Source organism: Pelobates fuscus, chromosome 12 (assembly GCF_036172605.1).
Source record: "Pelobates fuscus isolate aPelFus1 chromosome 12, aPelFus1.pri, whole genome shotgun sequence".
Lineage (NCBI taxonomy): Eukaryota > Metazoa > Chordata > Amphibia > Anura > Pelobatidae > Pelobates > Pelobates fuscus.
In genome coordinates, this window is record NC_086328.1 from 89,356,173 (window position 1) to 89,644,530 (window position 288,358).

The 288,358-nt window shown below is 42.6% G+C and overlaps 2 protein-coding genes and 1 long non-coding RNA gene across 6 annotated transcripts; 1 reads left to right on the forward strand and 2 right to left on the reverse strand.

Moving 5' to 3' along the window:
• Positions 1-60,201: 60,201 nt before the first annotated feature.
• On the reverse strand, positions 60,202-184,237 carry CHRM1 (cholinergic receptor muscarinic 1). 4 transcript variants are annotated; one of them, XM_063438500.1, is made up of 3 exons: positions 184,110-184,237; positions 76,375-78,007; positions 60,202-60,758 (listed from the first exon to the last, which is right to left on the reverse strand). In XM_063438500.1, the coding sequence occupies exon 2, from the start codon at positions 77,928-77,930 to the stop codon at positions 76,377-76,379; it is 1,554 nt and encodes a 517-aa protein (XP_063294570.1). In that variant the 5' UTR covers positions 77,931-78,007; positions 184,110-184,237; the 3' UTR covers positions 60,202-60,758; positions 76,375-76,376. The 4 variants fall into 4 exon arrangements, with proteins under 4 accessions (XP_063294570.1, XP_063294573.1, XP_063294572.1 ...); XM_063438503.1 differs by lacking the exon at positions 184,110-184,237 and adding an exon at positions 176,300-176,344; XM_063438502.1 differs by lacking the exon at positions 184,110-184,237 and adding an exon at positions 78,505-78,545.
• Positions 92,072-95,521, forward strand: LOC134579248 (uncharacterized). Its single transcript, XR_010086177.1, has 2 exons — positions 92,072-92,159; positions 95,285-95,521. It is a non-coding gene; the product is annotated as an uncharacterized LOC134579248 (long non-coding RNA).
• Positions 184,238-240,685: 56,448 nt separating the features above from the next.
• LOC134578407 (solute carrier family 22 member 6-B-like) lies at positions 240,686-257,320 on the reverse strand. The gene is made up of 10 exons (XM_063437407.1): positions 256,817-257,320; positions 256,029-256,132; positions 252,029-252,183; positions 251,347-251,515; positions 250,757-250,880; positions 250,040-250,158; positions 249,690-249,904; positions 249,221-249,329; positions 248,117-248,317; positions 240,686-241,767 (listed from the first exon to the last, which is right to left on the reverse strand). Exons 1-10 carry the CDS (start codon positions 257,183-257,185, stop codon positions 241,680-241,682), a joined length of 1,653 nt encoding a protein of 550 aa, XP_063293477.1. The 5' UTR covers positions 257,186-257,320; the 3' UTR covers positions 240,686-241,679.
• Positions 257,321-288,358: the final 31,038 nt, after the last annotated feature.

Consider the following 288,358-nt stretch of genomic DNA (forward strand, 5'->3'; position numbering starts at 1 on the left):
GCAAAAAAAACATGGGTGGTAATAGTGGTAGAAACAAACACCCAGTGGTAACACAAGGGATGCTGTGGGGATCCCAAATGAGGACCAAGGACCTGTTGGCCGACAAAGGTTGGCCCCAGGGGTAGAGACCAAAGAAAGTAAATATAATGAAACCATATGGGGTAAGAAAAATAGAGACGTAAAATTGTAATACAGAAAAAACATATAGAAAAACATACAGAAAAAACATATAGAAAAACATATAGATATACAGAAAAAAAACTATGACAAGACCTGTATAGAAACATAGAATGTGACGGCAGATAAGAACCATTCGGCCCATCTAGTCTGCCCATTTTTTAAAAAATACTTTCATTAGTCCCTGGCCTTATCCTATAGTTAGGATAGCCTTATGCCTATCCCACGCATGCTTGAACTCCTTTACTGTGTTAACCTCTACCACTTCAGCTGGAAGGCTATTCCATGCATTCACTACCCTCTCAGTAAAGTAATACTTCCTGATATTATTTTTAAACCTTTGCCCCTCTAATTTAAGACTGTCCTCTTGTTGTGGTAGTTTTTCTTCTTTTAAATATAGTCTCCTCCTTTACTGTGTTGATTCCCTTTATGTATTTAAATGTTTCTATCATATCCCCCCGTCTCGTCTCGTCTTTCCTCCAAGCTATACATGTTAAGATCCTTTATCCTTTCCTGGTAAGTTTTATCCTGCAATCCATGAACCAGTTTAGTAGTCCTTCTCTGAACTCTCTCTAAAGTATCAATATCCTTCTGAAGATACGGTCTCCAGTACTGCGCACAATACTCCAAGTGAGGTCTCACCAGTATTCTGTACAATGGCACGAGCACTTCCCTCTTTCTACTGCTAATACCGCTCCCTATAGCATTTCCTGCTGCTCTATTACATTGTCTGCCTACTTTAAGTCATCTTCTGTATAATCAGAATTGACTCATCTGGGAGGCAAGCAACAAAGAAAGAGGAGTTGGGAGGAGTCTTACAGCCACATATCCCTGACTAGATATGTTCTGATTGGTTGTTTTTTTGTTCAAACTGTTAACTATTTATTTGCTGCTTGGATGATACATTAAAGGAAGTAAAGCAAATATGAAGCCTCCTGTCTTGCCATAAAATTCTCAGTAATACACCTATATTGTGTGAAATAAAGCATGTACCATAATTCAATGTAACATATCCACCATACAAACAAATTAACAATTAATATGTAGAGCTAATTGTGAACACATATTTACATACCTGCAGGACTCTTGATCCAGCTGTTGGTACACTGAGAGCAATCCACATCTAATAAGGGCATACTTTGCAAATGAAATCAATTTTCCAATGTACCAAGCATATATACACAATGTGAGCTTATTAAGCATACTTCTAAACATGTTACATTTCTCATACCAGTGCCATTAATAAGGAACCACGCTGTGTATTAAGTCATCCCTCGGTTATAAACTCACCTAAAGCTGCTTTTTAATGCATTTACTCCACATTTGAAAGTTGCCTCCAGTAATTGGCTGTTGATATTATTCTCACGCAGAACAAGGCAAGCTGATGTTAAGAAATGCAGTATCATTAGCTGGAGAGGTATTTGTTGGCTACTCCTGTTTATAAACATCTTTTCTTTTTTAGTGAATTAACTCAAGTGCTCTAATGTTCCAGTTTTGGATACAGAAAGCAAATATTGTTAATTGTTGTGAAGACTCTATACTGCTCAAAGGAAGAGTCTCAGATTTTATAAAGTTTACTCTGCTGCATCGTTGAGTTAAACAGTACAAGTTATGGAATCTTGGGGTTAAATTGGACCAAAGTGAGTTTCTTACGAAAAGATCTTTTGAGTATTGACAGAATTCTTGAAATTATTTACTCCATTGATGACAAAAAGGTAACCCATCTGAAGTAGAACTACAAGTCGGATGATGCTGTGCCAGTTTGGTAGCCATCACAGGCAGTTGTATGCAGACAAACAAAATCGATACGTTTGAGGATGGACTCCAAAATGTTTGTACAATTATCTGCCCTCTAGGGATTAAACTTAAATTTTTGGGGAGAGAAGAAAACAGCTCTCTAGACACCTTACACACTATGACCTCTTGGCAAATCCAGTAAATTAATGCCTAGCAGTTTCAAAAGACATTGGAGTAATTGTGGTTCCAGCCAATAGTAATGGAAGTGCAGTTAAGCTGAAAAGGCACCCCCAGCTCAGGAAGTTCAACTCAGCATATCTAGAGCACCAGATTAATTCAGGGCACTGCTTGTTTAAATGATTACTCTTCATACTCTACTGTGATTAAATCAGGCAGCAGATCAAGTCAGACATGCTCATTCCTCACCCAATATGAGTAGGAAAACTAAAACCAGAATAGACATTTGAGAGAGGACACAAGGGACATCAAAAAGTTTCTACTACCTTAACAATCCATAGGAAAGCGTTGACGGCTTGAGACATCTGGTCTGATAGCCAACTGAAGAATGCGTCTGTCTGACGGTTCAGTCTGGACGCAAACCGGTCCAACATGATGGGCCCGCGACGCAGATGCAGATGGTGGAAGACACTCGGGTCTAGGTGCCAATTGCTGGCGTCCCTCCAGTGATGGAAAAACCAGTCCGCCACGATGTTGTCCGACCCAGGTAGATATTCCGCTCGAAGAGAGAGATTCCTCCCTAGACAGAACTGGTAGAGTTAATTTGTAAGGTCCGATAGGAGCTTTGAATGGGAGCCTCCAAGACGACTGGCATAACGGACAGCGGAAACATTGTCCATTCTGAGAATCAAAGAGCAGTCGTAAGCGTCCTTGGCAAAATCGCGAATCGCAAAGGTGCCTGCCATCATCTCTAGGCAATTGATGTGCATTGAGCATTCTGACTCGGTCCAGAGACCCCCTGTAGAAAAGCCGGGGCAGGTGGCACCCCAACCTAGGAGGCTGGCATCGGACTCGAGGACAAAATCGGGTTGGCACCCGAATATAGCTTTCCCATTCCAGGCTTCCATGTTTTGAAGCCACCAATCTAACTCTAGATGGACCTTGTCTGTAAGGAAAACCGGTTGGTCGTAAGACTGGGATCTGCAAGGATACCTCGTCTTGAGGCATTGCATTGCCATGTTATGTAAGGGGCCGGGGAAAATAGCCTGTATGTTTCACATACAGAGAAACATTCATACAAACATACACATACATACAAACAAACATAGACATATACAAAATATTTTAGTTACCCTCCTGTTTCCTACCTTTTAGATGCAGGAGGGTGACTTCCCTGGGGTCCAGTGGTGGAGAGAGAAAAAAAAGTCATATCAAACTTATATACTTCATCTGTTTTAAATTATCTTGTTCACCACTAAATGGCCCAAATACAGTTTTATCCTATCTCTTTCTCTCATAAATCTATTTATACCCATTATATGTATATGAATACTTTTATTTTACTCTTTATTAGTGCCGTGTGGTACCTCATGTATATACACTGCGTGCAGAATTATTAGGCAAATGAGTATTTTGACCACATCATCCTCTTTATGCATGTTGTCTTACTCCAAGCTGTATAGGCTCGAAAGCCTACTACCAATTAAGCATATTAGGTGATGTGCATCTCTGTAATGAGAAGGGGTGTGGTCTAATGACATCAACACCCTATATCAGGTGTGCATAATTATTAGGCAACCTCCTTTCCTTTGGCAAAATGGGTCAAAAGAAGGACTTGACAGGCTCAGAAAAGTTAAAAATAGTGAGATATCTTGCAGAGGGATGCAGCACTCTTAAAATTGCAAAGCTTCTGAAGCGTGATCATCGAACAGTCAAGCGTTTCATTCAAAATAGTCAACAGGGTCGCAAGAAGCGTGTGGAGAAACCAAGGCGCAAAATAACTGCCCATGAACTGAGAAAAGTCAAGCGTGCAGCTGCCAAGATGCCACTTGCCACCAGTTTGGCCATATTTCAGAGCTGCAACATCACTGGAGTGCCCGAAAGCACAAGGTGTGCAATACTCAGAGACATGGCCAAGGTAAGAAAGGCTGAAAGACGACCACCACTGAACAAGACACACAAGCTGAAACGTCAAGACTGGGCCAAGAAATATCTCAAGACTGATTTTTCTAAGGTTTTATGGACTGATGAAATGAGAGTGAGTCTTTATGGGCCAGATGGATGGATTGGTAAAGGGCAGAGAGCTCCAGTCCGACTCAGACGCCAGCAAGGTGGAGGTGGAGTACTGGTTTGGGCTGGTATCATCAAAGATGAGCTTGTGGGGCCTTTTCGGGTTGAGGATGGAGTCAAGCTCAACTCCCAGTTTCTGGAAGACACCTTCTTCAAGCAGTGGTACAGGAAGAAGTCTGCATCCTTCAAGAAAAACATGATTTTCATGCAGGACAATGCTCCATCACATGCGTCCAAGTACTCCACAGCGTGGCTGGCAAGAAAGGGTATAAAAGAAGTAAATCTAATGACATGGCCTCCTTGTTCACCTGATCTGAACCCCATTGAGAACCTGTGGTCCATCATCAAATGTGAGATTTACAAGGAGGGAAAACAGTACACCTCTCTGAACAGTGTCTGGGAGGCTGTGGTTGCTGCTGCACGCAATGTTGATGGTGAATAGATCAAAACACTGACAGAATCCATGGATGGCAGGCTTTTGAGTGTCCTTGCAAAGAAAGGTGGCTATATTGGTCACTGATTTGTTTTTGTTATGTTTTTGAATGTCAGAAATGTATATTTGTGAATGTTGAGATGTTATATTGGTTTCACTGGTAAAAATAAATAATTGAAATGGGTATATATTTGTTTTTTGTTAAGTTGCCTAATAATTATGCACAGTAATAGCCACCTGCACACACAGATATCCCCCTAAAATAGCTATAACTAAAAACAAACTAAAAACTACTTCCAAAAATATTCAGCTTTGATATTAATGAGTTTTTTGGGTTCATTGAGAACATGGTTGTTGTTCAATAATAAAATTAATCCTCAAAAATACAACTTGCCTAATAATTCTGCACTCCCTGTAGAAGATAATTCCTAAAATTAAATAATATTATAAATAAAATAGTAATGCAGTTTTAAATATGTGTATTACTTATATTCCTGTTCTCAACTCGCCATCTGTGATGTGAGAATATTAGTAGAAATATCTATACTCCTTATCATTTCCAATTTACATAAAAACTCATCCATTTCTATCTACGATTTATATTTACCCTTGTGTATGTGTAAATATTTATGCATTCAACCATGTTAGTACTTTATACTACCTTTTTAAGTATACAATTATCCAGAAGGCGAGAACAAAAAATGAAGAAAAAAAAAAAAGAAAATGTAAAAAAAATTTGTTCCGACCTTCTCCCCTATTTGTCCTTCCTTGGTTACTCATCCAAATCTTTATTATTTTAAAAATGTTTACGTCCTATCAGACTTACCGTATATACTTGAGTATAAGCTGAGTTTTTCGGCACATTTTTTGTGCTGAAAAAGCCCCACTTGGCTTATACTCGAGTCAGTGTCTGTGTTATGGCAACTTACATTGCCATAATACAGACCAGGACCGCCGGGCTCATTACAAGCCCGGCGGTCCTGTTGGGGGCCGGAGCAAGCTATTACTTACCTCTACAGCAGCTCCGCTCACCTCCGTTCAGCTCCCCTGTTCAGCTCACAGTGTAAGTCTCGCGAGACCCGTGGCCGTGCTCCGCGAGATTTACACTGTGAGCTGAAATGGGGAGCTGAACGGAGGTGACCGGAGCTGCTGTAAAGGTAAGTAACAGCTTGCTGCTGGCCCCCCCCCTGCACAGCCCATGCCACTGGAACACCAGGGAATAATATAGCCCGCCTCCCTGGCCAGGTAACAAGCAGGGAGGGGGAACAAAAAAATAAAAATTAAATAATTAAAATAATAAAAATATTATTACATTACAATAATAAAACTGCCATAGCCCCCCTCCCTGGCCAGGTAACAAGCAGGGAGGGGGGACAAAAAAAATGAAATATTAAAATAATAATATAAAAATAATAAAAATATTACAATAAAATAAAAAAGTATTAAAATAATAATAATAAAATACAAAAATATGAATGATAAAAATGCCCTCCCCCCACCCAGTTTACACACACTACATCATATAAACACACACTGCATTCTATACACACACTCTGCATTATATACAAACACACACTCTGCATTATATACACACACTGTATTCATACAAACACATACTCTGCATTATACACACACACACTGCATACACACAAACACATTCTGCATTAATTATATACACACACTACACACAAACACACACTCTGCATTCATTATATACACACCCTCAGGGCCGGCGCGTCCATAAGGCCTTAGGGCGCACCGGCTCTGGGGGCGCCAGATTTCGGTGACCGGCAGGAGGGAAGCGCTCCCTCCTGCCAGGTCACCTTCTGGACCCCCGGCGGGCGGCAGCGTTCTAATGAGAGGCGGCGAGAGAGCTCTAACCTGTCTGCTCTGCTCCCTCGCGGGCCGTGTGCTGATGCTGCGGGAGCCGGAATATGACGTCATAATCCGTCTCCCGGCATCAGCAGACAGCCCGCGAGGGAGCAGAGCAGACAGGTTAGAGCTCCCTCGCCGCCTATCATTAGAACGCTGCCGCCCGCCGCACTGAAGCCCCACTGGACCCCAGGGACACATCCACACCAGCTCTCCAGGTAGGGAGGCTGGGTGGATATTATTATTAATTTGTGTGTGTCTGAAAGTGTATGTGTGAGTATGTGTGTGTGTCTGTGAGTGTGTGTGTCTGAAAGTGTATGTGTGAGTGTGTGTGTCTGTGAGTGTGTGTGTGTGTCTGAATGTGTATGTGTGTGTGTGTGACTGTGAGTGTGTGTGTCTGTGAGTGTGTGTGTCTGAAAGTGTATGTGTGAGTGTGTGTTTGTCTGAGTGTGTGTGTATGTGTGTCTGTGTATGTGTGTCTGTGTATGTGTGTCTGTGTATGTGTGTCTGTGAGTGTGTGTCTAAAAGTGTATGTGTTTGTCTGTGAGTGTGTCTGTGAGTGTGTGAGTATGTGTCTGTCAGTGTGTGTGTGTGTATGTGTTTGTCAGTGTGTGTGTGTGTGTTTGTCTTTGTGTGTGTATGTGTTTGTCTGTGAGTGTGTGTCTGTATGTGTTTGTCTGTGAGTGTGTGTGTCTGTGTATGTGTGAGTGTGTGTATGTGTCTGTGTGTGTGTTTGTCTGTGTGTGTGTTTGTCTGTGTGTGTGTTTGTCTGTGTGTGTGTTTGTCTGTGAGTGTGTGTCTGTGTATGTGTTTGTCTGTGAGTGTGTCTGTGAGTGTGTGAGTATGTGTCTGTCAGTGTGTGTGTGTATGTGTTTGTCAGTGTGTGTGTGTGTTTGTCTTTGTGTGTGTATGTGTTTGTCTGTGAGTGTGTGTCTGTATGTGTTTGTCTGTGAGTGTGTGTGTCTGTGTATGTGTGAGTGTGTGTATGTGTCTGTGTGTTTGTCTGTGTGTGTGTTTGTCTGTGTGTGTGTTTGTCTGTGTGTGTGTTTGTCTGTGTGTGTGTTTGTCTGTGTGTGTGTTTGTCTGTGAGTGTGTGTCTGTGTATGTGTTTGTCTGTGAGTGTTTCTGTGTGTGTGTGTCTGTGTATGTGTTTGTCTGTATGTGTGTGTATGTGTGAGTGTGTATGTGTCTGTGTGAGTGTCTGTGAATGATTGTATGAATGTGTGTGTCTGTCAGTGTATGAGTGTGTGTTTGTGAGTGTCTGTCAAATCAGTGAGAGTATGTTTGTGATTGAGTGTGTGTCTGTCAATGAATGAGTGTGTGTCAGATCAGTGAGTCTGTGTCTGTCAGTGACGTCTGTGTGCTTGTTATTGAGTGTGTGTGGCTGTTAGTGTGTATACACCACTGAGTGTAGCGTGGCGGAGCGGAGCGCAGTACAGGAGCTTCTGTTTCCTGTACCCGGCCAGACTGAGAGAGCACTTCCTGTCAGTCCAGCCAGGTACAGAAAACTGAAGCTCCTGTAGAGGGTCTGCTCCGCAACGCTACAAGACAGGTAGGAGGCACACCAGGAAGGGGACAGGGAAAAGAGGGGGGGAGGAGAGGAACACTAAGGGACGGGGAAGAGGGAGGGGCTGGTTAGGAGGCACATAGGTGAAGATGTTAATTTTAGAGGGGGGGGCGGAAAAATTCATCTTCGCCTATGTACCCAAAAATCCTTGCACCGGCCCTGCACACCCTACACAAACACACACACACACACACACACACACACACTTCATTCATTATATACACACACTGTAAATAAATATTCAATTAATGTAATTTTATTGGGATCTAATTTTATTTAGAAATTTACCAGTAGCTGCTGCATTTCCCACCCTAGGCCTATACTCATGTTTTTTGTGGTAAAATTAGGTGCCTCGGCTTATATTCGGGTCGACTTATACTCGAGTATATACGGTATATACTTTATCTGTTTTAAATTATCTCATTCACCACTAAATGTCCCAAAAACTATTTTATTCTATCTCTTTCTCTCTTAAATCTATTTATACCCATTATGTATATGTATATTTATTTCAATTTCATCTTTATTAGTTCATGTGATACCTAATTTATATAGAAGATTATTCATGCAATAAAATAATAGTATAAAAAAAAATAGTAGTGCATCTTCAAATGTGTGTATTATTTGTGTTCATGTTCTCAGCTTGCCGTCTGTGATTTGAGATTATTAATAAAACAACTCTATCAATTATAATTTCCAATTTACAAAAAATCTCATTTATTTCCATCTTCAGTTTATAATCACCCTTGTGTATGTGTAAATATTTTTACTTTCAACCAAATTGGTACCTTATACTCCCTTTTTAAGTATACAATTACCCAAAAGGCGAGATCAATAAAAAGAGAAAAGGAAAAAGAAGTAAAAAAAATTAATGCTCTATATGTGTGCTTAGCTGACTATTAAAATATTATCCCCTTCTTTTCTACGCGATATTCCTCCCTTTCTCTCCTCCGACACCCGGTATTAACGGCTCTTTTCTTTAAAAATTCACGACAGCATGCCTCAGGTTGGTCTTTATCCATTTTTTTAGCCGCATCAGTGTCCCTGATATGTGTGTTTGTAGCGGTACTTACCCTCTCCAGGGGCCGGCCGGGGTCCTCCCTTCTCGCCGCGCGCGGTCCTGCTCCTGCACGAGCCGCGCGCGGCTCAGCCAACGATGGGATCAGTCAGGCGGGCAGTGACCGCGAGAAGCGGTCACATGTCCCGCCCGACACTAAGAGCGCGCCGCGCGTCTCGGGCGCGCTCTTAAAGGGACAGTGGGAGACTAAATTAGAATCAGTCTCCCATTGGCCCCTGTCAGGCCACATTCCCCATACACTCACGTTTTGGGGGCGTGGATACGACAGGGGCCAATCAAAGTGAACCTTTAGGGTATTTATACTCACCTGTTTCCCTTGCTCTTTGCCCTATCGTGGTTTCTGTCCAGTTCCCTTTAGTGCTTGTATCGTTCAGTTGGTTTTTTGGTGCTTGACCTTGGCTTTGTTCCTGACTCCGCTCTCTCCTTATCCTTGCTTGCTTATCCGCTGTTTTGTCCTCTGTGTACCAGTCCTCGGCTTGTTCTACGTTACGCTGTCTCTCAGTTCCCTTGACCTCGGCTTGTTCTGACTCTGTCTTTCTCTCGTCCTAGTCCGGCCATTCTAAGGTCCGGTAAGACGAACACTGTTTCTTGTCTCTTGACTGTGAACTATTCCTGCGTGTTGGGGTATATTACCGTGACATTACGATAGGGCCATGGACCCCGCAGGTTTAGGTCAACAGATGGCCACTCATGAGGCTAGATTCGCAGAACAGGATCACCGTATGGATCAAATGGCTCAAGCCATCCAGACACTGTTATCCAGATCTGTTCCGGTACCTGTACCTACGCCTCCTGTAAACCCTATACCGGACACAGCTAATATGTCTAATGCTTCTGCACATCTAACCCCGCCACCTAGGTATGGAGGGGACGCTAAGACATGTAGGGGATTCCTTAATCAAGTGGAATTCCACTTCGAAATGTACCCACGTTCATTTCCCACTGACAGATCTAAGGTGGGTTTTCTTATGCACCAGCTTACGGATAAGGCACTAGAATGGGCAAATCCTATCTGGGAGGCTAATGGGCCTATGGTACACGACTTCAATAGCTTCCTCACAGCGTTCCGTAGAACATTTGACACGACTAAAAGGTCAAAAAATGCCGCCAGGGCATTAATGAGAATAAAGCAAGGATCTAAATCTGTAGCCGATTATGCTATTCAGTTCCGGACCCTTGCCTCACAGGTAGATTGGACTAATAATGGCCTTACTACTGCCTTTATGGAAGGTCTGTCTGATACTATCTTAGATGAGGTAGCAGCTAAGGACCTCCCTGTACCCCTGGAGGACCTGATTGACTATCTTATCGATATAGATAACAGGATCCGTGACAGGTTATATACCAGGTCCAGAAATAGACATTTTGTTCCCTTTAACTCCCCTAGAGCTGAGACTCCCGAGGGATCTAAAGGTTCTGAGGAGGAACCTATGCAGTTAGGGGTTGCTAAACTTACCGACGCTGAAAAGCTTTATAGGAGAAAGGAGGGACTTTGTCTTTATTGTGGTAGGAGGGATTTATAAGAAGATCCTCTTCCCCGGCAGGGGCTGGGTTCTTCTTTGTGTCTAAGAAAGATGGCGAATTAAGGCCTTGTATTGACTATAGGGGCCTTAATAAAATCACCGTCAAAAATGCGTACCCCATACCTTGGATCACAAAAACCTCTCATACCTTAGTGAAGCAAAAAGATTGTCTTCTAGGCAGGCCAGGTGGTCTCTCTTTTTGTCTCGTTTTAATTACATAATCACTTACAGACCGGGTGATCGTAATACTAAAGCTGACGCTCTGTCCAGACAATTCGAAACTACTGACAAACTCGAGGTCGATGTTACCCCTGTCATTCCGCCTGACAGAATAATAGCGACTACTGTTCTTTCTATTTCGTCTTCTCTCTTACAAACTATTCAGGCTAAACAAAACTTGGCCCCTGAGGAGAGGCCTGCTGATAAGCTATTCGTTGATATACCAGAGAGACGAGACATCTTGTCATTATATCATGACACTAGAACTGCTGGACACCCTGGTATTTCTAAGACAGTCTCAGCAGTTTCTAGATATTTCTGGTGGGCGTCCTTGTGCAAGGACGTCACCGATTACGTTAATGCCTGTAGCACTTGTGCCAGTATGAAGTCCTCCCACAGAGTTCCTTGTGGGTTGTTGCATCCGTTGCCCATACCCGAGAGGCCATGGTCCAATATATCCATGGATTTTATTGTTGAATTACCTCCCTCTAATGGTAAAACTGTCATCCTGATGATTGTGGATCGTTTTTCTAAGATGGCTCATTTTGTGTCTCTTCTTAAATTGCCATCATCCAAGGAACTTGCCTCTATCTTTGCCGGGGAGGTGTTTCGGTTGCATGGCATTCCCACTTCGATCGTGTCCGATAGGGGTAGCCAGTTTATTTCCAGATTCTGGAGAGCGTTTTGTGCAGAGATGGGTATCTCCCTCTCGTTTTCTTCAGCCTACCACCCCCAGTCTAATGGAGCTGCTGAATGTGCCAACCAATCTCTGGAGCAGTATCTTCGCTGTTTCGTGTCCCACCATCAGAACAATTGGGCTGACCTGCTTCCTTGGGCTGAGTTTGCTCGTAATAATGCTGCTCATGAATCCTCCGGTAACAGCCCTTTTTACGTTGTTTATGGCCGGCATCCCGTGGTTCTTCCAGCTGCATTCTCCTTACAGGGCATGCCAGCTCTGGACGAACATTTGGCTAGTCTACGTAATACTTGGGAGCAGGTTCAGTGTTCTTTGGTGGCCTCAGCTGCTCGCCAGAAGGTTCACGCTGACAAGCATCGCAGGGCGGCTCCATCCTATGCTGTGGGAGACCGGGTTTGGCTCTCTACTCGCAATATTCGTCTTCGTGTGCCTTCTATGAAGTTGGTCCCTCGTTTTATTGGTCCTTTTCGTATCTTGCATGTGGTTAATCCTGTCTCGTATGCATTGGATCTTCCAAAAAATTTACGCATTCCTAACGTCTTTCATACCTCCTTGTTAAAACCCCTCCTGTGCAACCGTTTTACTCGGCATGTCCCCCCTCCTCCTCCGGTTTCGGTGGAGGGCCATGAGGAGTTTGAAGTGGCGGCTGTAATTGACTCTCGCTTGCTTCGGGGTCGCCTCCAATATCTGGTACATTGGAAGGGCTATGGGCCTGAGGAACGCAGTTGGATTTCCGCTGACGCTGTTCACGCTCCTCGCCTTGTGCGTTCTTTCCACGCTCGTTTTCCTGCCAGGCCTGCTCCTCCCCGCCCGGTGGGCGTGTCTTCAGGGGGGGGTACTGTAGCGGTACTTACCCTCTCCAGGGGCCGGCCGGGGTCCTCCCTTCTCGCCGCGCGCGGTCCTGCTCCTGCACGAGCCGCGCGCGGCTCAGCCAACGATGGGATCAGTCAGGCGGGCAGTGACCGCGAGAAGCGGTCACATGTCCCGCCCGACACTAAGAGCGCGCCGCGCGTCTCGGGCGCGCTCTTAAAGGGACAGTGGGAGACTAAATTAGAATCAGTCTCCCATTGGCCCCTGTCAGGCCACATTCCCCATACACTCACGTTTTGGGGGCGTGGATACGACAGGGGCCAATCAAAGTGAACCTTTAGGGTATTTATACTCACCTGTTTCCCTTGCTCTTTGCCCTATCGTGGTTTCTGTCCAGTTCCCTTTAGTGCTTGTATCGTTCAGTTGGTTTTTTGGTGCTTGACCTTGGCTTTGTTCCTGACTCCGCTCTCTCCTTATCCTTGCTTGCTTATCCGCTGTTTTGTCCTCTGTGTACCAGTCCTCGGCTTGTTCTACGTTACGCTGTCTCTCAGTTCCCTTGACCTCGGCTTGTTCTGACTCTGTCTTTCTCTCGTCCTAGTCCGGCCATTCTAAGGTCCGGTAAGACGAACACTGTTTCTTGTCTCTTGACTGTGAACTATTCCTGCGTGTTGGGGTATATTACCGTGACAGTGTTGTCTTCTAGATTGATGCAAATCTTCACGGGGAAATCCCAGTTACACTTTATGTTTTTACTTCTTAGAAGGTCGGTAAGGAATTTGAATGATTTTCTTTTGAATCTTGTTTCCATAGATAAGTCCTGGAAGAAAGTTAAGTCGTTATATTTACTATCTGCTATATTCAGAGATTTTGTATCCGATAATATCTTCTGCCTTATTTTGAAAGATGAAATGCGGATAATAACATCTCTTGCTTGTGCTTTTAGGATATTTTGGGGTTTATATACCCTATGTGCCCTTTTGATGATATTTGAATTTTGAGTTTCCTGGGGTACTATTATTGCTATGAGATCCATCAGATAGGTTTCCAACTGTCTCGAATGTCTTCCGGTATCCCTCTTATTCGTAAGTTCTTCTTGCGTGATCCTCAGCGTCAATAACTTTGATTTCCAGTGCGGCCAGGTCATTTTTTTTTTTTTTAAATCTGTTCGTTGGATTCTTTTAGATCCTGTGATATTGTAAATATGTTTGTTTCATTGTTTTGAACTTTTTCTCCCAGACTTAAAAGTTCTTCTTTAAATAAACTGAATCGTTCACTTAGGTCTTCTTTAATTTGCTTGTGTTGGTTTTCTAACCCTTGATGAAAATCTCTGCTGTCCAGCATGTTATTTAATGTTGATTTTGTTGGTAGTTCCAATAAATATAAGCTTAATTTTGTCTTAATAAAATAAAATGCTTTTATTCACATCAATTTGCATGCATGTTACAGTATAGTCTGGGTTACATTAGTATTGCAGTATTACAATGCAAGAAGGTTAATTGTGGTTGCCGTGACGTGGTTGCAGAGCTTAAAAAAAAAAAAAAGCATTCATAAAAGTAAAATCATCAATTTGAATACAGTTGCAGTTAGGAATGTAAACATATAGTCCGAGCTGATACTCATACATGAATAATAATAATAGTAGTAGACATTGTGGTGTCATTACAGAGTAATTAAAGGAGGATGGAAAAAATGATCAGAAACATGTTTTACATTTTATAAACAGGTTTGTATAGTAATCCTTCTGAGCATGTTTGTTGATACATGGTGTATGGGTGTTCCCCTATTGTTTTGTATAGTGCATTGGTTGCTCGTTGGCAGCTATACTGTAATGGGGGATAGTAGGGATCAAGAAGTAATATAGTAAAAGTCACCAAGTACAAATTACACATTAATGGAGGAGGCAATCCTGGGCTTTATGGTGGTGTGTAGAGTAGTCCCTCTACCTCTGTTGGCGTTGGCTGGGGGGTCTGATGTCGGAGGGTTAAGTGTTCGATGAGTGTAGATTATTTCTGGCAAGATTGGAGGGAGGGGGAGAGGGTAAGATGGGTAATAGAGGTGAGGAGAGATGAGTTGGTGGTAGGGAAAGGGGGAAAAAAAGAAATAAGAGAGAGAGAGAGAGAGAAAAGGGGAGGGGACAAGGAGTGGGTCGGTTGGTGAATGTTGTCCCCTCTGCCCCGCCGCCACCACCAGCACTCCGTGTAGCTCACCCAGTGAAGGGGGGACCCCTTCCCATTCCGGTTTTGGATGACCATATAGAGTCTGAGGTGTATTTATCTGGTTGACAGCCAGCGGATCCAATGGAACCAGATCTTTTGGTACCTTTGGCTTCTGCCATCTGCTATCATGATAAGTTCTTCTATGTTCCTTATGTCCTCCACTCGATTAATCCATTCGTCAGTGCAGGGGGCTGTGGTCTATTTCCAGTACGTCGGGATAAGGCTACGTGCCGCTTTGATCAGATACGGAGTAATGGTCTTCTTATACGTAGCCAACGGAAGGGGTGTCAGATGGAGCAGGTAGTTTTCTGGGAGAGCTCGACCAAATTGTCCGTGAGTGTGGACACTACCCGGTGTTTGTCCTTCCAGAAGGGCTGGATCCGGGGGCAGGTCCACTAGATGTGGAACAAGGTACCAGGTTGGTGCTACATCTCCAGCACTCCGGTGCACACAAGTTGTGCATGGATACAAGTTTCTCAGGTGTTTTATACCAGTGGGATATCATTTTGTAACCGGACTCTTGGTACCTTGTACTAATGGAGGCTTTGTGCTTCAGCGTGAACGTATTGATCCATTGTTCTTGGGTCAATGGGTGACCGAGGTGCCTCTCCCAGAGTCTGAAAAAATAGTTTGTTATCTCCCAGTGGTGTGTTCAATGGGCTATATAGCGGTGGGGGTGCAGTTTGGGTGCATATTACCTCAAATGTGGTTAGTGGTCTCGTCTCCAAGAGTAGGTTTGGTATTTGTTTGAGCAGGCATTCTAGCTGGTGGTATCTGATGTTTGTCATCAAGTCTGGAGGTTCAGGTTTAGGCAGTTCTGATATTGGGATGATGGTACCATTTTCTATCACATGCTGGAGTCTGCAAGGGCATGGCAGTCCAAGGCAGGCCCTGACTCGGTTGGAGTTGAAGATGCGTAACGATGGGTTGCCTGTGATGGGGTACAGGGGGGAGACATATGGTGACAGGTCCGGTCGGGCTGTGTCCTCTTCCAGACATTTAGAGTGGTAGCTATTGTGGAGGGCCCCTCTCCTGTCCACTCTCCGTTTGCGGGGGTTGCCAAGGAACTGTGTGTAGCGGCAGCGCCGAAAAGCTGGCCTCTATGCCGATCCAAAGTTTGTCCTTTGGTGCTAGGCACCATTTGGTTACGTGCTGTAGATGGATAGCTGTCAGGGTACCTGTGGTCTCTACCTCCGAAAGAGGTAGAGACTTAGCTGTTCCTCCATCCAGACGGCCTGATGGCTCCCTTCCCCACGGTCTATCCGGTCATGCAAGGCCGGCCGCGAGGGAGTGACTGCCTTTTACAGCATCTAGGCAGGAAGTTGTCATCAGGACACTCCTCCGGAACGACCTGTCACTCAATTGCTGCAGGACCAATCAGGACGCCTTGGAGGCGTGGTTACTGCTCTGAACAGGGTATTTAACAGAGCTTCTTTCATTAGCTCATTTCCCTGTCGTGGTTCTAGCTTGTTCTAGTCACTCAGTGCTTGTGTATTCTATTATCCCTTTTGGTTTTGACCCGGCTTGTTTACCTTACTCTGCTTATCTCTGTTACCCTTGATTCGGCTTGTCTCTCGCTTACCTGTCTTCTGTTACCCTCGACCTCGGCTTGTCTTTGACCATTCTATACTGTACTACTTACGTTAGTCCGGCCATTCTAAGGTCCGGTATACGTATCTGGCTACTGTTTGTACTCTGCGTGTTGGATCCCTGTCCCGATCCTGACATTACGACAGGGCCAATGGATCCTGCAAGTACAAACAGTCAGCTGGCTTCTCCTGATCCTAGGTTTGAAGCCATGGATCACAGAATGGATCAGATGGCGCTTGCGCTACAGGCTCTATTATCTCGTGCCAATAACCCACCAGAGGAGATACGTAATACCCCTGTTTCTCCTGTCGGTTCAGGTCTAGAGGTAGCCACAGTGGGTGCTTCTTCTCGCATTACCCCCCCAGTACGCTATGGTGGGTCTCCTGAGAAATGTCGTGGTTTCTTAAACCAGATTAGTATCCACTTTGAATTGCAACCTCGCTCTTATCCTACAGATAGGGCAAAGGTAGGCTTTAATATCACCCTACTTATTGAGAAAGCTCTGAGATGGGCCAACCCATTATGGGAGAACGATAACCCATTAGTTTATAACTATAACGCCTTTGTAGCTGCTTTTAGAAGAACATTTGACCCTCCAGGTAGAAAGGTTAATGCAGCCAGATTACTGTTGCGTCTGAGACAGGAGAACCAAACACTGGTGGATTATGCACTAGAGTTCAGGTCTCTGGCGTTAGAGGTCAAGTGGAATGAGCAGGCGTATATGGATGTATTTTTGAATGGCTTATCTGAAGTAATCCTTGATGAGGTTGCTACCAGAGAACTCCCTGAGAATTTAGAGGATTTAATTTCGTTCATCTCTCGTATAGATGAGCGTTTAAGAGAGAGACAGAACACTCGAGAGAGGAACCGGAGACCTTCTTTTAGGTTAGCTCCCGCTTTTCCAAGTCCTGACTCCACGGTATCTTTGCTTCCTGAACCTATGCAGATAGGGTATACCCGCCTCTCTGAGGAGGAAAAACAGTACAGGAGAAGAGAGGGTTTGTGTATGTATTGTGGAGGTAAGGGTCATTTACTCTCGAACTGTTCTAACCGCCCGGGAAACGCTCGCACCTAAGTCTCTCTAGAGGACAGGCCTTGGGTGTTTCTATTTTGTCCTCTACTCCTAATTATAAAGATCACAGGCTTCTGCTACCAGTTTCCTTAACTTGCGGGGGGGAAGTAGTAAGGGCTATGGCTTTGATAGATTCTGGTGCTGCTGAGAATTTTATCGACCAAGCCTTTGCTAGTAAAAACAATTTCCCATCCCAGCTAAGGGAGACACCCTTGGCCGTTGAGGCCATAGATGGTAGACCACTACTAGACCCTGTTATCTTTCGTGAGACCATACCCATTGAGTTAAATGTTTGTATCCTACACGTGGAGAATTTATCTCTTCTGCTCATTTCGTCTCCTTCCGTTCCCATAGTTCTGGGGTACCCATGGTTGAAAGAACATAACCCTATTATCGATTGGGAATTAGGGGAGATACTCTCGTGGGGCCAGGGCTGCCTGGATCGGTGTTTGTGCAAGGTTTCTCCATTAGCTAATATTAACATACAGGAGAACCCTACTCAGGCCACAGAAAGACAAATACCAGACCTTTACCTAGACTTAAGGGCAGTGTTTGACAAGAAGAATGCCTATTCTTTGCCGCCACACAGGTCATTTGACTGTAAAATTAAGCTTCTACCCGGGACTATGCCTCCGAGGGGCCATGTATATCCTTTGTCTGTTCAGGAAAACTTGGTTCTAGAGGAGTATATTCAGGAGAATTTAGAAAAGGGATTCATCAGGAGGTCTTCTTCTCCGGCCGGGGCGGGGTTCTTTTTCATTAAGAAGAAGGATGGTACGCTAAGACCGTGTATCGATTACCGAGGCTTGAATAAAATAACTGTCAGAAATGCCTATCCTATCCCACTGATTACCGAGTTATTTGATCGTCTTAAGGGCTCCAAAATCTTCACCAAGTTAGATCTCAGAGGGGCTTACAATTTGGTGAGAATCCAGCAAGGTCACGAGTGGATGACGGCATTCAATACCCGGTATGGCCATTACGAATACACTGTTATGCCATTTGGACTATGCAATGCTCCTGCAGTATTTCAAGAGTTGATTAATGAGGTACTTAGGGAGTTTCAGCATGATTGTGTTATTGTTTACCTGGACGACATACTAATACACTCTAAGGAGATTGAGACTTACCATAGACAGGTCAGAAAGGTGTTACACAAACTTCTGCAACATGGTCTATACTGCAAATTGGAGAAGTGCAGTTTTGATCAGTCTCAGGTAGACTTTCTTGGGTACGTGATTTCTGGGGAAGGTTTTAAAATGGATCCTGGTAAACTCCAATCTATTTTAGACTGGCCTTTGCCCAAAGGACTCAAGGCTATCCAAAGGTTTATTGGTTTTTCCAACTACTATAGGCGCTTCATTAAGGGTTACTCCTCTATCATTGCGCCTATTACCAATATGACCAAACAAGGGGCTGATACTAAGTTCTGGTCTGAGGAAGCTCTTGTTGCTTTTAAGACTCTCAAGGAACTTTTTGCCTCAGCTCCCATTCTAGTTCATCCTGATACGACTCTGCCTTTCTTGCTCGAGGTCGATGCTTCTGAGACAGGAGTTGGGGCTGTTCTGTCTCAAAGGTTAGGGGTGGATAAACCGTTACACCCTTGTGGTTTCTTCTCTAAAAAAATTTCTGGGCCTGAGAGCAGATATGACATCGGGGAGAGGGAACTGTTAGCGGTCATTAAGGCTTTAAAGGAGTGGAGACATTTACTGGAAGGGACACTACACCCTGTTACTATTCTAACGGATCATAAGAACTTGTCTTATATTGGGGAGGCTAAGCGCTTGTCCGCCAGGCAGGCTCGCTGGGCTTTGTTCCTCACTCACTTTAATTATGTTCTTACGTATAGACCTGGTTCTAAGAACTCTAAAGCCGATGCTTTGTCTCGTCAATATGAACCATCCACTATAACTGAACCACTTCTGTCCTCCATAGTTCCTAAGGGGAATATCATCGCGAACACGAATCTCAGGATTCACTCTCCATTGCTTTCTGAGATCATGAAGTTTCAGCATTTGGCACCCAAACAGACTCCTGGGGATCGACACTTCGTTCCTGCCGCTCTCCAACTGGAGGTGCTACGCTGTCTCCATAACAGCAAGGTGGCTGGGCATCCTGGCATCCGCAAGACTTATGCGCTGGTCTCTAAAGATTTTTGGTGGCCTGACTTACGCAAGGATATTAAAGAATTCATCGGGGCATGTGAAGTTTGTACCAAGACCAAGCTACCCCATTCGCTTCCCTTCGGATTTCTGCACCCTTTAGAGGTTCCTGAAAAGCCTTGGTCCTGCCTGGCAATGGACTTCATTGTTGATTTGCCTATTTCTAAAAAGCAGACTGTCATCCTCACTGTGGTAGACAGATTTACTAAAATGGCTCACTTCATTCCCTTACCTAAACTCCCATCTTCGCCCGAATTAGCGGAGATATTCGCCAGGGAGATTTTCCGTTTGCATGGGATACCTTCCCAAATTGTCTCTGACAGAGGCTCCCAATTTGTTTCCCGTTTTTGGAGATCATTCTGCTCCCAACTAGGCATCAAATTGAATTTCTCCTCTGCCTATCATCCTCAGTCCAATGGAGCTGCTGAACGCACTAACCAAAAAGTTGAACAATATTTACGTTGTTTCGTTTCAGAACACCAGGACGATTGGGTCGGTTTGATTCCTTGGGCGGAGTTTGCACATAACAATCTAATTTGTGATTCTACGCATTCTAGCCCTTTTTTCTTGAATTATGGCTTTCATCCTTCCTTCGGAGTCTTCTTCTCAAGGGATACCGTCGCTGGATGTTCATGTTGCCAATTTAAGAAAGTTGTGGGATCAAACTCGACAAATCCTTCTGCACAATTCTACGCTGGTTAAAAGACACGCTGACAAACGTAGAAGGGCAGCACCGGTGTTTGTTCCAGGCGATAGAGTATGGTTAAGTACTAGAAACATTCGGTTAAAAGTGCCGTCTATGAAGTTTGCTCCTCGATATATTGGACCTTACAGGGTACTGTCTCAAATTAACCCAGTTGCGTATCGTTTAGCGTTGCCTAATGCCTTACGCATTCCTAATTCATTTCATGTTTCCTTGCTAAAACCATTAATATGTAACAGGTTCTCCTCCACGATCGCCCCTCCCCGCTCAGTTCAGGTGGAGGGTCAGGAGGAGTATGAGGTCAATTCCATCGTTGATTCTCGAATCTCCCGGGGGAGACTGCAATATCTGGTCGATTGGAAGGGTTATGGTCCTGAGGAGAGAAGTTGGGTACCTCAGGAGGAGGTGCATGCTCCCCGTCTCCGCAGGGCGTTTCACTCTAGATTCCCTTCTCGCCCTGGTGTATTCCGCCCGGTGGGCGTATCTGAGAGGGGGGGTACTGTCAGGGTACCTGTGGTCTCTACCTCCGAAAGAGGTAGAGACTTAGCTGTTCCTCCATCCAGACGGCCTGATGGCTCCCTTCCCCACGGTCTATCCGGTCATGCAAGGCCGGCCGCGAGGGAGTGACTGCCTTTTACAGCATCTAGGCAGGAAGTTGTCATCAGGACACACCTCCGGAACGACCTGTCACTCAATTGCTGCAGGACCAATCAGGACGCCTTGGAGGCGTGGTTACTGCTCTGAACAGGGTATTTAACAGAGCTTCTTTCATTAGCTCATTGCCCTGTCGTGGTTCTAGCTTGTTCTAGTCACTCAGTGCTTGTGTATTCTATTATCCCTTTTGGTTTTGACCCGGCTTGTTTACCTTACTCTGCTTATCTCTGTTACCCTTGATTCGGCTTGTCTCTCGCTTACCTGTCTTCTGTTACCCTCGACCTCGGCTTGTCTTTGACCATTCTATACTGTACTACTTACGTTAGTCCGGCCATTCTAAGGTCCGGTATACGTATCTGGCTACTGTTTGTACTCTGCGTGTTGGATCCCTGTCCCGATCCTGACAATAGCTTGGTGGTGTTTCACCAGGTCATGAAGCCCCAGGCCACCTTGTGTTTTGGGTTTTATTAGAATGTCGTATTTTATCCTGGCTGACCAGTTCCTCCAGACGTATTTCGTGAAAGCCCTGTGTATCTGAGTGAAAAAGGTCTGGGGGACGAAGACCAGGAGCGCCTGTAGTAAATAGAGAAAGCGCGGAAGTACATTCATTTTAAGGACATTCACTCTGCCGAGCCAGGTGATGTGCGACACTGACCACTCCTCCAGCTTCTTACGTACACATTTTAGAAGGGGAGGAAAGTTGTGTCTGAATGTATGAGAAACTTCTGCAGTGATCTAGACGCCTAGGTACTTGATCGTTTCTTTACAGCATTGGAACGGGAATTGCGTCTTCAGAGATGTGATCAAGGTGCGGTACATCCAAGGTGCAATATTTAAGATTTTGTATAATTGATTCACAAGTTCAAAAGAGAACTATAAGTTTCGAATTTCTGCATAATGGCCGAGAGTGAAGATTGTGGGTTCTGAATTGTGAGTAGTAAGTCATCAGCGTAGGCAGAGATCTTGCTTTCTCCCCACTTGCCGCCTATTCCGATGATGTCTGGCCATTCCCGCACTGCCTTTTGAAAGGGTTCCAGGCTTAACATGAACAGCATGGGCTAAAGAGGGCATCCCTGTCTGGTGCCATTTCGTATTGAGAACAGGCGTGACAGTGTGCTGTTTACATAGACCTGTGCCGACGGATTTTTTGTACATGTCGTTGCCATGCTGCAGAATACATTTGAGGCCAATCAGATGCTTCCCATAAAAATACACCTGTACTTCTCATCATTGAACAGACCATTAATTCTAACTTTGTTTTCAAAAATGCATTCCGACACTTGCAATGTTGCCTGAAGAAGTCATTCGTGTACCGCTATACAGCCCTTTGGTGAACAAACCTTTAAAAGTTTTGGTTTCTCTTGAAATCCACACTTGTATTGTATACCCTGACATGCAGAGTATTAACCCACCAGAGACAGAGACATAGACAACAAGAACGTATTAGCAGTCCTTAGTGTGGTCAGGCTTAACGTGTTTCATTGTTGTAGAAATTATACAGGATGTTCGTCATCAATCATCCAACTCATAATCTGAATCCTATAAAATAATGTGGGCATGGAGCATTTAGCGTCAATATTACGCAACAAGAATGCACAGCATCAGAAAAGGCGCAAGAATGACGCATGCTATTTGAGGTTGGGCAGCCACACACATAGCTAACCTTACATTTATAAAAAAAAGTCTGCAAGGACAGGCAATTGTGGTGTTTAGAATGTTCCTTTAACATTCCAAAAGTCATTTTGTCAGTACCTTCTAGCCAAATGATAAAAAAAAAAAACTAATTAACAGTAACAGTATTATTAACACAGCATTACATTTTATAGTTCATTTTTTCCCTAACTTGTCTCAGAACATAACAGTTCATGTTACACTTGTGGTTCTGAATTAAATTTTGGAAGTGCTCTGATGATTATCAGATGCTTCAGTAGAGTAATGGGTCTTCAGCATCTTTTTAAATATTTCCACTGTAGGAGCTTTTTGGGATGTGTGGGAGGAGGGGCTCTGCAGAATCAGAGCAGGATGGCTAAAAGCTTGAGCACCTAACGTTATTAAGTGGACTCTTGATACACTTAGTTGTAGCTAGTGTGTTGATTGAAAGGATAGAGCGGGAGCATACGGAAGCAAGAGCTCCTTTAGACAGCTGTTATACTGGTTCTGTAACGCTTTCTAAATCAGCAAGCCAATTTTGTATTGTATTTATCATTTTACAGGAAAACAGTAGAGAAGATAAGAATGTTTCATTAGTAACCCGACTACAACATTTTCCATTCTTGATGATAGTGTTATAAATGTTCCAGAGGTTCTACATATTATTCATTGTGTTGTAGAAGCTTGTATTAATGTTCCAAGATCAATTCCTCCAATTACATAAAAATGTAATTATCTTAATAATCCCAACTTTTATTGAAGTTTGGGACAGATTTCCCATTAGGCAGAGCAGGTATCTGCCTACACAGCAGCTACACTGGGAGCCACACGCTGAGTGGGCCCATGCAGTTATTGCCTCCCGATGGCAATGTGGCTTTAGGGGCCAGTCGTGCACTGCGACGCCTTAACAGCATGACTGAGCTCTTTTAATAATGTAAAAGCAGGCTGGAAGCAAGTGAAAGCTGGCCACTTCCTCCCAGATAACACTGAGCCACACGGGAATGAAAAAGGAGAGGAGGAGGTGTGGACTAAGAGAGCCAATATGTTTTCATTGTGTGTGTCTTAGTATTTGTGTTTGTATGCAGGACAGTGTTTGTATCTGTATGAGTGTCATTGTGTGTATCTGTATGTCTGTATCTGGATGTGCCAGTGTGTGTACTTGCGTGTTTATGTATCTGCGTGTGTGCACCTGTCTGTCTGTGTATCTACATGTCTGTACCAGTGTATCTGTATTTGTGTCAGTGCGTGTATCTTTGTATCTGTATGTGTGTATGTGTGTGTGTCTGTATCTGCATGTTTATCTGTGTGGTTGTGTGTCTGTATATGCATGTGTTTCTGTGTGTGTGTTTGTATGTGTAGCAGTGTGTGTGCGGCTTTGAATATGTATATGTACATACATCTCCGCTTTCCAACGCCAACACTACACACAAATACACCCCTTTATTCAAACGACAATACTACATACAGACACACTTTTACATTAAAAAAAACACTACACAAAAGTAAATTACTGCTTTCAAATGGCAACAATAAATAAAAACACACAACACTACACAAAAATATACCCTAAATTCACACACATACTCCATACAAAAACAAGCTTGCAATCAACCACACAAACACCTCTCAGTGCCCTATATAACAACACAGGACAGGCAAATGGTAGATCCCCAGCTGGCAAAGCATTGTTTAAGTTGTACATCAGATTGCCATCTTTGTGATAGTTCTGCCACTGTGCTTACAGTTACCTGTCCTGTAGGAGATGCCTGTTTCCAGCACTTATAATGTGCCTTTTTGGAACTTTAAGTGCCCTGGTGATGAGAGATAAGACCAAGGTGCCCTGGTCACAGCCCCCAGTAGTTCAATCAGCCTCTTAAAATCCACTCTTCCTCTAAACCCAATAAACCTAACCCTCTGTAACCAAATAATACATATAACCCAACTAACACTAAACACAATCATTCTAAACACCCCTTATACCATAACCCCTCCAAAGTTAATGCCCTCTGAACATTAAATACCTTATGTTAGCTAACTCCGCCATTAATTTTAACTCCGCCCTTTACCCTAACCACTTCTAACATTATGTTTACACCTGCATGTATTTACACAGCTGCATACACTCACTATACCTAAAGATTTAAACACAATACATTGCAAGTAACAATATACACCTACACACATATATACATATACAGTCATCAAGTATGAATATGTGTTTTTAGACATTTTAATGCCTGCCATACCTAGTTAATCAATTCATTAAACTCACTTTATTAACTGGGGTTTTTTTCTGGGTTTTTTTTAGGGGGTGGGAAACAGGTGGGCGCTGTAGACTTCTGTCCCTACATGCTCCTGACGTGTAATTCCAGCCCTAATTGAAGTGTGTACGGTCTGGGCAGGAGAAAAATGGCACATCTTAGAAAATGCACTTGGTTTCACTTTATTCTAAGGGCATTAGAATGTAATTTTTAACTTGTATAAAACTATAGCTAAAGCCAAATATTTTCTTATAAATGTATGGGTTGTGTCTGCGAAATTGTATTGAGAATGCACTTCACAAGACAAAATATAACGTATTTTATAATGCCTCAGTATAAAAAGTATTGCAGACTGCAAACAAGTTTGCATGCAGTTTAATGCATTACGTACAATTATAGGTGACCATTTTACCCTTCTGAACAGAGACAGTTAGAAAAGATAGAGCCCATAGCATTTATGTTATTGGAGTTCTGCCGTTTACATGTTCTCTACAGAAATGCCATTCTTTATATAACATATGCATAAATATTCTTCATTATACACACAGGGCATACTCTTAGAATGCTTTGCATGTTCTCTTTTACCAGAATGCCCACAAATCTATTGGTCTCACTGTCTATGTACATTGCCAATACAGACTTTAAAATGTTGTGAGCCAAGATAATATATATAGTATTTATGCTGCTCATGAAGACAGTGCTGATAAAAAAGTGTGATTCGAAAAAGCATGTGCTGTAGTTCTGTGGATTTTTGTCACATTGTGGCACAAACTGCTATTGTATTATTGTGTCCTTTACACAACTACTTGCATTATTAATATTTTAAAGGACCACTATAGGCACCCAGACCACTTCAGCTTAATGAAGTGGTCTGGGTGCCAGGTCCAGCTAGGGTTAACCCATTTTATTTATAAACATAGCTGTTTCAGAGAAACTGCTGTGTTTATAAATGCTTTAATCCAGCCCTCAAATCCTCTAGTGGCTGTCTCACTGACAGCCGCTAGAGGCGCTTGCGTGATTCTCACTGTGAAAATCACAGTGAGAGCACGCAAGCGTCCATAGGAAAGCATTGATAATGCTTTCCTATGAGACCGGCTGAATGCGCGCACAGCCAGCCGCATGGGAGGAGAGGAGGAGGATCGGAGGAGGAGAGCTCCCCGCCCGGCGCTGGAGAAAGGTAAGTTTTAACCCCTTTCCTCTCCCCAGAGCCCGGCGGGAGGGGGTCCCTGAGGGTTGGGGCACCCTCAGGGCACTATAGTGCCAGGAAAACGAGTATGTTTTCCTGGCACTATAGTGGTCCTTTAATGTTTTACTTCTACTCAATATGACAAATCTGAAAAAAAAAAGTATTATTTTTTTTTATGATCCACACTCTTTCAGCGGCAATATTTCAATAGCGATACCTATCGGCCCTGTATTGCAGGAGACCAGGCTTATCATTACACATCTTGTCATCAGTGACTGGGGGGAAAGGGGAGGGGGCAGAGGTGTATCTGGCTCAACAAATTAACTTCCTGATGTAAACTGAAAAATATACCCTGGATTAACTGGATTAATAATATAGACAATTCCTAAATATTAAAGGTTTGTAGGCTGCTCAAGAATTACGTACGTTGTTGTAGGCCATTTGGAGCAGTGGTTCCAAAACACAACAGCAGTTCATGATTTAGGCATTTCTCAATTCTGTTCCAGTGGAGATCCTAGCAAAACCTGAACCAGTGCGGTGCCATGAGGGCTGTGTGAGAAACCAGCGCTCTACGGGCTATCTAAGAGACCCTGCTTTCTCCTGGTGCTCTTCCTACCTCTCCCAGCACTCTTTCAGTGTTTATTTCTCTAACTCTGCCTTTTCCTTGCAATCCCTCTTTGTTGGTGTTCCCCAAGGTTCTGTCCTTGGTCCCCTATTGTTCTTGATCTATACTGCATCCCTTGTTAAACTCATCAGCTCCTTTTGCTTCCTATATAATTTCTATGTTAATAATAAGCAAATCTATCTTTCCTCTACCGTTCTCTCGCCGTTCCTCTTGACTTGTGTCTCTGACTCTCTCTCTGATATTTCTAACTGGATGGTTTCTCATTTCCTTAAACTTAATTTGTCCAAAACAGAACTTCTTGACTTTTCTCACTCAAGTGTTGTTACTCCCGTGTCTCCATCCCTCCAGTGTCAACGTCATTACCATCATCTCTACCTCGCAGACTCAGTGCTTGGGTGTTCTTTTTGACTCCAACCTCTCCTTCACACCTCAAGTCCAGTCGATTGCCAACTCCTGCCGCTTCGATCTCAAAAACATAAAGAGCACTCGCCCCTATTTATCGCAGGGCACGGCTAAGGTGCTTGCATGCAGCTATCCTATCTAGAATTGACTAATACAATCTACTCCTTACGTGTTCCCAACTTGCCCTGTTACAGTCTATAATGAATGCAGTGGTGAAGCTCATCTTCCTGTTCATTAGCTTTACATAAAATATAGAGCTCAATTTAAAATTATAGTACTTGGTTAAAAATATTGACAAAATGCTGCTCCTACCTACATATCTTCCCTAATACACAAGTATATCCCGTCTAGGCCCCTTAACTCTCTGAAGACTTGTGTCTATCCTCTGTTTGTACTCCTACCTCACCTTCAAGACGGCTGTACCGTTCCTGTGGAACTCCCTTCCATTCTCCGTTAGACTCTTACCCAGTCTCCACTCCTTCAAAAAAATCATTGAAAACTCACTTCTTCATATCATATCAATTAAACCATTAATAGCTTTTCCTCCTTGCAATCAATTAAAATTAAACAAACCAGAATGTCCGTTAAACTGTTAACAGCTTTCCCTCCCCGCACCTGGCTTTCTGTCCTGCAACTGTGTCCTTTACAAATAAAAAAAAAAAAGCCCTTATTGAAAACTATTCTAGCAACCTACTTTTCTACCCTACCCTTATGTCTTGTCTCACTTTACCCCACTCCTTCTACTATACAAGTTCATTGAACAGGGCCCTATAACCCCCCCCCGTGATCCTGTGCGTCCATCTCGTCCGGTTACAAATCCCTGTCTGCTAGTCCACACATCGTACAGCGCTGCGGAATTTGTTGGCTCCTCATAAATATTAATAATAATAATCAAGCTATGTAGGGCAACATTCTACAGGAATTCCATGAAACGCGTCGATGTAAAACATCTCTTAGCATAGAAGTAAAGCACAAAGCTCATAGACGTTATCCTAAATAAGGACAGGAGGTAAAATTATACTGTCTACTAATGCCTAGAATAAGAGCATGAAATCCATAGCATATCCCTGTCATAAACTGGCCTCATCCATCCTACTCTAAAAAATATTTAATCTACTGCTGTCTGTTTCATTTCAGCCACAGTTTGTTTAAGCTCCTGTTTAAAGTCTGCTTGTAATATAGTTACAGTGTTTCACTTTTATTAACTGTGCTGTATGAGCCTGCGGCTGCAAACGGCCGCCTCATTCCTGCATTATCCCTAGTATGTTCTACGTCTGATAGGTCTGCTGTATTCATAGCGTTCCCGGTTTATTGTGCACGAGACAGGGCAATTACTGTGCTTTTATGGCTAAATTATGTCATCCCTACTACTTTTTAAACCACAATGTGCAGCAAAAAAAAAATCCTTGTCTATTTCAAGTTTACTAATTTGACATTTTTGGCGAGGCGATTTATTCTTTCACATAGTTATATGAACAAAGATGAGACAAATGTAAAGCTGTGATAGGCTGGGTTTTTATTGTGATAGGTAAAACAAAAAGCTTCAACATTTTTTTTTTTAAATCTTAAATATTTACAGAAATACTCCATGCCCCATAACCACTACAGTGTGCTGTAGTGGTTATGGTACCAAGAGTGCCCAATGCCCAACCCTGAAAAACGTATATGAGTATATAAAACTTAGCATTTATTGTGTAAATTAAAATATATGTATGGAATGCCTAAACCATAGTAAAAGCTTTCTAAGCAGCCCAATAAACATTAAGGATCACTACAGGGTCAGGAGCACAAACATGTATTCCTGACCCTAAAATGTTAAAACCACCATCTAGCCCCCTGGGCCCCTCATGCCTTCATAAATATAGCAAAATCTTACTGTAGAGTAAAAAATAGGGCGCAAGAGAATACTGAGAACGGGCAGCAGCTGAAATAGCCTGCCCTTCGGTGGGTCCCCGCTCAGATCTTAAGCTGGTTTTAGCTCATCTTGTGCTATTACAGAGAGAACATCACTGAAACATATCAGACTGTGGCAAAAGATGAGCTAAAACCAGCTTAAGATCTGAGCGGGGACCCACCGAACGGCAGGCTATTTCAGCTGCTACCTGTTCTCAGTATTCTCTTGCGCCCCGTTTTTTGCTCTCCATAAGTTTAAAGGGTAATCCAGACGTGGACCCCTTGCTCACAGTGCCTAGAGAGATATCAGCTATGCCTCACTGATGATGCCTAACAAGGCTGAAATGGTTGTCTGGGGTTGCTGTGTCTCTTGTGCAGAGGGAACTTGCTGGCATTTCTTATCTGGACTGCCCGTATTGGTGGTACCAGTCTGATATGTTTCAGAGATGTTCTCTCTGTAATGGCACAACATGAGCTAAAGCCAGCTTGAGATCTGAGCAGGGACCCAGGCAGGCTATTTCAGCTGCTGCACGTTCTCAGTATTCTCTTGCACCCCGTTTTTTTGCTCTCCAAAATCTTACTGTATTCAAGCCTGAAACTGTAACTCTGCATGCGCTTTGCCTCAGAAAAACAAGCAGTCTGCTGACATCATCAGAAGTGGTAGTCTGATCCAATCACAATGCTTCCCCTTTGTATTGGCTGAGACTGACAAAGAGGCAGATCAGGGGAAGAGCCAGCATGATTCAAACACAGCCCTGGCCAATCAGCATCTCCTCATAGAGATGAATTGAATCAATGAATCTCTATGAGGAATGTTCAGTGTCTGCATGCAGAGGGAGGAGACACTGAATGTTTGAATGCATTTTAGGCAGCCATGACCCAGGAAGGATCTCTAACAGCCATCTGAGGAGTGGCCAGTGAAGTTATCACTAGGCTGTAATGTAAACACTGCTTTTTCTCTGAAAAGACAGTGTTTTCAGCAAAAAGCCTGAAGGTAATGATTCTATTCACCAGAACAAATTCAATATGCTGTAGTTGTTCTGGTGACTATAGTGTCCCTTTAAAATAATATAGTTATGCTCTAAGACATTTAGTAGTGATATATCTAAAGTAACTGTATTGCATAGATCAATCTATGGGTCTATTAATGCATTTGAGATTATAATATAACCCAAGGAGAAAAGTGATCGTAAATAAACAGGTAATGGCCACCCACAGTCTATCCTCTTCTGGAGGTGTGTTAAGGCAGAGATTACACACTTCCTTGTAGTCATACACATTCATAATGTCATTTGGAGCTCCGATAGGCTAAAAGCAGTCAGCTTACGCTTTCAGCCAAACACAGCTGCCCATTGCTGCTTAGGCTAAAACTTCCTTATTCTCCAAAGCAGCACAGTGGGTATAGGCTGCTGGGGATGGTAGTTTAGCACTGAATGAAATGAGGGGACTCTAGACACTAGAACCAGTTTAATGAGATAAGAGCAGATACAGCGCCTACAGTGTCCCTTTAAAGAAAGCAAATACTAAATAAAAATCTAAGTTTACAAAGCGATCTATGTATCCGTGATCATATCTCAATTCGAGCCGTGCTTTGTGTGACGGACCACCTGGTACCCCGACCGGGTACCTCAGTCAGTCGCTGCTTCCTAGTACTTGCGGGCACCATAAGCACTGCACTGGAACACCATAACCCCCATAAATGCGACAAACCGCCGCAGCTTGGTTGGGATCTCGCTGTCCTCCACCCACCTCGGACCCAAGACCAGGATCCAGCTTCCAGTGGGTAGACCTCTCCTAGTCCAGAGAGCGAAGCAGGCTGCTTGTGAGGAACTGACTCTGCTGGGTTTCGAACAGTGGCGTACACACAACCCATGGGGCCCCGGTGCGAAAACTGATCCGTGCCCCCCCCCCCCCCCCGCGCGCTTACTCTGCGCAAACTGGCGGTGGGCACCTGGTCAGAGGGGTCACAGGGCTGCAACCCCTGCGACCTCGGTATGTACGTCAGTGCATGCAGATAGACATACACTTAAAGGACCACTACGGACACCCAGATCACATCAGCTCAATGAAGTGGTCTGGGTGCCAGGTCCCTCTAGTTTTAACCCTGCAGCTGAAAACATAGCAGTTTCAGAAAAACTGCTATGTTTCACTGAGGGTTAATCCAGCCTCTAGTGGCTGTCTCATTGACAGCCGCTAGAGGAGCTTCTATGATTCTCACTGAGTGGCGGAGAGATCCCCAGCGCCAAGGGTGTTCGGCGCTGGAGAAAGGTAAGTGCTTAAGACATACTCTCATGAACAGACGCATACACACTAGCTAACAGACACACACACTCAGTGACAGACATACACACTCACTTACAAAACACACAGTAACACACTCACTGACACACACACACACTCTAACACTAACAGAGACACACTCATTAAAACTAACAGACACACACACACTAAAACTAACAGACACACACACTCTAACACACACACACACACACACACACACTCACACAGACTTTTTTTTTTTTACATGTAATCCCCCCAGCCTCCCTACCTAGAAGTGCTGAGGGGATTCCCTGGGTACCAGTGGTGGTGGTGGTGGTGGTGCTGGGCGGGTTATCTGGCTGGCGGGCACGCAAGGGAGCACTTTCCCCTGAGTGCTCCCTCTTCAGCTCCCTCGCACGCCGCGTACTGATACCGGAGCCAGCCACAGTGGGTACATACCGGGTCGCAGGGCGGCCGGGCCCCCTGGTGGGCCAGGCCCGGTCGCAGCCACGACCCCTGCGACCCTGGTATGTACGCCACTGGTTTCGAACCCTGGTTTACATGCTGCTAAACCTCTTCCTTACCAGTACACCAGCCTGCCTTTTAGCAAATGTACCTGAGATCTGGTAACCTTGACTCTACAAGCATTGGTATCAGTGACAAGTCTCTTCAGCTGTGTCTGGTCATGTGTCTGGTTCTTGGCCTATAAAAGCCACTTCCTGTCTCTGTACCTTTGCCAGATTATTGTGGTTCATGTACTCTCTAATCAAGCTTGTTCCTGTTTCTCCTACCTGTTGCTGAATTTGGACCGTTTTGACTTTGCTGCTTCTCCTTCCCACTGACCTCGGCTTGCCTCACGACGATTATCATCTCTCTGTTCCAGTCTACCATCTCTGCTTAAGACCAGACGGCCAGTCAAGGCTCAGGGGCTCAACCACCTGGGTAACGAGTGGCTACCTCTGGCAGAAAACATTGCTGATCTGGCTACTGGACTCCAAAACTTTCTAACATCAATATCATTACACTGCTCTTTTAAGAGCAAGTGTTGTGATCCAAGGGAGTATAGTGATTATAGCAATCCCCAGAGTGTGAATATACCGTATATACTCGTGTATAAGTCGATCTCGTGTATAAGTCGAGTGCAGTTTTGTGACCAACAATTGTGAAATATGCTATGACTCGTGGATAAGTCTAGGGTAAAACTTGGGGCTATGAAATTCTGTGATTTTTTTATAATTTTGTCAGATTTTACCTAGGTAAGATCCTGGAACAATCAAACATGTCAGCTAAAAACTGGATTAAAAAAAAAATCCCAAGCATCCTTTACCCATTTTGTTATCAAATCAATGTCTGGTTTCATCAAGTTTCCTCCTTTCGTTCAACTTTGCTTGACCAGAACACATCCATTGTTGCCACATATTGCGCAATCGGTCCTTGAAAGGCTTATACGCGCACGGAACATATCCCACACCAATAACAACGGACATTTTCTTAGCGCTGCCCCTGGTCGGCTGCTTCTCCTTCCCACTGACCTCAGCTTGCCTCACAACGATTATCATCTCTCTGTTCCAGTCTACCATCTCTGCTTAAGACCAGACGGCCACTCAAGGCTCAGGGGCTCAACCACCTGGGTAACGAGTGGCTACCTCTGGCAGAAAACATTGATGATCTGGCTACTGGACTCCAAAACTTTCTAACATCAATATCATTACAGAATAATCTGGCCCATTCATGGAGACCGTCGGATCAGATTCTGCATTGGCCCAGCAGGTTGCTTTTAATGCCAGAACTATGCAGACCCAGGCACAGACCATTCAAGTGCTGCAAGATCAGGTAGCTGAACTGCAAAATGAAGTTCGATCAATGCATAGTGAGCTTACCAGCTACAGGGCACATGATGTTGCGGCTGCTGCTGCTACTACTGTTACACCTGCACAAGATGCCCGCTTGCCTCTACCAGAAAAATTTGGAGGAGACCGCAAAAAATGTAGGGGTTTCCTAAATCAATGCCGTTTGTATTACATGATGTTACCTAACCGTTTTCCATCTGAAAGAGAGAAGGTGGGATTTATTTTCTCCCTATTCAAAGATGAAGCACTGGCTTAGGGCTCCCCTTTTCTGGAACAGGACAGTCCAGTCTTGGGAAATTTAAAAGACTTTCTTGACGCCATGTGCCTAGTTTTTGATGACCCCAATCGCTGTGCTACAGCAGAAGCCACTCTCCTTCATTTACATCAAGGGAGGCGCTCTGTGGCTGAATATGCTGCTGAATTCAGACAGTGGGTTGCTGATACTACTTGGAACCAATCAGCCCAGAGGTTCCACTTCAGAAGGGGTCTCTCAGAAGCTATAAAAGATGAGCTAGCTCGTGTTGATCTTCCTGTTGAGTTTGATGCATTTGTGCGGTTGGCTATCCGTATTGATCGGAGACTTTCAGAAAGAAGATTGGAAAGACAGGGCTCTTTTAAACCAAGTGCTACTCCTACTTTCTATTCAAGAATTTCTACTCCGACCCCACAAACACCTACAGACTCTGAACCTGAGGCTATGCAGGTAGATCTAATAAGAGGGTCATTATCCAATGAAGAAAAACAGTGGCGACGCACTCACAATTTATGCCTGTATTGTGTTAGTGCAGGGCATCAATTGCCCTAGCAAGTCTAAAAGAACAATAGCTATGACTGCTGAGGGTGCACAGATTAAACACCAATCCCAGATTTCAGACCAACTGGATTCTGTCACACAACCCTTGTTTTCTCTGGCTCAGGGTGAAGAGGGTATGATGACTCAACATCCTCATTTGGTGGTGCCTATCACTTTGCAATATGGTGATAATAAAATTTCAACTACAGCTATGATAGATTCTGGAGCAGGCGGAAACTTTATGGATATTAAATTTGCAGCAGGAAATAAAATTCAGTCTCTCCCTAAATCTTCACCTGTGTTAATGGAAACAGTAGACGGTTCTCCACTTACGTCAGGCCCGGTTACACATGAGACTGTGCCCTTAAAATTGATTCTGGAAGTGAATCACCATGAGTCTATATCTTTCCACCTAATTTCCTCAACACAGTTTCCAGTGATTTGGGGTATACCCTGGCTTGCTCTGCATAACCCACAGATTGATTGGAAGACTAGAACTTTGTCCTTTCCTTCAGAACACTGCTTAATGAATTGTCAACCCTCTAAGGCAACACCTGTGTCCACAACAATTAATGAAATGGTTGCTACAAACTTAACTAAGCTTCCTCTACAATATCGGGATTTTGCAGATGTCTGTGATGAGAAGAATGCTGATCAGCTTCCACCTCACAGGCCTTATGATTGCCCCACAGAGCTGCTACCTGGAGCTGCTATCCCATTTGGCCGTATATACTCCCTTTCTGAGCCTGAATTGAAAGCACTTCGTGAATACATACAAGAAAATCTTGCCAAAGGCTTTATTCGACCATCTACTTCTCCAGCAGGAGCTCCTATATTCTTTGTAGAAAAGAAAGATGGCAGTCTACGGCCATGTGTCGATTACAGGGACATTTATACAATTGCATGATTTTGCTATTACATGACGAAAAGTCATGATTTTATTAAAGACACGGAGGCGAGTATTGCATATCCCTTTCTTTACTGTTGACAAATAGCAGCAAAGGAAACAAACAGAATGAAAAAAGAATGAACATGTGATAACATAGGCCCCTCCCCCTCAGGTCCCAGTATAACAGGCAGCACTTCCCTTCCATTTCCCTCTTTCTGCAGATGCGACCAAAGAACAATGTCCATAACTAGAGTAATGCGAGAATAAAGTCCCAAGGTAATAACAGAAAAAACCGAGGAGGAAGAACATCACAAACTGGGAAGTGTGGCCGTAGAATCCATAGGACCGATGGAGGACAGCGGGAGGAGACCAATAAACTGGACCCTTGCTAGACGTCTTGCCAGATTAAGCTGTGGAGATATAAAGGACAGGAGCCAACAGGTTAAAGTCGATACTTGTAACTAGTTACAAGGTTACACCAGTGAGAACAAAGACCCTTGTATATACAATCCCACAAAACAATCAATGTTAACATATCCAGTAATATTGAAAACAACAAGTATAAGGACGGCCCCACTTACCGTCCCAAACTATAACATGTGGTGTATCGTGGTATGAGTAATTTGGGTGGGGAGATATATACTTACCAGCGTGAGAGTAACAAAAAAGGGTGGGGCAATACTCGCCTCCGTGTCTTTAATAAAATCATGACTTTTCGTCATGTAATAGCAAAATCATGCAATTTTATAACAAGACACGGAGGCTCATATTGCAAGTTTAAAGCTGATCCATTATTACAGCGAACGTGTGTGGGGCCGGCCGAAAGTAGAATTCGCGGAAGGTAGATTCCCTAGACCAATCAGCTGTTCTCATAATGTCTTCCAGGCGGGCGCCCGCAGACATCATAGAAGAGGCCGAAGCCCCTCGTACTGAGTGGGCGCCGAACACTGTAGTGTCAATGCCCGCTTGGGCCAGCAGCCATTTCACCCAGCGTGATAAGGTAGTGCTGGAAACTGGGTGAAAAGGGGGGCGGAAAGATAAGAACAACTGACGGGAGGCAGTAGATCGGTGTGGTTCGGTGCGAGATTCGTATTCACGAAGGCAGGTCACTGGGCATAGCGAAGGAGAGGCAGGGAAACTAGGGTAGGATACCGCCTTGATGGAAGTCTTAGTGCGTCTGCTGATGTTAAAAGTTACCCCGTCCGGGGTGTATGACTTGGCATCGACGTCCAGTGCACTGACATCCGAGACTCTCTTGCATGAGATGAGACAGAGCAGGCACACCAATTTGGCCGACAGCTGTTTGAGGGAGAGTCCTGCGTTAGCGGGCCAGGATGAGAGGAAAGCCAATACAACTGAAACATCCCAGGTCGTGGAGTAGCGGGGCCTGGGTGGCCTTGAAAATCTAGAGCCCTTGACGAGTCGGCACACTAGAGGGTGTTGTCCCGCGGGGCGGCCCTCGAAGCCTTGGTGAATCGCCGAGATAGCGGAACGGTAAAGGTTAATGGTCCTGTAAGCCTTACCGGCTTCGAAGAGAGACGTCAGGAACTGCAGGATCGTTGTTACAGGGGCCGAAACGGGATCCTCGTTCCGAGCCATGCACCAGCTAGCCCAAGCTCGCCAAGCTGACCCATATGCCCGTCTAGTGCCGGGAGCCCACGCTGCAGCCAATAAGAGTCTAGTTGCGTCCGAAACTCCTTGGATTTCCCAGGGTCCCCGGAGATTCGCCACGCCAGAAGTGGGAGAGAGCCCTCCAGCCGGAGGGGGTGATAGCGACCCGTCGGGTCTTGTAGCAGGTCGTGGCGACCCGGCAGGAGTCGAGGATAGTCCAACGTCATCTCGAGCATTTGGGGAAACCAAGACTGCGTCTCCCAGAATGGGGTGACCATGACTAGCTCCGCCCGGTGTTTGCGGGTCTGCAGGAGTGAGCGAGGGATCATGGAAAATGGGGGAAAGGCATAGAGGAGGCCTTCCTTCCACTCTTGTAGGAAGGCATCCACTGCCTCCGCCATTGGGTCCGGCCTCCAGCTGAAGAAGCGTGGGAGTTGGGAATTGAGCCGGGAGGCGAAAAGGTCTATGGTAAATGGTCCCCAGAGAGATGATATGTTGGAGAACACCTTCCTGGCTAATCTCCAGTCGCTGGTGTCTGAAAGATAACGTGAACCCCAGTCCGCTTGGACGTTGTGCAGACCAGGTAAGTATTCTGCGTAGACCATCAGGTTCCGTTCCAGGCAGAATTCCCAAAAATCTTTTGCCAACCTGGCCAGGACCGCCGACTGTGTACCACCCAGGTGGTTGACATATCTCACCGCCGAAACATTGTCCATGCGGAGCCGAATACATGATAGGGCACGGTCCTTGGCGAAGCTGCGGATGGCGAAGGAGCCTGCCAGAAGCTCCAGGGCATTGATATGTAGTCGGGCTTCGGACTCCGACCACCGGCCCCCAGTTGAGATGCCCTCGCAGTGGGCTCCCCAACCGTGTAGACTCGCATCCGAGTCGATCGTGAATTCCGGCGTTAAGCCGAAGATGGCTTTGCCATTCCACGCAGACAGGTTGAGAATCCACCATCGCAACTCGTCTTTCGTCTCGTTGTCCAGAGAGACTAGGTCTGCGTAGGATGCCCCGGCTCTTAGGTGAGCGATCTTTAGGCGCTGTAGCGCTCGGTAGTGGAGTGGGCCTGGGAACACGGCCTGGATTGAAGAGGCCAGTAGGCCTATGAGGCGTGCCAATTGGCGTAAGGTGAGCTGGGGTCGGATAAGGGCCCTGCGCAATTCTTTGCGGATGGATCGAATCTTGGATATCGGGAGACTCAGCGTCGCTGCCCCCGAATCCACTTGGAAACCTAGAAATTCCAAGCGGGTGGCGGGGGTCAGGCATGACTTCTCCCAGTTGATTATGAAACCTAAGCGTGACAGGAGGTTTATGGCTAGTCGTAGATGTGAGAGGAGGGTGGAGCGCTCCTGAGCCATGAGCAGAATATCGTCTAGGTAGACGATTAGCCGAACTCCTCGACTGCGTAGCCAGGCCATAACGGGCCGTAGAAGTTTCGTGAAACACCACGGGGCTGAGGATAGGCCAAAGGGCAGACAGGTGAATCGCCATGTTTCGTGTCGCCAGTAAAAGCGTAGGAGGTCCCGAGAGGCCTCTGCTATTGGCACTGTCAGGTACGCGTCTTTTAGGTCTAGTTTCGCTAGCCAGTCTCCGTGGAGGAGGAGATCCCTTAGCAGGTGAATACCCTCCATTTTGAAATGGCGGTACCTGACTACGGCATTGAGGGGGCGCAAATTTATGACTGGCCTCAATTGGCCGCCTTTCTTTTCCACTAGGAAGATATTGCTTATTACGCCCGCAGGGCTGGGGGGTGCTAGTTCGATAGCCCCTTTGAACTGGAGGGATGAAAGTTCTTCGTCGATCCGACCGCGATCCTGGATGGAAAAGCGGATCGGTCGAGGAGGGGGAATGTGTGTAGGGTGGCAGGTGAGTTCTAAATGGAAGCCCTGAATAGTGGCCAGTACCCAGGGATCTGAAGTGATTTGTGACCAGGCTGGGAAAAAATGTTGGAGTCTGCCCCCTATGTAACCCGGAGAAGAAATGTGTGGTAGAAGGCAACTCACCGTATGGTCGTCTGGAGTTTGGGTTACTCCGAAGGCCTCTGGATCGCCATTGACGTCCACGGGATGGAAAAAACATGGGGCGGGAGGTCTCCTGGTATTGGTGATATTGTTGAAAGGAGCCTCTTCCCGTGCCACGGGATTGGGGATAGTTGCGGCCGGACAGACGGCTCCTGATTCTGCCGGCCCTGGTAGAGACCCGCCCCTGGAATACTCGCCTCATGGAGGCCTGGGCCTTGTCTAGAGCCGTGAATGCCCCCACAAAACGCCCTAAGTCTTTGATGAAGGAGTCTCCGAAGAGGAGTCCTTGGGCGTCTTTGCCCGCCTCCGTAAGGGCGAGGTTGGCTAGTTTTGGTTCAATTTTGAACAATATGGCTTTACGCCTTTCAATAGATAGGGAGGTATTTACGCTCCCAGCAATACAAATTGCTCTCTGGACCCAACCTCTAAGGTCTTCAGGGTCGACCATGCGGTTCTCCGCTCTGGCGTCTTCCGCCAAGTCAAATAATTTGGCCAAAGGCCCGAATATGTCCAGGTGCTTGTCCTGGCAGGACTTCAAAGCGGACTCTAGTCCTTTACGGGGATTCCAGCCCAGTTTAGTGAGGAACCTTGGGCACCAGAGGCCTAGGACACTCCGCCCTCAATTTGTTGCGGGCCGCCTTGCTTAAGGGTTTTCTGACCCAATTTTCCAGGTAAGTGGCAACGTGGTCGGCCGGGAGCCACTCCGCCGACCTCGGATGATGAAGGTCATCCGGGTCGAAGAGTGGGACCCCCGAAGGATCCACGAGGGATGGCCCCGCAGCCGCGGGGTTCCTAGTCCCTGTCTCGCCTCCGGGCATCTCTGCCTGAGCAGAGGAAAGGAGGTCGAGAGCGCCATCGGCGGAATCCGCATCAGAGTCGGTATCTGACTCGTTCATAGCCTCCTCATTTGACCCGATTTCTGAGTCGGTGTCGCTCTCAATCTGTGCTCTAGCACATTTCCAAAGCCGCGCCCGTTCTGCCTGGCGCGGAAAGGCTCTTTTGCGTGGATGGGACACGCTTTCTGGGGCGACCGAAGGTACGCCAGTCATGGTGTTTCTGGAGGCAGAGGAGTGTTTAGACTTACGGGCAGCCTTTTTTAAGTCCCCTTTAGATACCTCTCCCTGGGGTGTCAAGGTGCCCGAGAGTTGCTCGTCTGAAGGACGGGGCAAGAGGGCTTGTGAAATGGTGTGGGAGAGGGTGGAGGACATAGACCCCATTGCAGCCATAATGGCGTCTGTCACTGAGCGCTGTAGCGCTAGAAACTGTGGTCCACCGGGTTGGGTAGTCCCATCCGCCATAGAAGGCGAAATATCTGAGGTGACAGGGGCCTCAGTTCTGATTACTGGGGAATCCGACTCCCCAGAGTGAGCGGACCCAGTAGATAGTCTGGGTTTAGGCATGATAAAGGACGTATGGGTTAGTCACCCAAACAAACTAAGCAAAGGAAAAAACGCTCTCACCAGGGCCCAGACCAGCGACACACTAAGAGGTAGGGACAGAATGACAGAAAATGGCCGCCAGGAATCTCGCGGGATTCGCGGCACCCGCAAGCTACGCGGAGGAATTATGAAACAAGAAGAAGTGCGCAGAGAGGCGCTCGAGCAGAATAAACAGACAAGATTACATAAGCAGGGGAGGTCTGGGCCCTGAGGCTAGTGTATAACGACACAATTACTAACCTTAGAGATAAAAGACTAAATAAATACAAATTAAATAAAAATCAATTAAATTATCAATGAACAGTATATAAGAGAAAATATGGCATGTACTTATCTTTGTGTCAGAGCAGCAAAGAAAGAGGGAAATGGAAGGGAAGTGCTGCCTGTTATACTGGGACCTGAGGGGGAGGGGCCTATGTTATCACATGTTCATTCTTTTTTCATTCTGTTTGTTTCCTTTGCTGCTATTTGTCAACAGTAAAGAAAGGGATATGCAATATGAGCCTCCGTGTCTTGTTATAAAATCACTGTTAAAAAACGCTATTCCTTGCCTCTCATTCCTGATCTTCTGGAGAGACTTCGCTCAGCTAAAATATTTACGAAGCTTGATCTACGGGGGGCATATAATCTGGTTCGCATAAGACCAAATGATGAATGGAAAACAGCTTTCAGAACCAGGTACGGACATTACGAATATCTAGTAATGCCATTTGGGCTTTGTAATGCCCCTGCAACTTTTCAGCATCTAATCAATGATGCACTACGGGATCTCCTGGATCAGTTTGTGGTGGCATATTTGGATGATATCCTGATAATTTCTGATAATCTTGAAAATCACAGAAAACAGGTCTGCATTGTTCTTGAGCGCCTTCGTAACCACCACCTATACATTAAACTGGAAAAATGTTTGAACAAGTTTGAACAAACAGAAATTCAATTCCTGGGATATGTAATAACTCCTAAAGGTTTAAGTATGGACGCAAGTAAAATTAAAGCTGTGCTGGACTGGCCCATCCCCAAGAATGAAAAAGATATTCAGAGATTTGTGGGGTTTGCCAATTTTTACAGGCGTTTCATTAAGAATTTCTCTGCCGTTATTACACCGATCACTGAACTTACACGTAAAGGGACTCCTTTTCAGTGGTCCAATAAGGCTGACACTCAGTGGCGTACACACAACCCATGGGGCCCCGGTGCGAAAACTGATCCGTGGGCCCCCCCGCGCGCTTACTCTGTGCGGGCTGGGGCCGCAACACATGGCGGCGGGCACCGGGTCGCAGGGCTGCGACCTGTGTGACCGCGGTATGTACGCCAGTGCATGCATAAACACATACACTTAAAGGACCACTACAGACACCCAGATCACATCAGCTCAATGAAGTGGTCTGGGTGCCAGGTCTCTAGTTTTAACCCTGCAGCTGAAAACATAGCCGTTTCAGAGAAACGGCTATGTTTCACTGAGGGTTAATCCAGCCTCTAGCGGCTGTCTCATTGACAGCCGCTAGAGGATTTTCTGCGATTCTCACTGTGAAAATCACAGTGAGAAGACGCTGAACGTCCATAGGAAAGCATTGAATAATGCTTTCCTATGGGCGGTTTGAATGCGCGCGTGGCTCTTGCCACGCATGCGCATTCGGAGCTGAGAGGCGGATCGGGGCGGAGAGATTCCCAGCGCCAAGGGAGTCCGGCGCTGGAGAAAGGTAAGTGCTTAAGACACACACACTCTCATGAACAGACGCACACATTTACTGACAGACACACACTCAGTGACAGACATACATACACACTCACTAACAGATGCACACAAACATACTCAGTAACAGACACACACACTAACACACACTCTAACACACACATTAACATACACTCACACACACACTCTAAGACTAACACACTAACACACACACTAACACACACAATCTAACACTAACACACACTCACACTCACAAACACACACTAACATACACTCACACACTAACACACTCACACACACTAACATACACTCACACACACTAACACTCACAAACACACACTAACATACACTCACACACACTAACACTCACAAACACACACTAACATACACTCACACACACTCACACTCACAAACATACACTCACACTCACAAACACACACTAACATACACTCACACACACTCACACTCACAAACATACACTCACACACACTAACACACACTCACACACACTAACATACACTCACACACACTAACATACACTCACACACACTACCATACACTCACACTCACAAACACACACTCACACTCACAAACACACACTAACATACCCTCACACTCACAAACACTAACATACACTAACACTCACAAACACATTTTTTTTTAAATCCCCCCAGCCTCCTTACCTGTGGGAGAGCTGAGGGGATTCCCTGGGGTCCGGTGGTGCTGCTGGGCTCCTGGGGGGCCGGTCACCCGGCGGGCAGTCAGGCTGGCCGGTCCTGCGGGCGCGCGAGGGAGCACTGTCTCCTGTGTGCTTCCTCTTCAGCTCCCTCGCGCGCCGCACTGATACCGGAGCCGGAAGATGACGTCATCTTCCGGCTCCGGTATCAGTGCGGTGCGCGAGGGAGCTGAAGAGGAAGCACCTAGGAGACCGTGCTCCCTCGCGCGCCTGCAGGACCGGCCAGCCGGGTGACAGCAGGGCCAGCCTCGGGGGGCCCTGAGGTGGCCGGCTCTTGGGCCCCCCAGGAGAAGAGGCTGGCCCAGTGACATACATACCGGGGTCGCAGGGCGGCCGGGCCCCCTGGTGGGCCGGGCCCGGTCGCAGCCGCGACCCCTGCGACCCCGGTATGTACGCCACTGCTGACACTGCATTTTCCAGATTAAAGACTCTGTTTACATTTGCCCCTATCCTGGTACATCCTCAGACAGAATTGCCATTTACTGTAGAGGTAGATGCTTCTGATTCAGCTGTTAGGACTATACTGTCTCAAAGGACTGGACCTAAGATGTTGTTACATCCATGTGCCTTCTATTCCCGCCAGATGTTACCAGCAGAAAGAAATTATGACATAGGGAATAAAGAACTTTTGTCTATAAAAGCTGCCTTTGCCGAATGGAGACATCTCTTGGAGGGAGCCACCCATCCAATTACTGTCCTCACAGATCACAAAAATCTGGAATGTATTCAATCAGCTAAGAGACTGTCAGCCAGACAAGCACGCTGGTCCCTATTTTTCTCAAGGTTTAATTTTTTGATTTCATACTGCCCTGGTTCCAGAAATGGCAAGGCAGATGCCTTGTCTAGGATAGCTGACCCCCTCCATACTGCAGTAACCAAAGCCACCATCTTGCCTGAGAGTAGATTTTTAGGAGTTACCTTTCCTTCTTATCTAATGTCTCGCATTAAAAAGGGCTACGCTGAAGATCCAGTTTTTCGTGATCCTCCTCGTGATCTTCATATGACCATGCTTAATGGGTTTTGGATTTTTCAACAACGTCTGTTTGTTCCAGAATCAGTGCGACTGGACGTTTTACGTCTCTACCATGACTCAAAACCAGCAGGTCATCCAGGAATCCGAAAGACACAAGAACTACTTACCCGATCCTTTTGGTGGCCTAAATATTATGAGGATGTTAAGAAGTATGTGTCCTCTTGTGATGTATGTGCCAGACATAAGACTCCTCGCTCATCCCCTGTTGGCATGCTTCAGCCTCTTCCTATTCCTCATCGTCCCTGGGGATCTATATCCATGGACTTTATTGTGAAACTACCTCCCTCTAAGGAACACACTACCATTCTTGTTGTTGTGGACCGGTTAACTAAGGTGAGTCATTTCATACCAGCTTGTGATCTCCCTTCAGCTAAACAGACTGCTGACCTAGTTATTCGGGAAATATTTCGCTTGCATGGAGTGCCTGATGAAGTAATTTCTGACAGGGGAGTGCAGTTTACATCTCATTTTTGGAAATATTTTTGTTCTATTCTAGGTATTAATGTAAATCTGTCGTCAGCTTTTCATCCACAAAGTAATGGACAGACTGAGCGAACCAACCAGAATTTAGAACAATATTTGCGGTTCTATATTAGTTACCTGCTGGATGACTGGCTGGATTTTCTCCCACGGCGGAATTTGCCTATAACAATGCTCCACTTCTCTGAGTCCTTTTTTTGCCAATTATGGTTACCATCCAACCTTTCTAGTGAGTCTCCCAATTACTACTTCCATTCCTGCAGTCATTGACCGGCTAACCGCCTTACGAGATTCCCAAGAACTGTTGAAGAAGACTCTTTCGGAGGCTCAGGAATGTTACAAAAGAGCTGCTGATAGGCATAGAAAGGAGGCCCCAGTTTATCATGTTGGTGACAAGGTTTGGCTGTCAACAAGGAATCTTAAGCTTAGGATTCCTTCTCATAAATTGGGTCAAAAGTTCATGGGACCTTTTGAGATCATCGCTCAGATCAATGCTGTCACCTTCCGTCTGCAACTTCCAGATTCCATGAAAATACATCCGGTGTTTCACGTTGCACTGCTTAAACCTTTTCATGAAAATACTTTCCCTGGTCGAGCCCTGCCTGCCCCACCACCAGTCCTCGTGGATGGTGAAGATGAATACGAGGTGGAAAAAATTCTTGACTCCAGGATATTCCGCAACAAGCTTCAATATTTGGTTCATTGGAAAGGCTATGGTGAGGAGGATAGATCGTGGGAACCAGTGGACAATATTCATGCTCCTGATCTTCAGTCTTTCCATGCACAGTACCCTGCTAAACCAGGAAATCCAGAGGCTGTGCCTGTAGAGGTGGGAGTAATGTGAGGAACTGACTCTGCAGGGTTTCGAACCCTGGTTTACATGCTGCTAAACCTCTTCCTTACCAGTACACCAGCCTGCCTTTTAGCAAATGTACCTTAGATCTGGTAACCTTGACTCTACAAGCATTGGTATCAGTGACAAGTCTCTTCAGCTGTGTCTGGTCATGTGTCTGGTTCTTGGCCTATAAAAGCCACTTCATGTCTCTGTACATTTGCCAGATTATTGTGGTTCATGTACTCTCTAATCAAGCTTGTTCCTGTTTCTCCTACCTGTTGCTGAATTTGGACCGTTTTGACTTTGCTGCTTCTCCTTCCCACTGACCTCGGCTTGCCTCACAACGATTATCATCTCTGTTCCAGTCTACCATCTCTGCTTAAGACCAGACGGCCAGTCAAGGCTCAGGGGCTCAACCACCTGGGTAACGAGTGGCTACCTCTGGCAGAAAACATTGCTGATCTGGCTACTGGACTCCAAAACTTTCTAACATCAATATCATTACACTGCTCTTTTAAGAGCAAGTGTTGTGATCCAAGGGAGTATAGTGATTATAGCAATCCCCAGAGTGTGAATATACCGTATATACTCGTGTATAAGTCGATCTCGTGTATAAGTCGAGTGCAGTTTTGTGACCAACAATTGTGAAATATGCTATGACTCGTGGATAAGTCTAGGGTAAAACTTGGGGCTATGAAATTCTGTGATTTTTTTATAATTTTGTCAGATTTTACCTAGGTAAGATCCTGGAACAATCAAACATGTCAGCTAAAAACTGGATTAAAAAAAAAAATCCCAAGCATCCTTTACCCATTTTGTTATCAAATCAATGTCTGGTTTCATCAAGTTTCCTCCTTTCGTTCAACTTTGCTTGACCAGAACACATCCATTGTTGCCACGTATTGCGCAATCGGTCCTTGAAAGGCTTATACGAGCACGGAACATATTCCACACCAATAACAAAGGACATTTTCTTAGCGCTGCCCCTGGTCGCCTGCCCCACACATTGTGCAGCCACAACTTTGTACCCTCCTCATCCATCCAGCCTTTAGGGTGAACACGAACAGTTACTCCTGACGGAATTTTTAAGTTCTTTGGCATTGTTTTCCTCTTGAATATTATTACCGGGCGCAGTTTAGTGCCATCTGCCAGGCAAGACAGTACAACAGTGAAATGTGACTTTTCATGACCAGTTGTTTTTATAAGTACAGTTTTTTCTCCAAAGTTTGCTACAGTTCGATTGCCAGGCATATCAAATGTCATTGGAGTTTTGTCCATATTACTAATGTTCTTCAGAGCGAAACCATTCTTTTTTCTGTTTGATAATGAATTTGTGGAATGACATGACCTTTTCGCCCAGCTCTTTAGGCAGCTTCTGAGCGATCTTTGTTCGCTGACCAAGACACAATCCATATCGGTTCATGAATCGTGTGCACCAACCAGACGATGCTCTAAATTGTGCCATACCTTCAGTTGCCAAATATTTTTCTTTTGCCATCTGAAGTGCTCGTATTCGAATGCTCGAGCGAGTCACAACACATCCATTTTGTCTACATTCCATTATCCAGTCATTCAAATCCTTTTCCATTCCATCAAAAGGTGTAGCTTTGAAACGTAATGCTTTCTTCAACTTCGGCATGGCTTGCAATTTAGCCTCATTTTTTTCTCCAATCTCTTACGAGTTTTTCACTGATGCTAAACTCTCTTGCAGCTACGCTATTATTGGCTTCCTTTGCACGTTCAATAACTTTCAATTTAAGCGCAGCAGTGTAAGAACCTCTCGTTTTCTTTGCAAAACTCATTTTTCTGAAGATAAGAATTTACCGAAAATATTATTCTGTTATTATTAATGTAATCTTAATAATCATGGGGGGCGGAGCCGACAGTGCAACTGAGAGGACGCATTTCTCGGAGCTCCGTCTCTGTACTCTGAATAAACTGAGATATATGGTGGAAAAAGGTTCCGAAATCCCTAACAACTACCCAGGCAAGAGCTATTAGACTATGGGCAGAAAATCCAAAAAGGCTAAGGCCGACAAAAGCCCTCACGGGAGGGACATTAGCGAGATGCTCCGGCTATCGCAACAGGCCGCATGGCCCAAGATGGCGCAGCACGACGACCTCTCCTCCTACTCCTCAGAAGATTTCGCCACTGGTGTCCTGGAGGGAGCGTCCTACAGGCCCCCGCCGGACAACGGGCAGGCTCCCCCACCGTCTGGGGACCCGGTCACGGCCGACCAACTCAAGGTCATGCTGGCGGAACTCCGCAAAGACCTGGCGGCAGACATGGCCTACTATAAAAAAGCCATTGAAGGGGCCACGACGAAACTCACACAACTAGAGGCCAAATCCTGCTCCCAAGACACAAGGCTTCATGCTGTAGAACAGAAGGTCACAGACCTGATTAAATGGCAAACGGCTACCGACGACAAGCTGGATAATCTGGAAGATCAAAGAAGACGCTACAACTTGAAGCTGAGGGGGATACCGGAGTCGGTAGGCCTAGACGACTTACCCCATTACATCAGGCGCCTCCTCGAAGTCCTGCTCCCGCTGAAGCGGGTGAAAACCGTGAAAATCGATGGCATGTTCAGGCTGCCAAAATCACCACGAGCACCTACAGCAGCGATGGCAGACCTCATACTGAGGTTTCAAACTCTAGCCGACAAGCACTCCATCACGACCGCTCTGCTGGGAAAAACCCCCCTAATGTTTGAGGGAGCATCACTGACAGCGTTCCCAGATTTGACCAGGAACACGATCACATGGCGTAAAAATCTGCAACCCCTGCTATCCCATCTCCGGTCCAGAGAGATCCAGTACAGATGGGGCACTCCTCGAGCCATCTCATTCACCTACAACGGTCTTACATATAAGGCGCAAGATAAGCAGGAGCTCGAACACCACCTACAATCAATCGGCATCCTGCAAGCAGAACCGGCAACCACACAGGGCATAGCCCACCTGAACCCAAACAACATCCGGGACTTTATCCCAAGGAACAAGGAACCCCTCCAGAATCTCCCCAGGCGGATCGCCTACCTGAAGAATCACAGACCAACCGCCATGCAGAGATTCTCCTAACCCCCCCAATTCCACCATTTACACAGACGGAACGTTTTCCGGAGTCAGAGACTCACCCCCCACAAACACAAGGACTCTCATGGAACTGTTCTCATAAAGTTGTATGGGTTGGCACGCCATGGTCTCACAGCGTTAACCCACACTGCTGCTTACACATACAAATTTAAAATCCTAACAGCTGACACACCTAGGAGACATACGGGCGCTCAGCGCAACGCACATACCTCAGAGGCTATTTCACAACACGATATCCTCACCTGTTCCCCCCCCCCCTCCCCCGGCCGACGCATAGGGGTCCACATGGACAGAGACCACACCGAACAAAGGTCAGGGGAGAAGCCCCCATGGGAAGACACATAGATAGTAGCACCACGTTCTCTACACCCCCACACCGGGCACTACCAGTACCACTACACAGTTTATTTCTCAACATATTCCCTAAAAATTGTGCATTGCAATCATAGCCATTGATGTTTTAAATGTCTGTTGGAAAAAAGGTAACCCTGAGCTGTTGTGGCTAAGTGTACGACGATGTTAACTATTTGCACACAAAAATAAAGAATTAAAAAAAAATAAAAATCTTAATAATCATTTGACCACAAACAAGAGTAAATAGTCAATCAAGTTCCCTTATATGGTGTACCGGTATGTTTCTTTCTCCCTCTCACTGCTCCTATGTGTCCATTTCTCCCCTTTTCTTCCCAGTCTCTATCTTCCCCCTCTGTCTCTTTTTCCCTTCCCCTGTGTCTCTATCTTGCCCCTGTTTCATTATTATGCACTCACTGGCTCATACACACACTGACACATACACAAATGCACTCATTGACTCTTGACACACACTCACTGACAGAAACACACACACTCACTGACAGAAACACACACACTCACTGACAGAAACACACACACTCACTGACAGAAACACACACACTCACTGACAGAAACACACACACTCACTGACAGAAACACACACACTCACTGACAGAAACACACACACTCACTGACAGAAACACATACACTCACTGGCAGAAACACATACATTCACTGACAGAAACACACACATTCACTGACAGAAACACATTCACTGACAGAAACACAGACATTCACTGACAGAAACACACACACTCACTGACAAACACTCACTGACAAACACTCACTGACAGAAACACACACATGCACACACTGACAGAAACACACACACACTCACTGACAGAAACACTCACTGACAGAAACACACACTGACAAACAAACATACACACTGACACAAGTTCACTAGATTATAAACACTTTTTTTTTTTTTATAAATTAAACAAGTGTGTACCAGTGGCCAGCCTTCTCTATTTACAACACTTGGCCGCTGGGATATGATGTCATGTATCCCAGCAGCCCTTAACATAATGTGAGCTGATTGGCTGCAGCTCACATCCCCTCATTTGGCCGGCGCATCTGGAGAGGTAAGAGAGTGACCGGCGGGAGAGTGGTTTTATGTGCTCCCGCCGGTCCCACGGACATCAATGTCCCGCCCTCCCCCTCCCTCCCTCGCAACCCTGATTATGCCGCCGCCGCCCTCCTTCAGTTCGTGCTTTCTGACAGCTGCATAGTCAGAAAGCACGAAAGTGAGTATGTCGCCGGACCGGCTAGGCGGCCTCCCGGTCCAGCGGCACCACTTTGATGCGGCCATCCCCCCTCACACCCGTGTATAAGTCGAGCCTGCAATATAACATTAAGTTTGCAGGTAAAATTTCTCGACCTATACACAGGTATATACGGTAGCTCTCCAATCCCCCAAACATGAGCCTAGACTTCATGAAGGGTAAAACGAATCTCAGTTTAATGGTAGCCACAACTGGCCTTTTATGACAGTCCCCATGCAAGGGGCACTCCCCACTGGACCTGATAGTAAATCACAGTAGAAATAAATACACAATCACATTGGCTCTCAGGTCCAGGAAACTCCCATACAAAATCAGATAATCCCTCCTCTGTGCTTGGGAGATAATTGGATCAGGAACTGTACCAATCTAATCCAATTATCTCCAAGCACAGAAAAAAACACATTTTTACAAACCCCCGAAAATACCTTAAAACACACAAAACCCCCACAAAAGTTACATCCCCTGATGGCCCTGATTTGGGTGCCTAACTTATACAGAAATCATCCAGATCAGTTCAGGAATTTCCTGGAAGTCTTATTTTTGACCGACCGTGCACATGGTCCTATGCCCAAAACAGTTCCAGGGTCTCTGTCTGGAGTACAAAAGTACATAACTCACATGAACAGAGCCTTTTAAAGGGCATTGGGAAAGGTATATTGCAGTGCCCCTAGTCCTGAGGCAAGAGGCTGGCCAGCAGGCCCCTCCAAGAACCTGTGACGAGGTTCAGTTCGTCACACTTTGTATGATGCTATCTGGCATGTAAACCACTGAGATAGGAAAACCTACACTGTAACCCCTTAGTGACCAGGCCATTTTTCAATTTTATTACCGTTAAGGACCAGGGCTCTTTTTACATTTCTGCAGTGGTTGTGTTTAGATGTAATTTGCCTCTTACACATTTACTGTACCCATACATATTATATACCATTTTTCTCGCTATTAAATGTTCATTCTAAAGATACCATTATTTTCATCATATCATATAATTTACTAGAATAAAAAAGGTAAAATATGATAAAAAAAAACAAAAAACACAGCTGGCCATCATCCACCCATGTCCCAGTTGGAACATGTCTGAAGCCGGCCAATGTAATTCACCTCCGTCAAACTGTATGTTTTTGAAAAGTACACACCCTAGGACATTTCACATGGTGGCATTTCAACACTTTACATGCACTAATTCTACCACGAGTCTATGTCAAACGTGTTTGTGGTGTTATTTTTCACTCACACATTCTACTTTGTGCATAGATTCTAAGCTCCTGTTAGGTGTTACTGCCAAAGGACACCCCAATATGTACTTGGCATCATCTCCCGAGTACAGCGATAACACTCATGCAAACGTTTGTCGGGTTCACTGGGGGGGTGCAAAGCAAAATGTCTGATATGCGTTTTTCAAATCTTACATATCTTGTTTGCCTATCTTGCTTTTGAGGGCCTTATCAGATATCCCAATGTATTTTCTTGCCATGAGCGTGCATATATTTGAAAAGTTTGTGGAGGTAACTGTTCAATCCTCAATTTTACACACGCACACCGCTTTTTGACTGTGATTTAGGAGAGCCCGTTGTTGGGTATTTCAAGAAAACACCCCGGGTTGTTTTCTGCGAGGCCTCCTAAGGACACCCATGTCCCCCATGCATAGGTCTGCCAGGATTTTGGGAAGGTACGGTTACAATTGTATGACTTGCCATTTGAGTTGAAATTGAGAGTATGTCTTCTGATAGGCCTATCTTTAGCTTGGGGCTTATCACATACCCCAGTTTTATATATCTCCACAAAAGGGTACATACTTGAAACGTAGACACCCCAAGGTATTGCATGTATGTGGAGTGCTTTGATGCAACTTTTTTTTAGCCAGACAAAAGATAAAAAAAGTTGAACGTGTGTGGCGGTAACTGTTCAATCCTCAATTTTACACACGCACACCGCTTTTTGACTGTGATTTAGGAGAGCCCGTTGTTGGTTATTTCAAGAAAACACCCCGGGTTGTTTTCTGCGAGGCCTCCTAAGAACACCCATGCCCCCCATGCACAGGGTAAATGTAACACCCCCCCCCCCCCCCCAAAAAAAGACACCCAAAAAAAAAAACTGAACGGCAAATGTTAAAAAATAAATTAAAAATGGGCCAGCGTGTGGTATCGTTTGAAACAGTCTCCAATGCAGAGTCCAGGCTGCCCAGGGCAATCAGGACAGTAATATACACTGTCTTTTCTCTGCCCCCTCTTAGAACAGTCCCTGCATCTTTTTTGGGGATTCTGCTTTGCCGCAGTTGGGGGAATTTTAAAAATAAAATGTGTAGCCCCAACTCTGCTCTCTCCCATCACCGCCCGGGGAGCAGGTGCATCACGGTACAAAATCCCCGAAATGATCTGGAGCTGAAACTGTAAAAATCTCAGTTGCGTCCCGGGGTTTGCTTTTTTGAACAACAAGAAAGCGTTGTGGGTTGCAATCTGCATTAGGTAGATTGCAACCTTTTTGTACCAGGCCCTTGTCTTTCGTATAACTAGGTAGGGCTGCAGCAGCTGATCTGCCAGATCAACCCCACCCATATGACGGTTATAGGCCTTGATGCACACTGGCTTCCTCGTTCTCTCAGCTCTGCCACGTACAGGGACCTCCACAGTCCCCTCAGTGTGGATGGTGGTAAGAAGGTACACATCCTTCTTGTCTCTGTACTTAACTGCCAACAGCTCCTCTTGGTGCAGAGCTGAGGTCTCTCCCCTCCGTAGCCGGGTGCGTGCAAGTTGTCCTGGGAAACCTGTGCTGTTCTTTTTAATTGTGCCGCAAGCTACTGTATCAAAACAGTACAGTAGCTTGAACAAAGGGACACTTGTATAAAAATTGTCAGTATACAAGTGGTACCCTTTGTTCATCAGGTCCCAGACAATCTTGCCACTGGTTCCCATATGTTCTGGGCAACCTGGAGGGTCAAGGTGGCTATCCTTTCCCTCGTACACCCGGAAGGCCTGAGTATACCCAGTCTCGCTATCACAGAGCTTATACATCTTTACACCATACCTAGAGCGCTTGGAAGGAACATACTGCTTGAATCCCAGCCTTCCCTTATACTTCATCAGGGATTCATCCACGCATATATTCCTTCCAGGTGTATAAGCCTCTGCAAACCTGGCAGCAAAGTGGGTAATCAGGGGGCGGATTTTATACAGCCTGTCAAACTGGGGATGCTCCCTAGGGGGACACAGGCTGTTGTCGCTGAAGTGCATGAAATGCAGAATCATTTCATACCTCTTCCTCGACATACATTGGGAGTAAATGGGGGTAGAGCAGATGGGGCTACTGCTCCAGTAGGAGCGGATGGAGGGCTTCTTTATGATGCCCATCAGCATAGTCAATGCCCAGAATCTTTTAAATTCTGGCACATCGATGGGGACCCATTGCTGCTTTGCCAAAAAAGAGTCCGGATTTGTAGTTCGGAATTGATGGGCATATAAATTAGTTTGGGCGACAATGTTCCCCAATACATCATCGCCCAGAAACACCTCCATAAACTGCTGAGGGCTAAATCCTGTGACATCCAAATTAATGCCAGGATTTGCAGTAAAGGATGGGATGTCTGGCCTCTGGCGATGAGGCACTACCCACTCCTCAGCAGTTCTGCCAGCTGGAGCAGCACGTCTCCTTCTGGCAGGGGGACTAGCAGGCACAGATACAACATCACCAGATACATCACTAGCAGTAGACACTGTATCTAGTGATGATGTATCTGAGCACCTGGCAGGGTCAAAATAGACATAGACGCGTCAGACTCTAGCGCAAGGGTGGCATATGACTGCTCAGCGCGGGTTGGCTTCTGTGACCCATGTGCCATGATCACAATTACTTTACTTAGTGACCTGTCACACAAAAAAAAAAAAAAAAACCCCTGAAAAAATGAACAGACAGCAAAATAAGTGCAAGAGCCTGTGATCTGTATAGTGATCACTGGCAGGACAGGGGTTAATCGGCCTGAAAAGAGCTTCTGGGTCTCAAAAAAGATCACAAAAAAATGAACCCCCCCCAAAAAAGGCACAAACAGCAGAAAAGTGCTGCTGTGCAAGAGCCAGTGATTATAGTGATCACTGGCAAGACAGGGGTTAATGGCTCTGAAAAGAGCCTTTGGGTCTCAAGATCCCTACCTATAAATACCTAAATCTCTCTAGCTAAACCACAGATCTCTCTCCCTCTCTCACTAAAACACAAGTGAAGAGAGGGAGGCAGATCCACACTAATCAGAGAAATGGGGAACACACTTGGGATGAAATTGCTAATGGGGCAAGCTGTGATTGGATGACCCCAGCCTGCCCCTTATGATGCGGCATGCTAGGGACGCCCCCAGAAACCCCATGATTCACTGCCTTTAGAAAAAAGGGTGGGGGGGAGTTAATATTGATCATTTTATTTATTTTATATTTATTTTTTTATATGTATTATTTTATATGCACAGAGTGCCAGGACCCCTCAAGGCACTCACATGCAGAACATCACTGCTATACTATCAGAGCTTCCAGAGCTCAAAATAGGTGCAGACGTACCAGGTACGTCCAAGGCCATTATGGACTGTTTTCTGCCAGACGTACCTGATATGTCCGCAGTCGGGAAGGGGTTAAACAGAGGTCAAGTCCTGGTCCTGGTGTGGGAACTCAACCAAGATCCAACCCCCACACTAGTATGCATATATAAACGCGTGCACACATATATTCAGACACTCACATGGTGTATTTTAATTTTGTGCTGCCCTAGGCATGACTAAACCTGAGCTCCCCCCCCCCCCCCAATCTAAATTTACCACCCCTTCCTGGCATGGGCGCACCTCTTCCTGATTAGGAACCAACCCTTCCTCTTTAGACTCCATCTTTTCCTGCTGCTTTAAAAAAATATTATAGTGCCCACTCGACACTGAAGGGGTTAAAATCCTATAGGTATTTAGCAGATGCTGGATGTCCTCATGCACAGCGTAAGGACGTCCAGCATCAGTTAGGCGGCTTTTGGTCACCTAACCACCCGAAAATGCCTCTAGTGGCTGTCTGGTAGACAGCCACTAGAGGTGGAGTTACCCCTCAAGGTAATTATTGCACTTGCAGGTTTAAGGGGACTGGGGCACTGCACCCAGACCACTTCAATGAGCTGAAGTTGTCTGGGTGCCTATAGTGTCCACATGCATTCACTGACACACACTGACAGTAACACACACTCCATGACAAGCACACAGACTCTCACTGATTTGACAGACACTCACAAACATACACATGCATACACTTTTCCTATATTGTGTTTCAAGCTGTTGTATACAGCAAACACAGATTAAAAGGAATCCATGTTTAAAATGGAATGAAGCAAAAATGTGATTCTTTGTTAAACTAATTTGCATATGCCCACCCAGAATCCTTTGCGGTTGTAACATCGCTGCAGTTTGGGGATTTCTCTGGGAAAAGCAAGTCTTATGGCTTGACTGGTGTGCAGATTTTTGTTTAACATTGTATTAATTATCCACAGACTTCAGGTGGAAGGGGTTTTCAATCACAATTTTCCCCCACTGTAACCTATTTGGATTATATATATATATATATATATATATATATATATATATATATATATGTTTGATATGAATATCTCAAATTAGATGTTGAGAAGCCCACCTTGGGCACATTTTCACAAATTTTTTTTTGGGGGGCATATTTTCACAGTTATCCCAGAATTCCCAGCCTATAACGTACATAAGTACAAACAAGCATCATGCTCCCAGAATTCATCCTACATGTCTCTTCACAATGGATGCTTTTGGGTCTCCACAGCATGGATCCTGTTCTTGTATGCGAGTTATTGTCTCTGTGCGAATATATAGCTAGGTACCAAATAACTTGTGGTGAGACCATCTGTATTAAAAACATATTTTTTTTAAAATGCCAATCCATATATAAAGAGTGGGAAGTTGACGAAGGGTCATAGAAACCTTTAATATTTAGTAATTGGCTCTGTTAATTCAGGGAAGTCCATATCTGTATTTAAGCAGCCTCTGCTTTTGTACATGGAAAAAAATATATATATTTCCATCTGGAAGTTAATTTAGTTATCTAAGATCTCCCAGATAGATAGCTTCTCTTTTTCCATAGTCTGGAAACACACATCCTAAAGAGACAGTCGTGATGCATTATATAGGCAGTGCATATGAAAGATTCACATTTAGAGACATCATAGTGTAAGTAACATGCCTGTAATATACTTTTATTGTTTTGTAATGACTTCCTTTTATAGCAGACAATGAGCTGACATTAATTAAATGGTCCCTTAACCCTGCAATGTAAAATACTGCAGTTATCAAAAAAAACAACATAGGAAAACATTGATTGGCCAATTGCCGAGGGACCTCAGTGCTGGACTCAGGTAAGTGAAAAAGGGGTTTGCTCAGGAATATGTAAGTAGGATTCCTTTGTTTTTTACATCTGCAGAGAGCACAATATTTATATTTTACCTTACATTGCTGAGGACCTCTGGCTGAACACATGCTAATGTGGGGATCATACCACTTTATGCTGTTTTATTTATCTTGTGAGTGCATTACTATAAATAATTATATACATCCATATCCCTGTTACATACTACACTATATAATGCTCCTGTCTTTGTTTTTTCCATAGCCATAGCTGAGGTCTCAAACCCGTTTAGAAAGGCCTTTATATCTTGCAAGTCAGGAATTGTTCCGACCAAGCCTGAATTCCAGAGCTGGCCAGAAGCTCTAACAAATGTAAGTGGTTTTCCACTTTCATCCTGTCCAAGCTTCAAGATATACTACACCACTCGTTTTTTCTGCTTTGTTTTGCATAGTCCTCAATCTGAAGTGCAACTACCAACGCATAATGAAACTAGAATATAGCTTTGGTTTCAAATTTGTCAGGTCATTTTATCACTGAGCAGCCTTCATGCACTGCTTTTTCTAAAATGTAGGACTGCTTGCAGATGTAAAATATGTCACATACACATCTTAAATAAGCAACATACACATTTGACATTGTCACAAGTATGCCATGTCACATTAGAGTGACACACTGGTTTAATGTTTTTTTTTCTTTTTTTCAGACAGGTCTAAATAAAATGTAGCAATGTTTGTGATAATATATTTTAATTTTCTCAAATCTACTCAGATCTTTAATAGGTAAAATCCCACCTTACATTTTTCAGCAAGGAGATCAAACGATCTTGATGACCACATAGGCACTCTTAAAGTGATCTACACCCGATATTGATGCAGATCAGGAAGCTCTGTCACTGGACCACCAGGGATCCAGCTCACACTCTACTGGATCACCAGGGAAGATAAACAGGAGGGGAACATAAACACACAAAAAACTCAGACTACTCTACACACATTTCCGTTGCAACCTCCCTACATACAGCTCTCTCCCTCCTCAACACACACTCACATACACACAGCACTCACAGGACCATAGCCCAGTACTGTAGAAGGTGGACCCAGTCTGGCACCTACCTAGGGCCCTGGGCAACCTTAATCCGGCTCTTAATCTACAGTGCTTTTTTGTCTTGCATTTATTTTTTGTTACTGCAGATGTGATTGTCTAATTTAGTATTCATTAAGTACTATGATTATCTATACTGCTTTTTTACCCTGACTTTATAACCCTGACTCTGACATGAATTGATCTTGTTCTGACCACTGGGTGATTGTTTCAGCATAAAATTTCACAATGAATCTGAATGGATAGTATTTTCAGTTGACCAATGACCATAAATGTCCACGAATGAAAGAAAAAATATTTACAGAATGTGATGATTTACAGAAATTGATATTTGTGAGCAGCTTTGCTATTTCAGTTATTTTGCTATTTCTCTTACAATCTACACAAAGAGAACAATTATTAAAGAAACACTCCAGACATGATCACCTCTACAGCTCACTATGCACTGGGGATTCTTTTTGTGAGGAGTCAAACTGTGAGGAGTCAAACTGTAAGGAGTCAAAGCATTTTTATCTCAAATAGCTAGGTGCCAAATAAATAGTGATGAGAACAAACATGATAAAACTCTGCACAATTTGGTGCAGATAAAAAAATGTATGTCGTGCATCATCTTTCACAGAGAATTCCATGTTTCCACAAATATGTTACCTGCAGTCCACCAGTCGTCACTCCTGGCCTGCACTACCATCTCCCAAGAACCGGAAGTTCCTCAACAAGCATTTCTGTTAGATCTCCTGAACAAATCCCTGCAATTGATGGGTTAGCTTATCGGCTTAAAGCGATTAGCTGACACTCTCAGCCAATGAGCTAAGTCCTGTATTTCAAGGCTTAGCTCAGGAGAGCTAATGGAAGTTCATGTTGAGGTGTTGGGAGATTGCAAAGGCTGGGATTGACGCCAGGGCATTCCTGGCACCATACCACTACAGCAAGCTGGCCAAGTTCACTTCTCCCATATCTCTGTAGGCCAGCGGGCAAAAAATGATGTTTAAAGTTTAAAAAGATTTGTAATTAAGGGTATAGGTCACCACACTGCTGAGTTTTTTCTTCAAATTTAAAATGCACGCCTGGGGTATTTTCAGCTGATCTGTTATGGCAGGCCTGTTATAATTTATTAACCTCATTCACTGCCAAGTACTTTTTGTTTGAACAGAAATATTAGCGTAACATTTATTTGAAACATGGAGTGCATAGCTAGCAAATAATTGTATAATAGAGGAGCAATTTATGTATAGATTTCATATTAGATTAACTTCTATAAATGTACACAATTTGTATTTTTCATTTATTCGTTAAGAACTGTTTGTGAAAATAAATTCTTTAGACTGTAAACAGTATCCCTTCTCTTACAATATTTCATACGGGTTCTGAAATATTATTATTAAAGCCAAAATAATTTTCTATTTCACATATACTGTGTGACAAAATAGATGAATAAATATGGTCAAATACGCAGCTTATGTCACGATACCTGCCCTCTTCTGGTTTCTCCATCAGTCGTGCTGCATTCTGACGTCCTCTAGTCAGTCCCGCGCCAACCACTAGCCGTTATCGCAGCAATTCTAACACTTTACACTGTGTCTCTCCATCTATTTATAACGCACCGTCCATGCGTCAACAGTATGCCGTAGGGGAAGTGGGATTATGTCTTCTGCAATGCCCACTTATGCTGGGGGTGTGTGGAAGTGAGGCAATCAAAGACCAGTAAGGTGCTTCCTAACCCATCTGTATTTATATAGGCTAGTTGTTGGTTCAAGCTCTGCGTATTGGGTTACCACTCCCCACCGTGAATGCTCACAGATGTTTGTAAAGACCCTGATGGCATTACACGCAGTACAGCTTACTGAAAGTGGCAACTGAATACATAAAGAATGTCTGTCTGCATTTGAGCATAATGCCCACTTACAGTATGTAGAGTTAAATAATATATTTCTAAAATAGTTATTTAAAACATTTCAAACTATTTTTATCAATAGGAGAGCTCATTCACCCTCCCCCTTCTCCGACTGCAATAATGATACCACCCATTGAAACTTCCTTTACTATTTGGAAGTGGTTAAATTGTCATTATTTATTTAGTAAATCAGGATTTATAGATTTTTTTCATAGCATAATTGAGTAAAATCCAGAAAACAAATGCCATCTATAATCAGTAACCTGAATATGGTTTCCGCAATTGACATTAGTGTACTCACAACACTTTACACTTTATGTATTATGATATATTGCAGCACCCTTTACCACAACCTTCATATGCGCTATGTGCATCTGTGCATGAGCTGGAGATAGATAACGTCACTTAGGAAGGAATATTTAGGCAAATCACACCTTTGTCCATATGAGATGAAGATTTCAGAGTGTTTAGAGGTATGAAATGCTGCTAATATCCTATTCACCTATACAGTTTGGTGTCTTATTTATTGATTACACCTATCATTTTGATAAAGATACAGGAGCCAGCTGATATACCTGCTCTTAAAACAGATAAAGCAAACAGGCTATATACCCATACATTAAAAAGATAAAAGAACCAGGTTATATACCTGCACATTACAAAGGTAAATGAACCAGGTTATATACCTGCACATTACAAAGGTAAATGAACCAGGTTATATACCTGAGCATAAATCAGATAAAGGAGCCATACCATATACCTGTACATAAAACAGAAAAAAAGGGACAAGTTATATAGCCGTAAATAAAACAGATAAAAGAGCCAGATTATATACCTGTGCATAAAACAGATAAAGGAGCCAGATTATATACCTGCGCATAAAACAGATAAACGAGCCAGATTATATACCTGCGTATAAAACAGATAAATGAGCCAGATTATATACCTGCGCATAAAACAGATAAACGAGCCAGATTCTATACCTGCGCATAAAACAGATAAAGGAGCCAGATCATATACCTGCGCATAAAACAGATAAAGGAGCCAGATTATGTACTGGTCCATAAAATAGATAAAAGAGCCAGGTTATATACCTGCGCATAAAACAGATAAAGGAGCCAGATTATATACCTGAGCATAAAACAGATAAAGGAGCCAGATTATGTACTGGTCCATAAAATAGATAAAAGAGCCAGGTTATATACCTGCGCATAAAACAGATAAAGGATCTAGATTATATACCTGTGCGTAAAACAGATAAAAGAGCCAGGTTGTATACCTGTACATAAAATAGATCAAAGAGCCAGGTTATACACCTGCGCACAAAACAGAAAAGAAGACATGTGATACATCTGTGCATAAAATCGGCTAAACATTATGTTATACCTGCGAAAACAGACACAGAAGCCAGGTGACTGACCTGTGTATATAGCAGTGACAAGAGTCAGAGGGCAAACTACTGTGCAAGAGAAGAGCAAGGTGCAAGACAAAGGGCAAAAAAGAGCCAGGAGACAGAACAAGGAACAAGAGAGCAGTAAATAAAGTGATGCAGGGTTCTCAGGAGTCCAGTAACATATACATGTGCATAAAACATATTCAGGAGCAAGGGAAAGAAGATGGTGCATGTACATCATACAGAACCTTGGGGCTGTGCCTTCTGATTCTAGATTTGTAGTGAGATTCTAGAAAGCTGTGATAAACATGTAAAGATTTGACGACTGAGTACAATGCAACAGATACATTAGGCTTGTATAATAAAAATAGATCTGAGGTCTTTATAATATTTTTATTTAGTTGAAATCAGAATAAATACACAGCTCCCCCTTTGTAAACAGTAGAAAAAAAATCTTATCATGTTCTTTGGCCTGTCTTTGTTTGGTTTGGCACATCATCTTTCTCCATATGAAGGGGAAATCATTATTTTGAAAACATAGATTGGCCTTCCCCTTAATCTCCCATTGCCCTTCATTCAGTTCTAAATATCATATTCAAGGCATGCTAAAATCCACGACAGACAGGCTGCATCCAGGAAATGTCCACACAGATGATTAAGTAATTTCTGTGGAAGTGATTACGCCATTGCTCTCCCGTCTTTCCATCCCTTAACATGTTCTAAGGGAGGCTGGGATGCCACTACTCCAACTCGGATGCACATGCATTTTACTACACATGGCCTCTGGTTCCGTTCTGCATGCAAACAAAGCAGAACTTTAGCTGTATCCTCCAGGGTGATCTGTGTCCTGTGTAAAAATAAAAAAAACGTCACTGAGAGGAAAGAGCTCATTATTAGCAGTAACACCTCACTCGTTTTTTCCTACCAGACTGAAATTGCTCTATTGGATATAGCCGTTTGCTATATTGTAAGTGGTGTTGGGGTTTTATAGATAGAAAACATACTTGTATTTTGTTTTAAAGGAACACTCTGAACACCATAACCACTACAGCTTGCTGTTTTTGAACAGCTGCAATCGATAGCTGTGCTGCTGTCCTCTGTGACACTGAAAATAAAGAAAAAAGTGTGGATTAAAGGGAAACTATAGTGCAAGGAAAACAAACTTATTTTCCTGACACTATAGCTTCTCCCTCTATCAAAACGCCCCTATGCCTTCTGTCACTTACCTGGGTCCAGTGCCGATGTCCCTCGGTGCTGGCTCAGCTCCGCCCACTCTCCTCCCCGCCAACGTCCGCCAGCGGGGAAGACCTAATGCGCATCTGCAGCAATGGCCGTCCCCGCATTAGAATTTCCCCATAGAAAAGCATTATTCACCGGGGATTCCGGTGATGCTGGAAGTCCTCATGCATAGTGTGAGGACGTCCAGCGTCGTTTAGGCGACCAAAAGATGCCTTCAAGACAGGAAGTCCCTCTAGTGGCTGTCTGTGAGACTACAGCATGCCTACCATGGAATTAGAGAGAGACAATCAATTCCCGCACACTAAACTGATTGACTCTATAAATACCATTAGGTCAATATGGTAGGGGGAAAAAACTTAGGTTCCACACCACTGAATCCAAGTAAAACAAGTGTATAGTCTCCCCTGTTCCTCCATAGTATATGTGTGGGGATAGAGGAGAACCATACTAATTAGAGAACCAACTAGTCAGGTGGAGAGTGTTAATTAAATAGGCCAGAGGGTACCAGAGCTCTGTCCCTTAATGTGTGATGATACCTGACTAGTATTATACATATTTTGCAGTTTGGCCTAATCTTTCCATCTTTTTTTCTGCAAATATGGGATTTTTAAAATTTAATTTTCACGGGTTGGATTATATTGTATTGCACTCACCATGTTGCTCTTCAGTACAATACTAAAACGGTTAATGTCCCATAGCCTGCTGAGAACTTACAGGCTAAAGCATGTATATTTTTCACGTTTTTTTTCTATAGTCATAGCTGCAAACATTAACAAAGTTTTACTCTTTGGGGATATAGCTGAAGTACACCAGTTATTTCCCAGCATTGTGCTGGGAAAATAATTTCACTGATTCAATTTGAGATACTTTCAGTGGTCAGCTTGCATCTATTTTGCTTTGCACAGGACGATGCCTTTTCCGTTCATTCTGCACAGTGGGGGGAAAACAAGGCATTGCCTCCATATATAGGATGCTACGTTGACTCAAGTATATATTTTGGTTGCCATGTAATATATAGGTATTCTTTTTCTGAAAAATGTTCTCTTTATGAAAAACTCAAATGGGAGATGTTCATCTTTTATAAGTAACAGTCTAAAATCTGTTTGACAGATGTCAGCTCTTTCTCATTTCCGTATTTTAGTGGCATAGTGTTCCGTCTTTTAGTGCATAGTGGCATAGTGTTCCAGTCTAAATACCCTTTCCTGTGGAAGAATCAGACCTTGTTTTAAACGTATCTGTCATGTTTTGAGGACTGCTTAAAAGGAAACTATAGAACAAAGTTGATTTCCTAGCACTGTATCTTCCTATAGTGTCTCCCTCCCTCAATATCCTCAGTCCTGCACAGAACGTACAACCCACATGTTCCAAATCTTGGAAGTTGTCCCAGTTGTCCTGATTGTATACCCTTTTGTTCCAGCACTGGTGTTCATCATGCAGTTAAAGAAACACTATAGCGTTAGAAATACAAACCTTTATTCTTAAAGCTATAATGCCATAGTCCCTATCTAGATTCAGGCCCCCCGTATGAAAAGTAAAAAATAAGAAAAAAGCTTTTAACTTAACTTTTCCTAGGACCAAATCTCCATTGGTGGAGCTGCCAGCTCAGTTTCCCGTAATGTCATTGTTCCTTCCACAAGCAATGTCCAATCCAATGCTCCTCATTGTAGAGCACTGGGAATGAGGATCATATTGAATTCAATACTTTCCAAGGAGCTACGTTTGGTCCTATGACCAAGTTTCACCCAGACGTCTACATTAGTATTAAGTGGTCTGGGTGCATTTAGTGGTCCTTTGACCAAATGTCTCCTGTACGCTTCAATTCTCTCAATATTATTCTCTGCAGAGAGACTGTAAGAGGTGCAATCTCACCCCTTAAACAACATCAACTTTTATAATTTAAATTTCATGACTGTATTCATGCACTCACGTTTTTGTCTCACATGTTCATGTACGAGGTAAAAGTGAGTGCATATATACAGCCATGAAATGTAACTTATAAAAGATGCTGTTTTTGTTCAAGGACGATGACACCTCTTACAGTCTCTCTGCAGAGACAGATATTCAAGGAACACTATAGGGTTAGGAACAAGAACACGTATTTCTGACTCCCCTGGCCAACCCTTGCCCTCCTAAATATAGTAAAATATTAAATTTATTCCAGGCTGCTGGTGCTGGCTCTGCCCCTGATCTGCCTAATTGTCTGACAACATCAGAGGTGATGATCTCAGCCAATCAAAATGTTTTCGTCTGAGGAGTGGCCACTGAAGGTGTCCCTAGGCTGCAATGTAAACATTGCCTTTTCTGCAGGGACAGGCTGTAGATACTAGCACAACTACATTTAGCTGTAGTTGTTCTGGTGACTATAGTATCCCTTTAAGACAATTGAAGCCTAAAGGAGAAATTTGTTTAACTGCAAGGTAAGCACCAGTGCCGGAGCAAAATTATATATAACTGTGACGGAACTCATGGGTTTCCTCGTTTGTAACACATGGGCTCAGAGTTCTGTGCAGGATTGATGATATCCTGCACTTTTTAGCATATTAGCACAATATTGCTCCAAATAAAGAATTTCTTAAGGAATATATTACTGGCATTTTTGTATTATGTGTTTGTTTTTTGTAGTACCTCCAGCAGATGAGTTTTGTGCAGGTGGCTCTCTAGTTGATATTCCTCATTATCCATATTCTTTTAGTATTTGTTCTACTGGGTTTCCTAACCCCTTCTAGAAGTTAAGGCATGTTATGCCATCCTACAAAAGGAAGGCTTTTACACTGTTAGCGTGGCATAGCTCCAGTCATGATCAGGGAACCTTTTTGACAACCCTGGCAGTCCCACTGCATTCCTTGTCCATTGGTGCAAGTCACGTGATCGTGGTGACAGCCCGTCACTATTGCCATGTCTCCGTAAATTAATTCTAACACTGGCTGAAATATTGGTCTCTGCCCCTCTCCTCATTTTGTTATGAGGTGAGAGAGGCAGAGTTACTGTGAAAAAAACTGTTAAAATATAAATGTAACCCTCTCAATGCTGATTACACTCTTTATTCTGCCATCAGTAATATTATTATTTACATTTTTGAGTGTGGTGTAGGATTTTCTGTGGGGGGAGTAGGAGTTGGGGGTGGGTGAGATAGTCGGTGTTAGGGATTAATTAAAATCACTTAACATGGCACACTGTTATACGGTATACCATTATGGGGGTAATTCTCATTCCTGGTCTGCCATATGTTTCAAAGGCATCATAGGCTCAGCAAACTAATATGGCAAATTTCAATAAAAAAAGGACAAGCCAGCTAACCACGGACCAGCACGGACGCATCGTGTAAAGCTCCGGGCCAAAACAAGCAATTTAACCGCTCTATCGGCGGAGATTGGGCACCTACTCACCCCACACCTTACAGATTGGCGGGGGAGCACTAATGGGCAAGAAAAACAAAATACCGAGGCCCGACAAGCCCCCTTTCAGCCACGATATCGGCGAACTAAGGCCGCATGGGAGAATATGGTGCTGGGGGAAGCCGAGTATTCTGACTCCTCAGAAGACTTTTATCCTGACCTGGGGGACGGCGCAACAGCAACCCAATCTAAGGCGACCAAAGCATCCCCAGCAGGGGAACCAGTCACTGCAGCCCTCCTAAAAAAAATGTTTACAGACCTCAGACAAGATTTAGCTGCCGACAGGGCAGCCTTCAAAGAGGCTATGGAAAGGGCCAACACGCGGCTTACCTCCTTGGAGACCAACGCCACTGCCCACGGCGGCCGACTCACCACTCTGGAACGGAGAATGTCAGAACTCCACAAACTGCAACAAGACACAGCAGACAAAGTGGAGGCCTTAGAAGATCACAGGCGAAGAAATAACTTAAAAATCAGAGGGGTCCCTGACACTATTGGGAATGATGACCTCCCACACTACATACGGCGCCTCATGGCAACGTTGCTGCAACCCAAACAAGCCAAACAGGTGAAACTAGACGGCTGGTTTCGCCTGCCCAAGCCGGCAAAAGCACCCCCTAACGCCTCAGCTGACCTCATTGTAAGATTCCAAACCCACCAAGACAAAGGTACTGTCCTTGCAGCCTGCAGGGGGAAAACCCCACTACTGTTTGAGGACTCCCATTTACAGCTGTTCCCGGATCTAACTAAGAGCACACTTAGCTGGCGTAAAGGGCTACAACCAAGCCTGCAACACCTAAGAAAACAAGACATCCAGTACCGCTGGGGTACACCGAGGCTTGTAACGTTCACCTTTCAAGGGACCACATACCGGGCAAGAAGCCTACAGGAACTGGACTCTCACCTAACTGGGCCTGACAATGCCGCAAGCAGAAACCACAACCGCCCTGACCAGATTGGACCCCACTATAGTAAAGGAGTTTGTGCCCAGATCATCCCGGCGTGCCAACCCAGCGGGCGACACAACATGAGGGACAATCACAGGCAGGCAGAGACTCCGATTTACAGGATGCCACAGACCCCGCCGAAACACTCAGTGACTATGCACATTATGTTTAACCTTGTTATTTTGCTAGGAGGACATTATGTCTCACAATTTTTCTTTATATTTAGTTTTAAGTATTTTTATGTTGCTGTTTATTCGCTGTTCATCACGGTGTGATCACCAGTTCCCAACCAAACCAGAGAAGGGCCCGCACAGAGCTAGTAGCGTCCACGATCACACTGGCGCTAATACCCCCTCCCCCCCCCACACGATAGATCCGTTAAACGACTCTGATGAAACCTTGGAGGGGGTTACCCCTGATCCCTGGGACACCTCAACCCATGGGCAGTATTTTGAGTAAACCACATGAAGGGGCCAAGGGGTCATACTGATGGTTAAATACTTTGTTGACTAACATGTATCCATTTAAAAACAAAAACCTACTCAGCGGGACACCATGTCTCAGCCAGTGACAATGCTTTTGTTAATGTATGTGACCGCTATGGGCATCAGCCCACAAATTGTATTGTTTTCTCTTTATTGCCTGCTGAGTGAACAAAATAAAGAATAAAAAAAAAAAAAAGGACAAGCCCTATATTTAACCCTATAGCTTTCCAAAAACGTATAAAACCTGTACATGGGAGGCACTGTTGTACTTCTGAGACAACAATGAAAACAAATATACCGTATTTTTCGCTCCATAAGACGCACCTCACCATAAGACGCACCTAGTTTTTAGAGGAAGAAACCCAGAAAAAAAATATTCTGAATAAACTGACCCATAGTGTTTCTTACTATGGGACAGTTTGTACAGAACATTTTTTTTCTCCCCTGTCCCATAGTGTCCCCCCCTACCATAGTCTTCACTCACCCCCTCCCCATAGTCTTCACCCACCCCCTCCCCATAGACTTCATCCCCCCCCTCCCCACAGACTTCATCTCCCCCCCCCTCCCCACAGACTTCATCTCCCCCCCTCCCCACAGACTTCATCTCCCCCCCTCCCCACAGACTTCATCTCCTCCCCTGCCCACAGACTTCATCTCCCCCCCCTCCCCACAGACTTCATCTCCCCCTCCCCATAGACTTCATCCCCCCCCTCCCCATAGACTTCATCTCCCCCCCTCCCCATAGACTTCATCCCTCCCCCTCCCCATAGACTTCAACCCCCTCCCCATATTCTTCTCTCCCATACTGTCCCCCTCCCCTTTTCCCATAATTACTTACCTGTCTTGTAGCGTTGGCCGGCAGCACAGGGCGCACCGCGGTAGTGGAACTTGAATTTCATGTTCCGGTTTCCGGCGGGACTGAAAGGAAGTGCGCACTCAGCTAACCACGGACCAGCACGGACGCATCGTGTAAAGCTCCGGGCCAAAACAAGCAATTTAACCGATCTATCGGCGGAGATTGGGCACCTACTCACCCCACACCTTACAGATTGGCGGGGGAAGCACTAATGGGCAAGAAAAACAAAATACCGAGGCCCGACAAGCCCCCTTTCAGCCACGATATCGGCGAACTAAGGCCGCATGGGAGAAAATGGCGCTGGGGGAAGCCGAGTATTCTGACTCCTCAGAAGACTTTTATCCTGACCTGGGGGACGGCGCAACAGCAACCCAATCTAAGGCGACCAAAGCATCCCCAGCAGGGGAACCAGTCACTGCAGCCCTTCTAAAAAAAATGTTTACAGACCTCAGACAAGATTTAGCTGCCGACAGGGCAGCCTTCAAAGAGGCTATGGAAAGGGCCAACACGCGGCTTACCTCCTTGGAGACCAACGCCACTGCCCACGGCGGCCGACTCACCACTCTGGAACGGAGAATGTCAGAACTCCACAAACTGCAACAAGACACAGCAGACAAAGTGGAGGCCTTAGAAGATCACAGGCGAAGAAATAACTTAAAAATCAGAGGGGTCCCTGACACTATTGGGAATGATGACCTCCCACACTACATACGGCGCCTCATGGCAACGTTGCTGCAACCCAAACAAGCCAAACAGGTGAAACTAGACGGCTGGTTTCGCCTGCCCAAGCCGGCAAAAGCACCCCCTAATGCCTCAGCTGACCTCATTGTAAGATTCCAAACCCACCAAGACAAAGGTACTGTCCTTGTAGCCTGCAGGGGGAAAACCCCACTACTGTTTGAGGACTCCCATTTACAGCTGTTCCCGGATCTAACTAAGAGCACACTTAGCTGGCGTAAAGGGCTACAACCAAGCCTGCAACACCTAAGAAAACAAGACATCCAGTACCGCTGGGGTACACCGAGGCTTGTAACGTTCACCTTTCAAGGGACCACATACCGGGCAAGAAGCCTACAGGAACTGGACTCTCACCTAACTGGGCCTGACAATGCCGCAAGCAGAAACCACAACCGCCCTGACCAGATTGGACCCCACTATAGTAAAGGAGTTTGTGCCCAGATCATCCCGGCGTGCCTACCCAGCGGGCGACACAACATGAGGGACAATCACAGGCAGGCAGAGACTCCGATTTACAGGATGCCACAGACCCCGCCGAAACACTCAGTGACTATGCACATTATGTTTAACCTTGTTATTTTGCTAGAAGGACATTATGTCTCACAATTTTTCTTTATATTTAGTTTTAAGTATTTTTATGTTGCTGTTTATTCGCTGTTCATCACGGTGTGATCACCAGTTCCCAACCAAACCAGAGAAGGGCCCGCACAGAGCTAGTAGCGTCCATGATCACACTGGCGCTAATACCCCTTCCCCCCCCCACACGATAGATCCGTTAAACGACTCTGATGAAACCTTGGAGGGGGTTACCCCTGATCCCTGGGACACCTCAACCCATGGGCAGTATTTTGAGTAAACCACATGAAGGGGCCAAGGGGTCATACTGATGGTTAAATACTTTGTTGACTAACATGTATCCATTTAAAAACAAAAACCTACTCAGCGGGACACCATGTCTCAGCCAGTGACAATGCTTTTGTTAATGTATGTGACCGCTATGGGCATCAGCCCACAAATTGTATTGTTTTCTCTTTATTGCCTGCTGAGTGAACAAAATAAAGAATAAAAAAAAAAAAAGGACAAGCCCTATATTTAACCCTATAGCTTTCCAAAAATGTATAAAACCTGTACATGGGAGGCACTGTTGTACTTCTGAGACAACAATGAAAACAAATATACCGTATTTTTCGCTCCATAAGACGCACCTCACCATAAGACGCACCTAGTTTTTAGAGGAAGAAACCCAGAAAAAAAATATTCTGAATAAACTGACCCATAGTGTTTCTTACTATGGGACAGTTTGTACAGAACATTTTTTTTCTCCCCTGTCCCATAGTGTCCCCCCCTCCCATAGTCTTCACTCACCCCCTCCCCATAGTCTTCACTCACCCCCTCCCCATAGACTTCATCCCCCCCCTCCCCACAGACTTCATCTCCCCCCCCTCCCCACAGACTTCATCTCCCCCCCTCCCCACAGACTTCATCTCCCCCCCCTCCCCACAGACTTCATCTCCTCCCCTGCCCACAGACTTCATCTCCCCCCCCTCCCCACAGACTTCATCTCCCCCTCCCCATAGACTTCATCCCCCCCCTCCCCATAGACTTCATCTCCCCCCCTCCCCATAGACTTCATCCCTCCCCCTCCCCATAGACTTCAACCCCCTCCCCATATTCTTCTCTCCCATACTGTCCCCCTCCCCTTTTCCCATAATTACTTACCTGTCTTGTAGCGTTGGCCGGCAGCACAGGGCGCACCGCGGTAGTGGAACTTGAATTTCATGTTCCGGTTGCCGGCGGGACTGAAAGGAAGTGCGCACTCAGCTTGTGCACACTTCCTTTCAGTCCCGCCGGAAACCGGAACATGAAATTCAAGTTCCACTACCGCGGTGCGCCCTGTGCTGCCGGCCAACGCTACAAGACAGGTAAGTAAAGCTTCATATTCGCTCCATAAGACGCACAGACATTTCCCCTCACTTTTGAGGGGAAAAAAGTGCGTCTTATGGAGCGAAAAATACGGTAAGTATTTTAGATCAGTAAAACATATGACAATATCTTCAGTGGAAGAGCAGTTTTTGTGTGAAAAATGGAAAAAAATAAATATGAATGCTCATTTCGGCCAGGGTTTGTGACTACTAAAGTGGCTACTAAAAAAAAAGACTGCCGATTTTGAATACTATGGGATGTCTACTTCTGCAAATGGTTGTCTACTTTTGCAAATTTCATTTCATTTCTTGGCTGCCATACGGTCTCAAAGGCAACACAGGCCCAGCAAACTGATCTGGCAAATTTCAATGAGCATAAACTGAAAAGGGGGAAAGCCCAATATTTGACCTTGTAACTATCCAAAACCCCATAAAAACCTGTAATTATGGGGCATCGTAGTAGTCTCATGACATCACCGCATACAAATATGTGTGTTTTATTGCAGTAAAGGCTAACATTATTATAACATTCACAGTTACAATGTCATGCAGAAATTGTATTCCCATTGAATAAGGTTTATATATAAATATTTGATGAAAAGCCCTATTTATTATGAACAAAATGATATATAAGTCACCTCAGGGCCGTCTTTAATTTGGATTGGACCCTGGGCAAGCATTTACTAGGGCCCCCCTCACTACCTATAGATACGCACAAATGCACTACCTGACACACACACGCAGATACACACTGACCGCATATAGATACACACAAGAACATACAGATACAGGGAGTGCAGAATTATTAGGCAAATTAGTATTTTGACCACATCATCCTCTTTATGTTGTCTTACTCCAAGCTGTATAGGCTCGAAAGCCTACTACCAATTAAAGGACCACTCTAGGCACCCAGACGACTTCAGCTTAATGAGGTGGTCTGGGTGCCAGGTACCTCTAGGATTAACCCTTTTTTTTATAAACATAGCAGTTTCAGAGAAACTGCTATGTTTATAATGAGGGTTAATCCAGCCTCCAAATCCTCTAGTGGCTGTCTCATTGACAGCCGCTAGAGGCGCTTGCGTGCTTCTCACTGTGAAAATCACAGTGAGAGCACGCAAGCGTCCATAGGAAAGCATTGTAAATTCAGCCGATGACGTCGCGATCAAGATGGAGAGGAGGAGGAAAGCTCCCCGCCCGGCGCTGGAAAAAGAGGTAAGTTTAACCCCTTCCTCTCTCCAGAGCCCGGCGGGAGGGGGTCCCTGAGGGTGGGGGCACCCTCAGGGTACTCTAGTGCCAGGAAAACGAGTATGTTTTCCTGGCACTAGAGTGGTCCTTTAAGCATATTAGGTGATGTGCATCTCTGTAATGAGAAGGGGTGTGGTCTAATGACATCAAAACCCTATATCAGGTGTGCATAATTATTAGGCAACTTCCTTTCCTTTGGCAAAGTGGGTCAAAAGAAGGACTTGACAGGCTCAGAAAAGTCAAAAATAGTGAGATATCTTGCAGAGGGATGCAGCACTCTTAAAATTGCAAAGCTTCTGAAGCGTGATCATCGAACAATCAAGCGTTTCATTCAAAATAGTCAACAGGGTCGCAAGAAGCGTGTGGAAAAACCAAGGCGCAAAATAACTGCCCATGAACTGAGAAAAGTCAAGCATGCAGCTGCCAAGATGCCACTTGCCACCAGTTTGGCCATATTTCAGAGCTGCAACATCACTGGAGTGCCCAAAAGCACAAGGTGTGCAATACTCAGAGACATGGCCAAGGTAAGAAAGGCTGAAAGACGACCACCACTGAACAAGACACACAAGCTGAAATGTCAAGACTGGGCCAAGAAATATCAGATTTTTCTAAGGTTTTATGGACTGATGAAATGAGAGTGAGTGTTGATGGGCCAGATGGATGGGCCCGTGGCTGGATTGGTAAAGGGCAGAGAGCTCCAGTCCGACTCAGACGCCAGCAAGGTGGAGGTGGAGTACTGGTTTCGGCTGGTATCATCAAAGATGAGCTTGTGGGGCCTTTTCGGGTTGAGGATGGAGTCAAGCTTAACTCCCAGTCCTACTGCCAGTTTCTGGAAGACACCTTCTTCAAGCAGTGGTACAGGAAGAAGTCTGCATCCTTCAAGAAAAACATGATTTTCATGCAGGACAATGCTCCATCACACGCGTCCAAGTACTCCACAGCGTGGCTGGCAAGAAAGGGTATAAAAGAAGAAAATCTAATGACATGGCCTCCTTGTTCACCTGATCTGAACCCCATTGAGAACCTGTGGTCCATCATCAAATGTGAGATTTACAAGGAGGGAAAACAGTACACCTCTCTGAACAGTGTCTGGGAGGCTGTGGTTGCTTATGCACGCAATGTTGATGGTGAACAGATCAAAACACTGACAGAATCCATGGATGGCAGGCTTTTGAGTGTCCTTGCAAAGAAAGGTGGCTATATTGGTCACTGATTTGTTTTTGTTTTGTTTTTGAATGTCAGAAATGTATATTTGTGAATGTTGAGATGTTATATTGGTTTCACTGGTAAAAATAAATAATTGAAATGGGTATATATTTGTTTTTTGTTAAGTTGCCTAATAATTATGCACAGTAATAGTCACCTGCACACACAGATATCCCCCTAAAATAGCTATAACTAAAAACAAACTAAAAACTACTTCCAAAAATATTCAGCTTTGATATTAATGAGTTTTTTTGGGTTCATTGAGAACATGGTTGTTGTTCAATAATAAAATTAATCCTCAAAAATACAACTTGCCTAATAATTCTGCACTCCCTGTACACACAGACTACATATAGATACACTGACACACACATAGACACACACAGATACAAACACTGGCATGCATGCAGATACAAAGGTACACACACTGACTTCATATAGATACACCGACACACACACAGACACACAGATACACAACCTGACACACATGCAGATATACAGATACAAACACTGACACATACAGATACACACACAAACACAAATGGACAACATACAGATACAGAGACACATTCTGACAGACGTACTGACACAGACAGCCATACTGAACCACACATACACAAAGACATACTGAACCACACAGACACTGACGGACTCACACACACAGACATACAGATACACTGACAGACATACCGGCACATATACATACAGACAGATGGACATACTGAAACACACACTGACAGACATATTGACAAACACAGACATACAGAACCACACGGACACTGGCAGACTCACACATAGACATACAGACATTCTGGCACACATACACACGGACAGACTTACTGAAACACACATACAAACATACTGACACACTGACAGACACACACACACAGACATACTGACACACTGACAGACTCTCTCTCTCACACACACACAGACATACTGACACACTGACAGACATACACACATACACTGACAGACATGCACACATACTGAACCACACAGACACTGACAGACTCACACACACAGACATACAGATACACTGACAGACATACTGGCACACTAACACATACACACATACATATATACTGACACTGACACACACACACACTCATGCAAAATTTGATAACCACCCTCCAGTTTCCTACCTTTTCCTGGAGGGTGGCTTCCCTGGGGTCCAGTGGGCTGGCTGTGGTTGCTGGGAGTTAAGCTCTCCCGGCTTGGCCCCCTCCGGAACAGCTTCTTCCTCCCGCACGGCTCCTGTTTCTGTGGGAGGAAGTGAGGTGCGGCTGTCACTTCCTCCCAGTCGGCTGCCGAAAAGCAAGGGCCCTGTCGTGCTGTTAAAGCGCCACAGCGCCCGACCGGGCCCCTGCTGACACAGGCCCACTAAGTGCAAGGGCCACCCGATGGGCCCCCATAGTTTGCGGGCAGAGGGCAAACGGAGCAGCTGTCTTGGGCCCCCCAGCAGGGACAAGGCCCGGGGCAGCTGCCCCGTTTGCCCCGCATTAAAGACGGCCCTGAGTCACCTAAATTACTTTAGCTAAATAAAGCAGTTTTAGTGTACAGATCATTCCCCTGCAATTTCACTTCTCAATTCACTGTCATTTAGGAGTTAAATCACTTTGTTTCTGTTTATGCAGCCCTAGCCACACCTCCCCTGGCTATGATTGACAGAGCCTGCATGAAAAAAAAACCTGGTTTCCCTTTCAAACAGATGTAATTTACCTTAAATAATTGTATCTCAATCTCTAAATTGAACTTTAATCACATACAGGAGGCTCTTGCAGGGTCTAGCAAGCTATTAACATAGCAGGGGATAAGAAAATCTTAATTAAACAGAACTTGCAATAAAGAAAGCCTAAATAGGGCTCTCTTTACAGGAAGTGTTTATGGAAGGCTGTGCAAGTCACATGCAGGGAGGTGTGACTAGGGTTCATAAACAAAGGGATTTAACTCCTAAATGGCAGAGGATTGAGCAGTGAGGCTGCAAGGGCATGTTCTTTACACCAAAACTGCTTCATTAAGCTAAAGTTGTTCAGGTGACTATAGTGTCCCTTTAATATGAAAGAGGTAAATTATGGTTGAACAAACATATAACTCAGATTCTAGGTTTTGTTTTGGACAATTGCTTTCGTCCTTAAGGGTTGAAATTGGTCATTATACTGTTGTTTGGCTTCTGTTTGTTTGTTTGTTGTTATATGTTAATGTCTCCCATATTAAAGCTAAAGTAGTGTTGTGTAAATGTATTTATTATATAACTAGTATGGAGGGGGGTTGAACAACCTTTCCACCAGGCAGTGGCGTACACACAACCCATGGGGCCCCGGTGCGAAAACTGATCCGGGGCACCCCCCTCCCCCCGCGCGAGCACTTACTCTGCGCAGGCTGGGGCCGCAACACATGGCGGCGGGCACCTGGTCGCAGGGCTGCGACCCATGCGACCGCGGTATGTATGCCAGTGCATGCATAAACACATACACTTAAAGGACCACTACAGACACCCAGATCACATCAGCTCAATGAAGTGGTCTGGGTGCCAGGTCTCTCTAGTTTTAACCCTGCAGCTGAAAACATAGCAGTTTCAGAGAAACTGCTATGTTTCACTGAGGGTTAATCCAGCCTCTAGTGGCTGTCTCATTGACAGCCGCTAGAGGATTTTCTGCGATTCTCACTGTGAAAATCACAGTGAGAAGACGCTGAACGTCCATAGGAAAGCATTGAGTAATGCTTTCCTATGGGCGGTTTGAATGCACGCGTGGCTCTTGCCACGCATGTGCATTCGGAGCTGAGAGGCGGATGGGGACGGAGAGATCCCCAGCGTTAAGGGAGTCCGGCGCTGGAGAAAGGTAAGTGCTTAAGACACACACACACACACTCTCATGAACAGACGCACACATTTACTGACAGACACACACTCAGTGACAGACGCACACAAACATACCCAGTAACAGACACACACACTAACACACACACTCTAACACACACACTCTAACACACACACTAACACACACACACACTCTAACACTAACACACACACTCACTAACACACTCACTAACACACACACTCTAACACTAACACACACACTCACTAACACTAACACACTCACTAACACACACACTCACTAACACACACACTCACTAACACTAACACACTCACTAACACACTCACTCACTAACACACACACTCTAACACTAACACACACACTCACTAACACTAACACACTCACTAACACACACACTCACTAACACACACACTCACTAACACTAACACACTCACTAACACACTCACTCACTAACACTAACACACTCAAACGTTTTTTTTGTTTTTTTTTAAATCCCCCCAGCCTCCTTACCTGTGGGAGAGCTGGGGGGATTCCCTGGGGTCCAGTGGTGTTGCTGGCCCTGCTGTCACCCGGCTGGCTGGCGGGCGCGCGAGGGAGCACTGTCCCCTGGGTGCTGCCTCTTCAGCTCCCTCGCGCGCCGCGTACTGATGCCGGAGCCGGAGCCGGAAGATGACGTCATCTTCCGGCTCCGGTTTCAGTGCGGTGCGCGAGGGAGCTGAAGAGGGAGCACCCAGGGGACAGTGCTCCCTCGCGCGCGCGCCCGCCAGCCAGCCGGGTGACAGCAGGGCCAGCCTCGGGGGGCCCGGAGGTGGCCGACTCCTGGGCCCCCAGCAGAAGAGGCTGGCCCTGTGGGTACATACCTGGGTCGCAGGGTGGCCGGGCCCCCTGGTGGGCCGGGCCCGGTCGCAGCTGCGACCCCTGCGACCCTGGTATGTACGCCACTGCCACCAGGCATACATTTACCTAACAAACTGAAAACAGGACACAAACAAAATTAGCATAAAACAACAGCAAACAGTGAAAATTCAGAGACAAATGTTCAAAATAACAAATCTACAATAGATTAATGCAATATTTAGTTTTCACAATAAGCAAGTGAACAATTGTTTGTGAAAGAGAAACTGTGTCTCCCAAACTTAAAATACAGGCACTATTGCAGCATGGCACTATCTTGGAAATGATTAGATAAAACTTCCTGGTCAGTTTTTAAACAAAGTCTCTTTGCTATTAAAAAAAAAATGTAATCAGTGAAAATTCTTGAAACTTGTTTGTTAGTGCACAACATACCCACAGCCGTATTCTAATAATCCTGGATTGGACCAGTGATATCTAATCTTGGCTTTGCAGGTAGCTATTAGCGTTTACTTGAGAGCCTTGAGCATCACTATAAATGTAGTGTATAAACACGTGTTAACGAGGTTATCATCTCAGTGATCTACTATTGTTTTTATTTGCCTTATATCACTTTGTCAACGATTACTATGGGCAAACAAGCTTTATTTATTTCCACGATCATTATGTCACTCTAAACCTGCAAAAAAGTACAGCTTTACTTTTCGGAAAAAATGTGGCTTTTTTTTGGTCACCTACCATCACTGCGAGGGTGTCGTGAAGGAAGATACTGGGTGTTTGTGCGCTCTCCACTTCCGCTTGTCCCACCGGCAGAGAAGCAGCATCTTGAAGGTGCGTCTGAAAGAGCGGTTGCAGAGTGCATAGCACATTGGGTTGACAGTGCTGTTAACATAACAAAGCCAATAACCCAAATCCCACAATGATTGTGGGATGCAGTCCTTACAGAATGTGGACACCAGCACCATAATATTGTAAGGAGTCCAAGTCAAAATAAAAGCAAGCAAAATTGCACTCAGTGTCTTTGCTGCCTTTTTTTCCTTTATTATTGAGTTGCTTTTTCTTTTACCATGACGGTTCTTTTCTATCTTGGCTTTGATGACTGTTGACGGCAAAGCAGGTACTTGAGCCTTGGATGTTTTCCTGCAAAGATCCTGCTTCCCTCCATTGGGCTCCCTCTCAACATCCCCCCGCCCAAGGTTGTCATTTGAGCCCCGGGAACCTGTCGGAGTGCCCACTACAGAGCTGACCATGGGTAACCGTATGACGGCCGAGCAAATGTTCTTCATCTCAAATGGACGTTCCTCGGCATCAGAAGAAGATGAGAGTGAATCTGCTGAGGCTGCGTCTTCCATGGTATTCCAGCTCCCATTACTCCGATGCTCAGGATAGCGCCTAAGAGAAGGGTTTGGAGTCAGTCGACGAGGAAAACAGCATGCTCGTTTCACCCTCGGCACAATTACTTGTGATCTGGATAGCTTTTCCGGTTCTCCTGCTCCACTACTGCTGCCGCTTCGGACACTGCCCATAGCCAGCGGACGCACAATAGTTTCCGATGCTGAGCCCTGCAGGCCTGCCAACTCTCTGCTGCGATTTTCTGTTTCGCGGTAAACTCTCCAGTACAGTATAATCATTATGGTGACTGGCAAGTAGAAGGCAGCAATGGCAGTGCCAAAGGTAATGATGGGTTGTGAAAGAAACTGTATGTAACATTGATTTGGCTCCACTGTCCTCTCACCCACAATGTACTGCCAGCACAAAATAGCAGGTGCCCATAGTACAAAAGAGATGGACCATGCAAGGCCAATCATTATGGCTGCTCTCTTGGGTGTCCTCTTAGCTCTGTAAGTCAAAGGCCTGGTAACCGAAAAGTAGCGGTCAAAGCTGATAATCAGTAGGTTCATTACTGAGGCATTACTGGCTACATAGTCCAGTGCCAGCCAAATGTCACAGGATATATTGCCAAGTGCCCATTTTCCCATTACAATATACGTTGTGTATAGGTTCATCGATATGGCACCAATAATGACATCAGCACAGGCCAGGCTTAGAAGGAAGTAGTTGCTGACTGTTTTCAAGTCACTGTTAACTTTGAAGGCCAGAAGGACAAGGACATTCCCAATCACAGTGACCAGCGAGAGAATGCCGGTGGTAATGACAATGACAACCACCTCCCAAACCTCAAATCCCAAATCTTCTGTTGCATTTTGGGCCAGTGGTGCAAAAGTGGTATTGTTCATGTTTGACGGCCACTGAGTTATTACTTGTTGACCAGCATTATGGTGCAGGGCCAACATTAAATTGTCTAGAGGAGGCAGGGGGTGGATCCCCTTCACCCCAAAGTATCGAGGTCCTTATTCACCACAGTAAGAATCTGAAAACACAAGGAGAAAACATTTAATCAGTGGGAGAATATGAGCATAGTGGTTATCATACAAGGCTTGAAAATAAACAAAAAAAAGTTTTGGCAAGTATCGTTGGAATTTTGATGTTACATGGAAGATATGCAATGAATCCAAGATGAAAGCAGATGGCTCTATTAGAGTGGCATCTGAGAGTGATCATTGGTAATGTAGAAGCATACTTTTCACATCAGCTAAAGAATGTACTTTTCTTTCTGCTCTTACCCTCTTCTTCCTGTGTGTTTCTTTCTCCTTCTCAAACACAGCTTTTTATGCTCCCATTCACTCTTGTTTTCCCTTAGTATACATGTTGCCTTCCTTCCCTGTATTAGTTTTAGAGTTCTAACCTCCCCAACCCATCTAGCCGTTTCCTTCTTTTTACAATTCATTTTCACGATTCCTTTCTATCTAATCAACTATCACCTGTCTCTCTTTTTTTGTTGTGTGTTTTTTTCTCTCCATTTCTCACCCTCCTCTCTCCTCTGCTACGTGTGTCTCCGTAATCTGTAACTAAACAAAGCCGGATTTATGATCTGTGTGTTTGATTGTTGAAGGAAGGAGTTGTGTTGGTGAAGGAGGGACCCCCCTCCCCAGCACACACCCGGTAAGAGAAGCGGGGAGAGAGAAGTTGTTGGACAGGTTTATGGTTTTAGCAAGTAAAATGATTTGTTCAAGACAGAAGACAAGTAAAAAGTGTCATTGGATCATATAGAGCCAGGCTCCAGAAATTACACCATATGTTACCGGACAGCATCCACCTCACTACACACAGCCCAAAGCTTTCTAAAATTCTATTGTGTCTATCATCTTTTTCTGTGTCATATGTTCACATATAATCCTTTCCATGGAAAGCTATATATTGCTCAAGAAAAACAAATCTCATTTGTGTTTCCTACTCAGTATAACATTAACAGGGACTTATAAATTTTTTTTAAAATGCACCTTGCAGAGCAGAAATACTTATAATGGAGTCCTGCAGTATATATTATTCATAAATGTCCAACAGAAGAGATGATATATGATCCTTTTTCTAGCAGATCCTAATATTTGTCCATATAATGTCCCCCAAATTCTACCCACTGCTCCATCCAACTGTTCCTATAAGCTGTTCCCTATAACATCTCATTTTACTCTGTATAACTGCCCCCTATAACTCCAAACATTCTATGAAATGATATTTTTCCATATCACTATTTCTTCAGAATACCTGATATGAATTATTTATGCTTTGCTAATACAATCCCTATTTTCTACTTGTAATACATCCATTTGTTCTCCGTTACACTTCCTGTTATTACTTTGTATACCTCGTTGTGTGTAGGTAAAGTTAGTTACCTAGTTTGGCAATGAAGGGGTTACTCGGTACTCTCCAGGGCTCTGATCCCTCCCCTCCACCGCTGTAGGTAAACAGGTGATCTTGGGGCAAACAGTGATAGGAGACAGGTGTACACAGTACAGGCACGCACATACTTGTAACTACAACACTCTACAGAGCATTAACCCCTCTCATACAGTGACCTTACCCAATATTGCTTTACCCTTTGTCACCTCAACTTACATTGCAAAGCGCTGTTTACTAGGTCCCCTCTCTATCAAATCTGTGCACACACGTAATAGCTTTTATTTCTGAGCCGTACAGTATGCTATTTAACCACATTCTTACCACACACCTCCTTAATCTCATAATTGCTTTAATTGCTTTAGATAATAAATACAAGAAACTCAGTTTCTTTAATACTCTGCATTGGTCAGCACTAAACCCATGACCGGTTGAACTGTGTATCTTTAGTTTGAAAATGTGTCCACATGGTTAGTACAATCTTCGGTTGAAGTTAATATAGGAAAAAAAATAAACACATTTTTGGACGTTACCAGTCAAGTACTGGTGCAAGCATATACATTACAAGACACTGCCTCTTTTTCCCTCGTGTACTATGGAGTGCATTGTCCTGTTTATCTTAGAATGTCTTCCTCATATGAAAGCATTGGGAGGCTAGTGCACATGCGCGGCGAAACCCAGTGCTGTGCCAATCAAATGCTGCAATCAAGATTGATTTGGTTATAGCAGAGGAAGTGCTTCTAGTGGCTTTCTTCCTACAACCAACTGCAAAGTTTTATATTACATCCTTGAAAAGAGAGAGTCACTGCACCCAGACCACTTCATTGAGCTGAAGAGGTCTAGGCGCCTTTTAAAACTGCACTGTGCATTCCACATTGCTCAATTATTGAGTCTCCCTGGTCTGTTATAGCTTGTAGCCGCAGTCAGTGGGTGCCCTTAGCAGCCTGTTCGGATACTCACCTCATCATTGGCTTCTGACACTGGCTCTTGTTCCTGACTGCGTTTGCAGATCACCCTTATATGTTTCCATGTTACTGGCTCCCGTTATCTGAATATGCTCATGAATCATCCTCTTCTCCTTCTACTTCACGGGTGACAGACCTCAGCTCTCCAGTCTCGACTATACTTACGGACCAGTCTTAGTATTGTTGCCTCATTCCGTCAACCTTCCTGATTCCATTTTCGATCATATATTTGTAAATGGATTTTATCCCAAGTTCTAAACTTTGCTCAACTCATGGTAAACTCCAACGTTGCCTTGTTCTATCTCCCCCTATTTAAAGACTCCGTATCCACCAAGGCTATATTCCATCTATTCAAATACTCTATAATATTCTGCTCCCACTGTTAACTGGCTGATATACGCAGCTCTCTACCCTCACTCTGGAATGTCAGAGGTGCGCAGGTCTGCCCCCACATAACCTCCTATACTTTCCGTACGTCTCCTGCTCGTTACAACTAAACAGAGATTCTGTTATTAACCTTCACGGTTTCAACTAGCAAACTGCAGAAGTCATTAAAGGGGGCAAAAATTTGAATGTTGTGTATATTAATATTTACTATTATAATACTGCCTCATCAGTATTATTAATTTAGGTATTGTGTCTACGTTATCTTTGAACATTGTGTATAGGCTCAAATGTTAACGTTTATGACATACGTCTAAAGTTTTTTTTTTTTTTTAAATGTACTATTTAAATAATTGCGTCCTCAAATCATTTAAAAAATATAACACCATCACACCAGGAATAGTGACAATTCAATTATTCTACTCCAAAAGCAGAATTCACTGGTTCAATAGCAAATGATCCACGGAGACCTGCCGCAATCATGGTGACCCAGGTGAAGAGAAATCTGGACAGCCTTAGAAAAGGGAAACAGGAGATTGGTTTGTAGAGGACTAGATAGACATCAGGGTAGGTAGCGATGAAATGACAAGGATAGTCATCTACAATGCAATACTGTGCAGGGAAATTATAACAAGTGCACATGATGGATAGAATGCTTGTTGGAAATATTCCCACAAAGCTTTATATGCACAAAATGTTGAGTAAGTACTTAGTAGTCTACATAATTCACAGGGAAATGAATAGTAGGGAGCCAAGTTCCATACATCCTAGGGAAATACGTAATGGGTAGCTCAGTATGGCCACAAATGACTCATGGTCTCTGCCCTGTGCAAAAAAACAAAAACATTATGCATATTGTGGGTTCTTGGTACTCCCTATTAACCTAAAGAGAGACAGTTGCATTTATCACCCTCACCCATTATCTTCTGGTGGATGAAATCATCTGGTGGAGGTAATCAAACTAACTTGCGGTCCCAGGAAGCGTAACTAGACGGGGGGCTCATAACCCCAATAACATCCATCTTTGTGCGAGGTCAGTACAATTAGGACATGGCAAATGGTCATCTACCAATTTCTTCCCTCTCATATGCTGTTGGTGGAAGGGTAAAGTAGATGTGGTGGACTACGGTACCTAAGCTCGCTAACCCATAAGTTCAACTGTCTCCACTTGCTCCTTGGCATGTTATCACAAACTTTAGAATTTCTGCCCTCTAAAAATGTGCATTTTACACCATTTGACATCACTGACCCATTTGACAAACTGACCCATTTTGCACCATGTCAACAGCAGGCATTGTTGGCAAAAGTTCCTATAGATGTTTTAACATGGGAGATTGTATTAAAGGACTTCTAAAGTGTCCCGGGCCCCACGTGTAGCGGCGGAACTGCCGCCGGTGCAGTTGCACCAGGGCCCGCACGCTGTTGGGGCCTTACGGATGGCCCATGCACTTAGGGTCACCTAATGGGCCCTATATCTTCAGGGGCCCGGTCAGTGTTGCGACCGGGCCCCTTTAAAAAAATCGCAGCCGCAAAGTACTGCTGGGAGGATGTGGTCGTCACTTCCTCCCAGCTCCCTCTCCTCCGCGCGGGAGGGAAGAAAGCCAGGCCACGGGAGCCACACCGACTCCCATCAGCCACAGCCTTCCACCTGCAAAAAAAGGTAAGCAAAATTAGCTGTATGTTAGTATGTATGTGTGTGTATGTATGTATGTGTGTCAGTATGTCAGTATGTGTGTGTGTCGGTCAGTTTGTATGTATGTATGTGTGTCAGTATGTCAGTGTGTATGTATGTATGTGTGTCAGTATGTCAGTGTCTCTGTATGTGTGTGTATGTGTCAGTATGTGTATGTATGTATGTAGGCATGTATGTGTCAATATGTATGTATCAGTATGTGTATGTATGTATGTGTCAATATGTATGTATGTATGTAAGTATGTATGTCTGTGTGTGTAAGTCAGTATGTGCATGTATGCATGTCTGTCTGTGTGTATTTATCTGTATGTATTTCAATATGTATGTATATGTCTGTGTCTGTCTGTCTGTATGTGTGCCAGTGTGTGTGTGTGTGTGTGTGTATATTTATGTCCTTATGCGTGTGTGTTGCAGTGTGCAAATAGGAATTCGTTCATATTGTTTATTGTCAGGCCCCCAACAGTGTCTGTCCTCCTGTTTAAAAAGTTTGAGGACCTCTGTCATTATGTATGTATGTCATTGTGAATGAATGTCTGTATGTATGTCAGTATGTCAGTATGAATGTTTGTCTGCATGCCATTATGAACGTATGTCTGTGTGTATGTGTGTATGGATGTCAGTATGCATGTATGTCTGTATAAATGCCAGTATGAATGTATGCCAGTATGAATGTATGTCTGTGTATGTATGTGTGTATGGATGTCAGTGTTTGTATGTCTGTATATATGTATGTATGCCAGTATGAATGAATATATGTCTGTGTGTATGTATATCGGTGTATGTATGTCGGTGTATGTATGTGTATGTCCACATGCATGTGTGTCTGTATGTATGTTAGTATGTGTCTGTCACTATGTATGCCTGTGTGTCTGTATATGTGTGTATGTGTGTGTCAGTATATATGCCTATATGCGTGTATGTCTGTTTCAGTATGTGTGTCGGTTAGTATCTATCTGTGTGTGTGTGTATCTGTGACCTTTTGTATCAGTGTGTGTTTTTGTGTCTGTGTGTATATTCCTGTGGGCGGGATTTGGAGGCAGATCCTGTAGGCGGGATTGGAGGCGGGCCCAAGGGGGCCCAGACCGTGAGCTGAGTTAGGGGCCCAAAAATTTCTGGTGGCAGCTCTGCCCAGGCCACTTCATCTCAATGAAGTGGTCTGGGTGCAGTGGTCCATTTGATTTAACTCTGCTATGTAAAACATTGCACTTTTTTAGAAACTGCAATGTTTACATTGCAGGGTTAAGTCCACCTCTAGTGACTCTCTTACTGACAGCCAGTAGAGGCAATACTGCGGCACTGACTGAATAAAACTTGGTCACGTTACACGGAAGACCTCATAGGAAAGCATTCCTATGGGGAAGTTTGGATGCATGTGGCACTCACTGCGCATGCGCATCAGATCTTTCAATGCTTCTCTACGAGGCAGAGAGGTAAGCAGTGCCAAAGGTAAGTCAACGCTGGGAATAGGTAAGTAAAAAGCCTTCTTTAATTATTAATTTTGAACAAATATAAAACTAGGGACAGGGATACCAAAGTGTTAAGAATACAGGTTTGTATTCCCAATGATTTAGTGTTCTTTTAAGGACTGTTGTTCCTGGGAACTGTCAGCTTTTCACTGCACCGGGTTGTGAGAACTTTGGAAGTATATTTTTAGTATGGACATTTTGATGGGGAACGCGATAATATAGTGTATCATTATACTGTACACAATACCCAGGACATACTTGAAATATTATATAAAATATTTTATAAATAAACATGTCTATCATTAACCCCTTGAGGACGCAGGACGGTTCAGGACCGTCATCGGCATTTTTGCGTTGCCGACCGACGACGGTCCTGAACCGTCCTAAATTTAAAATGTACTTACCCGATCGCCGTCGTTCCCCCGGCGGCGATCGGCGGTGCTCCCGGTGTGGGGAGACTGCCTGCAGCCCAGACAGTCTCCCCATGGCGCTTTAGGACCCCTGGGGCCATGTGATCGCCCAACAGGGCGACCACATGGTCACAATAGGTGTCCTAGTCTCTGCCTGCAGGGGGACTGTCTGTGCTGACAGGCAGTCTCCCTGCCAGTGTAAAATCATAAAAAAAAATTAAAGTGAAAGGTAATAAAAAAAAAATATTATTATATATGTGTATATATATATGATATATAGACATATATTATACCTATATAATATATGTCTATATATCATATATATAATGTCATGCTAAGTGTATTTTTATATTAATATGTACATATATTAATATAAAAATACACTTATAATTAATTTGCACACGTATATATATAATATATATAATAACTATATATATTGTATATATATATTATTATAAAATACGAATAATAAATAATTTAAATTAAATTAAAAAAATTAAAAATAATAATAAAAAATTGAAAAAAAATTATATATCTATACGAAATTTTATTCTAACTGTATTTTGATATTAATATATATATATTTATATCAAAATACACTTAGAATGAAATTGTATATATATCTATGTATATTTAAATAAATAAAAAGAATGCGAACTATTCATATGTCGATATACAAAATTACATAAATAATTATATAAATATACACGTAGACTTCAAATATATAAATATGCATATATATTTAAATTCTACGTGCGTATTTAGGTAATATTTTTACATAATTAAGTTATTTTATTGATTGCAATTTAAGGGACCTGCCTGCCAACCCAGGCCGAAAGACCAGAGAATTTAATTTGCTATCACTGTATTTTACCCTGTAACGTTCTACGACACCCTAAAACATGTACATGGGGGGTACTGTTTTACTCGGGAGACTTCGCTGAACACAAATATTAGTGATTCAAAACAGTAAAACATATCACAGCGATGATATGGTCAGTGAAAGTGACTTTTTTTGCATTTTTCACACACAAACAGCACTTTTACTGATGATATAATTGTTGTGATACATTCTCCAGTTTTGAAACACTAATATTTGTGTTCAGCAAAGTCTCCTGAGTAGAACAGGACCCCCCATGTACAGGTTTTATAGCCTTTTTGAAAGTTACAGGGTCAAATATATAGGTCAAATATTTTTACATTGAAAATGGCCAGGTTGGTTACGTTGCCTTTGAGAGCGTATGGTAGCCCAGGAATGAGAATTACCCCCATGATGGCATACCATTTGCAAAAGTAGACAACCCAAGGTATTGCAAATGGGGTAAGTCCAGTCGTTTTTAGTAACCACTTAGTCACAAACACTGGCCAAAATTAGCGTTCAATTTAGTTTTTTACACACAAACAAATATGAACGCTAACTTTGGCCAGTGTTTGCGACTAAGTGGCTACTAAAAAAGTCTGGACATACCCCATATTGAATACCCTGGGTTGTCTACTTTTAAAAAAATATGTACATGTGGGGTGTTATTTAGCAATTTATGACAGATAACAGTGTTACAATGTCACTATTGATACATTTTAAAAATGTATGTTTTGAAACCGCAATATCCTACTTGTACTTATAGCCCTATAACATGCAAAAAAAAAGCAAAAAGCATGTAAACACTGGGTATTTTTGAACTCAGGACAACATTTTGAATCATTTAGCAGTTTTTTTCATTCGCTTTTGTAGATGAGTAAAAGATTTTTCACATAAAATTCAAAAAACGTGTATTTTTTTCAATTTTTCATCATATTTTTTCATTTTTTTTAAATTAAATTAGATGAGATTATATAAATAATGGTATGTAAAGAAAGCCCCTTTTGTCCTGAAAAAAACAATATATAATTTGTATGGGAACAGTAAATGAGAGAGCGGAAAATTACAGCTAAACACAAACACCACAAAAGTGTCAAAAAGATGCCTGGTCGCAAATGTACAACATCGCAAAAAAAGTCCAGTCCTTAAGGGGTTAAATATATAAAAGAATATCAACATTGTTTTATTATTTTCTTTTATCATTTTTTTAACAAATAACATCTCGTAGTCCAGATAAATTACCAAATTGCCTGATATCCTGAGATTATTGTAGAGTTCCAGAAATGGCTGTGTTTCAGTGTCAGTTTGGGAGTATATGCAAGTTGGGCCAATTACTCTGCTGATTCTTTTTATGTTAGCTCTGCTTAGATACGCCAACTAATAAATAGCATTTTGACACAAAATAAAACCAGTAATGCCATTTTTCTTTTCACAACTCCAGATGTTGATATTGTCTCTATATTTGTAGAAACTCGTTGTACATACTTATATAAAGACTCTACCAACAGGCCGGTCATTTTAACAGAGGTACAGACAGGGACGTATTTAGCCCAATGCAAACTAGGCATTTGCCTTGGGTGTCATTATTTAGGGGGTGGCAAAATATGCCGCCCCCAAACGCCCTATGAGGTGTCCCCTGTGATTCCCCTGTCATGGGGGGGGGAAAGAGCTGACCTGCTGGCCACCTAATAGAGATCCCCTTAATCAGGCAGGTGGCTTACCATCTGAGGCGGTAAGGGAGCTGTGATCTCTCTGCTCTGCTCCCTCTGCACGCCATTTATTGATGCAGTGAGAGCCGGAATATGACGTAATTCTGGCTCCCAGCATCAGTAGACAGCCCGCGAGGGAGCAGAGCAGAGAGATCACAGCTTCCTCGCTGCCTCGGATGGTAAGCCGCCTGCCTCACAGCAGCCCCACTGGACCCCAGGGACGGATCCACGCCAGCTCTCCAGGTAGGGAGGCTGGGTGGAATTTTTTTAATTACATTAATAAGTTGTGTGTGTGTGTATATGTGTGAGTGTGGGTGTATGTGTGTGTATGTCTGTGTATATGTGTGTGTATGTCTGTGTATATGTGTGTGTATGTGTGTGAGTGTGTGTGTATGTGTGTGAGTGTGGGTGTATGTGTGTGTATGTCTGTGTGTATGTGTGTGTATGTGTGTGAGTGTGTGTGTGTATGTGTGTGAGTGTGTGTGTATGTGTGTGGGTGTATGTGTGTGTATGTCTGTGAGTGTGTATGAGTGTATGTCTGTGAGTATATGTATGTCTGCGAGTGTGTGTGTATGTCTGCGAGTGTGTGTATGTCTGTGAGTGTGTGAGTATGTGTCTGTGAGTGTATATGTGTGCGTCTGTGTGTGTGTGTGTGTGTGTGTGTGTCAGGGTGTATGTCTGAGTGTATGTGTGTGTCTGTTAATGCATGTGTGTGTCAAATCAGTGAGGGTCTCTGATTGTGTGACTATCAGTGTGTCTGACAACGAGTGTCAGTGTGTGTCTGTCAATGTGCATGTGTCTGTCAATGAATGAGTGTGTGTCAAATCAGTGAGTCTGTGTTTGTCTTTGAGTGTATGTGTGTGACTGTAAGTGAGTATCTACCAATGTTTGTCTGTTAATAAATGTGTGTCAAATCAGTGTGTCTGACTGTCAGTGACGTCTGTGTGTCTGTCATTGTGTGTGTGACTTTCAGTGTGTATTTGCCAGTGTGTGTCTGTCAGTGAATGTGTGTCTCAGAGTGTGTGCTTAAAGAAACACTATAGCATCCCAGACCACTTCAGCTCATTGAAGTGGTCTGGGTGCGGTGTCCCAATCTCTTTAACCTTTCTCAGAAACTGCAATAATTACTTGAGGGGTTAACTCCACCTCTAGTGACTGTCTGCCAGAAAGCTACTAGAGGGACTTCAGGGTGGATAGGTGACCAGAAGTTGCCTAACTGATGCTGGACGTCCTCATGCTGTGCATGAGGATATCAGGCGTCTGCTAAATCCCCATAGGAAAGAATTGATACAATGCTTTCCTATGGGAAAGCCTAATGCAAGCCAGAGGAAGAGCTTGACCCAGCGCCGAGGGACATCGGAGCTTGATTCAGGTACGTGACCAAAGGGGGGCACTATAGGGAACTATAGTGCCAGGAAAACAGATTTGTGGCCTTGACAGGAAGGGGTGGGGCAAATCTAGATTAGGGGGATGCCCAGATTGAGTCATGCCTAGGGCAGCGCAAAACTAAAATACACCACTGCCATCAGGTAACGGTGGAGGAGGCAGAGCGCTAACCCAGCACATCGGCAAAGGAATCGGGTAAATGACTAAAGGGTTTATTAACCCTTTATGAGCCGGGGGAGGGGAGTGCGATGGACAGGGGAACCAGAGGGAACCATAGTGTAAGGAATACAACTTTGTAGGAGATAAGAGCTGCACATTAATGATAGGGCTCAATGAAGGCTGAAATGATCGTCTGTGGTTGCTGTATCTCCAGAGAGAACTTGTTGGCATTTTGAATCTGGTCTACCCTTGTAAGTGGCAATAGTCTTATATGTAACAGGCTTGGGTTCTCTCTGAAATTGCAAAAGAGAATTTATGACTTGTATGATGTCTAAGACACCTGTATGCGGTCTTAGTGGAGCCTCATTGAAAGAAAAGCTATTTCACCTGTTGTCCATTTTCAGTGTGCTCATTGGACTTGGAGATCCGTTTTGGACCAAACCACAGTTCTTCGGAATTTGGGCTAATCGGTGATTAGTGGAATTCTTGACATTTCCCAGCCTAAATGAATCACAAACCAACCAAAACACACAATGGCTGAAAATGTTCGTTTTGACTTTTTGGATTCCACCTTTGATGCCAAAAAAGGAAACGATTGATGGGAAAAAAATATGATTGATGACTAGAGGACAGTCACTAAATGTTGGTTTTATTTACAGATTAAGTGAGAAGTAACCAATACGGGAAAAAAAGTAACAGTAAAATGTTTTACTATAAAAAGATTTTTTTTCTGGTCTGCTCCTCCTGTTTTTCCCTTTATTGGTTACTTTTTCTTACTTGATCTGTGAACCTAATGGCGGGAAAATATATACATAGTATTGTATTAAATAGTTACATAGTTACAAAGGCTGAAAAGAGACATGTCCCTCAAGTTCAGCCTTCCTCACATATGTTTTTGCTGTTGAGCCAAAAGAAGGCAAAAAAACCTCTTGAAGCACTTCCAATTTAACAAACTAGGAAAAAAATTCTTCTTGACCCCAGAATGGCAGTCAGATTTATCATTGGATCAAAAAGCTATTACCCTACATTGAAAATTGATATAATTGAAAATTATGTTTTTGCAAGTATGCATCTGGTTGCTGTTTAAATATCTGTACAGACTCTGATAAAACAACAAATATATATATATATTTGCAGAACACTGATTGGCCCAAATTTGCGCCTTTTGGTTCGTCTGATTTGGTTTCCGAATTGGGCTTTCAGGACTGAAATACTGCTGAGACAAACCGACGTATGGCAAATTCGAGCTTCCTGAAAATGTTTCTATTTATGGAAAAATGATTTGGCTGAGCCGATTTTTCTGACCGTGCGCCAGTCTAGTGCTCATTATCTCTTGTTTTTGCTCATTTGCATATATATTATTTTCCATATTTTATGGGTGTTTTTCTTACCTAATCTAAATATAGGTGTGGATTCTGATTGAGTGGTATGTAACAGGTGGGTATACAGCAAATAACTACTGTCCTCTAAGTCAAGAGGGTAATTCAAGCGTGGATTACTTGCTTACTGTTAGGGCAGCGGCAAAACTACTGCCAGTGCAGCCAGTGTGGCTGCACCGGGGCTCGCATACTCAGGCGGCCCATCAAGTGGCCCTTGCACTCAGGGCCACCCGATGGCAAAGTGTTTTTAGAGGTCTTGTTGTTTAACAGTGCAACCTGGCCCCTGTAATCACGTTAGCGCTGGGAGGATGTCAAAAACGATCACTTCCTCCCATATAAAACTGAGCCGCGCAGGAGGAGAAGGCAGAGAGAAGGGAGCACAGAGTGGGAGAGCCTCTGACTCCTAACAGCCTCAGCCAGCTGACTAGACCCTAGGGAAGTCACCCTCCTGTACCCAAAAGGTAGGAAACAGGAGGGTGGCTTAACATGTTTACATTTTGAATGCCTGTCTGTATGTATGTCTGTGTCTGTATCTGTGTGTCTGTATGTGTATCTATCTATCTATCTATCTATCTATCTAGATATGTGTGTGTGTGTGTGTCTGAGTATGTGAATGTATGTCAGTGTTTGTATCTTTATGAGTGTCATTGTGTAGATCTGTGTGCCTGTGTATCTGCATGTGTGTCATTGTGTGTATCTGTGCCTCTGTATGTGTGTGTCTGTGTATCTGTGCCTGTGCATATGTATGCGTGCCAGTGTTTGTATCTGTATGTGTGTTATCGTGTGTATCTGTATGTGTGTATTTGCATGTGTATCTGTGTGTGTAAGTGTGTGTCTGTGTGTTGATATGTATTTCAGTGTGTGGCAGTGTATATGTTTATGTGCATACATCTCAGCATTTAAACTCCAACACTACACACAAATACACCCCTGCATTCAAACATCCCCATTTAAGGAATTGGAGGCAGAAGGACCCTATAGTGTTAGAAACACAGCTTTGTATTTCTAACCCTATAGTGCTCCTTTAAGTTCTTCAGTTCTACAGATTTATCAGCTCCCCACTGTAATATATAACACATAATCTATTTATATAATAGTACTTTTCTTCCCAGGGGGTCTTAAACCCACAGTTTATAAATAGATGCTATTATTACTCAGCTTAATGATATTGACTGTATTGACCTAGGAAGGATGAAAGGAAGTTTAGAGCCTCAGAGTTCAAACAGGTTCCCTAGTATTGATACATTAGGGCATATTCAATATTCAGCATACAGGGACATTGTTACATGGCACTGTTCATACTCTCTTGCTAGAAAAGAGTTAAGTGATTTTCCTGCTTTACTACATGACACAATTCTGCCACTGTGCATCTTGCTTTACATGGCTACTCATGTCAGCTCCAATAAAAGATACAGGGCAGCAAAAGGGAAGCTGTCACCCAGCAATGGGCGGACACTGCACTCCTTTAGGTCTATGTCACTATGTCACCCTAGGATAGACACAGCTCCCTTCTCTATGTCACCATCACTCTGTTCCTTCCTCGTTATGTCACAGGGCAGAGGGAGGAACAGGTTCCTGACTCGTTTCTGTCTTTGGCACTTCATTACCCAGCTACGGGGAGGTCAGATTCCCAGCTCTGTCCTGTCTGCGTCTCAGTGTCTCAGAATCCTCACTCCGGCCACAGACGGGTTAAGGCATCCCTCTTCCCACACTAACTCATATTCATAACTTATTAATGAACATTTCAGTTCACATCAGCCTTCGCTCAACTGCACTATATAATAACTCCATACTTCCAGACGTTATACGCTAAGCAATGACTTAACACGCTTATCGCGAGCCCTGAAAGCACTCAGCCATACAACATCTGCCCTAGTATCCTAATGGCTCTTTCATAATTTAGGACCAGCAGAGGACATTTTTTATGCAGACCCCCTTTCACTGTTTTGTTAACATGAAGTAAGGAATGTAGCGTAGTGTTATATACTGTGCAAAAAAATAATAATGTATATACGATAAGCCATACTATGGTGAATGAAAAAATGACCCATTTAAGAAATTGCTCACCATAAAATATTAAGAAGGATTTGAGTTGGAAATAGATTTTTTTAAAAGGTGCCATGCAATGTAGGAAATAGTTATAGTGATTAAATAACAGGATGATTTTTTTCATTGTTCATGCTGAAAAATCTGCTGGGTGTGGTGATCATAAAAAAGAAGAGTGTCTGAAAACATGTAAAAATTGTCTTTTTTGTGTGTTTGCTAAAATAGTCTTGTGGTCCAGGATGTGGTTGACGCTAACTCGCAACATACCAAGACCGAGGCAGGCATGACTCTTACCAATCATTAAAGGGACAATGTCATCCACCAAACATGTAAGTGATTGTGTCATACTAAGGTAAATATATTATTAGTATTATTATTATTATCATCATTTATATAACGCCAACATATTCTGCATATTTACAATAGTAAATTGGGATATAAAACAACAAGTGTTGACACAAATAGTGTTGATAGAGACAAGAGGTGGAGAGGGCCCTGTTAAAAGGAGCTTACAATCTAAGAGGAAGGGAAAGAGGAACACAAGAGGATGAAAAACGTGTCAGAGGAGAGGATGATGGAAATTATGCCTCTGTTTAGTTAATCGTGTGAAAGTAGTGAGTGGAGTCAATGTAGAGTTGAAGAAGAGAAAGAGCTATATGGACTATAAAAGTATAGATATGTGTGACGGATGGGAGAACTGTTTTGATGCGGAATGTTACCCAGCTTCCACAAAGGGTACTTTCTTAACAGACTGGAGGCTAGGAGAAAGTCTAATAGAACTAAGTATTCCACAGCAAAGGTGAAGCCCTTGAGAAGTCCTTTAGATGACACCTGGTAGAGGTGGATTAAACAGAGGAAACGAGAAAGTAATTTGCAGAGAGAAGGAAATGGGGAAGGGGTATATTTATGGATTGGAAATATAATGGGCTGAATTTATTTTGACAATCTTTATCTACGGAGTTGCACAAATAGATCAAAGAATACTGAAGGTACATTGTGGTATAGAATGACAGTTCATGTGGGAACCTCTGTCAATACAACTATGACGACACTTAAAATGCATTTTTTATTGGAATAAAGCAATAATTGCATTGGGATTAGTCTGATATTTATTTATTTATTTATTTATTTATTTATTTTTTAAAATTTTTTTTGTAATTCTTTATTGAAGTAAAGACATCAATTAGGTACAACTGGTGGTGTTACAAATACAGTGATAGACTCAAATTTACCATGAGCAGACAAACATTGTATCTGAACCTTGAATGCGTGAATAACCACAGTTACAACTTAATTTTCCACTTGTGCGATTGTTTTTTTTTTTTTTTTTCGTTTCACCCCGTGTTTTCTCATTTATACATACATGAAGAAGAATTTGTGGGTGATTGTATCGCAATGAATGGCATAGCCAAAAGTTTAAAGGTAAGGGTGTGGCACATGGTCGGCAATGAATATTAAACTGATCGTACCTGCTAGTGCAATTAAGAATAATTCCATTATGCAAGTGTAGGACATAGCATAGGGGGGTCCACTAGGTGTTCTATAGTTAATAATTGAGGTAGACCAGGTATCTGTGACAATTAGCCAGGTATTACTCACTAGGGTCGAGCTATAGTAATTGAGTTCATGAGACTGGCCTTATCCTGGGTCTCGCATATCTCAGCAAAACCGCCCCCCATAGGAGCAGCAGTTATCATTACCCCTAACCTATCGGAAGGAAGCGGGGGTATCCCTTCTGTCTAAAGTCAGTAACCGGGTTCGGTCCGCATGCTTGTGCCCTCACCAGAAGTGTTTCTGTCTTGGGTCCGTCAGTGCTCGAATGTGGAGGGTCATGGGTTGTGGATGCAATCAGTCGTATTGTGAGATATAAATTCGTCGAAGTATCGTTCCACTGTGCCCTAGTCCCCCTAGCCTGAGGTCCTGTATGAAATAATGGGGTATAGAGTGTGTTAATTAGGTGAACAATACCTTCCCATCTACTGCTTAATTGTGTTATGAGTAATATGAAGGTCGTGATGGAGAAGGCCATGTAAATGTCGCCATGGTGCAGGTAGTTCAAGAGTATAAGCTGTAGTGCATGCGCTTGGGTTATTAGGTGGGGGAGGGGAGGGGGGGGAGGGGGTGGGGAAGGGTGAAAGGGGTGTAGGGGCCGTGGCCGGACATGGTAGTACTGTAAGTCACTGTATGTAGTGTAGCGGTCAGTGTGCATCTTAAGTTTTTAGAGATGAGGTGTTGGAGGTGATTAATAGTGGCCCAAGGCCTCGTGTGCTGTGAGTTAGGAATTGGTAGTGTATAACGTCGTGCAGGTGTTCCACCACCGTCCCTTCTGCTCCTGTCCACCCCAAGGCTGGCACCTCGCAGGTGAGTCATGCGAAGTAGTGGTTGGAAGAAGGGTAAAACGAGAAGGCAGGATAGGGGGGGGGGGGTAGGGTTGGTCACGGTCCATTATGTGGGACCCATCTCCGTAGACATGCCCTCCGATGCCCCGGCACTACCAGTGTCTCGGCGGCAACGCGATATATATTGGAACCACGGGAACCACATCTCTGCGTGTTTAGTACCACGGTCCATCAGGGAGGCGTGTGCCGCTTCAGCTGCCTGTATGTCCTCAACTCGTTGTATCCAGTCCTCCTTAGTGGGTAGTCTGATATTTATAAACCTCTTTGGGCAGCAATGAATAGGTGGAGTAATAGTTTACAAGCATGAAGGAAGGTACCCATCCACCTGGTAGAGCGAGAGATGAGGAAGAAAATTAAGTATAGAGAGAGCTCAAAAGCATAGGGATATGGAAGAGAGCAGCGACATAGGTGAGGTGGAAATAAATATATAAAGGGAGTAGGAATGGAGGGAAGGAAGGAAGGAGGCGAGAGACGGGATAGATTTAGTAAGTGTGTTTATTAAGTAAATTAATGTCAGTAGTTTGCATTAGATACTGAAGGATACAGGATGCGAATATAAAAACTGGCAGAGGGGTGAGGGGTGAGAGTGATGAGGTAGAGAAGCCTGGCAGCAGAATTCATAACAGTTTGGAGTGGGGCTATGCGGGTGTGGGGAAGGCCAATGAAGAGTGAGTTGCAATAATCAAGGAATGAAATTATGAGAGCATGAACAGGTGCCTTAGTAGCATCTTGTGTTAGATACTGGTGAAAACGTGCAATAATTTTAAGATGGAAGTTACATGATTTGGATGCAGATTTGATGAGGCCAAAATCGAAAGTGACGCTGAGACAACAAGCTCAGATCCAAGCAGCAGATTCCCCTGCTTCATCTTGTTAAATCTACATAATTATCTTTCCTGTAGCATGTTCCAGAACACTTTTCTATGAAAATATCCCATTGCCCACATGTGTTCCATTATCTCTAGGGTACCATTTCCCCACTCGTTGTTTTAAAAAAATAAGCTTGTAGTTGAATTGCCTTCTTACTGTTAATCCTTCGTCTCTTGCTCTCGCAGGTTTCTTGGTGTTTTCATCCCTATACACTGCTTTCCTCTTTACCCAAATCACTAGTCTTGGCTGTATTTATTGAAGGACTGATCATCAAGTCTTTGGACCATGCATCAGCAAAGAGCAAGCAATACCAAAGGATAAACACCGAATTAAAGTCACCGTGTCTTAGGACTGGCTATGTAACTGGCTGTCAAACATCTGGCAAAACACTATAATTCAGTGCTTAGTGAGTAAAACCCTCATTTGGACATTTACTATGTTGACTTTAATTTTGTTGTACTAGGCGGGGCCTGACCTTGCAGCAGAGCAGTCGCACGATACCAAAGCTCCTGCTCCTGGCGGCGATATTTATCGACACCAAGCGACTACGGACTCGATGCCAGCTGCTGGAGGCAGGGCGAAAGCAAGCCCTACCTACTGATACCACACATGCAGCCCCTCGAGCCGACATCACCCAAGCGACCTCTGCGGCCTACAAGCATGGCCGGGGTGGGGGAGACGGCCGCTCTCCCGCCGCGGCATAGAGAGAAGCTTTACTGTAGAGATACCCGTTCCCCCCACTATGGACCGGCGGGGGTTATCCCAGTCCCCACCGACAAGCAACAAGTCCTCACCCACACCTTCACTTTGCATGAAGTATCAGGCTCGACGCAAGACGGGCCTCGTGCACAGGCCACAACACAAATGGCGCCTACAAACACTGACCCCGGCGAAGACATGATTGAGCGCTCCCTCCGACGTATAGACGAGGCCTTCCAGCGCTTCTGGGAGAGACTGGAGCAGCGCATGGCACTACAGTCGCCAGAGTATGTGCGGGAGGCCAAGGAGAAAGGGCCGAGCGCGCCCCGCTCGGGCAGATTCCGACCCGGAGCACACGCTACCCAGGCTCCCTGCCTTCCTGGGCCGAAGGCCAAATGGGGTATATCCCCACAGCATCGCCCACGACGCCGGAGGACCACCCGCCGCTGGCGGCGCTTAACTATCGGGGCCCTCCGCAGCGCCCATAAAAGGGAAGACCCGGCTGCACTGCATACCCGAGTCTGTGGCACACAGATGCGGACCTTCCACAAGGCCTGGGGCTGGAACGGGGTCCGCCACGGCCCACGCAACACTGCCACCATCAGCAGAGCCGCAGGGGCCTCTGGGCTCCTCTCCGACCGGAGCATGCAGCTACAACCTTCCTCAAGCCTGAGCGGACTGCAGGATTACCAAGCGACTGCATCACAGCTGCCAACCGTGGGAATAGGATGATCCGCAACTACTCCTGGGCCCTGGGATCAGCTCAGCAGGCGACAGCGGACACACACCCGCACCCCATAGAACATTCGATTAAGAACTTGCCTCAAGTCCCTGTTGGACTATAACCCCCGGTTACCGAGCATCGGAGTGAAGTGCCGGGTTTACGCTGAATCAAGACTACTCAACCTGCCAGCCGTAAATATAACACTGCCGCTGCAACCTTTATATTCTATATTTTTCTTAGCAATCGACCTCTCCTGCTGTGTTTGCTGAAGGGGGGAGCAGGCCTCAACAAGACTATGCAGCGTAACGAGGGTTCTGCCGGTGGGCATCAATGTGGTAGACCAATGTCCTCGTTATATTTATGCTTAGATAACCGGCTAGGTCTATTAACCATTGCTCTCATGTATGCTTTTTCGCTTTCCATTTGTTTCTGCGCCCTAAACCTGCCGCGGCGCACACTGTATGTCTTGGCTCAGCAGGTGGTCAACTTGACATGTTTCTGCCATGTGAGAGTATTGCATGTGCTAGACAGAGGCTTGTGTCCCGTATTTACTCTCTAATACTACAGATCCTAACCACATTAGCCTGTTTAAATACCTAGCATAGTATACCCTCGGTCCCTGTAGTGCCACCAGACCAGCTTATATAGATCTTGCCCACCCTAGATTTCACATCTTGACCGCAACAATCCCCTAGACGCACAGCAGGTTATGCAGTAGGGTTAGGCTGGTACCGCAGCACGATTAGTCTTCAATATCACGACATCATAGACACCGCATGTCCGGTGTCCGACAGAACACACCGAACTTTAGATGACCCTAAGACACCTAGTGAGACACCACGACACTAGATACAATAGAAAGGCCACACCTGTCATACTGCATATTACTGCACCTTGTTTTAAATATATTTCTGTAATCGATTAACATTTCCACAGGGCCGACTGCGTGATACCTAGCATGTACCCAAACAGACACAACACAAGTAATCACAGTTGAACCCTGTCCAGCATGTAACCTAATCTTAACTATCACCTAAGCTACCTTGTTTGAACAATGTTTAGCATATTTTACATGACCCATCCAAGTTGCGCTTATGTCCTTTATTTTGACCATATGGAGAGGCTTTAGTGATCTGCTTAAGGCTCTCTACTTTACTGTATATGCTTTACTCTTGCTAGTAATCTTATCCAATGCTTTAAAAAATATAAAATGAGGCAGTTCCTCATGAGTGATGATGTACTGTATTGACGTTACCCCAAGCTGTATGAAAACCGTACACCCCCTCTTTATTCTGTACCCCATTTAACAAATGCCTCAATAAAAGAAAGATTGACAAAAAAAAAAAATAAATAATTTTGTTGTACTAGAATAAAATATATTATCTTTTTGCAGAGATACAACTTTGAATTTAAAAAAAGGGGGGGGGGGCCCACATACCATAAATACATGGAGAAGAGAAAATGAGCAACTGAAGTCGTAGAATAAAGTTGATCCAGATATTCCTAACTTTGCAAATAGATGGAACAATGTCCACTCAGGCTGTTGTATAACATCGATGAACCTCATTAATGAGGATAATACTAACCTATCTGAAACTATAGAGGACAATAACAAGACAAAAAAAAAAGATAGCTTGTTTATGTTTAGAAAGAACATGACTCCTTTGAGAGACTTAATGATGGCCTCAAAAAGGACCTAACAAAATTAAACATCTGAATTCAAACAAAGAACATGAATCAACTTATGAGAGATAGGAATGGTTTAACATGCTCGCTAAAGAAAGACTGCAATAATCGGAGTCAGAATTCTCATACAGTAAGCCTGGAAATACTCAGAAATCCAGCAATGAGTTTTTTGCTAGAGACAAGAGGAGAAATTATGGACACTGGTGGAAAAAAATGCGTAGGTGGAATTTGGAGGACATACGAGGCACTTAACATGATGGAATGGGAAACACAAGAAATATATGAAGAAATTTAAACTTGGGGTTTACAATAAATCATAAAAAAAAAAAAATCCCAATACATTAGTTGATCTAAGCCAAAATGATTGCTTTTACTATTTAATATGGATTAGGATTGCTTGTTAGCTTCACTTTTTCAAGCAGAAACAAATATTGGAAATAACTCCTCTTTCCTTTTTGAGGGATGTGACAATATATGAGTTTGCAAGATCTATAGATCAGCTTCACAGCGTGGAAAGAGATTTCTATTGTTCATTTCCTATTTAACCCCTTAAGGACCAAACTTCTGGAATAAAAGGGAATCATGACATGTCACACATGTCATGTGTCCTTAAGGGGTTAAACTATTTAAGTAGCTCGGTGATTCTGAATAGGCTTTACTTTTAGAACAGCAACCAAAACCACTTTAAAGAATATATTTAGTATGAAAATAGTGAAACAAAAAATGGTAAATACTAAATATGTATTGTACTTTACACTAAAGATATCTGTTAAGTAGGAGCACCCTCACTGGGCTTTATAATACAAATACGACGTATTTATCCATTGTTTACAAATAGGTCAACATTTCAGTCCTCAGCTGGATTTTGGATTGTTCTCAAGATCACTATTGATAGACAGGCAGCTAGCTAGCTAGATGGGTAGAGAGTATCACTATCAAAATACTGACACAGAAGAAAATGTTCAATAGGTCAGTATTTTGACTATAAAATGCTGTCCATATGGATCTGCATCTCAATTTAGATACCAGTGTAGACTCCACTGTAAGTACACCAATAACTTGCAGCAGCAATTCTCCAGTTCCTTTGCCCTAGTTAACTTTAAAAAATAACAAGGATCAGGTTATGATCAGTTCTAGGAAATAAGAGGATTTATCTTTGGCTTTCTATCATACATAAGAAAGAAAAGCCCAAATCACTTAGACAAATTCACTGAACAAAATTATAAAAGAAACACTTTTGTTTCTGCCCCCATTTTTCATAAACTGAACTCAAAGATCTAAGACTTTTTCTTTGTACACGGAAGCACTTCTCCTTTGCCGAGATAATCCATCCACCTCACAGGTGTGGCATATCAAGATGCTGATTAGACAGCATGATTATTGCACTGGTGTGCCTTATTCTGGCCACAATAAAACGTCACTCTAAAATGTGCTGTTTTTTTTTTTTATTCTTTATTTATGCTGTGACATAATTCATAGCATATTTGTCGCACGTAGTGAAGGCTTACGCAGAAGCCGAAATTGGCATAGTAACATTTTTGCGTATCTTGTACAACAGGTACATTCCAAACATTGTCACATTTTTAGATTTTATAGAAACATAAAGAGAGAGTAGACAATACATAAGAAGTGCATGGTACATTTCGAAGTACATGTGCTGCAATAGGTGGTCATGCTCATCGGGTTTCCGTATAATAGCACTAAGATACGTGCCTTGATCCACATTTTTGATACATGACTGTATCATGGTGGTAGAGTGCATACTTTCATATCTAAATACTTCATTCTAATCCAATTGTGCAGGAGAAAGAAGAGAGAGAAAAAAAAAACACTGCAAAGAAGGGGGGGGGGGGGTGGAATAGATGAGGACGAGTGGGTTCCGCTGCAGGGGGGGGGGGGGGGAGGTGTGTTAGTGAGTGTTAATGTAGTCCTCCCATGGTTCCCACACTTTAATGAAGAGGGGGTACGTATCCCGTACCTGCGCTGTGAGCTTATCCATTAGGTGTGCTTCCTTAATATTACAAATTACCCTGTCCATGTGAGGGGTTTCCATTTGAAGCCACGTCTGCGCTAGGGCACGCCTGGCTGCCAGGTTGATTTTATTCAATAGTTTTTGTTCTCTATATTGGGTAGGCTGTCAATCGGTTTTGCTATCAAGAAAGTCCAGGGGTCAGGTTTGATTGGCTTGTTTAGAACTGTCGTCAGAAGTGTGGCTATGTTGTCCCAGAATTGGACAGCTTTTGGACATGTCCACCACATGTGGAGATATGTGCCTTTCTCCCCACACCCCCTCCAGCATATATCTGTGGGTGTTTTGCCCATTCTGTGCAACTTAATTGGGGTCGTGTACCATCTCATGAGCGTTTTATAACACTGTTCTTGGTGAATGACACATACTGAGGACTTGGCCGCAGCCTCCCATATGTCCTGCCACTCCCCGCTCTCTAGTGTCTGTTGGAGGTCAGTTTCCCATTGTAGAATATAGGAAGGTGATTGGGTCTAGCTAGTCGGTGTGCTAATTTGCGTATATAGGCGAGTAATGAGGCTGGTACGTGATCCCTCGGTCATACACAGTGTTTCATAGAATGTGGGCCTAGTTCTGGCTGCCTCGGCAATGGTGTTTTTTTTGGCAAAGTCCCTCAGTTGTATATATCTAAAATGGTCTTTGGTTGTGAGTGCCGCTAGGGTCTTCAGGTTATCAAATGTGCAGAACTTGTCTGCATGAAATAGGTGGTAATAACGTTGAACTCCAGTGTCTTCCAAACCTCTAAAGTCCCTAGGGGTCATACCTGGCGGGAATGCTTTATTGCGAAGATACGATGTAAGGGGTGAGGTGGGGTGCATGAGTGCATATTTGTGCGCTGTTAGGGTCCATATTCTTATGGAATTAAGGATAGCTGGGCAGGTCGTGTGGAGCTCCGGGCAATCGGGTTTGGGCACCCAAATCCAAAACTGTGGCAGGTCAGTACTTATCAGGCTTATCTCAAGGTCAACCCATCGGTGGGTGTCCGGTGGAGAATGCCATTCCGCTATCTGCGCCAATTGGGCTGCAAGGTAGTATAGGTATAGATTGGGGAGTCCAAGGCCCCCCCTACTCTTTGGTGTGTATAACATGTGTCTTGCTACTCTGTGTTTCTTCCCGGCCCAGATAAAGTGGTCAATCGCTGTTTGCATGGGTTTAAGATCATTTTTAGTAACTGTCACAGGTAGTGCCTGGAAGAGGAACAAGAGACGCGGGAGGACGTTCATTTTAATGGTGTGCAGCCTCCCCAGCCACAAGATGGGCTTTTCGTGCCATTTGTCTAAGTCCTTCCGTAACGTACTTAGCAGCTTCTTGTGGTTTTCTGTGTACAAGTCGGTGTGGGACGATGTGAGTTTAACACCTAAGTATTTGATTGGGTGTGTAGTTATTTTTATATTTGTCCTGCGTTGCAGCCACTGGACATCGGTATCGGGGACCCCCAGTGGCAGTCCCACCGATTTATCTAAATTTATTTTATATCCGGCTACCTGTCTGTAGGTGTCTAGGATGCCGAGGACATGAGGGATTGATTCCCTGGGGTCTGTGATGGTGAGCAATAGGTCGTCTGCATATGCCGAAATTTTAAATTCGTCAGATGCGACCCGTATGTCTTTGATATTGTCGTGCGTTCTGATTTGGTGCAGTAAGGGTTCTAAAGCTATTCTAAACAGTAGGGGGGATAGAGGGCATCCTTGTCGATTGCCATTTTTCAGTGCAAAGGGGAGCGGTTGTGCTCCCGGCACCATGACTTGGGCTGCAGGGTTGGTGTAGAGTGCTTGGACCGCCTTGACAAATATGGTGGAGAGCCGCAGCTCCTCAAGGAGGGCAAACATATACGGCCATTGAATTCTGTCGAACGCCTTCTCTGCATCCAGGGAAAGGACCAGAGAAGGCGTTCGTTTTTTATTAGCCCACCATATCAGGTCTGTTGCTCGTCTTGTGTTTTCGTAAAGTTGTCTGGTTGGGACGAAACCCACCTGGTCTGCGTGTATGAGCTTTGGGAGGATGGGAATGAGTCTGGTAGCAAGTATCTTAGCAAATACTTTCAAACCAAAATTGATAAGGGAGATGGGGCGGTAATTCATTACGTTAGAGTTATCTCTGTCTGGTTTGGGGATAAGGGCTATGTCTGCCGTTGAGAGGTCGGAGTTTGGCGAGTCATTATCTGTCCATGTCTTGTACATGTTGGCTAGGTGAGGTATAAGTTCTTCCCGAAAGGTTTTATAGTAAGAGCCGTCGAACCCATCTGGGCCCGGGGCCTTTTCCCCCTTAAGATCCGTTATGGCTCTATTTATTTCATCCTGTTCGATGGGTGCCCCCAAGTGTGAAGTTACTTCTGCCGAGGGTCGCGGCAGTTTAGCATTCTGCAGGAAGGCGGCAATTTGCGCCATATATGCGCTGTTTGTAGTCGTGAGCGTGGGGGAGTGGTCATATACCTGGGCTAGGAATTTCGTAAATTCCTTGCTTATGTCCCTGGGGTTGGTTAAGACTTTTCCTTGAGAATCTTTAATGGCCGTGATAATCGTGTCCCTTCGTTTGGGTCTAAGGGCCCGGGCTAATTGTGTATCCATTTTATTGGATTTTTCATAAAATAAGCGTTTGGTGCGGATCATCTCATTTATCATTACTTCTCGAAGCCGTCGTCTGATGTCAGTCACTACCCTGGTTGTGTCCGGCGTTGCTGTCTGCTTGTTTTTCATTTCAGCTTCACGTAACATTTTTTGGAGTTCAATGAGTTGTTCAGCTTTTTTCCTTTTTAGGAAAGTGGCAGTTTTAATTAATAATCCCCTTACCACTGTTTTGTGGGCTGCCCATAACGTTGTGGGGGATATGTCAGGAGTGTTGTTTTCTAGGAAGTAGCGGGTTAATTCCTGCTGTATCGTCAACTTTATTTGGGGATCTTTAAGCAGGGAGGCATTCAGTCTCCATTTCCAGGGGGCGTGTGGGCCAGGGAGTTTTAAGGTGAGTGCAATGTCAGTGTGGTCAGACCATGAGATTAGGTTTATTTCTGCGGTTTTGATCCATGGCATGACTGGTTGGCTGACAAGGAACATATCTATCCGGGAGTACGTTCCGTGTACCGCCGAATAGAAGGTATAGTCCCGCTCACTCAGGTGTTGGTTCCTCCATGGGTCCAACAGTCCCGTATGGTTAATGAGATTGTTTAGGAGGTTGTCCTGCCCTCCTCTATTCTGCGACCTAGGGAGGCGGAGCCCACCTCCTCGATCGGTCGCCGGGCATGTTGTTGCGTTCAGGTCTCCCCCTAGTAGTACAAACCCCCTAGGGAGTCCTAAGATCAGTGTCTCCAATTCCGTCCAGAATTCTTTACTGGGGGTGTTGGGTGCGTAAACGTTAATCATATGGTATGTGTTGGTATGAAGCGTGCCCGTAAGGACCACGTACCGGCCTTCTGTGTCAATATGGGTCTGGGTGATATTAATTGGGCATTTCTTATGTATAAGTATTTCGACCCAGTTTCTCTTGCCTAGTGCTCGTGAAGCGAATGCCCTGGTGTAAATATGGTTTTTAAGTAGTGTCTTTGATGTGCACGGTAGGTGGGTGTCCTGGAGGAAATCAATGTCTGTTTTCTGACGTCTGAGTTCACGGAAGAGGAGTCTACGTTTGTTGGGACTGTTGAGCATATTTACGTTAAGTGAAGTGAATTTGAGTTCCATTTAGGACTATTGTACTATGTGTCTGGGTACTGGTCCTGAAAGGTATGGGTCGTCGACGTGTCCCAAGTTCGGGTGTTGGGTGTTATTCCCACCCCCTGCAGCAGGACAGGTAGAGTCGGTGGGGGTGGGGGGGGGGAGGGACTGAGAAGAAAGAGAGAGAGAGAGAGAAGAGAGAAAAAAAAGTTTTTTTAAGGAGAGGCAGTTAGCACACTTTAGTAGTTTGGTACGTTGTGCGTCTTACTGATTGAGCTTTAGTTTGCAAAAGTGCGGCTTTTGTATATAGTGAGACCAAACAAAAATTAAACAGTCAAGATAAAACAAGACAAAATACAGTTGTGCTAAATCAGTCGCTTAGTTGCAACTTCTATACAATCAACAAGGTATCACGGTGTCCAGGTCTTACCAATTGCCGGGAGCTATGGGGGTGGGTATCCACCGCGTCGAGGGGATCACTTCAAAATGGGGGGGAAACACAGCCGGACAGCACCCCGGCAATGCTCAAGCGAAAAACATGCAATCCCAATATATCTAACCATAAGGATCCAATAAAGAGTAGAAACCAGTTGCAATCATCCTGGTGTCTTCCTTGGCGTGGTTTACCATGCGATCCACCATTTCGTCCCTGCTCCGCCTGACAGAGTGCCTATGGAGCCAGTATAAGGGGGTGGGGCCGAAAAGAGGGGGCAGCGGGGAGGGGCACTTCACTGTGGCCGGGTACTACATGACAGGTACTCTCAGTGGGCCATTCCATATCCCTTCTGACTGGCCACTGCCATGTACGGGGTTGGCAGTATTAGTGGGGCGTTTTACGCTATATAGTGAACGGGAACGGTAGCATGAGTTCGAGGGCTGGAGTGGGTTATGCTATACTGGGCAATGGTTCCCCCTTTTTTTTTTTTTTATATATTTAGTGTACGTGGTGGCCCACCCCAAGTACATCCCATAAAGGCCCTCACGGGAAGCAGCAGTGCCCGCGAGGTGCCCGGTCTAATGGGCGGATCAGCAGTTCCCTCTGCACAATTGTATCTTGCGGGGGTCTACTTTGCTTTTATTGTGGCAGTCGGTACCCGTGTTTCAATTAGTGTATAGGGCGTTATGCACTGCTCGAGGGTCCGACGCCGGCAACCCCCGCGCACACACCAGTAGGCACCAGTGGGGCCGTTCCCCAGGCAAAGACCTGGGAGCCAGCCCCACCGGCATGCCAAGTAGGCCAGGAATAGGCTCTGTCGCGGGGAGGTGACCAGCCAGTAATTCAAATAGGCCCCGTTTGCGCTGTTGATGCATTAGCTTATGCCCCTAGCACACTTCGTCTGTGGGTGTGGGCTTTAGTTATGCATACTTGCTATGGCCAAAATCACCCACTCAGGGCCGAAAACCCATACGTTTGTGTCATTAAGCGGGCCACCTAGGCCCCGGGAGAACCCACACTGTCAGTCCGACTACCCCTCTGGGAGAGACATTGGGGAGGGCCCGGCCGAGAGAGCCACAGGGGGTATATCTTAATCTAGGTTGTAGCCTGTTCATTAACTACGATCCCCTCTTCCATTACCCTTGGCTGCAGCGTGTCCCGAGGCTCACACCTGCCCTAACATCCCAATCCCCTCGTCCCCTGCTTAATGGTCAAAACCCCCGTATACCTGCACACCACCCCCCCTCCCCCAGCCCCGTCCCCAGTGATACAGCATCAATCACTGGCACCACTGCCACCCTTTCCCCCTCCTCCCTCATCGAACAGACTATATGTGTGTCAAGGAGACTTAACAGTGCTAATCAAACAATAGACACCAATGCCCTCATATCATCAGGCAGTGGGTGATAACTTGCGTGGTGTCTGGTCCCAGACCACGATGGTATCAGTTTGTCCGTGTCAGTCCTGCTGCAGTTGGTTCATGTCACCGAGCTCGGGGAGCATGGAGAGTGATCTCGAGCCGCAGGCCGGGGCTCGGAAGTCCGCTGGCAGTTCAATGCCCAGTTCTGACAAGAAGGTAGGTATATCCATTGAGGGCAGCAGTACCGCTGGTTTTGGGCCCTTAGAGACAAGAATCTTGAAGGGGTATCCCCAGGCAAAGCGGAGGTTGTTATCGCGGAGCAGATCAGTAACTGGCTTTCATTCTTTTCTCCTGAGGAGAGTGGCCGGTGCTACGTCCTGGTAAATTTGGAGGGAAATCCCTTCGTGCATGTAGGGCGCTTCTCTGCTGTGCCTGAGTATGGCCTCCTTGGTCTTGTAATAGTGGCACTTCATTATTACATCTCTAAGGGGGCTGTTCTTCGGCCCTCTCGCCCGTAGAGCTCGGTGGACTCTGTCTATCAGCCAGAAGTGTTCGGGGATACCTGGTAGGCTCTTTTTGAAGCAGGATGTCAAGGCCTCCTCGAGGTCCGCCTCCTCCACTGTCTCCGGTAGGCCGCGAATGCGGAGGTTATTGCGCCTTGAGCGGTTGGAGACGTCCTCGAGCTCCAGCTCCATGATTTTGTGGAGGAGTTTGTTGGTCAGGTGGGTCGCTGTGTTGTGGGCTGTCACTATGGTACCCACTTGTCTTTCAATGCGAGTCATGCGAGCCCCAATAGCGGCGATCTCGGCCTTCACCTCCACGGTTGTGCGTTTGATTTCTTCAGCCAGGTACCCCTTTACTTCGGCTAGTGACTGCAGGATGGCACTGGCTGTAGCCTCCGATGAGGAATCTCCCACTTTCAGTGGATGCGCGGGGATGTGCCAGGGCTCGGGTCCGTGTGTGCGCCACGTGCCGTAGGCCTCTGGGCTGTAAGCATGTCTGCCACCGATGGAGCTTCTTTGAGGCTCTTCTTAGCGGGTTTGCGACTGGACATTCGTTCCCGCGGTCCGCTGTCGGTAGGGGTGATGCAGGATAGGATCTGTCGCTGAGTATGTGGGATTATAGCGGGTTACAGTGCGTTTTCTTGAGCGGAGCTCTCGCTCTATGCGGCCATCTTCAACGGCGTTCAGACCACGCCCTAAAATGTCTGTTTTATCACACAGCACAATGCCACAGATGTCGCAAGTTTTGAGGGAGCATGCAATTGGCATGCTGACTGCAGGAATGTCCACCAGAGCTGTTGCCTGTGAATTGAATGTTCATTTCTCTACCATAAGCCTCCACATCCATCATCTTCACCTCCAAGATTGTCTGAGACCAGCCACCCGGACAGCTGCTGCAACAATCTGTTTGCATAACCAAAGAGTTTCTGCACAAACTGTCTCAGGGAAGCTCATCTGCATGCTCATCGTCCTCATCGGGGTCTCGACCTGACTGCAGTTCGTCGTCGTAACCGACTTGAATGGGCAAATGCTCCCATTCTATGGCGTCTGGCACTTTGGAGAGGTGTTCTCTTCACGGATGAATCCCGGTTTTCACTGTACAGTGCAGATGGCAGACAGCGTGTATGGCGTCGCGTGGGTGAGCGGTTTGCTGATGTCAATGTTGTGGATCGAGTGGCTCATGGTGGCAGTGGGGTTATGGTATGGCCAGGCGTATGTTATGGACAACGAACACAGATGCATTTTATTGATGGCATTTTGAATGCACAGAGATAACGTGATGAGATCCTGAGGCCCATTGGTGTGCCATTCATCCACGACCATCACTTCATGTTGCAGCATGATAATGCACAGCCCCATGTTGCAAGGATCTGTACACAATTCCTGGAAGCTGAAAACATCCAAGTTCTTGCATGGCCAGCAAACTCACTGGACATGTCACCTATTGAGCATGTTTGGGATGCTCCGGATCGGCGTATACGACAGCGTGTTCCAGGTCCTGCCAATATCCAGCAACTTTGCACAGCCATTGAAAAGGAGTGGACCAACATTCCACAGGCCACAATCAACAACCCGATCAACTCTATGCAAAGGAGATGTGTTGCACTGTGTGAGGCAAATGGTGGTCACACCAGATACTGACTGGTTTTCAAACCCCTCCAGATCCCTCCAATACAGTAAAACTGCACATTTTAGAGTGGCCTTTTATTGTGGCCAGCCTAAGGCACACCTTTGCAATAATAATGCTGTCTAATCAGCATCTTAAAATGCCACACCTGTGAGGTGGATGGATTATCTCGGCAAAGGAGAAGTGCTCACTAACACAGATTTTATCAAATTTGTGAACAATATTGGAGAGAAATTGGCCTTTTGTGCACCTAGAAATAGTCTTAGATCTTTGAGTTCAGCTCATGAAAAATGGTGGCAAAAACAGTCATGTTTATAATTTTGTTCAGCGTAAATAAACAAAAGGGAGATAAAAGGAGTCCTTAAGATGACACACAGTGTAAATAAAATATTTATTGATATTGTTTAATAGTATTCCATTATTACAATTGTTTCAGCAATAGTAACGTATTGGTACAGTAGTGATATCAGCCAAGCAAGGCTGCCTACGCACAGAGTCATATAATAGCTCTCTCACGTTCAGCTAATGAATGGGTGTTCAGATCGTTATATGGTTTCTACAACTCTGCAGAAACCGGATGTTGTGAATGCTGCTTCAGAAGAGACCCGGCTTATGGCACGACACGGTAAATGGGGGTAAAACAGTTTGCCCCATTACTGGGGAAAGGAACCAGGACTACAGCAACCATTGAAACAACATGAAGATAATCAGAATTTTGCAAGGATTTTTTCTGTATCTCCATAAATTTCTTATTGCTTACATTCTTTTAAAAGGAGGGTTTATTGTAGCAGCAATATTTATAACAAGCAAGCCTCACTATCAGGGCCGGACTGGGAAAAGAAAGCAGCTCTGGAAAAAAAATATTCCAGCCCTTTAATTAATTGTTTCACATAGTGTTTGTATTTTTTATATCGATGTGCTTTGGGAGCTGTTTTATTGTTTCTTACCTGCAGCCCCTCACTTCATATGATCCATGGGTATTACAGTGCTGTAATAGCCACTCTTCAGGCTGACACACAGAAGTTCACTACAGACAAGCTCGCCCACACACACAAGTTCTCTTACCCATACACAAGCTCACTACAGACAAGCTTACTGATACACATACAAGCTCTCTGACACACACAAGCTCACTACAGACTAGCTCACTACCAGAGAAGCTCACTGGCACACACAGAGGCTCCCTGACCCACACAAGTTCACTACAAACAAGCTCACCAACAAACCCAAGCTCATCTACACATACAGAAGCTCTCTGACACATACACAAGCTCAATAAAGACATGCTCACTGACACTGAAAAGCTCACTACAGGCAAGCTGACAGAGAAACACAAGCTCACTACAGACATGTTCAATGACACAAATACACACGCTAACTACAGAGAAGCTCACTACAAGTTCACTGACACACACAAGCGCACTACAAGCTCACTGACACACACAAGCTCACTACAGACATGCTTACTACAAGCTCACGGAAAACACTCAAGCACAATACAGACAAACTCACAAGCTCACTGAAACACCCAAGCACATTACAGACAAACTCACAAGCTTACTGACACACACAAGTTCAATACAAGCTCCGTGGTATACACAAGCTCACTGACACACACCCAAGCACAGTACAGACATGCTCACTACAAGCTCACTGACACACACAGGCTCACTACAGACAAACTCACTACATGCTTACTGACACACAAGGTCAGTGAAACACACAAGCTTACTATAGACAAGCTCTCTGACACACACAAGCACAATACAATTAAGCTCACTACAAGCTCATTGACACACACACACACAAGCTCACTATAAGCAAGCTCTCTGACCCACATAAGCTCACTATAGACAAGCTCTCTGACACACACAAGCACAATACAGACTAGCTCACTACAAGCTCGCTGACACACAAGCTCACTATAAGCTCACTGACACACACTCAAGCACAGTACAGAAATGCTCACACACACAAGCTCACTACAAACTCACTGACACACACAAGATCAATACAAGCTCTACACACACACACTCTATCTCTCTCAATCATGGTCTGCTGGGTGAACATATAAGTACCTGTAACTTCACAATAACTGGACTTCAAGTGCAATATGAGTTTTTTTTCCTGAAGCTCTTCCACTTCCTGTGTGAAAGGTCACCAGGGTGTGGCTGGGGGAGGGGGGGGTGGATCGGAGCTCCAGTGCGGGGGCTAGCTCTGCCAGACTGTCCATGCAGAGCTTTTGTGGTAGAGACTTTCAGTGCTCCTCACTCCTCTCTGCTGCAAACCAGCTGTCACCTGTTTCTGTTCCCGGGCCTCTGGCCGTCTCACTGCAGCCATCCAGCAAACTTTCTGCCTCAGGCTCTAGCCCCAAACAAAAAAAGTCAGAGGAGGTAAAAAGAGTAATGTGCTCCACTGCCGGCCCCAGGTGCACCAGCCCACCGGGGAATTTCCCGATATCCCGGTGGGCCAGTCCGGCCCTGCTCAGCATTTATCATGTTGTCCATTGGCGTAAGAACCTCAGTAAATCTAGGATAGTAGAAAGTTTCATAACAAACTCAATGCCCATTGAGGAGTGTACATTTGACCATGCAGTTTTCAATGGGCATAATTATACATCATCACTGGAGAGTCTTCTAATAAAATGGAATGTAGACCCATTGAAGCTATCTGACCTCACCTTTTCTTTTCATAAATATGCAATACCTCATAGAAACAATAATAATATAAAGGTATACACATTTTTATACACATTTTAAGAATTGCATGTTGTACATTTCAGTCTTTCCATTGATATTTTTGCATTTTCTTGTTGAAACATGATTGGTTTAAAAGCTACGTGGAGAAGTTAACCAACTACTTGAATTATGCTTTGTTTTTCTTATCTTTGTTAAACAGTAAAGCATATGATTTTTAAAGATACCCAGTCACAACAGGGGAGAATCTTTCCCCTCTCATCACCCCCACTAAATGTTCTAGTGTGGGGGGGAGTGATTAATGATTTTAACTAAACCAAAGCGGCCCCATAGGGAAGGATCTGGAGGCTAGTGCAGATGCGTGGCACATCAACCCGCTGCGACAATCAAATGCTCTGTAGGAGCAGCATTTGATTAAAAACTGAAGGGAAACACCTCTAGTGGCGGTTAGGGAGATAGCCACTAGAGGTGTGTTTAACATTGCAATGGAAACATTGCAGTTTCTACAAAACCTCAATATTTTACATTGCAGGGTAAGACGTGAAGGGCCACTGCACCCATACCACTTAATTGAGATGAAGTGGTCTGTCTACCTTTAGGGACCCTTTAACCCCTTAAGGACCAAACTTCTGGGAAAAAAACTGAATCATGACATGTCACATATGTCATTTGTCCTTAACAGGGGTATTAAGCATAGCTTTGCCAACCCTTAGTATTATCACATTGCAGCAGTGAGTTGTGCTTTAATCAGTGATACTTGCTGGTGCACAATTTCATATCTTAGTGGTACTTTATAACTTTTATGCACATAGGTTATAGGCGAAGGGTTTGCAATCCTCTGTAAGAATGCTGAGTTGCATTTTTTTTATTTTGTATTTCCTTGACAGTCCTCCAGGACACTAATTATAATCCCCTGGCCTCAAATATGGTACAAACAAAAAATGGACAAAAGTGGAACATCAGGATTCTTTTGAGTTGTAAATTTTAACATGAATACACCTGGAGGCATTGGTTATTCATCTTTTCAATTATTCAAAGTTAAGAGTAGAGATTATTTTGCTTGTTTGCATTATTCCACCTCCCCACCCTTGACACATTTTATTATTTCAGTGCCAAAGGCCTTGCTCACCTCAAGACTCTTTCTTTTATAAAAATTCTGTTTCCTTGAATGGATTTGATGTCCTGTGCACATTTTATTATAAAATTATAATTGAACATTTTTTTAATTGAATTTTTTTAAATTGAGTTTTAATTTTTGACAGCGCACAATTCAAGCTTGGTATAGTAAAGTCGTATGATGCAATTATCCTTTGGCAGCAGCAGAGTTAATTCTTACGGTTCATATCTTTTACATCTTAATTGTGCATTTTAGACCCCCCGCGGGGTCAGGAACAGACCTGCACAAATGTCATGCATATCCGTGCATTATTATGTTATGAGCACTTAGAGAACAGCAAACCCTGCGGTGTATGGTTAGATATTAAGATTGGTGCCCTACTGTGCTAATATAAAAATGGAAGTGTTTATGGCAAGCTTTTCGATATGATGCCCATTTACAAAGCAGTATTTACTCATTAATACCAGCAATCAGATTTCTGTACCTATAGGCATACGCTTTATACCCTACTCTACCTATTACTACCTTAAGTTCTGTGCTCAAATGCTCGGCATTCACCTAAAAATTACAAATTATTTGATTAACAAGTAAATTTGCTATTTCTTTTTAAAGCAATCTAACGACAGGAAATGCAAATTCTGCACTTTGGCCTGCCCTACATTACCCTCGAATAAAAGGTGATAATGTCTGTTCACCTATGGAGCGAGATTAACGGAAAATAAATACTGCAGAGTTTTATTGAAAGCATTGCTGGCCATGTGATACATTTTTATATACATACTTAGCATTCTGTTTGTCGCCCTCTTTTAAGTACCAGCCTTTTCCCAAAATTATAAAATGTAACCTGGGATTATTACTGTATTAAAGGAACAGCTCATTGTAGTGGTTATGGTGCTGTGTATTGGTGCATCCAAAAATATAATACCGTTTTGTTAGTACTTAAGTATATATAGCATGGTGATTATAATTTTTCTTTTCTTTTTTTGGTATTACATAGTTTTATAGTGAATATTATTCAGCACATTAAATATTTGAGTTTGAGACATTGCATTATAGATACTGATCCAAGAACAACTGATCTGCAAGGTGTTAATTTGGGAGCTTGTAAAGCCATGTTTGTCTCCATGCTATTCTGTATTTCGCAGCACCTCTTTTTATGTCTCTCGGAACCCCATTCCCGAGTCTCTAATCACCCCTCCTGTCTCTCAGTAACCACCTGCTGCTTCCTTACTGCCCCTCATTGCTTCATGTCTTTTAGAAGCCCGGTCTGCGTCTCTAAGCATCCCACGCCTCAGCCTCAGCTCTCCTTTGTGTTTCTCAGCAGCATCATCCTGCATCTTTTATTAACCTCCTCCCGCGTCTCTCTCACCTCCTTCTCGGTTATTCGGAATCCCTGCTGTGTCTGAGCAGGGTCTCAGCAGACTGACCATTATGGTCCGTTTTCTGTCACCAGGGCTGTTAAGTTGTGCACAATTCTAATTTTCTTTGTGAAATGGTGAACGGAGTGTACTGGTCTGCAGAATACCACTTTATGAAGCAGTGGCCTAGAACAAACTTGGGTGTGTATCAGTAACCCTGAAACATGGAACGCAAAACCTGGTGTATGCAAGGAAACTGTTAAACTTTGGATACAAAGGATCAGCTACAGAAAGCTGAAGTTCCTATTTAAAGTAGGGCCCCTATGTGGCCTTTTGTCAGAGAAGGAACCATTTAGCAATCTTTGGTGGAGACACTCAGACAAAGACTCTGTTATCCTGAACTATTCGTGTTTACAAAAGTCCCATTCCCGATGGTTTTGTGGTGCCTTCTCAATCTCCTCTGTCAGCGCACAAGCCTGCAATTGGCACTGTGTATGAATTGTTGCCCACTAGATATTGTGACATGTTGCTTCTTGGCACACACCGATAATCCAAACTTGTCTTCGGGCTTGTTTCCCATTGCAAGACATCAGTCAGTGCTCTTATGCTGCTTCTGTCTTGTTTTCTTTACAAGTTCATTAAAGCATAATGGAATTTTAAAATGAATGCCCCTTTGTTTATGTCAAAGTCCTACAGTGAATGTACGCAGCCCCATATGTGCGAGAAGACAAGCTTGGATTTTATATGAACAGCTATGAGCAACACAATCAGAGTTTTAAGAATTAGTTATATGATTCAATGGGACTTTTGCGTGTATGGAGGAAAATAAGGAATTATTAGAAGCAGATATAGGGAAAAGAAAGAAGGATGTATAGGATAAATGGAATTATAGAATGGGAAGTGTGGCTGCAGGGGAAGCAGTTTTTTGGTACAGTAGTAGGAATTATAGATGTCTTCATCTTTACCTGCAAATCCAGCTGACATACACCAGGATCACATCAAGAAATGTTTGAGGTTACATTTGGTAAATAAACACGAGTGCCCAAAAGGTAGATCCCAATATGTTTCAAAACTACAGCTTCCATGATGCTTTGTCATTCTAAAGGCATCCAAAGACACAAAAAGCATCATGGGAGTTGTAGTTCTACAACATCTGGGGATCTACCTTTTGGGCATCCTTGCTCTCGTAGGTTGCCAGTGTTGGTCATTACAAAGTTTACTCCGCTTACATGCATAGGCCAAACCCTAACTAGAAAGAAAGCAAAAGGATTCTGATCCAGAGGTCAGAATGTACAAGAACAAACAAGTCACCTAAAAACCCGTAATCTATAGAAATGTGCTTTAGGATCCACAAAGGAGCACAGAGCAGTTACTTATTAAATCTCAGCAACCAGTGTCTTTGTCTGCGATAAAATGCTTGAGTGTGCCTGCGCAGGACAGACACATGAGAAATAATGCAAAGCCGAATCTATCCCAAAGGGAGGAAGAGTGTAAGTGTCCAGTGTTGGAAATTACATTGGACTATGACATCATATCTCTCAGACCTCAGATCAGCGCTACACTGCAGAACAACAGTTGCGGTCCTGACATTTACAAGGATCATGTTCTCAAGGAACTCAGGGTTAGCTCATCAAGGACTCAGAATGGCTTTGTCATGATGTAAGGTGTATTTTATTTAGATAATAAATTAAACCAGGTAATAAAAGATCTAATAAGGACAGGTTGAATTGAGCAATCAGAACAGAAAAAGGAAGTTGCTTTGTAAGTAACGAATAGTGAAGTAAATGATTATTTTATAAACTAACTTTGAGACCCTCCCTAAGGCAGAGCTGTTTATTAACTTACTCTGTGAGCAGTGACGTCCTTATAAAGTCAGCCCTGGCAGTATCTGTTTTATGAGGCTGCATCGTTTAGAATAGGAGGGAGGCATCATGGGTATCAGCCAAAAAACACCATGGTACTAAGAACTAGAAAGCCAGCGTCTTTAACTATTTCAACAGCAAAGCTTTGTATACAGTGCAGTTTTGCATCCAGCATCATATACATGATGTTAAGTATATGCAGGTAAAGACAAATTTTTGGTTTTTATTTTCTGGGGAAAAATCTTTTTGTGGGCTATTTTAAGTAAATATTAAACGACCCGATTTTTTTTCCAAATTGCCCGGATTTTATGTCTAAATGTAAATCATGTGTTTTCATAAATAACCACAGGCCCTGAATAAACTCCCAGTGTAATTGTTTAACCAGGCGGAGAAGTGATTTATAATTTATTAAGTCATTTAAAAATTGACTCAATTTTAAAATGAACTATTAATATACAATAATACAAGATTTAGTTTTTTGCTATGAATAATTTGTGAAATGTCTTTTTGATGTTAACGTATTTGTATACTGATTCACAAACACATACACTAAACACACACACACACAGATGAAAACGACCTTTTCCCCTTGAAAATCACTAGGGTGTATGAGCGATTGGCATATTTTTGCTGAGAAGGATTTTGCCATGCCAAATATACATACTCCCTATTTAATACATGAAACGTTGTGTAGATGAGTGGTTTCCAGTGTTTGTTTTGACCCAGGCACACTTCAATTAAATTTTCCACGGCAAATCTATTTTTTTTTACCTGTTACAAACAGATTTTCGAATGTCAATTTCTTTTGGTGGCTTTTGCTATAGATACCCTAGGCATCTCACCCATCCATTGTATAATATACCTATCTGAATTGGAGCATGTAATGGCACTGAACATTAAACTTTAAATAGGTAAATATGGTATAAAGTGGTAGAAGAGCATGTCTTTTCTTGATTATCTGTTACCTAAAACCACCAGCCAACAACGCAGTCATCCTCATTTTGCTGCATCGAAGAACAAGCTTAAAAATTACATTCTTAGTGGTCATGTAGGCTGAAGCTGACTCCACAGTTACAGTCCAACTATTAACAATTATAGTGATGTCCCGAACAGTTCACCGGGAACCGTTCGCCGGCGAAAATAGCGTGTTCGGTCCGCCCCCTATTCGTCATGGAGGTGGGAGGGTCTGGGAGGGAGGGTCTGCTGCTGATTGGCTGGAATGTGTCTGCTGACTGTGAGGTACAGGGTCAAAGTTTACTCAATGATGATGAATAGGGGGCGGACCGAACATCGCGTGTGTTCGGCGAACTGTTCGGGACATCACTATTAACAAACATTGATGTACATTAGCTAGAGTTTCTCCACTCAGGAACTATATATAATCATGTCTTGGAAGATAAGTGCAAATGCTCATTTACAGGGCACAACATATTCTCTAGCCTTTGGCAAGTGAAAATTTAGCTGAGGGGAGTAACAATTCCTGGCTAGTATAATATGGCTACCGATTCTAAGTCCTGTGAACCCGATATAACATTTCAGGTCTCTGGATAACTTATTAACACGGGGCCTGTTCTAATAAGGGTCAACTAATTTTTCCATCTGTGTTACAGGGGGACTATTCATTAATAATAGGGTTTAAGTACTTTGTAAGATGGGTAAAAGTGTACTTGGTTTGACTAAATAATTAATTATTATTCATTAATGACATTATTATTTAGATGTGAGTGTGGTCCAAATATTAACATGTTAACACCATTCACAATGTATGGGATGAGAGAGGGGGCTAAATGTGATTAAATTAAAGAAATACTCAAACACCAAAACAAGAAAAAGTATGTGAACCCTTTGGAATGATATGGATTTCTGCACAAATTGGTCATAAAATGTGATCTGATCATCATCTAAGTCACAACAATAGACAATCACAGTCTGCTGAAACTAATAACACACAAAGAATGAAATGTTGCCATGTTTTTATTGAACACACCATGTAAACATTCACAGTGCAGGTGGAAAAAGTATGTGAACCCCTAGACTAATGATATCTCCAAGAGCTAATTGGAGTGAGATGTCAGCCAACTGGAGTCCAATCAATGAGATGAGATTGGAGGTGTTGGTTACAGCTGCCCTGTCCTATAAAAAACACACACCAGTTCTGGGTTTGCTTTTCACAAGAAGCATTGCCTGATGTGAATGATGCTTCACACAAAAGAGCTCTCAGAAGACCTACGATTAAGAATTGTTGACTTGCATAAAGCTGGAAAGGGTTATAAAAGTATCTCCAAAAGCCTTGTTGTTCATCAGTCCACAGTAAGACAAATTGTCTATAAATTGAGAAAGTTCAGCACTGCTGCTACTCTTCCTAGGAGTGGCCGTCCTGTAAAGATGTGCAAGAGCACAGCGCAGACTGCTCAATGAGGTGAAGAAGAATTCTAGAGTGTCAGCTAAAGACTTACAAAAGTCACTGGCAGATGCTAACATCCCTGTTAGCGAATCTACAATACGTAAAACACTAAACAAGAATGGATTTCATGGGAGGATACCACAGAGGAAGCCACTGCTGTCCAAACAAAACATTGCTGCACTTTACAGTTTGCACAAGAGCACCTGGATGTTCCACAGCAGTACTGGCAAAATATTCTGTGGACAGATGAAACCAAAGTTGAGTTGTTTGGAAGAAACACACAACACTATGTGTGGCAAAAAAGAGTCACAGCACAACATCAAAACTTCATCCCAACTGTGAAGTATGGTGGTGGGGGCATCATGGTTTGGGGTTGCCTACCAGATGAAGCTCAACAGAAGATGGGTGTTGCAACAGGACAATGACCCAAAGCATAGAAGTAAATCAACAACAGAATGGCTTAAAGAGAAGAAAATATGCCTTCTGAAGTGGCCCAGTCAGAGTCCTGACCTCAACCCGATTGAGATGCTGTGGCATGACCTCAAGAAAGCGATTCTCACCAGACATCCCAAGAATATTGCTGAACTGAAACAGTTCTGTAAAGAGGAATGGTCAAGAATTACTCCTGACCGTTGTGCACGTCTGATCTGCAACTAAAGGAAATGTTTGGTTGAAGTTATTGCTGCCAAAGGAGGTTCACCCAGTTATTAAATCCAAAGGTTCACATACTTTTTTCACCTGCACTGTGAATGTTTCCATGGTATGTTCAATAAAAACATGGCAACATTTCATTCTTTGTGTGTTATTAGTTTAAGCAGACTGTGATTGTCTATTGTTGTGACTTAGATGATGATCAGATCACATTTTATGACCAATTTGTGCAGAAATCCATATAATTCCAAAGGGTACACATACTTTTTCTTGCAACTGTATATACAAAAATAGATAGCATTGGCACTCACCCTATCTCCCATTCAGTGGATGTATTTATGTCTTGGTGCAATCCCACGTTATGGAATATAGAGAAATGTAAGAGATGCACTCTCAGGTATTTTTTATATATTACAGATTCACATATCTTACTGTGACTTCGGATATAGACACTTGCGATCTAACTATTTGTTTCACTGGTATACTAGCAACTGATAGCACGTCATCAAGTTTGAATCACGGCACATCACGTGACCGCGGGTTCACTTCCGGGTACACATGGAGAGATTGAGGGAGCTTTTTCACTATTGGTGAGTACACTATTATATTTATTATATATTGACTGTATATATTTAGGTACATTGATCTTGAGGAAGACCGTGAAGGGTCGAAACGTCGGTCAGATGATGTAACACCTTTATTGAATAAATACAAACTGATTTTTTTTAAAAGACCTGAGAGTGCATCTCTTACTTTTCTATATATATATATATATATATATATATATATATATAATTTTTTTTTAATTTTTTTTATCAATGGGCCTATTCCATGCAGCTCCATCAGCCCCTATGTTAATCCAGCCCTGGAGATATGTGCAGTTGTGTGCTGGAACTAGTTGCACCCCTAACACATGTGACATTGACAGCCCAATGCTTTCTCCCTCCTGCTTCCCTCAGTTGCAAATTGTTTTTAAATAGCCCTCCCTTCCCTCTCTGCAGTCCCTCCCTCCTTTAGCCAGCCCGGAGAACACAAATGCGCTCTGAGCCGGCTAAATGGTCCAATCACAGGCTTCTCTATATGAACGGGCTGACTCTGTGGGCCCAATTAGATATGCTAGTTTCCTGACTAGCTTGCCATTTTTGTATTGGAACAAAGATGGCTCAGATTGCAGCTAGTCACTAAAATAGAAATTGTTGGGAATTGACAAAAGGATTGTAAAGTTAAGGCTAAAATAGCCAGCAGTTGCATAATTTTTCACAACTCTTAAAAACTCATAAAACGTTCTAATTTTCATAATTCCTGGTTAAGTAAATAATCTTGTACATGTATAATATACTTTATATATAGGTTTTGCTTATATAAAACAGAGGACAGGTTTATTATGTAGCTATACATTCAAATATATGCACATACTGAATATATATATATATATATATATATATATATATATATATATTCTGTCTACGGGGCTCTTTGCATCCATTGTGGATGACCCGGTCACACACAGAACAATCTTATCAAGCCATCTTGTTACTGACCGGCTGGATCATAATCATAAGGAGATTATGCCCAACAGATGGAGCGAGTGATATAATGAGCCACATTCTGCAGTGCAGCAATATTCTATTTATCTATGGATTTATTTATCGCATTGAGTGAACAAACCCTGCTTCTTTTGCTTTAGCTTCTTCCAGCCACTCACTAATCATCTGTTTCATATCTGATGTACGCTAAGCTGCATGGCAGGGGTGCCCAAAAGGTAGATCCCCAGATTTTGTAGAACTACAACTCCCATGATGCTTTGCATGCATTTGGAATGCCTGTAGAATGGTTTATGGAGTTTTAAAACATCTGGGGATCTACCTTTTTGACACCCCTGCTATATAACTTTTTTACATATAATTCTTGGACTGCATATTCGCTCATGATTAGGCTCGAAAAATGAAATAGTGTGTCAGAATACAACTTTGTTTTGAGGTTGTTTTAGTTATTAGCACCCTCATTTATTCAAGGGTTTCTTTACATGTTGCAACCAAAGCCCCCATTGCGACAATAAAACCTGGCAATCGTTAAGGCCCCAGGGAGAGATGATACATTTGCAAGGCTATTTAATATGAATTTAATTCACTCTATTTCTCCATTCTCTCTCTCTCTCTCATTCCTCCCTTCCCCCTCTTTCTCGTTTCTCTAATTCTTAGAAGCTCAGCTGACATCCTCAGATAAAATAAACATGTCCCATATAACACCTCTCTCTCTGGCGGAGCCTCTGTTTTGCCTAATTTTACTGTGTCCTGAAGTGTCTCTTATAAACCTCTCAGGGTCTGCTCAAACCATGAAACTGACCCTTACATTCAGGCAATTATTTGCGCTAAAAGCAACGAAATAATGTTAAAACGCAAGGTTAACGACAGCTGTGCTGGGGGATAGGCAATATGTTCCTGTGCTTGATGTGAGTTTGATGGCAAATTGACCCCTACATAGTTTGTAAATCCATTTAAATCAGTATCAATATTAGAGTGTAAGCTCTGTTGGGTGAAAATAACTTGCGACTAATTTAAGATTTCTTCTTTGCAAGTAGTGTTAATGTCAGCTAGTTACTAACTGATTTAGAGGTTTGTTTGCAAAATATCTTAGCAAAAAAGAACCAATAGATTAATCTGATCTGTATTCTTTTTGGCCAGAAATCTGTATATTTTAGCTAGGCTAATCCAGGTTTAATAATATATTTTCGTCTATGCCTTTAATTTTATGTTTTCATTTTTATTTCAGATTTTTCATGTGAATTAAATCACTGAGACCGATGCAAACAGTATAAGTTGTATAAATGGGGAAATGTATATTAAACCTATTAACCTTTTTCGGTGCTTGAATCAATTGCAAGCTTAGAATATCGCTATGTTGTGTGAAATTTAGACCATATCCTATGAAGAAAGACCATAAAATGTTTCCACCACAGATACAAACATATGCTCTGTCTGTGACCATGGCTTTTGATATTTTGTCCTTACCATGGCACTATACAAATCTGAAATTGTGGAGAATTGACAAGAGAACTGCAAACCTTGAGCTAAAATAGCAAACTTGGAAAAATAATGAATCGTTCCAGACTGGCTGTTTTGGCCAGAGTCAGATGAAGGTTGTCCAGGGCTCTAGGCAGAATGGGAGATCAATTATGTGTGTGTTGTGTGTGGTGGCTGATTGTTGTGTGTGTAAGAGTGTGTATAGTAGCTGATTGTTGTGTGTGGAGGAGGCTAAGAGCTGCATTGGTGGAGGCTGAGTGTGCCTATATGTGTTGATATTATGGGTGTGCTGGCTGAATTTTGTGTGTGGGGGAGTGCTGTGTGTGTATATGGGGACATTTTTTTGTCGCCCCCCCCCCCCTGCTTACCTTTTGGCAGGAGGGGGTGTAAACCCTGGTGGTGCAGTGGAGGTCATTATTTGCAGGTTTCCTGGTGGTCCAGTGGAGGGCACCCTGTGCTGGATCCCCATTAGTCTGTTAGAGGAGCGTTGTGGTCTATCCATTTCAGTTGGGTGCAAATTACTTTAAGAGTTCCCTTGTGGTGTAACGCTCAGTGAATGAGGGAGCTCTTAAAGTCATCTGCACCCGATTACAGTGTTCCCTCTAGCAGGTGAGGCGTCACAGGGATAAGCAGCAAGATCTTTTGATTTCCCTGCTGGCTTGATGAGGGCCCCCTTAAAGGGTCAAGCAGTGCTCCATGCCCAGATATGGACTGCCTCATGGGTAATCTGGCTCTGGTTTTGACGGTCACACTGCCGGACCAGGCCGCCCGCGTGCCCCCGGCCGGTCGGACCACATGTCCGCACCTGATCAGCACGGATACATGGAGACTAATAAACTTACCGCTTGACGGGTCTCCCTCCGCTCTCCACGCTACACGGCCAGAAGTCATGCTGGCGTTTCCATGGACGCCAGCCACGCACATAAACCGCAAATTAAAGAAACAGGCACCAATTGGGACGCTGGTTTCACGGACGTGTGTGCGTCATCACATCAATTATGCGTTTTGGTCCCAGCAACAAATGGGAACCCTTCTTTAAACTCACTTTACCAATTGTTTGATGCCCTGTCGTGGTTTCCATTTTGTGGTTCATCCAAGGGCGCGTTTATTTCTAGTATTTCTGGCATTTTAACCTTGGCTACACTCACTTCTGATTGCCCTTGACCTTTGTTTTTTTTCTTATGTTTATTCTGTATTCTGTATCACTGACCGCAGCTTGTCTTGTACTGTATTTGAAATGTTTAATCCGGCCATTGTAAGGTCCGGTAATACGTTTGTGGTTCCTTTAGTATTTGCTTCACTTATATTTGCCTGTTGGATCCTGTCTGTCTGGGATATTGACCTATTTTAAATTATTTTGTTAATAATGCAAAGTTATACATAGATAGATAGATAGATAGATAGATAGATAGATAGATAGATAGATAGATATGGAGTGCCGAAGGTTGCCTATCCCTGATTTAGACATTTTAAGAAAATTCAGAATTTATATTGTTGGGGTTTGATTGTTTGTCATTCCCTTTTATTTCTTCAAGGTCTGAAAGCTATTTCCACTAAGGTCTGGCCACAGTTGCCTGTCACTTTACGTTTTGACAATCTCCCACTTTGTGATTACATAGACAACTGTCATCTTTACTGTCCCATGCTGTCACCTCCCAAGCGAGGCAAATTTTATTTTCTATAGAAACACATCAATTGGCATAATAAAATCTTAATGTGCACAGTACAGCTATTATAATATTACTATATGATACCAGAAAATTTGTGTCTTTCACTCAAATTTTATATATTGTGCTAGAAATAATGATGCAGCAGTCTCTTATATGTTGCTGCCTAAAGTGTTTTACTATCAAAAGGACATGCATAAATTAAATTAGAAAGTGATGTGTGGAATGGGAAGATTATTATGCCTTCCCTACAGTGGCTATGCTATCAGACATAACCTTTTTTTATTTATCATAAAGCACTTTCAAAATACCTAAATGTTTAATAGTTTTTAAAGACACCCTCCTGCATCTAAAAGGTAGGAAACAGGAGGGTGACTAATGTGTGTGTGTGTATGTGTGTGTATGTCTCTGTATGTGTGTATGTCTCTGCATGTGTGTTTGTGTCTGTGTGTCTGTATGTGTGTGTGTGTGTATGTGTATCTGTATATCAATGTGTGCCCTGTGTATCTGTATGTGTGTCACTGTTTGTATCTGTATGAGTGTCATTGTAGCGGAGCTCTAATCACTAGCATAAGTATCTTCGTTGTATAATCCTTGTAGCTGAAGAAGCAGTAAAATATCCAAGACAAATCCCCCCAGTAACTGAACGACATACAGTTTTGGAAGTCAGCTGAACTTTATTTTGTCACACATGTTTTTTTTAGGCACAGACCCCTACATGGGGTCTCTAACACAATACAACAGGGGTTTCAATCCCAAGATCCTGATGGGAGATGGAGGAGGGACAAAGTTTAACCTGGTCTGGCAGTGTCCCTGGGGCAATGCCATGCTGGGAAATTAATAGGACAGGAAAAAGGCACAGACAAGCAACGGTAAACAGCCAGGGGTGGTCAGTTGTTAAAAGATGTGACCACATGGACCACACATATAGGGGTGCGGTAGACAACCGGGGGGGGGGAGGGGTACGGGGGGGACGGGACAGCCAAACAAAGGGAGTAAAATGTATAGAACAGTGTCCATTCCGCTACAGTCATTCTGTGTATTTGAATGTTTGTCATTAAATGTATCTGCATGTATATATGTATCTTTGTGTTAGTTTGTGTGTCTGCATTTGCATGTGTGTCAGTGTGTGTATGTGTAACTGTGTATCAGCATGTGTGTCCAAGTATGTGTTATATGGTGTGTATCTGCATGTATGTCAGTGTGTGTTTGTAGATCTGCATGTGTGTCAGTGTATGCACGGGTGTGTCTGTGTAACTGTCACCCCACCACATACACTGTCACCCCACTTCACCCTGCCACACTCACAATAACTCCACCAATCCTGTCACTCACCCATGCCATACTCACCTCCCATCGCTCTGCCATATTCACCAAATTCACCAAATTGCACTCACCTTCTCTCGTACTGTCATACTTATCCCTTAATCCTGTCACTCACCCATGACATACTCCCCCCCCCCATCGCTCTGCCATATTCACCCCGTTACACTCACCTTCTCTCGTACGGTCATACTTACTCCCCAATCCTGTCACTCACCCATGCCATACTCACCTCCCATCGCTCTGCCATATTCACCCCATTACACTCACCTTCTCTCGTACTGTCATATTTACCCCCCAATCCTGTCACTCACCCATGCCATACTCACCTCCCATCGCTCTGCCATATTCAACCCATTACACTCACCTTCTCTCGTGCTGTCATACTTATCCCCCAATCCTGTCACTCACCCATGCCATACTCACTTCTCATCGCTCTGCCATATTCACCCTATTACACTCACCTTCTCTCGCACTGTCACACTCAACCCCCCAATCCTGTCACACTCTTTCTCTATCACTCTGTCACACTCGCCCCCTTTCACCCTGTCACACTCACCCCCTCACATTAACCGCTTCAATTCTTTCATACTCATCCCCCCAACCATGCCACACTAACCCTGGGGGGTCCCAGGGTAATTTTCACACCCGGGCCCCATGGTTTCTAGTTACGCCTCTGATAGGGGCAATGCAGACAACAAGTGCAGTGATGCTAGATAAAGGTACACATAAGAAAACACTTGTAACGGCAAGACAGGGACACAGGAATGGGGATATACAGTATTTCACAAAAGTAAGTACACCCCTCACATTTTTGTAATTATTTTATTATATCTTTTCATGTGACAACACTGAATAAATGACACTCTGCTACAATGTAAAGTAGTAAGTGTACAGCCTGTATAACAGTGTACATTTGCTGTCCCCTCAAAATAACTCAACACACAGCCATTAATGTCTAAACTGTTGGCAACAAAAGTGAGTACACCCCGTAAGTGGAAATGTCCAAATTGGGCCCAAAGTGTCAATATTTTGTGTCCAGCACTGCCTTAACCCTCATGGGCATGGAGTTCACCAGAGCTTTACCGGTTGCCACTGGAGTCCTCTTTCACTCCTTCATGAGATACTGTATACACAGTATAGTAACAGGAATAGTCCAGGAAAATGGGTGACATAGATTTGCAAAGAGACAAGCTTAAAGGGAAGAGATTTATGTTCATCTAACTTGTTATGAAATTATTTGGGGACACCTGTAACATATACAAGATATGTAATTAAATATTGCCCTGCAGTATGTTTGTGTCATAGTTGTCTCTAAACATACCATGAATACCCTGACATGCAGTGGCAGGGAATGCATGAATGTCTTATGGGAGCTTGCATCATGACATCTGTGAACTAATAATTTCCCTTCATGCCATTACAGATTCTATGCCTGTGCCATCTGATGGCATGTTGCCACATAATGCTATGCATTCTTTGATCTAGCTAGGTGGATGTTCTATCAGCAGGTTCTAGGGATGTTACAACCACCATGGGATCTAAGTCACCCCACTTTCTCCACAGGAATCATGTTGTCCTGCCCATCTCGAGGTAGGTATTTGCCAATAATACACCCCTCCTGGAACATGCCAAGGCATCAGCTAACTGCCCAGGAGATGTGGGCAAGAGAATATGGTCTCTATGCCTAATAATTAGCAACCCAAATCCCGTGTCTTCAATAAACTGCTTGAAGGGTGCTAGCATATACTGACCTCATGACACCAAATGAGACCTTATATGCCCAAGCAGATCCAATCGACAGAGAAAGTGGTACAATATTCTCACTATTTACACCTGCCACCAGTTTCTAGCCATAATATAATGTAGACTCAGAATCAGAATGATGTAACCTGTAGTTCATCAACATCTGTCGAGCCTAGGGTAAGCTATCACTGGCCTACAGGGACCGTAAACTAGATGTAGAGGTGTGAATGCGTGTATAAATTACATGCATTAGATGTGGATCGTTTTGGAATACACACACGTTCTATAGTTTGGCGTTGAGGTATTTTTGGTTGCAGTTACATGTAATGATATCGCTTGGGATTGGTTAAGAAATGTGAAAGTAAGACACTGAAAAGGATTTCAGATAGACCGTCTTTCGTCTTGTGGGTGAAGTGAGTAGTGCAGTGTACAGTCAGCAACTGATGAAACACGTTTCTGTCTGTAATTATTTAACACATGTGATAAACCCAGTTATACCATGGCAACAAAACAGCATAACATCCACATTTTTTATCGACGTGGCTGTTTTATTGCACATCCTAATTTATACAGTTGTGTCTGTTATGTTTTACCAGGAGTGCTCAAAAAATGCTGTCTTACATCCTTTGAGGATAGCATCTAAAGCTGAAATGTGAGACAGCCATTTTTGTGTGTCCTGTGTGTCCTGCATACGCCACTGGTAAATATCCTCCCTGCTAGGAAGTTCGGAGTATTTATTTCTTCGGGACACCTCAATAAATATCCATTTCACAGAAATACGTATGGAACCGACCGGGAGATTTACTTAAGGAACAGAATCTAAAAACACTTGTCTGTAAGAAAATGTAGCTCATCACCCGGCATCAATGGAAAGTGTAGGTCAAAAAGATTTACTAAGTAATAATAAAACACAGCACGTGTTTAGCAATAACCTTTCCAAAAAACATATTTCCAGTGGGGAGGGGAACAGGGGAATTTATAGCTCCAGGCTAAAATAAGCAAATAATGTTTAGGAAATATATAAATAATTCAAGTAGAACACTTAATTTTGTGTTATACATGCTCTGAAAATATATATATGTGACTATTTACACACATAGTTTTGGGGTTTTGTTGCAAATATGGAACAATCAGCAGAAATATTTTATTGATTTCCATAGTAACTGCAATACTTATAGAATCTTGCACCAGAATAACTGGTTGAGCCTAGTCCCAGAGCGTGCATTTTAATAAAAACCCTCACTCGGGTTTATTCATTAAAGTGAGAAGTCTTTGGGAATTTAAAGTGAATTTTAAATTTTAGACTTGAAGAATGTTTCCAGCTATTTTGGCCTTAAATTTGAAATTTGGTTTGAATTCCTGGCAATTCTTACTTAGGTGCTTAACCTTGAATATGCTTCATTATCATAATTAACTAAATTATAATAAAGACAAAATGTAAATTTATTGCACAGATTACTCTTCCACGCTACTTTAAAAGGACAATCCACTGCCCATATGCAAAAAAATAAATAAAAACTTAATAAAAATTCCTGTTAAGTAGATATACTCCAAATGAAAACATGCATATATTTAATTATGAATTTTTTTATTGGAGGTTAATAAAAAAATATCTTGTGAAAGCTGTAGATGTATTATTTGAGGCCTTGGCAAGCTGTCAGCCACTTGCTGACCCAAGGTCTGTTTATTTAATACCCCCGCTATATATATATATGTGCAAAGTGTAGAGTATTAGATTGGATTTGTAACATTTATACAACTGGTTTAGGGTATGATTGAATGGTGAATGTGAATAGGTGTGTGGTGGGATGATAAGTGGGACAGGGCTGAGAGGGTGTATGTGTGTGGAGGCTGCTAGTGACATTGTATGTTCGTGGGAATGTTGCTTATAGGGTTGTGTGTCTGTTGGCCGCTGCTTGTTGTGTTGCATTTGGGGATGTTGTAGAGGTACAGGGGCTTTAGTAGGGGGATAGTGGGGGTATAGAGGATATAAAGGCTAAAGTAGGGGATAGTGGCTATATTCTCTTGAGACTTGTGTCCTCTGTACTGTACATTTCATTCACATGCATCTCCTTTTATTCTTTTGAGCTACTCTATTCTAGACATGTGCAATTCGTTTCGGTCCGAATATGAATTCTGACGAATTTCGGACAATTCGGACATTCGGGTACTTCCGAATGTCCGAATTGCCGAAGTGCCGAATTGCCGAGGTCCCGAAGTTCCGAAATTACCGAATTTCCGAAGTGTCGAAGTGTCAAAGTGCCGAAGTGCCAAAGTTCCGAAGCACAGTATTGCCCAAGTACTAATATACTTACCCAGTGAAAGAAGAAGAATGTTACATTGTAAACAATTTTAAATAAAAAGTGTACAAACATAGCCAGGATTCAGCTGTAAGCATTTGCAACACTTACAACAATCAAGTAACATACATTCATATAAAATGTAAGTTACTTGGCCAGTCAATTTAATGGCAGGAATAAATAAGTAGATAACTCCCTAATTCCCATGGTATTAGGGAGCTATCTACTAAAAGGATGAAAGACCTAAATTGGTCTTTCAGCCAAATTTACTAATACTAAGTAAAGATTACTAAGTATTAGTAAATTATGCCCCTACTAGCTATACCGCGAGTAGGGGCATGTCTATTAAACAGTGAGCAGCCTGTGGCTGATCACTGTAAAAAAAAAAAAAAATAAGGTCCCCCCGGCCCCCACCCCTGAGCGGCGGGTGGGGGCCCTAATGTAAAATAATGGGGGGGTGACCTATTGTCCTTCCCCCCGGGCCCCCACCCCTGCCAGTCTCTGCGCTCGTTTAAAAAAAAAATTTTTTATAATTGCGTCGGTTATTATGTTTTTTTGTTTGGCCTTTTTTGGGGCTGAAAAAAGAAGATTTTAGAAGAAAGAAAACATTGAATGGTAAGTTTTTTTTTTTTTTACAGGTACTTAGTTCAGTGTTTCCCAACCCAGTCCTCAAGGCACACCTACCAGTCCAGGATTAAGGATTACCCAGTTTTGTCTAACCTTAGGTTCCCCCCCCCTTATTACAATTTAGGGCCCCCCTTATGGGTCCCCCCTTATTAGCATTTAGGGTCCCCACCCGCCGCTCAGGGGTGGGGGCCAGGGGGAGGACACTAGGTCCCCCCCTTATTATTGTTTAGGGCCCCCACCCACCGCTCAGGGGTGGGGACCAGGGGGGAGGACATTAGGTCCCCCCCCTTATTCTTGTTTAGGGCCCCCACCCGCCGCTCAGGGGTGGGGGCCAGAGGGGAGGACATTAGGTCCCCCCCTTATTAGCATTTAGGTTCCCCACCCGCCGCTCAGGGGTGGGGGCCAGGGGGAGGACACTAGGTCCCCCCCTTATTATTGTTTAGGGCCCCCACCCACCGCTCAGGGGTGGGGGCCAGAGGGGAGGACATTAGGTCCCCCCCTTATTAGCATTTAGGGTCCCCACCCGCCGCTCAGGGGTGGGGGCCAGGGGGGGACACTAGGTCCCCCCTTATTATTGTTTAGGGCCCCCACCCACCGCTCAGGGGTGGGGACCAGGGGGGAGGACATTAGGTCCCCCCCTTATTCTTTTTTAGGGCCCCCACCCGCCGCTCAGGGGTAGGGGCCAGGGGGGAGGACAATAGGTCCCCCCCTCATCATTTTACTTTAGGGCCCCCACTCGCCGCTCAGGGGTAGGAGCCGGGGGGGCACTATTTTTTTTTAGTTTTTAAACAGTGAGCAGTCACAGGCTGCTCGCTGTTTACTAGACATGCCCCTACTCGCGGTATAGCGAGTAGGGGCAACATTTACTAATACTAAGTAATTTTTACTTAGTATTAGTAAATTTGGCTGAAAGACCAATTTAGGTCTTTCAGCCTTTTGGTAGATAACTCCCTAATACTGTGGGAATTAGGGAGTTAACTACCATGCGGCTGCAAGAGAAGTCCCGAGGTGTCGAAGTCCCAAAATGCCGAAGTGCCGAAGTAGCAGAATTTCCGAAGTGTCGAATTGCCGAATTTCCGAAGTTCCGAAGTCTTGAAGTGCCGAATTGCCGAATTTCGGAATGCCGAACCGAAAATTTTACCCATGCACATGCCTTCTCTATTCATTCCTGCAGTATTATAAAGAGGACATCCTGGGTTTTCCAGTGATATGTCATGTGATAGGCTGGGATGCTGGGAACTTCCTCTTCCTTTTCATAAAAAATGGATGGCATAGCAGCAAGCACATTTTTCCTCGGTTCCCAGGAGGATAATGTAAAGAGAGTGGTTATAGTGAAGAGATAGTGGCTATAGTGGGGAGAGATGTGTTATAGTTTGGAGGATAGTAACTTTTGTGGGGTGGATAGCGTGTATAGTGGGATGACTGAGCTATAGTTGGGGAATAGGGGCTACAGTTGGAGGATAGGGGCTACAGTTGGAGAATAGGGCTATTGTGGGGTGGATAGTGAGTATAGTTGGATGACATAGAATGTAGTCAGGTGCCGTGGCTATAATGAGGTTACAAAGGCTATATTTGGGTGTTAGAGGCTGTAGTGGTATCATAGAGATTATTGTAGGGTTGACCGTGAGTGTAGTGGAGTTACAGGGGCTTAGTGTGGTAAAATTGGCTGTAGTAGGTGAACATAGGCTGTTCTGGGGGTATAGGGGCAATTGTTGGGGGATATGAGCTATAGTGCAAGGACAGGGACTATTGTGGGGAGAATAGGGGCTACTGTAGGTTAGATTGTATGAATGGTGGGGTGACGGGTTGTAGCGGGATGATGGGGCTGTAATTGAGGTATATAGTGGGGTGGGTATAGTTGGGTGACATTGTCTTTTGTGTGGTGACAAGGGCTATAGTGAGGGGTAGATGCTGTAGTGGGATGGCAGAGGCTGTATTGGGAGGGTAGGATCACCCAACTGCAACCCATGTCACCCCACTATAGCCCCAATCACTCCACTAGAGTCCCATGTGGGGACTAGGGTCTGTAGTGGGGGGTAGGGGCTACATTTAGTGCTCCATTTATGAAAAACAATGTTTAATTAAAAAAAGCTAATAGATAATTGCATTCCCCCCTCCCCTTTCCTGAGGCTAACCTGCTTAGCTTGGACTGTGGAAGGAGGAATCCTGACACGTGGAAGTCCAGTGGGAGATGTAGCATGTCTGCACACTCTGTGAGTGCAGAGAGCTCCTTCTAGTTGGCGCTAGGAATGTATCAGAGCGTTGCTGTGGTAACCTGCGGCAACGCTCTGACATTATTTGCAGCGGAATGCAAGTGAAGACTCTCCGTTCAGCGACAGCCACACATGAGGAAAATGGGCTGGCCAGTGAGGTAGATCTTTTATCTCTCCACCGGCTGTGCCACCCCTCCCCTGCTTGATGCCCCAAGACCATGGCCCCAGGGGCCTTGTAGCAAATCTAGTAATGATTGCAAGCATTCCCCTTCTTTCCCAGCCCAGACTTTCTGTGACTGTCCAATCACAGACTTCCCAATGGAGCTCAATGAGAAGCGGTGACAAGGCAGGTGCCCTAACAATTGCCAGCACCCTGACTTGAGCCCCACGGAGCTAAAGAAACCAGGAATTAACAGGATTGGCTGTCTGAGGTTTAACAAGTTAAACTTATAAAAGTGCCAGTTTCTATTGAAAACTGCACTGTTTGTAAAACGAAAAAAGAAGACATACTCTTCACCTATAAAGCATTTCAACAAGTTAAAGTGCTTTAAGGGCCCGGAGTGTCCTTTTAAAAATTAAAACAGACACATTTTTGTTCTATTCAGCCATTCTTTGGATTATTGGACACAATACAGTATTCATTGTCTTGATATTCTTCTGACAGGTTCAAATAATTAGCCAATAAAGACAAACATCCATTTAGGATGTCAATTCACTAAATTCAATCAAATTGTGAAATTATGGGTACAATAGCAGAGCTGTGAGTAGAACACAATAGCTGAGTTGGAATTTTTTTCTTAAACGGCTGATTTTGTCCAGCTACCTAACACTAACAGAGTTATTCACTAAAGTGAGTATTTACATATATTAAAGTGAATTTGTAAATTTAAAACCAGAGTAGCTGAACTGAACATTTGAAATTCACTTTGAATTCTCACTTTAGTGAATAAGACAAAATTAAAGGAACACTTGCATCCCTTACATATACAAACACAAATTCACACAATGTATTCCTTACCCACAAACACACACTGCATCCCCTATACACACACAGTACATCACTTACTCAAACTGGTTTCCCTATACACTACATTCCATAAGAACACACACATTACATCCTCTACAATAATACATAACACATCCCCTACACACATACACTCCACTCCCTGTGAGCGAACTCATGGGTGGCCTTTAAACGCATATGACTTGTGGGCTCACGGTCAGACCCTTTAAGGGGCCCCAAAAATGGAGCTGGTTCCTGTTCGTTGAGATTTGTGAGCACTGCCTCCAGAGAGCCTGTTTTTAACACCAGTGGAGCCAGACTGCAGCCTGAGCCCATCATCATCCTCTTGTCCTCATCTGGTGGTAAGTAGGAAATCCAGTATATTATTAGCGGCACTAATCTCTAATTTACCTCACATTAAAGGGACACTATTGTCATCAGAACCACTACAGCTTAATGTAGTGGTGCTGGTGTCTATAGCCTGTCCCTGCAGGCTTTTTAATGTAAGCACACTGCCTTTTCAGAGAAAAGGCACCGTGTGCAGCACTGGCGTTGGCTCATATGGCAGATCATATGGATGGGTCATTGTGATGTCACATGGTGGGCAGAGCATATGGGGGGGGGGGGCACATGTTTGTTTGCTTAGGGTGGCAAAAATCCTTGCACCAGCCCTGCCTGGAGCATGCTTATTTCACCTTCCTTACAGATCAACACCCAGACTTCAGTAAAATTTGGTACATCTGAAATCCGAAGGGGCCAGGGCAGGCTTCCCAGTGATGCGGAATGTGTAATTGGCGATGTTCTCTCCATTATGGAAGCATGACATCTTGTCATGAATGCGTGCCAGGACGATAGGCTGCAGGGCAGGGTGGCCGGTCAGGCCTGTCTGTATGCTGAGCGCTGTTATGTCCTGTCATTCATATTTAGTACAGTGCAAACATGTTTAAACATCCACTTCCACTGCTCTTTACCCCTGTCCTTTTTGGTGATTCAGAGGACTGGGTGCAACTTGGGAGTTACATGAAAAGCTGGTGTGACACAAGAAGTCTAGATACCTAATTTCAGTCTTACATAAAGCAACCCTATGGAGCTGGGAAAAGAGAAATCCCATGCTCGCAGATACTGTCAAAAACATGTTTCTGAGTGGTAACAGGTGACATGTTCCAGCATAAGGTTTGCTGCTAACATGTAACTTTGTTGTATGCCACTTGCATTAATTTATATTTAGTATCTTTTCTTCCTTGTGTTAGATCTCATTATCTGGGAGCAGCCATTTTGTTCTCGTCTGCTGTTTTCCCTTCTGCTCGAGTGATTGTACCAATGGATTGTGGGTAAATTTGATTGGTAACCAAAACAGAGCCTTGCTTTAAGCCCCACCCATTGCCAAGTTTTGTCATCTAGACTGCTATTCATCAGGAAAAGTAGTCCCTACTTTTCTGTATGAATTTGCTGTCAACTAAAGTGCTTAGGAAAAAAATAATAACAGATCCGGACACATAGAGCTATATAGAAGCAAATCAGATGCCGTTAATTTTTGTTGACAAGAGACGCTTTAATGCAATTAATTTACTTTAAAAAAAAAAATCATAGAAGGTTTTTACACACATTAGAAGTCATAACATATCAATTTTGTTATATATTAATGATGTGTTCATTCACAGTGTGCTCTGAACGTCTGTGCCCTTTAACAGAAAAATAAAGGAGGAGTGCATAAAGAGTGCGTAAATATAGTGAAATGTTATTAAACAGGGAAAATGAATATGGCAGCTTATTTACCTCTAGTTTAGCTGAGATATACTATTCTGAGAATAAACCAAACTCTTGTATAACTATCAGTGGTAATAGGCTTGCAGGTCAAATTATACTTAAATAACAGCAATAAAAGAACAGATACTTTATATGGGAGAACGTTTTTATCAATCGCAAGGTTGTTTACTAAAGTGTGACATGTCAGGAATGCAACGTGCATGTGAAATTTTAGGCCGAAACAGCCGAACTGCAAAAGAAAACTGGAATGAAGAATTTTTCCAATTTGACTATTTTGGAGTGAACCTTTATATGCACTTTGAATGCATCACATTTCACTCTTTAGAAAAAAAAAAACAAAACCTTATCTAAGATCTTCTGCTATTTTAGCCCAAAATTTGAAATTAATTTCCTGACTCGTTTGAGATTTCAACCATTAAAAAAGTTTCAGACACAAATATAGTCCAAGTTTAATTTTTTTTAGCCTCAATTTTGCCATTCTGGTTTTAGTCCAATACAATTGGGACTTTAGTGATTAAATTAATTTTGTGAATAACCGTACCAGCATAGATAGAATATATTATAAAATGAAGCTCTTAGCTTCCTAGTGAACAACGCCATCTTTGTTACAAGATCCATATTCAGCTCCCGGTAAATGTCAGGAACGTTCGGGGATCCTACACGCAGAATGCAAATACTACTAATGTATACCGGACCTTAGGATGACCGGTCTAAAACTACACTCACAAAGAATAGTCAAATAGAGAGCTGAGGTCAGGGGTACCAGAAATCAGGATCAACGATAATGCAATAGCCGAGGTCAAAGGAACACAGAATGGGGAACAGTCAAACGCAGCCAAAGTCAGAATACAAGAATACCAATACGGAATACGCGCTCTTGAATCAAACAAGAACCACAACAGGGCAATGAGTCTCTCCCTGGTTTCTCTTTAAATACAGTGTTCACTTAGGTAGGTAACCACGCCCCCAAAATGTTCTCGTTTGAACACCTTGGCGGGTCGTGGCGTTCTTAGTGTCATGACGTCGGCGCTCAGCCGCGTCATAAAAGGAGGCAGTTTTATCGCGGCTGGCGTGAGAATCGATAGGGACAAGCTGAAAGTTAGTAGGAGTGTCATCAGTACCCTGCAATAAGATGCCAGCCAAAAAAAAAAACCTTATCTAAGATCTTCTGCTATTTTAGCCCAAAATTTGAAATTAATTTCCTGACTCGTTTGAGATTTCAACCATTAAAAAAGTTTCAGACACAAATATAGTCCAAGTTTAATTTTTTTTAGCCTCAATTTTGCCATTCTGGTTTTAGTCCAATACAATTGGGACTTTAGTGATTAAATTAATTTTGTGAATAACCGTACCAGCATAGATAGAATATATTATAAAATGAAGCTCTTAGCTTCCTAGTGAACAACGCCATCTTTGTTACAAGATCCATATTCAGCTCCCGGTAAATGTCAGGAACGTTCGGGGATCCTACACGCAGAATGCAAATACTACTAATGTGTACCGGACCTTAGGATGACCGGTCTAAAACTACACTCACAAAGAATAGTCAAATAGAGAGCCGAGGTCAGGGGTACCAGAAATCAGGATCAACGATAATGCAATAGCCAAGGTCAAAGGAACACAGAATGGGGAACAGTCAAACGCAGCCAAAGTCAGAATACAAGAATACCAATACGGAATACGCGCTCTTGAATCAAACAAGAACCACAACAGGGCAATGAGTCTCTCCCTGGTTTCTCTTTAAATACAGTGTTCACTTAGGTAGGTAACCACGCCCCCAAAATGTTCTCGTTTGAACACCTTGGCGGGTCGTGGCGTTCTTAGTGTCATGACGTCGGCGCTCAGCCGCGTCATAAAAGGAGGCAGTTTTATCGCGGCTGGCGTGAGAATCGATAGGGACAAGCTGAAAGTTAGTAGGAGTGTCATCAGTACCCTGCAATAAGATGCCAGCCAAAAAAAAAAACCTTATCTAAGATCTTCTGCTATTTTAGCCCAAAATTTGAAATTAATTTCCTGACTCGTTTGAGATTTCAACCATTAAAAAAGTTTCAGACACAAATATAGTCCAAGTTTAATTTTTTTTAGCCTCAATTTTGCCATTCTGGTTTTAGTCCAATACAATTGGGACTTTAGTGATTAAATTAATTTTGTGAATAACCGTACCAGCATAGATAGAATATATTATAAAATGAAGCTCTTAGCTTCCTAGTGAACAACGCCATCTTTGTTACAAGATCCATATTCAGCTCCCGGTAAATGTCAGGAACGTTCGGGGATCCTACACGCAGAATGCAAATACTACTAATGTGTACCGGACCTTAGGATGACCGGTCTAAAACTACACTCACAAAGAATAGTCAAATAGAGAGCCGAGGTCAGGGGTACCAGAAATCAGGATCAACGATAATGCAATAGCCGAGGTCAAAGGAACACAGAATGGGGAACAGTCAAACGCAGCCAAAGTCAGAATACAAGAATACCAATACGGAATACGCGCTCTTGAATCAAACAAGAACCACAACAGGGCAATGAGTCTCTCCCTGGTTTCTCTTTAAATACAGTGTTCACTTAGGTAGGTAACCACGCCCCCAAAATGTTCTCGTTTGAACACCTTGGCGGGTCGTGGCGTTCTTAGTGTCATGACGTCGGCGCTCAGCCGCGTCATAAAAGGAGGCAGTTTTATCGCGGCTGGCGTGAGAATCGATAGGGACAAGCTGAAAGTTAGTAGGAGTGTCATCAGTACCCTGCAATAAGATGCCAGCCTGTGACATGCTCCTGACGGATACATAAGGTAACCTGACAGTAAATTCATCCACAAGGAGCCCACGTCACTGCTGAACACTCATGCATATGCAAAAGTACAACACAGAGATCTGTGGAAGACCTCAAAAAAATCCTCTCTAGAGCTACTCACATGATGCAAGAGAATATTTTCCCACAGCCGTCTCTAGCAATTGCTGCTGGGAAATGACAAAACTCTGACTTGCTCATAAGACAAAGTAGTATTTCACCACTGCGGAAAAATGTTGGCGCTTTATAAATGGCAGTGATAAATAAAAAATAGTACATACTTTGTTTTATGATATTTTTTATTGTATTAGATTTTCAGTGAAATTCCAATGCAGCCAATATGTGTATTTAATAAAAAAAAATAAAAAAAAATATATATATATATAAAGTCACTTTAAGAAGTTAAAACTGAAATATCTCATTGCAGTTAACCATTAGGTATTTCATAGCTTCAAGATTTGCAACTTCTACTGTAATCCCAACCAAGAAACGGCTCAACCAATGGCTCTGTATGCTCTCATTACTCCTAATAGGAATTGTGCATATCCCAAAACCTCCTATCCAGCAAATGTTTATGAGACACACAGTCTTGCACCTGGCAGCAATTTTACTCATCTGTTAAGGGGAACAGAAATACTTTAAAATAAATGGAACTGCTGCAAAACATCAGATGAGATGAATGGAACTGCTACCTAAGCTGATAGCAGTAACCAGCTTTGATAGTGTAACTATTGAATTAAATTTCATGACAATAGCTCAGGATCATTTACACTAAGCCACAAAGGAGCCTTAATGCAGGTGGGGGCTTACACAGCATGCATACAGGTACAAGTACTTGTACAAGGAGACAATATGCCTATATTTCCTCATGTGCCATGTGTCTTTGAGGGGGTGGGTTATAGTTGGAAGGACTTTTGTAAATCACTGACACTGAAATAATGTGCAGGTATACCAGGCCAGAAGGCTTCCTTTCACCATTACCTTTATCAGATACTTTGGGTGTTATGGCGCTTGGGGTGTCCCTTTAATTGCCCTGATATTGTGCAATTTTGCCTTTGTCATATAATTTCCTTGCAAAAAACCACAAACAACTATTCAAGAGAGTACAACCATCTCTGTGTTGCTTTTTAGCACGCTTTCCAAGGAAATATTTTGTGCTTATGTGCATGAAACTGATATATGAAGCGAGGAATCATTAATAACACTTAGAACTCTATTTAGATGGAATTTCATGCTGTCTAACTGTAAAAATTATTATGGATCTAGATTTAACTTATGATTAGTGATGTCTCGAACATAACATTTTCTGTTCGCGAATGGCGAACGCGAATTTCAGCAAATGTTCGCGAATGGGCGAACCGGGCGAACCGCCATAGACTTCAATGGGCAGGCGAATTTTAAAACCCACAGGGACTCTTTCTGGCCACAATAGTGATGGAAAAGTTGTTTCAAGGGGACTAACACCTGGACTGTGGCATGCCGGAGGGGGATCCATGGCAAAACTCCCATGGAAAATTACATAGTTGATGCAGAGTCTGGTTTTAATCCTTAAAGGGCATAAATCACCTAACATTCCTAAATTGTTTGGAATAACGTGCTTTAAAACATCAGGTATGATGTTCCTTGTCCTCACTGATGTCATTGAAGGTCTCTTCCTCCACCCAGCCACGTACAACACCATGGGTCCCCGAAAGGTGACAACAAGCCCCTTGGGACGCCTGCTGTGTTTGGTCTTCCACCTCCTCAAAGCCACCTTCCTCCTCTGACTCCTCTTCTTCAGGCTCCTCTCTCTGCGTTGCCTCTCTCTGCATTATTATAAGGTGTCTTAAGTAGTACTATTCCTATCAGTTGGTCCTCCTACTTCAAATTTGGGGCACTGCGGGTGTAATCTAATGTGCCACCAGATAGGAGTGGTGTGTTAAGTAGTCCCCCTCATCAGGCCTTTTGTAGTCGAATGTATTGCCCACTGTTTTTATACGAGGGTCCCTCAACAGGCACGACAGCATGAAAGACCCCATTTGCACAAGGTTGGATGCCGAGCTACTCTTGTGCCGTTCCTCATCCTCAGTGATCTCACTGAAGGTATGTTCTTCCCCCAGCCACGTACAACACCACGGGTACCAGATAGGTGACAACGAGCACCCTGGGATGCCTATTGTGGTTGGTCTTCCTCCTCCTCCTCAAAGCCACATTCCTCCTCCTCTTCCTCACAATCCTCTTCCAGCGTTGCCGCAGGTCCAGCAAGCGATGCTGATAAGGCTGTTTCTGGTGGTGATGGTGACCACAACTCTTCCTCTTCACGCTCATCTACGGCCTGATCCAGCACTCTTCGCAGGGCACGCTCCAGGAAGAAAACAAATGGTATGATTTTGCTGATGGTGCCTTCGGTGCGACTGACTAGGTTTGTCACCTCCTCAAAAGGACGCATGAGCCTACAGGCATTGCGCATGAGCGTCCAGTAACGTGGCAAAAAAATTCCCAGCTTTGCAGAGGCTGTCCTAGCACCCCGGTCATACAAATACTCGTTAACGGCTTTTTCTTGTTGGAGCAGGCGGTCGAACATTAGGAGTGTTGAATTCCAACGTGTCGGGCTGTCGCAAATCAAGCGCCTCACTGGCATGTGTTTTCGCCGCTGGATATCTGAAAAGTGCGCCATGGCCGTGTAGGAATGCCTGAAATGGCCACACACCTTCCTGGCCTGCTTCAGATTACACACATGTGCCATGCACGGCACATGTGTCAACTTGCCCAAATTCAATGCCGCCAACAAATTTCTTCCGTTGTCACAAACCACTTTGCCGATCTCCAGTTGGTGCGGCGTCAGGGCGGACAGGAGTGCTTGTCCGGTGTGACTCTCTGCTTTCAGGCAAGTCAACCCCAAGATGGCGTGACACTGCCGTATCCGGGATGTGGAATAGTACCTGGGAGCTGGGGGGGTGCCGTTGATGTGGAGCAAGACGCAGCAGCAGAAGAGGACTCAGCCAAGGGGGTTATGGAAGAGGATGGAGTAGGAGGAGTAGAGGAGGTGGCAGCAGGCCTGCCTGCAAGTCGTGGCGGTGTCACCAACTCCTCTGCAGAGCCACGCATTCCATGCTTGGCAGCCGTCAGCAGGTTTACCCAATGCGCAGTGTAGGTGATATACCTGCCCTGATCATGCTTTGCAGACCAGGTATCAGTGGTCAGATGAACCCTTGCCCCAACACTGTGTGCCAGACATGCCATTACTTCCTTTTGCACAATCGAGTACAGGTTGGGGATTGCCTTTTGTGCAAAGAAATTTCGTCCGGGTACCTTCCACTGCGGTGTCCCAATAGCTAAAAATTTTAGGAACGCCTCAGACTCCACCAGCTTGTATGGTAAAAGCTGGCGGGCTAAGAGTTCAGACAAGCCAGCTGTCAGACGCTGGGCAAGGGGGTGACTTTGTGACATTGCCTTCTTACGCTTAAACATGTCCTTGACAGACACCTGACTGTGGGCAGATGAGCAGGAATTGCTCAAGGTGAGAGACGGAGTGGTGGATGGTTGAGAGGGGGCAAGGAGGACAGCAGTGGTTGACGTGGCTGAAGATGCTGGACCAGGAGGAGGATGGCGTCTTTGAGTTTGTGTGCTGCTTGTACTCATGTGTTGATCCTATAGGTGTTTGTGATGTGCGATCATGTGCCTTCACAAAGCAGTTGTACCTAGGTGGGTGTTGGACTTCCCACGACTCAGTTTCTTTTGGCACAGGTTGCAAAAGGCATCGCTGTTGTCAGAGGCAGACACACAAAAAAAATGCCACACTGCTGAGCTCTGCAATGACGGCATTCTGGTGGTGGCAACAGCATGCGTTGATTGGCGTGCTGTCTGGCTGACCCCGGGTGCCGATGCATGCTGTCTGACTGTGCCACTAGCTCCTTGCGACGACCTTCCCCTGCTTCCAACTCGTCTCCTCCTCCTCTCTGTCTCCCCATCTGAACTTTCCCCCTGTTCTTCTTCTCTTCTAGCGGGCACCCACGTGACATCCACGGACGTATCGTCATCATCAACCGCTTACTTGTATCTGACAACTCAGCAAAGGAAGCAGTAGCGGGTACAACATCATCATCATCACACCGTACGTCCATGTGTGTAATGCTGCCTGACTGAGACATATCCCTGTTATCTACATCCTATGGCAATAATGCTTGCGCATCACTCATTTCTACCAACTGAAGTGTAAATAACTCCTCTGACATACCAAGTGAAGCGGCTGTGGTGCTAGTGTTGGTGGTGGCGGCAGGCGGGCGAGTGGTAACTTGAGAGGTGCCCGAAGCTAAGCTGGAGGAGGATGGCCTTCAAGGTTCCGAGCGGAAGCTGTAGAAGATTGGGTGTCCTGTGTTAGCCAGTCAACTATGTCCTCAGAACTTTTCGAGTTCAGGGTACGTGGCCTCTGAACACTGGGCATTATTCTAGGGCCAAAGGGAATCACAGCACCACGACCACGACGGCCCCTGCGGGGTGGCCTGCCTCTGCCTGTCATTTTTTTTTCAATTAGTGGTACTATGCGTGCAAGCTACTGTGACAACAGATATGAGTGGCACTGTGCACTGGCAGAAGTTGGCACAGTAGACGCTGTAGGCCTGACACACACGCTTGCAGACAACTAACTGCTATTCAATCTATTACAGTCAAAATTGTATTTTTTTTTTTTTTATGTACACTACTGTTACACCAGATATGAGTTGCACTGGTGTGACACTGAGCCCTGGCAGGCCCTGAAACGCATATGCGTGAAGGAAACTGACTGCTATTATTTCACAGTCAAAAAAGTGTTTTTTTTTTTTTAAATGTACACTACTGTTACACCAGATATGAGTTGCACTGGTGTGACACTGTGCCCTGGCAGGCCCTGAAACGCACACATGTGAAGGAAACTGACTGCTATTATTTCACAGTCAAATTTCTAGTTTTTTTTTTTAAATGTACACTACTGTTACACCAGATATGAGTTGCACTGGTGTGACTCTGTGCCCTGGCAGGCCCTGAAACGCACATGCGTGAAGGAAACTGACTGCTATTATTTCACAGTCAAAAAAGTTTTTTTTTTTTTTTTTTAAATGTACACTACTGTTACACCAGATATGAGTTGCACTGGTGTGACACTGTGCCCTGGCAGGCCCTGAAACGCACACGTGTGAAGGAAACTGACTGCTATTATTTCACAGTCAAATTTCTAATTTTTTTTTAAATGTACACTACTGTTACACCAGATATGAGTTGCACTGGTGTGACACTGTGCCCTGGCAGGCCCTGAAACGCACACGTATGAAGGAAACTGACTGCTATTATATTACAGTCAAAAAAGTTTAGTTTTTTTTTTAAATGCAAGCTATTGTGACACCAGATATGAGTGGTGGCACTGGGCAAGTGGGCACAGTATACGCTGTGAGCCTGACACACACGCTGGCAGGCAGGCAACTGCAATTAGATTACACAGAAGAAAAAAAAAAGCAAACTGATGTTCTAGCCCTAAAAAGGGCTTTTTGGGGTGCTGTCCTTACAGCAGAGATCAGATGAGTCCTTCAGGACTGTAGTGGACACTGAATACACTAGCCTAGCTATCAATTTCCCTATTAAATCAGCAGCAGCACACTGTCCCTCCTCTCACTAAGAATGCAGCTTCAGAATGAATTTAAAATGGATGCTGTCCAGGAGGTGGGAGGGTCTGGGAGGGAGGGTCTGCTGCTGATTGGCTGGAATGTGTCTGCTGACTGTGAGGTACAGGGTCAAAGTTTACTCAATGATGACGAATAGGGGGCGGGCCGAACATCGCATATGTTTGCCGTCCGTGGCGAACGCGAACAAGCTATGTTCGCCGGAAACTATTCACCAGCGAACCGTTCGGAACATCACTACTTATGATAGCTGTAAAGTAACTCCGTGGTAATCTTATAAGAAGAAACAAGATGGTCAGAGCAAGTCTCTTTTGCGCATAATTAACATATACCAAGTGGTCACTATACTAATTTACCATAACCCGTTGCCTAACCCTAATCTCTAACCTCCAGCCTTAGGATCCATAATTTGAAGAGTAACTCCTCAATCTAACTTCCGACCCCCATCCGAACCCTAACTTTAACTGCGTAATGAAAATGTTTAATCCTAGCTCCCACGGTCTCTAGCATAACCTTAATTCCTAACCTTCTTCCCTAACTCCCATAATCTCTAGACTAACTCCTCACACTTCATTCCAAACCCTAATGTAACCCAGATACTCTTAGGACCTTATGAAAGCATCTCCATTACAAAATGGAGATTTAAAATTTGTGATATATCAGAATTAACATTTTGATAGGACACTGTGGGAGTGATGGTAGTTGGAGATTACAGCATGTAACTGTAACAATGCCAATTAAAATGGTGTTTAAATGGACAACACCTCATGTTCCTGCTCATCCTTTTTGCTTCATTATTATATTTAGAGCTGGGTTCTATGCAGACCACTGGAGAACACCAAAGTCACCGTCATGTTTCAGGTGATGCATCCTTTGTAGCCTTGTATGTTATGCTTCTGAAAATATCAGTTTGCAAATAAGTAAACTGGATATAAAGGGATGGAAGCTCAGCTCATACATAGTCACTTTACAATATAAGATGAAAAGCATTCAATAACATCAAGTTCAGTTTTCCAAAAATCTCAGTAACCTCATTCTGATTAAACGATGGTCATTTGGTATTGATTTAAAGACCATAATTTGTGGGCAAAATAAGAAACCTAAACAGATTTACTGTAGTGTCCTGATATGCCACGAACAAATTCTCCACACCACTACACCACCCTCAGTCTGTACAATTAGCAAAATATGATATGTATCCTTGTATTCATATGGTTAACACCACCTTCTGATATTCCCAAGTTCATATCACAGCAGAAATGTGCCAGTTGACATATTTTGTTTTGTGATCAGTTAGTCACTGGACACTTTTCTTCCACTACTAAAAAAGGACTGAAGCCTAGTATGGTCTTCTGCTGCTACAGAACACCCACCTTAATTTTGAACATTCTGAGATGTTCTTCTGCAAACAGGCGTAAATACTGTTCTTTGAGCATTTGTGGTCTTGACAACTTAACACTGGCCGTTCTCTTCTGATCTCTCATTAACAAATAGTTATTTTGCCACAGAAGCTCACCGGATGTTTTTTGTTTATTGCACCATTCTTTATAAACTCAAGATACTGATGAACATGAACATCACAGGACATCAGCTTTTTCTGAACTGCTGTAATTACCATTTCTGGAACCAGCAATTATATCAAGTTCAAAATCACTTAATAACATTCCTTCTTTATTTTAATATCTTCATGAATAGCTACATTTCATACTCGTTTAAGCTCCATGACATTATTTTTATTATTATTTATATAGCGCCAACAAATTCGGCAGCGCTTTATAGTGGGTGGACTAACACACATGTAATTGTAACTTGACAAGTTGGATGCACAGGAACAGAGGGGTTGAGGGTCCTGCTCAGGGCCGGCGCATCCTATAGGCGACTTAGTCTGTCGCCTAGGGCACACCGGCCCAGGGAGTACAATATTTGAATGACCTGGCAGGAGAGAAGTGCTCAGCACTCCCTCCTGCCAGTCACTCAGTGTAGTGTGGCCGGGCGACGCGGACCGCTGTACAGGAGCATCTGTTTCCTGTACCCGGCTGAACTAACAGGAAGTGCTCACTGAGAGGCCGCGCTACAAAGAGGTAGGAGGCACACTAGGAAAGGGAGGGGAGACAGCACTAAGGGACACTGGGGGGAGGGAGAATGCGGGAGGAGAGACCACTAAGGGAAAGATGGGAGGGAGGAGGAAGAGCACTATGGGACGGGGGGGGGGCAGGAAGAGCACTATGGTACAGGGGGGCAGGGGAGAGCACAAGGGACCGGGGGGGCAGGGAAGAGCACTAAGGGTCAAGGGGGGAGCATTAAGAAGGGTCAGGGGAGAGGATTAAGGGATAGGGGGCAGGGAAGTGCACTAAATAGTAGGAGAGAGCACCAAGGGACAGGGTGGCAGGGGAGAGCACTAAGGGACAGGAGGAGAGGGGAGGGGAGAGCACTAAGGGAGAGGGGGCATGGGATAGCACTAAGGGATAGAAGGGCAGGGGAGAGCACTAAGGGACAGGGGGCAGCGGATACCACTATGAGACTGGGGGGTAGGAGAGATCACTAAGGGATAGGAGGGCAGGCGAAATCACTAAGGGACACGGGGAGAGCACCGAGGGAAAGGTGGGGAGGGGAGATCACTAAGGGATGGAAGAGCACTAATGGATAGGAGAGGATGTGGGAGCACAAAGAAATAGGAGGGAATGAGAGAGCACTAAGTGACAGGAGGGGATGATAGAGCACTAAGGGACAGGAGGGAAGGGGAGATTACTAAGGGACAGGAGGGGAGACCTCTAAGGGACAGGGGGAGAAGAGGAGATGAGACCACTAAGGGACGGGGGTAGTGAAAGAGATCATTAAGGGTCTCACACACAGACACACCAAAACATACAATGCATCTTACACTCACACAGAAACACACCATGTTTTCCTTACCCACACAAAAACGCAAACCATGCATCCCTTACACATACAAACACAGATTCACACAATGCATCCCTTACACACACACACCCAGAAACACACAATGCATTCCTTATACACAAACACACACTGCATCCCCTATACACACACACTACATCCCTTACACAAACGGATATCCCTATATGCTACATTCCATAAGAACACACACACATTACATCCTCTACTACTCATGAGTGGGCCTTGAAGGCATAAGGCTTTTGGGCGGGGCTTGTAAGCATACTCACCTATAAGGGGCCTCAAAAAATGGAGCTGGTTTCTGTTCATTGATATTTGTAAGCACTGCCTCCAGAGAGCCTGTTTTAACACCAGACCAGTGGAGCCAGACTGCAGCCCGAGTCCATCATCATCCTCTTGTCCTCATCTGGTGGTAAGTAGGCAATCCAATATATTATTAGTGGCACTAATCTCTAATTTACCTCACATTAACCCCTTAAGGACCAAACTTCTGGAATAAAAGGGAATCATGACATGTCACACATGTCATGTGTCCTTAAGGGGTTAAAGGGACACTATAATCACCAGAACCACTACAGCTTAATGTAGTGGTTTTGGTGTCTATATCCTGTCCCTGCAGGCTTTTTAATGTAAACACATTGCCTTTTCAGAGAAAAGACACCGTGTGCAGCACTGGCGTTGGCTCATATGGCAGATCATATGGGTGTGGCATTGTGATGTCACATGGTGGGCAGAGCATATTGGGGGGTGGGGGGGGGCGGCAAATTCTTGTTTGCCTAGGGTGGCAAAAATCCTTGCACCAGCCCTGGTCCTGCTCAATGAGCTTACATGCTAGGGGGAGTGGGGTAAAGTAACACAAACGGTCAGGATAGTATTAGAGAAGTAATGACAGTTGCAGGAGAGGAATCAGCTGGGAGCTATTAACAGTTTAATTGATACACTTTTGCGAAGAAGTGAGTTTTTAATGTTTTTTTTTTTTTAAGGAGTGGAGACTTGGTGAGTGTCTAACAGAGGGAGTTGAGGTTTGACTGTTTGCAGTAAGGACTAGGTGTATCCAATAAAGTGTTACCCTGAATATAAACCATTGTTACAGCTAAAGCACTATGGGGGCCTGGAGCATTATGGGAATAAATCCCACCTATTGCTGGCACAGTATGATTTAATTTGCGGTTCTGCAGATATTCTTGATGGTTGCCATGTACTTTAAATATAGTAATAGTAACATAAGCAGAACAAAAAAATGATTTCAATTTCATCCTTTAACCCTTTAAGGACACATGACATGTGTGACATGTCATGATTCCCATTTATTCCAGAAGTTTGGTCCTTAAGGATTTAAGACATCTACTTTTCTGCTGTTGATCCAAAAGAAGGTGAAAAATGCCATATTTCCCATTTTGACACAAGATGGGGGAAAAAATTCCTTCTAGACCGAAAATAGCAGTCTGATTACCTCTCATATTAGCCTATTGTATTATTGAAAAGCCTATTTTTTCAGTGACGTTTAAAAATGTCTGCAAAACCTCAGAAATAACCTAGTTTGGGAGAAATATGTAACACATTGATTTGTAATACCATCCTGACAATCTGCATATTTAAAATCCCATTTATATTGCTTTGTATCATAAAATGAAGTTCTCACAGTCTTTAAATCGCTATACATTTTGCAGTGTACAGTTAACTGTCTTGAACAGTTATGGACGTTCCACAGTATACTAGAAAAACCTCATGGAATAGCTGTCATATTAGATGGATGACATATTGCGATACTGGATTCTTAATAAGATCATTCGGACTATCTGTTGGGTGGATCTGTATTGTCTATAAACATGTAGTTTTAACCCTTTTCTTTGTATCCACCCTTAATGCTTCGGTGCTGTAGACTATCCCTATACTAACCATATAGGGGAATTTGAAGAAAAGGATTCCTTGCTGTTATATCATAGATGACAGCTTTTAAAACCTTTAACCGATTGGGTGCTCCATGACATTCTGTTGCTATTATCTCCCTACAGAGGCCTGTGGATGCGCTAGATGTATATCATTTAGTTTAATCTGGAATTGTTGAAAATATACTTTTTCCTGAAACTGTCAATCAATCTGAGCTGACATCATAGTGAGATATTTCTGAGCCAATCCAACAATGCTATAACACGTGAACATCACTGAACGACTTTAGCGTGTTCCAATTTTTACTTTTCGTGTAAATACACCCTTTTTTTTTAATTGTCCTTGTCACTTTTCTTTCCTGAGGGCTAAGCTATATTTCCCCCTGAATACATGTATGTTACATTTAGCTGCAGATTGTGTTAGCACTTTATAAATAAAATAAAAAATACCCACGAGGTTAATTAAGTTTGTGACCACACTGCCCCAAGTTGTTTATAGCTTTGACATTTTTCCCTGTTCGTGATTTGATCCACTGTGCTTTGCGTTTTTGTTCAAAGCTTCACTCAGAACCCCATTTGTATATACACCACTCTGCTTGCTTTGTTTCAAGTGGTACACTAAAACGAGCCAAGTGTCAGAGTATTAGCTGGTTATGGTATGATATAAGTGGGTCCAGGATTCACATGTTAGGGTTCTGAATCGTAGAAGAGGAATAGAATTGTCCAAGGAATTACGATTTCATTCAGTAATCCTTGAAAACAAAGTGCTGGTTGACCCAGTAATTGTTTAGGCTATTAAAGGTTGTATTATCATTAGTATTATTTATATTATGATTTTAATGTAATTCTTTAGAGGGCTCTATGCAGACGTTTTGTGGTATGTTGTTCTATGCTCTTCATTACATTGATCTTAACTGTAGTCACCTATTGCAGCCTCTCTAATTACCTGTATATCATATGACCAGGCCTTTGCATGGTAATTTCATCCTAAGTGTATTTTTTTTCTGTTTTTCCACTTCCTATGGGTTTAATCTGGAATGTCTAACAGGTTCTGCTTGCTTCTAACTCTGTTGGACTTCTGCTTTTTTCACTTTTATTTGCTGTTTTTTTCATTTGCATCTAACCTCATCCTTTGCACCATTAGACAACCATCTGATCATCCCAGCTCTCTTATTCTTGACACAGATTTAAATTTAATCAAACTACAAATGGTCACAGAATCGTGTTCAAATAATGAAAAATAATACGGTTCTTTGCTTCAGTACATTAGCTTTGCTAATATGTTAGCTAGTTTGGTGGTTGTAGGTGCAGGTTTGGGTTACAAATCTCTCTATTAATGGTTGAAAAAAAATGCTCTAAATATATTTATAGATACAGTAGAATAGGCAAAAATACTCAACAGAGAATGTGTATAAGAACTAAAAAATTATCCCTCAGCTGTAGGAATGGGTTAAGATCTCTCAGTGTGTCTGATTGCCAAAGCTCCGAAGGCCCTGGGGAGCTGAGAATAAACAGAAGCTGCTCTGCTCATTTATCAGCGTATATATACATATATACACACACGGGAGAAATATCAGCCCTTGTCTTACTGGCCACAGAGTTTGCTGAAATAACCGAGAGTAGAGAGCATGAGTGATCGGGGGAAATGCCCCCTCAAGATAATAGACAGTTATGGCAGGAGAACATCACTTTTGATAGATATCAAGAACATAACCCATCACGATATATTATTCAATGGATGATACCAGCTAAAAACATTAAAGTTTTGTTCCTGCTCCAAGAGTCTCTTTGTCATTGTCATCTCCTGTTCATGCTCGGTACATCTATTTCTTTCCTTGCTTCGTGTTCACGCATACTTTTTAAAACAGGACGCAACAAATTCTGCGCTGCTGGCTCGATGCCACCTCCTACACCCTTGATTCCTAAGCCTCCTTCTCCGCCCTTGTCCCGTAAGAATTTGGGACCTCCCTAGCTACTGTTTTCCAGCAGAAAGCGTCCGCCTTGTCCCAAAAGGGTTAATCACTAAACTGCCATATATGTATATGCACCCACTGAAAAAACAGGCTCCGTTAATTTTTCACTCTACATAGTCCGCGATGAGAGGTGTTAATATAATATAGTTATATTGAAAACTCAGCAGGAATTGATCACGATATATGTATAATATTTATATGACACATCTTTACAGTTATCTAATATATAATACTGTATGTCCAGGAAAAAGTCATTAAGTATTGTATACATGTTAGAGTTTAAACAGTGCATGGTAAGAAGACACTGATCAATTAAACTATAAACTCGGCAGGAGAAAAAGAACATACACTGTATATGTAATAGATTATAAACTCTGCAGGGCATTCTTTAGCATGGTCCATTCAACATATATTGGAATGTAAACACTTGTAGGATGAACTGTTTATACGCTAGATTGTAAGCTCTCCAGGTTAGGGTGTTATTCCACAGTAGCAACTAGCATTCTGATCTGCCAAAAAGGTTTCTATGGAGCCTTCTATATTAAATAGATCATACGATGCAGAGAGGGAACTGTTGGTACAAACTAAGAAGACTGAAAAATGATTTGCATCTTAGATTGTAAACTTTGTAGAGATGAGATTACATAGCACTTTGTAGCTATGAGATTATACAATTCAGTAAAGGAGTTGACTGCAGCTGTCAATCTGTCTGAAAATAAGGGCACTGTCTGAACGTGAAAAACTTTTTAGATTGTAATCTTCGGGCGAAAAGTGCTTAAAGCTGCATTTCATTTAATTATAGCCACTTTGGGGATATTACTAAGGTTTGTGTCTACTGTGTATCTAACGGCAATACGTTCGTAGTCTTCCATTAGATATACGTACATCTCAGAATTGAGTGCAGAATTGATCAATTGTTCTTACAGACATCAACTTTCGTTACATTCATTTACACATAAAGAGGCACTCTAAGACGAAACTACTACAGATCATTGTGATGGTTATTGCACAAAGACCCTATAACATCTATATTACATCAGTACATGCAGAAGAATATTGCGGTGCTCACGGTACTATAATACTGTTTATACAGTTAAATGAATATTATGTTTATGATTATTTAGAAAATTAAGTTCGGTATCAGACCCGTAGTCTGATGCTCTGAGCACCAGTAAATCTCCTACTTTTTGCATAGGTTGTAGTGCAAAGAGGTCCGTAGACCCCCAGACCCTGCAAACTGATGCTTATAACTAAAGCAGTATACAAAAATCATTGCAGGTATAAGTCTGCCCTTTCCATGAGTCATGCCATAGGAGGTAGCTTTTCCCACTGTGTCCATATATATGGATGGCGAGCAAGCGCAGACTGTGAATGCTACCGTGAGCTGACCAGTCAGTAAAGCCGCTAGCAGATTTATAGATGAATGAACTTGGTTTCCAGCACTTAATTACATATCCCATAAACCAATTAGGGGCTTGGGTTTTAGAAAAAGCCAAGGCTCCTAATCTAAACAGAATTCATGGGTTGTGACATCAGAAACGATAAAATAAGGTGTAACAGTAGAAATGTATTGTTATGATGGTGGCGTTGTACATTTCATAAACAGAGAAATTACAGGTAGATTGACATGATGATTCTTATCTTTTCATTGGTGGATCTACAGCCATTAGTTCACAGGGTCCACAAGCATGGGGGGCCCATCGGGCATCACTCACACTTAGGGACACGGACACCCAATGGGTATCTCCGAGCAACGGCTCTTTAACACGCAATCGGGCTCAGTCAGATTGGCAGTGCTGGGAGGTAGGGAGTTCAGGTCCCTTCCCTTCCACTAACGGAGCACCCTGCGGGGAGGGAAGAGGGGCAGATAGAGTAGGGCGAGAAAGGAAGGAGCAGATTGAGAGAGCCTCGACCAGACACCCAGCAGACACATCCCATATTCTTTTGAACACCTTATGGGGTAAACTTGAAAACAAAATGGTAGAGTGTCATGATATGGAGTCCTTAAAGGGACAGGTTAGGCAGAATAAGGCACTATATTCTCGAAGAAACATACCTCTTCCAAGCCAGTTTTCTGAACGGGGAGTCACTGATTGGCCGAGAACGTCAGCTGACCACTCTCAGCCAATCAGCAGCTCGCCTGTTTGGAGGCACTCCACGCTTCCTGAAACTGAAATTTCAGACGCTGGATGCCACCTGGGGGGAGTTGAGATTGGCGCTGGAGGCAACTTTGTGGTTAAACTGCTAGAGAACGGTTTAATTTCTGAAGGTAAGAGAGTGTCCGGGGGCCTTCTGGCACCATAGCAACTTCATTTAGATGAAATCGTTTTGGTGCCTGGAGTGCCGCTTTAAGGATATTTATGGAGTGACTGAGACAAAAAAAAATGAAAGAAAGAATGATCGATGGACAGACAGTCATTTAGATTATACTTTCCAACATTCCTAATGCCCAAGGAGGGACACTTTCATTTAATGGGTTGTGGCTAAACAGGCACACTTGGCAGACATGACATTAATTAATAAAAGAGGTTAAAATGTTTGAGTTGCAAAATCCACAAGGTTGAACCAGGTTAGATTATAGACATTGATTGGCAAGGTGATATAAAGTGCTATTTTTTCCTCTTAGTTTGCAGGCACTAGAGGAAGACATTTCTTGGTTGTGAAAACAATTACAACCCACAGTTGTGTCTAAGTAAATCGGAAACTGTACACACTGGGGACAGTCCCCTTTCAGTCGCTGAGTGACACTTGGGTACTCTTTGTGCCCAAGGATCATAGAGTGACAGATGAGGGAAGACTTAATGGCCTTATATTTGCCGAAGGTAAACAGCACAGTTTGCTTACAAAATCCCATCCTACCTCCTCCATGCACCCGTTAACCCCTTTGTTGCCATGCTAACCTGGTATCCAGTACACAGACTTCAGGTGGAAATAGTTGATGAAACTATCCATGTTTTGCACATCGCACAATTAGCCTCTTACATTTCACTGCCACAGACATATTGAACATACTCACAGACATGTGGAAATGTGGCTGCTGTAAGAATGTCTTTTATTGTAGAGGCTTAGTGAATAAAGCACTGGAGGATTGTTAAACATTGGATTTGACTATCTGTGTGGGACTGCAATTTCTCCAGGCTTGTAAGACAATGAAAAAAACACCCATTTACTGGATGGGTAGCTTTGCACAGAAAAACAAATAAAACAAGTAATCTGTAAACACCTCAATACATGGAATCATTTAGAGCTCCGTGTTTGTTAGATTGTAAGCTCTGTGGGCGTGACGTGTTTTAGAAGTGTTGTGTGCATCACAGTGTCATTTCTGCAGGTGAAAATGCAATTAAGGCTAATCTCTCTCTCTCTCTCTCTCTCTCTCTCTATATATATATATATATATATATATATATTAGATTGTAAGCTCTAAAGGTCAGAAGTCTTTTTAGTGTATTTGTAGTATGAAAGTCAAAGTGTGATCAAGGTATATGTACCTATGTATGTATCTCTAAAATACCAAGCAAAAGTGTCAAAGCACACACCGTGTTAAAAATTCAAAACCTTTTAAACCATGTCGTTGGTTTTTAATCATAATAGAATCCTATATAACATAAATCTAAAAAAAAACAAAACATAGTGTAATGTAATGTATCTCTATCTAGCGATTGATCGATCGATATTTATTTATCCAAATGGTGTCATAGTGTACTGTATGTATTCAATAGATTGGATTTACGCTGAAGAGAAATAATGTAATCATCGAGGGTAAACGTCTAATAGATGTTTTGTTATCAGCAGATGCCTGTCTTACGGAGTTATTAATCTAAATGATATGCAGAGCTCACTAAACAATCCACAGAGCAAAGCATTAAATAGATCCTCTGCTTTCATAACTCCTTTCGAGTGCTGAGAGTTTAATAGCCAGTTATATTCCAGAATGAAAGAGTGCACAGTAATTTACAACAGGAGTATAACTTTACTAACACCTAAACAGGAAACTCAAAAAAGGGAATGCATACATATGACAAGGGACAGACCAGCATTAATTGAAAAAAGGAAACAACACAAAAATGTTTTTCCCTATTTGAAAGTACATTTTATGCTATTCACAAATATAAATGTAAAGGTTTTTATTCCATTATTAAAAGGGCGCTTCAAGTGGTAATGTGCATTGTACATATTAAGGTGCAACCTGTCCCTTACTCCTGCCTCCCTACATCATATTTATTATAGGTGCAACAATTCGCAAAAATCACAGCAGCTATATGCCCATACCCTCTCTACGATCTCACAGGCTAAGCTATGCTTCTCCGTGCCTATGCCATGAACTTGTACTTTGTGTGTGCTCATAATGTGCACACTATACAATCTGTACATTCCAGTTCATCGTTGGTAACTGATTGGTAATAAATAATTGATAAGGTTCGACCACTATCTTGCAAAGTTCTTTTCAAAGCAATCACAATCCAAAAATCACTGTCAAACTCACTGTCAAACTTATTGTGTAAAAAGTAAATCTTTATTTTCATGGTTAATCTTGCGAAGTCAAGCTCGATAGGCTGATATCACAAATTTAGTGACAAATATATTTAGGCTACATTTTCACCTACAACCTTACAGGAACCTTTCAACCTTACAGGAAGGTGGCATGTGTCTAATTAACCTTTTATGATCAACATTTCGTTTTTTTGTGTGTTTTTTTTTAAACTTTGTTTTCCTTGTGAATGAACACTTAAAAATATTGTGATGTTTATTTCTTAGTTCTTCATTCCGGTGTTAACATCAGTAGGTTTATGGTGTCCATGTCACAGTCTTGCTAAGTCTTTGTGTTCTTGTGATTGTTATCATTAAAACAAGCAATCTCATCTGATCTAAACATGCAATCTAATCTAGAAACTAGACAGTTTCCCAAGTTTATTTAAAAGAGAGAAAACATCAGATGCGATAAAATTGCTCTGACGTACAATGGGGTTGTACGGGTTATTAAGGGAATAGCCCTATCGTAAACACCAAAATAAATACAGGTGAGGAATAATCCCTCAAGGGGACTAGACCTCAAAGAAATGACCACTATTTTCTTATCTTAAAGTCACTGTATTCTTTTAAATCAGAAGGAGTATAATAGAACACATGCAAAAGTAGTAGTGAACAAAAAAAAACCTAAACAAACAAACAAACAAACAAACAAACAAACGTGTTCTATGAAAAAGAGAAGATAACATTTGCACACACTATTTCACTGAACACTTGTTTGTGTTTGTTCTGTTTTCTTTTTTTAGCACTCTTGCTTTGATATATGTTTTATTATACTTCTTTTGATTTAAATTAATAAAGTGGCTTTAACTATTACCTTGATTAAGTGATAAGAAAATAGTGGTAATTCCTTTGTGTGTGTTTCACAAGTTTAGTATTTCAGTTGTGTGTTTCCATAAGTGGTTCTAATTGCGGCTGCTGTACTGCATGTTCCATGAACTCCTGCTGGGATATATATGAACATGTGTATGAAGGTATTTTTGTGTTTATTGTTGTATCCTATAGATACTTACTGTACATTAAGTGGGTCAATACAGCACTACATGCAATATTTGAAAAATGCTTTTCCTGTTTCGATATTTACTAAAATCATCATTTGTCTCTCCATTTTTATTGTCTCTATAGTAAGAGAATACCTTGGTAAGTTTAATATGTTCAATTACAGATTGATTAAGTTTTAAAATATAGATGTTAATAATATTTTGTAGCAACTGGCAGGCGTCTGAAGTTATAGGAGCATCTATTTTTCACCCAAGAAGAAAGATACCTGTTGCATCCCTTTTGACATCAATGGGCACTCCAACATAGCTCAACAAGCTCCCTCATAGCATACCTCATAGCTATCTGCAATGCATCTTCATTATGTACAAGTGGCATGTAAAGGCATTTGAGGCATATTAGTGTACATCCTACAGTCCTTTGAATTCATTTAATAATTCATGATGAATTAAGTTGTGTCCTTGATAGTGCTTAAATTTAGGACCTGTACTTGCCAGCTGGGTCCCTGTTGACGTACAGGGGTATTCAGTAAAGTAAGAATTCAAGGTAAATACAAAGTGAATTTCAAATTTAAAGCTAGGGTAACTGAATGTAAAGCATAGTTGACTTTGGGAATTTTTCAAATTTGGTTATTTTGACCTTAAATTTTAAATTAATCTTGAATTCTCACTTTGTTGAATAACCCTCATTGGATTGCTGGCTGAAAGCCACTTCCATTTTTTAAATGCAATATAAAGATAACACATAAAAAGCATGCAAAAAAAAACCCAACCCATACCTTTTAGGTTCTCATATCAGGAAGAATTTCCACCATTGAGGAGCCTCTCGTTAATGTTTATTGGTTGGATCGTATTCCATAATACCCTCTTGTAACGGACCGTTTCGCTCAGAAGGGGATAAAAACCGTTTAGGCGATAATCCCCTTTCCCATAGACCCACAGCTACTGCAATCACCAATCTCCCGAACTGCAAACTGTACGAATTCACCAATTCCCGAACTGGAAACACTCGAACTCTGGAATCAGCCGAACAGGAAAAGCATACAATCTGCTTACACTCCTGCTGTCAGCATACAATCCAGTTCCCCCAATAATGAATCGACACATCGGTTTGAGGGTCAAGCAGAATCTGAGGTGCTGGCACACCCAGCCTGGTTTTTATTACAGTTGTTGCAAATACAGGTCCACCCACAGAGAGGTATAAAACAACCAATCACATCACAGTTACATCCCACATATTCCCTCCCCTTATCCTGAGAGGAAACTCAATTACACATACAGTTAAAACATACTTTCTACCCAACTTTCATAACTCTAAAACCATACATCACATTCACATAAAAATACATATCCACAATCAATCCATTCAGCTGAACAACATTAAAAAATGGCATGAATCAGACCAGGGGTTCAAAAGTTAGTAAAGTATCTTTTAAAACCCCCTGCCAGCATGGCTTTCCGGCTCAGACCGGTTTTACAGAGCCCTCTCTCCTGGAGACAATGGAGAAGTAATCCAATTACCTCCCAGGACAGAGACAAGACTCCATTATGCACATGGGGACACAAAGACAGTAAAACACTTTAAAATACATAAAGTCACCTTTTACACATAACACACAGACATTTCACATATCCCCAGATAGCTGGGATCTGAGCGCACAAAACTACCGAATAGCGCTCAGATCCTATTCACACAGTTCAATTGCCATGGAGCTAAAGTCTTTCCCATAGTCTTTCATTATATGAATGGGCTCCATGGCATAGCTATCTGGGGTATCACCGCTCACACAGGGCAAGTACCGAATGACCCCACTGTATTTAAAGGGCCAGAATGAGTGACATACACTCTGTTAGGGCCGAATACGTTTTTTTAAAGGGTCCAATCTCCCAGGGCCATAGTCCAAAGGCAAGAGGCGGGCAAGCAGCCCCCTCCAAGGACACGTGGCGAGGTCGGTTTCGCCACACCTCTCCAGCCAGATTTTATGGAAAGTGTAGTTCAGACCTCATCCGTTCAAAAGATCAGATGAAAAGAACTGCTGAAGAAGAATGGTAGCAGCCATGTTCACTGCATTCTAGATAAGAATGTGTAAAGTGTAGGAAAAAAACTTTTTTGTTAAAGGGAAAAGGGGTAGTGTTGCAGCTCCAGCAATTTTTGTAAATCTCTGAAATAACAGGCAGCAGTTTCCCTAGATACAATGAAAACGTTCTTTCACTGTAAACTATTCAAAATGCGTAGGTTGCTTAGCCTGTCTTTTAATTGCAGGGTTGTTAATTGAAGATGCATGTATTGAGCTTGAAGATCACAAAATCTTATCTTATGGTTAAACCACTATGATTAGCTCCATTGCACGTTTAGAAGTTACTATAGAGTTCTCCATACTACCTTGTTCTTCAGAATTTCTAGCAAATATGGTTATATTACTAAAATTAGATATATGCCTGAACGCACTCTTACACTCAAGATAATGGTTCCTGTAGAAGATGTGGATGCACAAAGAAGATTCCTATCTGACAGACCTTAATCTAGGGAGGTGTTCAGGATTATATAGACAAAATAGTTGCAAGTAGTCTGCACAATAAGCTGAGACTTTGCAGGTCCGGGTGGAATGTTGAGCATGTGCAAGAATATTATAGTATAAATGAAGCATCGAAGAAGGAAAAAGAAAAATCAAGCCCTGTAGAAATTAATTCCTATAGTCTTGGAGAACAGAGATGCTTGGTTAGACAAAAGAATGTTGTCCAAACATTCTGGAACCTAGAGGATGTGCGATTCATACCAAGAGCATTTCACAAATTAGTAGAACCTACAAGAAGGACATGTAGAGCTTGGTATAACAATTGATTTTTACTGAAGATGGGATAAAACCTTTCTCAGAGTTGCTGTCGGTTCTTCAAAGAGAAAAGATATTCAATACTATGAAAGTAGCAACAGGCAACGGAAAGCAGGGTACAGTGGTACAGGGTACAATCCCCACTGATGGATATGTAAAAAAAACAATATATAATAATAAAAGGAAATGTTGATATAATGTACATTTTAAACGAGCGCATGGGCGACCCAATGGAAATCCATTGCCACCGGGTAGCCCCGCTGTGTATCTGCATGTGTGTCTGTATGTCTGTATATTTATTTGCATATGTGTGTCTGTATGTGTATCTGTTTCCTTGTGTGTCAGTGTGTGCCCCTATGTACCTGCATGTGTGTCACTGTTTGTATCTGTAGAAGTGTCATTCTGTGTATCAGAATGTCTGTCATTCTGTGTGACAGTACATTAGCATGTGTGTCAGTGTATGCATCTGTATGCATTATGTTATACAAATTGAGGGGAGGGGGGAGATGTATGATGGGGAAGGGGCCCCAGGGCAATTTTCGCACTGGAGCCCTGTGGTTTCTAGTTACGCTTCAGCCCACATGTAATCTCTTGGACGCACTCCTGCCTTGCCGCTCAGAGGGATTAGCTGATCGGGGTTTTGGGACATAACATGCATCACAAATGGGCCTCATGCTGGCATTTGCCTTTCTCTCTGTTATTCATAATAGGCACTAAGTTAATGTTTGTTCTACCTCTCATACCGTTACAGCTATCAACCTGCTTAGTGCAGCTGTTCAGAGATGCTCGTTTCAGTGGAGAACTTTCTAAGTTAATTAAGCATTTACATTACCTTCTAACAGATCACCCTACACCTATTGCAACCTATTATTAATGCTATCTACCAGTCTGCTACACCTGTCATGCTTTGAGTAACACTAAGAGGGTGCAACTATTCTGAATGTTAAGTCACTGTACTCTACAACCTGTTTAGCTATACATGTGAAAAAATTTAGGCTGAACTCTCAAGGAATATATTTTGACATGTCTGCGCTTGATGTAAGTCTCCTCTTAATCTGTCTGCCTCAATAAAAGAAAGATTGACAACAAAAAAATATTTTTGCTAAGTAAACAACCATGTTATTAAAATGTATTTACGGTAGTTCAGGATATATAGTTCATGAAAAGGTATTAAACGATTATAGGACAAGAACGAAAAGAGGAACAGATATACATTAAGTACAAATAGGTAACAAACCAACCTCAAAAAATATTTCCATGACAAACTGGAATCAAAGCTAAATTTACTTCATTGACATATATAATTAATTTTAAAAGAGTGATAAAGGGTGATATGTGAGTATATTTCATGCGTTGGTAACAGTCTTAAATTCAATTCATTGACAGTTCAATATGTATACTAATGTTCATAGATCACTCAACAAATAAGTATCCATATTGGGGCAGTTGCAGTATTCCCATATTAGGGCAGTTGACAATAAAGTTATTGGGACAGTTGACAGCTAATTTGGTACACAGTATCTTTCACACACAGCTGGAAATTCTTCAAGTCTCAGCTGAAGAGTTGTTCGAAAGTGTACCTCGGCCAAGCTACAGGAGAGAGCAGAGCAGGTACAGAGGGAGATGAGACATATGAAGAGGAAGGGAAGAGGGAGGATTGAGACACATGGAGGGGCTGGGGAGTTGAGACACATGTATGGGAGAAATTGAGATACATGGAGGGGCTGGGGAGGAATTGAGACACATGGAGGGGCTGGGGAGGAATTGAGACACATGGAGGGCTGGGGGGAGAATGAGACACGTGGGGGGATGAGATATACGGAGGAGCTGGGGAGGGAGAATAAGACACATGGGGCGGCAGGGCAATTCTTGCACCAGGGCCTGGTAGTTTCTTGTTATGCCTCGGGATCACACAATTCGATTTTGGGATGGTTCTGACACATTAGTGAGATTTGAATAGAAGAAATCAGTTATTGGACATGCACCCACTAAGTGCTATCTTCTGTGTTTTATATCCATCCAACGATTTCCATCCTGGGATTAAATACATAACATCTAGTAAAATGTATCTGTTTCTATGTACTTTACTCTTGCCTGATGTCATTATAAGGTGCACCATTATAAACTACAGAGCTACTGCACATATAATAAATGCTATGTATGATGACGTCATTTCTGCAAATTATATAAAAAGAAGCCATCAGAAACAGTGCTATTGTGTACATGCAGAGCACATCCTTAACATACAAGAATACAAAATCACGTTCCAGACTTATTTACATGCACTGTCTTTATTGTGCCATCTGAAATACAGATCAAACCAGTATGGATAGATCATCCTTTAATGGTTTACTCCAAGCAATAGAACTACTACAGCCTGCTGTCGTGATTATGATGCTAGGAGTACCCCGGTGCCATTCCCTGGTAAGAAGGGAAACAATTTTGCTCCGGTTTGCATTTTATCGACCGACACTGAGTTCCCAAAATGGCGGCTGAGCTGCATCCATTCTCTGTAGAGCTGTGGAAACCAGATCTAGTTGTTCATTCATTCGCTGCGAGAGAGTCAGTTGTGCTCTCTCAGCCAATGAAATAAAGTCTGTGCACATGTAACCCCACCTCCATGCTGGCTAATGACGCTGCAGAAGTTGCACCTCTTCTAGCCTAAATAACTCTGTATGTGCAGCGTTTGAGACTGAAATGCTGCACATACAGGCTCCTCACACCATAACCACTTCAAACAGCAAAGTAGTCATAATGCTTGGAGTAACACTTTAAACAATTTATATATCGAAATAAAAAGTCCAACTCGTGTAACCAATGCAGGGATGTATATACCTGTAAACGTAAAATAAGCAGGACTTTCCATACCATGATAGCATTGCTAGGGGGCAGATTGTGATCCTTACAGATTTTCTGAAGGATTAAAGGATTAAAAAAAAAAAAACAGGAGATTTGTACATATTACTAATTAGTACCATCTAGAATGTCTTCCTTTGTGTTAATTTTCTTGTACTACGGTAACCCCAATCATGACAGCCCCCCATTAAGGCAGCCATAGCCAGGAGGGTCACATATTGGGTAGGTTAAGATAATTAGGACTCTATAGGGCTGTATGTCAGAGCTCAAATTTTCCTCTCATCGCTAGTCATTGGCAAGTAAATATTTAGCTCCTATTGAGTATTCTTTGGCTTGCATTGGTGAGTAACTGGTCTTGCTAGTAGCCTAGGACTTAACATTTTAATCCCAGGGAATGTGATGACATGGGAAAGCAGGAGACAGTTCATGAAGGTGCAAAGGATTGCTGATCCTTAAAGACAATTGGATAATGTTCAAATTACTGTGCATGAGCAAGTAAACATGTACAGTATGGAAGGAATGTGAAAGGATAGAGAGGACACAGTTGTGTAGAAACTATTACAGAGATCTATAATAAAGTCAGGCTGTATCCATAGAGTTTTTAAGTTCTGAGACTGGACAATTTTATCTGTGATCAGTTTATCGCTGGTTTCATCTCTGGATTCTTCCACATACTAAAATAGAATATTTGAAGAGTAATTTATCAACATGAAACTGGAGTGATTCTAGTTTAAAGTGCTAAACATGAAGCACAAAAAAGATTCAATGGGTTCATATAGATTTTTAGGTTTTTTTATGGCATGTATTTGCAGTCACATTAAAGTTTTGTCTTGGTTAACATAACTCGGAAATGTTTTTTTTCATTATTATTCATGAGAAGGGTGGGGGCAAACATCGCTAATGTTTTACAGGGTAATGGGCTAATACTAAGCAGATTGTTAAATGTCAAACTCCTCTGTGTTTAGAAAATAGTCTTCTTCTGTAGGCTTGGCAATCTTCTAGAGAAGCCTGTATATCATGGTTGGTTTTTAGATATATTAATAAATAGGAACTTTAGAGTTAAAATAAAGAGTTTTTACATGTTTACATATTATAGAATCCAGCACATGACACAAAGAGTGTGTAGAGGTTTTTGAAGAGGTTATAATGAAGTTAAGAAAACCAATCTAAACTAGAGGAACAATAAATTAGGGAGTGTTGAAGAAATCTTAAAGAATGTAAAGTAATCTTGAAAGACTCTGTGGAGGAAAAGGGAATGAGATCAATAAATGGTAGTTGGGCAGAATGAGGTTGATAAATATCAAGATAAGTTTGTATTTTTAATCCACATTGTCACAGCAACCTCCCTTTGGTTCACTCACCATCAGCAGTGATCATTTTCAGAACGTTCTTCTTTGTTAGCACTAATACAAAAGATAATTTTGTGATTGAAAATCGTAAATGTCATCAAAATGTAATAGGAATGTTCTACTGGTTACTAGGTGTAACATATTCTTCCTCATCTTGCGGTCTCTGCACTCAGCGGACGGGCGTCTGCATGGCTGACAATTGCGGCATTTTAATGGACGCCGGCCGCTGCAGATCCACGGCAAAATATATCCCCACGTTCGCTCACGTGATTGGCGTTGATTTTGACCTGTTTTCTGGCATCCCTGACCTCTGGCTTTCCTTTATCGTTGTGTCCCTTTCTGGATCCCCTGACCTTGGCTATTCCTGACTATTCTTTGGTACGTTAGTCCGGCCATTCTAAGGTCCGGTACACGTTACCTATCAGTCACCTGTGTTACACAATTCTACGTGCTGGATCATACAGTAATCCTGACACTAGGTAATATCAATCTCCCTTGTTAGCACAGGCGTCTTTTCAGAAAAACATACCTACTTACTGATCCATCTGAGCTGATGTGAAAAGATCCTAAAACCTGCATTATAGAAGGTGACTGGTTTATCTAATTCCAGATTATCATGGGAAGCACATACTGAAAAGCCTGCAGGTGTTTAGGGATTTTCTAAGTAAGTTTAAAATGTGACTTGCCAGTTTAGTGCATTAAGTGATGATCTTCTGTTAAACCAGAAAAGCACTAAATTGTTCGTTGTTAAACATTGAACATTACTCTCAGGAATCTTCTGTACAGTTGGATTCTACTCTTTTGAAAATTAATTTTTTTGTGTTACCAATGCAACCGAAGGCAGACCCACATTTAATATGAAACCTCTTCAAAATGGTTTGCCAGAAAACTAAGGGGCAGTACCCATGGGCTGAATTCAAAGAGCTGTAGTGGTTTGGGTGCTTAGGGTGCCCCATTAAGGTTCCTTTTGACTTAAAACATTTTGAGAACAAATTATAATGTGTCAAGTCTCACAGCAGAGATTGTATCCGAATAAGTGCAACATCTACACATCCAAACATAAATAGTGTGTTTCAAAAACAGAATTAAGAAACCAGAAAAGCACGTTGAAATATCAACATAAACTTTTTAGGTGCTAGGGAAATGCTTTGTGCACTGATTTTCATATACAAATATACCGGAAAAAGGTTTTTGAGTAAACAGTACCAGTGTCTTCCTGGTTTCTTGAGACTTGTTTTAAATGACTTACCTACCATCACTACTGATAAGGAAACATAATTACAACAATTCAAAATGTAGAGCAGTTTAAAAAACCCCAAACAGAAAACTGTTAAAATATCCTTATATGCCTTAATGTTTCAAACAATCAAACACGTTTTAGAGCATTATCTTATTAAAGGGACACTGTAGTCACCAGAACAACAACAGCTTAATGTAGTTTTTCTGGTGAGTATAGACAGTTCATGCAGACTTTTTAATGTAAACACTGCCTTTTCAGAGAAAAGGCAGTGTTTAGTTTACAGCGTAGGAAAACCTCTAGTTGCCACTCCTCAGACGGCCACTCGAGGTGCTTCCGGGGGCAGTGCTCCACACTGTGCAGCACTGACATTCAGCGTGTGGACAGCACTGATATGGTGTGATGTCCCAGTGTTATGCTTGTAAAAAGGTGTGATTTATCAATGTTGTGTTTGCAATAAGGTGTAATAGCCTGTGTTGCTGGCATAAGGTGTGATGTGCCCCTACTATGCTTATGCAATATGGTGACAAGCATTCCTCTGGCACATCACCATCATCACACAAGTCTAAATATGTGTGTGTAAACATATATTTATGATTTGAGGTTGGTAACACAGATTATTATTGGACATTATTGGGAACGCATTGTATAAGGAGCTTTGCTATTTCATGTGTACGAGTTCTCCTTGCAGTGATTTCAAATAGTGCGAAGGGGTTTGAGTGACTGCAGGAAACTTAAGGAACTTTCAATTCCTTTTTATTCACCCTTTTTATGGAACAGGGAGGATTAGGAAACAAAATATAATGCTAGATCTGTTTCTTTAGTTTTCCTTTTGGAGAACTTATAATAGGAGTCATGCTATGTGGAACAGCACCTTTAAAAATTGTAAAATGAGTTCCATCAAGGTTTATATTTATTCTGAATGTGATACAGCATGTTTAGCCAAAATTTAATTTGTGTAGTAGGCTCACCATGGAAATACAGACAATAGAAAATGGTTGAAATTGATCTAAACAAGAAAAAATAAATACATTTGTTTTACTTTTTCATGATGGGGGGATGGGAGGGGCGATATAGCTCCTCACCAAGGGCGCTAGAGACCCTAGGTACGCCTCTGCCTACAACCCTGTTAAAGTTACTTTAATCACATATTAACATTTAGTAAAAAAAAGAGGAATACTAGGGCAGGAAAAAGGGAGCAATCCATTTGGGTTACAAATTAGAATTGTCCTTCCCACGGTTGTCTATTATAAGAGTATATTTTAAATCATGTCTTTCTCTGGCAATAGAACACTGTCTTATGGAGGGTTAATACCATAATATTAATTGAAGAATATAAAATTCACAACTTGATGAAATGTAGCCATACTTTATGTATTTGTTTTGCATTTATAGTTGCCTACTCTAAGTGTCAAAACTGATAAATAATGCTACTTGAATCTTGGCATACCACACTTGTATATTTTACACACAAAACGAGGCGCCTGGCACAAAATATGGGCCGTCTGGTGAGAGGTGTGGAAACAATTCTGATGATTTCAGTTTGGTTATAAATACTATTAATTGTTCTCAAAGAAATAACACATTTAAATATATATAGGCACTAGTATAAACGCAACAAAGAGAACTTGGTCTTGCAATATACTGCACATGGTGCAACCTTAAATTTCATTCAATCACAGAATGATTTCTCTCTGTATAATTACCAGGAGTCAAATTAAAAAGTTTAAAAAAAAACAAAGTCATAAAGTTGATTAAGAAGATCTGTAGGTTGTGAAATCAGTGTTATCCACAAACTCATGCTAAAAATGTCGTGGAATGCAAAATAGTGCACGCAATCAAGTTAATTCTCCAAAATGCATTTTAGCATTCATCAAACAGAGAATTTAGACTGCATGAGCTTGAAAGGCGTATTTGCCAAACATTGGATACAATACTGACTTTATTTATATATTCATATTTATTTATACTTTTATGTTTATTTATACTTTTTATTTAAAATACATCTAACGAACCTTAAATGAACACTCTGGTCACCGCAACAACTTCATTGAAATGAAGTTGTTATAGTGCCAGGCAAGGGAGTAACAAGGAATCACAGAACCCAGCTGCAAGAATCAGAGAAGGGCCCTCCTTATGCTCTCACTGATACACATACATTGACATATACTCATTGGCTCACAGACTCACTAAGAGACGCACAGTCATTGGCACACACACTGTTTAACAAACACACACTTTCATTGACAGACACGTTTTTGCTGATACACATACTCTGACAGACACACCTTCATAGGCACACACACTTTTTAACTAACATAGAGTTTCATTGACAGACACATGTTTTTGCTGATACACATACTCTGACATACACTCACGGACAGACACACCGTCATAGGCACACACACTGTTTAACTAACACACACTTTCATTGCCAGTCACATGTTTTTGCTGATACACATACTCTGACATACACTCACTGACAGACACACCGTCATAGGCACACACACTGTTTAACTAACATACACACTTACTGATAGACACACTGACATACACTCACTGACACACACTGAACGCTTCTCCTTCCATTGATGGTCCAAGGAACCAATCAGGAAACCTCAGATTTGGTGCCTCTGATAGGCTAAGAATGTCAGCTGACAATCTTAGTCAATCACTAACTCCTGATTCACAAAACTATATGATAAAGATACCTTTAGGTGAATTTTACAATATTACACTACTGTGTTTCTCCTTTTTTCGTTTACTTTCGGTTGGCTTTATACCTTTTTGTATGTTTATATCTGATTCTGTATTGCCTCTCGTGACATTTTAGATTGTCTAATATTTGTATAAGTGTATATAAGTGAATTCAAACTAAAGGATGAAAGAGATAACTTAAAAAAAATTCCCAGTCAGCTAAAGTCAACTATGCTTCTAACCTGCACAGATCTACCTAGACTGTAAGTTTGTTCGAGCAGGGTCCTCATCAAAGTATTGTTCCTGTAACATTACGTAATTGTCTCATTTGTTGTTAGATTTCACCCTTTAATAATATTTTAAAGTACTGCGGAATATGTTGACACTATATAAATGCCTATAATAATAATGGTGGTGTTGACCAATTTGTAGATTCCCAGTTTTAAAAATAGATCACTTGTGATGCCTAGGATCATGGCACCCCTGACTTAACAGTCATTATGAATAACGTTAGGCTTGGCTAAATTTCACATTATCCAACTGTTCTTAAGATTCTACTCTAGACATGGAAAATATACTTAAAACAATGCACTCTAAGTGATGAAGGGAAATTGGCACTGCCCACTTGGTGGCGTGAAACTGTAAGTGGCATAGTAATGTGTATCTAAGATTAGCAGGAAACATATCTTTCCAGGTTATTTCCTAACATGTTCTCTCCGCTATTCCTGTGCTCATCCCCTTGGGATACTCTAGAGGAAGGCCTGGACTTGTGTGCGTGTTTTAGATTGCATGAGAATAGGGGTGGCTATTATGCTAGGTTTCCTGTCACCTCCCTGGTGTGAGATTATCTAAGGTCAAACAATCTATCTCAAAGGTGCCATGTGTTAGATAGAGCTGCTTGACCCACAGAGCATATAATCTGATATATATTCAACATTTGTTGAAATAACATGCCCAGTGGAGCTTACAGTTAGCTAGATTAACAGATCACAGAGACTTCTACTCTGGGTATACAGTGTTTGGTGACTTTGTGCCCTTTGCTTTATAATCTGATTGGCAAGCAACAAGCAGCAAATAATTGCCTGCCCTGTGGAACGTATAATCGTTTGAGAATACAATGATCCTCAGTTCCGTTTGATGCAGGGATTTACATACATGTATCCCCTGCTCAGCGGTTCCTTTGCCAGAAGAGCTTACAATCTACAAGGTTTAAAAGAATACACATCAGACAAGCTTGCAATCAAACAAGTACGGATCTGTGAGTGACTCTGAATCCTGCAGTTTACCTTGCAGTGACTGTGCGATGCATCACTAACAATTAAGCCTTAGTCTTTCTAGATAAATATAAACATTCGCTGCACCGTTCTTATGAATAATAGCATTAATTAAACTCCTATTAATAACAATATAAAAGAGGACGCATTTGTAGTCAATTGTTGTAGTCAATTGCTATAATTAGATATCTCATTATTTGCTATTCTCTGCTGATCTGCATAACAAACTGAGTAATATCTATTTCTATATATTATACAACATTTGAGAGTATGTGTCTGTCTATATATGTGTATGCACTCTTACTTTATAGGTTACTGCTTATGTTTATTTGTGTGCTTTTCTTTTTCTTTTTTCTTTTTTTAAATAAAGGACTCTTTCAACAAAACTTATACCAAGTTTTTATTTCCAGCAGGAAATGCGAGCCTACCCAGACAAGAATTTTATAGATTAATGTAACCAGGCCTGGACTGGCCATCAGGCAAATGACCTGAATGTCTGGTGGGCCACGACGGCTAATGTATCAGATCTTTGCTGTGGGTTAGCACAGCAATGCTCTGGCATCTTCCCCGGTGCCAAATGGAAGTAGCTGTATGCACCTGCTGAACCACCAGGATCCTCCAGACCCTCTATGCACCAACTTGCCCACTGGGTTCTGGCCTTCCCCCTCGTCCAAACCAAAATTCCCTTTTCCTTTTAATGCTTACCACCAGCCGGCTTTCAGCTCGGTGGGCACGTCCAACTTAAAAGTTCACCCTGCAGAGCAGGGGCGGTTGAGACCCGACCTTGTCTATATCCTGACACTCAATGTAATAGCCCCCCAAAACTTATTGGCAAGGACATGTCCCCCGCTTGCTGTGACATGAAATAACAAACAGAAAAGAGGGAGGGTGGGAGGGAGGGAAGATGTTTGTTGGCCCGTCTCCCAAGATGCACTGAGGTAAGGTGATCCCTACACCACTCCCAAACACATAACCACTCCCATATACACATAAAACCAATCACAAGCATCCATCCCCACACTCATACATGTGCCTTTGTCCGCATAGCTGCGCTATCTCCCCAGGGCCTCTACAGTCCTTACTACCCCAGCATACCATAGCCTCTCTCCCACACACACATTACAGTCCATATCCCTACACACATAAATTACAACTCCAACCTTCCACACTTAAACTACAGCTCCTAACCCCCAACACATACACTTTAGCCCCCATCTTTTCCCACAAACACACTACAGATCCCAACCACCACACTTTGCAGACCACAACACACACCCTACATCTTACATCTCCTATCTCACCTATAGACACACTAAAGCCCCTATAAGTACACTGTAACACAAACAATGAGGGCACACCGAATTAGCTCCCTGTCTACTGCATGCTGTGCGTGCTGACGACAGACGCCAAACATGCACAGAACTGACATTATCTGGCCTAGAACTCTTGTTCTGGGTTAGCTATTGAAAAAAAATCATTTGAATTGCTTTTTCTTCAGGATGTAAATGCTTATGCTGAGGTCTAATTGAGTTATTCATTACTACTACAGTCATTAGTGTACTCCATAATGTTGGAATAGAATAATATATATTCAGTCATTGCTAGAAATGTTCTGAGCATCAATTTTCATTTTCTGTATGATTAAATACATCCATTAATCAGCCTTTTTTTTTTCTTACATGAGGGCTACCCATATGATCTGTCCATTATTTCAACTGGCAGATCACATTTTAAAACCCAGTACTGAATGGTTGGTGACGTCATTCTCCGTGCATTATTTTCCGTAATGCACGGGTTAGACGGCAACTATGCAGTGTGGGTCTCTAATCGCAGGATAGATAATATAATAAATCACAGTATAATTTAATAGGAAAACAAATCATGATTAATTTTTTTACATCTATAGACTAGTAATTTTTTTTTCTATGTACACACAAAATAACCTGCAGGTGCCTGTTGCATCCCCCGCTCTCTCAAATCTATTTTCCTCAACCTGCAATTAAGTAGAAACCCATGCGCTGTGGCTCCATTTGCGGGGGAAGCTGAATACTATGTGTGCGGACCAGTATCTGAGGGGACATGTTATACTGTCACCCAAACCCTCCCACCACAACTCTCCAGGCACCAGATGGAAGCAAAATGGGTTAATTCTAAAGATTATACTTCAAACGTTTCTTCATGCTCCTTATCTTCTTCTTATTCCCTCCTTAACCCATCTCTTTTTTCCGTTAATTATTATTCTATTTAAGGTTATTCAAAGACATATATTTAATTGGGAGAAAAAAAAATTGTCAGCGTCAGTACATACTTGTAAACTCTTAAGAGAGGCCTGTAAGATAATTACATACATGTGGCTGGGTTTGCCAGACCTCCCTTTAATGTAAAATGCTTATAAAATCCTGCATATTGAAGCACTGTGCTAGTTCCGATGCTGTTCTTTGCAATTTCATTTCCATAAACGTTTTGAATTAAAACGAGAGCCTGGTCACCTTAGACATGGCTGCCATGGTAAAATTAGAAATAAGAAGATAATTGCCGTCAATCTCTAAAGTATTCTGACATCGGTAAGAACTCATAAGCCTTTCCTACATGCAGTTCTTTGCTGTATGTTTGTTCTTGTGAAGTTTGAATTTAATATTTTTTCCCCCCATAAATAGAATGTATAAACGCCCTACTATATTAATATGATATACCTGCAGCAGAGTATGAAACAGACTCATTTAATGAATGTTAGTTCTTAGTAATCATATAATAATGGGATGTATATGAAAGCTGTCTGAAGGGTTATTGGGGTGGTAATCACTTGAAGTTGGACATGTTCTGTTTGCACATATTCTAAAAATCATGTTAATGATGACTACGGAAATAGTCAAGAGTTGCTGAGGACTGTAACTCCCACAAATCGTGGGAAGCACTGCAACATTTATTGTTTTTTTTCTACACTCACAGGGAAGTCATCCTCTATACTAAACATTAACCCTAACCACACTTCAGTAATGAATTACCACTACACTGTTAGAAAAATAATACTAACTAGAAAGCTACAATTTCTGGGGAAATTGTGTGAAGTGTTCTTGCCTCCACCAGTAGTCTACAACTGGAGTGGGCGGAGTAACTGTTATTATTTAAATAGCACATTTAATTGCAGCGTTGTTGCACAGTTACATTAAAACATACATTTATAAAAACATTAGCAGGTGCAAAAGGCCCTGTCTATGACATCACTTGCTGCTCCAGCCTGGCACAGGTCAGAGTATTTTGGCGGTTGCCATCTTCAAACGGTTGTATTTTAAAAACTATAAATCCTACAGCGAAGAGCTTTATATTGTGAGAATCACAAGACCCAAACCTACATTTTGATGCACAGTATGTCTCTGAGATATTAACAATAAAGGCACAGTCGCAGTTTAGAAATTGCCTTTCAAGTTTGAGCTGGCTAGAGTGGAGTTTCAATGAATGTCAATGGACAGCGTGAGTTGCAAACAAATGGTCATATTGTGAAAACTATGGATTAGCCGTGGGCATTTTTAGTGGCAGGAGGGATAACTGAACGTTTTGATATAAGATTTGTGTAGGTGGGCTTGAAAATGAGGGAGTGGTGGCAGTTTAGAAATCATGTCCTGATTTTTCAGCTTTTGCCAGCTCCCACTCTAGTTTTGAACATTTTGCGATTCATTCCTATGGGACCAATTTTGCCTCGAGAACGACGATATTCCGTGAACCATTCGGCGAAACATTCCACAAAGTAATAGCACACCAATCGGGAACAATCCGCACGTTTTGGTATATTTTTGTCTATGTAGTGTAAAAACTGTGGGAGGAGTTAGGGTGGTAAATTTGGCTATAATAAGAATAATAACATATATGTGAGATAACATTAAGTGGTCTTGCTATGAAGAACACTTAATAACTACATTAACCTATAACCAGTCATTAAGTGATACTATAGTGTTAGGATAACAAATCTGTATTACTAACGCTATAGTAACCCCATGTCCCCCCACTACCTCACGTTATCCCCCTTCCAGCAGCTAAAGCGTTAAAAAAACCTTTTAGTCACTTATGTCTGTCGGGGCTGGTCTGCGAACTTCCTCCTACAACGTAATCTGATGGGGGGGGGGGGGGGAGGGGAAATAACACACTGCAAAAGCCGCAAACGCATTAGACCCTCCCTGTTGCTTTCCTTTTGGAATTTCTCTGATGCTTAATGACCTTATGCAAAGTGTGAGGACATCCAGCATCAGTCAGGTGACTAGCATCCAGGAAGTGCCTCCATTGGCTGTCAATCACAGTCACAGTCTTAGCCAGGGACGTATTAGCCGCGAGGCAAACAAGGCATTTGCCTTGGGCGGCACTTTCCCTGGGGCGGCAAAAAAAGCCGCCCCCAAATGCCCAGGCAAATGTCTTGTTAGCCTGGTGGCTAACTGACAATCCAGGTGGGCGGGCGGCTAACTAAGGATCCATGCGGGCATCATATTCCGGCTCCGGGCATCACTCTGCGGCGCGCGAGGGAGCTGAACAGGAGGATCAGTGCTCCCTCGCCACCTGCAGTCACCGGCCGCCCAGCAGCCCCACTGGACTCCATTTATGCCTAGGGCAGCACAAAACCAGTATACACCACTGGTCTTAGTCCTGCTAGGTAATTATTGCAGTTTCTCAAAGACTGCAATGATTTACACACATAGACTAAGTGGGACAGGGACACTGCACCCAGACCACTTCAATGAACTTAAGTGGTCTAGGTGACGATAGTGTACCTTTAAACTCTACCCTACCATGCCACTTACACTATCCCTAACACAGCCCTAAATATTGTGTAATATAAAAAAAGAATGATGTCAAAGCATGGATTATCGGAAAATAATGTCATCTAGAGTTTCTGGAATCATTTACAAACTCACTCTTGACCTTTAGTCTTGTGGTTAATTATGATGTCTCCAGAACCCTTTGAAGATGCTACATGCACAGCACTTGTTTTCTGTTTCCTGAAAGGAATTCTAAGTAATCTGCACACATCTTTCTTTACAATAGAACTGTCGTGATTAGCACTTTAAAAAAAAAAAAAAAAAAAATCATGTATACATTGTGATAGCCATATTACCCAAACTGCTAGAAAATGTCTCCAGTAAAAAAAAACAACAACAAAAAAAACAACCAAAACGGAATATTGTTTGGACATTTTAGCTATTTTAGCTAATAACAATTTATATGCTATACATTCAGACACACCAACAATATGGAGCTCCTAGAAAAGAGGGGCATGGGATAGAAAAGAGGTAGATTTGAGCCCAAAACAAGGACTGTTCCTGCAAAATAGGTCTTCTTAGGATGTATAGCTATATCATTGTCATATTTTTAAAGAATGCAGACTTAGAGGTCTGAAATGGCTAAGTGAGCAGCTACCTCACCTCCAAGTGAAGTGCACCCAATAAGCAGGGGTAGGTAGGCAACCTTCGGTTCTCCAGATGTTTTGGACTACATCTCCAATAATGCTCTTACAGCCATAATACTGTCAAAGCATCACGGGATCATCGGAGATGTAGTCTAAAACATCTGGAGTGCTGAAGATTGCTTACCCCTGCACTAGGATATTGTGGCATGCCAGTCGCATCACTCAGACATGAAGCATAAGCGCATGTCGCAGGTCTATTCTTTGATGAACTCTTTGAATCTATACATTTGCTAGATTTAACCTACACCAACCTGAATGTGAACTTGAACCCGAAGCTTGCAGTCAGTGCACCAACAAGCTTTGAGCTATTTTAACAAATTATGAACTTAAATTCATATTAACATAGGAGTAATACTAAAATAAATACCGGTAAATGTATTCATTTTTACTTTTTGCAATCTTTGTTCAGCATAAAATGTAGTTTTTTTCAAACAGAAAATGATAAAAAAAAACAAAAAAAAACTGCTATTAATCCAAACCATGGTTTTCAGTGGATTTGTTTAATATATTTTTGCATAACAGTGTCAATTAAAAACATATATAAAATTTAATAAAATTTTGAAAAAAAGATTTTCCTTGCAGTCTCTATTCGATATTTTGGGATTTGGGGTAAACGGTGGAAACTTTTGGTTTGAATACTAAACTTTTCAACTTTTGGTTACTAGAGCCAAGTTTGGAAGTTGTCAGTTTTACAGACCAGCTATTTTGGACTAAGTTCTATTAAAGGAACAGTATGGGCACCCAGGCTACTTCTTGTCAATGTCTGTTTTAACCCTGAAGCTAAAACCATTTCTGCATTTACAACAATGCTTTTTTTTTTGCAGGGTTAACCTCCCCCCAGTGGCTGTCAGTATATCAGCCACTAGGGTCCACTAGAGTGGAGTAAATTTCAAAGAGACCATCTGATCGGCGCAGTGCAGCATTTTGAAGTGCCTCTCAATGCCTTCCTACAAGAAAGCATTGCATTGGCTGAGATCATCGATCTCGATGATCTCAGATAAGGAGGTAGGACCAGCCGCAGACAGAGCAGCCTGGCGTGGAATTCCTGCCGTGTTTATTTTTAACCCTTGCAAGGAAGGGTTCATTTAGTTTTCCAGTTAAGCTTAGTTCACTGGAAAAAAAAAAACCGATGTGCCATTTAGTTAAGGTGTTTATTTTAAAATCAATTTGCTACAATTCGGAGTTTAGTGAATACACTCCTCATGTATATGGAAACATTGTACACACTGTAATGAATACACCTCCACAATTTAAAGAATAAAACTAAACAGGGTTATTCAGTGAACTTCAAATCCTCACGAATAAAAATCCAAATGGCAAAAGGGAGGCAAAACATGGCAAGTTGGAGAATTTTTCCAAATCACCAATTTTTTCCACCTCATGTTTACCATTCCCTGTGTTCAAAGGATAATCAAATTCACTTTTTGAAGGGAAAGATTTGGAAAATGCAGATAATGTGTATAGATTAGATCTAGCGCAGTTCTGTTCTGTATATATTTTTATAGTTCTTTATGATTAAAGACATTCTGTCGTATAGAACCGGTAAATTATAAACTAGGACACACAGTATGCTCAGATCTTGCATGATAAATTTGTAATATACATACTTAAAAAATCAGTCCGTATGAAGGGCAGCTGAAAAAGGGCATTTGCCCTGGCATATTTATTACCTGTTGCCTGTGAACACTTCATATGATTTATTGCTGTCCTTTGGGTTTACTAGACTTTTATTGCTGATAATAGTTATATTATGTGGTTCGTTTACTTTATGTAAATCAGTTTGAAGACTCTGATTAACATCTCACGCACCTCTAGGCACAAGATCCTTTCCAGTCCCAATCTCATTAATTTAATAACCTCTTAAGCAAAAATCCTTGGTTGACGAGAACAGTTGCCATTAGGTTAATTCACTGTGGAGTTGGTGCCAATCCAATTGCACCAGTAAGGCGATAGTTCCTGGCTAACCATCTGCAAATATTAGTAAGGTTCACTGTAATGAACCCAGGTCAAAATTGAGAGGACTCATCAAGTGAAGCAGGGTCCCTTAACAGCTATGATCCTGTTGTGTTACACGTTCTCTATTTACCAGCAGTGATGGATGTCATTTGATACTGATTGGAATCACAGACGTCTGTAGTGGTTATGGTGCCAGGAGTGGCACCCTCACTGCGTACCTAGCCAAGCCACCTCCCTTTTGCTTAAAGGTCAGTATAGAGATAATTATGGCTCATTGGCTCAGAGCAGTCAACTGATACTCTCAGTCAAGGTGCTGGCCAGGTTCTGCAGGGCTTAGCTCAGTGGAGCTAAAGGAAGCCCCTTGCAGGAGCTTCTTGTCCAAAGGGGATGGCAGACATCAGGCAGACACATTGTCAAACCATTCTAAAACGGTTTCAATACTTACCCAAGAAGGCACTATGGCACTCTGGGCACCATAACCACTACACAATGATAAAGTTGTTATGGTGCTTGGAATGTTACATTCAGTTCAAGTGCACAAGATTAGTCCTCAGTTTGTACTAAGTTCATGCTTTCAGGTTTTGCGGCTAGAACTTAAAGTTCAAGATTGACGCGTTATAATTTGTTTTAGTTCAGAACAATGTAGAATGTCCAGTTTTAGGACTCCAGGGCACATTTTTTCTTTTAATTGCTACAATTTATTAAGGGTTGCAAGTAGCTAAATGCTCTGTAGTTCTTTTCTACGTTTGCAGCAAAGGATACTAAAACACGTCCTCTTTTTGCACCCTAGCTAAATACTTCTTCTCACTGCCTGCATGCCATTTTGGGTTATGGTACTTTAGTTTGGGCCTCCGCGTTCTTGGGTACTGCCAGAACTCATATGTATCTTTTGCTGCAAATAGGGTCAAGTATGTTTAGTACTGAATTTTGTTTATAGAATAAAATCCCAGCAGTGACACATTGTAACCGAGCCAGAGCAAATCCACCCATCACTACAACTGTCGACTCAGTACGCTACGCAGCAGCTACACCTTCAGCTTAACACCCAGCAATTGCTGCTAATTTTGTGCACATTCAACATGTAACAGTCCTTTAGACATGTTATGATTTGCAATTCCTTCGCTGATCACTATGTATAGATACTACATATTCCTTCTGAACTAAAATTACGTCTAGTATTCTGTGTTGAAGAGATACATTACTCTGTTACTTAATCAGGAGTGACCGCTTCTCAGATTTACCAATATTAAATTAGCTTATCCCCTATAATTAACAAATAAGTACTTGTAAAAAAATAAATTAAATTACATTCAGAAATCCAAACCACTGTGTTTGCCTCTCTCTTTGAGCCGAGTGTATCCGTCTTGGCTCCTTATTTGTCGCTGTTATAAATTCTCCCCTTTTGGCTAATAAAAAATAAAATAAAAAAAATTGCACTTGGCAATTTACATGGAGAAATCACATTGGGAAAAGAAGGAATATCTTTTTGTGGTTTTTCTACTCAATGCAAAGTGTGCCTTGCCTATGCCGTACCTGAATTGATTTTTGATGCCAATTGGAGATACATTTAAAAATGGTGAGTCGTCTAATAAAAAAAAGTTAGAGGGAACTATCATTTCTCTAAAAAAAAGGAACCATTTAGAAAAATAAAACAACTACAACGTGTTTTAACCTTTTATTTTTTTTTGTGAAGCTATGCTATTTCTTTAAACTCATATTAACGATTTCGTAAATGGCAACACAAGGCAGTTCAGTCCTGGCACAGACAGCAGAGGCACTGAAAATGATAAGGAGAAATAGAATTTTATTTTTTGTGTATCAGTTTTATTTCTCCTCTTCTCTGTGCTAATGGCCAAGTGCCAAGGGCAGAGCTTGTAAAACGTATTGACAGGGAGCTAAAATGGAGGCGCCCAGTTGCAGAATAAAAAAGTGTGGATTTATGGATTTAATTTTAATTTTCACACCTCCAAAATAAATATTTGTAAAACATAGGGGATAAGTAAACATAATATTAAAAAGCCACTGAACACAAGCTATCTGTGATTTCCACTGTTTTAGTCAATGGTCGAAATTCCAGATAAGCGATTGTTCCCCTTTAGACTCCTTACTCTAACACTGTCACCTGTTACCGTGCTAGTAGCCAGATACCAACTGGATAGACCACAACAAACCCTATTAGCTCTCCTGTAGCAATCACGTATAACACTGTATGTTTCTTTACTTTGCACACAATTGTACACATAGAGAAAGGACTACTCCTTTCACAGCATTGCAGTAATGTTCGTATAATAAACAACACAAAGATCAATTCCATTGGTTTTTATTCTAGTGCATAACCCACAAAAAGTAGAACCACTAACCTATTTTGCAGAGTTGACTCCTATTTCCTTCTCTTTCGGAGTTTGGATCAGACTGAGCTGTGTCCTTTGCAGTTGCACGCTTCTTCATGGTCCAGCATGCACACTTTTGTCACTTGACACCAAGTGTGTCATCAAACCTGCACTATGGCCTGCAGCTCCCTATAATTTAAAATGTGCGACAGAGAATATTTTCCCTCCAGTGTTGACCTTCTTATGGTTCTTGTTCAGAACCTGCAGCACTCCATGCCCTGTTGAACTATCGTCTGTATCTATTTTAATACCCCATAAGTCCTGTTCCTCACAATTGCAAAACTCCTCTCCTCTTTTTCTGCTATTTTTGCAACCGTTGCCAAATATCGCTGTATGAATTTCCTATCGTTCTGTTTTTACACTTAAGAATTTTCCTAATATTTATTTGCGTTCTTTAAAACTCTTAAGGTCGTTCATACCTCTATGTAATTATTGCTCTCTTACTGCATCATCTGAGATGGCTAAGATGGCTTGCCCCTAATACCTTATAGCATGATATCGACGTTTTCATATCCAAACCATCAAATACCACTGAAATCTGGGACCTTCTAACTGACCTGACCCTGAGGGTCTCATCACATTATATTGAATTCTTAAGAGCTCATCACAGAAATGAAAAATTAAATCACTTGACAATTGAATGTACAGAATGGGCATAAAGCAGTAATCAGAAGTTTAAATAGCCTTAATAATAATGCAAAATTAGCACTTCCACTTTATCAATGACAATGTTCCAATTGATATTGATAATGCTTAAAAGTTAACTTTGTATTAATAAAGCAGCTGAGATGCCACCTAAACACCAGGTGAAATGAAACTGTTCTTAGATGGTTTAATACATTGTATTAATGCCATTAGATATTTCTGTTCTCATATGGCCCGGACGATTTTCTGTTGATATCCCATGCAGGGCCGGATTAACATAGGGTATGATGGAGCTGAAGCTGCAGGTCCATGCCCATGGAATAGGCCCATTAATTAATTTTTTTAAATATATATATATAAATATGTTGCGTTTTACTACTCTTACATGCTTTTGTTTTATGCAGAGGGAAATAAGTATGGTGACTCAAGAGGGATGTAGGGGAAAAAAACTTGTGTGGCGGAAGACAAGGAAGTTAGTTAAGGTAAAGCTGACTTTGCACACTGTGGAAATGCTCCTGCTGCTACTGTCTCTCCAATGGCATGTCCCCTTTCTTCTACACTCACTGCATACACCTTTTCTTTGCCCCAGACTGTATACCAGAAGGTTCTGCCTGCTATTAAGAATGTATGAAGAGGAGTGAACAAGTGAGTGAAGGGACAGTCCTCAGAAAGGGCACAGCATCATTAGACCAGCTGCACCAATCAACTCTATTACAAAAATGGATTCTAAAGGTAAATGCCCTGCCAGGAGACCAGTCACACTAAGGTTGCTCTGTTGGGCTGGTGTGCCATCAAAAATGTTTGGCTTGCCATTTCAGACACAACTGCCTTACACTCATCAGGAGAATCTCCTAAACCATGACATGGGAACTTTATAAGCGAGTTTAGAATATTTTTCTCATTAGCTAAGATTAGCAACAAATAAGATCTTACAGGATGATTACCTGCATGTACCTGTAGGCCACCAGTAAGACGTGTTTTCTTTTTAAATTGCATTAACTAAGTAACAAAAAAAAAGGGACACTATAGGCACTGTGACTGCTTCATCCACCATTGAAAGGTTACAGTGTTAGGAGACTCCTGGCACCTTCCATTCAGTGTTAACCATGTTTAATGTTTTATTGCTATTTGAGAGTTCATAGCAACTCATCCCCCTTTGCTTCTCTGGCTAATGAGGAAGTATTAGCCTGAACAGCAATGTGTGGCTGTGATTCGCTAAGAGTGTCCAAAATGTTTTAACACGAAATGGAGGGACATTGCCCCGGGACTCCAGGCACTATAACCATTTCAATGAGATGAAATATCTTAAAAAAACAATACAATTATTTTTATGGGGAAATAGGGGAGGGGGGTCATATATTATGGTATTAAAGGGACACTATAGTCACCAGAACTACAGCTTATTGAATTTGTTCTGGTGACTAGAATTATTCCCTTCAGGCTTTTTGATGTAAACTGTGTTGTTTCATAGAAAATACAGTACAACCTAGTGATAACTCCACTGGCCACTCCTTAGATGGCTGCTAGAGCCGCTTCCTACCTCAGTCTTGCCTAGTGTGCCTCACAACATATCAGTATCTCCTCCCTTTGCATGCAGACACTGAACTTTCTTCCTAGAAATGTATTGATTCAATTAATCTATATTAGGAGATGCTGATTGGTCAGTGCTGTGTTTGACTTGTGCTGGCTCTGCCCCTGATATGCCTTCTTGACAGTCTCAGCCAATCCTATGGGTAAGCATTGTGACTGGCTCAGACCACCAATTCTGATGAATTCAGAGGTCAGAGAAAGTTCACAGGCAGAGACAGCAGCTTAAGACTTGAATACAAGTAAGATGTTACTATATTTAGTGAGGCAAAGGATGCCAGGGGGGATAGAGAGTGGCTTTAACATTATAGTGTCAGGAATACATGTTTGTGTTCCTGACCCTATAGTGCTCCTTTAATATTAAAATTAGACATTTAGTAGGGGTTTAAAACCGTTTCCGTTGTTCCTTTGTCCCTGTCTCCTTGTATTGTTTATATGAACAGTAGCTTCTCTCAGCTTAGGATTGTCTAATTAATTCATGTGTATAAATCAGAATGAAATGTAACTTGTGGCTTATGCACCTGAGGAAGACCTGTTACGGTCAAAACGCGTTGTGCCTTTGTTCTTATTATTTTTTAACCAGTAAAACTTTTTTACTCTACTTTACTCCGCTGTGGTCCTTTGTGGTGAGAAAAAGTGCCCTATTACCAGGAACCGGTGGAGATAGCTTGAATAAGCTTATTATTCACATGCTTTTACAGCCAGAGCCTGCTTCCTAAGGCTCTGCAGATCGTGAGTGACCCATTACCTTTGATTTCACTCTGCTTTAAGTGTTACAGTATTATACTATGCATTTTTCTTGAATTCTAGGTCAAAATCAGGATTCACTAAATATAAGTATAACGTGTTCATTATTTATTTTCTGTTGCACCTCCCTAAATCCAATTTGCTGTTCTCTCAGCTTGTTGAGTAGTTTTGTTTATTTCCATCTATGAATTAAGCTACTTGCAAATACTGTAAATGTATTTTTAAAGGGATATGAACCCAATAATTTTAACCGGACAACTGAAAACATTGGCGTTTTGCAGTAACAGCAATGTTTCGTTGCAGGTTTAACAATACTCTAATGGCTATCTTTCTGATGTGGTTAAACTCGGTTATCGCTCAAATGACTACTGCCAAACAAATGATAACTTTAAACGTCTGCTGCTTGCTAATGTAAGACGTTTATGTAGGAAAATGGGGGGAGATTGAGATATTGGCATACAAGGAGCAGTGGGGCATATTTGGGAATACTGAGAAATATATAATGGATATACATATTATTTAGAAAGAGTAGAAAAAATAGAAAAGGTAGCGGGTTATGTATTTTATATTAAACCTAATTTGAAGCCGGGTGTTAAAGAAATTGTATGTGATGATACAGGTGAGGATGTGGAAGCCCTATGGATAGAAATTTAAATATGCAATGTAGGAAACAGTGAACATCCATTAATAGTAGGAATATCTTACAAGCCCCAAAACATTAACACTCATAGGGGAAAAGCAACTGCTATCTTAAGCTAGTAAGTCTAGTAAGGTTGTACAACTGGGTAGTTGGTTAATCATGGGAGATTTTAATTATTTAGTCATTGATTGGGGCAGAAAGACTAGTAGTACAGTTAAGGGAAAGGGTTTTGAACCTGATAAACCATAATTTAATGTCTCAATTAGTTGAAGCGCCAACTAGAAGAGAGGTCTGTCTGAATCTTGTCATACCTAATATTGTTGACTTATTCTCAAACAGTTAGGGAACATTTGGGAAATAGTGATCATAATTTGGTATCATTTGAGACTAACTAAAAAAAAAAAAAAAAAAAACATTTTATGGGTCGTACAAAAACACTTAATTTAAAAAAAAGGCTAAATGCAATAGTCAACTAATTGACTGGCAGAATGTATTAACTGGCAAAAGCACAGACGATAAATGGAAGGTCTTTAAACAAATTCTACAAAATTACATTTCTTGATATATACCATTGGGGAACAAATATAAAAGATGCAAATTAAAACCAATGTGGCTTAGTACAAGGGTCAGTCAAATGATAAAAAAATAAGAAAAGGGAATTCAAAGCATTTAGATAAGAGGGGTTGATTGCAACCTATAACAGAATAGGTCTTGTTATAGTTGGGCTAGACTTGAAATTGTAAAGCTCATAACCAAAGAGAGCAAGAGCAACCCCAAAAGGTTTTTAAGTACGTTAATGCCAAAAAGTTTCAGAGTGAAAGTATTGGTCGATTGGAAAGTGAGATACATGATTCTAAATAATTATTTTTCTTCAACATATGGGGACAAAGAATCCATGGCTGTAGATTTAAAGCATTACCGCAAACAGGTGATTGGTTAACACAGGATAAAGTGCTTCAGAAATAAAATAATGTTAATGTAAACAAAGCCCCAGGGTCAGATGGTATTCAGCCATGAGTGCTTAAAAAGCTCAGCGTAAAAATATCCTGTTTTTAACTTTTAGGATTATTTTCTTTCACTAATTCTACCTGAGTATTGGAGAAAAGCAGATGAGGTGCCTATATTTAAAAAGGGTTTAAGAGCTCATCACAGAAACTACACACCCATGAGCTCAACATCTGTGGTTGGGAAACTATTTAAACGGCTGTTAAGGTATAATATTCAATAATTAATTTTGAACAATAATATCATTAGCAGGAATTAACATGGTTTTGTGAAAGACAGGTCATGCCAAACTAACTTAATTGCATTCTATGAAGAATTTAGTAGACATATTAATCATAGTGATCCAGTAAATATGATATACTTGGATTTTGCTAAGGCATTTAGTACAGTTCCACACAAAAGGTTACCAGCAAACCTGAAATCAGTTGGTTTAGATGAAAAATTGTGTTCTTGGATAGAACAATGCCTTAAAGAACCACTATAGTGCCAGGAAAACAAACGCGTTTTCCTGGCACTATAGGGTCATTAGGTCCCCGCCACCCTCAGGGCCCCCTCCCACTGGGCTGAAGGCCACTTACCTTCCTCCCTCTGACGATGTCAGCTCCGAATGCGCATGCGCGACAAGAGCCGCGCGCGCATTCAAATCGCCCATAGTAAAGCATTACTTGATTACAATGATTTCCTATGGACGTTCAGCGTCTTCTCACTGTGATTTTCACAGTGAGAATCGCGGAAGCGCCTCTAGCGGCTGTCAGTGAGACAGCCACGAGGCTGGATTAACCCTCAGTGAAACATAGCAGTTCTGCTTCAGGGTTAAAACTAGAGGGACCTGGCACCCGGACCACTTAATTGAGCTCAAGTCGTCTGGGTGCCTATAGTGGTCCTTTAAAGATAGTGTGCAGAGAGTAGTTATAAATGGAACATTTTCAAATTGGACAAAAGTGGTAAGTAGATTCCTTCAGGGTTCTCTCCTGGGTCCACTTATTTTTAATCTGTTTATAAATGATCTTGAGTTGGGCATTGAAAGTAATTTGTTGGTGTTTGCAGATGACAAGAACTAAGAAAATAGAGTCTGAACATGATGTAACTTCACTACAGAGGAATTGGGAGACTGGGCAGGCAGGTGAGATTTAATACAGATAAATGCAAAGTCATGGGTTTTGAATAAGGAACCTACAAGCCACTTATACATTAAATGGGGTATACATTAAATGAATAGGACCTGGGAACAATTATGAAATGCCAACAGTAGGAAATGCCAGTCTGCCTTTGCAAAATCTAGTAAGGTGCTTTCATGTATAAAAGGGGATTTTGATTCACGTGATCCAAATATAATTTTGCCTCTTTCCAAATCAATGGTAAGACCCACAAAAATATGGTGCAATTTTGGAAGCCAGTTTTAAAGATGGATAATGTAGAACTAATAAAAGTGCAGAGCGCTACACAACTAGTAAGGGGTATGGAAGAATTAGTTATAAGGAAAGGCTAGAAAAACTGGATTTGTTTTCTTTAGAAAAAAAGGCGCCAAGAGGGATTATGATAGCACTACACAAAGTTCAAACTGCTATGTGCTAATCTGTTCATTAGCAGAAATATATATAACATACAAGAGGTCATCCATTGAGACTGGAAGAAAGGAGATTTCACTTACAGCAGAGTATAGGTTTTTTTTTTTACAGGGCAATAAAATGTGGAATTCTCTGCCTAAAGAGGGTTGAACTTGATGGACTTTAGTCTTTTCTCATCCTAGACAACTATGTAAGTTACGGCATCAATTTGACAGCTATTTACAATGCACAAATTAAACCTCACCTGAACTAACACTTTCCACTCATTCTGTGCACAAACCCCATGTTTTTCTCATATTGACTGCTGAATTATGCTTGCTTTAACACTCCCTGTTGTTTCTATACACACAACCACATTTTCCCGGACTCACATCCCGAGTTAATCCTTCGCTCCTGTCCTTTTCTATTCTTGTGCTCACGCCTCCTGTACACCTATATTCACACAGTCCTTTCTGTTTGTATACACACGTCCCACACACTCTCTGTACTCGTATCCCTGGCAGGTTAAATTATATTCACACCTTTTGCTCTTATAGCATTAAACCCCATTTTATTCCCATGCTCACAACACCTGCTCTGACTGTAGTCATTCTCAGTTGCATTCTAGCACTTAGACCCCCTACAAGGCACAGCTGTTGCAGCATCTCTCATACCCTCAGCACCCTCTACTTTGGCTGATCCTACCTACCACACCCATCTGTCACTGACTCTCAACCCGGCTCTTCCTCTTCTGACCCTGATATGCACAGGCAAATATCAATATAACGGGACGACTCATCTTTTTGGATCATGACCCTGATATCAAAAGGTTCTAGAGCAGGGGTAGGCAAACTTTGGCACTCCAGATGTTGTGGACTACATCCCCCATAATGCTCTTACACCCATAATGCTGGCAAAGCATCATGGGAGGTGCAGTACAAAACATCTGCAGTGCCGAAGGTTGCCTGTGCCTGTTCTACAGTGTTACATCTACTTTTAATCGTGTTACAAAGTATACAGGGCAGTGAGGAATTTAGACAAATGAATTTCAATCAGTGATCAATGCATCACCAAAGAAAGACCAATTATATTGGATCATTACCTTAATACAAAAAGATTGGTGAGGATCACATCTACCTGTAATTGTCATATAACATATACGAGGCATCAAAGCACTCTGAAGAATGGACCACTAAAAACTGTCCATTGCCCTTAGCAACAAGGTAAACAGGTGCTAAAATAAAAACTATTCAAATGGATTAAATGCGATTCGCAGAGTTATTCTTTCTTATACTTTGTTAGAATACACAGAACCTGGACAGAAAAGCCATCTGGTACCAAAACTTAGAATAGCCATAAGGTAAAAGGGAGGTGGACTACTTTTAGACTTGTCACATTTCAATAATTAGCATCAACCTGCTGGCATAAGGAATCTGGGTATGACAACTGGAGTCATTTCTAGAAAATCAATGTTACAGAAATACTGAAATCATTATAAGGGATCTCTTCATGTTCCTGAATTATGGACATCTAAAATACCAGCAACTGAGCAAAAGGATTGAATGACAGTCCTATCACAAAAATACAAATAGGTTAAACAAAAACTCACCTTCACCTCTGGAGAGGTAGCGTTCTATGTTTATAATCCCATGGCCTCTGATATTTCCACAGTGTGGCGTGTATGTATGGGTATGTGTATTTTGCTTGTTCCTGGAGTTATAGAATTGTGATGTTCGCTCCTGCATGCCCTATGCACAGTGAAGCTTTTAGTACGACTTTTCAAGATTCGTACGACAGAGAGAAATGTTCACAATTCGCCCTCTTGTGGTATCAAAAGGGACTGCAAGTTTTATATTTGAAAAAAGATGGTAAGATTGGCAATGCTGACCTAATAATTATGATATACGTTATATTATAAGAGGGTTACTCTTGAGTACTTGGACGTTAAATAAATACTGGATTTTAGAAGACGTTACAGTTTTGAAATTGTGTTCCATGGGTAATAAATCACCTGCATCTGTAATTTCCTAATGGCAGTGACCTGGTTAACAGATTAAGGACCAGTCCCTGGTAAAAACAAGGTATCCCAGTAACAGTTACTTGTTTAATGGATTAAAGTGTTAGTACTATACATTAACATAGTGACCTAATAACAGCAGGTCGTTTAATGTATTAGTGTCAGCACTACACAGAAATACAGTGATCTAATGACAAGGACTCGTTAAAGCAGCACTGTCATTATGATCTTATACCCATAAATCAATGTGATACAAGATTTCCAACAGATACACTGTGCTTATGACTAGGCAAGCTGTAGTAAATTTAGCTCTAATTGAAGAAATAATTGTTCGACTAGATCAGTGATGGCAAACTTTTTTGAGCCCGAGTGCCCAAACCGCAATACATGCCAACTTTTTTTTCCTTAAAGTGCCAACACGGCAATTGTGTGTGTGTGTGTGTGGGGGGGGTGCATGTGTGTGTGTGTGGGGGGTGCATGGGTGTGGGGGGGGGGGTGCGTGTGCGTGTGGGGGTGTTGTGGGGGTGCGTGTGGGGGTGTTGTGTGTGTGTGTATGAGGGGTGCTGTGTGTGTGTATGGGGGTGCTGTGTAAGTGTGTGGGGGGTGCTGTGTGTGTGTGGGGGGGTGCTGTGTGTGTGGGGGGGGGTGCTGTGTGTGTGGGGGGTGAGAGGGGTGCTTTAATTGTATGTGTATGAGGGGTAATGTGTGTGTGAGAGGGGTGCTGTGTGGGGGGTAGGGGTGCTGGGCGGGGGTAAGGGTGCTGTGGGGGGGTAGGGGTGCTGTGGGGGGGTAGGGGTACTGCTAGGGGGTAGGGATACTGCTGGGGGGTAGGGATACTGCTGGGGGGTAGGGGTGCTGTGTGGGGGGGTAGGGGTACTGAGTGGGGGGGTAGGGTTACTGCTGGGGGGTAAGGGTACTGCAGGGAGGTAGGGATACTGTGTGTGGGGGGTAGGGGTACTGCTGAGGGTTGTAGGGGTACTTCTGGGGGGTAGGGTACTGCTGTGGGGGGAAGGGGTACTGCTGGGGTGTAGGGGTACTGTGTGTGGGGGGTAGGGGTACTGCTGGGGGGAAGGGGTACTGCTGTGGGTGGTAGGGGTACTGCTGGGGGTGGTAGGGGTACTTCTGGGGGCTAGGGGTACTGCTGTGGGGGAGTAGGGGTACTGCTGTGGGGGGGAAGGGGTACTGCTGGGGGGATAGGGGTGTTTGGGGGGGTAGGGGTACTGCTGGGGGGGTAGGGGTGCTGTGTGTCAGTACCCCGCCTCCTCCCTCCTTCTTACCTTTAATGAAGTGGGGGGGGGGGGCACAGCCATCCCTGGTGGTCCGGTGGTGGTAAGCACTGTAGGGGGAGGGATCTGTGAATCAGCTCCCCTGTCGTCCCGCGCAATGCTGTGTGGAGTGTTGCCATGGTAACGCTCGGCAACGCTCCACACAGCATCGCGCGTTAGGACAGGGGAGCTGCATCACAGATCCCTCCCCCTGCCTCCCGACCCGGAAGCAGAGTAGGCGCCTGCCGTTTCGGGCAGGCAGGTGCCTACTCTGCATTGATGGTGAACCTATGGCCACGTGCCCACAGAGAGGGCCCGGCGTGCCACCTGTGGCACGCGTGCCATAGGTTCGCCATCACTGGACTAGATCTTTAAAAAATATAACATTAACTATTGGGTGGTCTGTAATACTGGCTTTGAAAACTTTAAAGGATCATTCTATGTAATGTATTTCTAACACCTTCCTGGTTGCATTATATATTATATGAATACACAATACTGAATAGTGTTTCAGGAAATTTCTCATATGAACTAGAGTAGTAATTCTCTTAAAAAAAACTTAAAAAAACAATAGCAATTTTCAAGATACAACAGCAATTTCTCAATATACAAGACAGTACAAAACTGTTTTAAAAGATTGAAAAATAAAAAATAAAATGATTAGATTGTAAAATGTTGAAGGCCTAACCTATAATTTGATAATTTACGAGATGTCAAATAGCTGCCAATGTTGATGTGATCACAATGTTCCGATACTTTTTGACGATACTTTTACCATTATCGGTAAAGGTATAGCACTTTGACCGATAATGGCAAAAGTATTGTCAAAATGTATTGTATTACGTTAAGCTGTCAGGTATAAGTAATCACAGTCCTTACTTACACATTAACAGAACCATTAGACAAAACAATTCAGCACCAGAAATGATTTGATAAAACAATGAAAACACTTTAAAACTGATTAACAAAAAACCTTGAAAATTAGCAAGTATTTTTGTGCATGAGCAGAACTTACACCACAAACCCTCCCCCCGAGTTGATGACATCACCAATATCACCAAACCTATGCAAGCATTTTCTTGATCATCAATTAAGCTAGTTTAAATAAATTAAATGAATAAACCCATATTACCGGTACTCGGCAAAATCGATAACAAATGCACAAGCCCATTTTGAACGAACCATAATGAAATACATACATCAACGTCTATAATAACAAATTAATTGCATCCTTAACCCATCACCATCACTACTGCTGTTAATAACTTTCAACCTGTGATATAATAAAAAATCATTGGATATTGACATATTGCATGTCATTAATCTCACAGCCCCAGTGTATTAATCATCTCAGTATTGCCTTATCACGATTTAGGATTGGTTTTAAGCCCATTTTTGCATTTTCTAACATTGTGGGCATTACTGGCAGTAAATGTTTTGACTTATCATTATATTGACTTATGATCATATTGAAACCACTTGTGATACCAGAGACCTGTGGCGTACACACAATCCATGGGGCCCCGGTGCAAAACTGATCCGTGCCCGCTCCCCAGACACATACATACAGACACAGACATACATACAGACACACACACATACACACAGACAGACACACACACACACACAGACATACACCCCCGACAGACACACACATACATACATACAGTCTGTATGTGTGTCTGTATATGTGTGTGTGTCTGTATGTATGTGTGTGTCTGTATGTATGTGTCTGTGTGCATGTGTGTGTCTGTATGTATGTGTCTGTGTGTCTGTATGTATGTATCTGTATGTGTGTGTCTCTGTATGTATGTGTCTGTATTATACAGACACATACATACGCTGTATGTATGTGTCTGTATAATACAGAAACATACATACCGAGATACACATACATACAGAGACACATATAGAGACACACACAGACACATACATACATAGACACACACATACAGACAGACACACACATACAAACACACACGTATACAAAATGTTTAAGTCACCCTCCTGTTTCCTACCTTTTGCAGGAGGGTGACTTTCCCTGGGATCCAGTGGGGGCTCAGCCTGATGGGAGTCAGAGTTCCCACTCTGACTCCCTCCTCCTTCCTCCCGCGCGGCTCTCTGATAGCTGAGAAGAGTATCCAGGGCAGTCACTTTCTCCCAGCTCTGTCTGATAAAGTGCCCTGTTAAAGTGCCCAGCGCTGACCAGGCCCCCTGGAAATCCATACCCATTGGGTGGCCCTAGCAGCATGGGCCACCCGATGGACCCCTTCATGTGCAGCCACCATGGTTTACTGCGCGGGCCTTGGCCGCAAAACATGGTGGCAGGTACCTGGTTGCAGGGGTCCGCAGGGCGGCCGGGCCTCCTGGAGTGACAGACCCAGCCGCAGCTGCGACCCCTGTGACCGCGGTATGTACGCCACTGCCAGAGGCACAGCAAGCTCATGAGGTGCCGTGAGGCAGGTTCTTCCTTTCGAACCAGTTCCATGCCCCTGACAGACTGCAGTTCCCTTGCCTGCAAAGTTTTAATAATAATAATAATAATAATAATAATAATTTAATAAACATGCCTAAGGACACATTCATTTATTCATTTTTAATTCTAAATGCTGCTTATGGTTTTGGATGTCTGTGTTGTTTTGTGCAGGGAGTCTACCTGTGATATTGCACGTTTGTGCGGATGATTGTGTTGCATGTTTGTCGGGACACTATTTGTGGGTTTACTTGTGTCGGGGGGACTAATTGCGGTGTTGCGTATGTGGGGTTTAGCTGCCTGTGGTTTTGGTGGGTTAGGCTGCTTGTGGTATTGCACGTTTGTATTGTTGTGTGTCTGAGAGTATACATGTGTGGGTGATGTTGCTTGTGGTATTGAGTGTGAGGAGGCTGCTTGTGGGGTTGCATGTGTGGTTTTGAGCTATGGCAGGTGGCTCCTTGTCGGGTTTAGTGTGTGGATGGGACTCTATGTGGTGAAGTGTGTCTGTCGAGAGGGGTTGTAGTGCATATTTCGGGGGAAATAAGCATTTGTGTTTGTGTGTTGGGGCTTTGTTATTGCTCTAATCCACTCCAGGGAGTTCACTTAATAGAGGTGCGGCCCGAGAGCCCTTTATGCTTGAATGATGGCCAGTACCAGCATTAAAGACAGTTTTTTCTGATGCTGTTGGGACATCCCCTCAGACTGGTGGCAGTTGTCCTCCTCTTTTCCCTCACTACTCCTGTGTAATGCTGGATGGTATTCAGAGATACATTTTAATTGAATATCAACACTGGATTGTGATTGGGGCCATCATTCTTTTTTAATACATTTCCTGGCTTACCATTGCTTCATGAGGACAGCCATTTTTAAGTACATTTTGGTAGCATGCATTATTTATCTGACCAAAGACCTTTAATTTAAGTGTCTGCAAACCAGTTTGTGAGGTCAGGACACATAAATATTCTGACCAAAGAAAACAAAGGTCACAGCTCTTGTAGGCAAATGATAGGCCAGTATGCGTTGAAAAGAAGTGCTTATGTGTATGCATTACAAAATATTACGCATAGCTGTTATAATACATGTAATCTTGCATTTTAAATAATAATAAATAATTATGACATTTTTCAACAAGTTACCCAGTGATTATGCAGCAGCCAGTGTTGGTAAATTTGTGGACAAACCGAGCATTGCTGGTTGCTACCATGTGTTAGCCAAACACAAATAAAGTTTTTCGACGTACCTGTAAATAAGCTTTGTTTGTGTATCGGTTATAACATAAAAGAGGAAAGCAGAAGTACATAAGGTTAAACAATAAGGTACACACCCTGGAATGTAGGGGATCATTGGGAATGTATATTAAACACTAGGAGGCAAACATTACTGAAATGTATGTTAAACGTCTTGCATGAAGATTTACAAATTGACAAACCTACAAATATTTGAGTAAGATTAATATTCACAACTTCACGAAAACGGGTTGAAGGGATTCTGAACAGTTTTCTGCCAGAAACACCACATTCTATACTAACGTTTAACTGGTTATAGGCCTTCCAGCATTTTGAGGTATGAAAGAAGATGAAGCGGAGGAGTTTCAGTGGCACGCGACAGATGAGTGTTTGCGTGCCATTGCAATGTGCCTTCTCCAGATTGACGGACAATGTAAGTTTGCAAACAATGGCTGCCCCTGTGCAGAATGCTGGGGTGACATTCTTGTGTTGGTAACTGCAATTATCTGGCAAAGTGATTTTTGGGGACATTGCTCTGTTATACTCAGAACTGGCAGACCAGAGAAATTCGTTACGAATTTACATTTGGATGAATTTCATGAAATTCGAACATTTGTAAGCATTCAAATTGCCAAAGTGCAGAATTTCCAAAGTGCCGAGTTAGGTTTAGGGTTGGGGTTATGTTTAGGGTTAGGGCCGAATTGCCGAAGTGCAGAATTTCCAAAGTGCCGAGTTAGGTTTAGGGTTGGGGTTATGTTTAGGGTTAGGGCCGAATTGCCGAAGTGCAGAATTTCCAAAGTGCCGAGTTAGGTTTAGGGTTGGGGTTATGTTAAGGGTTAGGGCCGAATTGCCGAAGTGCCGAACCGAACCAAATGCCATTGGTCCGAATTGCCGAAGCAGACACATTTTTTAACTTACCCGAATTTTCTAACCGAACCATATTTTTTGCCCATCCCTAATAGATGAATATAAATGAATTTGCTCCCACACTCAAGGGCCTTATACCGTTCAACAGTTTCAAACATGTCAGCCCTCACAAAATGCACCCCTCACACACACATTGCACCCCTCATAAACATACTGCAACCCTCACACACATTGCACCCCTCAAAAACACATTGCACCCCTCAGACACACATTGCACACATCACAAACACATTGCACCCCTCACACACACATTGCACCCCTCACAAACACATTGCACCTTTCACACACAATGCACCCCTCAATCACATTAGACCACTCATGCACACTGGACTCCTCACAAACATTGGACCCCTCACACATTCTTTGGACCCCTCACACACATACACTGCACCTATTACACACACATTTCACCCCTCACACACATTGCATACCTTACACACACATTGCACCATTCACACACACACATTGCACCACTCACACACAACACAACTGAAACTAACCTATTTACAAGACAAAGAGCAGGGGATGATAGGCCAGAATAGCTAACAGGACAGAGAGCAGGGGGTGATAGGTCAGAAGAGAGAGCAGGACGGAGAGCAGGTAATGATTTGCCATAGGAGGGAGCAGGACAGAGAGCAGGGAATGATGGGTTAGAATAGCTAACAGGACAGAGAGCAGGTAATGATAGGTCAGAGGAGAGAGCAGGACAGAGAGCATGTGATTATGGGATGAACGGTCAGAGGAGAGAGCAGGTGATATTAGCAGAGCATTCCACCAAGTTTAGCACATAGAGCCATATTGTTAAAGATGGGGTCCATCTGGATTCCCTCACTGAAGAAGAGGTTTTGAAAAGATACATAGATACATGACTTTAAGAATATTATGGAATGATAAAGGTTTACTTCAACCCTTTTTACTCATGAGATTTGTTACCTCATAATGCCCACCTTTTTAGGTAGGTCCCCACCCCCCTTAAACCTCTACTTCCCCTTTAAACCCTAACAGGCTTCTCATAGAGCAGGTGATGATAATTCAGAAGAGCGTGCAAGGGGAGGGATTTTTTATTTTTTTTAACACCTATTTATTTAATGGATGGCGTCTGAGAGAGAGAGTTTTGCCTGCATTGGAGAGTAGGCTCTCCAATGCAGGCAAAAATATTGTTACATCGGGTGCCAGTGTGCCGATATTATGCACAATATTGACACAAGGCAGCCGTGAACTCTGTTCCGAGCCGCCACAGACAAGTGTGTCACAGAGTGTAAAAGGCAGTGCACACACACACTAGGGGAATACTCCCATTGGGGTGCTCCAAACCAGAAGGGATAACTCCCAATCAACACATACATCTTAACAAAGGCCCAGGATAGTGAAGAAATATTGTCTCTCCAAATAAAAGACTCCCTATTAATAAGAAACCATTGGGTTTGCCCAGATGTATGTATTTGTTACATGTGCCATGTCAAGCAGAGATGCTTCACATCCAGACTACCAACCCCATGGCCACTTCAAATCACTGATGTGATCTTGGTGGTTGGATAACTCCTTAGGGCAACAGAGAATTAAAACTGTCAGATCCCCACAGGGAAATAATGGTATCTCAATAAGCAGTAGAAAAAGTACCAATTTTTATTCCTTTTTATGAAATTTCAGAATGATCACGGGGAGCAAGAGTGAGCATTGGATAGGAGATTCTTACTCATTTTGGGTCATGGCAGCACACCTTCAGATGAAGAAATAAAGCTTTTGTATTTATCTCAGATTATTGAAGTATCTTTTTTCTTTCATTAAGATGTAGTGATTTAACTTCTACGTTATTTTTTTGCAGGAGGGGGACCTGCTGCTGCCTCTGGATTACGGCTTCTGGTCTAGAAGTCCTTTTTTTTTTATTAGGAGCATTTTCTCAGTCATTTAAATGAACTAATGTGAAGTCATAACCTATAACCTAGTGTGGACTCAGGCAGATGAATTCTTGACATTAATAAAATGCAGGCCATAAAATATTTCCTTGTCACTAGTAGCCTCCAGACCACAGAAAGCAAACTTAAAAGCATTCTTCGAGCATTCCAGCCAGTTTCTCAGTGCTGTTGAATGGCAATTGCAAAAATGAGCTTTCTAGATAATCTGAACTAAAATTCCCAAAATGCTCTGACTGATGGCAGAAACACTCTAAGTACCATAACCACTACATTGGTTTGTAGTGTGTGGTGCTAGGCGTGCCCTGGCACCCATCCAATGAAAGCAGTGTGCCAGGAGCTGGAAGCTCTCTGTCTGAGCAAATCCCAGCAATGCATGGCTTAGCTCATTGGCTGAGAGTAATCACCTGATACTCTGATCCAATGAGCTGAGGTCTTAGCTCAGGAGAGCTAACAGAAGTTCTGGCTCACTTGGACCCTGCAGAGAGGGGGGGGGGGGGGGGGAATGGCACTGAAACCAATCACTGCGTACATTTGGTGGGGCACCAGAGCACTGCTGGAACCATAACCTCTACTGTGCAATGGAGGGGTTATGGTGCTTGGAGTATTCCTTTAATCATGATAGAAGTTTTAGCCATTGGGGAGAAACACATCCAAAAACTCTCATCAAGCTCAGTCAGTCATGATGGGAAATGTATATTCCACAAGTAAGAGGTGGCTTCTTACTTCTAAAACTGAAACGTACACATTCCAGTACAGCCAGGCTTTGGTTAAACACTATTGAAGTTGGTCTGCAAGAATGGCAGTCATGCTCTGACATTCTATTACACATGGCATATCATGTACAGAATACTACTTCATACCATGGTTTTGCTTGATGAGAGTTATGATTACTATCAGCCATTACCGTTTTGCTATATTTCTTTATTGGCTGATTTCTTAATCTCTTAATCCCCATAAATAAAATTAAACTCAGAAGCATGTGGAAGTATGATATATATCTTTGTATAATCATCATGTGATTGGCAAGTTTGAGCATAAACCTTTCAAGATTTATGGTTGCAGTAATATGATTTAAAGAAATATGAGACAGAAGAAATTTTAAACTACATTACCACATGTTGTCACTAGGAGGCATCAGAATTAGCATGCCCTTGTTTTAGTGGACAGATACATTGTATGCCCCTGATATGTATTTCACTTAGATACCTCAAAATAAGTGCAATATGTATATATATATTTATCACATTATCTGTGCATCTGGAATAGGTAGATTAATTTACTTACTAGAACTTAAGCCTTGAACCTTAGATCTTATTGCTGTTTTATTTGTTAATGTCCTTAAAAGTTTGCTTTAAAGACAAGAGCTATTGCTGTTTTAAGGAATTGGAATTTTAAATGTTTATATATATATATATATATATATATTCAGTAAGCTTTTGCAATTTAGAACAAAATAGATGTGGTGGAAAAAAATCTTCAGTCCAAATGTAGATTTTATATCCGAATTGACTATTTTGTGCTATGGTTTGGCAATTTTTCCACCACAACTCTTTATATACTAAACCGACTCATCAGAAGTTACAAGCTTTAGCTTGACATGACTTCCTTCAAATGTTCTAAGAGTTTGTGGCTGGTGTCACAAAGAATTGCCTTGCACGTTGAGGAACACTAAACCAACCCATGCAAAGGATTAGTTCAGGTAACAGACATGGATAAATAATGCTTTTTCTGGAGAATAAATACAATTTGTAGCATAGGCCGTGATGAATCTAGGAGAGGCATACTACCCTTAGAACAGTAGATGTCTTCAGGCCAGTAATACGTAATGCTAGTCTCCTGAAAGTAGAACTGGAAGAGACTGTTCCTTATTCCATCATGCCAGTGAATGTGCTAAATTGGAGATGGAGTGAAGTGGAGGTAAGTTAAAAAACAATCAAGTGGGGCATTTAGAGATAAATGCTATATGACCATTCCTTGCCCATGTATATGGCAGTTTATGGGTTGAACTAATTTCCAAAATATGCTCTGGCTGTGTCAGGGCATCAGAAATACATATGTATATATATATTATTTTATTTATTTTTTTAAAACTACTTTTATTTTATTTTATTTTTTCTTTTTTTTTTCACATGTATTTCTGATGTCCTTACACAGTCAGATCATATTTTGGATATCATGTCACATCCTACAGTCCTGTCTTATTTTTTTTTCTCTTTTGGTTTTCCTTTGCTTATGCCCCCCCTCCCCCCCCTCCCCTCTCTTCTCCCCCTCCCACCCTCACCCCACACCAATAGCCTGAATTTACAATTATTGTCATTCTATATTGTGCTGGATCTCTGGGAGCAGCACCATTTTGTTCACCTCCACCCATGATGTCTGCTGTTTGCCCCACCATCTGTGGGATTAATTTTACTGAGAGTTATGATTACTATCAGCGTAAATCTGATTGGCATTTTTTCTTATTTATTTAAGAAAGCTAGAGTACTCAGGAAAAAAAGTAAATAGAGATTCAGACACAGGGAGCTAAGCGATAAAGAAGCAGATTAGATCAAGTTTATTTTTGGTGCCAAAAGAGATGTGACAATTCCACTTTCTGCTTTTATGCTATGTGGGTACCCAGCTCTCTATTAGCAGTGTATAAGCAGTAAATATTTTTCTTAAGGACAGATTGTAATCCCCTGACATATAAAAACCCCAAACAAACAGTTTAGGTTGATTTCATAAACACAAAAACCTATTCAATCACCAGTGCTAAAATACAATGGTTGGTAAATTGATACATCTCCTATTTATCTCATTGATAAAGGATAATCTGTTTACTATGAAACTGCATGAGTGTAGGCTTAGCACACTTTATGTTGCTACATTTATAAGTGAAAACATTTTACCCACAAAAATGCTGTCAACAATACTTAGTACTTAACTTGTTAAAAACTGTGAATTAAGAAGTGCACGGGATGGATGTTACTGTTCTAAATATTCAAGCAAATACATTTTTTTTGACAAATCTGAAGATTCCATAATATGAAACAGATTACGTTTGTTTTTTTTTGTTTTTTCAGGATTTACTTGTTTACCAAGTTTTTGTATTGCCTCAATCTGCAGCGTTAGTAAGAGCTTGTTTTTTTTTTTTGCTATTCTAACGATGTGTGGTTTTCTGCAGATAGAAAGAAATTATTATTATTGGTATTTGTATAGCGCCAACTTATTCCGCATCGCATGAAGGAGAGAGATTTAAAGGATCACTATAGTGTCAGGAAAACAAACTCATTTTCCTGACACTATATCATCCTTAGGACCCCCCACCCTCCCACCCTCAGGGCACCCCTCTCTTGGTGCTGAAGGGGTTAAAACACCTTAAGATACTTACCTTAACCCAGCGCCGGGCTCCCTCTGCGCTGGTGGCTTCTCCTCCCCTGCCGACGTCCGCTCCCAAGTGGAGCAGAATGCGCATTCAAACAGTCCATAGGAAAGAATCCCGCGTTGCAGAAGCGCCTCTAGCGGCTGTCAGGAAGACAGCCACTAGAGGCTGGATTAACCCTGCAATGTAAACATAGCAGTTTCTCTGAAACTGCTATGTTTACATCTGAAGGGTTAAAACCTGAGGGACTTGGCACCCAGAGCACTTCATTGAGCTATAGCCCTGTGGGCTGTCAATCATGAATCATGTGACCTGTCTGAGCTGATGTTTTGTTGAGGGTGTAGAATTCCAGTGGACTTTAAGAGGTTAATTGTAGATCTATGCCCTAATAATTCACACATTGAACAGTGTCAGAGTGTCAGCAGACAGTATAAACACATTAACCGCTAAATTCATGCAATTATAAAAAATAATGTTCGACTCCCAGTTTACAACATGTTTAGTTCAAGCAAATAAATGACCTGGTCTGTCAATAAATCTCTTCTGTTCTCTGGCAATAATTAAACATTTGTACAGTGTATGACCTCAGATTTACATAAGTCAGCTTATTAGAGCCTGTCAGACAACCCACTCCCCAAACCCCCCAGCCCCCAAAAAACAAACTAATGTTATATTTTGTGTTTTTTGTTTTGCAATCATATGCATCCTTATTTGACTATACAATAGATGTATGGGTATAACAATGTCTCCTAGGCTGGTTTTCAAAAAAAAATGAGAGAAAACATTTTTACCAGTGGATGTACTTTTAAATGAATGTGCAAAGTTGGAGTCAAAACGAGACTAAAACTAAATAGATAAAACCGATGTGAAACCAGATTCCTTGCGTAACTGCTCAGATAACTGTATTTAGCCAGTGCTCAGTCCCAAAGGATACTGCAGAAGCTAATGATCAGTTACCAAAATTGGATACAAAATGACTACAGCTATAAAATGAAATTCTCATTCTGGCAATGTTAAGCAGTGACTAATGCATCATTAACATGTAGCATTTCTATGCCTTGCATTCAATCCCGGAACTGAAGTTGTAATCTTACATGTCTAATAAAGTATAGCAAGAACGTATGTATAGGCCTATATAATGAGTGTACTTAGTCTAAAAATTAACTGGATGCATAGTAAAATAGAAAAGGATTTATAATCCCGGGTTATTAATCTTAGCAAGAACACTCCATGATGTGAATTGTGTCACCTTTGCTCATGTACTCCGGGCTTATCTGGGAAATGTAATTTTCATGCAATCGGAATGTTTACGATTTTTTTTAACGTGGTGATATTGTCCTCATATTTTTCAAGCCACGTGTTAAAATGTACCGCCCATGGATACGTCTATTATATGCTTTTCCTTTAGACTTGGAAAAAAATTAGGATAACACTCTAAACAAATATATGGAATTTAAAGAAAAACTGATGAAAAATTTGGGCTCTCCTTAAAAAGTCAGTCAATTTTCAGAAGATCCTTTACACCATATGCACTGTAGTTGCTGTGATTATTTATCGGAGATGGGATGTTATTTATAGAATAAGGGTTTTCCAGGTGCCGTCAAGATTTAGAGGTTAAATCTTTATATCCTTGTTATGTAGACAATGAGTAGACATTGCTTCTTTAATACAAATGAAGAGTTTATTACTGTGTGACAGCAAGACCAAGACACAGGTTATATCAGGATCTTACAGAGAGACATGTACCGCTTTCAGATGGAGTAGTATAATCAAACTGAAGGAGAGACAGAGCATTCTTTATTTTCATTCATGTTTTTATAGATAACACTACTTGAAAACGTTACATAACGAGCCTAAAACAACAGATGTGTTGTCTTCCTTAACAGATCTTGTAATGTTTTTATAAAAGTGAATATGTTCTATGTTCTCTTAAAACAAAAGATGTGTTAAAGTTTGTTGTTTTATAATTTCGACTTCCTAAACAGATTTCTTACTGGTGTTGTAAAAGTAAACAAGGCCTGTGTCCTTGTAAATAGAAGGTATCTTTTGATGAATAGAGAAAGGTCAATGCTGTTATAAAAGGAGAATCTTAAAGTGCATCTTTCGCACCTTAAATGCCTTTCTCCTATTGTTTCTTCTAATCTTCCTTTTTCAGAATCTGTTCTTATTTTTTTCATTTCTAATCTATGTTTCTTTAACTCCTCAAGGACAAAAATAGTACTAAAGGACCACGGACGTACCTAGTACGTCCGCGGCAAATATATTACTTACCCGATCGCCTTTCGGGTTTTGCCCCCGGTCTGGGGGGATTGCCTGACAGCCCAGACAGTTCCACCTCGGCAAATTAGGCCCCGCGGACCATGTGATCGCTCTGAAAAATTGTGTATATATATATATATATATATGTAATTTTATTCTAACTGTATTCAGATATTAATATATACACTGCTCAAAAAAATGAAGAGAACACAAAAATAACACATCCTAGATCTGAATGAATTAAATATTCTTCTGAAATACTTTGTTCTTTACATAGTTGAATGTGCTGACAACAAAATCACACAAAAATAAAAAAATGGAAATCAAATTTTTCAACCCATGGAGGTCTGGATTTGGAGTCACACTCAAAATTAAAGTGGAAAAACACACTACAGGCTGATCCAACTTTGATGTAATGTCCTTAAAACAAGTCTCAGTAGTGTGTGTGGCCTCCACGTGCCTGTATGACCTCCCTACGACGCCTGTGCATGCTCCTGATGAGGTGGCGGATGGTCTCCTGAGGGATCTCCTCCCAGACCTGGACTAAAGCATCTGCCAACTCCTGGACAGTCTGTGGTGCAACGTGACGTTGGTGGATGGAGCGAGGCATGATGTCCCAGATGTGCTCAATTGGATTCAGGTCTGGGGAACGGTCGGGCCAGTCCATAGCATCAAATGCATCAAATGCCAAACGTCCTGCACGGTGTTGGGCTGTAAGCACAACCCCCACCTGTGGACGTCGGGCCCTCATACCACCCTCATGGAGTCTGTTTCTGACCGTTTGAGCAGACACATGCACATTTGTGGCCTGCTGGAGGTCATTTTGCAGGGCTCTGGCAGTGCTCCTCCTGTTCCTCCTTGCACAAAGGCGGAGGTAGCGGTCCTGCTGCTGGGTTGTTGCCCTCCTACGGCCTCCTCCACGTCTCCTGATGTACTGGCCTGTCTCCTGGTAGCGCCTCCATGCTCTGGACACTACGCTCACAGACACAGCAAACCTTGATGTGCCATCCTGGATGAGCTGCACTACCTGAGCCACTTGTGTGGGTTGTAGACTCCGTCTCATGCTACCACTAGAGTGAAAGCACCGCCAGCATTCAAAAGTGACCACCAAAATATCAGCCAGGAAGCATAGGAACTGAGAAGTGGTCTGTGGTCACCACTTGCAGAACCACTCCTTTATTGGGGGTGTCTTGCTAGTTGCCTATAATTTCCACCTGTTGTCTATCCCATTTGCACAACAGCATGTGTAATTGATTGTCACTCAGCAGGGCCAGACTGGGAAAAAAATTCGGCCCGGGCATTTTTCAATCACAGCGGCCCCCCTGAGAAAGGGGCAGGGCCAGAGAAGGTGTGTTTTGTCATCACTAATGACAAGCACGCCCCCTCTCAAAGTGAGCATATTAGTTCAATGCGCAGAGCCCCGCTGACGAGCTCTAGCATTAGAAAAAGGCCCTGTATTTGTTCTGCGCAGTGCAAGCAAATTTAATAACAAGCTTGCGCTGTGTTTGCTTTTAACTTGTCTCTGGTGTCTCCATAAGTGGGATACCAGAGGACAAAAGGGCCAGAAAAGCGTATGGTGCATGTGTTTGGAGCCTGCTTGTGGGATTGCGTGTGTGTTGAGTAAGTTGATTGTGGTGTGGTATTGTGTAAATAGGTCAATTTAATTTGTGTTTGTGGTGTAATATGTGGGGCTAGGGGCTGTAGCGAGTGTTTATAGGGGGCATAGTGTGTATAGGGGATGTAGCGAGTGTGTGCATACGGGCTGTAGTGTGTGTAGGGGTTGTAGAGAATGTAGTATGTGTTTGCTTACAAGGAATGTAGTGTGTGCATAGGGGATCCAGAGTTTGTATGTCAGGAGTGTAGGGGATCTTGTGTGTAAAGGACCCAGAGTGTGTATAGGAGATTTTGTGTGTGTGTGTGTGTGTTTGTATAGAGGATTCAGAGTGTATATAGGGTAAGGGATCTAGCATGCATCTGGAGCATAATGTGTGTAGTGGTGCTTTAGTATATAATATTGTAAAGCGCTACGGAATCTGTTGGTGCTATATAAATGACAATAATAATAATATTATGCATGCTGCACCCTTCACACATACACACAACACACCCAACACACTGCGCCCTTCACACATACAATACGTCCAAACACATATATATATATATATATATTTGGACGTATTGTATGTGTGAAGGGCGCAGTTTGTTGGGTGTGCTGTGTGTATGTGTGAAGGGTGCAGCATGTGTGTGAGGATTGCAGTGTGTGTGTGTAAAAGGGGTGCTGTGTGTCTGATGGTGCTGTCTGTGTCTGAGGGTGATGTTAGTATAATAATATTATGCATGCTGCACCCTTCACACATACACACAGCACACCCAACACACTGCGCCCTTCACACATACAATACGTCCAAACACATATATATATATTTGGACGTATTGTATGTGTGAAGAGCGCAGTTTGTTGGGTGTGCTGTGTGTATGTGTGAAGGGTGCAGCATGTGTGTGAGGATTGCAGTGTGAGGGTGTTCTTATCTACTGTCACATTCTTTGTTTCTAATGTTTTTGTCTGTTAACTTACTGAGTGTTATTTTATATATTATACATACGTGTGTGTTGTATATGTGTGAGAGTGTGCTGTGTGTGAGTGTGTTGTGTGACTGAAGGTGATGTGTGTGTCTGAGGGTGCTGTGTGAGTGAAGGTGCTGTGTGTGTCTGAGGGTGCTGTGTGTGTGTGTGTCTCCGAGGGTGCTGTGTGTGTGTGTGTCTGAGGGTGCTGTGTGTGTGTGTGTGTGTCTGAGGGTGCTGTATGTGCGTGTGTCTGAGGGTGCTGTGTGTGTGTCTGAGGGTGCTGTGTGTGTGTGTGTCTCTGAGGGTGCTGTGTGTGTGTGTGTGTCTCTGAGGGTGCTGTGTGTGTGTGTCTCTGAGGGTGCTGTGTGTGTGTGTGTCTCTGAGGGTGCTGTGTGTGTCTGAGGGTGCTGTGTGTGTGTCTGAGGGTGCTGTATGTGTGTCTGATGGTGCTGTCTGTGTCTGAGGGTGATGTTAGTATGATTGTGCTGTGTGTGAGTGCTCTTAGTGTGAGTGTATATAGCACAATGTTTGAATAAATGTTTTTTTTTATTATTATTTATAAAAATTAAAATGATGTATCCCACCCCCTCCCTTCTTACCTTTAGCCTGGGAGGGGGTGGGAAGCCGGGTTTCCATGGGGGGGGGGGGGGAGGTGCCTGGTGTCATGGAGGGTGCCGTTCTGCCTGATCCCTGGTGGTCCAGTGGTGATCTCGCGAGAGCTCAAAATCTTGCGAGAGGACCCGGCGGAACTGTTAACTTACTGAGTGTTATTTTATATATTATACATACGTGTGTGTTGTATATGTGGGAGAGTGTGCTGTGTGTGAGTGTGTTGTGTGACTGAAGGTGATGTGTGTGTCTGAGGGTGCTGTGTGAGTGAAGGTGCTGTGTGTGTCTGAGGGTGCTGTGTGTGTGTCTCCAAGGGTGCTGTGTGTGTGTGTGTGTGTCTGAGGGTGCTGTGTGTGTGTGTGTGTCTGAGGGTGCTGTATGTGCATGTGCCTGAGGGTGCTGTGTGTGTGTGTGTGTGTGTGTGTGTCTGAGGGTGCTGTGTGTGTGTGTGTGTGTGTGTCTGAGGGTGCTGTGTGTGTGTGTGTCTCTGAGGGTGCTGTGTGTGTGTGTCTCTGAGGTTGCTGTGTGTGTGTGTGTCTCTGAGGGTGCTGTGTGTGTCTGAGGGTGCTGTGTGTGTTACTAAAAAAGACTGGACATACCCCATATTGAATACCCTGGGTTGTCTACTTTCAAAACATATGTACATGTAAGGTGTGGTTCAGAGATTGTTTTGACAGATAACAGTGTTACAATGTCACTATTGATAAATTTAAAATATATATATATATTTTGAAACAGCAATGTCCTACTTGTACTTATAGCCCTAGAACTTGCAAAAAAAAAAAATGAAGAACATGTTAACATTGGGTATTTCTCAACTCAGGACAAAATTTAGAAACTATTTAGCACGGGTGATTTTTGGCAGTTGTAGATGCATAACAGATTTTGTCGGTCAAAGTTAGAAAAAGTGTGTTTTTAAAAAAAAAATGTTTCAACATATTTTACAATGTTTTTAAAAGGTAAATTATATGATATAATGAAAATAATGGTATCTTTAGAAGGACCATTTAATAGTGAGAAAAACTGTATATAATATGTGTGGGTACAGTAAATGAGTAAGAGGAAAATTACAGCTAAACACAAACACCGCAGAAATGTAAAAACAGCCCTTGTCCGGTAAGAAAATTGAAAAACGATCTGGTCACTAAGGGGTTAAAACATAAGACATACTAGGGACTACTTTGTCTTATGCATTTTTACCTACGCCTGACAATCTTGAGGGTGGAGTCCAAGGCAAACTTCACATCCTTTATCAAGTTTGTCAAGCTAACAAAGAGTGGGGAACTGGCCTTAAGCTCCATCCTTTGTTTAGATTTGTCAAGCCTAGGAAAAATACACAAGACAAAGTAATCCCTACTTGGTCTTATGTTTTAAAGAGAAATAGATCAGAAATGAAGGGAAAAAAGAAAAGATTCTGAAAGAGGAAGAAAAGAGGAAACAATAGGAGAAAGGTAAATTGGAGGTGACAGAGCCACTCTATAGTGTTGTGACCTCTTTAAACAATACATATTATAGATCATATAGGAAGGATTTAGGTCAGCTAAATTTTTTAGAAGTCCTAATGTCACTGCAATACCACACATATCCATAGATATGTATGATACACAATGAGATGTCCGACATTGTCTTTTGTGCCATATCCACTATTATCCCGCCAACGAGCATGGCTTCCGTTTGATTGACAGTTACTTTTCCACCTCAATTATATAGTTTGTGAGGAAGGAGGTAGACTATAACCAGTACCGCCATAGTTGGTGACGGGTGGGAAAGTGAGAGTAGAAGCACCGCTGATATAACCTGGATATACCTCAGTATATAACCTAGCACCATTGTTATAGTATTGTGAAGAAAGACGCATGGTGGAATGGTTTTGCTCAATAGGAACAACTTTGTTTCACCAATATCGCAGAGTGCCAGGAACAGCATTAACCTCTCATTATCCCCTTTAGTGACTAGACAGCTTTTCAATTGTCTTACCGTTAAGGACCAGGGCTGTTTTTACATTTCTGCGGTGTTTGTGTTTAGCTGTAATTTTCCTCTTACTTATTTACTGTACCCACACATATTATATACCAATTTTCTCACCATTAAATGGTCTTTCTAAAGATACCATTATTTTCATCATATCATATAATTTACTATAAAAGAAATGATAAAATATGATGATAAAATGTAAAAACACACTTTTTTAAACTTTGACGCCCAAAATATGTTACGCATCTGCAACCACCAAAAAACACCCATGCTAAATAGTTTCTAAATTTTGTCCTGAGTTTAGAAATGCCCAATGTTAACATGTTCTTAGCTTTTTTTGGAAAGTTATAGGCCTATAAGAACAAGTAGCACTTTGCTATTTCCAAACCATTTTTTTCAAAATTAACGCAAGTTACATTGTAACACTGATATTTGTCAGGAATCCCTGAATAACCCTTCACATGTATATATTTTTTAAAAGAAGACAACCCAAGGTATTACACTTGGGGTATTTTGACTCTTTTCATGCAACCATTGTGGTGATTTTTTTGACACACATAACAATATTTACGGCCAAAAAACACCTCAATATGTGTTCAGCAACGTCTCCTGAGTACAGTGATACCACCCATGTATAGGTGTGTCGGGTTTCTTTGGGGGCTAAAAGACCTTATTTGGAGGGTGCGCATTCCAGTTTTCCAACTTGGAATTTTCCCAGCTGGTCATCATGCACCCATGTCCTATTTGGGACATTTTTGAAGCCGGTCAATGTAATTTACCCCGATCAAACCATATATTTTTGAAATCATATATAACCATATATTTTAGACAATCTAGGGTATTCAATATGGGGTATGTCCAGTCTTTTTTAGTAGCCACTTAATCACAAACACTGGCCAAAGTTAGCATTTATATTTGTTTGTGTGTTAAAAATGCAAAAAACTATTATGAACACTAACTTTGGCCAGTGTTTGTGACTAAGTGGCTACTAAAAAAGACTGAACACACCGCATACCTTGGGTTGTCTTCTCTTGCAAATGGTATGCCATCATGGGGGTAATTCTCATTCTTGGACAACCATACCCTCTCAAAAGCAACATGACCAATTTGACAAATTTCAATGTGAAAAAACGGCCTTATATTTGACCCTGTAACTTTCAAAAACACTATAAAACCTGTACATGGGGGGTACTGTTATACTCGGGAGACTTTGCTGAACACAAGTATTAGTGTTTCAAAACAGTAAAACATATCACAACAATATCATCAGTGAAAATGCTGTTTGTGTGTGAAGAATGCAAAAAACGTCTCTTTCATTGACAATAACATCGTTGTGATATGTTTTACTGTTTTGAAACACTAATATTTGTGATTAGCAAATTCTACTGAAAAAAACAGTACCCCCCCATGTACAGGTTTTAGGGTGTCTTGGAAAGTTACAGGGTTAAATATAGTGCTAGCAAATTAGATTCTCTGGACTTTCGGCCTAGGTTTTCAGGCAGGTCCCCCAAATTGCAATCAATAAAATTATTTAATTATGTAAAAATATTACATAAATATGCACATATAATTTAAATATATATACATATTTATATATTTGAAGTCTACGTGTATATTTATGAAGTTATTTATGTAAGTATGTATATGGAAATATGTATATTTTGTATTATTTTTATTTATATATACATAGATGAATATATAATTTTATTCTAAGTGTATTTTGATATAAAGAAATATATTAATATCAAAATAAAGTTAGAATAAACTTACACACACACACACACACACACATATATATATATATATATATATATATATAAATTCAATTTAAAATATATTTAATTTTTTTTATTTATTTTTAATGAATTATTATTTATTTTTCAAAATAATATATATGCAATATATATAGTTATTATATATATTATATATATATATATATATATATATATATATATACGTGTGTCATTTTATATTAATATAGGTTTATATTAATAAAAAATACACTTAGTATTAAGTTATATATAGATGTGGTATAGACAGGTGTGGTAAATGTGGGCCCTTCTAGAATTTAATATTTTAGTTATATTTCATTTAGCTACTAGACACACTCCCTGGGCATTCCCAAAATCCCACCACAAATTGTAATCACCAAAACAGAAGTATATCTACAAACAGGTACATAAAACACTTACCCCTTTTACAATCGTGTTTTAGGGAGTATACATAAAATAAAAAAATTAAAAAAACAGATGATAGTACAATACTGTATAATACAAAAAAGGGCTGTTTAACTGTGATTAGTGAGTGAAAATAAACTCACATTTTTAAGAGCCTTTTCACAGATTTAAGTATCTAAACTTCAGCATTTCTGTGTCTTTAGGAGACAACTGTACCCCTCTTATAGGTTTAAATTCTTTCTATTCCTCTCCACGATGCATATAGAGGAAGGAAACAATGAAACAAAGCTCTAGGTGTAGTACATCAAGTTATAGGTTGAATCAAATCCACATATAGTACCCATTTATTAGCACACTGCCTGTCAGTTCAGGCAGTCCCCCTGCTGGCAGTACTATGGATTCCTATTGCGGCTATGTGACCGTTTTTTCAGAGCGATCACATGGCCCCTGGGGTTCCTAATTTGCCGAGGGGGGACTGTCTGGGCTGTCGTACAGCCCCCCAGTGAAGAAGAACACCGATCGCCGGCAGGGGAACGGCGGTGATTGAGTAAGTACATGGGAATGAAGGCAGGAAAGAAGAGGGAGGGAAGGGGTTAATTTTTAAAATGTATTTATTTAATATTTTTTAAAAATTTATTCTAATTTTCACTGAGTGCCTTGACCCCTCAAGGCACTCAGCATAGGCAGAGCATCGGAAGCCTGCCTGATGGCTTCCGATGCTCTGCCTCACTTCCGGGGCGCCACGTGGGGCAACCCGGAAGTGATCGCTACGGGGGAGCGATCACCCAGTGGCTCAGCGGTGAAGGGGTATTGCAGGATGCCTCGACATGCTTTCAGCGCTCTAAGTCGCTGTGGATTATATCAGGTACATCCGCGGTCCTTAAGGACCATTTTTTGTCGGACGTACCTGATACGTCCGCGGTCGGGAAGAGTTAAACAGAAGCAGTTTTTTTTCTGTTTTGTTTTTTTAACAGGGATAAGGGTATTTTTCTCTCTTATCAACCCTTAACAGGGTACCCGTAAGGTGGGTGGCAGCATGGTGACTTGGCTGTATAATTCAAAAGCAAATACAAACATGCTAAATTAAAGGGACACTATAGTCACCAGAACAACGACAGCTTAATGTAGTTGTTATAGTGTTTGTAGCCTGTCCCTGCAGGCTTTTTAATGTAAACACTGACTTTTCAGAGAAAAGGCTAAAAGACCTTATTTGGAGGGTGCGCATTCCAGTTCAGAGAAAAGGCAGTGTTTACATTACTGCCAAGGAACACCTCTAGTGGCAGCCACTCAGAGGGCCACTAGAAGTGTTTCCTGGGTCAGTGCTGCATAATATGCAGCACAATGTGCAGCACTGATGTTCAGCGTATCCATGCTCTGCATGGTGGTGCTGAATGTTCGTCATAGAGATGCATTGATGTTGATTGGCACAGCGTGGCGTTTTCTTGCGCATATACCCTCTCAATGCTTTCCGATGGTAAATTTTGATTATCTCAGCCAAGGAGGCAGAGCGAGGGTGGAACCAGCTACGACAAGACCCACACTGCACTGGAAAAAAGGTAAGTAAAATACCTTTTTTAATGGGGCAGAGGGTGGATGGGGGGAAGCCTAAACAGCACTTGCATGTTTGTATTACTGACACTATACTGTTTCTTTAAGCTGCACTCAAACTCACTGTCCTTGGGACATCAAATAATGTTTTGATTATTGTATGTCTTGTCATGGTGAAAACTGTATAAATGTCTGCTTTTTACATAATTTACTAGGTCAGTGATCGCTTTTGTTATCAGGGAAAAGGTTATGATATGTGTTTAGGTCACAACTTGTCCTGATCCAGTTAACACTTCAACTATTAACCAGATACAAGCATTCACCGTGATTCAGCACTTGGGAGTGTGGGGGGGTCAGAAGCCAACAACTCTCCTGTTCTGTGTCTTGCTCATAAACTCCCAATTCACAGTTCTCACCAGAATTAATTGAGCTTGAAATACCACTTTACATGCATTCACTTTTTAATTTTGAAACAAATATGAAATGTAATATAAGGGTAAACGTTATATCTATGATATAAATGAGAAGACATGCTATGATAGGGTAATCACATTCATTTGTAAATTCCACTGTGTTATTTAATATAGTAATGAGAATTCCGTGTAGTAAAGTACTCATATCTCACCTTGCTATGCACACAATGCCACAATGCCAATGTATTAAGGTAAATAGATTTATATAGAATGGCTGAAAAGGGGAGCAATTTCCCCCCGAGGTCATTATAATACATGGTTTGAGGTCTTCAGACTCACAACACCACACCATTCTTTTTTTTGTCTTTAATCGTTATTTATATTCAATTATTATAGTATACATGTAAACATATATAAACATATAAAATATCCAAAAAAATTGTAATTCCACACCATTCTCTGATGACTAAAATCAGGTGTGTTGGGGTGTTATCTGGCATAGTAATGTAGCAGGCATAATTTATGCAGGACTTTTTCTAACCCAGTATCATATAGGTCATGCTTGGGCTGGTGGCCTCCACGCTTAATGACAGGGCCAGATTAAAAGAGGGGCTAAAGGAAAATATAAAAAGAAAGAGAGTATTATATATCCACATCAAAAAAAAAGAAAAGAAAACCGTATTGAAAAAAAAAACAACATAGAAAACCCCCCAAAAACGTATACAAGTTAAACCATTTAGTGTACAAACCCTGCTGGCCACTAAACAATACAAATGTCTAATTCAAGGCCGAGACAGTCTTCTCCAGAAGTTCTTGTGCAACTTGAGAAAAAGTTGACAAAGTCTTATTGGATGAAACACATTGACTTAGTATGCTGGAGGCACAACTTTTCTGGTGGAAATTCACATTGGCGTGTGTAAGGAAACCAAGTGTATTTAAACCTCTTTCGGTAGTTTCCTCCCGAACCGCCAGAGCCTAGTATATATAGCTCTATATATAGCTTCACAAGATAATTCCCTTAGTAAAGCATCCGAATTCCAAATAACAGCCGAAGTCAAGAATCAGGATACAAGATGAACTGGCTTTAATTCACACACACAGCCTTTTATGCAAGTCCCCATGCAAGGGGACATCCCACAAGGAGGAACAACATGTAACCAATCCCGTACAATAAAAACATAAAGCACACCCAGCACAAACCCATAATTCCCTCCCCTAGCCCTGGAGATAATCAAGTCTGATAAAGTAATAACTTGATTATATCCAGGCAGAAAAATCACTGTTTTTCCCAACATCTGGAACACCCCTTTATACATGGAGTATCCCCACAAATAATATGTCCCTGATAGCCCCGATCTGGGTGACCAACATATTCAAATTTCACCCAGATCAGTTCAGGGGTTCTCAAAAACCATGGAAGTCCTTTGTGACCGGTTCACCGTGGGTGGGCTGCTCAAAACAGTTCCACAAGTTTGGGTGGTTTTGCCGGTCACTTTAGAAAAGGGGGAAAAATGAATAAAAGAACTGAATGGATTCCCCTGGCTCCTTGCAGCGATTGTTCCCCTCATTCGTATGCACAACCGTACCGAATAGCGCTCTTCTAGCTAATCGGTACATATAGTTCCAGCGTTGGTGTGTTTGAGACCGGTGTTCGGGAAGTCGAGTGTCCGATTTTAGTTCCAGACACTCGACAAGTCCCGCTGCCTTTGTTCGTATGAAATAAGAGGGCCGCGGTTTTCTCAGCCACATGGCGTTCGGCAGTACGAACGTTGGCCGCACAAGTAGGGGGTTTAATTGATGCCGTTTTTGAAGTTAAATGAGCCAGGGGGTGGTATTTTTTCGGCAGTTTCATCTGCCAACTGGAAACATGAAAAAATAGAAGGGAAACATGCAGAAATACCGAATACAAGGGTAATTTCTTCACAGCGTGATTTCTATTTTACACATTGCGGTAACTGTATAGTCCGACCTGATTATATCCACCATTTCTGTGGATACCTGGATACATGACATCTAGGGGAACCTGGAAGTAAGGACAGGATCCTAGGGAATCTATGGTGGCACAGGAGCTTTATTCATGTAACAAAGTCTGAACAAGGCATCAAACAGGAACAGTCAAATGTGAGATCAGGTGATCCTATGTCAGGGTAGACAGGAAAGGTTTGTAAGCGGTTAAATGTATGTCAAGTTCAAGTAGCTGGAAGACACAATGATGGGAGCAGATTGCAGGGCTGGAACAGATGCAGGAACAGGGAGTTGGTCAGAAGCAGGGACTTGGTCAGGAATATGTGCAGTGTGCCTGGTAATCTTAGCCAAAGCTTCAGAATAACAAAGCACTGTACCGAGCACACACTAAGCTTTTACAGGGGTTACATGTTCACAAAGACAGCCTCTTCTGGGAGGTAGAGTGTCACATGACTTTATAAATGTTGCCCTGTGCAACAGCTCCATCTTAGTACATAGTTTTAGTAGAGATCGAGGCAGTGGCACAAGTGATGTTTCGAGTGCCCTGGTGCAAGGAAATTATTTAGGCCTTGTAACGGACCGTTTCAGCAGAAAAGGGGTAAAAATCCGTTTAGGCGATAATCCCCTTTTCACAGACAGGCACAGCTACTGTAAAATCACCAAAACTCACGAATTGGATATAAGTGAATGCACCAAACTCCCGAACTGCATACCAGGGAATAAGGTAGCACTCCAAATTCCCGAACTGGAACCTCACGAATAGCTGCTAGCAGACGAACAGGAAAAGCTCCCAAGCGACTTACACTCCTGGCAGTCAGTCCCTATCAGCATACAGTGAATCCCCCCCAAGAACGAGACAAGGCTCCGTGTTGAGGGTCAAGCAGTTGTCTGTTTATTGAAGGCTACCTGCCCCTGTATTTATGCAGGTCTCCCACCTGGTGGACACTCCCCTAGGGGACCAGATGGAAGACTGTAACAACGGACAGACAAGTACCAATTACAGACATACAGCAGTAAAACATCCCCACAATGCATCCTGGCTTCCTCCTCTCTGCCCTGGAGAAGTAATTCAATTATCTCCCAGGACAAAGGAAAAACTCCATTACACACGTGGGGACACAAAGACAGACTATCATTTTAAAATACATAAAGGCACATTTTATACATAAAACACAGACATGTAAAATATCCCCAGATAGCTCAGGTCTGAGTGCACATTATTAGGTGAATGGCACTCAGACCACACAAATACAGTTTAATTGCCATGGAGCCAAAGTCTTTAATTACACTAATATGCTCCATGGCATGGCTATCTGGGTTAAAACATTCACCTATACAAACTACCGAATTTCCCTGCATTCACCAAATCCATACGAATTAGAACCAGGGGCTGGAGGTTCAGCGGTGCCTGCACATAAAAGTGTCTGATTTTGGTGCTTGAAAGCCGGGCAGAAAAGCGCTGGCTGCCCGGGGAGCTCCAGAACACCGCCACCTAGTGTAACTAAGTGTAACAGCGGCTACCCAGTAACAAGCAATTAAGCTGCGGTTAACCGCAGCTTCAGGGAGGTAAATGGAGGGCACACTCCAGCTTCATTGTGGCCAATTAACAGCGCCGGCCGGCTTCCCACGGCTCTGGGGAGGTTGCAAACAGGCTGTTTGTTTGGTAGATAGAATCTACCGAACGGCTATGCAGAAAGGGAGAAATAAATCCTTCTGCACAGTAAAATTAACCCTTTAGCTGCCGGTCCATAATCCAAAGGCAGCAGGAGGGCAACCAGGTTCCTCCTGGTATGCAATGTGGCGAGGTTGGTCTCGTCACAGGCCTACTTTAGTGCATTTTCCTGCAAAAAATTTTGAAGCAAGCATTTGCATACCTATTGTCATAGAATTGCCAAGCGTACACAGAACAGAACCCTGAGGGACACCACTTACCACTTTTGTCCAGTTTGACCTGTGAGCCTAACAGTTGTGGCTGGGAAAGCATTTGAAGGATTATTAAGGGATAATATTCAGGAATTCATTGTTATTAGCAATAATCAGCATGGTTTTATGAAACTTAGGTCATGCCAAACTAACCTAATTGCATTCTATGGAGAAGTAAATAGAAGTATAGATCAGGGTGTTGCAGTGGATATTATCCACTTGGATTTTGCCAAGGCGTTTGATATGGTTCCTCACGAAAGGTTAGTGTTCAAACTAAAATAAATTGGTCTAGATGAAAATTCTTGTTCTGGGGTAGAACATTGACTTAAAAATAGATGGTAAATTTTTAAGCTGGACAAAAGTGGTAAGTGGTATCCCTCAGGGTTCTGTTCTGGGTCTGCTTCTATTTAACATATTTATAAATGAATAAATCTTGAAATAGGCTTTAACCCCTTAAGGACACATGACATGTGTGACATGTCATGATTCCATTTTATTCCAGAAGTTTGGTCATTAAGGGGTTAAAGGCCATATTTCAGTGTTTGCAGATGACACAAAAAAAATCAACTTACACCCTAAATGTATTGAATTAGGGATAAAAAAATAAATGAGATGGATTTGGATATTGTTATAGACAACAAACTAGGCACCAATATGCAATGTCAGTCGGCAGTTGTTAAGGCCAGTAAAGTATTGTCATGTATAAATAGGGGCATTTTTGGGATGAGAATATAATTTTACTCTTTATAAATCACTGGTAAGACCACACCATGAATATGCTGTGTAGGCATGTGCATGGGGAAAATTTTCGGTTCGGTTCGGCATTCCGAAATTTGGGATTTTCGCAACTCGGGACTTCGGCAATTCAGCACTTCGAATTTCCTCGACGCGGTCCTAAAAGCTTTTGGTCTATTAGGGAATATGGGGAGAGCAATAATGGCTTTATATTCTACCCCTTCAGCAAAGGTTTTGGGTGCCGGTTTTAGTTCAGATTTTTTTTTTATTGAGAAATGGGACAAGACAGGGTTGTCCCCTGTCACCACTCCTTTATCTAATGGTAATTGAAGCCCTTGCAGCTGCAATAAAAAAAAAGGAGGCAATAAAAGGTCTCAATGTCCAAAACGATTGTATTAAATTAACAATGTATGCGGATGACGTTGTATTGACCTTTGCAGACCCCCTGAATTCTTCGATTGCTTTACTAAATTGTTTAGATGAATATTCATTATGCTCAGGGTATAAACTAAATCTTAATAAATCAATTGCCTTAGCAGCGAATATTTCTCAGGTTCTCATGGGTAGGCTTAAAAATAGATTTGAATTTGGTTGGGCAGATTTATCATTTAATTATTTAGGGATTGAAATCTCAAATGATGTGAATAGAATTATGGAATAAAATTTTCTACCACTTCTCAAATCTACAGCAAAAAAATTAAAAGAATGGAAAAATTTAGAAATTTCGTGGTGGGGCCGTATTAATGTAATCAGGTCCTATATCAGTGATGGCGAACCTATGGCACGCGTGCCACAGGTGGCACGCTGGGCCCTCTCTGTGGGCACGTGGCCATAGGTTCACCATCAATGCAGAGGAGGCACCTGCCTGCCCGAAACGGCAGGCGCCTACTCTGCTTCCGGGTCGGGAGGCAGGGGGAGGGATCTGTGATGCAGCTTCCCTGTCCTCCCGCGCGATGCTGTGTGGAGCGTTGGCGAGCGTTACCATAGCAACGCTCCACACAGCATCGCGCGGGACGACAGGGGAGCTGATTCACAGATCCCTCCCCCTGCAGTGCTTACCACCACCGGACCACCAGGGATGGCTGTGCCGCCCCCCCCACTTCATTAAAGGTAAGAAGGAGGGAGGGAGGGATACTGACAGACAACACCCGCACCCCTACCTCCCCAGCAGTACCCCTACCCCCCAAGCACCCCTATCCCCCCAGCAGTACCCCTACCACCCACAGCAGTACCCCTACTCCCCCACAGCAGTACTCCTACCACCCCCAGCAGTACCCCTTCCCCCCCACAGCAGTACCCCTACTCCCCCACAGCAGTACCCCTAACACCCCCAGCAGTACCCCTTCCCCCCACAGCAGTACCCCTACCCCCACCACTCCTACCACCCCAAGCAGTACCCCTACCCCCCACAACGGCACCTCTACCCCCCCAGCACCCCTATCCCCCCAGAAGTACCCCTACCCACCCAGCAGTACCCCTACCCCCCCAAGCACCCCTATCCCCCCAGCAGTACCCCTACCACCCACGGCAGTACCCCTACTCCCCCACAGCAGTACCCCTACCACCCCCAGCAGTACCCTTTTCCCCCCACAGCAGTACCCCTACTCCCCCACAGCAGTACCCCTACCAACCCCAGCAGTACCCCTTCCCCCCACAGCAGTACCCCTACCCCCCACCACCCCTACCACCCCAGCAGTATCCCTTCCCCCCAGCAGTAGCCCTACCCCCCATCAGTACCCCTTCCCCCCACAGCAGTACCCCTACCCCCACAACAGTACCCCTACCCCCCCAGCACCCCTATCCCCCCAGCAGTACCCCTACCCCCCCAGAAGTACCCCTACCCCCCATCAGTACCCCTACCCCCGCCAGCACCCCTATCCCCCTGCCAGCACCCCTATCCCCCCAGCAGTACCCCTACCCCCCAGCAGTACCCCTACCCACCAGCAGTACCCCTACCCCTCCCACAGCACCCTTACCCCCACCCAGCACACCTACCACCCCACACAGCACCCCTACCCCCCACACAGCACCCCTCTCACACACACATTACCCCTCATACACACACACATACAGCACCCCTCTCACACACACACACACACACACACACAAACAGCACCCCCACACACACACAGCACCCCCACACACACACACAGCAGCCCCCACACACACACATAGCACCCCCCCACACACACACACACAGCACCACCCACACACTTACACAGCACCCCCCACACACTTACACAGCACCCCTCATACACACACACACAGCACCGCTCATACACACACACACAACACCCCCCACACACACAGCACCCCCACACACACAGCACCCCCACACACACATGCACCCCCACACACACACACGCAATTGCCGTGTTGACACTTTAAGGAAAAAGAAGTTGGCATGTATTGCTTTTTGGGCACTCGGGCTCAAAAAGGTTCGCCATCACTGTCCTATATTATTCCAAAATGGGTTTACCTATTTAGAATGGTCCCTCTTCCGTGCCCAGATAGTTGGTTGCAGGGGCGGACTGACCGGTCGGGCACTTCGGACATGGTCCGAGGGCCCGGCCAGGAGGGGGGCCCGCCATCAGGGGGCCCGCCGCCCCTTTGAATGCTGCAGCCGCCTGAGTGCTCTCTTAAGAGCCTCAGGCGGCTGCAGCTTCTCACCTCCCCTCCCCTGTAGCTGTCCGGTCCGCGGTGCCCGGCCGGAGTGATAGGAAGGTGCTCAGTGTGCACCTTCCTGTCAGTCCGGCTGGGTACAGGAAACAGAAACTCCTGTTCCGCGCGGAACAGGAGTTTCTGTTTCCTGTACCCGGCCGGACTGACAGGAAGGTGCACACTCAGTGTGCACTTTCCTATCACTCCGGCCGGCACCGCGGACCGCACAGCAACTCGGCCACGCTACAGGGGAGGGGAGGTGAGAAGAAAGAGGGAGGAGGGGGGGTGAGAAGAAAGAGGGAGGGAGGAGTGGGTGAGAATAAAGAGGGAGGGGGGGTGAGAAGAAAGAGGGAGGGGGTGAGAAGAAAGAGGGAGGGGGGTGAGAAGAAAGGGGGGGAAGAAAGAGGGAGGGGGAGAAGAAAGAGGGAGTGGGGGTGAGAAGAAAGAGAGAGTGGGGGGGGGTGAGAAGAAAGAGGGAGTGGGGGGTGAGAAGAAAGAGGGAGTGGGGTGAGAAGGGAGGGGGGTGAGAAGGGAGGGGGGTGAGAAGAAAGAGGGAGGGGTGGGTGAGAAGAAAGAGGGAGGGGGTGAGAAGAAAGAGGGAGGGGTGAGAAGAAAGAGGGAGGGGGTGAGAAGAAAGAGGGAGGGGGTGAGAAGAAAGAGGGAGTGGGGGTGTGAGAAGAAAGAGGGGGGGTAAGAAGAAAGAGGGAGGAGGGGGGGTAAGAAGAAAGAGGGAGGGGGTAAGAAGAGAAAGGGAGGGGGTAAGGAGAGGGGGTAATAAGAGAGAGGGAGGGGGGTACGAAGAGAGAGGGAGGGGGGTAAGAAGAGAGAGGGAGGGGGGTAAGAAGAGAGAGGGGGGGTAAGAAGAGAGAGGGAGGGGAGGCAAGAAGAGAGAGGGAGGGGGTAAGAAGAGAGAGGAAGGGGGGTAAGAAGAGAGGGAGGGGGAGTAAGGAGAGAGAGGGGGGTAAGAAGAGAGGAGGGGGGAATAAGAAGAGAGGGGGGAGTAAGAAGAGGGGGAGGAGTAAGGAGGGGGAGGGGGGAGTAAAAAGAGGAAGGGGGAGTAAGAAGAGGGGGAGGGGGGAGTAAGAAGAGGGGGTAGGGGGGTAAGAAGAGAGGGAGGGGGAGTAAGAAGAGGGAGAGGGCGGAGTAAGAAGAGGGGGGAGGGAAGAGTAAGAAGAGGGGGAGTAAGAAGAGGGGGGTAAGAAGAGGGGGAGGGGGAGTAAAAAGAGGAAGGTGGAGTAAAAAGAGGAAGGGGGAGGGGGTAAGAAGAGGGGGAGGGGAGTAAGAAGAGGGGGTAGGGGGGAGTAAGAAGAGAGGGGAGGGGGTAAGAAGAGGGGGAGGGGAGTAAGAAGAGGGGGTAGGGGGGAGTAAGAAGAGAGGGGAGGGGGTAATAAGAGGGGGGAGGGGGTAAGAAGAGGGGGAGGGGAGTAAGAAGAGGGGGGAGTAAGAAGAGGGAGGAGTAAGGGGAGGGGGGAGTAAGAAGAGGGGGGAGTAAGAAGAGGGGGAGAGTAAGAAGAGGGGGAAGAAGAGAGTGAGGGGGGAGTAAGAAGGGGGGTAAGAAGAGGGGGAGGGGGAGTAAGAGGAGGGCAATTTCCCCCTCCCCTGTCCACAGGCACCGTGCGGGCAGCCTGCAGGGGAGGGAGGAAGAGTGGACCCGGGAGCTCAGTCTTCAGCTCCTCTGGGTCCTTCTTGCGCGAGCACAGATCGTTGCCGCGGTTACCACGGCAATTTTTACGGCTCTTGCGAGCGTAAACTCTAGCCCTGGAGCTACGGGCTAGAGTTCACTATCAACACTGTGACCACCAGGGATTCCTGGTGGTCGCAGTGGTGAGAGTGAACTCTAGCCCCATAAACACACTGCCCCCACACACCATACACATTCACACACTGCCCCCCATACACCCACACACACCATACACATTTACACACATTGCCTCACACACACACACATACACTGCCCACCCATACACACACAGCCCCCCATACTAACATTGCCATACACATAAACAGCCCCACACACCTTACACATTCACACACTACACCCCCTCACACACACTGAACCTTTCACACACACTGCACCCCTAACACATTGCACCACTGCTCCTATACCCTACTACAGCCTCATATCCCAGCAGACCCCAGGTAAGTTGTCAAACTGTTCTTAAACGGTTTGACTACTTACTCTGAAAGGGGGGCCCGGCCCTCCTGGCACCATAACAACTACACAGAGCAGTATTGGTTATTGTGCATGGATTATTTCTTTAAATAATCTACAAGTGCCCCAGTAGCCAGCAAGCCAGCCAGCCCACAGGTCGGCCAGCCAGCCAGCCAGCCAGCCCACAGGCCGGCCAGCCAGCCCACAGGTTGGCCAGTAGCCAGCCAGCCAGCCCACAGGCCACCAGTTAGGCTTACAGCCAGCAAGCCCACAGCCTGCCAACCGCAGCCAGCAAGCCACAGCCTGCCAGCCAGCAAGCCACAGCCTGCCAGCCGCACCCAGCAAGCCAACAGCCTGCCAGCCGCAGCCTGCAAGCCCACAGCCTGCCGGCAGTAGCCAACAGCCTGCCAGCCGCAGCCAGCAAGCCCACAGCCTGCAAGGTATCACATAGTCCTGCTTTGAACGGCATTCTAAAATACTGGGAAAAAACTAAAAACTTGATAGGTATTCACAACAAGTTGATTCCCTTTCTACCTCTAGGGAATTTATCATACTATATGTCTAATATTAACCTACAAAGATGGATAGGAAAGGGGATATGCAGAATTCAAGACTTAGTGGATAATAACTCCTGGATGGATTTCCTAACTCTAAAACAGAGATATAATATCGACAATAAAGAGATTTTCAACTATCTTAGGCTAAAAGCCTTTTGCCAACAGCATACTGCTATAGAAATAAATTGTATAGAAAATATACTTAAGAAAGATTCCCCAAACAAATTATTAGCTATGGGAATAAGACTTTTGCAAAAAGACCCAGATAAACCTTTGGAAGCCATAATAAACTCTTGGCAGAGAGATCTCGATATCCAGATCACATGTAAACAATGGAGAGAGTCTCTAAATTTAGTCTATAAATACATACACTGTCTCAATTTAGTAGAGTGCCAGTATAAAATTGTAAAAAGGTGGTACATGGTACCTAGTAAAATCAGTAAATTTGCTAATTCTTATGATTCCGAATGCTGGAGATGCAATTTGGACTGTGGGAATTATCTACATGTATGGTGGGACTGTGGCCCCATACAAACTTTTTGGAAAATGATTCTTCTTAAGATAAAAGCGTTAACCATGATTGATTTAATTCTCACACCACAGTTATGTATTCTTCAGCTAGATATCCGCCAAGTTGGCAGTAAATCACTTCCAGTGATAATACATACACTCCTAGCTGCAAAATTGTCTATTGCTAGGTACTGGAAATTAGCTTTGGTGCCAACTTGGCTGGTAGTTAGGGAACAAATTAAATTTCAATTGAAAATGGAATCTGGCTTAAATAGACGTCAACAAGATACCTATAACTTATGGATCACCAGGTTAGAGGACTGCTAAATGATTTAATGACAACTTCCCTTTCGTATCTTCCAGCAACTATATTGGTTTTTTTTTAATAATTTTTCCTTATATGACCATAACTGTTTATTGTATGTCTATGTCATATTATGTCTACTGTGAGTTTTTATATTTTAAAACTGATCTGATTTGAGGGAACAACAGTTATATAGAGATCATATATCTATCTTTATCGAGAAATTGTATCGAACTAAAAGATTCTCTGTTAAACAACTCCCTGTATTGTGATATTGTTTCCTTGATGTATTGTTATCCATTTATGTGAAAAAAGGAGAAATGTATCTCTTAATAAAGAATATAAATATAAAAAAAAAATAGTATGCTGGAGGCACAACTTTTCTGGTGGAAATTCACATTGGCGTGATTTCTATTTTACACATTGTGGTAACTGTATAGTCCGACCTGATTATATTTTCCGTGCACCATTTCTGTGGATACCTGGATACATGACATCTAGGGGAACCTGGAAGTAAGGACAGGATCCTAGGGAATCTATGGTGGCACAGGAGCTTTATTCATGTAACAAAGTCTGAACAAGGCATCAAACAGGAACAGTCAAATGTGAGATCAGGTGATCCTATGTCAGGGTAGACAGGAAAGGTTTGTAAGCGGTTAAATGTATGTCAAGTTCAAGTAGCTGGAAGACACAATGATGGGAGCAGATTGCAGGGCTGGAACAGATGCAGGAACAGGGAGTGGGTCAGAAGCAGGGACTGGGTCAGGAATATGTGCAGTGTGCCTGGTAATCTTTGCCAAAGCTTCAGAATAACAAAGCACTGTACCGAGCACACACTAAGCTTTTACAGGGGTTACATGTTCACAAAGACAGCCTCTTCTGGGAGGTAGAGTGTCACATGACTTTATAAATGTTGCCCTGTGCAACAGCTCCATCTTAGTACATAGTTTTAGTAGAGATCGAGGCAGTGGCACAACTGATGTTTCGAGTGCCCTGGTGCAAGAAAATTATTTGGGCCTACTTTAGTGCATTTTCCAGCAAATTTTTTTGCAGCAATCATTTGCATACCTATTGTCATAGAATTGCCAAGCGAACCCAGAACAGAACCCTGAGGGACACCACTTACCACTTTTGTCCAGCTTGACCTGTGAGCCTAACAGTTGTGGCTGGGAAAGTATTTGAAGGGTTATTAAGGGATAATATTCAGGAATTCATTGTTATTAGCAATAATCAGCATGGTTTTATGAAACTTAGGTCATGCCAAACTAACCTAATTGCATTCTATGTTGAAGTAAATAGAAGTATAGATCAGGGTGTTGCAGTGGATATGATCCACTTGGATTTTGCCAAGGCGTTTGATACGGTTCCTCACGAAAGGTTAGTGTTCAAACTAAAATAAATTGGTCTAGATGAAAATTCTTGTTCTGGGGTAGAACATTGACTTAAAAATGGATGGTACATTTTTAAGCTGGACAAAAGTGGCAAGTGGTATCCCTCAGGGTTCTGTTCTGGGTCTGCTTCTATTTAACATATTTATAAATTAATAAATCTTGAAATAGGCTTTAAAGGCCATATTTCAGTGTTTGCAGATGACACAAAACTCCGTAAAGTAATACAATATGAACAGGATATTGCTTTGCTGCAGAGAGGTTTTGATAGATTGGGGGACTGGGCACTCAATGATAAATTAAATTTAATGTAGAAAAATGGAATGTTATGCTCTTCTGGGTAAGAAATGCACAATCAACTTACACCCTAAATGTATTGAATTAGGAATAAAAAAATAAATGAGAAGGATTTGGATATTGTTATAGACAACAAACTAGGCACCAATATGCAATGTCAGTCGGCAGTTGCTAAGGCCAGTAAAGTATTGTCATGTATAAATAGGGGCATTTTTGGGATGAGAATATAATTTTCCTCTTTATAAATCACTGGTAAGACCATACCATGAATATGCTGTGTAGGCATGTGCATAGGGAAAATTTTCGGTTCGGTTCGGCATTCCGAAATTCGGGATTTTCGCAATTCGGGACTTCGGCAATTCAGCACTTCAACACTTCGGAACTTCAGGACTTCGACACTTCAGAAATTTCAGAACTTCAGTATTTCGGAATTTCGGGACTTCGGCACTTAGGGACTTCTATTGCAGCCGCTTAGTAGATAACTCCCTAATTCCCACGGTATTAGGGAGGTATCTACCAAATGGCTGAAAGACCTAAATTGGTCTTACAGACAAATTTATTAATACTAAGTAAAAATTACTTAGTATTAGTAAATTTTGACCCTACTCGCTATACCGCGAGTAGGGGCATGTCTAGTAAACAGTGGGCAGCCTGTTCTTTGGAATTTTCCCACGCTGTGTAATTTGACTCATAACTCTCTGATTGGTTACTTAATCCACCAATCAGAGAGTTATGAGTCAAATTACACAGCGTGGGAAAATTCCAGAGAACTTTCCCACGCTGTGTAAAATGACACAGAGCACTCTGATTGGTGGATTTCAAACCAACCAATCAGAGTGCTGTGACAGGTAAATGTAGAAACTTACCTGCCAGTCTCTTCATTTACCTGTCAGAGCACTCTGATTGGATGGCTTAAACCCACCAATCAGAGTGCTCTGAGCCTAATTGCAGGGTGGGGCAAGGCTTTATAAGCCTTCCCCCGCCCTGCAGAGCTCAGTCTGCGCGGAGCCCTCCATGGGTGAAGATGGATTATTTATTTTTGCACTTGTTTTTTTTTGTTTTATGTTTTTTAAGTGCAGCAGTTATTATGTTTTTTATTTGGCCTTTTTTGGGGCTGAAAAAAGAAGATTTTGGAAGAAAGAAAACATCGAATGGTAAGTTTTTTTTTTTTTCACAGGTACTTAGTTAAAGGTCCCCCCCTCATTATTTTTAGGGTGAGGGGAGTAGGTAGGGGGTTAATTTTTTTGGGGGGGAGGGGGTGACTAGGGGCTTGGGGGTTAACATTTTTTAGGGCCCCCTCCCGCCGCTCAGGGGAGGGGTCGGGGGGAGGACAATAGGTCCCCCCTATTAGTATTTAGGGCCTCCACCCAGCGCTCAGGGGTGGGGGCCTGGGGGGAGGACATTATGCCCCCCCCTTATTACAATTTAGGGCCCCCACCCACCACTTAGAGGTGGGGGCCAGGGGCGAGGACATTAGGTCCCCCCCCTTATTAGTATTTAGGGCCCTGAACTGCCGCTCAGGGGTGGGGGCCAGGGGGGAGGACATTAGGTCCCCCCCTCTTATTCCAATTTAGGGCGCCCACCCGCCGCTCAGGGGTGGGGGCCTGGGGGGAGGACATTAGTTCCCCCCCTTATTAGTATTTAGAGCCCTCACCCACTGCTCAGGGGTGGAGGCCAGGGGGGGAGGGCATTAGATCCCCCCCCCTTATTTTACTGTAGGGCCCCCAACCACCGCTCAGGGGTGGGGGCCGAGGGGGGCAAAAGGACCTTATTTTTAATAGACATGCCCCTACTCGCGGTATAGCGAGTAGGGGCATAATTTACTAATACTAAGTGATATTTACTTAGTATTAGTAAATTTGGCTGAAATACCAATTTAGGTATTTCAGCCTTTTAGTAGATAGCTCCCTAATACCGTGGGAATTAGGGAGTTATCTACTTATTCATTCCTGTCATTACATTGACAGGCTAAGTAACTTACATTTCATATGAATGTATGTTACTTGACTGTTGTAAGTGTTGCAAATGCTTACAGCTGAATCCTGGCTATATTTGTATACTCTTTATTTAAAATTGCATACAATGTAACATTCTTCTTTTTTCACTGGGTAAGTATATTAGTACTTAGGCAATACTGTGCTTCGGAACTTCAGCACTTTGAGACTTCGGAACTTCTTCAACTTCGGAACGTCGGCACTTCGACACTTCGGAAATTCAGAAATTTCGGAACTTCGGGACCTCGGCAATTCGTCACTTCGGCAATTCGGCAATTCGGAAGTACCTGAATGTCCGAATTACCTGAAATTCGTCCGAATTCATATTTGGACCGAAACGAATTGCACATGTCTAATGCTGTGCAATTTTGGGCACCTGTTCTAAAGAAAGATATTATGGCACTAGAAAATGTGCAGAGGCGGGCTACAAAATTGATAAAAGGAATGGAGCATTTTAGTTATGAAGAAATGTTAACACATTTCAATTTCTCTAGTTTGAAAAAAGGGTGCCTCAGAGGGTACATGATAACATTATACAAATATATTCAGTACCAATACAAACCATTATCTGGAAATCTATTTTTAAACAGGGCTATACATAGGACACAAGGCACTCATTTAGCCTGGAAGAAGGGAGATTTAGGTAAAAAAAATGTTTTTGTTTTTTTTAAATTAACAACAAAAAGGTGTGGAATTCTCAGCCGGAAGAGGTGGTTTTATCAGAGTCTATATAGCAATTGGATAAATACTTGCAAACACATAATATACTGGGATCATTTTTAATTAGTTGTGTAATAGCTTTTTAATCCAAAGAGATATCTGACTGCCATTCTGGGGTTAATAAGAGTTTTTTTCCTAGTTTGTTGCAAAATTTGATGCGCTTCAGACTAGGTTTTTTTTTGCGTTCTTTTGGATCAACAGATAAAACAAATATGAGAATGCCTGAACTTGATGTCTTGCATGTCTCTTTTCAGCTATATAACAATGTAACATTCATACACACCTGAACACATCTTGACACATACAAACTTCTTGATACACAGATACACACACTGACACATACACACAGTGGAAAATACACACACTCAGATGCACCCACCTTGACACAAAGATACACACACTGACACACAGATACACACACTGGCACAGACACAGACACACACACACACACACACACATATGCCCACACTTGCGCATACAAACACACAGATACACACATTGGCATATGCACACACACTTATATACACACACAGACATACATATACACACACTAGCACACATACACACACACATTCACATACTGGTACATACACACACAGATGTACACACATACTAACATATACACACACAGATGTACACACATACTAACATATACACACACAGATGCAGACACACTTATCATATACGCATATACCAAAATGTCATAATTTTTATATTTGCAGCCAACCTTCTGTTAACATATCTTTTGTCTGCAGGGGGGCGACTTGCTTGGGGGTGCTGCTGGCTGAGGCTGATGTGTGTGTGTGTGGGGGGGGGGGGGGGGGTCTACAGCAGCTCCCCTGTTGCCTGTGCCTCTTTTACTCCTGTGTGGCACTCTCTATATCTGGGAGGAAATGACCGACTTTCCCTTACTCCCAGACGGCTTACATCACAGGGGCCTGGTCGCACTCTTGAAAGGCCACAGCGCTTGTTTAGCAATACCCATCAGGTGGCCCAGAGTGCATGAGCCAACTGATTGGTCCCCAAAGTGTGTGGGCCCTGGTGCAGCCAGTGCAGCAGCAGTTCCCCCGTTGCATTGAGCTCAGAACTCCAATCCTCAATGAGTGAACAGACACAGCATGGCGTGAAAAATACAGAGGCTGAACGTGGTGGTCAGGAGCATGTAAGGAAGTTTCCTGTAGGCTCTAGCCGTGGAAGGTGTTGGTAGGGCTTCATAAACCGAAACAAAAGTATTTTAATCACAAGCCACTTATACATTAAATGGGGTTGAGTTAGGGATAATATTAAATGAAAAGGATTTGGGAACAAATATATATAACAAACTGGGCAACAGTATGCAATGCCAGTCTGCCTGTGCAAAGCTAGTATAAAAAACGGTTTTGATTCAGGTGATTTACTTTTCCCTCTTTATAAATCAATGGTAAAACCCCTCCTTAAATATGCAGTGAAATTTTTGGCACCAGATTTAAAGAAGGATATTGCAGAACTAAAAAAAGTGCAGAAGTAAACTACAAAATTAGTAAGGGGGGTGGAAAAGATTAGTTATGAAAAAAGGCTAGAAAAACTTAATGTGTTTTCTTTAGAAAAAAGGCACCTCAGAGGGGACATGATAGCACTATACAAATATATACAGGATCAGTACAAACCAATATGTGCTAACCTGTTCATAGCAGGAATATACAGCAGACACAAGGTCACCCATTGAAACTGGAAGAAAGACGTTTTTCAACCTAGATAACTATGTGACTATGTAACTGCTAAATAGCAAATAAATTAAGCAGTGCAACTCTATACACCGAAACAGCTTCATTAATCTGAAGATGTATTGGTCCTCAGAATATCACTATTAGAGGCATATCAGCAACACTGCAATTACACTGGATCATTCAGAGGTCATGTGGACTAGTAGCAGGTGCTATATGTCACACATTTAATCCAAAATAGTTGAACTACAACTTTTAGGCATGTCCAGAACTCTGCGTATGTTTCCTCATGCTTTGTTGGTCATACTGATACCTAACAGATGGTAAGAATTCCATAAAGTAGAAGACAGTCTGTCTAATTTAATAATGTGTGGCATATTTCATTAGGGAATCAGAGATTGTTTCCTTCATAAAAAGATAATTATTTAGATTTGCTTTTATCATACTAATCATTTATTTTATATATAGTATAGTAGTATTATTATATATTGAACACTTTTTATACAAACTTGAAAAATAAAACAAAAACTTTTTGACCTAGTGATGAACATATACATTTACAAAGATAAATATTAAAAGGGAATAGTCGCCTTATAGGATTTTCAGTGTTATATTTGCCTGTCCCCTATATTTATCAAATGTGTCTTGGTGGGGTTCTGTCCGCTGCTCCCACCCGTATGGTCAACTCATGCTTGCAGGACATCTCGCGGACGGCTCCCTTCCTTTGGAATACCATGCCTACTACCATCAGACTCTTCCCTTGTCTTCAATCGTTTTAAAAAAAACATCTCTTCAGGAAACCCTTAAAACCCATCTCAGGAAAGCTTATTGCCTTCCAGAGTAACCTCTACCTCACATACCTGCCCCTTGCTCTCTCCTAAAGGGCAGCATTCTCCTCTCTCCTCCAGCTCTGACTCACTCCCACCTTATTTGATTGCTACCTCCTGATCTATTGTGTTTTATACTCCAACTTCCTCTGGATTGTAAGCTCGTTTAAACAGGGTCCTCTTCAATCTATTGTTTTTGTAATCGTCTCATTTATTGTTTAATCTCCCCCTCCTATTATATTGTAAAGCACTATAGAATTTGTTTTCGCTATATAAAAGCAAATAATAATAATAAAAAATACAATTACATTTAGTAGTCCATATCTCTGTATGTACATCTATTCTAGAATGGAATACTTCCATCTAATCACTCAGCATCCTTTTGTTTAATGCAATGTTTGCCCTTACTAACTAGATAATGATGTCAATTGCTAATTCGGTACTACACGTTTAAAAGAAAATATAGCATCATATAAAAGGGTTAACAAAAGTTATAGGTCATTTTCAATGCTTTATTCAATGGTATTATTTTAAGGGAAATTATGCTTTACGTTTAATCTCCATTTTTTACATTATAACAAGGTATTTAACCCCTTAAGGACCAAACTTCTGGAATAAAAGGGAATCATGACATGTCACACACGTCATGTGTCCTTAAGGGGTTAATCATGAAATATAAGTGCAGGTAGGGACGCAAATGAGTCCTGCATTTGTGCATGTTTTTACTCAGATTCTTTGATGGTACTATGTCTGTACTATGGTTGTATCACCTAGCCTTATGCATGTTTGATTGTTTTTAATTGACAGTTATAAAGTTATAAAAGACAAGCAATCAAGATAAACATTAAAAAATACAAAGGTCATATGGCTTGCACAAATACAGTCGTGTCCCCTCGCTCCCCCAAATAATGCACTGATCCCCCTCCCTCCCTAAAACTAATACAGTGGCCCCCTCCCTCCTCCATTTTTATTTTATTTTAAATTGGTACTTTATTATTTATGTAGGGTACAAAAAGAAGAAAAAGGACAAAAGGGGCTACACATAAACATCACAAAAATAAAAAAATACATGAAAAACATTAAACACACAACAGAATTAAGGATACAGAGATTGGTGCATATTGTAGATATAAATACAACCGTAATAATCATAGTAATGTCTATAATACTATTGTAAGCGTTAATAATTCTAATGCTCCCTCATAACGCTTTATGCAGCCCTAATCTTATCAGTATTCCCTGTGAACCGATGTCTACTCAATTGTTTGGCTTGTCCCTAATATTCCAATGTCTTTATGCACTAAGTCTAACTATGGTTTCCAAACCTCTAAGAATTTGGTTTGATTTCTCGCAGATGTTACAGCTGCATACTCATATAAATAATATTGTCTTGTCTTATCAATCAATTGATTACATGTTGGACAGGTGGCTTGTTTACAGTTCCCTGCTATAAGGTTTCTGGCTGCTAAATTTACTATAGCTGTCATCTGCTTTGAAGCCTGCCTCTGTCCAGTATGACATAACAAAAAAAGGCATGTATGAGGATTAACTGGACTGTCTTTTATTTTTAATAGTCTCAATATAATGTAGACTTTTTTCCACAAAGGTTTAATAACCAGGGGTCAAGTCCTGGGGAAAAAAAAGTGTGGGAACTCACCCAAGATTCCTGCCCCCCCCCCCCCCTTAAAAAAAATTACACTCCTATGCATATAGTGCAGTGCAGGGTGTGTATAATGAATGTAGTGTGTTTGTAGTGAATGCAGAGTATGAATAATGAATGTAGTGTTTTTGTAGTGAGCGCATTGTGTATAATGAATGTAGTGTGTTTGTAGTGAGTGCAGTGTGTATAATAAATTTAGTGTGTTTGTAGTGAGTGCAGAGTGTGTATAATGAATGTAGTGTGTTTGTAGTAAGTGTACAGTGTGTATAATGAATGCAGTGTGTCTGTAGTGAGTGCAGATTGTGTATAATAAATGTAGTGTGTTTGTGGTGAGTGCAGTGTGTATAATGAAGTGTTTGTAGTGAGTGCAGTGTGTATAATAAATGTAGTGTGTTTGTAGTGAGTGCAGAATGTGTATAATGCATGTAGTGTGTGTAGTGAGTGCAGTGTGAATAATGAATGTAGTGTGTAGTGAGTGCAAAGTGTGTATAATGAATGTAGTGTGTTTGTAGTGAGTGCAGAGTGTGTATAATGAATGTAGTGTGTTTGTAGTGAGTGCAGAGTGTGTATTAGGAATGTAGTGTGTCTTTACTGAGTGCAGAGTGTGTATAATGAATGCAGTGTGTTTGTAGTGAGTGCAGAGTGTGTATAATGAAAGCAGTGTGTTTGTAGTGAGTGCAGATTGTGTATAATAAATGTAGTGTGTTTGTGGTGAGTGCAGAGTGTGTATAATGAAGTGTTTGTAGTGAGTGGAGTGTGTATAATAAAGGTAGTGTGTTTTAGTGAGTGCAGAGTGTGTATAATGAATGCAGTGTGTTTGTAGTGAGTGCAGGGTGTGTATAATGAATGCAGTGTGTTTGTAGTGAGTGCAGAGTGTGTTTGTAGTGAGTTCAGTGTGTATAATGAATGTAGTGTGTTTGTAGTGAGTGCAGAGTGTGCATAATGAATGCAGTGTATGTAGTGTGTTTGTAGTGAATGCAGAGTGTGTATAGTGAATGTAGTGTGTAGTGAGTGCAGAGTGTGTATAATGAATGCAGAGTGTGTATAGTGAATGTAGTGTGTTTGTAGTGAGTGCAGAGTGTGTATAATGAATGCAGTGTATGTAGTGTGTTTGTAGTGAATGCAGAGTGTGTATAGTGAATGTAGTGAGTGCAGAGTGTGTATAATGAATGCAGATTGTGTATAGTGAATGTAGTGTGTTTGTAGTGAGTGCAGAGTGTGTATAATGAATGCAGTGTGTATAATGAATTCAGTGTATGTAGTGTGTTTAGTGAATGCAGAGTGTGTATAATGAATGCAGAGTGTGTATAGTGAATGTAGTGTGTGTAGTGAGTGCAGTGTGTATAGTGAATTTAGTGTGTTTGTAGTGAGTGCAGAGTGTGTATAATGAATGCAGTGTGTGTAGTGAATGTAGTGTGTTTGTAGTGAATGCAGAGTGTGTATAATGAATGCAGAGTGCGTATAGTGAATGTAGTGTGTTTGTAATGAGTGCAGAGTGTGTATAATGAATGTAGTGTGTTTGTAGTAAGTGCAGATTGTGTATAATGAATGCAGTGTTTGTATGCTGGATGAAGTGTGTGCGCTGGATGATGTGTGTGTGTGTGTGTGTGTGTGTGCTGGATGATGTGTGCGTGTGTGTGTGCTGGATGACATGTGTGTGTGTGTGTGTGTGTGTGTGTGCTGGATGATGTGTGTGTGTGTTGGATGATGTGTGTGTGTGTTGGATTGTGTGTGTGTGTTGGATGATGTGTGTGCTGGATGATGTGTGTGTGTGTATGTGTGCTGCATGATGTGTGGGTGTGTGCTGGATGATGTGTGTGTGTGCTGGATGATGTGTTTGTGTGTGTGCTGGATGTGTGTATGTGTGTGTGTGTTGGATGATGTGTGTGTGTGTTGGATTGTGTGTGTGTGTGTGTGTTGGATGATGTGTGTGCTGGATGATGTGTGTGTGTGTATGTGTGCTGGATGATGTGTGGGTGTGTGCTGGATGATGTGTGTGTGTGCTGGATGATGTGTTTGTGTGTGTGCTGGATGTGTGTATGTGTGTGTGCACTGGATGATGTGTGTGTGTCTGCTGGATTATGTGTGTGTGTGTGCTGGATGATGTGTGTGTGTGTGTGTGTGCTGGATGATGTGTGTGTGTGTGTGTCCTGGATCAAGTGTGTGTGTGTGTGTGTGTGTGTGCTGGATGATGTGTGTGTGTGTGCTGGATGATGTGCGTGTGTGTGCTGGATGAAGTGTGTGTGTGTGTGCTGGATGATGTGTGTGTGTGCTGGATGAAGTGTGTGTGTGTGTGTGTGTGTGTGCTGGATGAAGTGTGTGTGTGTGTGCTGGATGAAGTATGTGTGCTGGATGATGTGTGTGTGTGTGCTGGATGATGTGTGTGCGTGTGCTGGATGAAGTGTGTGTGTGTGTGCTGGATGAAGTGTGTGTGTGCTGGATGAAGTGTGTGTGTGTGTGTGCTGGATGATGTGTGTGTGTGCTGGATGAAGTGTGTGTTGGATGAAGTGTGTGTGTGTGTGTGTGCTGGATGGAGTGTGTGTGTGTGTGTGCTGGATGAAGTGTGTGTGTGTGCTGGATGATGTGTGTGTGTGTGCTGGATGAAGTGTGTATGTGTGCTGGATGAAGTGTGTGTGTGTGTGTGTGTGTGTGTGCTGGATGATGTGTGCGTGTGTGTGTGTGTGCTGGATGACATGTGTGTGTGTGTGTGTGTGTGTGTGTGTGCTGGATGATGTGTGTGTGTGTTGGATGATGTGTGTGTGTGTTGGATTGTGTGTGTGTGTTGGATGATGTGTGTGCTGGATGATGTGTGTGTGTGTATGTGTGCTGCATGATGTGTGGGTGTGTGCTGGATGATGTGTGTGTGTGCTGGATGATGTGTTTGTGTGTGTGCTGGATGTGTGTATGTGTGTGTGTGTTGGATGATGTGTGTGTGTGTTGGATTGTGTGTGTGTGTGTGTGTTGGATGATGTGTGTGCTGGATGATGTGTGTGTGTGTATGTGTGCTGGATGATGTGTGGGTGTGTGCTGGATGATGTGTGTGTGTGCTGGATGATGTGTTTGTGTGTGTGCTGGATGTGTGTATGTGTGTGTGCACTGGATGATGTGTGTGTGTCTGCTGGATGATGTGTGTGTGTGTGCTGGATGATGTGTGTGTGTGTGTGTGTGCTGGATGATGTGTGTGTGTGTGTCCTGGATAAAGTGTGTGTGTGTGTGTGTGTGTGTGCTGGATGATGTGTGTGTGTGTGCTGGATGATGTGCGTGTGTGTGCTGGATGAAGTGTGTGTGTGTGTGTGTGTGCTGGATGATGTGTGTGTGTGCTGGATGAAGTGTGTGTGTGTGTGTGTGTGCTGGATGAAGTGTGTGTGTGTGCTGGATGAAGTATGTGTGCTGGATGATGTGTGTGTGTGTGCTGGATGATGTGTGTGCGTGTGCTGGATGAAGTGTGTGTGTGTGTGCTGGATGAAGTGTGTGTGTGCTGGATGAAGTGTGTGTGTGTGTGTGCTGGATGATGTGTGTGTGTGCTGGATGAAGTGTGTGTTGGATGAAGTGTGTGTGTGTGTGTGTGCTGGATGGAGTGTGTGTGTGTGTGTGCTGGATGAAGTGTGTATGTGTGCTGGATGAAGTGTGTGTGTGTGTGTGTGTGTGTGCTGGATGATGTGTGCATGTGTGTGTGTGCTGGATGACATGTGTGTGTGTGTGTGTGTGTGTGTGTGTGCTGGATGATGTGTGTGTGTGTTGGATGATGTGTGTGTGTGTTGGATTGTGTGTGTGTGTTGGATGATGTGTGTGCTGGATGATGTGTGTGTGTGTATGTGTGCTGCATGATGTGTGGGTGTGTGCTGGATGATGTGTGTGTGTGCTGGATGATGTGTTTGTGTGTGTGCTGGATGTGTGTATGTGTGTGTGTGTTGGATGATGTGTGTGTGTGTTGGATTGTGTGTGTGTGTGTGTGTTGGATGATGTGTGTGCTGGATGATGTGTGTGTGTGTATGTGTGCTGGATGATGTGTGGGTGTGTGCTGGATGATGTGTGTGTGTGCTGGATGATGTGTTTGTGTGTGTGCTGGATGTGTGTATGTGTGTGTGCACTGGATGATGTGTGTGTGTCTGCTGGATGATGTGTGTGTGTGTGCTGGATGATGTGTGTGTGTGTGTCCTGGATAAAGTGTGTGTGTGTGTGTGTGTGCTGGATGATGTGTGTGTGTGTGCTGGATGATGTGCGTGTGTGTGCTGGATGAAGTGTGTGTGTGTGTGCTGGATGATGTGTGTGTGTGCTGGATGAAGTGTGTGTGTGTGTGTGTGTGTGTGTGCTGGATGAAGTGTGTGTGTGTGCTGGATGAAGTATGTGTGCTGGATGATGTGTGTGTGTGTGCTGGATGATGTGTGTGCGTGTGCTGGATGAAGTGTGTGTGTGTGTGCTGGATGAAGTGTGTGTGTGCTGGATGAAGTGTGTGTGTGTGTGTGTGCTGGATGATGTGTGTGTGTGCTGGATGAAGTGTGTGTTGGATGAAGTGTGTGTGTGTGTGTGTGCTGGATGGAGTGTGTGTGTGTGTGTGCTGGATGAAGTGTGTGTGTGTGCTGGATGATGTGTGTGTGTGTGCTGGATGAAGTGTGTATGTGTGCTGGATGAAGTGTGTGTGTGTGTGTGTGTGTGTGTGTGTGTGTGTGTGTGTGTGTGTGTGTGTGTGTGCTGGATGAAGTGTGTGTGTGTGTGCTGGATGATGGGTGGGAGAAGCATTTATTTTTACTTTATGTGTTTATATTTTTTTATTTTATTCCCCCCTCCCTGCTTCTTACCTTGTATGGGAGGGGGGAGATCGTCTGGTGGTCCGGTGGAGGGAGGCAGCCGCTGCACACAGGGGCCATCACACGCTGTGTTCCTTCTCCAGCTCTAACTCTCGCGAGACTCGCCTGTGCGGAGTGTTGCCATGGTAACCCGTGGCAGCACTCTGACAGCCGCGGGTCTCGCGAGAGTTAGTGCTGGAGAGGGAACACAGTGTGTGATGGCCCCTGTGTGCAGGTAGCAGGGCTCGAGTCCTGCAGGATCACTAGCGGGAACGGCGTTCCTGCTTTGGAAAAAGTGCAGGAACGTCGTTCCTATGCGTTCCTGCAGGACTCGAGCCCTGTTAATAACCCTGCATTCCCACCAAATGTGTATCATATTTCTCAGAGATCTCAGAGGGGCGTATAACTTGGTGAGAATTCAGCAGGGACACGAGTGGATGACGGCGTTCAATACCCGTTATGGGCACTATGAATACACAGTAATGCCTTTTGGCCTCTGTAATGCACCGGCAGTATTTCAGGACCTGATCAATGAAGTTCTTAGGGAATTTCAACATGACTGCGTTATTGTATATCTGGATGATATACTTATACACTCTAGAGAGATTGAGACTCACCACAGACAAGTCAGAAGGGTATTGCGCAAGCTTCTTCAACATGGCCTGTACTGCAAATAATGCAGCTTTGACCAATCCCAGATAAACTTTCTTGGTTATGTGATTTCTGGGGAAGGGTTTAAGATGGACCCGGATAAGCTCCAGTCCATTTTGGATTGGCCTTTACCCAGGGGCCTCAAGGCCATTCAGAGGTTTATTGGATTCTCCAACTATTATAGGCGCTTCATTAAGGGTTACTCTTCAATTATAGCTCCTATTACCAATATGACCAGACAGGGGGCTGACACTAAGAACTGGTCTACTGAAGCACTTCTTGCCTTCAAAACACTCAAGGAACTGTTTGCTTCTGCACCAATTTTAGTTCACCCTGATACGACTCTGCCTTTCCTACTCGAGGTAGACGCCTCAGAGACAGGTATAGGTGCTATCCTGTCCCAAAGGTTAGGTGTGGATAAGCCCTTACATCCATGTGGTTTTTTTTCCAAGAAACTATCAGGCCCTGAGAGCAGATATGACATTGGTGACAGGGAACTACTAGCAGTTATCATGGCTTTAAAGGAGTGGAGACATTTATTGGAGGGCACCTTACATCCTGTTACTATTTTGACAGACCACAAGAACCTGTCCTATATTGGGGAGGCCAAGCGCTTGTCCTCCAGGCAAGCTCGTTGGTCTTTATTCCTCACGCATTTCAATTACGTGCTCACTTATAGACCTGGTTCTAAGAATTCTAAAGCCGATGCTTTGTCTCGACAATATGAACCTTCTGCGATATCTGAGCCGGTTTTGTCTTCTATAGTACCCAGGTGCAATATTATCGCCAACACAAGTCTTAAGATTCACTCTCCGTTGCTTGGTCAGATCATGAAGTTGCAGCATCTGGCGCCTAGACAGACTCCTGGGGCAAGGCATTTCGTTCCTCCTGAACTCCAACTGGAACTCTTACAGTGTTTTCACAACAGTAAGGCGGCTGGGCATCCGGGTATTCGCAAGACATGTTCCTTGATCTCTAAAGATTTCTGGTGGCCTTCTATACGGAAGGATATTAGGGATTTCATCGGAGCATGTGAGGTCTGTATGAAGACTAAGCAACCTCATACGCTTCCATGTGGGTTGTTACATCCCTTGAACATTCCAGAGAGACCATGGTCCTGTTTGGCTATGGACTTCATTGTAGATTTGCCTGTTTCTAAAAAACAGACTGTGATCCTCACGGTGGTTGATAGGTTTACTAAGATGGCTCATTTCGTGCCCTTAACTAAACTCCCGACTTCTCCTGAATTGGCGGAGATATTCGCGAGAGAGATTTTTCGCTTACATGGGATACCTTCCGAAATTGTTTCCGATAGAGGTTCCCAATTTGTTTCGCGTTTTTGGAGATCCTTCTGTTCTCAACTAGGCATCAAATTTAATTTTTCTTCTGCCTATCACCCTCAGTCTAACGGAGCTGCTGAACGTACCAATCAAAAGATTGAACAATATTTGCGTTGTTTTGTTTCTGAACACCAGGACGATTGGGTCGGTTTGATTCCTTGGGCGGAGTTTGCACACAATAATCTTGTTTGTGATTCTACTCGTTCCAGTCCCTTCTTCATGAATTATGGCTTTCATCCTTCCATTCTTCCCTCGGTTTCTCCTTCTCAAGGGGTACCGTCGGTTGATGTTCATGTTGCCAATTAGAGGAAGTTGTGGGATCAGACTCGACAAATTCTCCTACATAATTCCATGTTGTTCAAGAAACACGCTGATAAGCACAGAAGGGCGGCTCCGGTTTTTGTTCCAGGTGATAGGGTATGGTTGAGTACTAGAAACATTCGTTTGAAGGTTCCTTCTATGAAATTCGCTCCTCGTTACATTGGCCCTTACAGGGTTCTGACTCGAATTAACACAGTTGCGTATCGCCTAGCTCTTCCAGCTGCCTTACGCATTCCTAACTCCTTTCATGTTTCTTTACTGAAACCGCTAGTCTGTAACAGATTTTCCTCCACTATATCCCCTCCTCGCTCTGTTCAGGTTGAGGGTCAGGAGGAGTATGAAATCAACTCCATCATCGATTCTCGAATCTCCCGGGGGAAGTTACAATATCTTATTGACTGGAAGGGATATGGTCCTGAGGAGAGGACTTGGGTACCTCAGGAGGATGTACATGCTCCTCGCCTCCGCAGGGCTTTTCACTCCCGTTTTCCATCTCGTCCCGGTTACTTCCGCCCGGTGGGCGTTTCTGAGAGGGGGGGTACTGTCAGGGTACCTGTAGTCTCTACCTCAGAGGAGGTGAGAGACTTAGACGTTTATCCTCCCAGAGGGGTTGTTTCTTCCGTTCCTCGCGGTTCTCTCGGCCATTTACAAGCCGACCGCGAGGGATCCACTTCCTTATATGACGCGACGCTCAGTAGTCGACGTCATGACAAGCCATTTACAAGCCGACCGCGAGGGATCCACTTCCTTATATGACGCGACGCTCAGTAGTCGACGTCATGACGCCAACCCGGGTCGACCTGTCAGTCAAGTCCCGAGCACTAATCAGGACTCGTCGGGGGCGTGATTACCCTCTAGAATCAAGGTATAAAGTAAGGCTTTCGGCATCTGCTCATTGCCCTGTCGTGGTTCTAGCCTGTCTAGTCACTCAGTGCTCTTGTATTCTAGTTGTCTCTTTGGTTCTGACCCGGCTTGTTTGTTCTACCCTGTTTATCTCTGTTACCCTTTGACTCGGCTTGTCTCTCGCTTACCTGTCCTCTCGTTCCCTCGACCTCGGCTTGTTCCTAGACCATTCTCTACTTACTCCTTACGTTAAGTCCGGCCATTCTAAGGTCCGGTATACGTACCTACCACCTGTTTGTACTCTGCGTGTTGGATCCCTGTCCCGATCCTGACAGAGCTCAAGCAGAGCACGTCTTACTCGCTTGCTTGTCAGGCTCCGCCCTATAGACTAGTTTTTTATGTGCCTCAATATGTGAATAACAAGAAGACCCTTTAGCACATTCAATGACTCAATCCATTGATTCCATATTGGTGCCTGGTCCTATTCCTCCCTCCATTGTGTCATAAAACTAAATAGTTTCTCTGGTATATTTTCCAGTATGGCTCTATAACATAGAGACAATGTCTTTGTCTTAAGTGGGGTGAACCTACAATGATTAAAAATGTCTTCAAAAGACTTTAATGAAGAGAGGTTGAAGGAGGCTAATTCTGAATGATGTAGGACATGAGTCGAAATAATACTCTTCAATTGCAAATATTGGAAAATATATGAGTTTGGTATAGCATACTTTTATTGAATCGTTGGGAAAGGTGAAGTTTTAACTCCATTAAAAATATCACTTATGTGGTGTATTCCAAATTTACCCCAAGCCTTCAATGAAAGCCTTGGTGAGGCTGCCCCTAGAGCTGAAATCGGGGCTCGTGGGTGGAAATTTTGTATTATCCCTATGGTTTTCCTAATTTTATCCCAGATATGGAATGTCAGTTCTGTAGTTGGTAATGAGAAATATAATTGATTTCTCAATGATTTAGGTGTCCATAGAGCATCTACCAATGAGCTCTCTGGGGCTTTTCCCCTTTGCATACCTACCCACTGTAATGTGTCGCTAGAAGTGTGCATCTTTACTGCTGATTCAAAAATAGAAGCAGGATAGTAGGCCGAAAAATGTGGCATTCCCACTCCTCCTCTCTTCGCCAATCTTTGTAATAGTGCCAAGGAAACTCTAGATTTACATTTATCCCATACAAACTAATAACCCACTGTCTGTAGTTTTTTACAGAAGTTTACTAGGATTTTGACTGGTAACATCTAAAAAATATAAAGAATCTTTGGGAGTAGCACCATCTTCAGTGCACTGATTTTACCCAACCATGATAATTTCATTGATTTCCATTTAGCTAGATCTTTTCTGTACCAATGGAGAGTAATTTAACTTTCAAATTTTGTCCAAAGATGAGGCTATTTTCACTCCCAAATAAGTAATATATGTGTGTCTCCAGTCAAAATCGTACAACTTCTGTAAATCTTGTATTTTTGATACATTTAATCTAACTGGTAAAGCTTATGTTTTTCTTCTGTTCAGCTATGTAACTATGTAGCTATATACTATATTACTATATTGCGATTGGACTTCAAGTAAATTAGGCACAGAGATGGATGGAACACTTACTGTATGTAGGATATCATTTGATATCATATCATGGAAAGGCAATACTCTTTGCCTTCCATCTGTATGCCATTTATGCCTCTATTTTATCAGATTTTCTAGGCTAGAGGTTCTAAAGACAATATAAACAAAAGCGCGGTCAGGGGACACCCTTGTCTTGTACCGTTCGTGATATTAAAGGAAGAGGAAATAAAGCCTGCATTTTACACTTGTGCCATAGGTTGATTATAGAGAGCCATAGTGCCATTTATAATATACTGGACCTCTCCCTCAGATTAATACAGGGGCCCTCTTCCTCCCCCAAATTAATACACTGCCCCCTCCTTCCTACAAATTAATACACTTCCCCCTCCCTCCCCCAAATTAACACACTGGCACCCTCCCTCCTTCAAATTAATACAGTTCCCTCCCCAATTTAACACACTACACAGGAAGGTCCCCCAACCCCTCTTCCCCTACCTTAAGATGAGCTGCCTGTCCTTCAGTTCCAGCTCTTCTCTGCTTAAGCAGGCCAGACACTCCTCTGGCATTGCGAGCAGGAGGGAAGGGGAAGTGGCTGGCCTGCTCTGCAGACAGACAGACACTCAGCGCTCTTGTGGCCATGGGAGGGAAAGCAAGAATCAGACAGGAAATATAAGTGCAGGTAGGGACGCAAATGAGTTCTGCATTTATGCATGTTCATACTCATATTCTTTAATGGTACTATGTCTGTACTATGGTTGTATCACCTAGCCTTATGCATGTTTGATTGTTTTTAATTGACAGTTATAAACTTATAAAAGACAAACAATCAAGATAAACATTAAAAAATACAAAGGTCATATGGCTTGCACAAATACAGGCTTGGCATTCTCCTTTCGGGCATCACAGATTAATGGATTTAGAGTGTGATCTTTTTCCCATCGACCGTCCTCGTTTTTTTTTTAATGATTTTCTAGAATGTGTTGTCCTTTTTTATGTACGCAATTTCCAACCATGGTCAATTCTTTAAAGATTTGGGTAAAAATACACTATTAAATTAAACTTTACAAGGCAGATTCATCTTCTCTGTCTCCACTTTTTGAGGAATGCATAATAGACATGCGTCCATCAAGTTTAGCCTTTCTCACATCTGTTTTTGTTGTTGATCCAAATGAAGGCATAAAAACAGTTCAACAAACTATGAAAAAAATCATTATTCACCCAAGAATGGCAGTCAGATCTTTACTTGGATCAAAAAGCTATTACCCCACAAATTAAAAATTATATCCCTGTATATTATTCATAAAATTGCTGTTTAAACATCTGTACAGACTCTGATAAAACCACCTATTCAGGTACATAAATCCTTACTGTTCTTACTGTAAAATAAACTTTATTTTGCCTTAGACTAAATCTCCTTTCTTCCTGTCTAAATGCGTGATCTTGAGACACCAATTTTCAAAACTTAACAGATTCAAATTTGTTTCCCTTCCTTCATAACTAAAATGATCCATTCCTTTTAATAATTTTGTAGCCCACCTCTGCATGTTTTCTAATGCCATAATATCCTTCTTTAGAACAGGTGCCCAAAATTACACAGCATCACATCAAGGTGTGTTCTTACCATTGATTTATAAAGAGCCAAAATTATATTTTCATCCTGAGAATTATTGCCCCTTTTTATACATGATAATTGTATTACATAGTTTTGTGTTATCTGCAATCACTGAAACATGACTTTCAGTGTTTATTTCAATTTAATTTATAAATATGTTACATAGAAGTAGCCCCAGAACAGAACCCTGAGGGACAACACTTACCATTTTTGTCCAGTTTGAAAATGTACCATTAATTTCAACTCTGTACTTTGTCTTTAAGAACAAGAAATACCCAAGAACAAGAAACTTCATCTACACTAATTTCTTTCAGTTTGAACACTAACCTATTGTGTGGAACCAAATAGATCACATCCACTACAACACCCTGATTTATACTTCTACTTACTACATCATAGAATGCAATGAAGTGCGTTTGACATGACCTATGTTTCATGAAACCATGATGAGTTTTGCTGATAGCGATATTCTTCTCAATGAATTCCTGAATATAATCCCTGAATGACCCTTTAAATACTTTCCCAGGCAGAGAGGTTAAACTCATAGGTCTATAATTTCCAAGCAAAGATTTTGAACACTTTTAGAATATAGAAACCACACCTGTTAACAGATGTTAACTTATTTCGACACTTAGCTCCTTAAGTACTCATGGGTTAATACTGTAAGGCTTTTGTTTACATTAACTTTCTTTAGTTGCTGCAGCACCTTGTCTTGAGTCATCCAATCAAAATTTACTGCTCTTTTTCGGGTGATGGTCAATGAAGATTTAAGGATTTGTTTGAGGAAGACTCTATTTATTTTGACACATTAAGGTCCAGAGCACCTTTGGCCCCCGTGAACTTTTCGAGACATATTCGGGGTTAAGAATGCACAAGCAATTTACACCCTAAATGGTAGTGAACGAGGGATAACCACACATGAGAAGGATTTGGGAATTGTTAGGAATGGAGCATTTTAGTTACGAAGAAAGGTTAAAAAATGTAAGTCTCTTTAGTTTGGAAAAATGGCACCTCAGAGGGGATATGATAACATTATACAAATATATTCGGGCTAGTTGTCAGGATCACCATTGTGCTTTACACAATATTGTGTATTTGGGTCTGGCTGGGATTGGACCTGGGTCTCCTGCATCCCAGTCAGTATCCTTACATTGGGCTCCACGCATCTTTGACTGTTTCTGCATGTTCTTGGTGTCCTGTGGTCTGAGCCTGTTTGCCTGGGATTTGCACACCTGTTCCTGATTCCATGATTATTGGCTGAGTGTTCCTATTTAAACCCCGCAAGTCTGGTTCTCGTTTGGTTTCACTGTTGTTTATCTGACTCCTGGTTTTGATCTCCTGCTCGTCTACTGTTTTCGCCTGATTGCCGCCAGCCCTGACTTCTGATTCTGTTACCGACTACTCTTCTGGATTTCCCTTGTCTGTACTGCGTTCCAGGAAGCACTGGTTATTTCAGCCCCAGTGCACTGTGTCACACCCTTGGGGATTTCTGTCCTGAGTCCCCTCGGTCTGTGCCGAATTGCAAAGGGTGCCTTAACTCTGCCTGCCGGACTCCCACTCCAGGTAAGATCCCTGACACTAGTACAAACCATTATCTGGAAATCTATTCATAAACCGGACTTTACATAGGACATGAGGTCATGCCTTTAGACTGGAAGAAAGAAAATTTTGTTTAAGGCAAATGTTTTTTAACTGTAAGTACAATAAGGATGTGGAATTCCTTGCTTGAAGAAGTGGTTTTATCAGAGTCCGTACAGATTTTCAAACCGCAACTAGATGCATACTTGCAAAAACAGAATATTCAAGGATAAAATCTTTCAATGTAGCTTCTTGATCCAATCTGACTGCCACTCTGGGGACAAGATTAATCTGACTGCCACTCTGGGAACAAGAAGGATTTTTTTTTCTAGTTTGTTGCAAAATTGGAAGTGCTTCAAACTGTTTGTTTTTTTGCTTTCTTTTGGATCAACAGCAAAAAACAAATGTGAGGAAGGCTGAACTTGATGGAAGCAAGTCTCTTTTCAGCTATGTAACTATCACCTGGAGGCATTTTGCCAAGACGAATGGGCAGCTATACCAACTGCAAGATTAGGGGCCTCAGACAACTATTACACAAGACTGCATGCTGTCATTGATGCTAAACAAATACACAGTATTAAGAACTAAGGGTATGCAGACTTTTGAACTGGGGTTATGTAATTTTTTTCTTTGATGCCATGTTTTGTTTTATGATTGTGCCATTCTGTTATAATCTACAGTTGAATATGAATCCCATAAAAAATAAAATAAATGTGTTTTGCCTGCTCACTCATGTTTTCTTAAAAAAAATGGTCCATATTTTACCAATTCTCCAAGTGGATGCAAACTTTTGAACACATAAGAGGAGCTCTTTCCAGGTTGGACATATTCCTGATGAAGTCAACAGTGACAAAACACGGTTTGTATTCAGATAACCATTTGTTATGGCACACAGTGCAAGTGTAATAGGGTGTGCATGTCACTGCTGGTACACAATACTAGAATAAAAAGGTCCTCAAATGATTGGTATATGACACAATCACTCAGTCAGACACTAATTATTGTACACTAAACACATTTGTACATACTGTCAATATTAATGATAGGTATGACTACTAAAATAATGTTTATGTATGCTCGTTGTCTTTATTGTATGTTTATTTTTATGCATAGATATTTTAAATCCTCATAGGTTGGAAAGAGAGAGATAAGTTACATTTTCAAAATGTCTTAATTATGACACATGATATGAAAGGGTGTATATCAATATTTGTGAGAAATAATTGCCTCTTTTGATTGGCTACACACTTGTACATGAGAAAGCAGTACAGGTTTGTTCCAAAATATTACTCCACAGTAAGAGAGAAACATTCTGTAAATTCATAAATAATATATATATATATATATATATATATATATATATATATATATATATATATAGTATGAACAATTGACAAAGGTGTAAACTTACATTTAACAGAGCTACACAGAGCTCTATGCAGATGGCTTGGGCAGCACAAGTCTCACCTTGAGACATGGATATTATGTAACCATTTTTCAGATGTAGGAAAGGTCTGCTTTTGATATCTTTATTATATTCTACACTGTATTACAGTATTTTTTTTGGATCAAATGTTAAATGTATAAAACATTGGTACCCAAGGGGTAGATCTCTATTTGTTGCTGAGTTACAATTTACTTAATGTTCTGTCAGCATTTGGTTTAGTACAGACTGGTGGAGAACATTTAGCTCAACCATTGGAGTGAATTACTGGAGACTGTTGGTGGTCAATAGTACCACCATAAACTGCCAAAGGAGACTGATTTGCCATCTGCCATCATTGTGCAAAGCAAAAGACTGCCCCTGTGCGGAGCCATTGGCATAAATAAGAAAGTTATAGTGCTCTAACATAGCTAAAAACAAGATCATCACCTCTAAAGTCACAGATCTCTCTTCTTCATCATTTTTGGTGCTCAGTTCCTCAGTGACTAAGAGTACAAATGAGAGTAAAAAGTGTTAGCTCATAGACTTTGTATATGTAGTGCAGTCAAGGAAGAGAGACCGAGTCCTCAGAAGCAAGCACCGTTCTAGACAGTAGATTTCTTTGTTTCTGATCTTGCTGGGTCCGGTTTATAAAATGTCCAGAGAAGAACAAGTGGGAGTGGAAGAGTCTTAGCTTGGATACACAAATTAATATTGGTGACAAGGAATTTCAGGATGATTGGCACGTAGATCCATCAACGTGCACTCACAATATGTCCTGATATGCAGTCCCCGATGCATGTCTTCATTTAGTCTTTTCACAGGCAAAGATATTGTTGGATATCAGGGCAAACAAGTACTCTGCATATTATTATGATGTGGACCTTCTATATGCCATAGCTAGTTTTGGCATAGTATACCACAAGCTTAAACTTCAACTTGTAATTTATCCAACTCTGTGGTTTTTAAACTCTTCTTCTCGCTGGGAGTGGCACTCTTATTCCATTTACCAGATCTACAGTGTAAAAGAAAAAAAAAACTCTAATTCAGCAGTTATGTAAAGCAATAGAGGAAACATTATACGGAACAAAAAGATCGTGATAATGAGACGTTATATAAAGCAATACGTGGGTGTGGACAGTTATATGGCATAACGTAATGAATTACATGGACTAATAGAAGACATTAGGAATAAAGTTCTGAATACTTATTTGGTTTATAGAGGAACTGTCAAGTTGGAGTTACATTATACATTCTATTGGATATCTGTCTGGAAAAGATGGTGGTGTGGATGGTACTGCACTCTAGTAAAAGCCGAGCTATCAGAACAGATTTTTTATAGTATAAAGGTTAAATTGCTCAGTTATAGTGAGCATTTTAATGATTCGCATGGTGTAGTATTAGTAGTTATGGGACTATATGTATTTGTTTCATTCAATACACCCAAGACAAAGAAAGAAGTGAATACCCCGAAAAAAAAAGGGTTCCTTCGAAAGAAACAGTTTTTCAAATTGGCAAAATAAAAACCAGTTTGTGATATTGTGAACGTTATTTCCATGTACTTGTATTATTAGGCACTTCTAGATGGCTGGACTAGTATAATTGTGTTTATTCTGTTACTATGACCTATTCCATTTGGTGTTACTTATTCATAATAATTATAGGACTCATATAGAAAGATCTAACGAGTCCATTAAATATATACTATGGTATAAACATTATTTTTTTTCTCAATTAATTTAATGCTCTGCATTAGTGATGTACCGAACTGTCCGCCGGCGAACAGTTCCCGGCGAACTTAGCGTGTTCGCGTTCGCCGCGGCGGGCGGACACATGCGCAGTTCGATCCGCCCCCTATTCCTCATCATTGGGCAAACTTTTACCCTGTGCCTCTCGGTCAGCAGACACATTCCAGCCAATCAGCAGCACTCCCTCCCTTCCACACCCTCCAACCTCCCTCCCAGCATCCATTTTCGATTCATTCTGAAGCTGCATGCTTAGTGAGAGGAGGGAAAGTTTAGCTGCTGCTGATTAGATAGGGAAATTGATAGCTAGGCTAGGGTATTCAGTGTCCACTACAATCCTGAAGGACTCATCTGATCTCTGCTGTAAGGACAGCACCCCAAAAAGCCCTTTTTAGGGCTATAACATCAGGCTGCTTTTTTTTTTTTTCCTGTGTAATGTAATTGCAGGTGCCTGCCTGCCAGCTTCTGTGTGAGGTTCACATTGGATACTGTGCCTACTTGCCCAGTGCCACCACTCATATCTGTTTTAACAATAGGTTAAGCTTTACATTTAAAAGAAATAATTTTTTTTCACTGTAATAGAAGAGCAGTTGCCTGCCTGCCAGCTTCTGTGTCAGGTTGGATGCCTTGCCCATTTGCACAGTCAGTGCCACCACTCATATCTGTTTTAACAATAGGTTAAGCTTTACATTTAAAAGAAATATTTTTTTTTCACTGTAATAGAAGAGCAGTTGCCTGCCTGCCAGCTTCTATGTCAGGTTGGATGCCTTGCCCATTTGCACAGTCAGTGCCACCACTCATATCTGTTTTAACAATAGGTTAAGCTTTACATTTAAAATAAATAATTTTTTTTCACTGTAATAGAAGAGCAGTTAGTTGTCTGCAAGCGTCTGGGTGTCAGGCCTACTTCAGCGTGTGCTCTGCAGACCTGTGCCAGCGTGCTTTGACAGTTGCCAATCATATCTGGTGTCTCTTTAGCGTGCTTTTACAAAGAAAAAAGGTTTCTAGTGTAAGCTAATAGCAGCCAGTCAGTGTCCTTCAAGCGGCTCTGTCAGTCCTTCCTTCAGCGTGTGCTCTGCAGACCTGTGCCAGCGTGCTTTGACAGTTGCTAATCATATCTGGTGTCTCTATAGCGTGCTTTTACAAAGAAAAAAGGTTTCTAGTGTAAGCTAATAGCAGCCAGTCAGTGTCCTTCAAGCGGCTCTGTCAGTCCTTCCTTCAGCGTGTGCTCTGCATAACTGTTCCAGTGCACATTGCCAATCATATCTGGTGTCTCTATAGCGTGCTTTTAAAACCAAAATTTATTTTTCACTGTTATAGATTGAATAGCAGTTACTTGTCTTCAAGCGGGTGTGTCAGGCCTACAGTGTGTGCTCTGCAGAACTGTTCAAGTGCACATTGCCAATCATATCTGGTGTCTCTATAGCGTGCTTTTAAAACCAAAATTTATTTTTCACTGTTATAGATTGAATAGCAGTTACTTGTCTTCAAGCGGGTGTGTCAGGCCTACAGTGTGTGCTCTGCAGAACTGTTCAAGTGCACATTGCCAATCATAGCTGGTGTCTCTATAGCGTGCTTTTACAAAGAAAAAAGGTTTCTAGTGTAAGCTAACAGCAGCCAGTCAGTGTCCTTCAAGCGGCTCTGTCAGTCCTTCCTTCAGCGTGTGCTCTGCAGACCTGTGCCAGCGTGCTTTGACAGTTGCCAATCATATCTGGTGTCTCTATAGCGTGCTTTTACAAAGAAAAAAGGTTTCTAGTGTAAGCTAATAGCAGCCAGTCAGTGTCCTTCAAGCGGCTCTGTCAGTCCTTCCTTCAGCGTGTGCTCTCCAGAACTGTTCCAGTGCACATTGCCAATCATATCTGGTGTCTCTGTAGCGTGCTTTTAAAACCAAAATTTATTTTTCACTGTTATAGATTGAATAGCAGTTACTTGTCTTCAAGCGGGTGTGTAAGGCCTACAGTGTGTGCTCTGCAGAACTGTTCAAGTGCACATTGCCAATCATATCTGGTGTCTCTTTAGCGTGCTTTTACAAAGAAAAAAGGTTTCTAGTGTAAGCTAATAGCAGCCAGTCAGTGTCCTTCAAGCGGCTCTGTCAGTCCTTCCTTCAGCGTGTGCTCTGCAGACCTGTGCCAGCGTGCTTTGACAGTTGCCAATCATATCTGGTGTCTCTATAGCGTGCTTTTACAAAGAAAAAAGGTTTCTAGTGTAAGTAGGTCCCCCCATTGTGATTTATGGCCCCCACCCACCGCGCAGGGGTGGGGGCCGAGGGGGGGAGGACCAGTGGCGTACACACAACCCATGGGGCCCCGGTGCGAAAACTGATCCGTGGGCCCCCCTCTCGCGCGCGCTTACTCTGCGCGGGCTGGGTCCGCAACACATGGCGGCGGGCACCTGGTCGCAGGGCTGCGACCCCTGCGACCACGGTATGTACGCCAGTGCATGCATAAAAACATACACTTAAAGGACCACTACAGACACCCAGATCACATCAGCTCAATGAAGTGGTCTGGGTGCCAGGTCTCTCTAGTTTTAACCCTGCAGCTGAAAAAAGCAGTTTCAGAGAAACTGCTATGTTTCACTGAGGGTTAATCCAGCCTCTAGAGGCTGTCTCATTGACAGCCGCTAGAGGATTTTCTGCGATTCTCACTGTGAAAATCACAGTGAGAAGACGCTGAACGTCCATAGGAAATGCTTTCCTATGGGCGGTTTGAATGCGCGCGTGGCTCTTGCCACGAATGCGCATTCGGAGCTGAGAGGCGGATCGGGGCGGAGAGATCCCCAGCGCCAAGGGAGCCCGGGGCTGGAGAAAGGTAAGTGCTTAAGACACACACGCACACATTAACTGACAGACACACACTCAGTGACAAACATACATACACACTCACTAACAGACGCACACAGACACACACTCTAACACGCACACTCTAACACACGCACACTCTAACACACACACACACACACACTAACACACACACTCTAATACTAACACACACTCTAACACTAAGACACACACACTCACTAACACACACACACTCACTCACTAACACACACACACACACACTCACTCACTAACACACACACTCACTCACATACACTCACTAACATACACTAACACACTCACACACATACACTCACACTAAGATACACTCACACTAAGATACACTCACACTAAGATACACTCACACTAAGATACACTCACACTAAGATACACTCACACTAAGATACACTCACACTAACACTAACACACTCATACTAACACTAACACACTCACACTAAGATACACTCACACTAAGATACACTCACTAACATACACTCACACACGTTTATTTTTGTTGTTGTTTTTTTTATTTAATCCCCCCAGCCTCCTTACCTGTGGGAGAGCTGAGGGGATTCCCTGGGGTCAAGTGGTGTCACCCGGCTGGCTTGTCCTGCTGGCGCGCGAGGGAGCACTTTCCCCTGGGTGCTCCCTCTTCAGCTCCCTCGCGCGCCGCGTACTGATGCCGGAGCCGGAAGATGACGTCATCTTCCGGCTCCGGTTTCAGTGCGGTGCGCGAGGGAGCTGAAGAGGGAGCACCCAGGGGAAAGTGCTCCCTCGCGCGCCCGCCAGCCTGGTGATAGCAGGGCCAGCCTCGGGGGGCCCTGAGGTGGCCGGCTCTTGGGCCCCCCAGGAGAAGAGGCTGGCACTGTGGGTACATACCTGGGTCGCAGGGCGGCCGGGCCCCCTGGTGGGCCGGGCCCGGTCGCAGCCGCGACCCCTGCGACCCCGGTATGTACGCCACTGGGGAGGACAGTAGGTCCCCCCATTGTGATTTATGGCCCCCACCCACCGCGCAGGGGTTGGGGAGGACAGTAGCTCCCCCCAGTGTGTATCATGGGCTTTGAGGACAGGTGTCAATCCATACCTGCCAAGTGACCCTATGTAGGGGTAACAGTCCCTATTCTGCTCTGTGTCAGTGTGTATCATGGTCTCTGTGGACGGGGAACAGTCTCTATTCTGCTCTGTGTCAGTGTGTATCATGGTCTCTGTGGACGGTGAACAGTCTCTATTCTGCTCTGTGTCAGTGTGTATCAGGGGCTTTGAGGACAGGTGTCAATCCATACCTGCCAAGTGACCCTATGTAGGGGGGACAGTCTCTATTCTGCTCTGTGTCAGTGTGTATCATGGTCTCTGTGGACGGTGAACAGTCTCTATTCTGCTCTGTGTCAGTGTGTATCATGGTCTCTGTGGACAGGGACCAGTCTCTATTCTGCTCTGTGTCAGTGTGTATCAGGGGCTTTGAGGACAGGTGTCAATCCATATCTGCCAAGTGACCCTATGTAGGGGGAACAGTCCCTATTCTGCTCTGTGTCAGTGTGTATCAGGGGTTTTGAGGACAGGTGTCAATCCATATCTGCCAAGTGACCCTATGTAGGGGGAACAGTCCCTATTCTGCTCTGTGTCAGTGTGTATCAGGGGTTTTGAGGACAGGTGTCAATCCATATCTGCCAAGTGACCCTATGTAGGGGGAACAGTCTCTATTCTGCTCTGTGTCAGTGTGTATCAGGGATCATTAGGATAGGTGTCAATCCATATCTGCCAAGTGACCCTATGTAGGGGGAACAGTCCCTATTCTGCTCTGTGTCAGTGTGTATCAGGGATTTGACTATCTTTATTCAGATTCAAAAATTACAATTCCAGGAAAAATTTAACAAACATTTACAAGAACATGTTATGCACATCATAGAAACAACGTAAACCTCTTTAAAGCCACAAACTTAAGACAAAAAATACGTACACACAATGTGTAAGGGTTTGAAAGAATATTCTGAATCCTTACATGTTTACTTTATCGTTTGTTTGATTTTTGTGAACGATATATAAACTACAAGCAGCGTGAAAACTATAAAAACTCAAGTGGCCATGCTGATCAAATTAAATAGTATGCTTTACACAGCGTATAAGGGTCATGTCACAGCACAACGGGAATGTAACAGGGGAAGAGGTGAAAGTCATCCTCCCCCTCCCACGACCCCGCCATATCTGCCAAGTGACCCTATGTAGGGGTAACAGTCTCTATTCTGCTCTGTGTCAGTGTGTATCATGGTCTCTGAGGACGGGGAACAGTCTCTATTCTGCTCTGTGTCAGTGTGTATCAGGGGCTTTGAGGACAGGTGTCAATGTTAGGTGATTTCTGCCCTTTATGGATTAAAAGCAGACTCTGCATCAACTGTGCAATTTTCCATGGGAGTTTTGCCATGGATCCCCCTCCGGCATGCCACAGTCCAGGTGTTAGTCCCCTTGAAACAACTTTTCCATCACTTTTGTGGCCAGAAAGAGTCCCTGTTGGTTTTAAAATTCGCCTGCCCATTGAAGTCAATGGCGGTTCGCGCGGTTCGCCAGTTCGCGAACATTTGAGGAAGTTCGCGTTCGCGAACCGAAAATTTCGGGTTCGCGACAACACTACTCTGCATATAAGAGCATTAAAAAAAACATTAGGCTTCCTACTGTACACTGGAAGTTGGTATGTGATGATGAACGTTTTCCAACATTCAACAGGTCTACATCAGGTGAAATAACTTAATTTTTTTCTTTAATTCACATGGACTTCTATTATATTAAAGCACAAGGATATCACTGACCTTTCCACTTCTTCTATTGTTTCAGGAAGGGGGACACTGAGAGTCTCTGGAAGGAAACAGCCAGCAATGCCAGAAATGATAGGAGAACAACCATATATAATGAGTGGAAGATGTTGATAATAGTCAGCAGTCATTTGAACAAGTGGGGCAATAATTCCACCAAGCCGTGCCATCATGGTGCCAAGTCCCATTCCTGACTGTCTGTCAAGGAAAACATAAAAACTTTACTAATGACAATATTTGCCTCTTTTGTTATCCTCTTTGAAGAGAAAAATCACTAACAATGGCAGATATTCCAATATCTGTTTCTACTGATCATGTCAGCTATACAATTAGAAATTAAGTAATGCTATATTAATTTAACATACAAGAGACAGAGTATTGAATAGCACACAAATCAGCCAATTTTACTGTGCCACCTAGCAATGCCCCTGGTCTCACGGATAATTTTCACATATGTACTTACTATGACAATGCACACAAATACCAAATCTAGTCACATTGACATTGCCATTACAAAGGCAATGCACAAATGTTTCCTGTCCATGACCTCCTATCTATGTATGTATGTATGGGATAGTGTGTCTAGGACCTCCTATCTGTTTGTGTGGGAAAGTGTCCATGACCTCCTATCTGTTTGTATGGGATAGTGTGTCCATGGCCTCCTATCTGCTTGTATGGGATGGGATGTCCATGACCTCCTATCTGTTTGCATGGGACGTTGTGTCAATGACTTCCTGTCTGTGTGAATGGGAGAGTATGTCCATGACCTCCTATCTGTTTATAAAGGATAGTGTGTCCTTTACCTCCTATTTGTATGTATAGGAGAGTGTGGCCATGACCTCCTATCTGTATGTATGGGATAGTGTGCCCTTGATGTTCTATCTGTATGTAAGATGAGTGTACCTCTCAGCAGGTACCCCTAACAAAAGGTTGGTTTCTTCATTAACATGAAGAAACCAACAGCCGGTATTGATAAGTCTTCCTATTTCACATGCAGATGTTCACACTCATAAAGTAGATGGAAACTTAACACGAAAGCTACCCAATGTCTAAGAATGTCTACTGTCTCTTAGACAGGCCATCTAGAAGAATAGTTTTTACCTTATGACAGTTGGGTACATTTCTCCAGTGTACAGAAACAGACAATTGAATGATGCTGCCAGACATCCCTTTCCAAAAACTGCCATTGATGTTCGCACAGCTTGATACTCTAGAACAAACAAATGCAATGATTAAGAGACAACAAATTCAGCTATGAAATGATTAATACTACACTCTACCTTTCGGGTTTCTTGCAAACCCAGAGACATTACCAGTGCCAAAACTTCTTTGTGATCCTCAGCATTGGTCTTCATTATAGTACTTACACCTACCTGTAGTTTAATTATCTAGATGTGAACAAGCATATCTAGACCTGGGATACATACTTTAGAGTTAATGATTCCATGTGAATACAAATGTCTACAACTGGACATAGGGAACCCCTTCACTGAGATATTATTATATTGCTTTGTCTATATGGGCACGAAGAATGGGTTTATACTAAATCAAGTATCACACAGAGACTTACCTGGAGGTACAAATATATTCACCAAAATTGCAACACCTGCTAGAACCATGGAACCACTTTGCAGGACTCGACGCCCAATATATGTCATCACAAAGTAGGAAATAAATTTAGCTGGAATGTCAACAACCCCAAAGATGATCTGCATGATGAAGACACTGAATCCAAATTTCTGCAGATCCATAGCCAGTCCATAATAAGAGAAGCTAGTGGAGAACCTTAGAAGTTGGAGGAGAAAAAAGGTTGAACAATATATTACTGGAATCTTCAGTTGTAAAAAGATACATATAGAAATTTGCAGTACATAGCTTCTGAGTCTCATACCCCAAGAGTCATATTAGGTTACTACCTACCAGGTGAAAGATATACAGAAGGATATTCTTCTAACTACAGGAGTCTTTACCAGGTCTAAAACAGAATATGTGGTCTTTTGTGCAGCTTTAATTTCTCTCTGCATGTTGCCTGTGACATACTAAAAGATAGAAAGAAACAATTCATACATTAGCAAATATAGGAACACTGAAAAAGTACATGTTTTATGCTTCCAATAAAACCTTGACATTTTACAACAAATGCTGTTATTTATTCACTAAATGGTATTGGATTTCAAGAATGATTTTCTTTTTTTTATATCTTATCTTGTGGAACATCCTGTCCATGCATAAAGTGCTCCCACATTTGAAAAACTACTCCAGTAGTTACATATATTCAAAGAATTAGTGAATCTTTATAAAAAGGCAACTTCCATTGGAGGAGCTTGTTTTGTCGGAGGAAGAATCATAAATATAATGAAATCTTGGACAAATCTGATAACGTGAGCTGCATGAGAAATTCTAAAGATTTTACCAGATTTATAATATTATTTTTTGCAATCTACGTTGTCTTACCATTACTGCCCAAAGATTTGAAGGTCCTTGGACCTTCTGATGACAAATCTATCTTTTTTGCTTAATTCACACAAACCAGATACAGTTTCATTGTATGTGATAATGCTTAAGTTAGTGTTATATTTTGCGAATTTAGAAATATCTTCCATATTAATAAGAAAGACATTGGCAAAGTATGTATACCTCTACAGTGAGCTTTTCACCTTCTTCCTTAAATCCATTGATTCTGGCCACCTTCTTCAGCTCTTTAATAGCTTTTTGAGATTTTCCAGTGAGTACAAGCCAACGGCCAGACTCTGGGATCCACCTAGAGTACAATAGAGCATATGTCAAGACAGTCTGTTTGATTATACCTCATTCCATCATCTAGCTGTGTTCATGATAAATTATATTATACATTTATGTCCACTAGTTAATATCGTTTGTAATTCGAAGGACATATGTAACTTCAAATGTCTTTGTGGATGGACCTTGATATGACATTATGATGCGAAATAATCAACTGCATGTTCTAGGTCAGGAGTAGGCAACCTTCGGTTCTCCAATAATGCTCGTACAGCCATAATGCTGGCAAAGCATCAAGGGAGATGTAGTTCACAACATCTGGAGTGCTAAAGGTTGCCTATCCCTGGCCTAGGTAATTGTTGAGATTTGGTGGTTGCAAATTTTTAAAAAACACTTTAAAGGGCTGAATGGTGTAGTATGAATACCACAAACTTACAACAACTTGTAACATAAAAACAGTGGTGGCACTTAAAAAGATAAATTCATACCATGAGTATATAAAGTAAATGAAAAAGGGAAGGGAAGCTGCTAGCTGTAGCATACGCCAATCCCGGATAAGGTATGCCAAGCCCACCAGGACCAGTTGACCAATTGTATAGCAGTATCCAGTGGCTGTGCTCGTGATTGCACGAGATTCTGTAGGGATCCATTCCACAACTGGAGAAAAACATAATTAAATCTTATTTTCTGCAATGGTTTACTAATTTATTAACATTTTCAATAAGAAATGTTAATCTTTTCTCTGTGTGTGATTTAATACTATAGACATAAAAATAAATAATGTGCGTTTCATATGAAATAGGAAACTAAATAATTTACTAAACACGTGGATCTGTTCTGTGCTCATTAATTCCTGACTTTTAGTCTCTCCTTTACTCTCTCCCTCTTTTTCTATACTCCTAGTTCAATTTTGCTTTAAAATTTGCCTTTCCAACCATCACTATTTCTCTATCGTATTGAGAAATCCATTTAACTAACATGAGACGTACGTCATTTAAGTAAATTCAATTTTGGCAGTTTATGGTCCCCAAATGCACTCTAAAAAATATGTCTTTATTGTATTACTTAATATAAGCTCTCTATAAACACTTCAACTTCTCACAATAATCATCCTACAATTTTTTATACATAGTCATGGAGTTAGTAATGCTATATTACATTAAAACGTACTCAGCGAGTAGGAGTTGAGCACTACGCCAGAGAGTGCGGCACCCGTCAAGAAGCGAAAAACACAATAAAGGATATAGTTAGGGGCAAATGCTGAACACACTCCAGTAACAGCCATCTGTAATTGGGACCAGATATTCAATGGTCTACGTCCAAACCTGTATATGTGCGTGGAGAGACAACAGTGATTAATCAAAGTATAATGTAATCTATGCATTTGTTTACATAGTGGATTTCTAGGATATCCTGGGATTTAAAAAAACACAAAAAAATCCCACCATATAGCTAAAGGATGATATATATTTAAAACATAAAAAGACACAGTTAAACGTCACCACTTGCTATGGGTATAATTTGATTATAAATGCAAAAAGGCACATTTTTTTAAGAAAAAACATATACAAACAAACACTGTTACACACACTATTATACAGACTACTACCCACACCCCACTGTTACACACATCACTTCCCACACCAACACTTACAAACAAACACTGTAACACACTATTATACAGACTACTACCCACACCACACTGTTACACACATCACTTCCCACACCAACACTTACAAACACTGTTACACACACTATTATACAGACTACTACCCACACCACACTGTTACACACATCACTCCCCACACCAACACTTACAAACAAACACTGTTACACACACTATTATACAGACTACTACCCACACCACACTGTTACACACGTCACTTCCCACACTAACACTTACAAACAAACACTGTTACACACACTATTATACAGACTACTACCCACACTGTTACACACATACACTGTTACATACATTATACAGAGACTACTACCCACATCCACACTGTTACAAACATCAATTCCCACACCAACACTTACTAACAAACACTACACTGTTGCAAACACACTACTACACACTCACACTGCTACAAATTCACAGACATCTACATACACTGACATATGTACTTACACAGACACACACCAACACACACACAAAATCTACATATACTGTACAGACAAAATCTATATGTCTGTGTGTGTATACAACTTTAATTTATTCATAAATAGATAATCACATTTTTATCAAGTTTTTTTTTTTTTTAGTTTTGAAAAGGAGGTGGAATGGATTTGTGAGTGATTTTAATAATTGTCTACATACAGGCGCTCTTGATGTAATTCCGACCCTGAATACGAACCCCATAGTCAATGACTGGCACTACTATTTGTTACACAATCTTACTACAAGGTTTAAACAAGATTTCCTTAATGGGGTCTCAATCCTAAAATAAATTCGATAATGGGAGTTCATTACAAGAGTCACGTAAGTAGGTAGAAACAGTTCTATGCAGTTATTTCCTGTAATGACGAGCTTGTGCAGTCTCCAGGCCTTTATCTGGGCCAGAACCCAGACATACATGGCCCACTGTACTTCAGATTGGTGGGAGTTATTCCTGAGTGGAACATTTTAATTATTACAGCTGAAATTGCTGACCATGTATCATGGGAAGATAAATCCATATTGGGCAGACATTTACAGTATAAACCACTCTATCTGAAATCTTACAATTTATTATGATGTCTCCAGAACCCCTCAATCTCATTAGTTTTCCAGAATACACAATTAATCTTTATGTAACCTATCCCTCTCTAATTGCATGGTTGACGTCATCATCCATGAAGTATGTTTCTAAAACATGATGCGTCTGTTCAAATATAAATATAAGAGTCAACTGAATACAGTTGTAAAAGGACATTAAAACGTAACTGGGGATTGTTTATGTCTGTGGCTTTTAATTTTCCAGAGTAAACTGTCTACTGCAATGGCATAGCTTTCCCCAGTGCAATGGAGACCACTATCTTGCTGACAAGTCTAATGACAAAGCCTTGCCAAATGTAAGTATTTTATTTAACTGCACTTCAGCTGAAAATCTGAATATTCCCTATCTGCGGACCGAGGTGCAGAGGCTGCCGACCGGGGAGCAGGAGCCTAAGGCACCATGAGGGCCATGGACTGACCTCAAGGGTGTTGCCGTCGCCCCGGGACAGGTGAGTACTGGCAATTTTTGTGACAGGTGGGGATGTGAGGGAACAGTAAAAGTTTTGTGAGACAATGTATCCATCTTTAACTGTTTCACAGGGTTATACAATAAAAAATAGTTTTTTCCACCAGCATCCACATCTGTAAGTCCACAAAACTCTAAATTAATTCACCTAATCAGTAAACCCCCATTCAGAAAAAAAGATATGTACCTTTTTTGAATGGGAAGTTACTGATTGACTTAGAAGGTCAGCTGACCGATCTAAGCCAATCAGCAGACCCGTGCCCGGCCCTGCACTTTTTGTATAGAATTGCTTCATGTCAAAAATCTATAACAGGTAAAAGTGAGATTTACTTACCTGAACCTGCCCTTTGCAGAGCCAATTCCCTGCAGCCGTTACTGGTGACAGCTGGGGGAGATTGACACTTCTAGACAGCGGTAGCTCTGCCCAGTACCTAGAAGTGTCCGGTATAGGAAATATACAGAGACAAAGTAGTCCCTACTTGGTCTCATTATATCTCTTGACTGGGTTGGAATTTCAGTGAAATTCAAACACCATTAAAATTAATATTTCATAAAAGGTCCATCTTTATGATTTTTTTTTAAGTGGGGGGGAGGGGGGGACTTTGTCTTTGTGTCTAAAATGCTGTAAGACTTTGAACAGTTTCAGGGGTGCTAAAAGTTTTGGTAAACCCAGATATAATTGCACTACTTTAATTGGTGTAATCAAAGTTGTTATAAATCTTTTTTTTTAATCTATAACTGATAACACATTGGTTTTGGATAGAGAAAATCTGCTTACTAGAGTTTTGGAAACAGTCTCTTGCAAACACCAGACACACACAATACATAATAACATAACTATAACTATATCAGTGGTAGTTAAACCCTACTGGATACATGGATAATATTTTCTAATCACCAAGGGAACTATTGTATTTTCTCAAATGCTCAATTATGCATTTTTTTGTGATATGAGATAATTACAAGTTACTGCCTGTTAGTCGATAAATTCAACAGTTTTTATATTGCATTGTTACACAGCAAGAAGGTGTGACTGTTATATCTTTAAAATAGGTGTAACCTGTGCACAGTGCTTTTTATGGCTTGAACCAGGATATACAGGTGAGGCTAAAACAGGTACACATAGGTTTAGTAAGACTGAAAGGGAAACATAAAGCATGTGAGTGAAATGTTTGTTTAAGACTTGCATGCAATATTGTTGTCTCTCACTGGCTTCTATCGTGACAGAGGGACTTTCTCATAAACAGGGTTATAAAGTGTGGAATTCAGTGAAAGGAATTTAAAAAGAGAATTCCAAATTTAAGGCCAACATTGCAAAATCTAAATAAAATATTCAAGTGAGCTTTGTTTTCACTTTGTATATTTTAGGTTGCAAGTTGAAATTCAAAGTGAATTCACACTAAATTTCCTTTAATTCAGTTTAGAGTCACTTAATATCGTTTTTATTTCTTTGAAGCTCATTAACACTATTATTGTTATAATGAGAATATTTGTAATGATAATTGAAATATAAAGTTGTCTTGTAATTGTCTTGTAAATGTCTTGTAATTGTCATTGAAATATAAAGTTGGTGGTCTTGTAATTGTCATTGAAATATAAAGTTTTTTTAAGAAATTGATTACAAATTCAAACCATTTGGATAGCATAGCAGTAAAAAATGTTAAATAAAGTTTTATACAGTTATCCTATTGATCCAGTGGAGTGTGTTTATTTTCATCACCTTTATACCATTTTATATTCATACATGGCCCATTTGGTTAGACATTTACAGCTATTTTGCCAAAAATTGTTTAAATAAATCATGTCTTTTGTTTCTCATTGCTCATCACTGCCTATGTCATTTTGAAAAGTAATATCATTAAAACAAGCACATTGCACAGATTGACAAGCTTTTAATGAATACCAACATAGTTTTATGTGTTCTCTTGGATTTGGCAAAATCTTACTTGTCTGAGAGACCCCCAAATACAATGGACCCAACTAGAACCCCCGCCATATAAATTGATTGAGCCAGTTGTCTCATTCTGCGTTGTGTACAGACCAGGTCCCACTGAAATAAAAGTACAGTTAAACCAGGGATACAGAGAAAAAAAAAATCAGAGATTAATAAAACCGTAGACTGCAATGCCCACAAAACAATATCTACCAAGAGCCAACAAAAGATAGAAGAGGAGCGATAACCTGACAGATTAAAGGATGAGTGAGTTCAATGAGCTGTAGTGAGATTAGAAGAGGTATAGAAGAAGGATATCGTGTGAGGGAAACAAGAGGTATGTATATTTGTAGACATTAATTCTGTCTGTCAGTTTCTTACTGTTATTCCCTTTGAGGGAGTAAACCCTGCCCCTTTACTCCAGGTGACCCTTTGGAATTGAACACAGGGAAGGCTCTGGGAGCAGTTTAAGCAGTACGTGTTACAGTTAGCATGTTTACCTCTAAAACTAGCTTAGGCCCCACCGATATTGGAGTACTGTGATGTAGTGATGGGCTTAACAATGTATGGCCATATGGTGTAACTAACTCTCCATATTTGTTTGCTAAAATTGGGGATTTTAAGCTGCCTGGTAAAATTCAAAACAGCATTTTTTGTAGTTATAAAATATAGTAATCACGCAAAAAAAAGGATGACGTATTAGGAAAGAATAAAAACCCCAATAGAAAGAGAGGAAAGAGATTAAGAATTAAAAAACACACACATAGAACACTTCAATTAACACATCTAAACAATTCTCACCTTAGTTATAATGGTTGAAGAAAACTCACTGTAATCATATACCCAGCCATCTTCACATGATTCTGTATCACTGATGTTACCTGTAGAATTGCTATTCAGCAGGTGAAACTGGGGGCTGGTGTATCTTAGGCAACTAGAGAGTGCTCCTGATGGTTCCACTGGAAGGAAAGCTTGTAGCCCATCTGCAGTAAAATTGCCCTCTTCCCATGAACCATTAATACGACATCGATGTTTCGGGATGGCCGCCGTGAAGTTTTGAATAAGATTGTGGCTAGCCAGCATGAACACAGGAAGGGACAGCAGAACAACATGTATTATCTGAAAACGCCCCATACCCCCAACCTTCATCAGGAGTTCCTGAAAAGCCATGGTAAATAAGAGACCAACACGGTTCACAATCTAAAAGCTTTGTTGAAGTGCTGAATTTTCTTAACCATTATAGCTCTTCCTTCCAGTGGAGAGCATTTGTTGCATGTCTTGGCTGCAGAGTGAGAATTAACCTTCTTGACCCACATTAGTATATAGAACTTGGTTTGGAGGCGTGAAGGGACTGCAGTAGGAATGTTGTCAAAGTTTTACTTATTATTGAAGCATTAACTTCTCAAAGAGTAAAAAAAAAAAATATTGCAAGAGGGGTAAAGTGCACGGCTTGCTGATAATATAGGATCATCATTACAAAATGCATGAGCGACCTATGGTCTCATCTACTGCATATAGACAAAGCGACAAGATACACGGGAGATATGGCTCTGATAACCATAAGACTGTTGTTAAAAATGCTGATCCTTAACATTCCCCATATGATTGTCTGTAAATATGATATAATGCCTTCAGTAGTGAGTAGCTATATGAATTCAAAAAATTACTTAAGCCTCTCTACGTGATAATAATTATTATTTTATTTTACGGAATCATGACAAAGTGTAGAGGAGTGAGTGGTGAATTAGTGTGTAAGAAAATAACACCCTCTACAAGGTATTTCTTTATGGAATGGGGTCCAATAAAACACACCGACAAGTGTATGTAAAAATAACATATATATTGATGTTGGTTATTTAATTTGACTACAATTACAGTTTTGTCATAAATATAAACATAAAAAACATTGTATTAATACATAGGCCTTGAACGCAATATAATACAATACAATAAGATGTTCATTATTTATACTTATTTGTATATGGCCTGGTTCACTTTGTGCCTCCGCTCACATGGTCAGATGAAAAGAAGGAGTCCTTCTAGACCTGTTAGCAAAAGTTCCTCCTCAGGGCGGACCTCCTTGGACCCCCCTCCTTAATCATATTGTTCTTATATTTTATACAAATGTTACCCCATGATCTTTCCCCCTGGCTATACTGCAGCATTCTGTAAGAAGTGACCAGTTATGGTGGATTTTTGGGTAGGTTGAGTATTGTTTATCTTTAGAGACAGGATGGCTTGGGAAAACAAAATACTTGCATTGTAACACCTAGATGTTAATTACTCGGAGACATTCTGATCTCCTGATAACTTGACCCTTGCAACCTCTATACACCTCTCCTTTTTATTTATTTTATATCAAATGTTGGAAGGTGGCCCCCTCCCACTCACAACACTAAAAATGACAGTGTTCCTTTTTAAATGTTGGGAGGTCGAGATCTAGGTGAAATAAACCTTAAGAATTGTAACAGGTTTGCTTTAGCTTTTAGGAATCTTAAAATTCTACCAGTTAGCCATGGCATTGGCTTACAAAATGGCCAGAGTAGAGTACAGAGATGATGACCTGACCAAACAGAGCAATCTGAATGATTGGGTGCGTAACCACCGTGACAATGGAAGCTTAATATTTTGTATGGCAATTAGAGTGATTGCATGTATGACCTCTGTGATAGAGGAAGCTCAGTGATGTAAATCCTAACAGAAGCACGATACACTTAAAGGAATGCTATAGCATGAGGAATACAAACCTGTATTCCTAATCCTACATTGGCCTATTTGCAGTTTTGTTTTATGTCCCCACTCCCGTTTGATGTAAAAACATCAGTGCTGCAAGTAGGTCTTCCCTCCCTCAACATCATTCAGCTTTTGAGCCAATGGCCAATCCAATGTTCCTCATAGACGAGCATTGGAAACTGATGCATATGAGTGACAAGCACTACGCATGCATTCGTGCTTCCCCGTAAGATTGTATTGTATTCAATGCTTTCCTTTGGGCTTCCGCATCAGTTGACCAAATTTTACTTGGTCAGCGCAGCAGAAGTGCTTCTATTGGCTGTCAGAAAGTCAACCACTGGAGGTGGATTTCACCCTGCAACATAAACATTGATTGCACTTTCTAAAATACTGAATATTTTACATTGCAGGGTTAAAGCTAAATGATCACGGCTCCCAGATCAATTCATTCAGATTCATTCTAAATGTCATACATCCTGCAACCTAGAGGAGTGTTTCCCAAAACCAGTCCTCAAGGCACACCTACCAGTCCAGGATTTAAGGATTACCCAGTTTTGTCTAAGGTGTTTTTTCTTTTTTTTTTTCTAAAAACACCTTAGACAAAACTGGGTAATCCTTAAATCCTGGACTGGTAGGTGTTCCTTGAGGACTGGGTTGGGAAACACTGACCTAGAGGCTGTGAACTGAGCTTGTGATGTACAGGTTGTGAGTTCAAAGTCCACATGGGCAAGTTTTTTTTTTTATCTGGCCATTTGGTGCACCTCAGATTCAGGGGTTGTGATTTCAAGCTCTGCATTGTGTTTTTTTTTTTCTGTTCATCTTTCTACAAGTGTCACGTAGTTATCAATTATATATTTTATTTATGAAAATGTGTTCCTCAAGCCCCAGCACTGTTAGCCTTCTGGTAATGTTTCCTCCAGACATACCATACTCTGTGTTTGAAGCATGCTTCTAGACTATCCTAGGTTTCCAGGTACAGTTTCATTATCGTATTAACTTGTATTCTCAAGTATCCTATTATAAATTGGATTGTTCTGAGTTGGTAATTGTAATTATAATTATAATATATACGTTAGCATAAATCATTGTATCATAGCGGGAATAGTGTAACTCATTAGCCTAAGCAATTTCCTGCATTCCTGTAAGTAATACATAATTACCTGTTTTAACTCTTTAAATGACAGGGATGTAGCACTCACATTTTTTGCGAGCTGCTGGTCATATCCCGTGCAGTCAAAAGCTTGAACTAATGAAATCAAGTTTTATTGAATTTTTTTTTTATTTTAAGTTTATTCCTATTTTCAATACGCAAGAAATTACTTACAATTTCAATCTCAGAAGATGCATATAAAACAGAAAAGAAACCAAACCAAACTGATTATGGGGAAAACAAAGTGAAGGTGGTGGTGGGAGAGGGCTGGTAAATTTTTGGTTCCAGATTTGCAATAATGGCCAGAAGAATACCTACAGTCCTAAGAATATCTAGGCTCCTTGTTGTAACATGACTTAGTTCCCTTTTGAAAAACGATTAGTTGCATAGCTTAAAAAATCTCCTTTGATCATAAAATGAACAAATCTCAAACATTTTAAGTAGCCAATTATTTTTAATCTAGGTTGCTAAGCAAGATTGTCCACAGGTTCCAAGTTGGGTTTACCAGCTTGGTGAATCCATCTGTGTGTCCATCATACATTCATAGTTCCCCGACGGTGTTATTGTCAAACCTGTTGGCTGCTTAATGAGTTCTATTGTCTATAGACCCAGAGGGTCTGCCCTTGTTTATATGCCCACCAAATATGGATTATCGTGATGACAGATTTCTCACACCTCCAACACATGGAGGAGGTGGAATCCCAAAATGTGCCATCCATGCTAGGTACCATCTGTATAAGATCTTCCTATACACTTTAAGATGGGTTGCTTGTGCTGTCATCCTTTTATGTGCTACAAAGGCTTATGCCACAAGGCTAAATCTCAATCTACCTACAATCCGTTGTCCTGGCACTGGAGGTACCCTCTCACCCACCAATCCCCGGTTACTGAAGGGGTGAAAACCCCTTCAGTCACTTACCTGAGGCAGTGGCGATGTCCCTCGTCGCTGTCTCCTCCTCCGCGCCGCTCTTCCTTTTGATTCCGTCGGCCGGTGGGCGAGACTGATCCCGCCCACCGGCCGAGGAGACCTAATGCGCATGCGCGGCAATGCCGCGCATGCGCATTAGCGCTCCCCATAGGAAAGCATTGAATTCTTTCCTATGGGGAAATGAGCGACGCTGGAGGTCCTCACACAGCGTGAGGACGTCCAGCCACGCTCTAGCAAAGACAATCTTTGCTAGAAATCAGGAAGTTCCCTCTAGTGGCTGTCTATTAAAAAAAACTGCAATAATTACAGTTGCAGGGTTAGGAGTAGTGGGAGTTGGTAGCGTTAGGACGCCAGCTTCATTTAAAACACTTTTCGTCTGAAAGACAGCCACTAGAGGAGGACTTAACCCTGCAAGGTAATTATTGCAGTTCATAACAACTGCAATAATTATACTTGCATGATTAAGGGTGATGGGAGTTTGCACCCAGACCACTCCAATGGGCAGAAGTGGTCTGGGTGCCTGGAGTGTCCCTTTAACAATAAGAAGATCTTGCACTCCCATATCTGCCTTTTTATTGCTCATTCTGTGTAGTTGCTGCGCTGTAGATGTGCAATGTCTCTCTATTGGAAACATTGGATTGTACCAGGGATGATCAATTATGTCTCAGGGCCGTATTACTGATGAATTTAACTGCTTTCTGCAATTTTCTCTTGCTTTCTTTAGTTTTTTTTAATTATTATTCTTTGTTTAGTACTACACCAGTAATATAAAGTCATAAACAGCATACCATTTTCACAGCAACATGTTTTCAAAAACAGTAAGTAAGGACAAGCAGCTTGAACAAAATAATATAACATAAAAACATAAATGTAATGTAGCAGTAATGTGTCGAAGTATCACTACATGCCACCCTGGAGTCCCAGGCAAGGCCACCCTTCCCTGCCAATCTCTGCCCAGGGGACCCAGGAGGTACCGTTTACCCTGGCGGTATAGTGCTTCTCTATTCAGAGACATTCAGCTGCAGCACACCATCGGTATCAGCTGACAGATATTTTGTACAATGATATACTTCATATTAACATAGTTTTATTGCAGGAACCCAAAGGAAAAGGCATTACTCTGCCACCCTGTATTGAATTAGCATTCAAGAATTGACACATCTTAAAAAACATAAAAGAAGAGCCAAAGTGTAGTGATATGGAGGTGTTAGAGAGCAGCTGCATGTATGAAATAAAATTAAAATAATTAAGATAACAGTTAAGCAAGGCAAGAGACAGTAAGACAACATATTTTGTCACCCACTGAGGATACATAGCCATGTCTATAGACATCGCAGTGGAAGTTGATTAATTTGGATCACATTCCAACCTCGGGTCCCAAGTTTTCTGAAAGGAGGGTTGTTTTGTTGAGTAAAGGATGCAAATGAAGACAACAATTTATTGAGTAAATAATACATTTTAAATTTTTTTTATATTTTGTGTTGTTTATTGAATACTGTAAAGGATCCTGCTATCCGTGCAGCGCTGATCCCTGTAGCGATTCCCGAAATCCAAGCTGAATAGAGAGAAGTAGTGATTATAGCTCCCAATCCCCCAAACATGAGTCGAGAGGTAAAACGATGTGTTTATTGATGGCCAAAGATAAAACCATCTTTTATGATGGTCTCCCAGCAAGGGAACTCCCACATGGGACCTTGTGGAAGACTGTAACACAATATACAGAACCAATCAATGCACAGTACAATTATTATACACACCCACAGGAAGAGTGTAACCCCTCCTTTCTATCCTGGAGATAATTAACTTACCCCTCCTCTCTATCCTCTCTATCCTGGAGATAATTAACTTAAGTGGTTGAAGAGAATCTAATTATCTCCAGGCAGAGAGAAACATATTCTTTTTATTTTTTAACCAAACAGTATTAAAATACATAACTTATATTTAGCCGAACGTAGTCCCCATGTTCCACATACCCCCAGATAGCTTGGATCTGAGCGCGTATTATAGGTGAATTGCGCTCAGATCCCACGAACACAGTTCTCAATATCGTCGAGTAAAGTTTATTTTCCCCGGTTGTTCGGTAGATTGAATCCGAAAGAGTTCCATAGTTTTAGCTACCTGGGGTCGGTCTATCTTGTATGGTAGTAAAGTTGATACCGGAGAAACTGACGGAAGCCAAGCACAGAGAGATGGACACAGGTTTCTTCAGGAAGGAAGAGATTCTTTATTGGATCACCGATCGGGACTCAGAGGGACTAGCGTCACCAAAATACAGCAAATTCTGAGCCCCGGACAATAGTGCAGGCTCCTTATATAGGCATATAACTCCTCCCATATTAAGCTCCACCCGCACATTCTCTTAACCAATCAACACAAACAAGAATTAACTTCCTGTTTGACCGCATGGCTTGTCCAGCACAATGGAGGAGGGGAATACTATATCCTGTATTCTTGCACATGCTCCGTACACTACTGATCGTATCTTGCCTCGTGCAACCAACTGATCGATACGTCAGCATATGCACGTACACATGCCACGTGGTAATCCCGGCCTACTAAATTTATTTTTACCGAGATTCCACCACATTCCCCCCTTTGATGCCTCTTGATATTTTACAATTACTTGAGGCATCACATAACCTTAGTTTTGCTTACACCGCAAGTTACCTTGAACCAGACCAGACTTATCTTATGATGTGAATCTTTTAACACTCATCTTCCTGCATTGGTTCTCCTTGATCTAGAGCCTTATACTTATATATCGCCATTATCTGTGCAGCAGCCTTCCTCTCTGCTATACTTCCTATCAGGCTTTGCACAGACCTAACTACTAAGGGTATAAGACACGGTAGGAGTAGACACAACAGTAAAATCAGTAGGACTCCACCTACCACTGCCTTAAGCCCTCCAAACCACTCATACCAGCTACCAAACCAACTACTTGGATTGTACCCTTTCCATACCTGAGTAGGCACATGCGCTAGTTTAACCATATGGCTAGTAAGCTCAGCTATTGCTTGCCCTTCGTCATCTATTTGAAGACAGCAATTGCTTAGGTTAAACTTCCCACATACACCTCCCTCTACTGCCAAAAGGTAATCCAAGGCTAATCTATTCTGGTATACTGCTGTCCTCATCCTGGTATTATGTTTCACTAGGAGATTGAGCGCTTGTGATGTTTCATTAGTGATAATCTCAACCACCGCCTGTAATCTTATAATGCGGTTGAGCATATAAATAGGGGTTCTATAACCAAAGGTACCATCTTCTGCCCACGTGGCTGGCCCATAATAATCTATGATACGCTGGGGAGGCCATTCATTATCTTCCCAGGTGCCTATCTCTAAGGGTCCCCTTTTCTTCCTATGATTCACATCATACACTTTAACACCTAAAGTCTCACCTGTTTCAATCGGTAACAAGAAGAAGGATGGCTTGAGCATACCCAACACACATGCCCCTTCCCAGTCCTGTGGCAACTCCGAATAGGCTTTCTTACCACAGATCCAGTACAAATTTGCTGGGGCTCTCCAGGTAGATGTGATGGATAAATCAAACCACACATCCTTTAAACTGGCATATCTAGCAAACGGGTTAGATGGTTCTGAGACATTTGAAGCCGACCACCAAGTTGTATTTTTAGTATCATCATCATAAGCTTTTTGCCCTAGACAAGTTAATTCTCCTACAGAAGTATTATACATTATTCCTTTCCTTGCTATGCAAACATAACCTATGATAGAGGTCTTTAATCTCCACTCAGATTTACCTCTAACACTCAAATGATAATCGGCTTGTGTAGATATTAGTTGGTCAACTGCCTCAGAACCGGACATTACCTCCTTTGCTTCCCAAGGCCATTGGTCTCCCATGTTAGTACCTCCACACACATAGCAGTTGGTAACATTAAGACTACCGGCAATACTTTCAGCTAGGTCAATGAACAGGTTTTTAGCGTTATGGGGGATCTTATTATCTATACTCATCTCTTCATAAAAGGAATGGTATACTTGATGAGTCTGGGAGGATACCGTATCAGTCTCTATTCCTATAAACAATAATGTCCCAGGATCTAAACCCGTCCCGTATATCTGAAACCCAAATAAATTTCCATACTTATCTAGGAACTTGTCGGGGTTATTAATAAGTATATGGACTGGGTTGCATTCCATAGACTTACAATAAGGGCTAGTCGGCAACTTAGTCACTATCATGTCTTTATCTACTGTCTGTCCCCAAGTCACCCACCCCACACAAGACCAATATGGGCAAAAGTTATAGTCTTTATTTGGGCATCTAGGACTTACATACTTATTTTTACTACTGGGACAAATATATTTATCATTAGACCCATACGTCCTCTCCCATCTAAGATCCCCACATACATTCCACGGTTCTCTACCACTTGATATCGCCTTACATGCATCAAATAGCAGAACACCCGAAGAATATACGGATTCTAACACCGTCTTATTAATTAGGGTCCCCTGAGGATCTCCATTCCTGAGAGTCAACCAAATTGTACGAGGTTGATACTCTGGACTGAAGCACTTAGGTTCTCCTACTCCTAAATGGCACACACTATAGTCTATATTTAGGTATCTACATCTTGATACCTCTCCTTTACATTCGTATTGTGAATGCCAAATTAGGGTTTGGGAAATATGGTTACCTGTTCTCGTAGTCTTAATGCATACCTCACAGCTAGGAGTGTCGGTACCTCTACCTTCCTGAGTATAAAAACACATATAAATAAACACAATCAAAAGCACATCTTTCGCCGTCATCCTCAGTCTTCGTCCGTGCGATGGAACCTCAGCTTCCAGGATGTGAGGGCTGCAGGGAATGGAGTTCTGCTCGTCTTCACAGGTGTCCCTTCGAGACTTTCCTGGCTTATACACTATGTGTTGGTAAGCGGACAGGCTTTATTATGGCCTTCTCACTCACACCTGTAACAATAAAATTTGTAATCCACAATAATTCCTCGTTACTCCGACTGAGTAGTGCGTTTCAACCGGATCTTGCAGGGATTCTCTGGATCTGCTGTAACTTGCCAAGAATCGACTGCTGCTGGTTTAACCCTGGAGTGATGTATCCACGGAGTTACTTCGGCTACTTTTATCGCTGTAGGGGTAGACAAAAGAACAACATAAGGACCTCTCCACTTGGGCCCTAACGGTACATTATTCCACTCTTTAATCCACACTTGGTCTCCTGGATGATAACTATGAACAGGGGGATAAATATTCACAGGTAATCTATCTTGTACCCATTTCTGTACCTCCTCCATAGTCTTACCCAACTCTACAACCTGCTGCCGGGTAATTCCTTCTCCCAACTGACTCAAATCCCCCCTTAAGTTACCAAGTACGGGAGGTGGTCGCCCATACATAATTTCAAAAGGAGAGAGGCCCATCCTTCTGGTAGGGGTACTGCGGATTCGCAATAGAGCTATGGGTAAGAGAACGTTCCACTTAAGTTGGGTTTCCTGACACATTTTAGCCAACTGGTTCTTAATAGTTCTATTCATTCTCTCTACCTTACCAGAACTCTGGGGTCTATATGCAGTATGAAGTCTCCACTTTATACCAAGCATATGAGTCAGTTGTTGTAGGCACTGGTGAACAAAAGCTGGACCATTGTCCGATCCTATAGAACAGGGTAGTCCATATCGGGGTATTATTTCTCGTAGCAGGAATCTTACAACTTCTCCTGCTTTCTCTGTACGAGTAGGACATGCTTCTACCCAGCCTGAATAGGTGCACACAATTACCAACAGGTAACGATGTCCACCCGATTTAGGCATCACTGTAAAGTCTATTTGTAGATCGGACATGGGGAGTCCCCCCATAAACTGGACTCCTGGTGGCTTTACTGGTCCTTGTCTTGCATTATTCTTAGCACACGTTACACATCTGCGTACAATGGCCTGAGTCAAGTTGGACAATCTTGGTATGTAGAAATGTTTCCTGAGAGATTCTTCAGTACTGTCTCTCCCAGAATGTGTCCCGTTGTGATAATTTTGGACAATTTCTACCGCTAGTGATGCTGGTATAACTATTCTTCCATCTTCTAGCTGATACCACTTGTTCTCCAAATACTTTCCCGGTTCAGTCTTTAACCACTCCTCTTCTTGAGCTGTATAAACTGGAGTCCATTGGGACAGTGGAGTTGGTATAAGAGCAGCTATATGCCCCACATACTCCTGTCTTCCTGATTCAGCAGCACGCTTAGCTGCACTATCTGCCATCCGATTTCCCTTGGTTACATCACCATCTCCTCTCAGATGCGCTCGACAATGTATGATACCGACTTCTTTCGGCTCCCACACTGCTTCCAATAGTTGTAGGATTTCGGCTGCGTATTTGATTTCTTTGCCTTCTGAATTCAGTAGTCCTCTTTCTTTATACAAAGCTCCGTGGGCATGAGTGGTTAAAAACGCATACTTAGAGTCCGTATAGATATTCACTCTTAAACCTTCAGCCAATTGTAACGCTCGTGTTAGTGCTATTAATTCTGCCTTTTGTGCTGATGTTCCTTTCGCCAGTGGCCGAGCTTCTATCACCTTGTCTATTGTTGTTACTGCATATCCTGCATAGCGGATCCCTTCTTTCACATAACTACTGCCGTCGGTATAATATTGAACATCGGGGTTCTGGATGGGAAAATCACGAAGATCTGGTCTACTTGAAAATACTTCATCCATTACTTCCAAACAATCATGTTGACTTTCAGTAGGTTGTGGCAAAAGGGTAGCTGGATTTAAGGTGTTTACAGTCTCTAAATGCACTCTTGGGTTTTCACACAACATTGCTTGATACTTGGTCATACGGCTGTTACTAAACCAATGATTTCCTTTGTAATCCAACAACGTCTGTACTGCATGTGGGACTCGTACATAAAGTTCTTGACCCAGAGTGAGTTTATCGGCTTCAGCTACTAGCAGGGCGGCTGCAGCTACGGCTCTTAGACAAGGTGGAAGTCCGCTGGCCACTGCATCCAGTTGCTTAGACATGTAGGCAACAGGTCTTTGCCATGATCCCAAGTACTGTGTCAATACTCCCACAGCCATTCTTCTTTGCTCGTGTACATATAAGTAGAATGGTCGTGTGTGATCAGGTAGACCTAATGCTGGGGCACTCATCAAAGCCTTCTTCACATCTTCAAATGCCGTTTGCTGTTCTTGGGTCCATAAGAAGGGGTCGTGCTCTGTACCTTTGATAGCTGCGTACAGAGGTTTTGCCAGTATCGCATAGCTGGGAATCCATATCCTACAGAAGCCTGCTGCCCCCAAGAATTCTCGCACTTGTCTTCTATTCTTGGGTATTGGTATTTGGCAGACAGCTTCTTTTCTCTCTGGCCCCATAATCCTTTGACCTTCAGAGATATGGAATCCCAGATACTTGACAGTTGGCAAACACAACTGAGCCTTCTTCCTGGACACCTTGTATCCTGCCTTCCAGAGAATATGTAGTAGATCGTGCGTTGCTTGCTGACATTTTTCTTTTGTAACTGCTGCTATCAACAAGTCATCTACATATTGTAACAATACACATTCTCCTGGGATAGACTCGAAATCCAGTAGATCTTGACTTAGAGCTGAACCAAATAGGGTAGGTGAATTTTTAAACCCTTGGGGCAGTCTTGTCCAAGTCATTTGGCGTTTTGAGCCCGTTACAGCGTTCTCCCATTGGAAAGCGAAAATACATTGACTTTCTGCGGCAATTCGGAGGCAAAAGAAGGCATCTTTGAGATCTAAGACTGTGAAGTAAGTAGCCCCGCCCGGAATTAAAGCAAGCAGGTTATATGGATTGGGTACAACTGGATGTATACTAACAACCGCATCATTGACTGCTCTCAAGTCCTGCACAGGTCGATACTCATCTGTACCGGGCTTTTGAACAGGCAGCAATGGGGTGTTCCAGGGGGAAGTACAGAATTTTAGGATACCATACCGTATGAACTTATCCAGATAGGATTGGATGTTCTTCTTAGCCTTCTGTGGGATGTGGTATTGTCTTAGGCTTACTGGATAAACCCCAAGTTTCAGTTCAATTTTTATAGGTGGAATATTGCGGGCCAGTCCTGGTGGGTTGTTCTCTGCCCAAACTCCTGGTATGTTAAACAATGTCTCATCACTCCTAGGGTTTTGGCTAGTCAACACTGTATAAAGTCGCCACTCTTCTTCCTTTGGTACGGATAAAGTCATAATACCTGAAGGTCCATTAAACTTTAAGGATGTTGTTCCATTTGGTAGGAACGTAATCTGCGCTTGTAATTTTGATAGCATATCACGTCCCAGCAATTGGACTGGACATTCAGGCATATAAAGGAATTGGTGTTTTACTACGTGGCCTCCCAATGTACAGAGTCGACTTTTAAGAACCGGTTTTTCAGCACTTCTTCCAGTTGCTCCTATCACAGTAATAGTCCTTCCAGATGGAGGAGCAACTAGATTAGTCACCACTGAATGTTCAGCACCAGTGTCGATCATGAACGCACTCCTTTTTCCCCCTATTGATACATCGACCATAGGCTCCGCTCGACCAAGGGGGATGGAGCCCGGTCGGTATCAATAGTCCTCCATGACCGTGTCAGCCAATCCTACAAAGTCCCTACCTTCTCTATCGCGGGACCTTTGCGCTGCTGGAATATACCTGTCTTCCCTAACACTTCCTCTGTTCCCATTACTCCCTCTATAACCATTACTCCCTCCGGGGCCTCCTCTACCTCTCGCTCTGCCTCTAAAGTTTCCGTAGCCTACCCTGGGTTGGTCTCTCTCGTACTGCTCTCTTTGCGGACATTCGTTCCTCCAATGCCCTTCTTCCTTGCAATACGCGCATTGATCCCTACTCAAAGGCTCTCTACTCCATCTATTATTGCCTCTATCTGGGCCCTGTTTATCTACGCCTGCGATCGCTACCGCTAGCATATCAGCCTTTTTACGCATCTTGCGCTCTTCCTCTTTCTTACTTTCTGTATCCCTGTTCATATAGACCTTATTTGCTACCTCCATTAGTTGGGTGATGGACATACCTGCAAACCCTTCTAACTTTTGTAGCTTGCGCTTAATATCTCCGTATGCTTGGCTGACAAAGGCGGAGTTAACCATTCGGGAATTGTCTGCGTCTTCCGGATTAAAGGGGGTATACAAGCGGTATGCCTCCAATAATCGGTCATAAAAGACACTGGGCGCTTCATCGCTTTTCTGGATCACCTCAACTGTCTTCGACATGTTAATGGCTTTCTTTCCTCCTGCTTTCATGCCAGCAATTATAGCGTCTCTATAGGCTCTGAGTTGAACCATATCAGCACCATTTACGTTCCAATCGGGATCAGTGTTGGGATAATGTGTTGCGGCCCATGCTGCTGGATTAGCTTGGTTCAAAACACGGGCTCTATCCTCTAGTGCTTTTATGGCTGCTTGATTTATTCTTGTCCTTTCCTCATTGTTAAATAAAGTCATTAGTAACTGCTGGCAATCAGCCCATGTCGGATTATGCGTCTGTACTATTGAGGTGAACAGATCAGTCATAGCTTGTGGTTTCTCAGTATACGAGGAATTATGGGTCTTCCAGTTTAAAAGATCGGTTGTGGTAAATGGGACATATACGAAGACTGGGTCAGCGTGTGCCATTTGACCTGCGGCATCGATATAAGCTGACCCGGGATTCAGACGAAGAGGCATCTGATAGTGCTTTAATTGTTGGGCACCAGTCAACTGTCGGGTTTGGATGGGGCTACGTAGAGAGACGTCAGTCATGGGTTCCGGTCGGGGAGAGATAGGGTATGGGGATGTGGGAGGTTGGTTTTGGGAAAAGGTCGTAAATAAAACACTTCGAGCCGAGCTAGATGAAGCTTGACCGGAAGTCTGAAGTGGCGCCAAATCAGGATATTCGTTTCTAATGGGGGTGGGTTCTGGTTCCGGAAGGGGAGATTTAGTACGAGGGGGGGTGGATCCTGTACTGGAGGAGGAAGCGGAAGTGGATGGGGGTAATGAGGGGAGGGCTGCAGGACTTCCTGCGTTTGCGTCACTTCTTCTTAACGGAAAGTAAGGGGGCGGCAAAGGGATCTCGGACTCAGGGGGCGTGTCCAAAATGGGCCTAACACCAGTCCTAGTGGACGAACAAGTCCTAGCTACCATGAGGCGACACTGCTCCTCGTGGCATGTCTGGAGCCATTTTGGCGAGTCATTTACGGCCTGTCTCCAACAGTCAATATAAGGAAACTGGCCGTAAAGTTCAGGCCTACCTAATACAGCCACGTGCAAGCGCTGTACCAGAGTTAGATCCAAACTGCCACGTGGCGGCCATGCCGCAACCAAAGTAGGCCACTCCCTAGTGCACAAAGTAACTAAACGCACAGGAGACATCTTAACCCCAAAATCACAAGTTTTGAATCCCTTTTTAAAATTCTTCACCATACAACCTAAGGGATCCGGAATCGTTGACTGCGACGCACCCATACTTAACAATGGAACGTCGTCGACAACGAATACTATACACGCGTACTATTCAACAGTCACACCCGTTTCCTCTGGCAACAGCACCACGTGGTACGGTTACCAAGTGAAACGTACACAATAACAATAAACACTCAGGGAATTCCCGTACACACACAGCTGTTACACCAGTCACTATATAATCAATATTATGCCCTTTGGCGTAACTATACAGTCACCCACGCTATAATTCTCTATATACGAATTACCCGTCTATAACACACCCCAGTAACATCGTCTTTTACAATTAGCGGTTACAGTACGGTTAGCATAGGTCAAAGCACAAGTTAAGGTCACAATACAATTATTAGTGGTTATGGTGTTAAACATGCAATGGACAACAATGATTAGTACTTATATACAGTGTCAGTAAATATACAGGGTTATGGTACCGTGCACTATAATACAGCAACACACTATTAACACTCTCGCTAGACGGCTGAGCTCGCGCTATCTAACAAGATATACACTTTACTAAACAATCGTTAACACATTTACAATTCCCAACTAAACTATTGGCCAGTACCTTGAATGGACTACCTAAAACTATATACACCCGTTTTGGTTAGCCACACTGCCCAATCACCACATATATAGCGAGCTAGAGAACCGAATTTACACAGGCGCCTCTTAGTCGCACTATCAAAAGTCTAGTGGGTTCCAAATTTACACGCCTTCCCACTTAGCCCAGATAGGATGAGAACTAGCGAACCGAATTTACACAGGCGCCGCTTAGTCTCCCGGTCCCTCCGACCTAGCGAACGTAATATACACCCTAGAACGCTAGTCTAGACAAGACACCGGTGTCCGGCTAGGGCTATTTACACCAGGACCCCGCCTGACTAACCAAATCAAACAGTCTGACTAAAGAGCGTTCGATCGAGCGGTGCGCCTTCGCTCCTTCCCTCCGACAGAGGGGGCAGATACACAGATTCAAAACCCCTTTGGGCCTACCGCACAATCGGTATACCCCTAGTGGGTCCTGCCGTCTAAAACAGCAGTTGTCTTACCTCCTCGTTCCTGAACCTGAGTTCACACTCATCGACGGGGACACCCCAGCACTTCTCACGTAGAGGCCGATGATCTCCTGGACAACAGACCAGTGGCGCCGAGACGAAGGGAGGTCCACGCAGAAGTTCAGGGGTGCAGCCGTAGAGAACGTGGGCAAAGATAGACCGTCTCACGCCTCTGCCTCTCAGCTACCGTTGAACGATGAGTTTCCCGGCCAATGCACCAAATGATACCGGAGAAACTGACGGAAGCCAAGCACAGAGAGATGGACACAGGTTTCTTCAGGAAGGAAGAGATTCTTTATTGGATCACCGATCGGGACTCAGAGGGACTAGCGTCACCAAAATACAGCAAATTCTGAGCCCCGGACAATAGTGCAGGCTCCTTATATAGGCATATAACTCCTCCCATATTAAGCTCCACCCGCACATTCTCTTAACCAATCAACACAAACAAGAATTAACTTCCTGTTTGACCGCATGGCTTGTCCAGCACAATGGAGGAGGGGAATACTATATCCTGTATTCTTGCACATGCTCCGTACACTACTGATCGTATCTTGCCTCGTGCAACCAACTGATCGATACGTCAGCATATGCACGTACACATGCCACGTGGTAATCCCGGCCTACTAAATTTATTTTTACCGAGATTCCACCACAAAGTCTCGAACGGTAAAGTATTGACCGTGTTCGGGAGTTATCAGCCGTATGAATGGGGACTGGGTAGGTCTCAGCGGTGTGTGATCACATAAGTGTCCGAAAACAGTTCCAGGAGATTGATACTTTTCCCCGCTGAGCATTCGACTATTTAAAATGGCGGCTGCCACGTGTTCGTCAACCGGACGAGGACCACCATGCCTTTCGTCAATTACATTGCGGTTAACCGCAAGGTCTGGGTGGTTAATGAGCGGCACACGACCTCAGTGGGAGGTCGGGGAATTCGGTACTTTGTAATTCCACGAAATAGTCATATGTACGCATGTTTTAAACGAAATGCCGTTTCTCTGCTACTATTGAACAGGGATTTTGTTACAAATACAAAAGAAAGGATGAAAATATATATATATAACTGTAAAAAGCGTACAAAACTTGATACGTCACTTATTAATGCAGAAAATCAACATCAAGGCTTGCATTTTTGGCTGGGAAGCCGGGTTTCAGCTTTACCAGGAATCTCTTTTAATGGAGAAGGTTCCTACTCAGTGCGTCCTCTCGTAGGTGAAGCTTCTGGCAAAACTTCAGAAAGTCCCAACTTTTAGAGTGGCATCATAGTTAGCTTATGTACTGACATGTGCATTTCATATATGTGAGCGTGCAGCGTCTCACATATACAAGATGACAGCCCTTCCTAGAATGTTGGCTAGATGCCCAGAGTGGCCGACACATGATAAGACTCACTTGGTCTGGAAGATTCTGGAACTCTGGGCAGTGTGCTCAGAATATTGCAACATCATAGGATACTGTGGTCCACAGTTTTAAAAAGATGATGATCAATATATATCCAATTATTAATACAAGGGTAGAGAATATCTGACTATGGCAGTAAGCCGATCCATTACATAGTTTTCCTTAACGTTAACGTGTCTCCCATTTATGTGGCAGCTATCAATCATTGTTATCCTATTATTCCAGTGGACCTGAAAGAAACATCGACCATGGGGCTTTTTTTTTTGTTTAAAAAGGGGGTCCGTAATCTAAACTAAAAAAGCAACGTTGATTTTCATTTATTTCTGTATAACATTTTTAACAAGTTTAAAGGACCCCTCTAGGCACCCAGACCACTTCAGCTTAATTAAGTGGTCTGGATGCCAGGTCCCTCTAGGATTAACCTTTTTTTTTTATAAACATAGCAGTTTCAGAGAAACTGCTATGTTTATAATAGGGTTAATCCAGCCTCCAAATCCTCTAGTGGCTGTCTCACTGACAGCCGCTAGAGGCGCTTGCGTGATTCTCACTGTGAAAATCACAGTGAGAGCACGCACGCATCCATAGGAAAGAATTGTAAATGCGAGACCGGCTGAATGTGCGAGCAGCTCTTGCCGCGCATGCGCATTCAGCCGAAAGGGAGGCTCGGAGGCGGAGAAGAGGAGGAGAGCTCAGGCCCGTCGCTACCCGACAGGCAAACCAAGCAACTGCTTGGGGCCCCGAGCTGGCCTGGGGCCCCAAGCAGAGCCGGTGCTTCCTATAAGGCTGCAGCCGCCTGAGCGCTCTATAGAGAGCCTCAGGCGGCTGCAGCACTCCTTTCTCGTCAGTGGCGTACTAAGGGGGTGCCATGGGTGCCCGGGTGCCACTGTCCAGGGGGGTGCCATGACTTCACGTGTCATGTGTCGCCCCCCCCCGGCCCCAATCATCACGCTGCGCTCAGCCGCACCTTTGAGAAGGGGGAGGAGTCTTTGGGACGCGGCGTGATGACGCCGTACGCAGCGCCGCCGTCAATCCGCCTTCACAGATCTTCAGCGCAAGGATCCAGTGGTCGGTCTCGGAGGGAAGGCATCATCAAAACGTGAGTAGTAATTTATGTGTTTTTGTAATTTATGTAATGTTGTTTAATTAATTAAAGGGGGTGTATTAATTATGGGGGGGTGTATATTAATTATGGGGGGTGTATATTAATTATGGGGGGGTGTATATTAAGTATGCGGGGTTGTATATTAATTATGGGGGGGTGTATATTAAGTATGGGGTGGTGTATATTAATTATGGGGGAGTGTATTAATTATGGGGGAGTGTATTAATTATGGGGGAGTGTATTAATTATGGGGTGGATTAATTATGGGGGGTATATTAATTATGGGGGTGTATATTAATTATGGGGGGTGTATTAAGTATGGGGGGGTGTATATTAAGTATGGGGGGGTGTATATTAATTATGGGGGTGTATTAATAATGGGGTGGTGTATATTAATTATGGGGGAGTGTATTAATTATGGGGGGTGTATATTAATTATGGGGGAGTGTATTAATTATGGGGGAGTGTATTAATTATGGGGGGTGGATTAATTATGGGGTGGTAGATTAATTATGGGGGTGTATATTAATTATGGGGGTGTATTAATTATGGGGTGGTGTATGTTAATTATGGGGGTGGATTAATTATGGGGGTGTATTAATTATGGGGTGGATTAATTATGGGGGTGTATATTAATTATGGGGGGTGTATTAATTATGGGGGGTTGTATTAATTATGGGGGGTATATTAATTATGGGGTGTGTATATTAATTATGGGGGGTGTATATTAATTATGGGGGGTGTATTAAGTATGGGGGGTGTATATTAATTATGGGGGTGTATTAATAATGGGGTGGTGTATATTAATTATGGGGGAGTGTATTAATTATGGGGGGGTGTATATTAATTATGGGGGGGTGTATATTAATTATGGGGGGGTGTATATTAAGTATGCGGGGTTGTATATTAATTATGGGGGGGTGTATATTAAGTATGGGGTGGTGTATATTAATTATGGGGGAGTGTATTAATTATGGCGGAGTGTATTAATTATGGGGGAGTGTATTAATTATGGGGTGGATTAATTATGGGGGGTATATTAATTATGGGGGGTGTATATTAATTATGGGGGGTGTATTAAGTATGGGGGGGTGTATATTAAGTATGGGGGGGTGTATATTAATTATGGGGGTGTATTAATAATGGGGTGGTGTATATTAATTATGGGGGAGTGTATTAATTATGGGGGGTGTATATTAATTATGGGGGAGTGTATTAATTATGGGGGAGTGTATTAATTATGGGGGGTGGATTAATTATGGGGTGGTAGATTAATTATGGGGGTGTATATTAATTATGGGGGTGTATTAATTATGGGGTGGTGTATGTTAATTATGGGGGTGGATTAATTATGGGGGTGTATTAATTATGGGGTGGATTAATTATGGGGGTGTATATTAATTATGGGGGGTGTATTAATTATGGGGGGTTGTATTAATTATGGGGGGTATATTAATTATGGGGTGTGTATATTAATTATGGGGGGTGTATATTAATTATGGGGGGTGTATTAAGTATGGGGGTGTATATTAATTATGGGGGTGTATTAATAATGGGGTGGTGTATATTAATTATGGGGGAGTGTATTAATTATGGGGGGGTGTATATTAATTATGGGGGGGTGTATATTAATTATGGGGGAGTGTATTAATTATGGGGGGTGGATTAATTATGGGGGTAGATTAATTATGGGGGGGTGTATATTAATTATGGGGGTGTATTAATTATGGGGTGGTGTATGTTAATTATGGGGGGTGGATTAATTATGGGGGTGTATTAATTATGGGGTGGATTAATTATGGGGGTGTATATTAATTATGGGGGGTGTATTAATTATGGGGGGTTGTATTAATTATGGGGGGTGTATATTAATTATGGGGGGTGTATTAATTATGGGGGGTTGTATTAATTATGGGGGGTTGTATTAATTATGGGGGGTGTATATTAATTATGGGGGGTATATTAATTATGGGGGGTGTATATTAATTATGGGGGTATATTAATTATGGGGGGGTGTATATTAATTATGGGGGTGTATTAATAATGGGGTGGTGTATATTAATTATGGGGGGGTGGATTAATTATGGGGGAGTGTATTAATTATGGGGGAGTGGATTAATTATGGGGGGTGTATATTAATTATGGGGGAGTGTATTAATTATGGGGGTGTATATTAATTATGGGGGTGTATTAATAATGGGGTGGTGTATATTAATTATGGGGGGTGAATTAATTATGGGGGAGTGTATTAATTATGGGGGAGTGTATTAATTATGGGGGGGTGTATATTATGGGGGAGTGGATTAATTATGCGGGGTGGATTAATTATGGGGGGTGGATTAATTATGGGGGGGTATTAATTATGGGGTGGTGTATGTTAATTATTGTGGTTCCTGTAGGCTTTGCGTGCGTAAGGTGGGGAGGGCGTGGAGTGGGGGGGGCCTCCATGTCTATTTTGCTTGGGGCCCCCAAATTCCTTCAAACGGCCCTGGGAGAGCTCCCCGCCCGGCGCTGGAATAAAGGTAAGTTTTAACCCTTTACTCTCCCCAGAGCCTGGCGGGAGGGGGACCCTGAGGGTGGGGGCACCCTCAGGGCACTATAGTGCCAGGAAAACGAATATGTTTTCCTGGCACTATAGTGGTCCTTTAAGTATATTTTTTCTCCTATATTACTTTCATAATTCTGCTCCTTTATCTTGAGTTATTCTACGTCTTACAATTTATCACAATTTATTATTTTTATCAGATATATTGAATTGTACAATCGCAACAAACAGTAAAATCAAGCTTTGCACAGTTGCAATTGTAAACATTGTTATCAGCGTGAGTGAGTTTTTTATACTCATCAAAGTAATAATAACACATTTAAGTAAGATACACAGCAAACCACACAATAAAACTACAAAGAGACAATGGAAGAGGGTGAAAAAGAAATACATTAAAATCAGTTTGCCGTTTCCTGCTATTTGGCTTTGATAGGCCTTCTTCAGAATCTGACCTTCATCAGATAGTGTTATTCTCGAAAGTGAGAAAGGACAGGACTTCAAAGTGAATTTCTAGTCACCAGAACAACTACAGCTTAATGTGGTGGTTCTGGTGTCTATAGCCTTACCATTCAGGCTTTTTATCCAGTATATAATTTACTAATCATAAACAAATATGAATACCGCACTCAAAAAGATCTTTGGGCAATAAAGCTTATCGCTAATCACGCTTTTAATTCAAAATATTTATTGTGTAAGTTTTAAATAAATTCATAAAGGTAATAGTATATCCTCATAGTGACACTCATTTCAAACTATTTACATATATATACACACACACAGGACCCTCCTTCGTCTGTAATAAAGTTCATAGTATATACACGTCAATGTACAATAGGTAATGATCCAAAAAAACACACTGAGAAAAAATGATAAGAAAAAAATGATGAAAAATGATGAATAATAAAAAAGGAGAAAAATGAAAAAATGAAAAAATAGAAAAAATCTAAAAAGTAGAAAAAAATAGAAAAAAGTAGTGATGAAACGAAAAATTGATGAAACAATCAAAATAGAGAAAAAAAAAAAAAATAATGCAGTCCTAACAAGATAGTAGTCCAGAATATAGTGCACTATATGTATCACTTTATAATGGATGGATCTCACCAATGTGTCAGTAGCTGTATGGTGTCCGTGGTAGGAGGATGCTGAAGATTGCAGATGGTAATGTCCTGAAAGGGGATGAAAAAAAGGTGTTGAAAGTTTCCTGCTCAATGCACAGTGATCACTCCGGCATCAGTGGTCAGCCAGTCAGGTCACTAGGTACTCCTTTGAATGTACTGCTGTGTGATCCGGTCAGATAGGCAGGTCACTGGGTAATCTTTGGATGGGCGGGTAATCCTTTGGATGGGCTTGAATGGGCTGCGCGCTCGGGACGTACGTGTCCCTTCGATGGCCCCTGTTCTCTCCGTCCTATTGAGAATGCAGGTATAATGGTTTATATGTGTTTGAAATTGGCGGCTAATTTCCGCCGCGTCCATCCCATGGACCTACTTCCGCATTCTGACGTCAGCGTGCGTCATGCGTCATGCGTTTTTTCCAAAACAAACTTTATTGTCCATAACTTTTATACACATATAAACACCATAGTACTTTAAACCACCATGCAAATAGCTTTATACTGAATGGCTCCACATAATGTTTTATATGCAATATAAATATACACTTCAATTGATCATAATAGAGGGATTGAGGCAGTAGATTGGACACTGGATAAAGACCCGAGACTGACCCGACAAGGGGAGACTAGAAAGTACATTAGGGAACTATTGACCTTTATCCTTACGGAGAATTACTTTCTGTTTGGGGACAAGTACTACAAGCAGATAAAAGGTACAGCTATGGGCTCGAATGTCGCTCCAACATATGCAAACATCTATATGAATCGAATGGAAGAAACATGCATTTATCAACATCCTCTATTTTCTAAATGCCTGGTCTGGAAAAGGTATATAGACGATGTGTTTGTATGTTGGAGCGGCACCAGGGCCCAATTGCAAGAGTTTTTTGAATCACTCAATATACAAGAAGTAAACATCAAATTCACTATGTACTGTGATACGACGACGGTTCCTTTTTTAGACGTTCAGGTACAGAGAGTACTAAATTGCTTACATGGTGATCTGTACATAAAACCCACTGACCGCAACAACCTTTTGACTTATTCGAGTTTTCATCCAACTCATCTTAAAAATGGATTACCATTTAGCCAATTGTTAAGGGTGAAAAGGATAGTATCACAGGAAGACAAAGTGATGACAGGCTTAGACTTTATGGCCAATAAATTTTTAGAGAGGGGTTATCCCACAAATATAGTTAATGATCAGCGACAGAAAGTTGACAGTCTCACTCGACAAGAAACTCTCTTGGGCACAGGAGCCAGAAATAAGCTAGACAGGGTCACGTTAGTGACGCCTTACACTCCGCTTAATAGACAAATAAGACAAGTTATATTAAAACACTGGCAACTGTTTCAGGGGGATACCCAATTACCCCCAATATTCCAACAGTCCCCGCTCTTTTCATATCAGAGGGCGTCGAATCTGAGAGACATGATAGTAAGGTCAGATATTGGCAGCTCTAAGAGACAAACTAGGTTCTTTTCTGAACCCAAGAAGGGTACCTTTCCATGCCTTAACTGCTCACACTGCAACAGCGTGATTAAGGGGGAATATTTTGTTCATCCCAGGTCGGGTAAAAAATTTTATGTTAAAGATTTTTTTACATGCAACTCAGACTTTGTCGTATATGCTCTTAAGTGTCCCTGTGGACTCTTATATGTGGGGGAGACCATCAGGCCAGTGAAAGAGCGGATAGGGGAGCATAAAAGGAGCATTAGGGCAGCATTACAACATAACAGAGTGGAGGCTCCGGTACCCAGGCATTTTAAAATGCATGGTCATAATGTGAACCAATTGAGGTTTCAAATCTTAGACCGAATCCCACCCCTACGTAGGGGGGGAGACAGACAGAAGCTCTTACTTCAGAGAGAAACCAAATGGATAAGTACCTTGGAGACTCTGTCACCATTAGGACTTAATGAAGATTACGATCTCAAACATTTCTTATAAGACGTTCATATTTTCACGTTTGTCTGCTCTATGATTTTGTGCTCCTTACAGAGGCTCTCCTAGACCAATCATGGTCCGATGCCCTTTCCTGCCAACACTTTGACCCCAATTGGGTCCGCCACCTGCCAGCAACACAGGGTCCCTCACACACATGGCCCGGGGGCACTGTGGGGCATTGTGAGACAGGTGAGTTGCATACTCATATTTTAGTGTATATACGTTTTTTCCACCAACATATATTTTTTCTTAAAATTATAATTTTTTCTCTTATAATTTTTTTCTCTTATATAGCTGGGGGTTTAACTGGCTTATACCTACAGAGTTTTTGCAGTTTCTTACCCTTGATCATCTGTTACAGGTGAGCTTTAAAATTAGTGGTTAACAGTTAGAGAGACTACTTGGAAAGAATTCTTTCTGTTCTTTATTATCAAATATCTTTTCTCCATTTTTTCTGTTATCATTTTTTTGTGTTCTTTATTAATCTATACTATTTTTATTTTTATTTTATTTTAAAGCTATTGGTTGTGGTAATGGTGCCATTTAGATATGCTGTTTAGCTAAATATTGCATTGACAGTCTTTTCTCTGCTTTCCCTCATTAAGTTATTTTGTCCTCTGTACATAGATTACCACTTAAATGTATAAACTGTTCAATTTGACTAATATGTATTTACCATTTAGGCTCCCCCTAGATGCTTTCTCTATTGCATATAAAACATTATGTGGAGCCATTCAGTATAAAGCTATTTGCATGGTGGTTTAAAGTACTATGGTGTTTATATGTGTATAAAAGTTATGGACAATAAAGTTTGTTTTGGAAAAAACGCATGACGCATGACGCACGCTGACGTCAGAATGCGGAAGTAGGTCCATGGGATGGACGCGGCGGAAATTAGCCGCCAATTTCAAACACATATAAACCATTATACCTGCATTCTCAATAGGACGGAGAGAACAGGGGCCATCGAAGGGACACGTACGTCCCGAGCGCGCAGCCCATTCAAGCCCATCCAAAGGATTACCCGCCCATCCAAAGATTACCCAGTGACCTGCCTATCTGACCGGATCACACAGCAGTACATTCAAAGGAGTACCTAGTGACCTGACTGGCTGACCACTGATGCCGGAGTGATCACTGTGCATTGAGCAGGAAACTTTCAACACATATTTTTTTCATCCCCTTTCAGGACATTACCATCTGCAATCTTCAGCATCCTCCTACCACGGACACCATACAGCTACTGACACATTGGTGAGATCCATCCATTATAAAGTGATACATATAGTGCACTATATTCTGGACTACTATCTTGTTAGGACTGCATTATTTTTTTTTTTAATTATTTTTTTTTTTCTATTTTTTTTTCTATTTTTTTCTCTATTTTGATTGTTTCATCAATTTTTCGTTTCATCACTACTTTTTTCTATTTTTTTCTACTTTTTAGATTTTTTCTATTTTTTCATTTTTTCATTTTTCTCCTTTTTTATTATTCATCATTTTTCATCATTTTTTTCTTATCATTTTTTCTCAGTGTGTTTTTTTGGATCATTACCTATTGTACATTGACGTGTATATACTATGAACTTTATTACAGACGAAGGAGGGTCCTGTGTGTGTGTATATATATGTAAATAGTTTGAAATGAGTGTCACTATGAGGATATACTATTACCTTTATGAATTTATTTAAAACTTACACAATAAATATTTTGAATTAAAAGCGTGATTAGCGATAAGCTTTATTGCCCAAAGATCTTTTTGAGTGCGGTATTCATATTTGTTTATGATTATGATTAGGAGGTTGTTGTGGGGTTAAGCCTCGAATACCTGCACCTTGCGTAATTGAGTGCCAGCACACAGTGTGTTTTTGTATAATTTACTAATGGCTACCGAATGCTGAGCTCTCCATAAATTACTGTGACAGCTGCATATCAGAAATTACCGTGACAGCTGTATATATTGTAAGTGAAGCACCACATTTATTTTTGTTTTCTTTCTCTCCCTAATCATATGAGAGGGTATACAAAGGCCTTGCTTTTATTATTTCTTATGAAAAAAGTTTATAAATATAGATTCCCCCTCCCCCCAATTCTGACTGGCTTAATATGAGCCAGAGACAGGTAGAAGGGGAGGGAGAGTGGGTTAATTTAAAAAAAAAAAAAGACTTTTTCCAATTTGCGGAGGGAGCACACAGCGGGTGAGAGGGAGACTTAATTTGTTTGCAAGGGGAATGTGATTGATGCTCCCATGCCACAGCCCTCTGGAGAGGCATAAAGGCTAGCCTCCTGCCCAGTGGCATACACACGATCCATGGCGCCCCGGTGCCAAAATTGATCCCTGCCCTCTCCCCTTCCCCCCCCCCCCCCCGCACGCTTACTCTGGGCAGGCCGGGACCGCAACACATGGCGGCGGGCACCTGGTCGCAGGGGTTCGACCACGGTATGTACACCACTGCATGCAGATACATACTCTTAAAGGACCACTATAGGCACTCAGATCACTTCAGCTCAATGAAGTGGTCTGGGTGCCAGGTCCCTCTAGTTTAAAAAAAATGTATTGTACTATAAAGATAGCAACAGGTATCCAGGAGCTTACTAAAGTTAAATGTATTCCAAAATAGTAAAAAATATAGTTAAAAATAGGTCCACAGTAAAAATGCCAGTCAATTAGAGGTAAAAATACAAAACAACATTATTCCCAGGCACGGATGGATGTGGATGTTCTTCGTGTTTCTATATCCAAATTCTGATCGCCGGTGAGGACGGCATGCATACCACAGTGCGTTCCACCTCAAGACTCACTTCGGGGGAACAGCACTGCTCGTCAGATGATATTGATAAGGTGCCTGGGATCGGAGGTGATGTATGAGCTCTTGTGATGATACCTTGGCTGGCTGTAGCTGTGTGGTCGTTCTTTAGGCTGTCTGACGCATTTCGTAGGGGATAGCCCTACTTCCTCAGAGACGTGTATCAATCAATAAATTTAACTTTTATACTCAGTTGTTTTCTAGCGATATTTTTATATTGCCTATAGCAACCAGTCCTACTGGTTCTGCTTGATTATAGTAAGTATCAGACTTGCTTGGTAGTAGTCAGTGTAATTTAAGCATTTTTATGCCATCTGGCTATTACATCTTTCACTCTGATGGAAGTATAATATTTGGCAAGAGGTTGCATTTGCCCTGGGATATTTCTTCTTCCAGGGTTAAGAACACCCATGCCATACAGATATCCCTGCAACTGTTTTTGATATCATACGTCTAAGACATCTATGTGCATGTTACAATCATACATATATATATTTTTATACTCATTTAAACACATAAGTGTGTCATCTGAGACAAAGTCTCATTCCTATTGCATACTCATTTTATTAGTAAGCTCCTGGATACCTGTTGCTATCTTTATAGTACAATACATTTTATGTATACTGTTTCTATAGGTTTCTGGTGAACCACTATATCCTTTCAGTTTCAGAGCTTTCTATTTAAGGTCTTATTCCCTCTTTCTTCTGTATATTCTATACATAGATATCAGAATTTTATTTCACCCTCTTGTTTCAGAGAAACTGCTATGTTTCACAGAGGGTTAATCCAGCCTCTAGTAGTGTAGTGAAAATCACAGTGAGAAGAAGCTGGACGTCCATAGGAAAGCATTGAGTAATGCTTTCCTATGGGCAGTTTGAATGCTTGCGCTGCTTTTGCCGCGCGTGCGCATTCGGAGCTGAGGGGCGGAGAGATCCCCAGCTCCAAGGGAGCTCGGTGCTGGAGAACGGTAAGTGCTAAAGGGGTTTTAACCACACACACACTCTCACGAACAGACACATACACACTAGCTAACAGACACACACATTTACTTACAGACACACACTCAGTGACAGACATTCATACACACTCACTTACAAAACATGCACTCTAATTGACACACACACTCACTAACAGACACCTAACAGACACACACTAACAGACACACACAAACTAACACGCTCAGTAACAGACACACACAGTAACACACTCACTGACACACACACTGACCCTCACTAGCAGACACACACCACACACTCAATAACAGACACACACAAACACACAACTAACACCCTCAGTAACAAACACACACAAAAACTAACACACACACACTAACACACATATACACGCACTCTAGTTTATTTTTTTATTCAATCCCCCAGCCTCCATACCTTTTGGAGTGCTGAGAGGATTCCCTGGGGTCCAGTGGGGCTTCCCAGCGGTGCGTCCTGCAGGTGGCAAGGGAGTACTGAGCCTCCTGTTCAGCTCCCTCGCGCGCCGCTTACTGATGCCAGAGCCGGAATGACGTCATATTCTGGCTCCGGCATCACTGCAGTGTGCGCGAGGGAGCTGCGCAGAGAGCGCTCAGGGGAGAATACTCCCTCGCGCGCCCGCCCGCCCGCCATGAAACACACTGCCAGCCTCAGTGGGCCCTGAGGTGGCCAGCTTCTGGGCCCCCCAGGAGAAGAGGCTGGCGAACTGGCGTACATACCCGGTCTCCAGGCCCAGAGGCCCATGGTCTGCTGTTATTTTTTGTTGCCGTTTGCTGTTTTGTTACTATGAGTGCCTGTATGTTTCCCCATATGATTCAGTCCTATGTATTAAATTGAATGTATTCATTATCCAGGTTGTATGTGCCTTTTCCCCTTGTCCTTTTTCCTGTCTTATTGTTTTCCCACCAGGGTGTTGTCCCATTGTTCCAGGGACATGTCCAGACCAGTTCAAACTGACTGCCCTCTCACTCTTTTAACTCCCCCATGTGGTTCTCAGCCCTTGTTACTGTCTGGTCCTCCCCTCCTCCCCCCCTTGTTTGTAACACAGTACTGCATTCGCACTAATGTAATTAAGCTTCGTAGTGTGATTGGTTACTAGCCCAGGTCCAAACTGCGGTTGGTTACCACTGTAAGCTTGTATGTAAATGAGGCTGTGGAGGTATAAATAGATGTGCTGTGGTCAATAAAGCTTGTTGTTCTCCTCTTCACTTAGTGTCGTCTAGTGCTTGGCTATGATCACTGAAGTGGCATTTCTTCTAGCCTTTCTTCCAGCTGGAGTATTGGAGCTCCACTACAGGGAAGATGATCAAGTATGTCTGCAGTATGCAGTGCGCGCCAGTGACAGATGTTTTGTATGCACATAATTGATATTGTCACATGTTTTGGGGGTGCAACTAGCCCACAGCACACAATTAAGAATTACTCTGGATGGGCAGTTTTTCAAGCTGACACAATGCATATATAGATTCCTACCACCATGACCACTTCAAAATCACTGAAGTGGTCATGGTGATTACAGTAACCATTTAAATATAAGTTAACCATGACTGAGCTTGCATGGCAAGAAAAGTCCTTGTAAGACAACCAATCACAGCGCTGTGACAGAAAGTTTCAAATTTCATCAGATGAGATAAGTGAGGCTTGCCTATTGTATATTATATAATTAGTCCCTACCCGCCGCCAATGGGTGTGGCTTGGGGTGGGTCATTATGCCCACCCCAGGTTATTATCATATTTAGAGCCCCCACCCACTGCTTATGGGTGGTGGCAGAAGGAGACATTAGGTCCCTCCGAGTTATTATTACTTTTAATAGCCACCACCCTACGTACTCATTAAATGTAATAGGGTCACCAAAATCTATATTTTTAATGTAAAATATAGGCTTTGGATTCATGGTGCAAACCAATACTTTTTGTCTCCTGATAACCCTTTTCCTGCTTTAATTAAATCAACCCGAAACATTTAATGACTTACCAGGAGTCGAAATACTGCCAATAGAGTGTATTGGCTGTAGTTAAATCAAGACGAAAATCTCATAAATGTTTGCAATGTTTAGTTTTTGGGTTGGTTTTTTTTCTCACGCCCTATGCCACAGGTTCCCTTGATTTAATTTTTGTCTTTTTTTTCTCCACTATGAACGTTTGCAGCCATGTTAATCTCGTTTTTGTCTAGTGTGCGGATACGTCTATACGATGCATCTTCTGACTGAACTGTGCTTCTGGGAATGCTTCTTGAAATAATTGTTTTGTCGGTAGTTTTTCTAGTTGGTTTTGTTTATTGATCTGGTCTGCTGGTCATTACTTTTTGAATATTTTTCTTTTTTTTTTTTTCTGTGTGAATATGAATCATACCCTTTTCCATAGGCTAACATTATAAAAGTTATATTTTACCTCTCATTACCATCCCTTCCATTCTACCTGCTTCCTCTTCAATATGCCTTCCAACTATGAAGATGATAATCCGCTCTGGCAGGAACTTCAACCTAGCTAGATATTCCATTAGCTGTTTTGTCTCCTAATATTAAAGCGTTTCTTACTACCTCACACTCAAGGTACAGAATGTGCTATTTTACATATAAACAAGTATTTGCCAGGTAAGATATCAAGAGGTACCCAGTCTGACAGACTTACTTTCAGGATTACTGATTAATCCAGCACGTAGAATTGTATCACACCTAGAACTAATAGGTAACGTATTACCGGGCCTTAGAATGGCCGGGCTTAATGCACCAAAGAATAGTCAGGATACTTGCTGAGGTCAGGGGACACAGAATGAGACACAACAATAAGGGAAAGCCAGAAGTCAGGGATACCAGAATACAGGGAAGTCAAACAAAGCCAAAGTCAAAAACCAGAAGTTAAACACACGACAGGGCAATGAAGAAAAGTAAATTTGAGTTTAAATAAGTGTTTTACAGTTCTGATTGACCAAAAACGGCTATGACCCCAAAACGTGCGTGCGCGTCTCCCGCGTGACGTCATGGGCACGCCAACGTCATCATTAACGTGTGCAGATGTGGGGGTATAATTTGGCGTGAATCAGCAGCGGCCGGCGTCCATCAAAATGTTGCAAGAGTCAGTTATACAGGTGCACGGCCGCTGGGCGCAAATACTGCAAGGTGAGGAGGAATAGGTTACACAAGAGCTAAATCATACTAATCATCACCACTGTATATGATCCACATGAAGAATATGTACATAAAAGGCAGCGGACTTGTTTGACTCTGTGGATTGTAACTCTAACTGCTCTCAACCAGATTTGCCTGTCTAAGTTGAAGACCACAATGTCTTGGTGTGGTCTAGATCATCCTATCCCAATCTCTAGTCTTAAAGAAACACAAGCAAAAACCCCTACAGCACTCTTCAGTACTCCTACAGTACTCTGAGTTTCTGTGTTTTTTTTATCATGCTTCAACGTTTGTATTTGTTTCTCTTTCATTATTTCCTTTTTTTCTCACCTCAGTTTGGTCATAAAAATTGGGATATATGAGAATAAGGAAAGATAACTTTTTTCTAACCGTATCACAAATATCACTAAAGAAACATATATGATATAACACAATATTGCCCAGGTGAGTCACTATTCAGAAGAAAAGTGCATCATATCTTGTATCAGTAGGGTTATGCTGCTCATCTGTGACCAGGATTTAGTCCAGGATTTATGGACTACCTTGTTGTGTCTAAAGTATTTTTTTTTCTCTTCTGAAAACACCTTAGATCCAACCGGGTAATCTCTAAATCCTGGCCTGTTAGGGGGTACTGGATTGGGAACCACTGACCTAGAGTATAGAATGATTGAACATTGGAACCCGGCAATTGCTGTAACTGCCTTTCATTCCAGCCATAAACCACCAGTGGTTAGTGCTAAATCTGATGATGGTTTCAGTGATGCTCAGTATCTCTGGTTTGCTAAACAAACATCAGGGATCAAAAATATTAAAATGGTGAACATAAATCATCTTAAACCTGAAGTAATATCATTAAGCATTTATTTTTTTGCCAGGCCCGTCTGATGCACATTTCCTTGTATAGCAATTCCAAACTATGACTGGTCAGTTTGTTTATGATTAATGTTAATTTGTGATAGAGTCGTCATGCTAAATAA

Excerpts from the sequence above, each read along its gene's own strand:
- LOC134578407 (XM_063437407.1), bottom strand. The coding sequence starts at position 257,185 with ATGGCTTTTCAGGAACTCCTGATGAAGGTTGGGGGTATGGGGCGTTTT. Across the intron at positions 250,881-251,346 it reads ATTTACTTTATATACTCATG|GTGGATCCCAGAGTCTGGCC; the intron begins GTATGAATTTAT and ends ATTGTACTCTAG. Across the intron at positions 250,159-250,756 it reads GTGAAAAGCTCACTGTAGAG|TATGTCACAGGCAACATGCA; the intron begins GTATACATACTT and ends TCTATCTTTTAG.
- CHRM1 (XM_063438500.1), bottom strand. The coding sequence starts at position 77,930 with ATGTTGGCCCTGCACCATAATGCTGGTCAACAAGTAATAACTCAGTGG.